Genomic DNA, 258,395 nt, shown 5'->3' on the forward strand with positions numbered 1-258,395 from the left:
GCTGGGCACCGGGGTCCCTCGGCCCCGCGTCCCCGGGTGACTCCGGGTTGCGGGCGGGGGTAGGGAGGTGGCTTTCAAGGCGCGACGGTGAGGTCGCTCGGGGTCGGCCTGCGCGCCCCGCGCCCACCGGAGCCGCAGGAGCGCGGACCTCCGCCCGCCAGGTGTCCGTCCTCGCGTCCAGCGGGGCGCGCCCGGAGGCCGGCGCGGGAGGGACCCGACGGTGGGGGAGGCCCGCAGGCTCCTAGCCCCCGCCGGCCTCCCGGGATCGCCCCCTGCCGCGCGGGGTGCGCTCCAGCCCTTTCCGGGGAGACGGCCCGGGATGTCCAGGGGGCTGACCCGGCCCCCGAGAATAAGGGCCTAGTTGCAGCATCAAAATGCATTTTCTGCAGCGACTTCCTGCCTCTAAATTAAAAGTGTAACCTGTCGTCTCACAGGGGCAAGGAAGGAAGTGAGAAGGCTGGGAATGGAATGACATTTTTCCCCTGGGTACGCACCCGCTGCGGAATTCTTCCACTGTGTTGTTTATGTTCCCCAGCTTGCCTTTAAAAGACTCGGAATTATCCGGACCTGACATCCTCCTTTGCGGGCCTGCTGAGTCACGGAATATTTTCGGTGCCAGAATGACTCAGTTCACAGAACCTGAGCCAGAAGATCATGAGTTCTGTCCCAGATCAGAACCGGGGCACTTCCCCGGTGCTGGCCGAGAGCAGGCAGGGAAGGCAGGGCGCCGTGAAAGCGCACAGCCTAGGGCGGCGCTTTCAAACCTATGCTTAGTGGATGCACCTAGTGGTTCTCCAGGTGACAGATTTAAAAAAACAATCAAAAATCTTTTCAAGATCTTAATAGTAAAGTGAGAATAATGATCCCACCGGGCAGGGAGGGCGGGGAGCCATGCCTGGTTAGGGACCCAGTGGTCCCGTATAGAAAGGGATGCTGGGTATCTAAAGGAATGAAATATGTAATGTTAGGTTACCATGGTGGCAGCCAGTGTTGACGCTAGGAGGACTTTAAGGAGAAGGATCTGATTGAGGAGAGGAGGGGTACAAGGGACTTGTCAAAATGCTGAGGTTGCTTACCTTGCTCATTTATTTAACGAGATGGGTGGAGATTGTGCGTGGCTGAAAGTTTAACTCTTCACCCCTGGGCACCTCCTCTTTGGGAGAAGAAAGTTGTAGGGCTGTCCTAGCAATGTTTTCATCCTTTTATGCTTGAGTGGAAGCAAAACAAATATATTCATTTATACCCAGAGGGGATGATAGTGGGTCCTTGATTGTACACAAAGACAAACGAAGGCATGCAAGACAAAGATAAGGATGTTCGTTGTCAATGAAGCGACAGACATTTTTAATAAATATATTATGCATTTGCCTTATAAACCAAGTATTTTATTAGATATTGTCAAATGGTGAGGTCCTTTTTGCCACCAAAAAGGTAAGGAGACTCCAAAGGCTGCAAAGCCAAGTGCTTGTCCCTGCTCCCTTTTGGGTTCCCGTGTCCAAGGGTACCTTCATGCTCTCTCTTATGCTTCTCTGTACCATAGTTTCATTACCAGAACCTCATCCGGTATTTGTAAAGCACATAGCAAGTTTAAGTTAATTTCTGAATTCTGTTGCTCAATGGGGATGTGTTATAGAGACAATGAAATACCTGTTTTGAAGAGAGGTAAAATGTAACCACTCAGTGTGTTCGTTGATTTAAGGAACACACACACACACACACACACACACACACACACACACACACACACACAATCTTTGCTCCATTGTTTCAGGATTCAAACACACCAAAGGTTAAAACAAAAAGTTTTTAGGCAATTGGGGAGATTTGAACACTCATTCGGTATTTGGTGGTAACAAAATACGTGTTTTAGATACCTGGAGGGATGCCACTGTTGACTAGGCTTGGTGTGTTGTTTTTTTTAAGTGAAAGTGTGTGGCATTTTCTTTTACATCAAAATACTCTATAAAAAAATACAGAGCCCTTTAATATCTGTTCCTAACTGCTGGGAAACCCCATCATCTAGGAAACAGATGTGGTGCTTAGAAGGAAAATGTGAAGGTGTGGACAGAATGGGATCAGATGCCACAAAAGATGATCTTGGTGCCCCTGTGCAGCCAGAGAGGGAAAATGAAGGAAGGTAGCTGCTTATTGTACAGACAAAAGAGCTCCATTTAAAAAAAAATCCACTTAGAACTCCAGAGAAAAGAGAGTTCCCCCTCAGGAAAAAGGTAAACAGTTTCAAGAAAGGATGCTGACTTCCCCGGCACGGGTCCCCTGCCAGTCTCTGAGCATCCTATTCCTAACCAAGTGCACACAGGTCTTAGGTGTTCGGCAGCCCACCAGGAAAACCACAGAATTTGGGGAACGCAATTCTCCAAGGAAAGAGGTTCTGATGCCAGAAGGAGGGGAGGTTATAGGACAGAATAAAAACAACAGCTGTCTACGACATCAAGATTGAGGTGTGTGATATAATTAGAAAAATAATGTAAAAGGTTGCATTGGCCTTTTAAGATTGCAACTTGGCCCTTATTTTTTTATCCTCTTAGAATTACCAATGTGTTTATTTTTCCATTCCTTCGTCTTTCTGACCTCATTTCCCTGTATTCTTCCCAAGCCGAGGCCCCACTATATATATCCTTTATCTTTTATATTTAGAATGCAACCTAAGATAGCAATGACTAGTAGTAATATAATGATGTTAGCCTGTATTTGATTCTGTTCCGCACTTTTCAAATGCAATAACTCTGAAGCAGGGGATATTAACTGTGCCGTGTTGAGAAAACTAAGACTCAAAGAGATGAAGTAATCTCTGTAACCTTGCAAGCGGCAAGGTCAAGATGAGGACCTGCCCTTTCTGGCTCCCTGTCCAGTGCTGTTTCCTTTTCTGCTATTAAAGGTCATAGTAGAGAAGAGGATAAAGGAAGAGCTATTTCAGACTTCCCAGGTTTTTAGGTTATCAAGTGGGAATTTAAAATTAGGTGAAAATTAATGTGATACTGGAAGAGAATTACAATATCCATCTTCAAAGGTACAGTAACTACACATGATTCTTTGTGTTAGGTTTATAGCTCCTGCCTGGGTCCTTGGTACAAGTCCAAGCATAACAAGATAAGATATCTTTTGTGGCCATGTTCAGGTAGACAGGATTCTTCTTGTATGAGGTAAAGTCCCTCCTTCCCACTCAGCCCCACACAGGCAATTTAAGCCACTCTGATATTGTGATACCAGTTGAAAAAGGGAGAGAAAAGGAGGACACTTATCATAATTCATAAAATTTAAACTAGAACTCTATTACAAAGACAACAAAAGAAAATATTTTTCAACACGAAGAGTAAAGCTCAATCCCTCCCTGACCCAAAATGTTCAGGGAACCTCACATCCCAAAAATTGTATTATTCTACTAACCGGATGTGCACTGCATCCCACTGTAGAGAATGGAGACAGAAATAATCTTTTACATACAGATGACATGGTTTTATTGTGGGAACTCAGAATGTCCTTAGGTTTTGACCCTGAATGGTTAAATATTGTTAGAAAGGGTACATGTAACAGCCTGGTGACTATAGTTAATAATACTGGGTTGCATATTTGAAAGCTGCTAAGAGAGTCTATTTTAGAAGTTCTCATCACAATAAATAATTTTTAACTATGTATGCTGACAGATGTTAACTAGACTTACTGTGATGACCATTTCACAGTATATACAAGTAGCAAACCATTATGTTGTATACCTGAAACTAATGTGATAGGTCGATTATACCTCAATTAAAAAATTCAACTCTAAAAAAAAGAGAAAGGCTAATTCTTTCAAAGCAGAAGGAGAGTTATTATTATTGGTTGTTTTTTCTTAACATTTACTTGCCTAATATGTTCATTACCTCATTCAATTATTTAGATAATATATTGTGACAGGCTTTTTGTTTTGTTTTTCGGATGTGCCTGGAAATTGCATTGTTCAAAATTAGAAGTTCATAACTCTTGAGCAAGACTTTTTAGGAGGCTGTTATTATACCAGCTTTAAAAAGCTTTTCTGGCTGAAATTGTTATGGTCCTGGCACAGAACTCAAGAGTCTCCATCTCCAGTTTATATATGTATTTGAAAAGATGTTAAATTACTTTGTCCTCCCACCCAAAATTTGTCTATTGTAGCAACCAAATTAAAGCAAGACTTTAAATAGTTCATCCATATTCTACTACACTAAAATGACTTTTTCATTTATCAGGATTCCGTCTCCTCACCCATATTGTTCTTTTGTTTTAATAGACATCCTTTATTGAAGTACAATTTGCATACAGGAAAAATGCACAAATTCCAAGGGTATAGTTCAATAGTTTGTATCACAAAGTGTACACACTTGTGTAATCATTACCCAGGTCCAGAAATAGAATCTTACCCTAACCCCAAGCCCCACCCTGCCCCCTGATCATCGGTAGCCCTGCCTTCTCCCTAAATGTAACATCTATGCTTGCTTCTAACAAGCTTGCTAAAGTCACTTATTATGCCCCATGGTTTGTAAATTCTTCTTGATTTTCCAGCTACAAAATTAGGTTACCTGTGCATAGTGACAGTTTTATTTCTTATTTTCCTTTTTAATGCCTTTTAGCTCTTTTTCTTCTTAACTTGCACGGATTGGGACATCTAATAAAATATTGAAGTGATGGTAGTAGACATCTTTATCTTGTTCCTGATCTCAGAGGAAAACGTTTCAACATTTCACCATTAAATATAATGTTTGTTGTACATTTTGTACATTTACCTTTTATCAGATTAAATAATTCCTTTATACAGGGACTGGGGAAAAGTAGGTTTATAGTTGTGAATAAATGCAGTTTATTCTTATATTATTATTTATTTTTGTATTATCATCATTATTATTTTGTTGTTGTTGTTAATCCTCACCTGAGCATATTTTTCCATTGATTTTTTAGAGAGAGTGGAAGGGAAGGGGAGAGACAGAGAGAGAGAAACATCGGTGTGGGAGACACACATCGACTGGTTGCCTCATACACACACCCTAACCAGGGCCAGGGATTGAGCCTGTAACCTAGGTAAGGGCCCTTGACCAGAATCAAACTCGGGACTCTTCAATCCGCAGGCCGATGCTCTATCCACTGAGCCAAACCGGCTAGAGTACATTTATTCTTGTATTACTTTTTTTTTATATGAAAAACTGTAAACCTACTTTTGCCCATGCCTGTATTCCTAGTTTAATAGATTTTTTTTAAAAAAATTATGAATGTTGTAATTGGTCATGATTTTTATGCATTTACTGAAATGTTTACTTAGCTTTTCTACTATACATACCATATATTATTATTTGTTTATATGCTGAATTAATTTTTAAATGCTAAACCAGCCTTGCATTCCTGGAATAAACCAAATTTAATTCCACTATTTTCTATCTATCACTGAATTTAGTTTCTAGTATTATATTTAGGATTTTTTTCATCTATGTGAGAGAAATTGCTCTTATATTCTTTTAAAAAAATCTTGATTTAGTATCAAGATTAAGCTGGCATGCCTGGCCGGTGTGGCTCAGTGGTTGAGCATCGACCTATGAACCAGGAGGTCATAGTTCAATTCCCAGTCAGGGCACATGCCCAGGTTGTGGGCTCAATCCCCCATAGGGGGTATGCAGGAGGCAGCTGATCAATGATTCTCTCTCATCATTGATGTTTCTATCTCTCTTTCCCTTCCTCTCTGAAATCAGTAAAAGTATTTATTGGCATAGACTCACTTATAATTAATTCTTATTCTCTTTTTAATGATGGCAGATACTTTATTCATTCCTAAAACTGGTATTTTCTCTCTCTTTTTTATTTTACTTGCTAGATTTCACCAGTTTAACTGTTACAAATTACCAGCTCTTGGCTTTGTAATTTTTACCTATTATTTGTTCACTATGTTATTCATTTATGTTTTTATTGTTTTCTTCTTTCAACTTTGAGTTTTTGATATCCTGTTCTAACTTCTTGAGATGAAATATTAGATGATGAATGTCAGCCATTTTCCCCTAAAATATGCATTTAAGGATATAAATTACCCTCTAAATGCCACTTTAGTCACATCCTATGAGTTCTGATGTGCCATATCATTGATCCTATTCAATTCAGAATATATTCTAACTTCGGTTGCAATTTCTACTTTGACCTACAGTATACATTATTTACAAGTGTGTTGCTTAATTTCTAAACACTGGGGCATTTTTTAGTTTTCTTTGTTATTATATTGTTATTTACATTCGAATAAATGGGACCTTAGGAAATGTACTGTTGATTATTGCGATTGTCTTGCTTGGATCATGGAGTCTGCCCCTAGCTGGGCTTTAGGGAGGTGAGAAAGAGGACTCTGTGGTTTGAGCAAATTATAAAGGGAGGGCTGGCACCAGAAGCTCTCTGACCCTGCAGAAATGGCAACAGCCTTTGCACAGCAAGGGACAGTCGTCAGAACTGACCCCTTGAGACTGAGTGACAACCTCTGGATTCCATGACATGGGGACGGAACCAGAAAAGAAAAGATCTATAATAATAAAAGCGAAATATGCAAAGCGACCAAATGGCCAAACCGCGGAATGACTGTCCGGATGACCTTCCAGACGAAACCGGGGCTGCGAGGGCCTACCCTTGCACGCATTTCATGCATCAGGCCTCTACTATTCATATAATATTCAGGATAGAGGTTTGGAGTCATCTTGCTACTAAAAATATGTGGCCTTAAGTTATTCTTCAAGCTTGTGAAACAGGATGTAACATTTTTCACTTGGTATCATTGTTCAGTTGATATTGAAGAGACATGAATATAATGTAGTCTCTCTAAGTGTGGTTTTAATACCCGTTGCTCATATTTACTCGGCACTGACAATGGGCGAGGCATTCTTCTAAGCAGTTAGTGCCTCCATCACTTCAGCTAGTCCTCGTATCTGTCATCATCCCCATTTTCCGATGAAGAAATGAAGGCACTGCCCAAGGTCGTCCAGCTGCTGGTGGAGCCTGGATTTAAACTCAGGATGTCTGACACGAGAGCCAGTGCTCCTAGCCACATGCATGACAACAAATGTCTACTTGGAATTTGCTAGGTAGCAATGACATTGTAAGTGCTCGACCCATAAAATCTTTGCGATAACTCTGTGAGGTAGGTGTTTTAACTATCATCCCATTTTATAGATGAGCACAAGGAGGCACAGGGAAGCTCAGTCATTTAGCCAAGATCACACAGCTAGTACGTGGCAGAGCTGAGGTTCCAACATGGGCAGTTTGGCTGCGGAGTCTTTTTTTTGTCTTCACCATTATACTGTGTCACTGCCTCCCAAACTCTATCGACTTACCAAAGACGTGGCCTGTGTCAAAACCATCAGTTCACATGTATATATCATCAAATTAACATTCACTTGGGTTTGGTAATTATCAGAAATGATGAGATACTTATTTTCTGAATAAATGTTTTGCTCATAAAGTTCTAATTTTTATCATTTAAAAACATACTAGCATAATAGAAATGACCTGCAAAGAGTCAAGTTTAGCACAAATATCACTGCCTAGAAATATGGTGTATGATTTTTATTGCCTAGAAATATGGATTGTGGTTTTAGTTTGAGTTCTAGGACAACTAGAAATGACTGTTATAGATAAGATCAACTGGGGAAAAGAAAACTTCAATTTCCCTTAAGTTATGCACACAGGTTACTTTTTCCATGGCTGCCACCTAAATTATTAAAGTTCAAAAGTTAAACTTTAATGGTAAACTACTCGAGGACTTCATAAATACCCTGTACGGACAAGGCTTATGTGTGTTAGTTCCACATGGGGAAAAGGGTCCATTTTCTTCCATCCAAGTCCAGAGACACAGTCACCTAATAACCCACTAAGCTTACTGAGAGGGAAGCTGAACAATCCTCTCACCACACACAGGTAGTTTTTAAACTATCCAATAAATTACACGGTCATTGAAATCCTTGACTTGCTATCAGCATTAGCATGCCTCGATTTTAGGAACAGGACTTTGAATCCTTCACCCATTCGTATTTGACTGAAGTCGTAAGTGGTGTCTACTAACCTTTCACCTTTGGCTTTTGGTGTGTGTTCGCCATACCCATTTGTTAACCACACAGGATATGCTTTTCCAAAGCAAGAATTACCAGTGACTCAAGCTGATTTTATGAAAAAGTCATTCCAGGAAGTAATTTGACAGCAGAGTATTCACTGAATACAAGAATGCCGTTTTCTTTACAAGAGCCGGATGGGCTTTTGGAGGTCCAGTTTTCAGGCACGTCAGGACGTTTTAGGCATAAGGCACCCTTGTTTTGTTTTTAATAGCATCTGAACATTTGTGCTAATGGAAGCATTGATCACTCATTCTGGAAAGAGTTGTGGAAAGGACATTCTGAATACAAGGGACCTCTGTGACATCACCGAGCTTTCAGCAAAGAAAATACTTGAAGCTAGAAAGCAGGAATACAATATAATCCCTGCACAAGGCAAGTGAGTGGAAATAGTCCACTGAGCTGGCGTCCGAAGCAGAAAAAGAAAATAACCACTTCCTAAGAACTCTTCTCAGCACAGCACAGCATGAAAGCCAAAGCAAATTGCTAAAATCTGGGGAAGAAAAACCAACAAAATGTAAATAAAAGAAAAGGAACACACTCCAGAAATAGGCACCATGGCAACTCCCAAAAGCCAGATGTGCTTTACGGAAAAAACAAACAAACAAAAAACTTTGCCTGGCTGGCGTGGTTCAGGGTTTAAGCGTTGACCTATAAACCAGGAGGTCAGGGTTTGATTCCCAGTCAGGGCATATGCCCAGGTTGTGGGCTTAATCCCTGTTGGGGAGCGTGCAGGAGGCAGCCAATCAATGATTTCCTCTCATCATTGATGTTTCTATCACTCTCTCCCTCTCTCTCTGAAATCAATAAAAAAAATTTTTAAAAAAGAAAAAGAAAAAACACACTTTAAATGTTTATGGACTGAATGTTTGTGCCCCTCCCCATAAATATCTCTATGTGTTGAAATCCCAATGTGATGGTACTGGGAGATTAGACTTCTGGGAGATAATTAGGGTTAGATGAGGTCATGATGGTGGGGCCCTGGTCTGATGGGATTAGTGCCCATATGAGATACCAGAGAGCATATGCTCTCTCTCTCTCTCTCCCTACCTCCCTCTTCCTCTCTCTCTCTCAGCCATGTGAGGACACAGCAAGAAGCTGGTTATCTGCAAGGACAGGAAGATCTCTTACCAAACTGCAAACACCGGATCTTGGACTCTGGAACATAGAGAAAATAAATTTCTGTTGTTTAAAACACCCAGTCTATGACATTGGTGAAGGCAGCCTGAGCTGTTAAACTACCTTCACTTTGTGTCAGTTGCCACAGAGTAGATACAAAGTGAAGCTGCTGTATCTCAGAAATGATGACTCTGTGTGTACTAAAGATGGGCCTGCTTTTTTTTTTTTTCTTAATTGGCTGTGGAAATCCCAAATAGGAACACATTATAACTCAATATGCCCAAGTTTGTCACAATCTAATGTTCACTGACCTCTAAAATATACCAAAAAAAGGACCTCTTTAGTTACTCAGCAAAGCTCATGTAGTCACAAGATGCCAAAATCTTGTCTGCTTGTAGCTCTAAGGTATGTTCCAGGTTTTATGATGTTAGATATTTAAAATTTAATTTAGTAGTTTTCAGAATGAATATTCTTCACCTAACATGTGTAATATCCTAACATTTTCATGGAAGATAGAAGAACTAAGATTTAGCCGAAACTGGTTTGGCTCAGTGGATAGAGCGTCGGCCTGCGGACTGAAAGGTCCCAGGTTCAATTCCGGTCAAGGGCATGTACCTTGGTTGCAGGCACATCCCCAGTAGGAGATGTGCAGGAGGCAGCTGATCGATGTTTCTCTCTCATCGATGTTTCTAACTCTCTATCTCTCTCCCTTCCTCTCTGTAAAAAAATCAATAAAATATATTTAAAAAAAAAAAAAAGAACTAAGATTTACAGTACTTCCCCCTCATTGTGTGCATATGATTGTTTTAAGGAACAGGAGAGCTTTGCATTATTCTGAAACACTGGAGTATTTCTTACCCTGGAACTTCCGTCTTAAGACAGCTCATTATTAAAACATCATGTAAATGTCAGGTGAGTGTGTGAAAGAACCATTGTCATCAGCTGCCCTCCTGATCAGTCTTACTTCCTTATCTGAGATGTATGATTACACAGACACTGGCGCTACGGAACAGCCAGGGGGAGTCCCTCAGCACACACAGAGTCAGGGTGATGATCAGTGACCCCCTGAGAATGAATTCATATGTATACCTGTTCCCATTCCCGCCAGAGGTGTCTTTTATAGTCCTGCTCACCTGAAATTAAAAACCAAGGGTTTTGGTTTTGTTTTAAGTATTGGTACCAATGAGAGATGGAAGGGAAGTTATAAAAAAAAAAAAAAGTAAAGATAAATTAGATCTTAATATTAATTATTTTCTAATGAATAAATGCAGTTTATCTTAGGAATTGAAAGTTTTCAATAAATTTGAAAGGACCTTCGGGAAACGGAATTTTCTTCTCCATTGGCTGATTTTAAGGTGTCTTATATTTAACATGGGACCAGTAAATATAATTGCCGGAGTTGGAAAAAATGCATCTTGGAATGGAGCCTAAGGAAACTAAGACAATGAACACCAGATACCTTGTATCTCTGACCCAAGCCCTAGATGGCAGCCCTAAAGTTCATTTCCACCCTGAGGCAGAGCCAGGCGTCCATTCCAGTGAGCTATCTGCTGAGCGCTCCTCACGTCCACCGCTGCAGGCTAACCCTTGCCTGTTCTCCAGTCTCTCTTAGTTATTAAGTGATCCGCTTATGCAGAACACAATGCTAGGCACCAGGAGGGTGAGCGCAAGCAAAAGTTTCAAAAGAGAGCTCAGGTTTTGATTCTAAGTTTGTTTATAATCCAGTCCAGAGGAAAGAGTACATAAGTGTAAAAATTATTCAAGCACATTCACAAAATAACACAAATTTTTAAATGTTATGCAGCTCAAATATACAAGTGCATAAGAATTAATATGCAAAGAGCCTCATTGCCCCCCAAAAAAGAGTGAATAAATGAACCACAGATTAGAATTTTAAAGGCCGAAAGGCTATGGGCTGGCCTAAGAGGAGAAGGTACTAGAAGTTAAAATCTGGACTGATAAAACATTTCAGACCGTAATGAAATTCGTATTTGCTTGAGTGTACATGAGTAGTTGGCTTTTTATCTACCCAAGAAACACCCATTGTGTATCTACTATTTTCAGAGTGAATTCATTTATTCATTCAACGCACTTTTTACTGACACATTTTGTGTGTCAGAAGCTAGAACTATAGCAGTGAATAGGCAAGGCAGAGCACACTTTCAAGGTGAACACACTTGAAATCCAAGGGGAGGTGCAATATTGTGATTTATAAGATACACACACACACACACACGTATATTTCTCATAAATATTTGGTCTTCATCCACAGTCCCTGGCTCACAGCTCCTAAAACCTTTGGAATTACCTAAGTGTTGACAGCAATAAAGGTGTCTTTTATTATGTGAATGAGGTGGCTGGAAAGCGCCAAGCATGAGGACTGGTTGACAGTGGAACCAACCATGTGATGAGAGGGTTGGAACATTCAGTCCCTCCATCCCCACCTCTGGAGAGGGGAGAGGTGCTGGAGAGAAAGTTCAATCACCAGTGGTCAGCAACTTAATCATCACACCTACCCAATGCAGCCTCTGAAAGCACAGGGTTAAAGAGCTTCTGGGCTGCGGCACACGTGGAGGTGCTGGGAGTGTGGTGCTTGGGGAGGGCATGGAAGTGTGAGCTACTCTAGCACATGAATAAAACCTGAGGAGGGGGCGTGGGAACCTCTCATTTATAGCCAGTTGGTCAGAAGTACAGGAAACAACTGGTGCTTCTGATTGGAGTCTAAAGTCCCAGAAGGGGTTGTGGGAACCTCCAATATGTAACAGGTAGGTCAGAAGCATGGGTAACAGGCTGGCCTTGCCACTGGCATCTGACGGAGGAGGCAGTCCTTGAGGACTGAGCCTTCAACCTGTGGAATTTGATGCTACCTCCGGGTACACAGTGTCAGAATTGAGTTGACTTCTTGGGCATGCTGCTGGTGCCCAAGAATTGTTTGTTAGTGCGGGGAACCCCTATTATGTTGGAAATTGTGTCTCGAAACACCCAAAAAAGGAGGGCAAATTTTTTAAAAAAATAATTATGATAAAGATGGCATATAAGAAATGCAAATGCGATTGGAAGTGATTGATGGGAATATTAAAAAATAACAAAGTTATTTAAGCCTGGAAGTAATATGATCGTAGTTGCGAATTTTAAAACATCTTTCTTTTACTGCAGATGAACAATGAACGGCAAAGGAGCAATGGAAGAGGGTCACTTAGAAAGCTGGTGCCTATCATCCCAACAAGAGACAGATAATAAGGGACAAGAGGATGGAGAAACATGGCAAACTGAAGACATATTTGGAGGTGGACAAGTACCTTCTAGGCATTTCTTAGCAAGATTAAGAAGACTAAGAAAAATACTTCCCGATTCTGGATTGCATGACTGGGTTAATGGTGATGTCATTTCCTGAGACAGGAAACACTGGAAGCTGAACAGCTTTGGGGGGTAAAGTTTGAAGATGCTGAGTTCAATTTCCAACAAGTCCGGTTTGGGTTACAGCACTCGGTTAAATGAAAAATAAAGCATAGTGTCTGACCCAGGGGTTCACAGTGTAAGAGAAAAATAATGAACACGTTCTCATAATTCAGCATAATAAAAGGCTAAGTAGAGATATGCAGAATGTTTGCCTAGTCGGGATGGGTGAAGTTATAATGTGGTAACGAATAAACACCAGACAAAGCTCAGTGACTCAGCCAACAAGAGTTGACACTGCGCTTATACGAAGTCTGATGCAGGTTCAAGGGCTTCCCAGAGCATCTCCCTCCATGTGGTATGTCCAGGCCATTTCTATCTTGTGGTGTTGCCGTCTCCATAATGGCCAACAGCAGAAGAAAGAGTTGGAAGGTCATGCACCAACTCTTAAGTGTTTGGGATCAGAACTGGCACATCTCACTTCCGCTCAAAGTCACACGGCCTTACCTCGTTAGAAGGGAGTTGGGAATGTGGGCATCAAAAGGCTATTCAGTGAGGAGCAAGGTTTCTGCCACAGACATGAAATGAGAGCAATGAATTATATGGGAGAGTCAGGAAATCGTTCAGAGGGAGGCCATGTCTATGCTGGATCTGAAGGAAGTCGAGGAGGTGGCCTTGAGATGAATCCAGAGGAAGGATTCTGCAGCCGGAGGGAGCATCATGTGCGAGGACACAAACACGGAGGAGCTCGAGATGCCGGAGGTGCCTGGGAAACGGCAAGAAGAAACTAGTAATTAAAATAGAGGGTTTTGGGGAAGTAGAAGAAAATAAGGTAAGTTATAAAAATTGGGGAAGGCATGAATACTCTAAGGAGGCTGGATTCTGATCTGCAGGCCACTGGTTTTTAGACAAGTAAGTTTATCAGCTTGGTGAGGAAAAACGACTAGAAAGAGGAGAGACTGAAGGTAGGAAAAGCATCAAGGAGACTGTCATATAGTCCACGAGAGAGGTGATGAGGCTCAACCTTGGAAGATGCAAGGGAGATGTATCTACTTAGGAGATAAAATGGGCAGGACTTGGAAAGTGACATGGGAGAGTGACGGGGGAGGAGCTGTGGAGGACGAATTTGAGGTTTTTAACCTGCTCTGTTCAATAGACAGTGAAGCCATGAACAGATGCAGGGAAAACAGCCATCGGAACACATTTAAGAGTAAAACTAACTGTTTCTACGTGTAGAAACTCAAGACTCTAGAATCATCCTTTGTCAGAGTTTGTTCGCCAACAACTAATCTATACACATGTTGTAATAATATTTTCCTTTTAAAAAAGTCCTAGTCTATGGAAACACGGAAGGAGTAGATTTTGTTTTTAGCTAAAACCACCCCTTTCTTTGAGTCTTGGTCCAGTTTCTACTGCCTCCGGGATCCGATGTGCCTGGAGCGTGGAAGCATCTGGAGCACCACACTTCCTCACTCCAGCCAAAACAAGTCCACTCATCTGTGGCTTATCTCATATCCGCCCTCTAGATCTCCTGGGAGGATACAGCCCTTACTTCTAAAATAATGTGCAGAGAACAAAAATAGTGTGGAAAGAAGTTTTTGAACATGATCTCTGTAATTGCTTTTCAAAATAACTTACTCAAAGTTAACATAAGTTAATGTTTGTGTTTCAATATTGCTTGGTTTTGATAAAGTTTGTTATGATTTTGTGTGTGTATTCGTGTGGGCATTCATTTAACTTTGGGGGAATCATTTTTTTGTAATAAGAAAAGAAAGTCTTAGGTTCTGTTGTTTCCTCTCCTGACTGACTTCATAACTTGTGGTAAGCCACTTGACCTTTTGACAATTAAGCCCTTGACTGTGAAACAGGATAATACTGTAATATTTAACTCTCCTATGAGAATATGATTGTGATTTATTCAATTAAAGGCTTTGAAACACTGTTGTGCCCTTGGGTGAAATTTATTTATAAATACTAAGTATGAATAATTACTGCTATTTGTTTTTAATATAACCATTTATTTAGTCCTTATATTTAGTGATTCTCCATTATATGTTAGGTGCCAAAGATAAAGAGAGAAATAATATATGGCTCCTACCTTCAAGGAATTCTTCATTGTACTAGGGAAGACAAATAATAAGATCTAAGTCAACACAAAGAAGTACAATTTCATGAATGGTCAAGTGAAACACTAAAGTAAAAAAAAAACAAAAAACAATAGAAAAGTTACCTGAGATAGCTGCTGTTCCAAAAAATTTCAAGAATCTTGATTGACTTTTTTCAACCAATAATAAGTTATAATCATTTCAAAGCTTCCCTCTTGATAGCAAGGTGTTTGAAGTCATATTTTTCAGCTTAGTATCTTATTTACCCCAAAGAAGTGGTTAAGAGAGTTGGCCTGGATGTGGACTACCTGTATTTAATTACTTATGTGTGACCTTGAGCAAGCTTCTAAGCCCCTTAATGCCTCAGTTTCCTCATTTCATAAAGCGGCTGAGAACCAAACAAGCTATGCATGCAAAGTACTTAAAAGTGATCGGCACTCATTAAACATTAAGTGCTAGCTATTATTATTTTATCATTATTATTATTAGCCACACCTCTTAGCACAGTGTTTTGTATGCAGTAGATACATACTCTTTGAATTAAATTAGCAGACATTTAGGGACAAGCCAGAATCAGATAAAAAGATCTACTAAACTGTCACTGTTGTTGACAAAGGCAAGTATAAAATCTGTAAAGATTTCATCTCATGCTGGGCCAGCATGGCTTAGAGGTTGAGCATCGACCTATGAACCAGGAGGTCATGGTTCAATTCCCAGTCAGAGCACATGCCTGGGTTGTGAGCTCAATCCCCAGTGTGGGACATGCAAGAGGCAGCCTATCAATGATTCTCTCTCATCATAGATGTTTCTATCACTCTCTCCCTCTCCTTTCCTCTTTGAAATAAGAAAAGTATATATCCTATACAATAAAACCCTAATATGCAAATCGACCGAACGACAGAATGACCGGTGCTATGACACACACTGACCACCAGGGGGCAGATGCTCAATGCAGGAGCTGCCCCCTGGTGGTCAGTGCACTCCCACAGGGGGAGCGCTGCTCAGCCAGAAGTCTGGCTCATGGCTGATGAGCGCAGCAGTGGTGGCAGCAGCACTAAGGACCCCTCAGGGAATGTCCAACTGCCAGCTTAGGCCCGCTCCCCGCCGGCAGTCGGACATCCCTCGAGGCACCCTGGACTGTGAGAGGGCGCAGGCCGGGCTGAGGGCCCCCCCTGCATGAATGTCGTGCACCAGGCCTCTAATATATATATACACACACACACAAAGATTTCATCTCATAAAGAAATAAGGAATACATGAATAATTACTAAGAGATAAAAACTAAGTGCGGGCCATGAAAAAGTTTTGCAGAACAAGAGAAAGGGAAGAGTATCTTTAACATGTCATGGGAGCAGGGACAATGCCAGTCTTATAGCCCTGACAACTACCTAATGCCTAGCACAGTGGTCCTCAACCTTCCTCATGCCGCGACCCTTTAATACAGCTCCTCATGTTGTGGTGACCCCCAACCATAAAATTATTTTCGTTGCTACTTCATAACTGTAATTTTGCTCCTGTTATGAATCATAACATAAATATCTGATATGCAGGATGTATTTTCATTGTTATAAATTGAACATAATTAAAGCATAGTGATTAATCACAAAAACAATATGTAATTATATATGTGTTTTCCAATGGTCTTAGGTGACCCCTGTGAAAAGGTCTTTCGACCCCCAAAGGGGTAGTGACCCACAGGTTGAGAACTGCTGGCCCTGCATGTAATACATTCTCCATAAATATTTGTTGACTGATAACCCAATGGGGTGGGGGTGTGGGAGTGGGTAAAACCTAATTCTGAAAAATCATCTAGAGCACTATTCAGAGGGAAATTTCTATTTTTTTTACCTTTTCCATAACATGCAAGACGACATGTCCTTTATGAAACAGAATAAGAAAACCATCATGAGGAAAGGATGGGACACTGGTAGACCAAACACCATGATGAAACATTTAAATTACCACTTGCAATGACCATGAAGGAAATGCCTACTGAAAGTAGGGTCTTAGCAGATGTCGTATCTGCTGCAATACATCTTAAGTGGGAGGGAGAGGTGGGGGTACAGGAGTTAAATCTGTCAGACTGTGAGGCTGCTTCTCAGTGCTAATTGATATTGTCTGAAGTACTGTGGCCATGAATATGTGTGGTGATGAATTCTAAGGCTGTTAGGTCAGGAGGCAGGAACATAACGTTAGGTTGGGCTGGATTTATCAATTGGCATGGATCCATGAGAGATTGTGTATTCAGTGAGCTAATCCAAGCAGCTGAGAATAGCTTTACCAGTGTTTCTATTCTGAGTTAAGTGGAGATAACAGAAATTCTTTAGTATTGGATGAAACAGTGATTCTCAACCCCGTTAGACCTAACGCCCCCATTTTATGATGCTTTTTGACCATATACCCTTTATTCTCAAATTAAATTCATAGTGAGTATTACTGACTGATACATATTTTAATCAACATAATATCCTCACGGTAACATAAAGAAATAAAAGGGAAGTATTATTATTTCAGTGTGTGAATGCTTAGGCACAGCCCCGCTGGAAGACACAGTGAAGTAACCATGTCTGGAGCCAGACGTGGAATTCCCTGGTCTTGCGTAAATGTTTTGTGAATAGCGCTGAATGATATGCAAAATGAATTTCTTACTATGCGTTACGGTCAAAAATTTTGAGAAAAGCTTCCCTCCAGAACCTGTGCCCACGGATCTCTCTGGGCTCATTTCATGCCACTCTCCCCTGGTCCTGATGCTTCGTCACACGGGCCTTCTGTGGGTTCTTTTATAACTGCCAGACCTTTGCTTTGTGGGGCCTTAGCCCATGCAATGCCCTGCCAGCGTTGTTCCTCCTACCAGGTCTCCCATAGATGGCTTCTTTTGTGTTTTGGGTCTCAAGTTAAAAGTCTCCAACTCAGAGGGGACTTCTGCGACCACACTATTTAATTAGCTCCCCACTGTTATTTTCTCCTCAATATCCCATTTCCTTCAAAACACAAATCACAATGCTTAACACAATATTTTAAAAAGATGGTTAAGGTCTGTGTCTACTACTAGAATATAAGGTCCCTAGGAACAGGGGCTTTTTCGGTCTTCGTTGTACCCCAGCATCCTGTAAACTCCACCCCGTGTTGTTATAGTCAAGTCTTGACAGTTGTGAATAAAACCCATATCACATCCTCAGATTTGCCAAAGTGAATAATTTATAATTACTTGTAAAATACTCATCAGCCTTGACAGGTGCCGAAAGAGTTCTGTGCATATTGTAGTAATGGAGGCGAATTTCCATAATAAGTTCCTATCTGACCCCATCTCTCTTGTTACTTTGCTTCCTTAGTGGAGGATGTATGGTGGTGGCTGCCGAAACGCCATTAAATCGTTGTTTAAAGTTCCATCTAACTTTTTAGCTTGGCCACACAGCACTGATCAAAGGTTGTCTTGAGGAAATGAGGCAATCCCTTTTTCTTGGCTTGGAATCCACCTGAACACTCACCAAGAGTCTTTGTTTGGCTGAGAGAGTCCAACATTATGAATGAATAGCCCCTTTACCAACAAACAATGGCCTAGAGCTGGGCACTAACTGGTTGAGAGGTGTTCACCTCCCAGCGGGTGATTATTTCCAGAGATCTAGCAACTACTAGAATGATTCAATTCCCACCGCGTCCTAGAAACTTAACAAACTTAAAAATGTTTTTGAAAACATTTTGTAGTTTTCTTGCTGCAAACTTTTCCATTTCAAAAGTCACGGTTTCATACTGAAATTGTGACGTTGTAATTTTTTTTTCTTGAAATGATTATGGAATTTATACATTAGAATCTAAGAGGCTGATTTCATTGATACGTGTAATTCACTTTTAACTCTTCGAACACAGGGAGCTGATACCGTACCTTGATCAAATGTGCAGTTTGCCATGAATACCTTTACCCCTGCACCGGAAGAGATATGAAGATCCTAAACAGGGTCACTGCTGTGACCTGCAAATGTTTACTGCAGGAAGTTAAACATCAGACCTGCAGCGGGGGTTAATCAACCGTCGATTTCTAATAGTTTGCTGACAAAGGCAACCTTATTCCATGTGTTTCTGAGAACCACGGGAGTTAGTTCCTGTGACCTCACAGTGAAAACAAGTGGGCTTTGCCTCAATGGCCTGAGAAGCTATGGGGTCCTTCAAAACCAAAGGTAAACTTTAGAATGAGAAAAACAACATTTCAACTGATTTTCCTCCAAATGTACGGCTGCAGGTGAAGTACACCGGGGCTCCTCCCCAGGCTCCTTGTGAATTGGAGCACTTCATGCTGAGTCCGCTGCGCTTGGTAACACACCGCCACGCTGCCTTTAGCTCCATTGTTGGCGGGTATTTACTTTCCGGCTAGAAAGAACTTCCCAAGAGTGTTCATTCTCTCTCCGTCTCTCTTAGGCCCTCGACCTTTGTTCACAGTGCTCCAGCCCTGTATGGTGGGACTTAGGTTGAGTTTTGAATGCTAACAAGGCAAGATTAGATTTATCTTAAAAAATACCATTTGAAGACACTATCCATGTCTTGCTGTGTCTTGAATTCACCCCAGTCCACTTTTACACAAGATGTCTAATCAAAATGACTTAATGTTCAAGGCATCTTGAGACCTCAGATTTCAAAAAGAAAAAAAGAAAAAAAGAAAAAAGACAACAAAAAACCCAGAAGCTCCTTCATTTCTTGCTATGGTTTGGAATCAGCCTCTTCGTTCCTTTGCTGTCTGTATCTGTCAACTTCCAGGCTCCTCAGCTGGCCTTCAGTCTTTCTCCTGGTGACACCTTAGCCTTTAACTCCGAGGCATGCGGTTCCCTATGTTATATCACATGACATTAGGCAGGTACAGCCTTCAAGAAGGGGTTTCCCGATTGGTACATTTCCCTGTGACATTTCCATTTGCATTTATCTAATTACACATTTTGATTAAAAAATTTTAAGCATAAAAATTGTTTCTGTGAGAACTAAGGTGAATGCTTTGGAAACACTTAATGAGAACGAAGAACTTCAGATTGCTTAGGTGTCAGATTAGACGTGGGTTAAGCACTAAGTATGACAGGCATAAACAGCTCTGATCAAACATCTCAAGCACAGCAGAGCAGCCAGCTTGCCACAGAGCTAAGGCTATGGGCATCAGCTAGGTCAGTTGGGTGGAGGGCCTTAAAAGAGAGGCTACTTTAATGTTGACTTAAGCCATTTTTATGATATTCCCTGTTTTAAAAATATGTCATAGGTGTGATGAACGGTGTCAGAGAAATGCAATTGAACACATGAAGTAAGAGAGACTGATGAGTAACTTAACTATGATAATAGAAAGGGAACAAAACATCCCAAAGGAAATGCCATGTCACTTGATGATCATGAACAAACAACAGAACCTGACTCTAGATATTTAAGCAGCTTATTAAAAGATGTTTTAAAAGGATATTGGATGAATGTTATTTGACTCGATAAAGATGTCCAATGAGGAGGGGGGGAGGACACTGAATGTCCAAGGAGTATTTTTCAACACTACCAAGCAATTAACCTGGAGATAGGGGCAGATCCCACAGGATAAGAGCACAGTACAAGACTGTCCCCCACCCCACACTTCAGACACCAACTGCAAGTCCACCTTGTCACCTGTGCTGTAGATCAGAGGTTCCCAAGATCCCTTCCTTGAGTTCAATTAATCTGCTGGAGTGGCTCACGTAACTTGGAGAAACATTTCAGTTACTAGATCACCAGTGTATTATGAAAGGATATAACTTAGGAACCGCCAGATGGAAGAGGTGCACAGAGCAAGGTATGTGGGAAGGGGTTCGGAGCTTCCATGCTTCCAGAGAGGGCCCTTCTCCCCATATCGCCAAGTATTCACCAACCTGGGAGCTCTCTGAACCCCTTCCTTTCTGGGTTTCTATGGGGGCTTCATTCCATAGCTATGCATGATGATTAAATCACTGGCCACTAGTGACTGAACTCAATCTCTACCCCAGTCCCCTTCCCAGAGGTGGAGGAGGCGGCTGAGGGTTGGGAGGACACTGAAAGCTCCAACCCATAATCACATGGTTGGTTCCCCGAGCAACCAGCTCTCATCCTTAGGTGACTTACGGGTTTTAGAAAAGTCACCCCATTAATATAACAAAAGGCATCTTTAGTGCTATCATCACTGTGACAAAGATCAAATGTATATTTCTTATTATAAATATACTAGAGGCCTGATGCATGAAATTCATGCAAGAGTAGGCCTTCCTTCCCCTGGCAGCCGGCACCGGCTTCCCTCTGGGACCTGGGCTTCCCTCAAAGCCCCGGCTTCGTCCGGAAGGTCGTTCGGAAGGATGTCCAGTTTAATTAGCATATTACACTTTTATTATTATAGATATTTCTTATTACAAGTCACAGGACAGCTCACAGAATCCATGGGAGGACTGGAGAAAACAGGCTTGAGGCTACACTTCCAGGAACAAAGCTGAAAACCTTGGTGCAAAACTGGTCTGATGAGGAACCTACTGCTGGGGTCCTGCTCTCCCCACCTTGGAGGACACACCGTGGCTCTCTGCCAGGGACTGACTTCACAGTGTTCATGCTGGGCGAGAACTCAATCTTAGGACCACAGTCATCCTCTCTGCCCTTCAACCTTAGGACCACAGTCGTCCTCTCTGCCCTTGTCTTCAATTGTTTCATAGCAGGGTGTCCCCACCCATCCCAATCATTCTACCCTAAACCATTCCACTCTTTTTCTAGTCCATGAGCTACCCTCTGATTGTAAGTTTTTTAGAAAGATACTTGTTAAATATATATTGATTTTACAGAGAGGGAGGGAGAGGGACAGAATCAGAAACACTGATCAGCTGCCTCCTGTATGCCTCTACTGGGGATCAAGCTCGCAACCTTAACCAGAATCGAACCCAGGCCCCTTCAATCCATGGGCCAACGCTCTATCCACTGAGCCAAACTGGTTAGGGCAGAAAGAGACTAACTTTTCAAGGCTACGAGGTAAAATGCATTGCATTTGTAAGTCTATTGGGACATGCTTTGAGCTGGCCTCGCCTGGAGTTTTCCAGTCCCCCCATTACTATAGTCATCCTCCGGCTGCCTAAAGGTGGTTTTTATTATCTCAACAGGCAAACGCCAGCTAAAAGTATTCAGTAATTCAAGTTTTTCAGCATTTATAAGGTACAGACATGACTTGCATGCCTCTATCCTTACTCCCACTCCGAGATCAAAGAGACGGGTATGGAGAAATGGTGTTTAAGTCAGGCAGTTACATATCTAAAATGAAGCTCATTCCCCTGTCCCTTAGTGTTCGGTATGTTCCCTCCGGCGACAAATTCACAGAAAAAAAAAAGAGGGTGAGTGACTCCCTGGAGCAGTGCATGTCCACATAGTTCCCTTGGGGCCTGAGTCTGTGGGCCAGCCAGATCTGGCAGATGTCCCAGGTGGCCCAGGGCTCCAGCTCCTCCAGCCAGAGTGATCCCTTCACTGGGTGTGTCTTCCAAACCTGCAGCTCATAAGCTGCCATGAAATGTGCGTTCACCAGTTAAAACATACTCTGGCTTAGACTTTTAATAATATGCAAAGAATCCAAGGTAATATTCCAAAAGAAATAGGATTTGGAATTCCTAGTGAGAGGGAACAAAGGTATTACTGTTAAAACTCTGGTGTGACTCTGCGTAGAAGGCCACGCTCCATGAATTTGGCTTCCAGGGCTCAAAACCACAATAGGAAACTCACTTGTTCTATTGAATTCTTTGCTTCACTAATATATACAATACAAACTACCCATTACTGATTATTTTTTTTAAAAGCATAGGGGTTTATTGGCCCCTATAACTGAAGAGCCCAGAAGTGGGTCTAGGCCAGTGGTCGGCAAACTCATTAGTCAACAGAGCCAAATATCAACAGTACAACGATGGAAATTTCTTTTGAGAGCCAGATTTTTTAAACTTAAACTATATAGGTAGGTACATTGTTATTAACTTGATTAGGGTACTCCTAAGTTGGCCTTTGCTAAAAACGTCCTCAATCTGAGGGGTCGACCTCAGCGAACGTACCCCCACTTCTTCTAATGCCACTTCTTCAAAATAGACTTGCCCAGGCCGAAAACCGACTTCAGCACATGGGCCACGAAGTTTCTATCGCACTGTACGTGCGCGCCCGCACGTGGTATTTTGTGCAAGAGCCACACTTAAGGGGCCAAAGAGCCGCATGTGGCTCGCGAGCCGCGGTTTGCCGACCACTGGTCTAGGCTTCAGGCATAGTTGCATCAAGGCTCTGCCTTTCTCTCTCTCTGTCCTTATTTGTGCTGGCTTTGTACCTACGCTGGCTTCCTTTGTGGTACCAAGAAGACTCTTAGCGGTAGGGCTACTTGTTGGAAAACCATCTGATGGTTTCACTATAGGTTTAGCAAATTGTTTTACTTGCCTTTAAAATCTAGCAAAGGCAGAGTCTTTGACAAAAGGTTCTTCACTGAACTTCCGGTGCTGGACAATGTGTAAGGGTTAGGTCACCATCGGGACGTGGATCTCCTCGGTGTCCAAGCCCATGGGGTCCCTTCAAGTTACACAGCTCGGCTGGTCACATGTCAGTGGAGCACCCAAGTCTTTGCGTATTTGGCAGCCCTGCCACTCAGGGCAAAGCCTTCCTGCGTTACCATATGGTCATTTTTGTCAGAGTCCTTCCATTATTGCTTATTTTTAAGGGTTTTGAAATGTGAAGCAATGGATACGGTAAAATACTCACACCTATTTCTACAGACAACCCTAAGGAACCCTAAACAATAATGTGAAGACTCTGAAATCAATAAAAAATATTTTAAAAATTTTCCAATGTATCATTCTCTATTTATTATTATACTTTAAAAATGCCGGGTCATTTCTAGTTCTAGTGCAATTGTTAAGTGAATGACCTGATTTGTATGACTGCCTGAAATAGCTCTAATGACATTTTCTCTGGGGTACATGTAGCCTGTGTTTGTTAGTGTGTGATTGCATATAGTGTGTGGACTGTAGGGGTGGGTGGGTTGGGGGGTAGCAATACTTATATCAAACAAAACAGACTTTTTAAAAAAGGCTATTGTAAAAGACAAAGAAGGACATTACATAATGATAAAGTGATCCATTCAACAAGAGACTATAACCATTGTAAACATTTATGTACCCAACTTAGGAGCACCTAAATATATAAAGCAAATGCTGATGGACATAAAGGGAGAGATAGACAGTAATGCAGACATAGGAGGGGACTTCAACGCCCCATTGACACCAATGGATAGACATTCTGGGCAGAAAATCAACAAGGAAACACAGACATAAATGAGACATTAGACCAGCTGGATTTAATTTATATTTTCAAAGCATTTCACCTCACGCAGCAGAATATGCATTCTTTTTCAAGTGCACACAGAATATTTTCCAGCATAGGGCACACATTAGGACACAAGTCTCAATAAATGTAAGAAGACTGAAATCATATCAAGCATCTTCTCTGACCACAATGGTGTGAAACTAGAAATCAATTATAAGGGGGGAAAAAACCTTGAAAAATACACAAACACATAGAGGCTAAATAATATGTTACTAAACAATGAATGGGCTAACAATGAGATCAAGGAAGAAATCAAAAGATACCTGAGACAAATAAAAATGAACACACAACAACCCAAAATCTATGAGACACAGCAAAAGCTGCTCTAAGAGGGAAATTCATACCATTACAGGCCTACTTCAAGAAACAAGAAAAATCTCAAGTAAACAATCTGATTGTACACCTAAAGGAACTAGGAAAAAAAAAAACAACAACAAACAAACAATGAACAAAGCCCAAAATGATGAGGAGAAAAAAGGAAATAATAAAGATCAGAGTGGAAATAAACAAAGTCTAAAATTAATACAAAAGATCAATGAGCCCTGACTGGTTTGGCTCAGTGGATGGAGCAACGGCCTGCGGACTCAGGGGTCCCAGGTTCGATTCCGGTCAAGGGCATGTGCCTTGGTTGCGGGCACATCCCCAGTGGAGGGTGTGCAGGAGGCAGCTGATCGGTGTTTCTCTCTCATCGATGTTTCTGACTCTCTGTCCCTCTCCCTTCCTCTCCGTAAAAAAATCGGTAGAATGTGTTTGAAGAAAAAAAAAAAAAAATCAATGAAACCAAGAGCTGGTTCTTTAAAAAGCAAAACAATATTGATAAACCTTTAACATGACTCATCAAGAAAAAAGAGAGAGGATCCAAATAAGTAAAGTCAGAAGTGAGAGAGGAGAAGTAACAACTGACACCACAGAAATACAAAGGATTATAAGCAAGTACTACAAACCATTATATGCCAACAAACTGGACAATCTGGAAGAAATGGATAAATTCCTAGAAATATACACTCTTCCAAGACTAGATCAGGAAGACACAGGAAATCTGAACAAACCATTTAGAATAAACAAAACTGATGCAGAAAACAAAAACAAAAATGAAACTCCGGACAAACGGACCTGGACTGGATGGCTTCATAGGTGAATTTTACCAAACATTCAATGAGCTAACACTTATTCTCAATCTCTTCCAGAAATTCCAGATGAGGGAATACTCCCAAGCTCATTTTATGAGGCCAACATTATCTTAATTCCACAACCAGATAAAGACACCACAAAGAAAATAGGCCACTATCTCTGATGAACATAAATGCAAAAGTCCTCCACAAAATACTAGCAAACTGAATTCAGCAATACATTAAAAATACACCACGATCAAGGGGGATTTATTACTGGGATGCGAGGTTGGTGCAATATCCACAAATCAATTAGTATGATACACCGCATAAACAAATCAAAGGATAAAAATCATACAATCATATCAATAGACACAGAAAAAGCATTTGTTAAAACCCAGTACCCGGTTATGATAAAAACTCTCAGCTAAGTGGGAATAGAGGGAACATACCTCAACATAATAAAGGCCATAGAATGGCAAACCCATGGCGAACATCATGTCAAGTACAGCATAGGAAATATGGTCAGTAATATTGCAATAACTGTGGATGGTGCCAGGTGGGTACTGGAATATCGAGGGGATCACTTTGTAAAGTATATCATTGTCTAACCACTATGATGTACGCCTGGAACTAAAACAAGATAATGTTGAATGTAAACTATAATTGAAAAATAGAATTTTTATTTTATTTTTTTATTTTTTTTTAATATATTTTATTGATTTTTTACAGAGAGGAAGGTAGAGAGATAGAGAGTTAGAAACATCGATGAGAGAGAAACATCGATCAGCTGCCTCCTGCACATCCCCCACTGGGGATATGCCCGCAACCCAGGTACATGCCCTTGACCGGAATCGAACCTGGGACCTTTCAGTCCGCAGGCCGACGCTCTATCCACTGAGCCAAACCGGTTTCGGCAGAATTTTTAAAAATTAAATAAATAAATACATTTGCTGTACTATTAGATGCTGTGCACTCTTCCACATGGAGGCTAATTAGCTATTGTCATCTGAGTGTCCTATGCTGCCAAGATGGAAGTGTATGACTTCTGATATTGATTAAGGCAAATGTGTGTGGGCCATTAGCTTTTTACCACCAAAGCTATCGTCATTGGTTTTAGGCTGTGTGCCTTGTCCATACCCTGTATTGCCTCTTGTTATTAGAATCTTTGTGCCCTGAAACATGTCTGGTGAGTAATGTGAAATGAAATTAAAATCCCGTGTTTATCTCAAAAACTGCTAAAAACAAAAACAGAACACAAAACAAGGACCAGGGAGTGAGTCCACATCGTCAAAGTCTGAAGACTTAGCAGAACATCATTTTGAGGTGAAAGAGGTGTAAGACCTTAGAGAAATGTGTCTGAGCTTGTCCTTTAGCAAAGTGGTGCGCTGTCTGCTTCTGAGTCAGAGGCTGCGGCTGGCAGGCCTGCAGGAATGCTTCAGGCTCCACCCAGCCCTTTGGGATGGGGGCCCTTAAACAGCCCAAAAGCTCTCCAGTGCCCTCTTCTGGTAAAACGAGGGGGTGCATGCTTCCAAGAGAGCTGGTTTTCCATGCACCCACCATTCATAGTATTTGTTTCAAAGTTAACATCAAAATGTTAAGAGGGAAAGATGAGTGTTCTAAGAAAGAAAAACTAAAGTCTTTTGGAACAAATTGCTGATTTGAGTGTTTATTAATATTTATTTTGTTCAACTGAGAAAACCAAAGGGGAAAACAAACACAACTACATTTCACAGCTTATGTTAGCACCTCTACCAATAAAAAGAAAATATAACGGTAAAACAATATAACGATAATAATAAGATATAACAATAAAAACCAAATCTCGGCCATACAAAACTTCTAGCATCCCCAAATCCCCAGATGCACTCATTTAGTGTTTTTTTGACCAATGTGAGCCTTATTTAAATGCTTATCATGTAGGGAAATACGAAAATAATATGTTAGTAGTATTAAGGAGTACTCCGTATTTATCTGTGTTCCTTATATCTGAACTTCCCTGTGGGAATGACTGCTTGATGGAAAAAACTTTCCTTCCCTTGCAGCTATCAAAGACTAAGATTTTCCTCTTCACCTCCTTTAGTTCTTTACTCAAATGTCATATACCCTTCCTACTCTGTATAAAAATTATATCCCCAGCCGCCCTCCAAAACTCTTCCATCCCTACTCACCCCTCCCCATATTTTTATTATTTTCCTTAGCACTTACCACCATCTAATGTGCTATAAATTTTACTTTTTCAAATTGAGGTGTAATTCATATAGCATACAATTCACCCATTTACAGCATACGGTTCAATGGTTTTTAGTTTATTCTCAGAATTGTACAACCATCACTACAGTCAATTGTAGTACATTCTCATCACCCCAGAAAGACCTTCTGGGCCCATTAGTAGTCAGTCTCCATTTCCCCTCAAAACATTTTCCTAAACAACCACTAATCTGCTTCCTGTCTCTTTAGATTTGACAGTTTTGGACATTTCATGTAAATGAAATAACATGTTATGTGGGCTTCTGTGACTGATTTCATTCATTTGGCATGTTTTCAAGTTTCTTCCATGTTGTAGCATGTATCAGTACTTCATGGTCCTTACTAAACACAATAACCTATTGACTGTCTGCACCCTTCACTAGGATTATGAAGACAGGAATTTTGTCTTTTATTTTTATAACTTTGATATCTATGGATTGCCCAGCACATAGCAGGTTCCTAACATTTGTTTGCTTTGGGAGGCAGGGGATGGGAGGGGAGTTGTTTTTGAACTTTCCACTAGGACAAGTGGTATCTATTATTCTGAACCTAAAAATAAAAACCCCACCACGATTTATTTAAAAAAGAAACATTTTGGAGAAATGCTAGAGTAGTAGATTTTACTTTGGGTGAGTGAAATATATAGTTAGGTATCATTTTAAACAAAATCCAGAACTCCTGACAAGAGGAAAAGCCTTTAGAGTCAAAACATGATGAATGTTGTAATTATTCCCTGAACTCTTGTAACACAATAGTAATACTAATATTTTCCTAAAAATAAACTCCAAATTTAACACAGTGTCCTTCCAAATGAGCGGAGGAAGGCAGGTGTTTTCCCAAGGCTGTGGGAACTGTGGGCCCCAGGGCAAGGCTTCCCAGCTAGACAGTAAACAAAAGTTATTCCAATTGGCTCAATGTGGGAATAAAATAACAGAAATCAGTGGTCTCTGTTCTTCTCCAAAATATATTATCTTGAGCAGACTTTTATTGTGAAAGTGTTCATGGTTTGCACACATTAAATTACTCTTTAGCTGGAAATTTGCCTCCCGTTTCAGTTACATAATATAATCTTTTTGTGTGTGTGAGAATTTTGAGCAGCACAACAGACACATGGAAATAGACTAAGCTATCCTTCTTGGCAGAAGGGGGCTGCCTTGTTTAAAATGTAAAGAAACATTTGTTTTGGGAACCATGTGAATCAGTTGGGGAAACTCTAGGTCGCTGGATTTGTCACTAGGGTTTCCTCTGGCAATAAGTAGAGGTCTCCATGTACTATCGCCTCCGAGTGTAAACATCCATTTTCTCTCAGGTGTGTGGAGTTGCAGGTGGCGCATGCATTTGTTAGGTCATGATGACTTGGAGGGTGACTCACAATCACCCAGAAAAGGTATGAAGACCCTAAGAAATCCTACCTTGGGGTGAGAATTCTGTCACGGGGTGATTCCAAGGAGAGAGAGGTGGGGGCACCGCTCAGGGCCGCGTTCCAGAACGCCCCATGCCTAAGCCCCGCCCCCACCACAACGCCCCGCCTACAGCCCCGCCCTCCAGCCCCTATAGAACAGTTCCCTCACGCCCCGCCTCCGCCACCACAACCCGCCCCTCCATAAGCCCCGCCCACATCCCCGCCCTCCGACACCTATAGGACGGCCTCTTCACACCCCGCCCCCGATCTCCGCCCTTACACAAAGCCCCGCCCACATCCCAGCCCTCCGACACCTATAGGACGGCCTCCTCACGCCCCGCCCCTATCTCCGCCCTTCCACAAAACCCCGCCCACATCCCCGCCCTCCGACACCTATAGAACGGTCCCCTCAAGCTCCGCCCCGCCCACAGGCCCTGCCCCTCCACCCCCGCCCTAAACCCGACCCACAACATCCCTCTCCACTCCAACACCCCATCTCCAACTCACGCCACCGGGACCCCCTCGAGCCCCCGCGCTCGTTGCGGGCTCGGAGGGCGCAGCTCGCCCATTGGCCAGCGCGGCGCAGGCGGGAAAGGTGGCCAACGGCTCCAGCTGGCCCTCGGGGTGCAAGGATGGCGTCGGGGTCCAGGTCTCCGGTACCTGAGGACTCGGACCGAACCATGAGCCCCGGCGGGCGAGGCGAGGAGGTTGTCTCCGCGCTCGGCCGGGACTTGGCGGCGGCGGCGGAGACCCTGAAGAGCAGCGTGTCCCCGGTGCGATCGGTGGTGGCCTCCTCTCGCCCGGTGAAGGGGAAAGCGGGCCGGGAGGCGGCCCGGCGGCGGCTGCAGCTGCTGCCCGCGTCTCAGGCCGAGGACCCGGGAGAGGGGGCCGCGGAGGAGGAGGAAGAGCCCCTTCCGTCGGTGCCCGAGGAAGAGGAGGAGGAGGAGGAGGAGGAGGAGGAGGAGGCGGCGGAGGAGAGGGCGGAGGCGCAGCCATTGCCGCCAGTGTGCGTGTCCCCCATGCGGGGCATGTGGCGGGAGGAGAAGGTGGCGCTCTTCTGCGACCAGGTGCTGCGGGGTTGTAAGGTGAGGATGGGAAGAAATCCGGCCAGAGTCCAGCGCGGGACCTTGTAGGGGCTTAGCAGAGGAAGTCGGGGCCAGAGGGCACCAAGAAAACCTGCGTTTCCAAAAAGTCAAACTGACTCAGCATTTGTAGGTTTATACCTTATTAGGTGTGCCCAGGCCCTAGCCTAAAGGAGCAACTATTACATTTCCGGCAGACTGAAAGTTCATCAGTTAAGGAGGCAGCTCTGGTAGTGTGTTTTCTTTTTTCCTAGAGCTTCTAAAAAATGAAGATAGACTTTATCAATGTGCAGGTATACATCTTAGTTGATTCATTTAATAGTTTGTGCACACACATAAGGATGAGATTCCATTTGGTAGCCTTGGATTTTACACTACACTGCGATGCTAAGAATGTTTACAGCCTGAGAATGGTTCGCACACATCAGTTGAGGGTGTGGAAAGATGTTTTGTATAGAACATAGATACGGTACCTGAGAATACTGAATAGAGCAAATATTGTATGTTTCTGCTTTTTAAGCAGAAGAACTTATGTACCAAGATATTTATGGCAGTGATATTTGTAAAAATTAAAAATTAGAAACTGCCTTGGCCAGTGTGGCTCAGTTGGTTGGTGGTTGTCCCATCGAGACCGCCAATTCCATTCTGTCAGGGCACATGCCTGTATTTCTGGCTCAGTCCCTAATTGAGGGTGTGCAAGAAGCAGCAGATCTATGTTTCTCTTTCTCTCCCTCTCCTTTTCTCTCTAAAATTTTATACACACACACACACACACACACACACACACATTAATTAGAAACTAATTTCCAACTAGGGGGTCAATAAAGAACTTGTGGCTTCATATGTAATGGAAAACCATGCACATGTAAAAATTATGTTTTCAAGAACTATAAATATGCTTATGCTATAATGTTAAGCAAAAAAAATCAGGAGAAAAAACAGATTCATCTGTATGATGAATATATACATAGAAAAAAGACTGAAAGGAAATACACTAAAATATCAACAATGGTTATATTCTGGCTGCCGAGATTAGGGGTGATTTTTTTCCCCCCTTATATTTTCTGTATTTTTCAAATTTCTCTGTATCTTAACCATATTTTATAATTTGAAAAAAATTTTATTTTTAAAAACACCTGTAAAACTAGGACAGTATTAATGATCAACTTTAATACTGAGTGTTGGAGAAGGGTATGTTTCTTAAAGGCATTGAAAGATGTTTATATAAATTATTGTCATTAATTAAACATGGTCAATGACTGAGTTTCATTTTAGCTTAGATTATCATCCTTGAAGTAGCTGAATTTAATTTAAAAAAATCAAATGGTAAAATATTTATTGAATGTTTAATATACTCATTTGCTATACAGAATGGAGTGCTATTTTAAATTTTTATGTACTGAACATATTTTAAATAGTTGTCATTACATCATTAAAATTCAGAAAAAATAACTGTTTTTACATATGATAATTACTGTGTTTATATTTTCCATTAAATGTAGATTCAATTCAAATCTATTATTTCCCAGGTTTTTCATTATTTAAGAGTATATTGAGTCCATTTTTAAAATAGAAATCAGTAAAAATATATATAAATCTTACCTATATATAATTTTACTTAAATATGTACTTTTTTCTTTTGCTAGGCAGAAGATGCTGATGAGGCTATGAGTAACTACCTATCAGAAAAATTAAAGTTGAAAGACAAATGGCTTGGAGTCTGGAAGACTAACCCTGAGTTATTCTTTCTGAAATATGAAGAAGCTTCTATCCCTTTTGTTGGTATACTAGTTGAGGTAAATAATTTTGACCTAATCTTTGTTCTTTTGAGTGAAATTATCAGTTCTTTTTAAGATCAAAATATGACCTTATTAACTTGGAGCTTTGAAATTTAAACAGAAGTTGGCAAAAGTTTACTTGTATTTTAAATTTCTAAGCAAATTAGTATAAAAAGAAGGTAAGAGGGAATGTTAGCACCATTTTCTTATAGAAAGTTATCATTAAGTATAACCTAATTTACAATACTAGATAGTATTTAGCCTAGTTTTAACTGCTCAAATAATGTAAAAATAATAAAAACCCATTTCTTAAAAATTAGTAATTTAGGCTTTCACAAATTTGGGGCTTTCCCCATCATTTCCCTTCTTTATTTATCTCAAATATGATAGATAGATAGGAAAGAAAAAGCAAATGGGCCAGAAAACTACTGTTATAATTTGAAATTTTTTCTTATGAAAAGTACCTTTTAGTATAATACATCAACTTTCAAGCCTTCATCTGATAATATTTTGCTTTTCTATGCCTCTAGGTTAAATATTGTGGCATATTTGATGTCATATATTTGATTCCATTAAAGATCAATATCCCTGTATGTAAATTAACATTTACAATCACAAATGGTACTCCTGCCTCAGATTAGATATTTCAAATCTGTAGTTTTAATCATGAAAAAAACTTGTGTTTGCAACTCATAGCATTGCATACTACCTGAAAACAATTGTGTGTTCTATGGAAAAGTAAGTTACTGGTGTTTTTACAGATAAAGAACACCATATTTTCAAACAGAGACTACCCTTGCCAAGTTGTACCAAGGCAGACTAACCACAGCACCAGAGTGCTGTGCGAAACTTCTCCTCCCCGCCCCCCTCTGCAGTGTCAGTGTAGACTACATGGGGAACCTGGACTGCCACCTTGCCAGTAAGGAGAGACTCCTGTCATCCCTGCAAGGTGGTGTCAGAAAAGGTCTAGTGGAGAATCAGGACTTTCTCCCCCCTCCTCCCAGTGCTGTCGGGAGAGGCATGGAGGGAGCAGTAACGAGGTGCTCTTCTCTCTTCCAGCCTGAGTGCTGGTATCAGTGGAGGCCTGATGGGGAACCTGCACTCCCACCTCTGAACAGCAGCAACAAAGAACACCCCCCTCCCCACCCCAACTGAAGAACCTGGACTTCCATCCCCACTAGGCAGTACCAAGGTGGCAACCCCCTTTTTGTGCCAGGTTGATGTCAGAAGAGGACTGATGAAAGATTTAAATAAGATCAAGAATCTACTAGCATAGTACCCAAAACGTCCAGGTTTCAATAGAAAATCATGTGTCATCACTTGTAAGAACCAGGGAGATCTTAACTGGGATAAACAACAAGCACCAACACCCAGATGATGCAGATGTTAGTTAGAATTTTCTGACAAGGACTTAAAGTAGCCATCAAAGTAGGCTTCAGCGAGCGATTCTGAATGCACATGAAACAAATGAAATACCAATCTCAGCAAAGAAACAAAGTCTCTGCAAACAAATGAAAGATACCCTGACTCTGCTTCTCCAATACAGGCAGTAAGGCATATCCCTCCAGGCAGGAAAACCACAAGATTTTTCTATGAATCAGCTCAAAAGTAAAGATACGGATATATGGAGTTCCCATGGAAAGAAGCCTGGGTAGAACCTAAGAGTAGGAAAAAGATATTTTCAATTATGTGAGATCTCTCAAAAGTATGTCCAATGTACCCCTCAGGAAGTTAATGGATGTTCAGTCAAGGAAGTAATCAAGAAATATGAAGACATCTGATCCAAAATACAGAGAGGTCAACATAAGAGAGAAGCAAAGGGAATTCCCAGGATGATGGCAAAGAGGTAACAGCTATGCATGTAGCAGGTCTGAGAGCCAGTTCAGATTGGAACTGGTCAAAGAACTCTGGGAAAGAGTGCTTCAAGAAAGTGCAACTGGTATTTCATTTGACACACAACCTGTTGTTATTTTGAACATATTGAAAGGAGATGTATACAACTCAGGGAATTTGGGGTTAAATTAATGAAAGGCTCACAGAAAACAGCAAAAAAAAAAACCCCCACAAAAAACTATTATTGACTCCTGAGAAACCAAGTTTGTTCAGGAAAGGAAAATGAATCAGTTTACACTGTATAGTTCACCTGTGAATGGCATTTTCAAACTCAAGGTAAATACTGAATACTAAGCTTTAACAACATTGATAGATGGAGGACCAGGAGAGTGTGGGTATATGTGATGGGGGTGGGGAAAAATGAATGAGACTAATAAGCCCAGTCAGCATGACTCAGTGGTTAAGTGTCGACCTATGAACCAGGAGGTTACGGTTCGATTTCTAGTCAGGACACATGCTTGGGTTACAGGCTTGATTCCCAGGAGGTGTGCAGGAAGCAGCAGCTCAATGATTCTCTCTCATCATTGATGTTTCTTTCTCTCCCTCTTCCTTTTCTGAAATCAATAAAAATATGTTAAAAAAAAGATGACTAAATTCTTTTAGAGTCAGGGGTCAATATATAAAAACTGAAACAAAACAAAATGTAAGTGGCAATATAAGGATATTTTTTTAAAAAGAGGTAAATGTTTAAGTAATCAACTAAAAGAATTACAAGTGTTTGTCTCTAAGGAATAAGAATTAGAGCAGTAGTTCTCAACCTTCCTAATGCCTTTAATACAGTTCCTCATGTTGTGGTGACCCCCCCCCCCCACCAACCATAAAATTATTTTGTTGCTACTTCATAACTGTAATTTTGCTACTCTTATGAATTGTAATGTAAATATCTGATATGCAGGATGTTATTTTCATTGTTACAAATTGAACATAATTAAAGCATAGTGATTAATCACAAAAATAATATGGAATTATATATGTGTTTTCCAATGGTCTTAGGTGACCCCTGTGAAAGGGTCGTTTGACCCCTAAAGGGTCGCGACCCACAGGTTGAGAACCACTAAATTAGAGGGTGATGGGAGATTATAAAGAAATTGTATTTTTTATAACAAACCTAGTACAGCCATTTGATTCTAAAATATATGCATGTATAATACTGATTTAAGAAATAAAAACTAAAATTTTAAAATATTTATTTTAGGCAACTTGTACACCACGCCAGAGCTCATCATCATGTTTCAGAGTGACTGTTTCTGTTGCTGAGCCTTTTTCTTCTAATATTGCAAATATTCCAAGGAATTTGGTTAATGAGGTTTTAGAAGAACTAGAGCATAGTGTGCCTCTCTTGGAAGTGTACCCTGTTGAAGGACAAGATTCTGAAATACATGATATTGCTTTGGCCTTGGAAGTTGTAAGGTATTAGAGTTTTTTACTTCTTAAAGTTAAAATTATCATATCCAGCATTTTAGTTTAACATGTAAATTTTGTTCATACAAGCACTTTGTGAATATTTATTGATTTAATTTTACTTAATTCAATTTATCTATTTTTAATGAACATATTTGTAACTCTTAATTAAAACATTCTCTTTTGAAGTATTATATACGGACAATAAACGTTTGCTATTTTCAACTTTGCATTTTACAAAAATTGAATTAAAGAATTCTGGCAAATAAGTAATAATTTTTGTTCATATTTAAACATCTTAAATATATCAGATTTCATTTTTTCACATTTAAGGGCATTACAAATACTCGATTCATTCCCATTATGATTGCTTCTTTCAAGTCTGGTACAATTTGAGAGAAGCATTCCATAAACTTACTATAGATGGGGGCATGTTTCTGTTTTTCTAATGCTTTCCTGCTTTCAATATACAAATCTGATGATATCTTAAGTGTTACTTTTTTTTGGTGAATAAAATAACCCAAATCTATGAAATCTGAAACCTGAAATTTATAATTCCATTTCAAGCAACATTATCTTATCTATAGTAACCTAAAATAGAATCCAGATAATCAAATTTTTAAAGTTTATCTTTAATAGTAGTTCATTGAAAGGTCATTTAAAAATATTTTTCTGCCCTGGCAGTGTGGCTCACTTGGTTGGAGCATCCTCCTGTATACTTAAGGGTGTCAGGTTCAATTCCCTATCAGGGCACATGCCTAATACACCAATTGATGTATGTTTCTCTCTCTCTCTCTCTCTCCCTCCACCCCCTTCCTATCTCTCTCTCCTTGTTCCTCTCTCCCCCTCCCCTTCCTTTCTCTAAAATCAATAAAAAGCATGTCCTTGAATGAGGAAAAATATTTTTTTCTTAACAGATAAAATTCATGTAAAGAATTTTTATATCAGAATGCCTTAATTCTAAATGTGGTACTCACTGTTTTTGATCACTTTCATCTTGATTTATCTTAGGTTTTTTTATGACTTTCTCTGGAGAGACTGGGATGATGAAGAATGTTGTGACAATTATACTGCTTTGATTGAAGAAAGAATTAATTTGTAAGTATACTTAAAAACTTGTTCAGGCCCTAGGCGGCTTGGCTCAGTGGATAGAACATTGGCCTTCGGACTGAAGGGTCCAGAGTTCGATTCTGGTCAAGGGCATATGCCTGGGTTGTGGGCTCAATCCCCAGTAGGGGGCGAGCAGGAGGCAGCTAATCAGTGATTCTCTCTCATCATTGATGTTTGTATATCTCTCTCCCTCTCCCTTTCTCTCTGAAATCAATAAAAATATAAAAAATATCTAAAAAACAACTTGTCCAGCACATTATATAAGATAAGCATTGTAATTATACTGATGCTTTTCAGGTGGTGTGATATACAAGATGGAACAATACCTGGTCCTATCGCACAACGTTTCAAAAAAACTTTGGAGAAATATAAAAACAAGCGTGTTGAGCTCATTGAGTATCAGAACAATATTAAAGAGGATCCCTCTGCAGCAGAGGCTGTTGAATGCTGGAAAAAATACTACGAGATAGTAATGCTCTGTGAATTATTGAAAATGTGGGAAGATTTACGCCTCCGGTAATACTTTGTTCTATTTTATTTTATTCTATTTTAATGTTTTTTATTTTAGAGAGAGGAAGGGAGAGGGAAAGAGAGAACCATCGGTGATGACAGAATCACTCTGTCATCCTGTACACTCCCTATTGGGGAGCGAGCCTGAAACCTGGGCATGTGCCTGACCAGGAATTGAACCCTGATCTCCTGGTTCATAGGTTGATATTCAACCACTGAGCAACACTGGCCAGGCAGTTTGCTGTATTTTAAATGGAAACAATTTGGCTGCCTCATAATTTCTGCTTTTCTAACCAACATAAGTTGATAAGTTGTTTTTGATGATAAATAAAACAATGCAGATTTAACCAGTGCCATTCTCCTCTAGAATACTTCCAAATGTGTTTAAATATTTTTACATTGTTATGCAGCAAAATATATATTTTTGTCTTTGTTTTTAAAAGAGGGGAAACAGGAATTCTTGCTCATAGTCTCCAAATTCATAGAAAATCTTGAATGGAGTCAAAGAACTTCTATTTCATACAAAATTGTTAAACCCCTTTTTTTGTGTTCTACCTTTACTCATTCTTTGCCTTAGGAATTCTGAGCAACATTTTACTTATCTAACTGTGAACTGTGAGCCTAAATCTTTCCTTTTGTATTTTCTCTCAAATTTGACCTGTTTTATAATCACTAAGAATCCCATCCCAGTGTTTATTTTTGATGTTTCCTTGTTATTGGGATTCCTGTGTAAAAAAACCTTGGGGTTACTTTGGGAAAGCAATATGGATATGATTTTTGAAATCCACTTATCTAGAAAAGCAGCTTTAACAAAAGTTAAATTTGAATACAAGTTATCATCACTAGACTTTAGATTCCAAGGGCATAGGGCAACACAGAGTTCCCTCATCTGAAAAATTATATAATCACATAGAATCTAATTCTCCGAGCGGTGGAATGAGTTAATTGATCAAATCCTTCCATAGATAATTAATTATAAAATCAGGACAAAATTTATTAAAGGTATTCAACTATTTTAAGGCACTATGAAATGACCAAAAGCAGGCAGCAACCAGAAAAGTTTATCCTTGAAATGGATTTATCCTTGGAATGGGTAAAAAATTGAAATTTGTGGCTTTTTGGTCTGAGGGTAATCACCAATTCTCATAGCTCTGGCAGCAAAAAGTGCACTGTGTTTGAAAATGACAAAGGACAGAGTTTGAAGGCTAGCAGAGCACCTGGAAACTCAGGTGGGGTACCCAGAAAATAAAAGAGGTGCCAAAGGGGATCCACAAATCGAGCATAAACTCTGCCATTTCAAATTCTTGGTTGACCTCTAAACTATGCTAACATTGGTGAGGCAGAGAAATGCTAAAAAAAGGAAACTGGAAATTGAGAAAACTAAGCAGAGATGCCAGCTGCTGTATACCTCAAAGGAAAAAGTTTGCATTCTGGGACCAGGCAAGTTAAAACTGCCTCATACATAGAATACAAGACTAACAATCCTCAGAAAAACAACACAATCCAGAGTTACTGAAATATATTATCCCAAATCTCTAGTTCAACCAAAAATTAATAGACATGCAATGAAACCAGAATGTTAACTCATACTCGGGGGGGGCGGGGGAGGGAAGACAGTTAATAGAAACTGATTTTGAGGGGACCCAGATGTTGGATTTATCAAAGACTTCAAAGCAGCTATTATAAATACGTTTAAAGAATTAAAGGGAAACATGATTACAGAATGAGAGGAAAATATGGTGTTAATAAGTACATGGAAAATCTCAACAGAGATGGAAACTATATAAGAGAACCAAGGATCTCCAGATTCAGCTTGGACATGTTACCATGCTCACAACAAGAAAAAGGATTTCACACAATTAACTCAAAATGATCCATAGGCCTACACATAAAACAATACTATAAAGACTTTCATAATAAAACACAGGCAGAAACCCAGATGACCTTGGGTTTGGCAATGTTTTTAGATACAACACTGAGTATGACAGGAATGTTCTATATCTTGATTATTGATTGAGTTAAATGTGTGTAATCACCTATGAAACCTCATGAAATGATTCATTTAAAATGAGTGTTGTGTAATTATACCCTAATTCAATTTAAAATCACTGATATATACATTTGTTACAACTAGGATTGTATGACATATATCCTGAGTGTAGGATGCTTTACTCCTTGAGCAACTAGTAATCGGGTATATGGTGCAAAAATGTATGAGTAGTTCCCTTTCTCAATATCTAAACCACTTGCTTAAGTAGTTATAAAAATGCTGAGTGTTTGATTTTGAAATCTTAAATGAAACTTTTGCTTTAGAGGATATTGCTAATATGTTGGAATTCAAATTTTAATAACTTGCATGGCAACTTCTTAAAACCAGTTTCCTGAAAATTTTTCACAAAAATATTTGATCATTTTAATAAACGTGAAAAATACTGGTACTAAAGCTGCATCCCATTTAGCATCAAGCAATAAAGTGCTACAGAAAACCCAAACGTTTTCACCTGATGAGATTAATGGCAAATCAACATCTATTGGAAAAGGAGTGTCCCTTTGGCTGACAGGAATGATAAAAGTTACATTCAAAAATTTTTTTTCTTTCTTTTGATGACACTTAAATGAAGAGATAGAACACAGGAACTGTAAAGAAAAGGAGTAAGAAGAGAAAGAACAAAAGTAATTAGAAGTGCTGAGTAGGAAACAATATAAAAACAACTAAGAGAAAAGCTAAAATTGTTCTTCTGGGAGGCCAACAGCCAACTATTTCTATGGAGACCCTATCCTCTGAAACAAAACAGTCTGTTAATTGAACATTATATCTGAAATTAGACACATCTTAAAACATTCTTATGCCTCAGTATCACAGGCATAACCCATCTCTGCTCTGTGCAGTGGATTATGACAGTACAATCAGGAAAAGTGTCTACTGTATTGAGAAATTGAGGGGAGTGAGGTATTAACTATAGTGGGTTGCATGCAGGTTTCAAGTACAAACCATTAAAATGAAAAGATTTTAGAGTTCAAGGGTTTAAACAGTTATCTAATGAATATTTTATTCTCAAGTTGCTCATTGCTCTTGAGCTTAAAATTAGTGAAACCTTTTTCTCAAAGATGCTTGGTGCCAAGTTTTTATTTTCTAAGCAAGTGTAGGTTGAATCTTTTTTCATTGTTAATTTAGTCATACATGTTTTTAACTCTAGAGTCCATGGACCTTTTTTTCCAAGAATTCTGAGGCGTAGGAAAGGAAAAAGAGATTTTGGAAAGACTATAACACATATTGTAGCAAAAGTGATGACTACTGACATGGTAAGAAAGACACTTCATTCTTACTTGTTCATTTAAGTTTAGCTGTGTATAATCAGAAAAGCAGCACTTTGAAGGTAGGGTTCTTGCCTGGCTCAGAAATGCCATATTTCCCCCATTTCATCCAGCTTAGTGATTGGCATATAGTAAGTACTAAATGAATCAATGTCAACAATTATTTGCTGAGTACTAACCTTTTTTGTCAGGCACTATGCTAGTAGAATAGAAAGGATGGGAAATAAATATGAGAAAGCCTGTATGTGAGGAAGATACAATGTTGAACCAGACCCACACATCACACATTGTACAAGTTTGAATATGGTGGAGATATGAATAAGTAGGCAATTACAACAAAGAATGATACATGCTATGATATGGGTATGTACAGGATGCATATAGAATGAGCACATAAGCCTGAATTAGCAAGTCTGGCAATGCTGGCTGGGAGAAATAACTCAGTTGAAACCTAAAGGAAGACTATAAATTTAAGCAGCCCAAGAGGGGAAAATGTTCTAAGTCTAAAAGTAAATATTTCCATCTCAACCTCTCAGTAGCATTTCACAGTTCTCTCCTGGAAATATTTTTTTGTTGTCTTGTTACTATACTCCCCTGGTTCTCATTCTTTCTAGATGCTTCCCCCTCCTCCTCCTATCCATTAAATGCTTAGTACTTTTGCTGCACGATATCATCCCTAACTGATCTCTGTCTGATCAGTTAATATATACTGATAACTGAAAATGTGTCCACTGCCCATTGCTCATCACCACTCTATCTCAAAAGTACTTCAACTGTCCACAATTAAATACATGACCTTCTTCACTGACTTGTTTATATTCTAGAGTTCCCTGTTCCAGTAGATGGTTCCACCACCTACCCAGTTGCTAGTTATAATTTTCTGAGAGTTATCCTATCCCTCCTCACCTCCATGTATCCATTTTGGTGTATATAACATTCTTTCAGAGTCGCTGCACATCCTTCAACCCTCAACATAAACATCATGTCCACTGTTCGCATCCTTCCAGGATACATTAGACAGTTGTGTACTTTCACAGCACCCTGCCCTTCCCCTTATCACAACTGTGTTTAATACTTGTTGGTATCTATTGAGTGTCTGTCTCTTATTAGAATATGAGCTTCTTGAGAGCAAATGGTATATATTTACCATACACCCCCCACCTCACATCATGCTTGGCACATGGTGCTCAACTGTTTTGGTTAAATAAATGAGTGCATGTCTGACAGAGTACGGTGTGTATGAGAAACAGTGAAGTCATTAGGTAAAAATAAGGCCATCGCCTTGGCCAGTGTGCTCAGTGGTTAGAGCATCGGCCTGCACACTGAAGGATTATGAGATCTATTCCTAAAGGGCATGTACCTGGGTTGCAGACTCAACCCCAGGCCCTGGTCTGGACATGTGTGGGAGGCAACCAGTCAATGTGACTCTCACATTGATGTTTCTTTCTCTTTCTCTCTAGCCCCTGCCTCCCTTTCACTCTTTCTAAAAACCAATGGAAAAAAAATTGCAGATTAACCAAAAATTTCAATTTTAAATTAAAAAAAATGAGGCCATCATGGTGAGTCCTAACCTACTCCTATAAGAAGATATATGAATGATACTGCCATTTCTATTGGGAAAAGAATAGGTATTTTCTGAGTATATTTCCAGCTTCCAAATTTTATTTGAAATGTCCTCACTCTAAAAGGTGCTAATAATGAAGCCATCTACCCTTTTCTACCCCAAGTAAAAATTCCTAGTACTTTTTTTAGTCCTACAATCTTTTATATATAAGACTTTGTGGATTTATCAAAATTGTAGGGTCAGTTCGAGTTAGAAAACAAAGAAGTATATTGGAAAGGTATCTGGTGTCATAAAGACCTGGATCTAAAGCTTAGATTTACTGCTTACTAACTCTACCAGTATGTCCTTGGGCAAACCATTTAATCTCACTGAGTTTCCACTTCCTGCACCTTTTAAAGGCATAATAGTACACCTCAAAGAACTATTGTGAAGTTTAGGAGGTAACAGGTAAAATTCAAAATATGACTTCTAATACACATTATTTAGTAGCTGTAAAATTACTAGTGATCATAAAGAAAATCTAACTATCACTCCTTTAAATGATGGACTAACACTTTGAGCATTTAACAAACATAAATACATATAATAATTCAATGTATTTCCTATACAAGGAAAGTCTTGGGAAAAGCACGTTACCAGTAAGTTAACTGATTAAAATGACCTCTCTCAATTTAACCTGTTGTTGAAGGTGTGCTGCTTTCTTTCTTTTCAGGTAAAGGACTTATCTTCAGACACATTTCTCCAACAACATGATGATTTGGATTTGGCTTTGGATAGTTGTTATAGTGGAGATACAGTAGTTATTTTCCCAGGAGAATATCAAGCTGTCAATCTTGCTTTATTGACTGATGACATCATTATAAAGGGTTAGCAGGGCATCCTTTGCATTTTTATAGCAATGTGTACTAGGCAAATTGTATAAGCATGGTTAATGAAATTCTTAGGAATTAGAACACAGGTTTATTTTTCACAAAAATCCCTTATGTGCCTTTTTACAATTAAGATTTTTCTCACCTGTCATGTGTATATTGCCTGTACAGGTGACTTTGTCTGGATATACTGTACCAGAGCAAATCAATGAAGACTGCTTCTTCCCATTCTAATGAAAACCTATTGACAGTATTTTCTATTAGGACCATCTATATTTTTACTAAACTTTCTTTTCATCTATCTCCACTGCACTTAATGTCACTTTTGTGGGAAAGTCCAAATATAAGGCTATATTAAAGTATATTCAGCATTTTCTTTAAAAAGTTAATTCACATGCAAACTTACTAAAATAGTAGAAAAGCAGAGCTTTTTCTTAAGGGTCTGAATATATTTAGTAACTATTCTGCCCTTTTATATTGAAGCATGCATATTCCCACTGTCTGGCCAAAAGAAAAGAACAGGTGACTTAAAAGTTGCCTATCTACATAAAATTTTTACTAGATTTTGATGATTGTAATCAGTAGTATTTTGCTGAAAACTACTACTGGATAATAATGATCATATTTGTAATTTTTAAAAAATTTGTAGCCTTCTTGAAGATCCAACCCTTATTTTTGGATTGATGTTAAATTTAAATTGCTTTGACTACTCCAGAGCAAAATTATGGATATGATTAATCTTATAACCTAATTCAAGAGTCTCTGCCAGTCCTTTTTAATATAATTTATTGTGGTTTTAAAAATAGGTTATGGTGAGATACATTTTGAGGCTTAGACATTTGTAGATGATTACTGATTATATAATTTAGGGAAATATGTAGTGGAATGAGTATGTTAAAGAAATACCATAGGTAAATTTAGATTGATTTTAAACCCAGATTACATTATAGGTTAAGTATCTAATTAGTTAATAACTGAATTACATATATTATTTATTAAAAATATGTGAAAAACTTAGTAATAGCAAGTATTATTGAATAACAAAGGGCTTTTGACTTTGGTACTACTAATTTAATTATGTCTTTCTTCCAATGATTCAGGAGTTGGAAAGAGAGAGGAAATTATGATTACTTCTGAACCTTCCCATGACAGTTTTGTGGTGTCCAAAGCTGCTAATGTGAAGCTAATGCACCTGTCTTTGATACAACAAGGGACAGTGGATGGCATTGTAGTGGTGGAGGCTGGTCACATGACTCTGGAGAACTGTGTATTAAAATGTGAAGGAACAGGAGTGTGTGTTCTTACAGGGGCTTCTTTGACAATTAAGGACAGTGAAATAATCGGTGCCCAGGTATTTCATTTTAAAACTGTTGCTTTCTATACTATAGATATAACTTTGAATGATCTTAGTATGCAAAGAAAGGGTAACAGTTACTTCATCTTTGAATTATTAAGCTTAGAAGCTGATGAAAATAAAATGAAGACCAGTACAAGAGTGTCATAGTATACTTAAAAGTGAACTGCCTAAGTCCAAAGTAAGGAATTATTACTTTGTGTTAAGTGTGATTTCTTTTTAAAATGTAGAAATCAGTGGCTATAAAATAGATTATGAATCAGTTATCTGATAGTTTATTTAAAAAAAACAATACTCATAAACTATCAGACATTGCTGTAAGGTATGTAGTTAGTTGTAACAGCTTGAGTCTTCAAGTAACAGAAAATTTAACGAGAAACAAGATTAAAGGAAGCAGAAATCTAAGGACTTTTCCATTAAAATGAGTAACAGACTTTAGCAGCATTATGAGGGATTTAGTAGAGTATATGTAAGTAAATTTTTACAACTGAAAAGAATTGCTTAAAGACTCCCTTTTAGAGACTTCATTTGAGTCGGAGAGCAACATAATAGACTGTACGACTTCAACCAACCTTTTTTCTAGGCCTAAGATTTTCTTAGCACAGATAACAGATTCCCCCATTTTAAAAACATCTACAGCCCTAACTGGTTTGGCTTAGTGGATAGAGTGTTGGCCTAAGGACTGAAGGGTCCCGGGGTTCGATTCTGGTCAAGGGCATGTACCTTGGTTGCGGGCACATCCCCAGTGGGGGATGTGCAGGAGGCAAGCTGATCGATATTTCTCTCTCATCAATGTTTCTAACTATCCCTCTCCCTTCCTCTCTGTAAAAAAAATCAATAAAATTTAAAAAAAAAAAAAACAACAAAAAACTATGGAACATTCACAAATATACTGTTTAAAAAAAACCATCTACACAATAAATTGTTGCTTGCACTATTGTGTATTTTCATGTAACTTAGTATGTTAAATTGCTAATATGGGATTACAATTTTGAAATCTAAAGGAAATTTTGGAGAGAAATGTGTTTTACTGACTGTTATATTTGCTTTGCATTAACAGGGTGCTGGTGTTGAACTGTATCCTGGCAGCACAGCCATTTTAGAAAGGAATGAAATTCATCACTGTAATAACTTCAGAACCAATGACAGTTCAAAAAGCATCTTAGGTGGTGTTAATATGAAGGTATTCTTATATTCCTTAATATAGAATTGTTATGAGAATAATTAGAAAGCTACTAAAATATTACTTTTAGGCTTAAAATTTAGTCTAAATGTTATTACTGATTTGGAAAATAATAATATAAATAAGATATGGCTTAAGTGATGGCTGGTAGGAAATTTTAGTCTTATAATTTAATAATTTCAACTTGAATATTAGCAAATAACTTCAAATATGAGAAAGTTTGCTCTTATAAAAATGTTTTCAATTTTTCAGTGAGCAGATGCACAATACATTTAGGAAAGTAATGCAAGTTAAGAGAATAATAAATATATTAAGAAGTATTTTATATTACTTTCAAACTTTGTAAAATAATTTGAATCAAGTAAAACATTAATGGCAATAGTTTATAATAGTGAAATGCCTTCCCATTCCTTTCTATTTCTATAAATTCTACCTTTCTAGATACCTCTCTAGACTTGTGTAGCTAATGAAGTTTTTCCATAGAAATCTAGTTTACATATTAATTGAAATTTTCATTATTTTTGAAATAATTTATTTTCCTATTTATCATATTAAAAGTAAGCTTCATGGTATTGCTGTAACCCCATCTAGAATCATTTATCTCTACCAATAACTGATAAATAAGTCAAAAACCTCATTTAATGTTTCCTCAGTAAACATTTTCGTAGTTAATATTCCATTAACCCAGTGTGAGGAAAATAACTTGTTCAAAACTGAGATTCTGTTGTCTAAAAGAAATGTGTACTCCCAAGAATAAGTTCTAGAGTTTATGAACAAGTTTATGACATGTTCATTAGTTCATATTTTTATAGACATTATTGAAAAACTAATTTCTTTGAATACTTTCACAGGTTCTTCCTGCACCCAAATTGAAGATGACTAATAATCATATTTACAACAATGGCTATGGAATAAGCATTCTTCCACCAACTGAACAGTTTTTTATTGTAGCAGAAACTTGCAACAAAGGGGCTGCTTCAGGAGACAAAAAAGATGAAAATAGGCTCTCCAAAGTAATGCAAAATATGAATCTGGAAATGAATGATAATAAAATGGAAGCAAACTTAAAGGGGGATATCAGAATAGCCACAAATTAAAGCACTGGGTTTATGTTCAAGTTTTATATTTCAGAGAGTTTAATAAATTTCATCTCGCACAGAAATGGTAGTTCTAATTAAATTCAACTTATTTAATTAAAAACATTTAAACATGTTAATGTTTTCATTGAATGATTCATTGTAAGATTTTTTTAGCCCGGCTGCTGTGGTACAGGGGTTGAGCACTGACCTATGAACCAGGAGGTTACAGTTCAATTCCCAGTCAGGGCATATGCCAGGGTTGTGGGCAAGCCCTGGTATGGGCAGAAGGCAGCTGATTGATGATTCTCTCATCCCTCCCTCTCTGAAGTCAATTTAAAAAATATATGTAAGTAAAAGAATTTTTAAAATAAGTTTTGAAATATAACTCACAAATCATAAAATTCACCCTTTTGGGTATACAATTCAGTGGTATGTAGTATATTCTTAGTACCAGGTATATGGTACCACCATCATTGCTAATTCCAAAAGCAAATGTGGTTTTAAATGTTGCTTTTAATACCCTTAGTCCAATAAGCAGCATTTTGTGTTCTATGTGGATAATATTATGTTAACTTCAGTTAATTCCTGATTCGTTCCCATTTATGTTAGTAACTGGAACAAAATTAAGATAGCCCCATAGGATCAGGTTCAACTGAAGGAAACAAATTCAAAATAAGAGATAAACACTATAATGATGTATTTCTCCCTCATACTCAGTAAGTCCAGAGGTACAGGCTACTTAGGGTAGGGCTGTAGGTGTTTCATGCTATAAATTCAAGTTTCTTCTATTGTTTTACCATCATATGGTGTTTCCATTCAAAATCAAATGGTCCAACATAGCAATGGTTGCTCAAGCCATTATGCCGAAATTCCAGCTAAGTAGAAGGGACAGTGCCTAATAAAGCTGCATACATTGTTCCAACTGGATTCTTCGCTGAATCTAATATGGCTATACCTAACTGCAAATGAAGGCAAGAAATCTTTGTGTTCTCTAAAAGAAGGGGTTTATTTCTAAGAAGTATTTTATACAAAGCAAAACACACTGACTTAGGACATAAAAGGAAATAAGCACTCCGGCTCAAATACTTAAGTTTCCTCAATTTGCTTTTCACTGTGTTATCTGTAACCTCCTAGCAAGTGACCCTGTGTTGCCACAGAGACTCTCTCGAGGCTGCGTTGAATAAAGCAGTTTTTCTTCAATGTTTCGTTGAATAGTCTTTTGCCATAGAATTCCAGGGATTGCCCATGGAACCTTAAGCAATCTTTCAATAATGAATGCTGAGAGTGGGGATTTCCCTTTCCAGGCCTCTTCCTCCACCTCTGTTTTTGGCTTTCGGAAGAGTAGGTCATAGACAAAGACAGGATCTTTTGAGCGTGAGCAGAAAGCAATAGCCTTGTGTGAGCAAACTTGTCACTCATTGGTCACCTGCCTCTTTCCTGTTGGCTGCCAACTAGTCTTTTCCCAGTCCCACTTAGAAAGTTTTTTCCTATTCTCACATTCCTAAAGCATGCACAAAGCCTAAGATTTTCTCTGAATTTGATCTTTCATAAATATTTTTATCTCCCTCCTTGATCTTCCTACCCTTTTCCCCTCCATTGTAACAAATTACCACAAATTTAAATGGTCAAGCCGAAACCGGTTTGGCTCAGTGGATGGAGCGGCGGCCTGCGGACTGAAGGGTCCCAGGTTCGATTCCGGTCAAGGGCATGTACCTGGGTTGCGGGCATATCCCCAGTAGGAGATGTGCAGGAGGCAGCTGATCGATGTTTCTCTCTCATCGATGTTTCTAACTCTCTCCCTCTCCCCCTTCCTCTCTGTAAAAAATCAATAAAATGTATTTTTTTTTTTTTTTTAAATTTAAATGGTCAAGCAACACTCATCTTACAGTTCTGTAGGTTGAGGTCTGACATGGGTCCTACTGGGCTAAAATCAGTGTTTTGGGGCTGCATTCCTTTCTGGAGCTCTAAGGGAGAATGTTTTCTTGCTCATTTGAGGGTTTTAGGATTGAAATATTTCCTTGACAGTTGTCAGCCAAGGGCTGTTCCCAGCCTCCAGTGGGCAACTGCATTCCTTGGATCATGGCCTCCTCCTTCCATCTTCAAAGCAGCAACAATGGATTGCATCCCTTTCGTGTTTTGAATTTCACCTGCCTCTTCAGTCTCATCTCCCGCTTCCACTTTTAAGAATTTACACAAACCTGGATAATCCAGGATAACTTTCTCACACTCAAGTTCCTTAACTTTAATCACATCTGTAATGTCCCTTGTGAAACCTAAGATGTGGACATCTTGGATGGTGATGGTGGTATTCTGCCTACCACCTACCTTCACCAATTTTCCAGGCTAAGGTAAGAAAAATCCCAATTCTACTCCTCAAATGAGATTTAAGAAGTTTCCTCCACCAGAACCAGATATCCAATGCATTTCTTCTGTACATTAAAAGGAATTCTAATTTAGTACCTAAAGGAGAGAGATGGTTTCATATTTCTGCTGTCCTTCCCATGTGTGCACACATCTGGCTTTCCCACTATAAATTTCTTAGAATATAGGTACTGGGTCTTAGTAGCCATTACTTGCTATGATGTACTGTGCATTGCCAACTAGTAACTTGCTGGGGATAGAAATGCTAGGATCTAGAGATTGAGATTAGGAGTGACCTTGGTGTGGATAAAAAGGGAAGAATTAGAACCTCTTTGCCTTCTGTGAGGGACGGACAGTGGAGTGGAGATCTCCTTCATTGCCTTGCCAGCAGCAGCGAGGGTACAGCCTCATTTGAAGAGAAGAATGGAAGCCATAATGCTAGAACCTTTTTTCAGTTTATGAAATAGAAGCAGTGGTAAGTGACTACAACCCCAGACTGAAAGGCAGTCCTCAGCAGCACAAGGTACAAGAGATGATATGATTAGAGGAAGAAGTTGAGACACCTAAGTCGGGAATTGCCATGTATATTATTAATTTAATGGTTAGACCAGAAAGCAAAAAATTTGAGAACATGATTTTTTCTAAAGTATTAAGGTGGAAAATAAATAAACTTATACTTTCAGTGATTGAACCAAATCAGGCGTTACAAGTTCCAAGACTATGAACTACCTTAAATTTTAATTAAAAAATGTTACTTGCCTTTGTGGAGAGTCCAGAGTGTCCATCATATTCTCAGGAACCTCTTAGCCCACTTAAGACATGGTTTCACATGTACAAAGGGCAGGAGCTTTCATTGATAAGGCCCTAAGTGCAATGTGGCTGGTGGGTGGAACAGAGTGTAGAGTAGGAGTAGGGATAAGGTGTTTAGCCCTGACCCTTTAGGAGCCCGTGATTTAAGGCAGGAACGGGAGGGGTGATAATAGATTTGTATGGGATGTTTACTCCAGCTGAGTGTGGAGAATGCACTGCAGACTGCAGGCAGCAAAGATCAGTTAAGAGGGTGTTGCATCATTGTACACCCAAATTAATATCCAGGATAGAATAGGCTGTTGCTTTATAAAAGCGCGACTGAATTGGAAGTAAAAGTGACTTGATAATATATATGGTTTTAGCAATTATGTAGTTGAAACTTCTGTGATTAAAACAACAGCTGCCCTAACCGGTTTGGCTCTATGGATAGAGCGTCGGCCTGCAGACTGAAGGGTCCCAGGTTCAATTCCAGTCAAAGGCATGTACCTTGGTTGTGGGCACATCCCCAGTAGGGGGTGTGCAGGAGACAGCTGATAGATCCCTCTCCCTTCCTCTCTGTAAAAAAAAAAAAAAAAAAAAAAAAAAAAAGAATAAGCTATATTAAAAAAAAACAAAAAACAGTAACAGTTGAACAGGGAACACAGTAGAAGGCATAGAGTGAGTTAGTGTGTTCTTCATTTTGGAAGTACAGCTGACCTTGAACAACAGGTTTGAACTGCGTGGGTCTTCATATATGCAATTTTGCAATAGTCGTCCATCTGTATCTCCAGGTTTTACATTAACAAATTCAACCAACCACGGTCGAACAGTATTTCCAGGGATGCAGACGGCTGACTGAATGCATTCTGTGCCATTTTGTTCAAGGGACTTGGGCATCTTCAGATTTTGGTATCTGCAGGGGCAGGAAGTCATAGAACCAATTCCTTGTGCATACTGAGGGACAACTGAAGTTTTTGGAGTCAAAAGTTGTGAATTTCTGACTGTGTGACAGGTTGGTGCCCGACCACTGTGCTGTTCAAGGGTCAGCTATACGTACTTTTTTAAAAAAAAATTTCAGTGGAATTTCTAAGCAGAAATGTATAACCAATAAACTGCTGCTTATACCACTACTATAGATAGTAGTCTGCTCAGAAAAGAAATCTGAGTCGGAGATTCAGATTTGAATCTACAAATAGATTGGAGTCATTGGCTTATCGACAATAACTACTGAAGGTGATGGAGAAGAGGATTCTGAAAAGAGCATGAAAGCAAAATAACTGGCCCAATACCACCCACATGTAAGAAAGCAGCCTAGTTCTGTCTAATCCAAAGCATTTGTAATCTCTATTGTACTCTATTTCTCAAATGAGGAATATGTAAAAATCTTTGGAACTGTAAAGTGTTACAAATGAATAAACATCTCAACTAAAATAAACTAGCTTAAAAAATATCCTCTGAACTACATGTATGTTAACACAGAGTTAACTGTCAGGTATATAAACTTCATGCATTGGTGAAACTTATTCAAAGAGTTTTGTGGGTTTTAAATCCTAACTAAAATTATTTTTAAATTAATTTTTACACTGGAAACTAACTTAGAAAAGATAACGCTGACTGTTGGTTGGCCTTAGATTTTTCAAAATTGAAGCCTGGGAAAAAGCCAAAATGCTCAGGCCTAGGTTAGTTGTCTTACTCAGATGCAGAGGTCTATGTGAATAGTGTACTGGCCAGTATTTGTTGCAAGAGTAACAACTCCACTCCAAGGCTAATTATTCTACTACAAATAACAATATCACTTGGTGTACTTTTGAAACAGTAGTTTTTCCTCTAATGTTTTAAACTAACAGATGTAACCGGCATTGTAAAATTATTGTGTAAGATCAATAATTACATTGCCTATATTTGGTATAATATTTTATTTTCTCTTGTATTAAACGAAAGCCAAGAAAATATCAAGTTAATTGTAAGGCAAATCTTTACTCCTTAAAAAAAAAAAAAAAATACAAACCGGTACTTTTATAATAGATCATTATATTTTACATAATATAAACAAAATCACTAATGTGTCTATATGCTTGGTTTCCTTAAACTACAATGAACCACAGGAATAGGTGAAAAATGGGTTTACTTATTAACAGCAAATAAACAACTTGGGAAAACAGGTAGCATGCATTTTTTGTTTACTGTCTATGCATAGGCCCCAACATAACCAAGCTTTAATAGCCACCACCCCCCCTTGTTTGCCCAAAGTAGTCACTCCCATAGCCCCCTCTGCCCCCTCCTCGCTGGAATCCCCCAGATCCTCGGTAGCCCCCTCCACCACCGTAGTCTCCTCCCGCACCACCTCTATAGCCCCCTCGGGAACCTCCTCTATAGCCTCCACCTCCACCATAGCCTCCCCGATAGGAGTTGGAGCCACCACCATAGCCACGGCCATAGCCTCCACCTCTGTAACCTCCGGTGCCATAGCCTCCGGTGCCATAGCCTCCACCGCCATAACTAGAGCCTCCCCTTCTATATCCACTTCCATTGTCATATCGTGCCATCTTGGGAGGACGTGGACCATCTCCATACCTACGAAAAGCACAAAGCCACCACTTTAGCAAAGGATCCTTAATACTTCTCAATTAGTCACAAAATATAAACATTTAGTCATATTTGAAAATGTTAAGTAACGCATAAAGGGAATAAAACCAATTGCACAAGTAAACTGAGATGAAATACATCTGCTACTCCGAAACTGATACAGGAGGAGGCATCAACTGTAACCATCCGTTTTTCTAAAACTCTTTCTAGTTCATTCTCAAAGGTCTTCAATTTTGGCAGTATGTCCTTGCAACTTTAAGACAGTTCATTTTCACTCAGTTCAACTATAGAGGATTCTAATACACAATAATATGTTAGGAAGAGGTTCCTGCAGTTGGCAATAAATTATTTGATTTTTATCACCAAATATTTTCCTGCGTTAACTTTGAAATATGTTTCTGAAAATGTCTGGGTAATGTGTTTATGCCTAAATGTTTCATGGCAAACAAAGAAAATGAGGGGTAATGGCAAATTGCAGAACTCATGCCTAGCCAACAACACCCCAAACAGCTATTCCTCCCGTGCAGCTTTGAGACTAGCACTACCAATTCAGCAGTGGGCCAAGTCAGGAAGTGGCCAGGATCTGTCGTCATGCTCTCGCTGCACTGCCATCTCCCTATTTCAATCCATCACCAATTCCTATTGATTTTTCTGCACAGCTGTCTAATCTATTCTCCCATTTCAATCCTCCCTACTATAATTCTGGCTCCATTGTATTAATACATCCGAAACTCGGTCTTAACATTTATCCCATCCTTTCTAGTTTCTGGACTTTTGTCCTTCACAGAGCAGATTATATGTGAAGCACCCTTGATCACCAACCCTTCCTGCCAAAAGTAATCACTCCTCTTCTAAACATCTATGATAACTGCATTTGTATCTGCATATGACATTTTGCAGATTTTTGAAGAGTCTCCTCAATAACTCTTCTATACATGTGACCTACTGGTAAGACCACAGTATAACTGACCCTTGAAGAATGTGGGGGTGAGGGGTATTGACACCCCAGTCAAAGCACATGTAACTTTTAACCCCCACCCCCGCAAACTTCAACTGTCCCTCAGTATCTGTGGGGGATTTGTTTCAGGACCCCCCCACAAAAGGTACCCAAATTTGAAGATGCTCAAGTCCCTTATATATATAAAATAGCACAGAACAATGCATACAGTCGGCCCTTTGCATCTGCGGATCCCCAACTGTAGATAGGAAATACTGTTTTCGATTGCTATTGGTTGAATCCTTAGATATGAAACCTGGGGATCTGGAAGGCTGACTATATATTCATTTTTAAAAATCTGTGTATAAGTGGAACCACACAGTTTAAACCCACGCTGTTCAAGAGTCAACTGTACAGCATCATAAATGAGAGCACTGTTTCAGGAGCCATGTGGTCTTTGAACCCAGCTTTACCATTCATTACCTGTGCAATTCTGGGTCTTTACTTTTCTTATACACATTAAAGGGAATAATCTATGTACATCATAGGTAGGTCAAATATTAGAACATACCAGAAAAGCACTTAGCATAATGCTTAACACATACTATGTGTTTGATCAATAAATTTAAAAAATGAACTGTTATAGTCAGAATGGGGAACCAGAATCCATAAAGCACATAGCAGTTTTGTACAGCAAAAATATCATAGCTTATAACTAGAAAACATTTCATTTTATAAAATGTTAGTTTGTGTATTACTGTTATTGTAACTTAAAATTTTGTGGTATGACTGTGGTACTGTAGTTATGTTCTGAAAAGATATATGGAGTTTACTGCTGTAAAATGTCATAATGCCTGCAACTTAATCACAAATGATTACGTAAGCTAAAGAAGTAATACATACACGGAAGCAAGTGGCACACAATTCTGACAATTAGTGACCCTAAATTAAGAGACTATATGGGTGTTCACTATACTATTCTTTTCTGTAGACATCAGCTGTTTTCAAATAAAAAGCTGTAGGCAAAGAAATATTCAAAAGATGAAAAGGATATGAAACATTTAAAAGAAATCCCACACTTCTTTAAGATACCATGTTCTTCTATTTCCGCAAGATAAACCCTGATGCTTTTCATTTGAAGCAGCAGCAATTTAACCCAGCACCATCATTTTTTTCCTTTGGAGATGGCAAAACAATACTGTGGAAAGTGACTGGGTCCTATCACTTTATCATGTAGCCACCATGGACTTACACAGAAGGCATACCTTGTTGGATTGCGTTTCACAGATGATGCATTTTTACACAACAAAGGTAAGACGCTCCACCAGCATAAAGCTTATGACTCACTGAAGACTCAGATGATGGTTAGCATTTTTAGCAATAAAGTATATATTTTTAACTAAGGTATATACATTGCTTGTTCAGACCTAATGCTATTGCACACTTAAAAGACTACAATACAGTAGAAGCATTAACTTTTATATGCACTGGGAAACAAAAACCTCATGTAACACCCTTTACTGTGGAGGTCTGGAACTGAGCCAACAATGTGCCTGTGTATGTACTTCAAGGTCCCTTAGGAACTCTAACATGCACTGACAGAGACAAAAGTAAATATCCTTATTCTGAGTGTGTTAATCAGAACTAAATTCTGTATTCAGCGTATGTCTAGAACTTTAATAACAAGGCCTCTACCAACCGTGGGGCTTTTAGGCCAGTGCAAGATTACTGTCCTCTGCGTAGTTCACAGAGAAGTTACGGTGGGACTCACCGTGGACCGCCAATCATAAGGTTGATACCAGCAGCCGAGGGCCGAGAGATCTGGCGGATCGTGTTCAGCATACGTTCATTTACGGGGTCCAGCTGGCTGATGATACTGGGCTTCTGGGTCACCTCGACAACCAGAGCCTCCATAGCTGCTCGGAGAGCAGTGATACAGGCAGCAGCTTCATGAGATATTTGCAGCCTGATCCTAAAGTAGAGAAAAATGAAAGGGGATACATAGAAAAAGACTATTATCTCTCAATTTCTCACACAGCAAGTGATGAAATAAATTTAACTTCTTACCAAGTACCAATACTTTCAATTACTGTAATGTCCGTCCCCCCCCCACACCAGCAATTTAGGCAAACACAGGTATGAAAAAGAATAAAAGTCTGCATAACATCTTAAAATTCATCGCTAGCTGTTGGCAGGAGTTGTAAATCATCAAGTCTATCAAGCAAATTTCTGTTAGCAATACAGAGCACTCAGCCTCCAATGAAAGAAATCAGAGATTCAGACTGAACTTTTTTAAGTTGTCAAGGATATGACTGAGCCTACTAACTGTTCATTAAGCTTTATCTCATTTTTTGCCAAGTGCATACTATTTGCTTACCCTTAGTCAATAACCAAAATATATAGAGAGTACATGAAAGAGGTACCCATGTTCCAGGGTGATTCTAATTCCTTAGCGTAGTATTCATGGTGATAGATGCCTAATGCATCTGCTCCTCCTACTGCTATAGCCGATTTAAGACTTACTACCAAGTATAAGCCATACTATCAAGATATAAAGGGAATGAAGAGAATGACAAAGTTATAAAGAACCTTTGGTGCCACCAAGTTTTGCCATTATTTGTTCTACAAATTAAGTGAGAGCAGCAACTAATTTTATCACATCTCACAATTCTCAAAACTGACTTTGGAGTTGATATTTGAAAATCCATACCAGTCATCTACAAGCACAATCTGCCCATCAGACTGGACTTTCTTGGAGGCAAAGAGCAGCAGCTGCAGGGGGGTGACTAAGGTCATGCCTTTAGCAGAGATAGCCCGGGTTCGAATCTGCAGATGGAGAAAGAGACACGAAGTAAGAGTTGACATGCCAATTGCATATCAACTGCTATGTAATGATAATGCACAATGCTTTAAAAATTAAAACTCATGTTCCCACTTCACATTAATAAGTAAAGACAATTTGAATTTTCAACCTAAACTTTTCTAACTAATCTTTTCTTACCTTTTCACCAAATACAAAGAAGGGAGATGGGTACTTCACGTCTTGACTACTAAAAGGACAATTAACAGATGACTTGTGGATAAGTGCATTACGCCCTTCAGTGGTGAGAATCTTTCTCTTTTCCTTATGATAGCACACGTTAGGGTACACGCCAAAAGCCAGAAGAGAGATAACAACATCTAAGTTATTATCTGGTCCAGTGTTAGTAAACACTTGTGTCAACAAACAATCTGTTAAGAGGAATGGAGTAAAAAAAAAAAAAAAAAATCAGATACTTGGCTAACCCGCACATTGCATATAAACTCTTTAAGAGGACTATGAGAAATGACTCCTCAGGCCTTTTTTCAAACAACCTGCCTAACTTCTCTCCTCAGCATGCTTATAACCAGATTAAGTTCAAGAAGAAATTCTGCTGAGAATCCACATTAAGAAAACTAAAATGTCTTATGTGTCTTATACACTCAACCATAAGATAAGCTTGGGGTGATTAAACACACACACACACACACACACACACACCCCAAAACTATTCTCTACTCTCCGAACAAGAGACTGGCAGGACCAAAGTATTCCTTCTGATGGTCTAAAACAGCTGTTTGTTCTGGACAGACAGACAAGTGATGATCCAAGGGAACCCACTAGAATGAGAAGGATGTTCCCCACTCCAGACTATACTCTATGACAGTGGTTCTCAACCTTCTGGCCCTTTAAATCCAGTTCCTCATATTGTGACCCAACCGAAAATTATTTTCGTTGCTACTTCATAACTGTAATGTTGCTACTGTTATGAATCGTCATGTAAATATCTGATATGCAGGATGGTCTTAGGTGATCCCTGTGAAAGGGTCGTTCGACCCCCAAAGGGGTCGCGACCCACAGGTTGACAACCGCTGCTCTATGAGGACTTCACCACCATCAGAAGGGTACACAGCATAGTTTGTTCTAGAAAAACCTGATTTCCAGTCTTCAAACCTCCTAACTGAATGAATTTGAAAAAGTAGTAGAAACTTCTGTGCCATTTCTTCATTGATAAAGTAGGGTAATGATATCTGCATACAAGACTGATGTGAAGATTCTATCATATGAAAAATGCTTTCCCTCTTTCATTTTATTTCAATTTAAAAAATTACAAATTTAGTCAGCTTACATTAGAAGAGAACTACTTTGGTTAGTTTAGATCATATCATTTTAAAATTTGCCATCTTGCCCATCAGGTTCTAGCGGGTCCTACTTTTGGTTTATGTTCTAGTTCTCAATGATTTAAGAAATAATTTTGTCTATTAATCTAGCTGGGGGAGAAAAGTATAACAGCTCAACTTCATATCAAGAGAAGACAGCTGGATTACTGTTTCTACATCACAAAGTCCTCTGTAACTGTCTACACACTAAAAGCCTTAATTAAAGCCACTTAAAATGTAACATGGTAGAGTTTACTTCATATCTAAGAATAAAGACACAGACACATTGATGAATCACTTCATAAGCCACTATTTGAGGTTATTCAGCACACCACTCATTCTAAGAGTACTGAAAGGTAGACCAATGTTCTTCACAAAATAAGATTTAAAACTCCCCAAAGTAATACAATTTTTAAAGCATCTATCTTTTACATTGTTATTTGAGCATCATAACCTTTTGTTTCCTTCTTAAAATGACTGAACTGTCCTGGCCGGTTTGGCTCAGTGGATAGAGCCCATGGACTAAAAGGTTCTGGGTTCGATTCTGGTCAAGAACATGTACCTAGGTTGCAGGCTTGATACCAAACCTAGTCAGGGCATGTGTGGGAGGCAACCAGTCGATGTGTCTCTCTCACATAGATGTTTCTGTCCCCCACCCCCTCCTCCCTCTCACTTTCTAAAAAATAAAAACAAAAAACAGTGGAAAAATATCCTTGGGTGAGGATTAACAACAACAAAATAATATAAAATAAAAATAAAATGACTGAACTAATGTGAAAAACTGATTCCCACCATAGTTCAAATAGCTGGAACACAGAAAGCACAGGGTCAAAGTCAGAAGCTGAGACAGACTGCACTGTTAGTGTGCACTACATAAATCCCCTCCAGATGTGTCTTAAGACTATAAGCGTCTTACCTTCTGGAAATCCAGAATTGATCAGAATCTCTTTGAGCTGCACTTTGGCTTCCCAGGTCATTCTTAGTGTAGCCATATTTAGCCTTTTGTGCTCACAAAAACGTATCTCTGCTTCTTCTCCACCCATTCTAAAATAAGTATAAGAGTCATATTCAAATCCCAGGGATTAGATACAGAATAGAAACCAGAGACAGTTCACCCAAACCTTACAACTATCCTCTTTCAAATCCTTACCTAGCATCATCCCAAGCTTGGAATACTGATAAAAGGGCCACATGATCAGAAAATCTGGTTCCAGCAAAATTTCGATGGACATAGCCCAGTCGCTTTCCTTCACTGATGAAAGGCTCAGGAAAGCAGGTGGCAGCGGAGATGGTACAGATAGCATCTCCCACACTGAAACAGACAGGAAAAGTCAGTCTCATTCATTCTTGTTCCAGCACCTCGGACAGTATACTGTGGGTCAGCGTCTTGACGAGCTATGACACTGCTTTATTAGCACTGAAATTGGCTTAACAAAGAACTTTACAGCTGCTCCCTCCCGAAGCAGAACAGGAAAGAATAATGAGCGCTGATATTAATGGATGCATATTTATCATAAATGATGACTAAGTAGTCAGTGTATAGTTTTCCTTTCCTATTCTCTTACCCATATTCTCTCTTTACTCATTTTACCAAATCTCTTAATCTTCAATACTTCTGATAAAATATACCCTTTTCCTGATGCTCTTTCTCTGTCAGGGACAATTACAGTTAACCCACCACCCGAGCTGTGCCTTCTAAGAAACCAGAGCTCTTTCCCCCAGTGAGTTGTGTCCAGGTGTCCATCTACTACCTGTTTTCATTTCATACTTCTTTCAGTGTCTTAAGTATGCCACTTGCCTACTTAAAAATGTTCAGTTTTTCTTCTATCTGAGCCCATCCTGTTTTTAAGGGGAAGGGAATAAGATTTTGAAACTATCCTACCATTTTATTTAACTATCAGCAATAAAACAAAGCACTTACTAGAAAATACACCCCATTATCATCATTTTGCCAAAACGAGGCTCAATGGGGAGTTTAGCCAGGATTCGGCCCAGAGGCGTCAACTCATCATTGATATCTAATGCATCAAGCTCTGTGGGAAGAAATTTCTTTGTGAGCAGAAACAGTAACGAACACCCTTTAACCTAGACAAAGATGAAACATTTCTTTATAGATTAAGATTAGGAAAGTGCACTTGAGCTTTTATCACTTGTCAAGCCAGCTGCCAGAACCAGCCAACAATTTTTTCACTCAAAAATTCTGGAGCACCTAATATGAAGATGTACTAGAATTAGGCCTTGTAGGTTGTAAAGCTGAATACAGTCCATGAGAAGTCTATAAATATAGTAATAAATATTAAAAGTACCTACATACCAAAGTCTGATATCATCTATACTAATAAAAGGGTAATATGCAAATTAACCATCACCCTGCGACAAAGATGGCGACACCCATAGCCACAAAGATGGCAGTGCCGGCCGGAGCCATAGAGCCGGCCAGAGCAGGCAGGAGGTGGCTCCAGACTGGAGCAAAAGGTGGGAGGCGGCTCCTGCTTGGAGCGAAGGTGGAAGGCAGTGGCCAGAGTGAAGGCCCAGGTCCCGGAGGGAAGCTGGTGCCAGCAGCCGGGGGAAGGAAGGCCTACTCTTGCACTAATCTTTGTGTATCAGGCCTCTAGTCTATTGATAATTCTGAGAAAAATATCTTGAGAACAAGTCTGAAGTTTACACAGCAGATGAGTACTAGACTCGGCTCCAATACCCTTATTTTTTCCACTATACTACAACTGCTTCAATCAGAAGTGTGATTAGAAAAAATAAGTGTTCTAAAAGATGTACATAAAACATTGAGTATCATGAGTAATTGATGTTCTGATTGTTAAATATTGGTTAAGAGGTGACATCTTGCCTTTTCTCCATTTTCTCCCCAAAATAAGACATTAGTTCTGTTTTACCTCATGTTACTCATTTTTAATCCTGATAATAGTAAGCACATAAGACAACACTGGAAGCCTTAGCACCAGAGTCCTGTGGACTGTATTTTCTCCTTGATTCATTGTTAGGTGTTACTTGCGAGAACAAGACAGGTGGTATAATTCACATTTGCCAGATAGGTCTGTTTATAGTACCTCTAAGAGTGTGCTCTGCTTCAATCACAGCATCCAAAGGTGGAGGCTCAATTGCCTTGGCCAAGAATTGGCCAATGCCTCCCAGACGCAGAAGTTTTATGCTCAAAGCAATTTCATGTAATGGTGTTCGGAACATCTCTGGTGTCATGTGGGTTTCGAGTCTAAGAGAAAACAAACATAAAATAGCCATCCTCCTTTGCATATACATACATTTATATAATAAAATCTTTGCAGAGATAATCAAGAATATAGAACTGCACTTCAATCATCCAAGAATGTTTTATATTTACTGCAAAAACTGTCTCTGGATAAGACGCTCTAAACTGGTTGAGGAGGGACTTATGACTATACTTACAGGTCCAATAGCTTTTTCAGCTGGGAATTAAGGAGAATGAAAAAATTATCCCAAACTCCTAATGTTATTACCTCCACCTATGGCATTTCAGTTCCCGCCTGCTGACAAACATAGGCTAAAAATGGTAGCAAGACCTTTTGTGATGATGTGGGCTAATACTGACATTTTCTCACAACCTCCTCCTAGTCTATATAATATTAGTGCCACTGAGAAGATCTTAAAGATCATTTTAACCTTTAAAATTTAAATAATAAGTCATTATTACAAATTAATAACAATAGCTAACATCTGCTAAGAGCTTACTATGTGCCAAGCATTGTTCTCAGTATTTTACATTACTAACTAATTTTATTCTTGAACAAATCTTATGGGCTAGGTCAGCCGTGGGCAAACTACGGCCCGCGGGCCGGATCTGGCCCACTAAAAAAAAAAGAGACCGTACCCTTTTATGTAATGATGTTTACTTTGAATTTATATTAGTTCACACAAACACTCTATCCATGCTTTTGTTCCAGCCCTCCGGTCCAGTTTAAGAACCCACTGTGGCCCTCGAGTCAAAAAGTTTGCCCACCCCTGGGCTAGGTAGTATACTATCTTCCCTTAACAACTGAGGAAACAGACACAAAAGGGTCAAGTAACTTAAGAGAGGCTTAAAGAGAGTAAATGCTTAAATTCATGAAATATATTAGGCACAAATAGTATTAAAATCCAGGTCTCCACACTTCTAATCCAGGCTTATTCCCTATGAATTGTTCATGATAAAGATCAATGGGAACCATTACAGATGATTCCAATTCTACCGGGAAGAGAGCTTAAATTAAGTTCACACAAATGCATATATAGTATATTCATTCCTCATCCTACAGGGAAAAGAACAAAAATCCCTCATTATAGGTCTATTCATGCATTACTAATTAGTAGTTGCTTTACTTTAAGATGTTAGAGTACAGCACTTGTTTCAGTTCAAGGGGTAATCTAACCTTTTAAAAGAACTTATCATCCTAGTATCACAGGCAGTCTCCTGAATTAACTTCTGATGCTAACTTCTGATGCCACATTCTAATTACTGGAAAGCCACATGGTACCAGTATAAAGGCAAACTAAAGTCTCTCTAATTTTTCTTCAGTGCATTATGTACATCTATCTGGTCACCTAAATTTATCTGTCTCATAATATTTTATTATCATAAATATATGCACACAAATCCCCTGGTTACAGCTAATACACACCACATGGATCTCAAGAAACATACAACTAAATACATGTCTTAACACATTGCACACCAGTAGTTTTATTGCTAGCTTTTCCCAGTGGCCAGATAAGTTTCTATTGAATGAGTACAAAAAGTTTTACAAAGCATCATACTTTAAAAAGACATTAGCTTGTACCAACATGTAATAAATAACTTCAAAATGCAATGGGTATTTAATTTTAAGGCATGCCTTTAACATTTATGTAAAACACTATAATATGAATACACAAGAATCCGCCCGCAATGTGTTAAGTCTGTAATTCAGAGCTATAAGGATATTTTTAACTAATAGGTACCATTCACAAACATTCCCCAAAAGGCCATATCTATCTATCTATCTATCTATCTATCTATCTATCTATCTATCTATCTATCTATCTTAGATATAAAAGGCTACATAACCAGCAGGTAGGTATGACGTACACTGACCACCAGGGAGTAGACGCTCATCGCAGGATCTGCTGAGCGACAGCAACTTTACAGAGTGCCCTTTCCTAGCCCAGGACCCCTCAGGGGATGTCAAAGAGCAGGTTTTGGCCTGATCCCAGCAGGCCAAGCCTGAGGGACCCCACTCACCCCACACTCTCTCCCTTTGAGCTGCAGTGCTGCCCCAAGCGCAGCTGGTGTGTGAGGGACCACGGGAGGGCGTGTCCAGCCCATCTTGCTCAGTCCTGCCCCACTGGCAACCTTCTAATTAATTTCCTTTCAATGTGCACGAATCCGTGCACTGGGCCACTAGTGTACTACAAATGGAAATGCACAAAGTATAAACAGACTTGGACTTTGGCCCTGAAGCAGTCAGCTAAACTTTTTAAGCTTTAGTTTCTATATCTAAATAATGGCCTCTATTTCTCAGACAGATGAGGAGATCATGAGACAGGTGACGTACTAACAGTGAGTTCTATAAAGACAAAATATTACTTTAACATTTTTTCAGAAAGTTAATCATTCCAAAAACATCAATAATCCCAAATTGATAAAGCTATGCAGAACCAAAATATCCATATATTTTTCTTTTTAATGCTTATAAGTAAACCAGTAGCTAACATGTCACCATTGACAATTTGTGATTTCTTTCATTTACTGCAATCTTGTCATCCAAGTTAAGTTTCCTCCAATATAGTTAACTGGAGGCATTTATGCACTGATTTCATTAAATTCATGGCAGGGAGAGAGAAAAAGAGAGGGGTGGGGGAGAGGAGGAAAGAAGTATATAAAGGGTTAAAAACAACATCCATCTTAATTCTGTAATTGGTCTCACCTCTCAAAACGAGCTCGGCTACAGAGGTGAAAGCAGAACCCCGGGCGTACTCGGCCAGCTCGTCCTTTCCGTTGCTCCAGGTTTGTTTTAGACGCCCACACTGTTGCATAGTTTGTCATATTGTTGTGAGCAGTGAACAGCTTCACCTTCTGCCTACATAGCACAGGGTAGTTAATTCTAAGACTCGTGTGAACTACCAATACATGACTATCATTATTCTACTATGTGGGGGATGAGTTCCAGATGGTCACACCTACATGTGGTATCTATTTGTGAACAGTACCAGGTAAGAATTTGACTACATCTCCTGTCAACTTACTAAAAGGCAATGTAACACATATGTGCCACTACCAGCTGGATGATCTTGGCTAAATGACTAACCTATACTGTGCCTCATTTTCCTCATCTAAAAATGAGTGTAATATCACCACCTATCTCATAGGGTTTTTATATATAAATATTAAGTGAATTAATTAATGTAAAGCATTTAAGTAGATCTGTTATATAAATGTAAGTGGACAATTAGATGATCTACACTCTCTATGATCTAAAGATCATGTGCTAAACTGGAATATGGGGCACTTCTCATGCCCTCACCAGCAGTGTCCTTCTAAATCCTATGCAACCCCAAACCTTTCAATGTTACACACACGTGACTAGCACTAAATGATTGAGATTGGCACAGAGGAGCTGCATACTACTCACCAATCCCTAAACTGGGCATTGGCAAATCTTTTTCAATTGTCAGGTAGGTGGAGAGACTATATAAAGAAGATTTGGGCACAAGCTGGCCAGATATAACCAAACTTTGACTTTTTTGTCTTGTGTGTCAATTACCGTAAGTACTTAATCTATACACAATGCCACCCTGTGTATCTCTCAGACCCATTTCATGCTAAATATGAAGTCTTTTAATTCTAAAATGAGTGTCCTACAGGTAGTGTTGGTTATGTGCTAAATATTGATCGTCTTTATACACAGAACAGCATGTTCATTTTCCTGGAAGCTGATAATGGAAACACCAGGAAAATGAACAAAATACCCACAGATAAGAGCAGTGGGAATCAGTCAGAAATTAAGAGTGCTAAGCTTTGTCACATTCTCCCATAAGTGATTTGTGATGAACAAAAACCAAGTGAAATTAATTACCCTACTGCCCAGTATATATAAAAGCACAATGATTTTGATGGTATAAGAACACAGGAACTTAAAATACATTCTAAAGATTTATTCCAGGCAAATAGGTCCCTTGTGAACTTACTTGCAGGAGTCAATGACATAAACAACATCATTTATGGTAATGCTTGTCTCAGCAATATTTGTGGACAAAATAACCTGTGAAGAAATGACATTAAGAAAAATTACACTTCAGGAATTTATTCACTCAGCCACTGACTAATGAAAAACTTACTAAACTTGGAGAGAATATCCCCTTTTCCCTTAATTTAGACAGATTATTATTTTTTATAGCTCTTTGAAGACCGGTAACATTTAATATCTATGACATTCACAACCCCATAACTGTAATGTTCATTGTTTACCTTGGTTACGCCAACTGGTACTGGGTCAAATACTTTACGCTGCTCTTCTCGAGGAATCTGAGAATGCAGAGGCAGAATCTGATACCTATGGCTTCCTATAATACAGAAGTTAAGGTCTAAAAATAGGAGCCTAGTTTAAAACTGCTATACATTATGCACATCTATACTAATAATAGAGGAATATGCAAATTGTCCGGGACACCATCACAATAACAGTAATGACCAAACAGCAGGCTGCGTGGGCAACCAGGCCCGCAGGGGGATTAGTGAGGGACGACCAAGTGACTGAACAGCAGGCTGCGTGGGGCAACCAGGCCGGCAGGCAGGGGCATTTGGGGGTGACCAGGCTGGCGGTGGTGGGGGGTGGGGGCAGTTAGGAGATTGGACCTAATCCGACATCCCCCAAGGGGTCCCAGATTGGAGAGGGTGCAGGCTGGGCTAAGGGCCCATCCCCCGCATTAATTTCGTGCACTGCGCCTCTTATATAGTTGTTATATAAAAATGGACACACTAAATTTTGTTTTTACATACTGCCTAGGGCATAAGCAAAAAGATTCATTTTCACTCTCATATATGCAAGAATTCAAAGACTCATACCAAAATGTGCATTCATTTCCAAATGTTTCTGCATAGTGTAAATTAAATTCCAGCCAGGCAGAAAGACCAACACGGCTCCAGGAACATTGAGGGTCTCGATGTACTTAAGCAAAGCCTCAATGAGCTCGAAAGAAGTTTCCTTTTCATTCAGTTGAGCCATGCTCATCCTTGTTTCTGGACCATATTCATCACCACAGATCAGGTTGCAATTTGCCTGTAAAAGAAAGAGACATATTTGGGACTGTCTCCATTACCACAGTTCATGAGGCAAGTTGCCTATGTCTGCTCTTAATATTCAAATGACACCTAACCTCCTTATTAATTTTAGCTGATTAGTCCTTTCTGGTATACAGAAGAAATTTAATTTCCAAAAGAGAAGCTGTGGCATGTTGATTTATCTACTAATCAATATTTCCCATAGGACATGACTAAAATTCAAGTATAAACTCTTACATTTGACTCTGAAATTCTAATGGCTAATCCACTAAGCATATTTCTTTCTTATGACTAACTATAAACTCTTGGTTTTTCTACAATATTTTTCCTACTGATTAATGAACTGCTCACAATTCTCTGACTCAATTACCATATAACTACTGTTTTAAAAATACATTTTTTTAAAATTGATTTCAGAGAGGAAGGAAGAGGTAGAGAGAGATAGAAACATCAATGATGGGAGAGAATCATTAATCGGCTGCCTCCTGCAGGCCCCACACTGGGGATTGAACCTGTAACTCAGGCATGTGCCCTGACCGGGAATCAAGCTGTGACCTCCTGGTTCATCAGTAGATGCTCAACCACTGAGCCTCGCCGGCTGGGCCCATATAACTACTTTATACAGATACAATGCCTCCCTGTGTAATTCCCAAGTTCACTGCATACCAAATAGGAAGTTCTTTAATTCTTAAATGAGTGAGTGTCCTGAAGGCAGGGATTTGATTACTTTCATCTATTTCTCAAATAATGTGGTCAGTCTTTTCCAAAAAGTCTGTCTTAGAATCAATCAATGACAAACCTTCAGTAATGAGAAACAAAGCTGTTACAACTCATTTTTGTTTGCCTTGGTTACTCCTTGGTTTCTGGGTCACCTGGACATCTGGTGAAAATGTAGATTCTGACTCAGCAGATCTGGGGTGGGGCACAAGATTATGCCTTTCTACCAGTTAGTGACCCACGTGCTGTGACCTTTAAACATCTTACTGTTTCTCTTCTTTTTCTTTTGACCTTTTTGTCACAGATTATTAAACTCATGGTATGAAAAGAACTTGTCACTCACTGAACATGAACCTTTATGGAGTGCCATGTATCAACTCAAAGATAGACATCATGGTCAGTTTATAAAGTTTTGTGTAATGCTAACTTAACTGTAGATATTTACTAAAATCCATTCTCTTCTCTGTAACAACAATCTGCCCATAATGAAGTCTCCATGAAATTCACTTACATCCTCCTCCTCACCACAATCATCATCCTTATCCTTCTTCTTCTTGTCCTTTGGTGGAGGAATAAAGTGGGTCATCTGAATACAGTCTTCCAAAAAATATTCTGCCGGGACAATCGAATCAGGTAAGTACCATCAACTTGCAGAATGGAGAAGTCTTTAAAACTCATTTGCAAATTCATAATTAAAAATTACTTAATATCCCTCAACCTGATTCTTCACAACTGCCAAGAAATTCCAGTGGCAATAATCTCTTGTCCCAATCTAATTCAGTGTTCCTATTTCTTGAACCTTGAAGGAGAGAAAGGTATCTTGTACATGTTCCCACAAAGCCAGTCATGGTATCTATATACAATGTTCAACCAAACATTCACAAAATGCCCACTATGTACATGCACTATGTTATACACTGCCCCGGTGTGAGAGTTATATATAAAAAGAAGTAACATCAATACAGTAACATTCCATAGTCCAGGATGTACACATAAATGGGTTCCTTTTAGTTAATACTCTGAAGGACCTCAAAGCAAAGGTTGGAAAACCTGCTGATCCATTATCTCCTGAAGTTCTATGTTGGGCCCTAAGTGTCTAAAATCTAAACATTTGTCCCCTAAGCCCTAAAAGCACAAAGTGTCATTCTCATCACATCATATCCAAGGCACATACCATCAACACAACTTATCCCTGATGATGTTAAACTTGATCACCTGAGATAGTTTTTGCCAAGTTACTACACTGCAAAGTTACACCTGCTTCCCCCTTTCCATACTCTTCTTTGGAAACAAGTCACTAAGCACAGCACTCACAGGACAGGGAGTTAATTCTCTTTTTTGATTATCTACATACATTTTTTGAACTCTTCTGTATCAGAGATTTGTCTTTATTACCTATTTACTAATTTAGCTACCATCCACAGATTCATGAATATTTATTTTATACTTATATAAAGCACTACTGTATTTTTTTGTTCCAATTAGTGCAGCTTTGGTCATTGAGAGCTTTCTCAGGTTGGCTCCTAAGTCCCTTTATCTTCATCACTTTGGGGTGTTTTTGTTGTTGTTTTGTTTAACACTTTCTCATTTTCTGGCACTACAAAATATCCCAGGCTCATCTCAGATATCCCCTGCTTTAACCTTAGAATCAGCCATTTCTCTTAAGAACTGGTTCTTTAACTGGAAAATGGTACTAGAAATACCATCTGGGTGGTGGCATGTCCCTTGATAGTGGGATATCATTGTTTCTAGGACTGCTCAGCAGACAAAGCTAGAAAATACATGTATGGATATTAGCCCATGTACTAATTCATTCTAATTATTTGTGTATCCACCCACTTGTATGGATACAAATATATGCAACCATTTGGACCTATACAAATTTATCTATCCATTTGTATCTATACAGTTCTTCCTGATGTCCTCAAATGTAACCCATGGCTCCCTTCCCTCCTACCTATAAAACCCATCACTCCTACCATTTGACATCCATGTATTTGTTTTTTTCAATCTCAGTATACTTTCAAAGCAGTTTTAGTTCTCTTGTGAGCTACAACTACACTGGCTTTTATTTCAGAGCTACTCTTACTTTAAAATTTCAAAAAATAGCCCCGATATATCCATTCATTATTTCATACTTACACTGCAAACTATTTAGCTTATTTTCATGCCCTCAATTCGACTGTGCCATAATTCATTCTTTTTTAACCCAAGCTATTAAAAATGGTGATGACAAAACCTTTTAAAGAATTACTGTACTTCTATCAGAATCTTAGCCATCAGAAATACTTTACCTTGAAATATTCACCTTAATGTCATTTCAAAAGTCTGCCTGCTCTGGCTCTAAGCAAAATTATCTTGTTAATCTGACCCTGGCTGCTTAAACTTTTAACAGTAATTCCCATGACCATCATATTGATTTACCCGACTATAATAATTTTCAAAGTTAAGTTTGGCTACTAAATATGCACACTCTGCATATAGTGAACGAAACTTGTTCTCACTCCTCAGACTGTACTCACTCCTGCTTAACTAAAACCCCAAGAATGGTATGATGCATTTGATACTCTAATTTGCCAGGATTTTAAATGTCCTTTAACGCAGCGGTCAACAACAGGTGGTCCACGAGGTCCGAGAGGTTGGTGACCGCTGCTTTAACCTACAAAGGAAATTTTCTTAATCTTCAGAATTAAGAGATCGATCAATCGTGCTCCTGAGGAGCACAAGAGATATTCACCCCACCCCCTGTGCAGTATTTACCTTGAACGGGGAAAGTCCTCCCATAAACTTCAATGATGGGGCAATTGAAGAAATATTCACAGAACATGCTGGTATCGATAGTAGCAGACATGAGAACAATTCGAACTTCAGGATAAGCCTGAACCACATCTCGCAGCACTACCAAAAGGAAGTCAGTCTATTCAAACAAACACAAACATAACAAAATTGCATTAAAAAGTCAGTGCTAATGAGATACACCCAATAGATTTTAGGTTCCTAGGAGGCTTAAATAAAGGGTTACAGTGAGATGCAGTTACAAACAGTATTTTAAAAGAACAGTCATATGCTAATGGTTGTGGGGATTGAAAGGAGTGCTATTCAGGTAGGGGAGGAAAAAAATTTAATGAGCAAAGAATTCATCTCAAATTTTTCAGTGAAATTATATTTGTAGGTATACCAACTTTAACTAGAAAAAAAGGGAAACCTATCATAAGTCAAAAATCAGTTATATAGCCTGGTTTTTGTGGTTCAGTGACTGAATGTCAACTTATAAATCCAGAAGGTCAAGGTTCTATTCCCAGTCAAGGCATATGCCTGGGTTGTGGACTGGATTCCCAGTGAGGGGCATGCAGGAGGCAGCTAATCAATGATTCTATCATCATCATCATCATCATCATCTCTCTCTCGCTATCCCCCTTACTCTCTGAAATCAATAAAAAATATAATTTTAAAAAATCAGTTATCCAATCACATGTAAAGTAAATCTTAAAAATGTTGAAAAGATCCTAGCTGATTCAAACTAAGTAATGGCTAAGACACTTAATCGTGTAAAGTATCCATTGACCCACCAACAAGCATGAAAGCTAGAACTTTGACATAACTTTTCTCTAGCTGCGTGGTCTCTCACTATCACTTTGCCTTTCCCAACTATAAAAAACCACCATAGAAATCTTTTTATATTTCTTTTTATGTATACAGCTTTCACCTCATCTATAGATATTTATATAGACACCTATATATATTCTTAACTTTATGAATATGTTATATAATCTTTGGGATTTCCTCTCACATACCATATCACTGCTAAGATTCATCCACATGTTATTACAGTTATTCTTTCTAATGACTTTATATCCCAATATGTGAATATACCAACTGACTCACCAGCAGGTATCTGGTGGTACATACTGCAGTTATCTGGGTTGTTTCCAGAATTTTACTAGTGTGAACTTTTGCTACTGTGAACATTCAAAGAAAAAAAAAGGGTTTAATGGCCTCACTAGAAAAAGATGTTCAACATCTTAGTGACAAAAGTTCATGGTTTTGGTAGAAGATGTAAATAGTGGGAAAAGAAAAAGCAAAGCAGAGATTTTATTTTCTTTTTATTCAGAATATTAGCAGCTACCTTATCATAATATTCAGCTACTTACATTTATGTCTCTTTCATGTATTTCATCTACAATTACATGACTGATTCCTCGAATGCCTGCTTCTAATTTTCTCAGGAGCACACCTTGAGGAAAAAAAAAAATCACAGCAAAAAATTGAGATGTGTTTCTATGTTGATTAAAGTAGGGAGGATAGAAAAGTTCAAAGAAACAAGTTTCTAGACAATTATGCTTCAACTAAATAACCCCAGCATCATTTTAAAAAAAAAAACAATCACCTGCATATTTAAAATTATTTAAAAAGTGATGGTGAACTCTAAATTAAAAGATATAATTCTAGTAACCTAAGCTGATTTCATTTTTTCCAAACTACAATGTCCAGCAGATGTATCATGCTGTCCATAAAGGAAAAAAATTGCTCAAAGTTCTATTTAAACAATAATTTTGAGACTGGCTTCTTGATTTATAATTTCCAGCCATTCTGTGCTATTACCAAGCTTTCTTCAAAAATAGCACAGTGTAAACCCCAAATGAAAGACCAAAATTAAACACATTACTAACCTACAGTACAAAACATTATACTGGCATGAGGTCGGGGAAGTACAGATTCAAATCGCACACTGTAGCCACAGCTTTTTCCAGGCTCTTCTCCTCTCTCATATGCCACGCGCTCTGCTACAGACACTGCACTGATTCTCCTGGGCTGAGACCAAAAAGAAAAGTGATTTAAAAACAACAAAATCAGTTACACATGTTTATTGGGATTACTAAATTATCATAGTCAATCTGTTCCACTGCCAGCTCAGTAATCAACAGAAACAATAATAGTAATTTTTATCTTAAGGAAGTTCCAAATTTATTTAATTCAGGACATAAAAAAATTACTACTTAATTCAATGTCAAATACTGAAACATGCTGTTTTTCAACTTGTATATAAAGTGATTCCAAGATTTTTATATAAAAAAACAATTTATTCACAATTGGCCTAAACTGTTAAAGATATTCAGAGTGATTTTCTAGCAGGGAAGGAAGGGGACAGCACACACAATTAGGGAGCTTGCCTGTAACTGCCAACCACAGCGAAGGCATTCTTAAAAATTTAATTAGGAAGGTTGGGTATAAGGAAGGTGAGCAATCTCCTTTGCCATATCCACTATGGTCACCTTTCATTAATCTATTAGCTCATAAAGGAAGCATTTGTTACATTCTGCATCAGGTGCCACACTGAATGAAATCACTCCTGTCACTTCTGATGAGCTTATGCCAGTGATGGCGAACCTTTTGAACTCGGCGTGTCAGCATTTTGAAAAACCCTAACTTAACTCTGGTGCCGTGTCACATATAGAAATGTTTTGATATTTGCAACCATAGTAAAACAAAGATTTATATTTTTGATATTTATTTTATATATTTAAATGCCATTTAACAAAGAAAAATCAACCCAAAAAAATGAGTTCGCGTGTCATAGGTTCGCCATCACTGGCTTATGCAGTGGGGACAACAGTATATATTACTGCTTCCAGCAATAAATATGCTGAATCCTAAGGGGAATGCTATTGATTAATGTTTTCAGTATTGGACCCTGAGAACTTTTCTGAAGTGTTCCATAGCTTTTAAGTATACAAAACAGTATTTACTTGGTGGGTAGTATGTTGGAAAGGTATAGCTACGTACGTACATAAAGATTTATAAAGACTGAATGCTTCCAAGATGCCTTGAATTTGATTTTGTCAAAAAATTCCTGATGACAGCTTATATTTTAGTTCCTTGCTTGAGAAAATTTTCTGAGTTTCCTATCTAGATAAGTACCTATATTAAGATATCACAGATTATCACTATTTAGAAAATCAGAAGCTGAATCTTAAAAAAACAACAACATAACTTCACTAGAACTATACTTTGAATTAATAAAAAACATGATTTATTAATTTCTATGTCCCTCATAAAAGAATCCATTGGGGTATGGAGCTCATACAAATACAGGTTTAAGTGTACAATCACTTGGTTCATATTTACCCCGGCAAAAGACAAGGGATTAAAAGATGCCTTCTTGAACATACTGTGTTGAATTTTCATGAGCTTATATTCTATCTGTTAATCCCTTCCTCTATTTCTGTCTTTCCTATAGTTTTTAGCATTTCTCCTAAATAAATAGCTGCCTTCTAGAACTTAAAACTCAGTAGGATATTTGACTTTTGGAGATGTATTTATATGCTACTGGGTATGCAGAGATTGCTTTTATCACCTTGGGGTTACTTTCTTTCATGCCTACAAGCTTTGTAGATTCCAGCCTTCTAAATGAATACAAGCAGGAGATGGCATATTCCCCACATAGTATATACTGTAGTTATCTCTACTGCCCTCAAACATAACCGTCTTTAGAGACTCATGAAAGTCATCCATGACATTAATTTATGTTACAAATTAATGCAAGAGGCACTTTTAAAAAAAAACTCCACAATCCAGGCATGTGCCCTGACCGGAAATTGAACTGAGACCTCCTGGTTCATAGGCTGACACTCAACCACTGAGCCACGCCAGCCAGTCAAGAGGTGCTTTTTAGAACAACCATCTTCAGAAGCCCAATCAGTTAAATCAACTTAAGTATAAACAGAAAACATCAATATTAAGATGACTATTAGAACAGCAAACAAATGACCCTGCAATCTCCTTCCCATATTTTATATACTTCTCTGACTTAACTTCCCGCTTCAACAGCTCTGACTTTCAGACAAAAAACTATTTAAAATACACACTAAAGAGAGAAGCACTTTTTCATTCATAATTGATTTCCTTAGAGATCAGTGCAATTTTTCTCGAGGGGAGTACAGCAAAGTGCATGTCTAGAAATTTATTCCAATGAAACAAAGTATATAAAGATTACAAGTACATTTACCCCAGCATATGTAATATGGTAAAATATTAGAAACAATCTTTAAAAAAACCTCCATCTCTTAAGAGTAATGTAAGGGCATATGCATAAAATGAGACATTATGAAGTTATTAAAAATTATACTGTTGTCTCAAACATTGTATCCTATATAATAAAAGCCTAATATGCTAAGTGTCCGGTTGTCCAGTCCGTTCAACCAATCAAAGCGTAATATGCTAATGCCACTCAACTGCTCGCTATGACATGCACTGACCACCAGGGGGCAGAGAGTCAACCGGTCAACCAACTGCTATGACATGCACTGACCACTAGGGGACAGATGCTCCAACCAGTAGGTGAGCTTGCTGCTGGGGTCCAGCCAATTGGGATGAGTGAGACAGGCTGGACACTCCTTGGAGCCCTCCTGTGGTCCCTCCCCAGCTGGCCAACCTCCCATGTCCCTCCCCGGTCTTGATTGTGCACCGGTGGGGTCCCATAGCTTTGCCTGAGCCCTCTCAGAATCTGGGACTCCTCGGGGGATGTCAGAGAGCTGGTTTCGACCCAACAGTGGAACGGCCAGTTGCTATGATGTGCACTGACCACCAGGGGGCAGACATGCAACGCAGAAGCTGGGCTCATGGCTGGCGAGCGCAGTAGCGGGAGCCTCTCCCACCTCTGCAGCAGCACTAAGCCGTCAGTTGGACATTCCCCCGAGGGCTCCTGGACTGCGGGAGGGTGCAGACCAGGCTGAGGGACGCCCCCTCACCCCCTGCCCGAGTGCACAAATTTCGTGCACCAGGCCTCTAGTACTATATAATAAAAGCCTAATACGCTAAGTGTCAGGTTATCCAGTGGGCCATTTAACCAATCAAAGCATAATATGCTAATGATATACTAAGGCCTCTCAACTGCTCACTTTGACATGCACTGACTACCAGGGGATGGATGCACCAACCAGTAGGTTAGCTTGCAGCTGGGTCTGGCAATCAGCACTTAATGAGATAGGCTGGACACGCCCTGGAGCCCTCCTGTGGTCCCTCCCCGGCTGGCCAACCTCCTGCATCCCTCCCTGGCCCCAACTGTGCTCCGATGGGGTCCCTTGGCCTGGCCTGTGCCGTTGCAATCCGAGACCCTTTGGGGGATGTCGGAGAACCAGTTTCGGCCCATGGCGGAATGACCGGTCACTATGATGTGCACTGACCACCAGAGAGCAGACACTCAGCCAGAAGCTGGACTCATGGCTGGCGAGTACACTGGCAGTGGTGGGAGCCTCTCACCTCCTTGGCAGCACTAAGGATGTTCCACTGCCGGTTTAGGCCCACTCCCAGCAGTCAGCCATTTCCTGAGGGCTCCTGGACTGCAAAAGGGCACAGGCCAGCCTAAGACAACCCCCCCTCACCCCCCCCGCGCATGCATTTCATGCACCAGGTAGTTGTTATATAAAAAAGCAGGTTAGGATGGTGTACAAGGTGTGTATGTGTATAAAACAGCCTAAAAGGATGCAGACCAACAGTAAAAATGATTACTTCTCTATGGTGGGATCCTGAGTGGGCTTTGCTTTCTTTAAAATTTATTTTCTAGCCCTAACCGGTTTGGCTTAGTGGATAGAGCATCAGCCTGTGGACTGAAGGGTCACACTATTGATTCCAGTCAAGGGCACATGCCCGGGTTGTGTGCAGGAGGCAACCAATCAATGATTCCCTCTCATCATTGATGTTTCTACCTCCCTCTCCCTTCCTCTCTGAAATCAATTAAAAAAAAATTTACTCTATTTTCTAATTTTTTCCCAATGGCTATATATTCCTTTTATAGTCAGAAAACAAGCAACTAAAAATAATCTTCTAATTCTCATGATAAATATTCATAAGATAAGCATTTTGTGCAGAATTCTGCTTTATGTAAAGGACTACTTATGACGGTTGAAACACTTCTCAAACTGTATACCACCTGATAGCCTAAGAAGTTTGCTCTTCTTATCCCTTGAATTAATTTATCTTTCCCTTGATCTTCAGTGCTCCAACAACTGTTTTACATGCTGTCCCATAGTAAATAAACAAAAACAAGCAGCACCAAATATCATCTCTACCTGCAGAACTACCTTCACCCCTGTGGCTTAGATGCTTCTCTCTTAACTATTCTATAGTATATTGAAATACTCTATATTCTACAAATAAATATAAAGAACCAAGACAAAGGAGACCTCTAGAATAATTATAATTAACATCTGTGTAACAACAGTAAATACTATGGTTGCATATACTATTTCATTTGTGCTTCAGAACAAGGTTGATATTTTTCATTCTAATAAAAAAAAAAACAACCTCAGAGAAGTTAATTTTGCCTAAATTCATACAAATGACTTTAGATGTAACACATTTTCTTTATTCCCAATCTAATCCTTTCCCCAAATATTCTGCCTTATTGCCATAGCTTTATGCTGTATTTAGATTATTTAATATACTAAAAATAACAAAATAACCAATTTAAGTGAAACTACTTAGAAAGTAGTGGTGATGAAAGCAAGAATAATTTTGTCATTCCAATAGAATACTTCCATTAATCTCCAGAATATAAGCTTTTCTTTACATTTTCATTGCACATGACTGCTGATGTCATTTTCTCTACAGAATCTTATTACTCTTGCCTGGGGTCCAGCCTTAGGAGTAGGTAGTTTTTAAGTGGTTACTACTTCACAGTTTATCTGTGTTCACTTTAACCAAAATAGCTTATATTTACTGAGGACTCACTGAATTCCCTTTGTACCAGACACTTGGTAACACTTTCCATACCACTGGCATTTGAATTGTTTTTTTGCAGGATTCTAGGATCCACCTCTTTGATGTACCCCTCTTCACATTTATCCCAAACTGCAATAACTTCTCTAAACCTTAAGAGTTGTCTAACTGAAGGGCACAGGTCCTAGAACGCCACATCATTTCTCATCTGGTTATTTAATAAATACATGGTGATATAACACAGGGCTGCAATAAAATGATTTCTAAGGCACCAAATAACACAAACATACCTGGTTCTATTTTTGGAGTTTATTCTACATGAGGGACAGCTATACCCTGAAATGATGGCTTACATCAAGCACTTGGTAAATATTAACCATTTTCTGTTTTGCTAGCTTGCCTGCTCTTATTCTAACTGGTTTTCACTGAAAATTATTAGGTGGTAAGATAGACAGGACCAAGATTTGAATGTGAACTTAAGGAGAAAGTATGCTCAGCCTTGATTCTTAAGCCCAAAGACTCTCTTCAGCCCAGACAAAAAGAATTTCCTACATAATTCAGTTTAGCTTATCAGTGAAGGGTACTGGAGACTAGAACAAGACTTTAATTCTTTTTGTGTTGTTGTTTTTGTTTAATTTAAAGGGCCTTATGCTCTACCACTTTCAGATCCATACCTTGCTACAAAGGGGAATTGATCAAAGAATTAGAAATAGTCTGGCCTCTAAGGCATTTCCACGATCCTTCTATTCACACCAGACACACACTTAGTACGCTGGCTGGCTACTTACCTGAGTTACTACAATATTACATTCTGCTGCGCGGTCATTCTGGATAAAGTCATCAAGAATAAACTGGGGAACCTGTGTAGTTTTCCCACATCCAGTAGCTCCTCGGATAATGACAACTGAATTTTGACTAATTGCTTCCAGAATTTCACCTTCAAATTTCTTCACAGGCAGTAACTCTCTCTCTTGCAAGATCTGCGTTTAGAAAAGTTACACCTCAAATTTCTACCCACATGTATATTAAAAGCAACTTTCCTATTGCTAAATAAATAAATGAATAAAATTTGCCACCTCTATAAAAACGTATTCTTTTCCACTGGCTTAATACTCAAAATATACTTTTTCATAAAGGAATGTATATAACTGCCTAGTCAGCATGGCTCAGTGGTTGATCGTCAACCTATGAACCAGGAGGTCACGGTTCAATTCTGACCAATTCCAATGCACGGGTTGTAGGCTTGATCCCCAAAGTGGGGCGTGGAGGCAGCTGATCAATGATTCTCTCATCAATGTTTCTCTCTCTCCCTCTCTGAAATCAATAAAAAAATATTTTTAAAATAAGAATGTATATATTTCTATCTCTAATAGAACTGCCCCTTCTCACTAAATTTCTAAAGAATCTACATAGTGGCCTTGCCCACACCCTTTTTTCCTCCTTTCTTCCTGAACATTCCATATACATTCTCTTTCTTCTAACATTTTAACATTAACACACAAAATAGAATTATTACCCCAAATCTCTCCACTGACATTAACTAAGAATCCCAGGCCCTTAACTCACAACTACTACCCTCCATGGTAACTTAAAATGAGCCATTTGGTAAATACCTTGATGTACTTTTCTAGAAAGGGTAAAAAATGCTATTTACTGTTCCTTTTGCCCACAACTAGAATGTTCTGAAGCTCTGGCTCATGTCCATTATGCTTCATAGACTTACAGCTTGCAAATCATGATCCTGGTCCAACTGGTACATTAATTCACTCTTGAGATCCATGCTTATTTGTTCTGGAGTAGCCTGTAAAATGGGAGAGCAACAGTCAAAACCACATAACTCATATTCAAACAGAATCCACTGGACACTTTAATGAAATATACTCAAAAGTAAAAAAAAAAAAAAAAAAAGTAAAATACAAGAATCTGATCTCAAGAATAACAATGCACTCACGTAAGCCAGGGGCCCCTCATCAATGTTGCTGCTAGTCCAGGGATTCCAGTTGGATTGAGGAGGTGACCAAGGAACCACTCCCGTTTGGTTTTGTCGCTGAGATGGCTCAAACTGAGCCAATTTGCCAAGGTTGAGAACAGCGGGCACAGAAGGATCATCAGGCTATTAAAAAAGGGAAAGCAAAAAAGGAATACCAGTTGCTTATCTGACTAGAGAATTTCTTTACAAAGGTGAACTAAAGAGCTGCATACTTACTGGAGGTATGATTTCAAGATTTAGCTCTTGAACCATGTTTTGTAGCTGATGCTCTAAATCCTGAGAGAGGTTAACTTTGTAAGGCTCTACCTACAGAAAAAGGATGACCATGAAAATCACATCACATCACATACAATCACTACTGAGTAGATCTACTATAGCAGGGTTCTGAGTATGTGGCCGACGCTAGGTCTAAAATATTCCTAGAGCCAACAATGAGTCAGTTCCCTCCCATGAAAGAATTACTTCAATGATTATTGCCCACTGTGAACACAAGCAACCCACTAGGCACAGGTTGACTGGTAGGGCCATTTCCATTTCTTAACTATAAATTAAACTTTACTGAAATCCTAAATAGCAACTAAATATTTCGCAATATCTCTCTAGACTACAAAGTCTAAAGACTCACTGTCTCTCCTTCTTTCTTCTTTGTAAGTCCAGAGTAAGCTTCAACCACTCCAAGATGGTAGAGTTGTCTGACAAGTGACAGGGCACAGGACTGTGCTGCCAGTTTTTTATTTGATCCATGTTCACGTGCAAAAATCCCTATAAATTAAGGTCAGGATTACCAAAGACAGAAGAATAACTCAACTAAGTAAAGAAACATCTTGTTTCATAAGCAAAAAACCCCCAAAACAACCAAACAAAACCCACCCTAAAATACAGAGTAAGCAATGGGTTCTAAGTTCTTTTTCATTCTAACTGCTAACCAAAAGCAATTTCTATAATAACTTATCAATTGAGTAACCAACCATCTTTGACTATAGGCTGACACTAAGACACATACAAATCATCACTATAAAAGCAATAACCTATTTCAATAAAACGTGTCATTAATATTATTTGACATTAAAAAGGGGAAGAAGCCGAAACCGGTTTGGCTCAGTGGATAGAGCATCGGCCTGCAGACTGAAGGGTCCCAGGTTCGATTCCGGTCAAGGGCATGTACCTTGGTTGCGGGCACATCCCCAGTGGGTGGTGTGCAGGAGGCAGCTGATCGATGTTTCTCTCTCATCGATGTTTCTGACTATCTCTCTCCCTCCCTCTATGTAAAAAAATCAATAAAATACATTAAAATAAATAAATAAATAAAAATAAAAAGGGGAAGAAAACATAGCTTAACGTAAACACAAAGGGTCAAAAAGCAAAATAAAAAAATGAAAATGAATTCAAAGTGGTTATGCAGATCAGGGGTTAACAATCTTCTATAAAAAGTCAGTTAATAAATATTTTAGGCTTTACAAACCACATGATCTTTGTCATAACTACTCAACTCAGCCTTTAAAATGGGAAAGCATCCATACAATACTTAGCTAGGGTTTCACAAACTACAGGCTCAGAACTAATAGTTATGTTTTTAGAACTGTACAAATACAACAAAAATAAGTATGTGACCCCCAAAACTTTTTATGACCTGGCCCTGTATAGAAGTGTGCTATCCCAACACAAATAGATGAGTAACGCTGTGTCTGAATACAACTTTCTTAAAATGCTAGTAATAAGTTTCCCCCTCCTTCTGTAACAAGGGGCACAGGTCCTTCCTATCTAATTAGCCAACTTAGTCAAATTAATTCTGATAGTTGTCAGATGAATGGGCTTACAGATGTCAGACTGCCTTAAATTATTTTCCCTTAACCACTCAAAATAACTTATTTTTAAAGTCTGGGATAAAAAAAATCAACATCATCTCCTGATGATTTATTTATTCACAGACTCCATTCTATCAGGAAAGTTCTTCATATATGCAATTTGAAACACAAGTGTCAGTTGCAGAATTCTCAAACTGGAAAAAAATCTTTGGCCATTTCTCTCAATTCCCAGATAAAGTAAATTGAGTCCCAGAGACGTAAGGTGTGATATTCCAAGTCATAAAATCTGTGAGTAACAAAGCCAGGTAATAGGACTAGCTCCTTAGCCTTCAAACACAACACACTGCCCATTTCAAACTTACTAAGCATAAAGAATACATGCAGCATCCGTTTGCCTTTTTACTTTATGAATAACCCCTATCCTTTGTTTCTCAGGGTTACTTTCTCAACTTTTCTTCATGACTCTATGACAGTGATGGTGAACCTATGACACACGTGTCAGAGGTGACACGCAAACTCATTTTTTTGGTTGATTTTTCTTTGTTAAATGGCATTTAAATATATAAAATAAATATCAAAAATATAAATCTTTGTTTTACTATGGTTGCAAATATCAAAACATTTCTATATGTGACACGGCACCAGAGTTAAGTTAGGGTTTTTCAAAATGCTGACACGCCGAGCTCAAAAAGTTCGCCATCACTGCTCTATGACTAAGAAATGCTACACATCCGTCTTCTAATCCTATCATCCAATTTATACTCCTTTTCTAAATTTCACCTAGCTACTTTTACCTAAACAAACAGAAAGAACACTTTTGTGTAGAAATTTTAAAAATTCTTTGACACTTGCAGACTCCTAAGTAGCCTACCATCTCTTACCCTTTAAATTTTAACACTAGCCTGATTTCCCCTCCACACCTGCAACTTGGGAAACTGGGTCCTCTCATATAATCACTAACATCCTAAAACACCCTAGATGCTGCCTTATATCATGTACTCTTTTCAATTTATAAAACCCACGTATTTGTAGCTCAAGACTCCACTGTGAATACTATTGGTCTATGTAAGATTCAGCTTATCAGTAACACTTACTTCTGCCAAGCATCTTGATATAAACGGTCATTTCTGCAATAAAGCTCCTGTAACGACATATACAAACAACGTTAGGAATTTCACTATTAGAAATGACTCAATCCAGGACTCCTAAATCAGGCAGGCTTTTCCAACTGCTTAAGCAAATCACAGCCAAAAAACAAAACAAAACAAAACAAAGAAAACCATTATAAAACATTTGCTTCTGTTCAATCCTATAACAAATGGAGTATATAAACTTCAAATAACATACAACATGGCACAAGACTGCTATAATCAAAGCCAATAAGCCAATTTTTCATGAAAAGAAAATGTTAGGGTTTTAGATTCTATATTTACTTACTCTTACTCCAAAGATTGTACTCTGAATAGCTAGAAAACATTCAATGAAAATGAATTTTCCACTTAGCTTGGGAGGAAGAAATAAAATAGGACCAAAACTCTTTAAATTATAGTTGTGATTAAGATTCTCCTTTGCATGGGCTACCCACTAATGACTTTAATCTGTTAAGATAAGCTAAATATAGGTATGCATGCACATAGCACATGGACACACAAACACTGCGTGTATCAGTGGCTCCTGAGGCAGGGGTCTGGTATCTGTCTACAGGTGACAACAGCCCTTAATAACAAAAATGTTTTAGCATATTTATATTACATTTACTTAAGTCAGATTCTGGAGAGCAAAAAACTTTTGAAAATTATAGCTAAAATTGCTGGCAGATTCTAGGGAATGGTTTAGGTTTCAACAAGGGAAAAATTGCCCTTTGAAAACTATGCTTTCTGATCCTTCCACTGCTCAGGTACCTTCTAGCCTTGACTTTGTGCTACGAATAAAAAGGTTAAGTGAGGGTTAAGAAAAAGATGTTAGACTCCTTCCTATACATCTTGTGAACTGACCTTCAGGCACAGCTGGTTCAGGGGTCAAAGGCCACTGACTTTCAGGGGAACAACATCCACCCTTTCATTAATGACACCGATGCCAGTATGTTTCTCAGCCAGGCTTAAAGTCAATCTCATTCTCCTCCACCTAGGGGGAACAGCGACACCAGAAATCAGTTTACAATCGTTTCCCATGTGATTGCTTAGTTCAGCCTAAGCAGCAGCACATGTGTGTGTATGAACACAGACCTCTGGTGTTGCTGTCTGTTATGCCTTTAAATAAAGGACATACAAGGAGCAGTGCTGTCCCAGCTTCCCCAACTGTCTTTGCCTCCCTCATATTCATATCCTGAATTCTTCAATTCTTTGTATCACAAGTCAAAGATAAGATTGTAACATAAAATTTTTTTACAACAATGTACTGCCAGCACAATTAAGTTATCCAATTGTTCTGAAAGTCACTAAGTGCTGCTAAGCCCAATCAGTTCAGAAGGACAAAATATTAAAGAAAAATTATTAACAAATGCATCTTTCCTTTACAACCTCTGAGGGTTTTAAAGTCTGACATCAGAATTAAGTATTTGAGAATTCAGGATTGAACAAAACAGTGGGGTGCAGAGGTAACAATGCTCTAAAAATCACTTTGACCACAATGTCAAAGTTTTGTTTTAGTAATAATTATTTTAGGGTTGCTAGATGCACCCAAGGGAGAAAGAATGCTTTTGATTTTCAAGAAAAATACTTCTAATGTATTTGGAGTAATTTATTTCTTAAAAAGAACAGCAAATTAATCATCCAGGTTTTCATTATGACCTTCCCTCCCTTCCAATAAAATACCGTTCCCCCCGAAGAGTCTAATCCATATGAGCCTTCCTGGGAGTAATAATTACTACACCCTGGAATGCTCTCAGGAAGAACAGCAAGCGGGCTGAGAAACATACTGTCACCGTTACAAGGACCCCTCTTTATGTTCAGTTTTACCAAGTTAACAGGCTACAAGGAGGCTAATTCACATACAAAGACTGAGGCTAAACCCTTAAAACGTCAACAGGATTCTTCAGAGCTAGCAAGTTTCAAAGCCGAACAAAAGGAAATCTAGATCAAGGTGCAATACAATCTACCTGAGACGCTAAAACTTAGGTGTCCAAACTGACCCATTAAAGAACTAATCATTGTAACTGCCTCTAACAATACCACAGAGAATAAACTCAGGGCCTCTGGCTGATAGCACCAGCTGTGGCTATCATTTTTGCCTTTCAAATTCAAATGAGAACCTTAAAAGTCTAGCAATACAAACAGCAGAATGTCTTACACAGATGTATAATCTAGACCAATGAATATCCAAAACAACCCTGACTTACTACAGAAGGAAAGAGTGAAACAAGCAAACCTGTTGTGATCAGGGCCCACTTGGGTGTACTTATATTCTCCTTGGATCTTTTCTTTTTGGAAATATTGGTTCAGCCGAGCCTTAGCATTTTCCAAGGTCCAGTTTCCATGAAGCCCAGCATTTAAATCCACTTCTTCTGATTCTAGAGTCTGTTGAATCAATGAAAATTAAATTTGGCTGCACTGATTTTACGTATGAATATTTAAGGTAGAGAAATTTATAACAATAACTTCTTCGTACCATCTTTTATAATGCAAAAGCTGCTTTTTAAAAGCTACTTTTAATAGTTTCTATTCCTAGTCAAAATTGAGCTGGAATTCGTTTATATTTCATCTGATGGCCTTATTAGCTAACTAATACATTAGCTATTAACATACTGTATTTAAATTGTTACTAAGAAATCTTTCACAATTCTTTTGTGTGTGCTAGTTTTACCACTTTAAATATATTAAGTAAGAAGATAAGTTGTTTTATCAAGGCATTTTTACAACGAGAGCTCATAAAATGTACCAAGCAAGGTAACTATATTTCCTATAAAGCAGGTGAGATCTTTTATTACAACCAAGGAAAATACTGTTTTATTTCACAGGCAATTCTAGTAACCAGATTTAACGTGTAGTCTAGATTTTTGGTGTCATGTATGATCAAGTAGTCTCAACCACTGAGAACAATCACCTAATTATTAAGTTGTGAATATCTTAAACCTTGCTATGAACTAAGTCCTAACTCACATTCCTACAGAGCTAACACAGGGGGATGACAGTCTTACCGCTTGTACTTCCTGTTCTTCCTTTGAGTAATAATCCTTGCAGTTGGATCCTCGATCCCAAGTGGACCCAGGAACACCATAGCCAGAGGCCCCAATTTCAGAATTATTTTCTAGTAAGGAAAGAAAATGGCTGGTTTTTTTTTTGTTTTATGAATCAAACTGCAGGAAGATCCTAAATATTTTAAAGACTATTCCTAATTTTAAAGACCACTAATTAGAAACGGAAGTTTCAATTATTTGGAAATGGGCTTGAAATCTCCATGACTTACTTAAAAAGTGTTGTGTGACTACAGGATAGGACTAAATTGCTAATTCCAAGGCTGGTATGCAGGGCTAAGCCAGCAGTAATGGTCAGAAGTGGTTGACAATCTAGCATGCATTAGCAGTGTAGCATTGTCTGTCAAGGTACTACATATGAAATAACTGATTAAGTGATAAGACTGTTTCTTTGCTAAGTATGACCATGGAAGGAAGCTATCTGCTAGTGCTGGATATAAAAAATGAGAAGCTGAAAAGGGTAAGTGATGAATCCTAATGAAAAAGCAGAGTATTGACTAATCACATGCTTTAAGATAATTACTCACCCAATAATCTTAAGTAAATACCACTGTTATTCTCATTTCATAAATACTGGATATGAGACTTAAGTAATTTGACCAAATACCTTAGTTCATTTACTTTACAGTAGACATACCAATGAACCTTGAAGTAATATATGAAATTCAGCAATGGCTTGGATCCATAGGTAAACAAGTTTATAATATATTTGGTAGGATAAGTCAGAAACAAGAAAGGGCAATAAATAAGACCCTTTAACCAAATGTTCTAGCCTGTGCAAAAATCTATCCATAGATTAGAAATTAGTAAATACTAATTATATAGCAAGGAATTTAAGCTGTATCATGCTTTATAAAAAAAGTTAAATGAGCTGGTGGTATCTGCAAACTTATAAAGGCTTTGGGATCGCTCACAACATTAAGAGTTTATTCGAGTTATTTCTTTCTATCCAAGTGAAAAACAGAGATGATGACCAAACAAGATAATGTATAACTTACTCTCAGTCATGGGAACACACTCAAGTTCCCTACCTGCCAAGAGAGCCAAATGTGGGGGAAGAGGTCCTCCCATGGTTGTTGGCAAACCTTCGCCACCATCTGCTGTGGTGTCAGGTGTATCGGTAGGTGGAGGAACAGGGGGTGCTACCTGCAAGTGAAAAAGTCAAGGCAGTATAAGCAATTCACCTTCACAGGGACTAGTAAATTATTTTCTACTTAGAGCCTACATGCTGCCCCTCCTCTTCCCATATTAACCTCCTTGCTTCCAGTAACTATAAAACTATCAAGTTCTCATTTCAGGCATAAAAGGCAAGAGTAGTATAGATTACTCATAATTCTCCATCTGGGAATTTTATAAGTACATATAACATGTACACAAATATAACTTTCCCATAAAAAGTGAGATCAGTTTATGTATTGTTAATTTACTACTTCTTCCACTTACTATCTAAGTACATTCAACATTCAAGAAGTATCTGTTAGGAGCCTTCTACATGGTAACATTGTTCTGGGTACTGAGGATAAAACAATGCAAAAAAAGGGCACATGTTCTGTACTAACAGAGCTATATTCAAATAGCTATATTCTCCTTCTATATTCTTATAGAACTAAACAAGAAATAAATAAGTATGTCAAGTGTGATACAATACTAGAGAGAAAAATGAAGCAGAAAATAAAGACTACGAGAGGTCACTATTTAAATAAAGTGAACAGGGAAAACTGCAACCACAGGTGACATTTGAGAAGAGATAAGAAGCAAGTGAAGAGCCAACCAAAAAAAGGAACTGTGAGAAGAGATTTCCAGAGAGGAAACATCAAGTTTTAAGACAAATGCAAAATATTTTACATATATTTTCTACTTCTTTAAATATTGATCTACATGAATTTTAAGGACTTACTACTCCACTGTATGGATATACTATACAAAGAAAAAGTAGCAATGATTTGAAATGACTTCTGATGAAAAGACCAAAACAGAACTGCATTTGAACATCAAGAAGACAAAAATCATGACTACAGAAGAAACATACAACTTTTAACATAGACAATAATAAAGACATTGTAATTGGTAAAGATTTTCTTACCTTACTTCAGTCATCAATTCAAATGGAGATGCAATCAAGAAATCAAGAGAAAGCTGACTCAGAAGGGCAGCAATGGAAGATTTAGAAAAGATCATCAAGAGCAAAGATGTGTCAACAGAGACCAAGGCGAAAATTGTTCACACCCATATAATTTCCAATTACTATGTGTGGATGTGAAAGCTGGACGATGAAGAAGGCTGACAAGGAAAAAATTGATTCATTTCAAATATAGTGTAAGAAGAACAAGTGTATCCTAGAGCAAATTAAGCCTGAAATATGACTGGAGGCAAAAACGAAAAAACTGAAGCTGTCCTACACTTTGGGCACATCATGAGAAGGCAGGGTTCTTTGGAAAAGACAGTAATACTGGGAAAAATAGAAGGCAGTATGAAAAGAGGAAGACCAAGAGATGAATTGACTCCATAAAAGAAGCCATAGGCACAAGTCTATAGGAGCTGTGCAAAGCTGTTAAGAACAGATTATGGATGTCATTCATAGCATGTCGCCAGGAGTCCGAGCCAACTCAACAGCTCATTGCGCACGCATACACATGCACGCACACTCTCACTCTCTATATTACTCAAGCAATACCATGTTGATGGATATTTAGATTATAGCCAATCTTAAAAAATTTATAACTTCAAAACTAAGAGAAAACAAATACCAAAAATCACTATTAAAAAATTATAAAGCCCGTCTGGCATGGCTCAGTGGTTGAGTGTCAACCTGTGAACCCGGAGGTCTTGGTTTGATTCCCAGTCAGGGTACATGCCCGGGTTGCGGGCTCAATCCCCAGTATGGGGCTTGCAGGAGGCAGCTGATCAATGGTTCTCTCTCAGCATCGATGTTTCTAGCTCTCTCTCTCTCTCTCTCTCTCTCTGAAATCAATAAAAATATTTTTTTTAAAAAATTATAAAACATTGCCTTAAACTCTCTGTACCTTAGGCTCATTTAAGAAAAATTCGTAAAAGTGAAAAGACACCAACATTTTTAAAAGCACCACAGCGCTCTACAGAAAGGTTGCTGAATTCCATACTCACCCAGCACTATATATGAGAAACTATTTTCCCACATTCTCTCCAATTCTTGGAATTATAGATACATTTTACATCTTTACCAATATCAGTTTTGGTATTTGTTCTAACAATCTATTACTTTAATTTACAGTTTCTTTGTCCAATATTCTACCTGGATATTCATTGTTATCATTGATTTCTAAGAATTTAACATTTCAGTGCTATTCACTCTGTCATACAAGTTCCAAAAAAATGTTTGTCCTTTCCCTTTTAACTTTATTAATACTGCTTACTCTCCAAAAAAGTATTTTGTTAGTATATTTTCTTTTTTCTTCTTCTTACAAATAGTTTAATTTCATTTTTATCTTGGAAAAGCAATGTAAGTTTAAAATGAAATAACAAGTACTTTGATATGTCATCATTTTTTATGGTACTACATTTATTGAAAGTGTGAAGACACAGAACCTTTATAAATATCTAGAATTAAAAATTACCTATAAAGATAAAAACAGATTGGTTTTAAAAAGTCAATTTAGTACATATTCTGTTTGCTATGTTTCTATAACAATATATGGTATAAACATTACAAAATAAGGCAAACTTCTGGAAAAAGTCATTAATAAAATTTTATGAAAAGTGTTCAGTCCTAATTTCTTTAATTTGTAGAATCACTGGCAGAGTACATCAGGCGAGTAGAGCAGTTTCAGAGGTCCAGTTTCGGACAGAAGGAGCCTTCTCTATTTTGGTTCCAGAGGCAGCTTCATTCGTCGAGTCCTTTCCAGTATTTAAAATTGTTGTCCAGATGCTGCAGTAACTCCTGTAGGTCTACAAAGTCGTCCCAAGCATGGTACATGTCTGTGACGAAGTAGTCGATGAAGGAGACCTGGGACTTGGGGATGCTGCAGGTGTTTCGGTCAAAAGCTGGCATCGCCACAGGTAAGTCCAGCTTCTTTTCTTCTTCGGTCTGAGAAAAATACTCCTCCGAGATGCGTGCAGCCCACTCGATGCACTGCTCCAAGGGCTGGCAGGGATGGGACATGTCCGCGCACTTGATCATTATCCGCTTGATCAGAGTCCGGTTCTCTGGAGACCGGAGCATTGTGTCCACGTCACAAGGGTTTGGCTCACTCCCCTCGCTTTCCTCCAGCTCTGCCAAGGGCTTGACGACACTGTTGACAAACTTATTGATGTGCTCAAAGTGTCTGGTCATCTCTGTGGCCAAGACCATGTCGATGATGGCCTGGCGCAGCGTCCGGTAGTCATTCCTCTCCACATTCTTAAAGATGTTGCTCTTGTCCTCCTTGGCAGTCAGCTGGAAGGCCAGGGCCGCGTGGTGGCTCTCCAACACGGCACAGTCATTGTACAGCACGGCCAGCGGGCTGCCCGCGTTGTACAGGAAAAGGTTGGTCCTCCCCGGGTGGTCCAGGTCGTGGATGGCGGCCTCGTCCACTGAGTCTAATGCTTGCTTGATCCTCTCCTGGCAGAGGAAGTAGGCAGTGGCGTGCAGCACGTTGGCAGCGTGGGTGGAGTTGTGGTAGGGGTTGGAGGAGTGGTAGTTGGCTTCAATAGTCTGCAGCCACAGTCGCAGCATCATCTCAGAGCACTTCAAGAATTCACAGACCCCAAAGCGAGCGAAGATTTTGAGACCAAGAAATGTCAAAGGCCTTTTCTGAGTGGCAGTCTCCAGTTCAAAAACATTAAAGTCCTAGTCGTCATCGTTTTCCATGGCCTCAGCTATCTGCGGTAGGATATTGTGAAGGGACTTGGAGGTGAGTAAGCTGCCTGAAATTTGATGCAGGTTTTTTGTGGAGAGAGTATACTCATTCCCAGATAGTCTTCGAAAACCGTCAGACATCAGGCCCCCAATGAGGTCCTTGGTGTGAGGATCCTCTTCCTTCGCCCCGAACTGTGGTGAATACAGCTCCGAGGTTCTCAGAATTTCCAGGACGCGGTCTAAGGCTCCCATCACAGGCATGGAACTGTTCTCCTGAGCAGCACTGATGATATTGATCACCTTGGTGATGGGCGCTTCGATGGTCATGGAGTGGATCCAGGCCATGGAGGAGTGTCGCCTCTGGCTGGCCACTTCGCTTGCTCGTGAGGCAACACTCCTGACGTCCAGGGAGCTTTTCCTCTTGTCTTTATGTTTACCTGATGGATTATCTGTGGGAGTGTCAGAATGAACAGATCCCGTGATCTTCTCAGCCTTACTGTTGCCGTTGCTCACTCGGATGATGAACACATAGTGTCTAATTTTTCCTCCCTGTCCAATGACAGGTAGTATCTTCACATTTTGTGGTACATTATCTCTGTTTTCGGAGTGGTAAACGCCTTGCCACTCCTTGCCCATCTTCATGCATGAATTTATAGTACTGAACAAGTCAGCCTTTTTCTCATTTAGAGGCATTTTTGCTAACTCCTTCCCTAATAATTCACCCGACTCATAGCCCACTGTTGTTTCAAATGCTGGATTTACATACTGTATGTAGTTGTCCTCACTCATGATTTTAATGGCATCTTGGCTTTTCTCTAGTGCAGTGAATACTGAATTACAAGCCCTGAGTTTCAGCTGTGACCACACCTCTCCAAATTCCAGCTGCAGCAGCTCCCAGTAACAGGCCAGGAGGCTGGGGTTCTCCACGTACCTCCTCCTAAAGCCGGCACGAATGAGGGACATCACAGACTCTTCTCCATCCCGCCTGCGTACTACACCAACGATAACTGTGTTTTCTGAAACTTTTGTTGCTCCAATAGACTGGCACAGCGCCGGGGCGTCCAGCTGCTGGGGGTTTCTGTGGTCGATGATGAGGATGTCGTGATTTGCAGCCAGGAAACAGGTCAGGACAGCCTGGACCTTCAGGGCCACTGTGCACTTAAACCCTGCTTTTTCACACGCCTTACGCAATCCTTTACACTGGCTATTGTCTTTGATAAACGCTAACAGTACCTGGAGTTGATTTGCATGAAACCTCATGGGGCCAAAATGCACGTGAGATGTCGGTCTCTTCGAGTCGGGGTCCGCGGGGAGGGCGCCGCTGGTGGTGGCCAAGGCTTCAGGCTCCGGACGGTGCAGGGCGCCCAGCCCGCCCTGCGCGGGCAGCAGCGCCGCGGGGTCCTGCACGTCCTCGGCCCCCCGGGCGCCCGGGTACACGGTCTGGGTCTCGGTAATGTGGATGCTCGAGGCGCAGCCCATGCTGGCGGCGGCCACTCTCCGGTCAGCAAACGGCCTGCCCGGCGCCTCGCGGCCAGCACCGTGTCATCGCCTCCTGGGCGCGCGGACGGTAGGAGCGCGGCCGCCACTTTTATCACGGGCGGCAGCGGTGGTGCGGAGGGGACGCTGGGGCGGAGGCGCCGCGAACGCCCTGCCGAACATGCCCTCTCCAGGCGCCCACTCGCCCTCACATCGCCCACTCGCCGGCCGCGCTTCCGGGAAACGCAGGGGAGGAGATTCGCCCCCCCCCCCCCCCCCCCCCCCCCCCCCCCGCACACCTCGCGGCTCCAACCCAGGAAAGAAGCGCCCTGGCAGCCTCGCCGCGCCCGCCCTGAGGCCCGGGCGCCCGCTGAGAGGCAGGGAGCGCGGATCCAGGCGGCTCGGCCAGCGTCATGGAGAACCGCAGACACAGCGCGCCCCCGGGACTTGTTAGTATATTTTCTATAGTCAAATCTAGTTTCTGCCTTTTACATTCTCCACGAAATGGCCTTTCCTATCCTGAGAACTACTATCTACTATTTCTTGTACAATAATAAAAGCATTTGAAGTTCCTTTGAATAAACGATTACCCCTCTGCCCTCCAAAGTCTTCATAGACACTGTTATTTAAAGTCTATTACTACAATTTTAAATTTTCATTTAGAACCAAGTGTTCAAATTTCCAAATATTTAGGATTTTTTGGGTCCCTTTGCTACTTTCTCATATTACCATTTTAGTTTTGCCAATAAATATTAGCATCTTTAATGCTAAGTGGATTGGTTCAATATGAACTGATGTTTCTTTGTCTTTTCTACTTTCTTCCTTAAAGTTTATTCTGATATTATGTCTACTCCCATTTTATTTGTACTTCATTTGTCTGATAAAGCTTTATTCATGTCTTTATTTTCAATCTTTCTGATTAAAAGATTCTATTATTTAAAAAAAGATTCTATTATTTTATGCAGAAAAGGTGCTGGAACTGCAAGACCAGTGTAGCTGGAAAACAGGAAATGAGGAAGAAAATATAAAATGCATAGTCAAAGCATTCAATGGAAAAGATCTGAGCATGTTAAAATGCTACAATGCAAAGACAATAGGGTCTTGTTTCTGGTGTGGCCAAACAAGCTCCTAGAAGACTACACTCCTACAGGTAACATGAACTCCAGGGAAAACAAATACCAAAGACTCCCACAACTATATGAAGGCACTAAAAAGTGAACAAAAGCTAGCAGGCTCTGGAGGGGACTTAAAATAAGAGAAACCAAAGGATAGTGAAAGTGTAACTTCTATTTATTTTGGTTTCAGTCTGAGGAAAGATTCTGAGAGGCAAATAAAACTCCAGTAGAAAATCCGGTCTTTCTGGCTGAAGTACCAGATGCTAAGAGTTTGGGGACCGAAACTGATAGAAAGTGAGGAAGGAATCCTGGAAAGTAAAGAGGGAAGAACCTTACATTCTGTGCATGAACCCTGCCCAAATCTCTAACCCTTGAACTACACATACACTGGACAGATTCCAATCTGCCTAGCAAAGGATCAGAAAACTGAGGTAAAATTTGAGCTGTTAGTCAAAAGACAGTGTTTGCAGATAGAGTCCAATAAACTTACCTGCTTGATAACAGAGTAAAAGCAATACTCTCTGAAGGAACATTATATAAGATCTCCACAATATAATATTCACAATGCTCAGACTGTCGTACAAAGTTACTTCACATAAAAAAAGAAAAAGGTGATCTGATCTCAAGAGAAAATGTAATGAATGAACAGAGCCAAACCTTGAGATGACTCAGATGTTAGAATTAGTAGTCAAGGACTTAAAAGCAGCTATTATAACTATGCTCAATGACATAAAGGAAATTCACATTCATATATTATGAACATCTACAATAATAAAAGCACAATATGCAAATCGACTGAACAGCAGAACGACCATCCGGACGACCACGCTATGACATGCACTGGCGCCAGGCCAGCCAAGGCGGGTGCAATGTGATTGGGGGTGGGGTGGGGGTGGGGCCTCGCCATCACCCTGCAGAAGGAGGCCCAGGCCACCTGCCAACGATGCTGTGGTGGGTGTGCAGGGCTGGCCAGCACAGAGGGAGGTCCAGGCCAGCAAAGTGATCACACCCCATGCCTGTCGCCTGCAGAGGAAGGCGACTGGTGCCAGGGCAGGGGAATGGGGGCAGCACTACACAGATGGCAAGCAGTGGCAGGGGCGGGAACAGCTGCCAGCAGCCGGGGGAAGGAAAGCCCCAATAAACTCAGATCACGGGCCAGGCCTAGGGACCCTACCCAAGGGGTCCCAGATTGTGAGAGGGTGTAGGCAGAGCTGAGGAGACCCCCCACCCTGCACGATTTTGTGCACGGGGCCTCTAGTCTATATATATAAAAGGCTAATATGCTGTGTTTGAACAGTCACTATGACACACACTGACTACCAGGGCTGCCATGACTTGGCAGCAGTGGTTCTCGGGTGAAGCACCCTGAAACCAGAGAGGAGGGAGCCTGATTTCTCACAGGGCCGTGCAATTCCACTTTCAGCCATGGGTTATGTTGTTGCTGGAGCACTGTCAGCCCCGAATCTGGTTTATGGCACACTTGTGTTTGCGTTCCACAACCTATACAAAAGCAACTTTGCAGAGTGCCCTCTCGCACTCCAGGACCCCTGGGGGAGTATCGAAGAGCTGGTTTTGACCTGATCCCTGCCAGGCCGAGGGACCCCACCTGCTGGAGGGACCCTGCTCACTCCACAGAGGCAGAAGGAGGTTGGCTCCAGGGCATGTCCAGCTCCTCCCCATCAGCCACCTTCTAATTAATTTCCTTTCAATGTGCACGAATCTGTGTACTGGGTCACTAGTACGCTTATAATGAATGAAAAGGTAAGAAATGCCACCAAACCGGCAGGGGGTGGGTGGTGGTGTGTGTGTGGCTAAAAGTTCTAGAAATGGAAAATACAATATCTGAAATAAAAAAATCCAATGGATGGGCTTACCAGGAAATGGAGATGACAAAGGAAAAAAAGCAGTGAATTTTAAGATAGTCATTTGAAATCATCCAATCTGAGTAAAAGAGAGAAAGTAGGGAAAAAAAAGAAGACAGCTTTGGGACCCTTGGGATAACATCAAAAGTTTAAACTTACATGTGAACACAGGAATCTCAGAAAGAGAAGAGAAAAAAATGAGGCAGAAGAAATAGTAACCAGAAAGTTTCTAAATTTGGTGAAAGACAAATTTAAAGCTTCATGAATCTCAGCAAGCCCCAAGCAAGATAATTAAACAATAACCAAAAAATCATACCTAGTCATAACATAACCAAACTCTAGAAAACAAATGAAAGCAACCAAAGAAGACAACACATTACATATAGAGGGAAATGATTGGTTATAGTTGACTTCCTATTAGAAAAAATGGAGGTAAGAAGAGAATGAAAAATTATTTTTAAAGTACTGGAAAATGGAAACAGGCACCCCCAAATCCTATTACTCAAAGAAGGTAAAATAAAAACATTTTCACATTAAAAAAAAAAATTAAAGAGAATTTGCAGTTGGCAAGACAAACAAGAGGAAGAGGCTAAAAGATATAGAATAGGTCATAACATGTGGCGCAAATGCCAGTAGTTTCAAATATTTGAAAGAGGTACAACATTGCTTTCATAGCCAGAAACAATGTCAAGATCATCTTGCCCAATCCCTTCATTTTACAAATGGGCAAACCAATGTAATTAAAAATCCTATGATTATCTACAATATACTAGAAAGTCTCTTGACTTCTGAGTCAAAAGCAATGTTAGAAAATAAAACACGTACCTTTACAAGTCAGAACACAAAAGTTCAGTGAAAATAAATCGTTAAAATTTATAGATATTATTTCTACAAGTTTTATAAAACTGAATTTTTCATTTCGGTTACTTAAGGGATCTACTTAAATCATAATGTGAACCTTTTTATAGTCCAACTTTCTTTTTAATTAAGAGAAGTAAAGTTTATTTCTTAAAAATAATACTAGAGAGGGATCTTTGCTGCATACTTACATATAACTAAAATAATCATGGTATCAAAAACACCACAGTGCCCTAACCGGTTTGGCTCTGTGGATAGAGCATCGGCCTGCGGACTCAAGGGTTGCAGGTTTGATTCCGGTCAAGGGCATGTACCTTGGTTGTGGGCACATACCCAGTAGGGAGTGTGCAGGAAGCAGCTGATCGATGTTTCTCTCTCATTGATGTTTCTAACTCTCTATCCCTCTCCCTTTCTCTCTGTAAAAAAATCAATAAAATATATTTTAAAAAGCCCAAACAAACAAAAAAACAAAAACACCAGTGATATTCTATTGCGTAAAATGCTATTTCTCTCTGCTATATAACGAAGTGTTAATGGGACCCAACATTGTGTCTTAAAATGTTACTGATTTTTATGTTTTGTTTAACATGTTATCTTTGGAAGTACACAGAACACAACAGGCTCTGAAAAAATCAGTTTACTAATTAATGTAATATATAAAATGGTATTTCCCAAGCCCACAAATCAGGTACATTATAATGAAGTAAAATCTTTAGGAACTCACCCCAGAGCTCTGAAAAAATCCAATGCCAAGGTATACAAGGAACATGTTAACATATTTGAAAACAACATTGAAAAATTGTCACTCTAAGTCTCCATACACATTGGATTAGCATAAGCTTATAACATACATCCTCAAGTGCTTGGCCATAAGTACTTACCGAAATAGCTGGGACTTCTTCACTCTTCACTTCGTTTATTCGAACCAAATAGTTAACAAAGTCTCTGGCAGCATTGCTCTGTGCATCTTTTTTATTAGTGGAATTGCCCATGCCAATGTAATTATATCCTTCCACTCGAACCTTTAACAGTAAAGAACAACAATTATTAAGAGACTGGCCTGGGTGTACTAGTAATTCTGGGACTTAAAAAAAAATCATAATTCAACAATCCATTAAGGGGTAACAGTTGACTATTGGAGATATACTCCATAAACACACTGAAAATAACAAATCTACCGTAAGAGAATATGGACTGGCTGCCTTATGAAAAAGCTTGAAGCATGATATCCAGTGATAAACTAATCCAAAAACAAGAATATTAAATTATGTGAATCAGAAATTCTCCTTTCATGCAACAGAATGTTCCACATTAAAATGCAATCTTATAACAAGCTCTCTATTTGTATTTATTTTAAGCACTTTGATCTAAAGCAATGAAGAATTGCTCTACTTTCTACAGGAGTTAGCAAAAACAGTGAACAACTGCTCTAACTTTCCTAATCTGTGCTACTGGTACTATAGAAGCTGAAGAAGATACATGTTCTAATTAGAATAATTCACCTAGCATATTGTTTTAAAAATAATACTCACCTGAAAATGATTTATAAAGATATATAATAGCAGACAAGTCACAATCAAGAACATTATCCGATGTGTAACACATGACCATTTCCAAATAGAAAACAATGTTCTTTTAACACCAAAAATCATATCAATATACAGTATTCTTTAGTACCTCACACATGAATTTCTGCCTGTTTTTGTTTCCCGCTGCTCTTATTTCATAGGTTGGGGCCATCTTCCTTTTGCCACACCAGGCATATAGAAAGTTTTTAACATCACCCATGATGCAGGTGTTGTCTTCAGACCTAAGAAAACAAAAGTTAGTTAAAAGCTGCATTACTTATAAGGATAAACTTTGGAAATTACCAAGCTGGAAATAAACAAACAACTGGAATTTACTGAAAATCTAGGTTAAGTACAGGATATTCTAATGCAGTGATTCTCAACCTTCCTAATTATTTTCATTGCTACGTTATAACTGTAATTTTGCTACTGTTATGAATTGTAATATAAATATCTGATATGCAGGATGTATTTTCATTGTTACAAATTGAACATAATTAAAGCATAGTGATTAATCACAAAATATGTAATTACATATGTGTTTTCCGATGGTCTTAGGCAACCCCTATGAAAGGGTTGTTCGACCCCCAAAGGGATCTCAACCCACAGGTTGAGAACTGCTGTTCTAAAGCATTGCTATTAAAATTGCCTATGAATAAATTTTAATGACATAGTCTATGACATGTTTTAAGAAAAAGGATACAAAATTGTACAATTAGAACTACATAAAAGTATATATGCATAAATCAATACTAGAAATGTCCCCCAAAATGGTTATCTTTGGGTGACTTTTAAAAATTTTATGTAATGCCCTACATTTTATAATTAGGCACATTATGTGCTTTAACTCATTTAATCCTCACAACAATGGTAGGTAACGTTATATGGTAAATACTATTATCTTTTTACAGAGGAAGAAACAAGGGCATACAAAGTTTAAGTAACCTTTCTCAGTTACCTGCTGTGGAGGCCTAATTCAAACTCAAACTATTTACTAAGAAATGGTCATCCATTTTTATTCTGATTATGTCTCCTAGCTGCAGACTGTATATTGTAAGTCCAAATACAATAAATATGCTGTACTTGAACTAAAAACAGTAATCTATTAACTTCAATCTCTCCTTTAGGCCTTGTTATCACAGTTGGAGGATATTAAGTTTTCTTGAGGTGCAACATAGCAAACTTGGCACTCCCCCTCTACTTCCCAATTTGCAAGACACCAACAGATACAAAGCCAGAGTCTAAAACATGGCTGCAAATTATAAGCAGGATTTGAAACCAAATTTAGAACCAAAACAAAAACTATGAATTTTTTGCTGTGGGAAGAAACCCCACAACTAACATCAAACCTTTGTGTCTTTTGCTAATTAATGTTTAGTGCATTTTGTTAATAACTGTATCTAATTGTCATCAAACTGGACCCTGTTTGTATAAACATGTTCACTCTGTTGCTGCAGACTAACCCTGGGGACATCCTATTAATATTAAAGCTGAAGTTATAAATTCCACCCCTGAATAATTAATTTAAAAAAATAAGCCTTCCTATTTTATGTTACTTCAATGAGTAACATAAAATAGGAAAAACTATGCCATCAATTTTCTTCCTCCCTAGATATGTAGTCTCATCTAACTCCATAATGTTCAATATCAAAAACATGCTAATGTGCCCCAAAACACAGAAAATTTACTCCTAAGGTACAAAATCAAGTTCATCTAACTGCAACACTAACATACTCATCTGAATTCTAACTTGGCATCTCCGTCAAAACAGAATTTTAAATTTCCTTCCCAAACTTGTCCCTCTCCGTGCCCCAATTCCAGTGTTCCCATCTCCCTACATGGCACCACCATGCACCAAGTTACTCATGTCATCAACCAACTGGGATTCATCTACTCAAGATCCTCCACAGCTATCCTTGCAGAGCCTTTTACTACGTGCTGGACAGTAACCATAGGTCATCTATTTTACTTAACCCTTACAACTATATAGAAAAAGTATTAGCATTCCCTTTTTACTGGTGAGTAAACTGAGCCCCTAACTGGGAAACCAAGAATTCCAAGGCAGATAGTCTGACTCCTAATCTACTATACAATTCTGCCTCCAAAACTTATCTCTGTGGATGAAAAACGGGATATACTAAACCTGACAAGTTCCGGGAGTGGGGTGGGGGGCCAGCATGGTAGGCCCCACAAACTCATCGAGACTGGAAGTAACCACATAGGAGGGTCTGAACATAAAAATGCCTAACTAGAAGTGAGCCATAGTGGGTAGTCCTGTCCTAGAGACCAGTGAGTTCCTTGTCATAGGTCAATCTTTAACTTAAGTGAACCTGACTACGTCTTTTTGGATCTAAGATAACACACCTTTGAAACTTCTCCAGACCCCTTAGGGCACAACCTATTGCAGAAGCCCACATTGTTATATTGCTTCCAATACCATCTCTATGTTAATTATTAACTACCTTTCAAATGTTAACTATTAACTGCCCTGTACCCCCAAATGTAAGAGAAATGTTTGTTTTACTTTTACCCAATCCCAGAGATTTCCCCAGTTTGCTTTTCCCCCACCCTTAATCTACCACCAATGAATTTCATGTCACTCTCCTTAGACCTCTTCCTCTGATTTAATGTAGAAGCTGCAAGACTGCCATTCTCCAGAGCACTCCATTGCGATTTTGCTTCCCAGCAATTGTCATCAGCTTGGCTCAAATAAACTCATAAAAATTCTCTACCGGTCTGGACCTTTCCATCTCTTCTCCCACCACTACTGTGCACCTGGTAGACTGCAATGATTGATCCCCTTTTCACTCTGGCCACCCTGAAATCCAGTTTTCTTTTAAATCCTTTTCACCCTAACAAAGAGGTACCATCTTACACCTGTCAGAATGGCTACCATCAACAAATCAACAACCGTCAAGTGCTGGCAAGGATGTGGAGAAAAAGGAACCCTCCTGCACTGCTGGTGGGAATGCAGACTGGTGCAGCCTCTGTGGAAGACAGTACAGAGTTTCCACAAAAAGTTAAAAATGGAACTCCCATTTGACCCAGTAATCCTACTTCTAGGACTATATCCCAAAAAGCCAGAAACACCAATCAGAAAGGAGATATGCACCCCTATGTTCATAGCAGCACAATTTACAATAGCTAAGATTTGGAAACAACCTAAGTGTCCATCAGCAGATGAGTGGATTAAAAAACTATTGTACATCTACACATTGGAATACTATGCTGCTATAAAAAAAGGAACTTTTACCATTTGCAACAGCATGGATGGAACTGGAGAGCATTATGCTAAGCGAAATAAGCCAGTCGGGGAAAGAGAAATATCACATGATCTCACTCATATGTGAGATATACTGATCAACATAAACTGATGGACAAAAATAGATCCAGGGACAAATGTCAGGGGAGGGAAGGGAGGTTAGAGAGCAATCAAAGGACTTGTTTGCATGCATTATTAGCATAACCAATGGACACAGACACTGGGGCGGTGGGGGCTTGCCTGGGGTGGGAATGGTGGGGAGGGGGTCAACTGGGGAAAAAGGAGACACATATAAAACTTTAGACAATAAAATAAATCAATCAATAAACCTTCTCACCACACAGCAGTCACAGGACCTTTTCAGTTTCTTCCCAACCTCTGCCCTCAAGCGCTCACTAATCCCTGATACTTCTGCAGTTCTGCTTTTCCTTGTCCTCAAGGCTAATAAGCCACATCCCTCAGCTCAAATATCTCCTTCCTCCCTGTCCACCCTATGCGGCTCCCCTTTACACTATTTAATTTCTCACGTTGAAAGGGGGCAGATATAGAATGTTGGGGAACCAGCTCGTATTGTAAGAAATATTAATCATGCTCTGTTAATCATGACTGTTTTATTCTGATTAAAGAAGGCACATTCTACCCAGACTGGAGCTGACCTGGAGATGCAGCCCTTCCACCCCATTTGGAGCTGCCTATTATCATGGCAAGATTAACAACGATGCTGCAGAAGCCAGAGAATCGCCAGCCCTTTGAAGGTACCCCAGCGCTTTTTGCATACCAGCAAGCCCTTGCAAACCTCCAGCCTGCTTACCCGTTAATTGCCCATCCGGCATTCCCTTTGGCTGTTTCCTCATGTAACCCCAGCCCTTGCATATTGCTACGCCCTTTGCAGACACCTAATCCTGTTGCATATCTGTAAACTGCTCTTTTGCCTACTTTTCCTTTGTAGTTCTACCTATATAAGCAGCTATCTTATGGGGGGCTGCAGAGCAGTTTTTGTGGCTAACCTGCTGCTCTCCCATACTGCCGGCAATATTGGAATAAAAAATTTAACCCTGTCTTTGCTTAATTGGCTCGAGTAGTGACAGGCAGCAGGGACCCATTGTTTGCCCGGTTACAAGGTCTTTTTATCGAAACCAGCAGACGTTTTCTCTGTCCTCCGGCCCCCTTACCCCTCCAATCCCCCCCGCCACCTCGGTGAGTGAGGGGCAGGACTGTGCCTAACTTGTTTACGGCCCCATTCCCGGGGCCTGCGGGACAGCGCCCGGTGTTTGCGGCACAAAGGAACGACGGGAAGGCCCGGGGTGTGTGTGGCGTCAGGAGGGCTCGCCCCCAGGCAACGGTCCCCCTTTCGATGGGAAGGACAACGCCCAGGCGCGGCTGGAGGAAGAAGTGGGATTTGTTTTGGCTGCTAGGGAGGCAGGACTGGGACTAGTGGGAGAAAGGCTGGGGGCCACGACGCACCCAGGGCTGCGCAAGCGCGGCGGGGTGAGTAGCACGCACCCCGCAATCCCGGCACGCGGTGCGCCGGCTCGCCCTTCCCCCACCCGCCACCGCGGCCCGCGCTTCGCAACAAAGCCCGGCTGCAGAGCGGTGGGGCCCCACGCCGCCCGTCACAGCGGGTGGCAACGACGCCTTTCCCTTACCGGCCTCCGCTGCCTGGTGCCCGAGAGCACAGCCCTCTTCGGACGGTCCGCGGTTCCGGCCTCTCTCGGAGAAACCCGCTGAACGGACCGCAACTCGCACCGAGGCGCCGGCGAAATGGCTGCGGCGGCGACAACGGGGGGCGTGGTCAGCGCGCTTACGCAGGCGCAGAAAGCGAGCTCGGCGCCGCGGACGCCGCGCGGAAGAGGCGGAGCCTGAACATCCCGTCACCTAGGAGATCCGCTGCGCCTCGAAGGTCGCTTCCGGTAGTGGCCCCTTTTGAACGTTTTGGGGAGTGGAGGTCCTGTACCCACTAACTGAGCAAACAATACAGTTTGAGAAAATAAGGACATATCTGAAAGCTTCTAGAGCTAGACACAGCAAGTACAATACAACAAGAGAAAAGTTAAATCCTTTTTAAAAGTGGAATTGATAGTGGTAGTGTTAATGGCTTAATATTTAAGACTGATGACTTTTAGTGTGATGAATGTCACAAGTGGAGTGTACAATCTGGATTCCAACAGAAATGATTGTCTAGATTTTGAGGATGGAGAAGATATCTGATACCTTTAAAATTATTGGTATTCATTGAAATGCCAATTTCTTTTAGAATTCTTTTTTTATGGCTTGCTGTGCATGTTATTTTGCCAACTCTTAGTTAAAAGGTTTAGCAGTGATGTCATGTTCTCAGTTGTATAAAGAACATACACTGAATTGCTTGAGTAGCTACAAAAACTAATAATAACTGACACTTCATTGTGCTTATATGTCCGGCATGATTCTATTCATTCTTTTTTATAAGCAAGCATGACAATGGAGGTCATTCACGGATATTACTTTTCTGTAGCCACTGTACCAATTTCTATTGAAACATTTATCTACAAGCCCTGTGACTTCCTGTACAGAAATTTACTCAAGTTTATTGGACTTTGTAACTTGCTTTGTTCTACTTTTAGAGTTATCTTTGTTTTCTCTGCCTTTATTTCATAGAAATTACTTTAACATTAGTTTACACTTTGGCTTGCTTCTTACTTTTGCGGTCATTGAAACACCATATTCACATGGGCTGTTATGGTTCCCGTATTAAGGAGTGGGGCTTTATTTCCCCATGCAGGTGTAGATTTGAGCATTTTGCTGCCTGCTTTATATCAGCTTTTGTTGCTATTCATACATTTCTATAGCGATATAGGATGTTTTACTTTTTCTCAGGGGAGGAAGGGGAAGTTTGTGGTGGCCAGAGCACAACTCTTTGGTTCTTTGAAACTTGGAGCTCTAATTAAAGTTCTCATTTAGCAACATGTGGAGACCTGAATTCTTTTTGGAAGGCCTGTCCTTTGTTATGTGAAAACCACCCTAATGGGCCTTTCCATTATAGGAACTGAAGCAAGTTCTCAACTAACCCAATCTTTTGGGGGAAACCTGTGACATCACAATTAATCAGAAAGCAGGTGTTCTAGAGTCATGCTTAGCAGCCAAGGAAGCTGGTTGTTAATAGCTGTGTATTTGTTAAGTCATGTTGTAATTTGGCATTCAAGGTAGCTCCGCATTTTCCTAGATTCCAAATGAATATTTATTGAAATAAAAGTGCATTACAAGTGGTTTAAGATGAGAAAACTTGAAGATAGGATTGAGAACCAGAATTCAAGATAATGGGAGCTCTGAAAGCAAATGGAATTAATTACAATTTCCCTCTTGATTCCATTTCATCCACAGAAGCAGAAATTTCTCCATGAAAATTTTGTGCAATACTGAATGACTCAGGGCTCATGGACCCTTTTGGAGTTTTTGTCCCTTCACAAAAAAAAAAAAAAAAAACTTTTTAAAGATCATAGTAGGTACTTAAATACTTGTTGATTTGATGGGAGATTTCATTTGCTGGGAAAGAATTTAGTTCAAGCTCGTCTATAAAGTCCTTGAGAAATGGATGCACTATTCAAGGTGGATTATATCCCAACGTACACACCCTGACTTGATAGAGTGGCATTAGCTAGAGGTTTCCAAGTTTCCATTCTTTAAATCCGTAAAAGAAAGGAAACCCAGACTCTTCAGTTTAGCTTCTGCATTATCAATAAACTCCTTGGAGGCTCTCTGAAGTGGGAGCCGGGGTGGGCCCATTGGAATCCCAGACACCAGAGTCATGATGGCTTTGGTCTGTGACACTCCAAAACCTACACAGAAAAAAATAAAGGAGGCAATGTGACTGGGACTGTCCACTCCACCACAAACACCCACAAGAAGAGATCACATTTTTACAGTGACTACTACGACAGCATAAGGTGAGCTAAAAGATGGGAACGTTTCTAGTCAATGTGGCAGACTGAGAAGACAGGGAATCCCTCTTCCTGCTTCAAATACATAGGAATGCTGGGGGGAGGGGGGCGCGGAATGTTTTAAACAAATTGACAGGCTATAAAATAAAACGAAGTAAGACTCAAAGTTAACCTCAAAAGCAAAAAGGGGGCACCAAAGTTATCAGGGATAAAGAGGTCAGAGTAGTGAAGAGCTGAAGCCGAATGGTCCATGAGAATAATCTGATTCAGGGGTATAGTGTGGTTGATCAAATGATATAGGACTTCATCGCTAGGATAGAATTTAGTTCAAGCATGTCTGAGAAGTCCCTGAGAGATGCACTATTTAAGGTAGTTTGTGACTCAGTGTTGCTGTTCTGGGCTGGTGTTATAAAGCTGGGGCAGGAAAGCAAGAGGAAGCCTTGGGTCTGTGCATTGTAAAGAGCTGGACTCAAATTCTCTGTGTAAAAGTGGTAGCCAGCCTTCTATGAAAAGCAAGAGAAAAAAACCTGGCCCACTGACTTAGGGATGGAGGCACAGCTCTTGACTTCTGCCTGGGCTGTGAATGGAAAATGATCACATGAAAGAAGTCCCAAGCCCATGCCATACATGAATGATAGATCCATATTTGCATTATGCATCTGATGTAGGAACCAGACTAAGAAATAACCTAAAGACTAGTTAGAACTGGTGAAATTACGTGTCCTAGCAGAGGCTTGATGGGACACTTCACAACCTGAAGCTCAGTGGGTTGCCCAGAAAACAAAGAGTCTCTGAAGGTGCATTCAGTTAAAAATGACAGAGAATATGAGGAAAAACAAGCTGCGTGAAAGCCAGCAAATGCACAATTAGCAAATTTCATGTCCTGTGACTGATACAGAATTCTGAAAGAGACTTCACAGGGGTAAAAGAAAGAAGTAGAAGTCATGGGCTAAGAAAGGGGCATAGAAATAAAGAATAGGAAGACTTGAAAACAACAGACTAAAAAAAATACTGGATATGAAAAATATATAATCAGTGAAACTAAACATAGCTAAAGATAGAATTAGTGTTTTTGAAGGTAGGTCTCAGGAAATAATCCAGAATAGAGAAAAAGGTATTTGTTTTCTTAACCTGCTATTGCTTTTGGATCCATGGTACAATATAAGAAGTAACTTCCTTTTGCTAAATTAACTTAGTTAGAGTAACAATTTATCATTGGGAAGGAAAGTACTAGAACGACTAAATAAATAGCATATAGTTTGATGAGTGCAAAATGACCCATGTTTATTATAAATGGTGGAATAGGGAGCTACCTTCATGATAGGACTACATGTTTATTAAGATAAGTTTCTCTTTGACTAAACCATGAAAACTCAACTCCAACTCCCAAGAAAGTCTGAAATGAGCTTTTTTAAGATGTGTTCTTTGAGAACATAATAACTATCTTCAAAAAAAAAAAAACCAACAAAGCACAATAAAATCTATCTTCAAGAGTCCCCTTTTAAAATGCAAATATTCTGGCAAAGTTAATCCTTCAAGTAATATCGTAGAGCTATGTTTTGTAAAACCGTTACAGTATCACTGCTGATATGCAAAACAATCATATATACAGGTAAACTTTTGGTTCTTTTAAAAAGTCAATAGTTCAATATCTACTTCAATGCACTTTAGGAACATATAACTATCATACCAAACCCACAATTCTGTAAAAAAGTATTGCTTAGGGCAAGGGAATAACAATAGGTCCTTAATAGTACTGGTGGCACAGAAATATGGCAAAAATGGAAGTGGTAAAGCAAATGGGAAACACTGTCCTTGAAGGATTAAGAGAGCTAGCGGAAAATCCGGTGAGAATGAGGGAAATAACACATTCTAGGTGCTTCGGGGTTGCTAGGGTGAGTCCGAAAGGCTCTGAAAGGGAGGTGCAGCAGGTTTGCCAAGAATAAGCCTAAACTTTTCTTTTTTTAAAAATATATTTTATTGATTTTTTACAGAGAGGAAGGGAGAGGGATAGTGTTAGAAATATCGATGAGAGAGAAACATTGATCAGCTGCCTCCTGCACATCTCCTACTGGGGATGTGCCCGCAACCTATGTACATGCCCTTGACCGGAATTGAACCTGGGACCCTTCAGTCCGCAGGCCGACACTCTATCCACTAAGCCAAACCAGTCAGGGCAGCCTAAATTTTTCTTGGACTTGACCTAGGTTCTCAGGAAGGGCCAGTCTCTTGCAGAAGTGGAGTGAATGGTGGCATTTGCCATGTATCATAGGATAAGATGTAGGAGACTCTACAAAGGTTTCTTTACTCAAATTCACTGTATTTCCCTCAGATTCTACATTGTCATATTATCCAATCCTCCATCCATTTAAGCTTAGTTGTGTTTATAAACTCTTTTTAAGTTGCAGATACTCTTGGGAGAGCTGTCAGTCATTCACAATTTAGTACGATCTATATTCAGACTGCCTTCCTCCAAGCACTTAGGCTGAAGTCAGTGACATGTGGTAGTGGAATTTTAATGAGCACAGGCGAGTAAAGGGAGGGAATGCTGAAGGTGCAGGGGAGAAGGAATAGAAAATGGTGTGTGTGTGTGTGTGTGTGTGTGTGTGTGTGTGTGTAGAGCAGGGAAGTGAACAAAGTGCTAAAGTGGAGGAGAAAGGTTTAAGGAAGATGCCCAAGCCTTCCAACTAGGTTGACTTCACTATTTTATCAGGTTGGCCCTGAAGGTTAGTATTAGCATTAAAAGGTATTTTTGTTGAACCCTCAAGAGAATGGGATCAAAATGCATCATATCACTTTCTCTGAAATCCTCAGAGAAAGCGCATTTCCTTTATAGTCTCCAGTAGCAGACAAGAAGGAAACTTACCTAGTTTGATCACAAAGTTGATAAATCTCTGAATACAAAACTGAAAAGGAACAAAATCTATAGTCAGCATTACTGAACTGTGAAAACAATTTAAAGAACTTAGAGGTCAAATTACAGAAACCCCAAACCAAAAAGTCCGGACACCTTAGTTTTCTGAAGGTCTGTCAGAGTGGAGAAAAACAGCCAAGTGAGGATGGTTGAGATCCATTCAGGATACGGTAGGATCTTTTCATACATTTAAGCTTTGTAAAATGGGCAGGGCAGATAGGAAGCTCCAATGATAGAATTGTGCAATAGAGAGTTAAAGTAGAGAAGACAGCTTTTTAACCCATCAAGCTCACGTAGGTAAACATCAGAGAGAGCAGTTGTTTCCAAACTGGGGTACACTAACCTCTGGGGTATATCTTTCCAAGATACCTAAGGGGCAATGGGCCAAGGCAAAGATTTACGGAAATCAATTTCTAGATCCTCAACTTCTCTAAGTGCTAATTTCTAAAATGGGTCAGAATAAGAATTCACACACAGTGGAGGTGTGGGCTGTCCTTTTATATTTCCCCATTCACAGTCCTTTTTCTCCCACCTTTGAAAAAACAAAGACATAGCTCCCACATCACTTCCCTGGGACACCTCTGCGAAGCAAATAAAGGAGCAAATCAAAATGTTGGTATTGGCATCAATAAAGAAAGAGATTCCTCTAACTAATGGATAACAAGTCCTCTATAAAAACAAGAGGTTTTCAGTTTCTGCTTCCAACACTGCTTTCAGTGTTGCTTTTGTCAGCTGACAGAATTGAGTGGGACTGTGATAAAATTTCTTCCATTCTTATCTAGTCATTTACATGAACAGGGTTTCAGAGCACTTATTCTCTAAAAACAAAAAAACAGAAATAGTATTGATGCTGAACTTTAACTCGTCTTAGCAGAAAGTAAGATTCATCCAGGATTTCATGAACTAATTCATAAAAAAAAAAAAAAAGACTCCCATCCATCTCACTAAGAGGTGCGTTTTCAGTAACATTTTACTTTTATGCTGTTTCCATCAATTGTATACTGTAATAAAAATTCAGTGCAGAATATAATTTTGATATCCAGAGCCTCCCCCTCACACCAAACTATAGCACACCACATTCTCAAGTGTGCATGTTGCTGCTTTTTTTCACTTAACGTACCATGGAGATCTTTCCGGATCTGTACATATAAAATGATCTCATCCTTTGAAAGTGTATTTTGATTGTGTAACTCAAACATAATGTGTTTAACTATTTCCTTATAGATGGGTATTTGGGCAGTTTCCACTTTTTTACAGTTATAAATAATACTGGAAGGAATATCTTTGTACACATGTCATTTCACTGAAGTAAATACAACAAATGGAATTTAAGTTCATGAGAATGGCTAAGGTTAGCCCTAATTTGTTACTTGCCTGCCTCTTCACTAGCCTGCAAACTCCTTTAGGGCAGAGACGAGCGTTACTGAAATTAAGAACTGGACTTGGCCCTTGGCATCCGTGTAGATGAGTTAGTGAGACCCACTTGCCTTCCATAAGAAGAAACAGAGAATGCGGTAAACTGATTTCCTTGCCAATACTGTTTGGAGTAGGCTGGTTTATTTGAGTGGGACTGAAGGGGGGGTGGAGTAGGTAAAAAGAGATACAAACTGGATCAGCCAGAAAAAAGGAACCGCTAAGGGTCCATATCTCAGCTGGTTCAGAGCTTACTCCATCCTATGCTTTCCCAGTCTTTCAGCTCGGAAAAGGTTGGAATGTTCAGAAGTAACTTATTCCGGGAAACGGAGGAAAAAGAAAACCATGAATGCAAAGGGATCGCAGTGTCCACATAATTCAGATTTGCTGTGATTTAAATCACAGCCTTGCCAATGTTTAATTTAGTTGCATATCTTCCTAAGTCCCTACCCTGTTCCTGCTCTCAACTTCACCTGGTCTGGGGCTAAACAAAGGTAAATATTTAAATGAGCTATTTAAACTTTAAGTAGGAAGTAGATTTAGGTCGGCTCCTTGCTCAGGACAGACCACCTGCTCTGATCTTGCTTATGCCTTTCATTCCCACTTAGTCTTTTGGGATAGTCCTCTGGGTCACTTTCATTATCCTGAAAATCCCTGTGTCTCTTGGCCTCCAAAAGTCTTTCTCTTGTGCCTACACTATTTCTTTCCGGCTCATTCCATTTACCTGAAGTACACATACTACCCAGCTGCTGAGACCGGTTCCACCCAGCAAGGCCCTGTGTTCCCCGGACAGGTAGGCCGTCCTTCGTGTGACATTCATGGCAGCCACATGCCCCCTGGGCTCCTCCTCCCCATCACACAGGAGCTCCTGCTGCTTTTCTTTCCCTCCTTCAAAGCCAGTGGCTCCTGTTTCCTGCCTGGTGAATGTTTTCCATTCTCAGCACATTTCCAAGCTAAAGAGGACTGACCTGCTCTGACTTTGAATTAAGTCTCCCCATTTAAGGTCACCAGCTTCATAGCTTCTGATGACTTCAGCTGTGACGTCCTCAAGGGGATGGCATGTGGTCCTTTCTCCCAGAAATCTATTGCTATTCTTTTACAGCCACAAAAATATCTTGAACATAGAGTAAAAATAAGGTTATTTCTAGGAGGAACAGAGAGGAGTCGTTCCTGCATGGGGCCTGTCCTGATTAGACAGGTGGGGAGCACGAACAATGGGGACAGGTTTGATTTTCATCAAGAAAAAAGTAAGGAACAGAAGGAAAGGAAAGAGAGAGGCAGGGAGGCAATTTTAACGAGGGCAGGTATGGCAGGATGAGAGGGACTAGGAATTCTCCAGTGGGAAAGAACAAAGGCTGTGGTTCAGGTAGAGGGAAGAAATAGTTAACCTGATAATTCAGGGCTGAAGAGAAGTCCTTCCGCTCATAAGCCTCCAACATCTGGTTTGTCTTTTTTCCCAGGTAGTTATAGGTACTGAAAGAAAACAGCACACACTGTAGAACCAATAACCCAGTGGGAAAGGTCCAGCTCTTCAAACCCCACTGCTGCTTGCAAGGCACAAGTACACTGAGCTTCCAGAAAGTCTATTTTTAGGCCCTAACCTATCAGCGGGTCAGGTGTCTTCAGTTCTAAGTTTTCCAGCAGCACTAAGCAGTGCCAGGAGGAGGCAGAGAACACCCAAAACGAATGAAGAAAATGAAGGAAAGTGGAAAAGGATAAAATTAGAAGAAAGAAAAGAAAGAAAGAAGAAAGAAAGAAAGAAAGAAAGAAAGAAAGAAAGAAAGAAAGAAAGAAAGAAAGATAGATAGATGGAGGTGTGTTTAGTAAGGAACCACTGAGTCTCTGGGCACACACAGAGCCACAGCCAGATAAGAGCTGTAGGTAAAATGTGAGTCCTAAAAACCTTCTGCTGGGGAAGTGGATGAAGGAGGCACCACAGGAAAAGGGGCAAATCCCAATGAATTACCTAAATCCCTTAACAGCTTATGTATTAACCTAGAGACCAGTTTCTAGAAAATAATAATGACAGTAATAAAATGAGAGGCCATTTATTCAGTGCCCATGATATTTTAGGTGCTTGACATAAGTCATGTCTCATTCTCCCTCAGCCCTGCAAGGCAGGCCTGGTTTCTATTTCACGGTGATGAAACTATGGCTCAAGAAGCGCTACAGAGTTGTCATAAAGTTTCCATCACTTCAGGCTGCCCTGTTATATAACCCAACAACAACAAAAGTTATTTGATCTGATAAAATGGTCTTGTGGACTTAGAAAAAAACAAACAGCTCTAACTAGCAATAAAGACAAATCACTAACATCTATAACCAGAAAGATAGGTTATAAAAATTTATAACTAGAATGCTTCCCCATTTGTTAACAAAGTCTCGTATAGTCAGTCAGTATCAGGGAACGTGCTTATCTTGATGTACCAAGAATAGAATGTCTTTCATGTGTGTAGACACTAGAGTCAACATCAAGGAATTCCAAGAACTTGAAGTTCCTATTATCATCCGGTAATAAAGTGCAAAAAAAAAAATAAAATACCATAGCCAAGAAAAGTCACTTGTAGGTACGAAACACTCCTAAGTCCCAATATGTACATGGATGTCTGAGGAGGTTCAGAATAGTACAGTCATATCCCAGGGGTCATAGATGTGTCCTCAGAGAGGAACGTGATTCTAATGGAGACGACGTGGAGTCTAACCAAATGTACTCTACTTATAAATTATGTTGACCGAATTAAAATATCTAATACCAAGGCCAAAACAACAAGAGTCAAAACAGTCACAGCTTCCAGGGAGAAAACCATCCCACAGTCAGCAGATGTGGGCATTCAGCTTTCCTTGGTAGAAATGGCCCTACGGTGATGCTGGAGGATACAGGCCATCCCGGCTTGTTCACAAGCCATTAAGGCTGTCTAACTCACTTACTCTTCGCCAAAGCCATGTTCACCAAGACACGCTGTGAATATTATTTGCTCCCCCTGTACCTTTCCTGCAGGGAAGGAAGGCACTTTCAGTTAGTGCAAATATTTCAATCCATCTGCCTGCAGACACATTTCTAATGAATTGGTTTTAACATGTGCAGTTAACTGATCATATTGCCGGCCTTCCCTGAGCAGGCATGGGGCCACACGATTCTACTGTCCTGCAGCAGCTTAGCTAGGACCTTGGGCGGACACTTGACTATCTAGTCATATCCTGAGATGCCATATTTGGGCAGCCACGACTGACCGTGTGTGTATGTGGAAGCACAGAAAACCCATTTGGAGAGAAAGGGAGGGGGAAAGAAGGAGTTTTGCAGACAGATGCAGAGGGGAGCGTCTCCAGAGGATGCAGATGGAGAATGAGCTGCCTTGGCTGTTGAGAGCTTTGTAGTTCTGGGTTCTCATGTTCTTAGGCTTGGCTATACTTTCTCCTCTTGAGTTTTATATAATTTCCTAGTATTTTATAATAACAACTTAGTTCACATAAGATAGTTCAAATGGGTTTCTGTTATTTGTAACCAAATAATTTCTGACCAAGAAATTCTGTGCATTGCTCTCAGCTCCTGTGCCTGACCTCTCACTGCAACAGAGGCTTCTAGTAACAATGGAGTTGCTCAGTCCTACTGAATTCCCTCTCACTGAAAGATGGTGGAGAAGAAAGGCAACTTCCATAGAAAAGGTGTACATGCAAGAAGTATTACTACTTAGGAGATGAATGCCTCTGTGGGGGGACTTGACATTTATACTTTTGTACGTGTGTAACCACTGGGGGAAATCAGTCCTGCTTACCTGCCCACTGCTCCCGTTGCTCCCATCACCAGAGCACTCAGCAGTTGCTAATCAGAAACAGACAAAGAGTATTTATTTTTATGCAAAAGAGAAGATGCTCCTGTATAAGCAGCTCCATAAATTGTTTTGGAGGGAAACTAACCTGTGAGATATGCCAAAGGGTGCCTTACCTCATCCACCCCGAAAAGGAAAGCAAACTGTCGCTGGCGATTCTGATCAACGCACTGTCCGAAGTCTAGGAGATCTGTGTCGCTAAATTTCAGCCCTTGGAAGGTGGGGATCTTCTCCTGAATCCCATCCAGCAGCTCCTCAGCACGAACTGCTCGAAACAATGAATGCCTCATGGATCTTCAAACCTCCAGTAAATATCAAATAACATCCCATGTAGCCCTTCCCATCTGCACGGAGTTTCCAGGAGCTTTGCTCAGCCTTAACTGACCGCAGGTTGGACATGGCCACTTGCCCTCGCCTAGCAGGTCCTATGTATTGTCACATTATAGCTCCAAGTCTCCCATTCCTTGAAGACTATCACTGGGTATTTGTAGAGCACAACTTCTATTTTTATGTTTAAGAAAGAAAGAAATGGAATTCAAAAAATAATCTAAAATATTTCATTTAATTGTAACAGTTTTATTACTGGATAAGTATAGTAACCATCAAAGAAAGCTAGAAGCATGAAAAGCTCAGAGTACCTTCCTATGTGCCAGGCACTGGGAATACGTAGGACACAAGGTAGACAGTCCTGTCCTAGTGGGGCTTCCAGGCTGTGTCGTCCTGTATAAGGAGGAGGGGTGTGTGTGACAGACACAGGGTGTCTGCTGGGAGTGCCCAGGGGTCAACTCCTCTCTCATAACTTCCATTATCGGGTGGCGTCAATGATTGAAAAGGGCTGACTTCATTTTTGATAAGAGTGATTTATTTTGGAGCAATTGGAACTGTCTAGTCAACAGCGTTATGCTTTTATGACATGGGGTGGGTGGGAAGGAGTGGGCTCTTAGTGCAATAGGGTAAGATGTGAGGGCGGGGAGAGAGCAACATGGAAAGAAGCAGCACTTACTCTTTACCCCTGTCAGGGCAGGGATGTGATAGTAATAGAATGGCAGCGCCGGGGCAGCAGCAGCCACCTCCTTTAGGAAAGCAGTGAGGTCATCTGAAAGAAAGCAGGAAGAGTCCGGATGTGAACATGTGTAAAACACTGGCTTTCCCTGGTAGATGAATCAGCTCACGAAATGCAGCCATCCTTTTCGGAAGCCGGAAATTCTTGGCCCCTCTTACCAACCCTGTGATTGCTTACTGCAGTGTCTGCAAATCACTTCACTGGAAGTTGTACTTTCCTTTCTGTAGAAAGGCCAAAATAAGATGCTCACTTTCCTACTATTCTAAAGTACTGTTAAAATACTGGTATGGCCCAGCCAGTGTAGCTCAGTGGTGGAGCGTCTACCTATGACCTGGGAGATCATGGTTGGATTCCAGGTCAGGGCACATGCCTGGGTTGTGTGCTTGATCCCAATAGGGGGTGTGTGCAGGTAGCAGCCAATCAATGACTCTCATCATTGATGTATCTTTCTCTCCTTCTCCCTTCCTCTCTGAAATAAATAAAAATGTATTTTTTTAAAACAAAACAAAACAGTGGTGTGAACCTTCCCACCTATTAAGAGACGCTCATGAGATACTCTTACAAAAATGAGAATCCCATCCAGTAGGACTCTTCTCCTCTTACCCTAGAGGGGCTAAATGTGGTCAGTGAACAACAAAGACATTGCATTAGGATCAGAATGAGAAAGTTGTAACTGAGGAAATTCTCCAACAAAAGGATAAGCAACATCTGCTCAAAGGGAGTTATGAGAGTAGTTGCACATCCCACAATAATTCAACCAGAGTTTGGTACTTTTTCCTTTTGGGGAGAAATCCAGGTATATCAGAGGAGAGCTCACTCTAGTTTACTTAGGAACTGTTACTTTACATCATCCAATGTGAGCTTCAACTGCAATATTGCTGCAGATAATAAATAAATCCATCAGAATTGCTTTTTATACCTCTAGAGAATGGGAGAGAATCTTACATTCTCCACCTGAATACTGTAATGATATATTATCTATGATGAATATTTCAGATGGAAGTGTTATGTGTAATTTGTTCTTTTTTTCTTGTCTCTTTTGAGAAAGGTACTCATGTAAAAAAATTTAAAGCCCTGTGAAAAAAAAACTTTACAAATTGTTCACTTTAAATTCCCAAAATAGCAGTATTTAAATTACTTTATATTAACAACATTAATAGGTGATATTTCATGATAATTTCAACCCATTATACATTTAGTATGGATTTATTTAATCATGCATGCAAATAACTGTTTCTAATTCTTTTAAAATTTGTATTTCTTTTTTTTTCTGATCAAAAGGATTACAAAGACTCAGGGTACTTGGAAACCACAAATGGTTTTTAATTGAGAGTGTAGAAGAGGAAAAAACAATACCTTGATATTTTGGAAGACACTAGATGTGTCTGTGAAATTTCAAATTCGTCACGCTCTCAACCTCGTATAGAACATGTAGTCTCAAAAGGCTCAGTACTCATATTCCTCTTTTTGAGAATAATGGTCCCAAACTTTGCCATGTGACTCTGACACTCTGCACAACTCATACAACGAGGAGGGGACACCTGATCTAAACAGAGGCACCTATAGGTTCACCTGAGCTCGGTGGATGACCCAATCAGATTACTTGGCAAAAGAGCTGAAATCCTTTAATGGAGTCTTTTCTTTACGATCCAGGGAGGCCAACTATTCTGGAGAACTGCTGTACCATTACAGTGCCATGCATCTAGTCTATAAAACTTTACTTTCATGAGTTAAATATAACCATTGTGAATGAAGGCAAAAAGAAGTAGACCACATGAGGTGCTGTGCATTTAGACCTAATTACCTTTGTTCTGTGGCTTGAGAAAGAAAGGTGCAATAACAGCGATGCCATCGGCCCCAATTTCTGCTGCATGTTTGGCCTTTAAGAGAAGAAAGAAGACCCTTATAGATCTGGTCACAATTCTAATGTGAATAGGTGTGAGGGTCTCCCCACACCACAAGCAATCCTCTGACATTAGCTGGGTATCCTACGATTCAACTCAACTCCGACACTCCCTACCTGGACATTGACTCAGATTTCAGATGTTGAGGGCTCAGTCTCCGAGCCCCCTGCCCCCACTTCAGATTCCAGTCACCATCCCAGGTGATCACCTGTGCTTTTGACTCACTGGCTATAGATTGGAAGTTCTAACTACCCAATCCTTGGGTTGATTAATTTGCTAGAGTGGCTCTCCCAGATGGACCTACGTACATACCAGTTCTTGGGACTCCTTCAAGCTCAGGGCTCCTACATGAATCACCACTTGATCCAACCTGCAAAAGAGAGGGCACAGTTGTGTTAGGGGCAAAAATAGAATATTGGGGACTAACTGTAGTTATAAGAAATATTAATCATGCTCCATTAACCATGATTGCCTTGTTCTGATTAAAGAAAGGACATTCTAACCTGGGAGTTGTACACCCCTGGGACTTGGGAGTCAACCTTGGAATGTGGTCCATTCTCATTCAAGAACTGCCTAATATCATAGAAAGATTAGCAACCTTGTTGCCCAAACAATGGAGTCCCTCCTCAGCCCACATTGCCTACTTCCCCATGCCTGTAATTCATACTTCCCCATGTAATCTTTGTCCTACCCAATATAAGCAGCTGGCTTATGGGGGGCTACAGAGCAGATTTTTTTGTGGATGACCTGCTGCTTTCCCATACTGCCAACAGTATTGGAATAAATGCTCATATATAATTCAACCTTGTCTCTGTTTAATCGGTTCAAGTAGTGACAAGCAGCCTGGATCCATCGGTTGTCTGGTTTCAGTTGCATCATCTGAAGTTTATGACAACATAGAGGGGCTGCACTATTTTGGTTTGTGCGGGTTTTAGCAGTTAGCTAAAACCCAGATGAGTGTTTTTATCGGGGTGGAGCCACTCACTTGTTCCTCCCTTTTGTCACCCACTCTTCTGCGACCTGGCATCGCTCTGAGATGCTCAGAGACAGGCTCATTCAGAGTCTGTGGTGCCATTCACTGTTCCAAATAAAGAGTTCCTAATAACTGATTAATTTCAATCTCATGACTATTAAATTCTGCAGTGGCCTATTTATAATTAATCTAATTCAGGACTTTAAAAAAAAGAATGTCCAGACAATAAAATTTTAAGGTTCAACTGAGAAGAATTTTGAAACCAATAACTGATTAATCAATACTTGAGTACTTTTTTTGACAAAGCATTGTTTTAGATGCGGTATTTGATGGTGATTGTATACATAAAGATAGGTGTAAAACTTAGATTTTCTTTCTCTTTTTTCGTGGGAGATAGAAATAAAGAGGTTCCTCACAGAGGACAATCAGGAACCAGCCATATGAGAAATGAAGTCACTGTAAAAAGCTTTTTCCAATCTTGTAAGTCCCTAGAATTTGTCCCTAAGAGGTTTTCTCTAAGACTCCAATGTTCATCTTTAGAAGTGCTCCATGTGGCCCCGGGGGAAGAGGCCACAGAGACTGGTCTTCTCAGGAGAGGAATTAACAAGATCCCACTGTGAAACCAGGTGTCCCAGTGCGTCTCCTGAGGGACTGAATGAGACAGACCCCATGCTCAAGGGATGGCAATGCTGCATTTCCACTTAGGCCCAGTCACTGCGTCCTGCACTGATTCCCGAGTTGTTCTGATTGGGTAAAATGGGATGTGATATGATTGGGTCTGCATTGTTAAAAGATAATAAGACTTTTGAAAGGGGAAAAGAAGCTGACTGACCTGTTTGACTCTTACCTGTAACTTTATTGCATGACCTCCTTGTCCCTGTTAACTGGCTTAAGTTAAAACAATCATCCATTTCCTGCTCCCCTCCACCCTGGTGCTAGATGCTGCTAGAGAAAACCACTGTATGGCTTGAATACAAACTTGTCATTTCCGATTCAGGAGAAGGAGGCTCCAAAAGGCCTTCTGGTTGATCTGACTTACTTGCCTTTCCAATCAATTTCCATGCAGTGGCTACTCCAAATATTCACTATTCTCCTTAAGCTCTAAATTCCACCCAACTCCTTGTTCTGGGCAGATGTCTTCACTTCCTAGAAGCATGAATTTCTCTGTAGAAGAGCCAGAAGCCCAGGGGAGCCAGGCACCAGCACCTTCCCTTTTCCCCCCAAGTCCAGGGCCAGGTAACCCAAGAGGAGGGATTGGTAGACAGCCGAGAGGCAGGTTCCAGTTTCCGGGTGGGATCTCCTAGAGCCAGGCATGTCTTGAAGCCTGGCTGCCCTTCCATACAAAGAAGGGGGCCCCTCTGCCTGGGTTCCTCATCCATGTGCTAGGATCCTCGGGTCCCTGTTCATTATCCCACAAGCTGACCTTGAGCCTGGCTTGTGACTGGAAGACAGGGAGGCTGTGTCATCGAGGAAGAGCCGCTGGTGATACAGCTCTGACAGATGAGTGTTTTTATCGGGGTGGAGCCACTCACTTGTTCCTTCCTTTTGTCACCCACTCCTCTGCGACCCGGCGGCGCTCTGAGATGCTCAGAGACAGGCCTTCTCCCGTGGTGCCATTCACTGTTCCAAATAAAGAGGCAGTCAGTGATCCACATCAACAATGGGAGGGGGGGCAGGGTCAGAAATCCCTGCTTACGAGGGAGTAACAGGGAGAAACAGCAGAGGATCCACTCAGGGAGGGAAACCGCCATTTTCCATTTTCTCCTCAGACTCAGGATTATTTTCTTCTTCACCTTGTCGAAAGTAGCAGGAAGGTGAATTCTGACTTAAATTACAAATTTGCCACTGCTATCAGGGATAGAGAGCAAAGATAAGGATAACTGCCCGTGTTTTAGGCAAACCTCCAACACACCACCCACTTCGATATTTGGGCTTGAATGGCAGGGCAGTCAACACCCTCCAGTCCTGGGATGTCGGGTCATGACCGCTGTCTGCAGGTTGGCATGGGAGCACTCTAGGACAACTTACTTTTTAAAATATATTTGTATTGATTTCAAAGAGGAAGGGAGAGGTAGAGAGAGATAGAAACATCGATGATGAGAGAGAATCATTGATTGGCTCCCTCCTGCACGCCCCATACTGGGGACTGAGCCCGCAACCCGGGCATGTGCCCTTGACTGGGAATCGAACTGTGACCTTCTGGTTCTTAGGTTGATGCTTAACCACTGAACCATATCAGCCGGGCTAGGACAACTTTTTTATGATAATTCAAAAGAAAGCACCAGGATGTTACTATTTCCTGTAGCAAGCACTCTTATATGTTCACTTCTCACAATAGCCCTGCCAATTACAAATCATTCTTCCCATTTACAGATGAAAATGTGAGGCTCTGAAACACTAACTAATCCAAGTTTGAATCCAGATCTCTGTGATTCCAAAACGTTCCCTTCTAGCAAAGTCATCCCTTAATGGGTCATAGAAAGGATGCAAATGGCACAGGATCCATCACTGCGCCTAATGCATATGGCAGCACGTTGGCTCTCCCAAATGCCAGCATCAGCTGGGACAGGTGGGTGGGAGGCCAGGGGAAGTGTGGGAAGTGTTATCACTCTTGGTGTTTTGAGACACTTCAAGCATGCTCCCTAGAGCTTTCTGAGGAGGAAGAATCTGTCTTCCCCACTATGGCTTCCAGCTGGAGGGGGACCCTGAGTGGTTCTGGATTCAGGTTTTGGTTGTGACAAGTGGCCTGGTGACCTTTTCACAGAAGTTTAACCTGCTCTGATCATGACCACGGTGCCTCCAATTTTGAAAGGGACCCTGTTGGTAGAGCAGCAGCTCGGGGCCAAGGTGTAGTGTTCTATCCAAGGGGCTGAGGCCCAGAACACAACACAAGGGGCCGGGTAGTCACGGGTAAGTATACTAGTAGTTGTCAGGCTTAAAATGTTCAAGGTCTGATTTTTCTAATTTCTACTATATGAATAAATGAGGATAACTGCTCGACCTGCAATTCCTTTATGTGCTGCAGTTAGAGTCTTTCTTACACATACAACAGGAAAGGTCTGGGAGAAGGGAGAATAAAGCCCATTCTTAAGAAAGAGAAGCCTGGGCCTAGCCAGGTGGCTCAGTTGGTTAGAGCGTCGTCCCAGTCCACCAATGTGGGGGTTTCGATCCCTGCAGGGCATGTACAAAAATCAACCAATGAACGCATAAACAAGTGGAACAACAAACATTAATGTTTCTCGCCCTCTTTCTCCCTTTCTCTTTCTCTCTAAAGTCAATAAATAAATTTTTTTTAAAAAAGAGATCGAAAGAGAAATCTGCGTTTTGTTATTCCTCTAGCACTTCTTGACAGAATAGACTTGGGCAACCTAAATAATATACCTGAACCATGATTTTCTTCCAGTGGGGGTCAAAACAATACCTTTTCTGTTGTGAAGGCACACCACTAAATTAGATAATCTTTTGAGGGACTTTTTAGGTCTAAAATTAATGAGTCTACAAATTCACAAATCTGACATAGCTTAGCCAGGCTCACTCATGACCTATGACACAATGACACTGTGACCTCCTGGCTACTTTCTAAGGACTGAGCTAGAGTTATGGACTGAGCTAGTTATGTAGAGAAATCTCTAAAGGTGACTTACCAAAAATATTCTTCACTCCCTGTTTTTCCACAAGATAATCCACGTACTGACCAATGACTGAAAGGTTGATTTCTCTAAAAGACACAAGATAAAATATAGGAAAAAATGTATATTTAGTCTTTTTTAGAATATTATTCAATCAGTCCCCAAGTCTATCACCTGCTCTCTGTTGGTAATAGTTTTTTAAAAAATATATTTTTATTGATTTCAGAGAAGAAGGGGGGGGGGGAGGGGAGAGAGAGAGAGAGAAGAGAAAGAAACATCAATGATGAGAGAGAATCATTGATCAGTTGCCTGATGCATGCCCCCCAGTGGGGATCTAGCCTGCAACCCAGGCAGGCATGTGCCCTGACCGGGAATCAAACCATCACCTCCTGGTTCATATCGACGCTCAACCACTGAGCCATGCTAGCCAGGCTGTTAATAGTTTTTAAAATCCACCTAGTCAATTGTGAAATTCCTAGCCTCCTCTGAATAATTCCTGTTTTCTTGTTTGTTTTGTTTTCTTCTGTCTGGTGGTTTCTCTGCTCAGCCACATGTTCCTCACTTATGTAAGCAAAACACTATCAATCAAAAAGACTTTACATGTAATTATTAAAAAATCATCTTGAAAAAATAATGAAAAAATAATATTCAAAAGGAAGTTACCGAATCATCTTTTGTTCTTTTTGGGAAGAGTGACACTTGGGGGCATGGTTTAATGAGAACATTTTCTACTTGGTGAGAAGCAATAATTTCTTAGGCTTATTCAATAGGAAAGTTCAATCTTACTAAATTTAAGAATTTCAGCACTTAACAGTTGTGACAACAAATGAAAGCATAACTCCGTATGTATTTGCGAGTTTTAAGTCGAAGAGGATTACCAGTTGGAAAGGAACTTTGCCTCTCAAAGTGCGGTCAGTGGAAGAGCAGCACCTGAGGGAGTCGTAGAAATGCAGAGTCCCAGGCCCCACATAGCCCTACCCAGTCAGAATCTGCACTGTAACAAGATCCCCTGTCATCTGCATGCGCTCCGCTGAGTACTGACCTTGTAAGCATCTGATGCTTAAGGCAATAAGAGCTCTTCTCCTCAAAATCATATTGACTGTGAAATCTACAAACTGACTCAAACACAAGCCATATAAAACCACTTGTTCTCAGTCATAATAGAGGTGGGGCGGATGATGGCAGGAGAGCAAAAATACAAAGGAGAAAGAAGTGTGGGGCAAGTCTGTGTTAAATGTTGTGAAAATGTGAATGAGGTTAAAATTAAATTAGGATTCTCTGGCCCCACTGACAAAAATGCAAATGGCAGCCAGCTAGTACTTTGTGTTCAAAACAAAAAAAAATCTGATGCATAGAGAAAACAAAGACATCAAAGGGTATTGTCAAATGGAATGGGAACCAGAGACCAAAACAAGGAATTCACAATCACTGCCCACAACATGCAAATGACAGCCAGCCCCCTGCTTGCCCTTGGGAGCAGGTGTGCCTCCAAGGGGAGCAGACTCCCTCCATAATGGCTAATGTACAGGTATCACTATCTTAACCCTCCCTGCCGACTTGCTTAAATGCCAAATCCTGGCCTCTCAGATTTGCTAAGCAGGGAGGCTCCCTGAATGCATGACAGGGATGAATTTAGGTTGCTCTTACTGAAAGATAAGATGGATGTGTTATCTGCCTAGACCAGTGGTTCTCAACCTTCTGGCCCTTTAAATATAGTTCCTCATGTTGTGACCCAACCATAAAATTATTTTCGTTGCTACTTCACAACTGTAATGTTGCTACTGTTATGAATTGTAATGTAACTATCTGATATGCAGGATGGTCTTAGGCGAACCCTGTGAAAGGGTCATTCGACCGCCAAAGGGGTCGCGACCACAGGTTCAAAACCGCTGACCTAGACAGTCCATCTCAGGACCCTCATTTACTAGTTAGTAGGTCAGCTTGACCTGCTCAACTTCTTGAAATCTCTCTGCACCTTGGGCATTTCGGACCACTTAGAACCATATCTTTACAATATCCCAGCTCCTTACTGCTTCCATCAGTTTTTCCCCACTTGGGATAAGCTCTGAGACGCAGGAGCAATCAGTAGGGGCTTTGTTTGTGTGACATGAATTCTGGTTTTGACCAGTAATATCCATCTACTCATGCAAACAGTCACAGAACAGCTCTGAATCACGGAGCAAAAACTGGGAAGAACCTGGCTGGGTGACAGCCTGTGCTGGCCTTACAGGTTCAAACACAGTGGCTCCTGTACCCTTTCACCGAAGTGTTACCACCTCCCCAGTCCCACCACTAACTCAAGGACTCTGACAGAGGCACTGTGGTTTTCACCAAGGGGAAGCTAGCGCTCTGGTCCAGGCCTGGTAGGCACTGTGCATTCTTTCCCTTTCATCTAATACCTTCTCATCTGGGAAAGGGAGCTGGAGAGCTTGTTTACATTCTCAGAAATCCTTACGGAGAGAAACTGACTTACTCCATCTGTGAGTGTGCACGTGTGTCCCCCCAAAGTGGACTCCTAAACTCAGCAGAGACCTCCAGCACCACGGGGGCCTTGAACAGCCAGGCTCCAATGAAATGCTCAAGCGTTACTGCTGTCACTGCTCCGCAGTGACGAGACTAAAAATACCCCACACCTTCAGCCAAGTCCACAGTCTCCTTTACTATAAATATCCATTCTTTATGCTGCAGCAAGAACTTCCGACAGTGTCTTTTATACCTTGCAGCCCCTGGTCTGCACCAGGCACAGCATAGATCAGGGGTCCTCAAACTTCGGCCCGCGGGCCACATGCAAATACAAATATTGTATTTGTTCCCGTTTTGTTTTTTTACTTCAAAATAAGATATGTGCCGTGTGCATAGGAATTTGTTCATAGTTTTCTTTTAAACTATAGTCCGGCCCTCCAACGGTCTGAGGGACAGTGAACTGGCCCCCTGTTTAAAAAGTTTGAGGACCCCTGGCATAAATGCTCAACATCTACACTTGTCTCCCGCCACCTCCCCCACTCTTTTAGGCCCGGATGATTGACAGGCTACAGCAATTTCACTCAGGTTAGGGCTGCCAATGGGTGACAGATGACCTAACCCTCCAAGAAAGTTTGCTGCTTCTTATAAAATGCTTCTCGCCTACAGGAGTGATACTAATGGTGAGATTTCTGGGGCAGTGGCAGAGTGACCCAACATGTTCTGAGACGTATGGCCTTTTGGAACTTTTAAATCCCCTTAAAGAGGTCAGAGGTTGAAAAGGGATGGTCCCCCAATGTGTTTTGTTGACTTTCACTATGTTAAAAGAAAAATGATTTTATTTGAAAAGTCAGAAGATCTAACAAGGCCAGGCCTGCATTTCCATACGGCACCAATGGCTGGGAGCGCAGTGGCTGCCCCCATGGAGGCACAGAGGCCCCCGTCCACCGCAGGGACTTCAGGTCCCCGTCTGACCACAGATGCAAGGCCGAGGCCCTTGGCAGGATGCTGTGGCCCCAGTCACAAGAGAGCCCAGTGAAATCGCCTCGAGCTGTTACCGTATTTGTCACAAGGGCACCCAAATAGCAGGGCTATGGAGGTAACAGGATGATAATTCTCTCTGGGGACTTTACTCCCTTCCCTGCTTTCCCACCTACTCTACCTCCCCTCGCTATCTGGGTTCATGTCCATTGCTGCAGGCACTCTGTCAGTTACCAAGAAGTCACTGGAGAGAAGGAAACAGTAAGAATGAATTATTCTTCTCCTCACTAGCTGTTTGGGGCTCGGTGCTCATGGAGGTGAGAGGGGGCACCAGCCAGGCCACTTGAAAAAGCGGGACCGGCTTTTTACTGCACCTTCCCTTCCTCCGGGAGCCCCAAGAACACAGCTCACCAGTAGTCTCCGGGGAGACTGGCCTGAACCAACCCCATGCTTCCTGGAGTCATTCTCAGTCTGAACTCCAATTTAATATCTTAATTTCAGTTCCCATGGGTTCAGATTCTTTGCCTTAGGTCCATGATTGTATTTTAAATAAAAGTATTTAACTTTTTTTCTTATTACAGAAGCTACATCATGTATTTTAGAAAGTCCACACAATAAGAAAGGAAAAAGATAAACCACTCAGGATCTCCCTGGAGATGATTACTCTTAATAGTTTGATAGTTTTCTGTTCACAAATACACAATATAGTATTTTCTTAAATAAATATAGGCATATTATACAGTATTGTAATATTTTTTTCACAGCATTTCTAAATTGACTATTTCCCCACCTCTTCAGATATTCTGGTACTATACTGGCTACACAGCATCTCATTGTATAAATAGACATAATTAATTTAGCTAATGTTCTATTCTTAGACATTTCATTTACTTACAAACTCTATAAGAAGAGAGATCTTTATTTTTTTAATATATTTTATTGATTTTTTACAGAGAGGAAGGGAGAGAGATAGAGAGTCAGAAACATCGATGTGAGAGAAACATCGATCAGCCGCCTCCTGCACATCCCCCACCGGGGATGTGCCCGCAACCCAGGTACATGCCCTTGACCGGAATCGAACCTGGGACCTTTTAGTCCGCAGGCTGATGCTCTATCCACTGAGCCAAACCGGTTTCGGCAGAAGAGAGATCTTTAATCACGTTATTTCTAACCATAAATCAAGGCCCTGAGTGGTGAACTAGGAAACCACACGTAGACTATACCGATCTCTTCTCTTACAGTATAAGGATAGTAGAGTTTTCTGAAGTGTCTTTTCAGAGAAAAATCCCTATTACTGTGTATTTCCTCTCCTGGCACACAGTACACAGGAAGGGCTCTGTGTATACAGAATCAAGAGGACAGGCAGGCTCTTTTCACAATGGGCTTGATCGGGCGTGCATATCGGAGAATCTGACATTCCAAGTTTTTTGCCTTTCCCCTACATTTTTCAGCCTTTGAAATCAATGGAAGTTATGTGTGCTTTTGGCAAAGTAACTACTTGATTACTTTGAAGCTCCTTCAGCAGAGACGTGGGCAGGGATTATGTCAACCCCACCGTGCCAGGGCATGTTTTGGGAATATGGGTCACAGTCTCCCAAACACAGGTAAAAAGATGGTAATCTGTACAACTCCGACGCCAGCAGGCCAGGCCCTTTCTGACTGGGGTAATGGGTTTTGTTTTACTAGAGAATGTGGTGAAGATTCCCATGGTGAAGTCAAGGGCATTCGAGGGAGAAAACACAACTTTTTTTTCTTGACATTGTAACCAATCTGAAATGGACTCTCTGTTCTAATGACTGTGCTTGCCTGAAGGAAAAAGTGACTTATTGAAACAACGAAGGAAAGCAAAAGTCTTTTACTCCAGAGTAGAAACAGACAGGGGTTGGACTGGGTAGAGACTTTCCTTTCCGGCTATGTGGCTGGGGGCAAGGTCTTTGGGATCTTGGTTTCATTCAATGTAAAAATAGGGATGGTAGCTGTCACAGACTTGTGAAGATTAAATTGGAACATGTACATTGAAATACCCAGCATGATAGACACACGGTGTTTAGCCAATCAGTGATAGCTTCCTTCCCTCTGTTTGCCTGACCATCAGCATTAATCATCCCTGTAATATATTCACTCATGAAAAACCAAAATTCACCACACACTGTGCTAGATGCTGAAGATTCCAAGATAAATAAGATACATGCTCCATCCTTATGTACTGCCTGGTTCTTGAGAAATGTCTATTGAATACGGTGAAGTCACTCAGAGCCTCCTGGAAGAGACAGGCATGTAACAAACAGCTTACTATAACACTTACTCTACAAGTAATTCTGATGGAAAATGGTGTGCACATGGTGCAGGGGAGGGATCCTCTTACTCTTTTTTAGGGAAAATGGGAAAGAATCACCAAAGGATGGTTTTGACAGATGGAAAGAAGTGTTCAAGTGGAGCAGAGAAAGGAGAGGATGCGGTAGAAACAGGCAGAGGGAACAGAATGTGAAAAGGCACAGAGGAAGGGAGGGTATGAAGTGCTTGGGGGAAATGGAAGTGTAGCAGGATGGTTAGACTGTACAGGACTTCCTCTGTCATCCCAGAGGGTCTAGGGCTAGGCTTTCACCTTTCACCCAGCTCATTCAGATCCTATGCAGTAGGATCTGAAATTCTGCATTTCTGGCAAGTTCCTATGTGATGTTAGAGAAAATGGTCCACAGATCATAAACTGAGTTGCAAGGTTTAGATTCAACAGAGATTCTTAAAGGAGAGTGACATGATTGTATTGGTTTACGAGGAAGCTCACTGGACTATAGTGTGGAGGAGAAACCGGAGTTGCAGGTATTTTATTCATTCTTACTTAATGGGGATCACCAAGATATCCCCGATGACATAGCATCGGAGGACTGCAGACTCCCAGAATTAGAATGGCCTTTCGAGAGAATGTGGTTGGACTTCCTTTACAGAATATGAAGGGGAACTTTTAAAAGGTGACAGGACGGCCCCAGGGTCAGACAGCTAGCTGGTGGCAGAGCTGGAGGTTAACAACTCAGACAATCCATTTAACATGTTCTTTTTGCCCATTTCCCCAGTTAAAGACATCAAATTATATTCAGAGAGTTGATGTGGTAATAAGAATGCCTTAGAATCATGAAGAAAAAGGAGATAGGGGAATAAATAGTTCTTGTTCAGCCAAGAATTATGGAGGCCATGGTATACAGTATGAGCCACGTATAAGAACCCCACAGTGGCAGGTCACGAGGCAGAATGTTCAGTGTGAGATTCCATGTGACTCTTCTTTTTGTCCTGTCTCTTAGAAACATGTCAGGAGTGCAGATCCCCTTGTGGGCAAGTAAGTTAAAAGCCAACTGCTCCTCGTGGGTGCTCCAAACCTGTTTTGTATGTATGGGAATGTTTGGATGGAGCAGCTGGTGGGAGAACAGGGAACCAACACAGCTCATGTGCCTACTATGCCCTATTCATATTTTATTTTCTAAATGTGTTTTTATTGATTTCAGAGAGAGGAAGGGAGAGGTTGAGAGGAAAAAAAAAACGTAAATGATGAGAGGGAATCATCAATTGGCTGCCTCTTGTCTGCCCCCCACTGGGGATTGAGGCCGCAACCTGGACATGGACCTTGACCTGGGATGGGACTGTGACCTCCTGGCTCAACCACTGACCCACACTGGCTGGGCTGCTATATACATTTTTAATGTACTAATTTAATTCTTACAAGTTTCTTACAAAAAATACATTCTTATTTTGATTTGAATTGATGAAAAAAGAGGAAACAGTGAAGTGGAGGCAGGAGGGCCAGAAGTATTTGAGAAATGGAGAAGGAACCAGCAAAGCAAAGTTATGTTAGTAAGCTCCTCTACATGCAGCCACAGGAAAACAGCAGAATGGGGAGGAAGAACACACTGACACTCTCAATGGGTCCCAGATGAATAAATGAGACTGTTTTAAAAAGCCACTTCTAGGCTAACAGGGGTCTGATTGAAAAGATTAAAGTAGCATAGACCAGATGTAGTGTTTTGAGTTTGCAAACAGGAAGTAAATTCTGCCTGCTCATGCAATCACATGTCCGCTGTTTTATCTGTCCAGCAAGTGGCTGACACAACGAGAAGGAGCTGACTTCAGTCTTTCTTAGAACTTGGGGAAAAAGAGAAGCAACAGGAAAAAAAATAATGCTACTAACCATTGAGTAATCTAAATGGCATCTCAGCAAGAGTTTTATTTAGAACTAGCAAAGATGTGAATTTTCATGAATCCTAGAAGCTGGAATTCTTGAATTCACAATGATCTAAAAGGAAAACTGTAATATGGCCAACTTTGATAACAATAAAAGTTAAAGAAACTTCATCTACTTTAAAGGGGTAGGGTTAATGTTTACAAATTCAGCAACAGAAGACCAAAAATAAGTAAGAGCCTTATTTAAAGATATCTTAAATTCCTCATCTTCCTTTTACCCCCGCTCTTATGCCACAAAAGCAGTTCAAACTTATGGATCTAAGTGCATATTGATCCTAAGCTAAGCACTATTCTATGGATAATCTCACTTAGCACACATAACTCCATGATCATTTATATCTTGTAGAGGAAGAAAGAAGAAGCTTAAAGAAACCAGAATTCTGATGGTTTTGGCAGACTGACTTCTCTACAATGTCAAAAACATTTAGATGCAAGAGGTGGATGAATCTCCTTTTCCTAAGTGGCAACGTCCCAGGGAGAAGTTATATTTCACGTATGGACATGTACGGCACATGACCATTATCTGACAGTCTAAGCAAAACAGTATGGCTGGCCATATTATTCATGTGGAAGTCAAAATACTTGTTTGGCCAATGATTTCTCAGCAATCATCTGTTGCTACCTCCCACTCCTGCAGGATCCCCAACATGTAACCGATGTTGAAATGAGACTGCAAACATGCCTAAGGGGTCCCTCTTACAGCTACCTTCTCCACTTTCATCCTGTCTATGAACAGCCTGAGGTGGAATCATGCAGATGTCTAGAGACAGGATCTAGAGGAGCCAGGTCAGGGTGTGAGGTCAAATCCTGTTAAAATGAAAGTCTCATCCAATTCCACTTGCCTTCTTTGGGAAGCCAAAGCTGTGATAAAATCCAAGGAGAATTTCCACTGTGGAGCTACAGACCCTGGGAGAAAGGAGAGCTGCTGTACCTTTCTCTCTTTCTGCACTGAGATATAGAGACCTCGTCTCTGACTTGGGGCCAGAGACAACGGTACCACAGAAGTGCACAGATTAAGTGACTGTTACACAGAGAACATCAGTCCATTTTGGTGGAGAACCGATCCCTTCAAGGTCCCAAATAGTAATTACCCATGCTCGGTCATCGGCGTGATGGTTGCAGCAACCAGACCTTGAAGGTTCTTCTTCCGGGAGGCCATTGAGCTGCAGAAAAAAAAAAAAAAAAAAAAAAAAAAAAAAAAAGAATTACTCTCTTCTTCAAGGAATGTCAATTAATAATAAAACTCCTGGGCAAAGTCCGTTCACCATTTAGAACTGTGAAAAAAATGCTTACAAGTATGCAAACACAGCAAGCAAGCAAGTTTGAGAATGTAGAATTTCAGGGCTTAATTCGAAAGAGGAAACTATGTTTTTAAAGTCAGGAGAACAGTGGCCTGGCAACATACCATTGAAAAGGCCTCCAACTTTATCTAGATCAGCGGTCGCCAACCCTTCAGACCTCACGGACCACCAGTGGTCCACAGACCACCGGTTGGCGACCACTGATCTAGATGATTGAGAAAATGTCAAACCTCAAAGAGCAGGGGTAAAAAACAAGAGATCAAAGAAAGAACATGATCCTAACTCAGGGAGCTCAGATATATAAAGAATTACTATTATTTAAGTTGGAATATGGTCAGGAGAACTGGGACATTCCTATCTCTTTCTGTGTCTTCATTCTGTTAAGCAAGAATCAGCTCTTCCAGTTTGAAGGCTTCAGTGTAATCTCTGTAGCTCATCTTCCTTTCAGATTCCAATCTTGACCATTTTGTCCTGCTTTCCTAGTTCTAGTAAACCACATCACAAGTATTTATTCACCTCTCCCCCTCTAGACCCCGCTCCCCAGGACAAGGAATACATCTCATTTGCTTTGCTTTTCCTTCACTGAGTGTTCTGCAGACACCTGTGTCCAATGAAAAATTGATGACTTTCTGGTTGATGAATGAAGTGTTCAGGTTGTAGTTGAATGATGACTTCCAAGAGTGCCAGACACACAGTAAGTACAAGTTCAGCCTCCTCCACGAAGTCTTGTCTGATGGCTATAGGACATTGGCAAGTACTATCATTATTCCCTTACCAGCTCTTTCCTGTCATCCCAGCTCTACTGGTACCTCCTCCCCAGTCCTAGCTACTCTTGCCAATTCAGGGGCTAAGTCATTTCAATTCTGTTATCGTCTTTCCTGCATTCCTTCCCTCTCCCTTTACTGCCCCTCTCATAACTTACCCTTTGCTACCTCTTATCTATACCAATGGGCCCAACCCAGGTCCCAAGAGGCCCATGGGGGCTCAAGAAAGTTCAAGTGATAAGTGTCCCAAGAGCTGGGTTCAGCACAGAGAGTCTCCTAAATCAAACAGCACTAGGCTGTTCACACTACACTTCCATGTTCTTGGGCTTTGGGCTGCATTTATTTCATGCTTAGGGTCAGATACTCTTATGGTGGTCAGAAGCTCAGACTGGCAATACATACACACACACACAAATGATGGGTTAAAACTTTCAAAGCATGCGGGAATGAGATGAGAGTTGGGAACCACTGTCTAAACCCCCGCTCTATCTTCTTTCAATCCACACAGGCCGCCAGATTAATCTCCCAGTAGCATGGACATTTCTGACCTGGCCTTTGCCAATAATGTTCCACCCTGGCTTTCACGAAATAAATATTAAACTCCCTGGCCCAGATCTCTGTGACGATCTCTTTATGCCTCCAAGTACGCTAGCCCAGCTGGTTCCTGCTTGCCTTTCTCCCGTGGTTCTCCTACCTGGAATGCCATTATCTCCCATTTCAGCCCCTTCAGTCTAGTCAACTTTTTAAAAGCTAGGGAACATTCCCTGATTCCCCCAAGAAGAAAATAATTTCATACCCCTTAGAATTTCCCCCAAAACACTGGCTTTTTATTAAAAGCCTTATGTCAGAGTTATTAGCAGGGTAGTTTGGGCTTCCCTTCTAATCTGTAAGCCATCTGGGAGCAGGAATGTATCTTTGTACAGAGTAACATGCTAAATAAATGAGCCAAGTTTGCTGACTTTGTGAACCGTGACACTCCTACAGGAAGGGATGGGGTTGTGGATAAAAAGTGGCCACGTGCTAACCTGACTAGCTCAGGGCGGCCTTGCAAACTCAGAGACTTAAAGTTGGTCTGAAATTAAAACTTTTTAAAAGCAGTTAGTTTATGGTGTCATTGGTTGGTATCTTCCCTGACAAAGGTCAATTTTTACTTTAATTGGACCTACTGTCTTTTTGCATCTATGATAGCATATCACTGGAATGTCAAAGTAATTTTCCTTTTTCCAGACCCCTCAAACCACAGATAATGCTCTTGGGAGACCACAGATCCCCATATGTTACTGCTAATTGTTGACTGTTAACCACCTAAATAAAAGAAGTTTGTGTCTATCATTGTACTTTTTATCCAATCCCAGAGGGCTCCCCACTTTGCTTTCTCCCACCTCCCTAATCTATCACCAATGGATTCCATGTAACCCACTTATGTCTCCTCCTCTTTTGACTGTAACGTATCAAACAAAGTGCAAAACTGCCATTCTCCAGAGCATTATCTCAATCCGTTGAGATTCTGCTTCCTGGCAATTGTCAACAGTTTGGCTCAAATAAACTCACAAAAAGTCCTCACAGGTTTGAATGTTTCTTACCTTAAATAGGTAAAAGATCACAGCAGCTGTAACTGGAGAAGCATGGAAATTTTGTCAATTTGAGTTTTAAATAAACTTGGTAATGTTATGCTTTGAAATTCTTTATAGCTTGTATCCAATGCAAATGGTTAGAATGTTCACCGGCTTAAGGTTTAATGTGAATTTAGAATATTATGACTCAAAACACTATCCACAGACAAGAATTCTTAGCGCAAATAATTCAGGTGACCTTAGTCAAATTCTTTGAAAAGGTTGAAGTTAAAAAAAAAAAAAGGAATGAAGGAAGGAAGAGGGGGAGAGGGAAAGAAAAAAAAAAAAACAGAGAAAGAGAGAGAGAAAGAGAAAGAGAGAGAGAGAAAGAGAGAAAGGGCAACTCTGGGTAAGAAGAATGACTTGACAAATACTTGGAGAGGAAGAAACAGAAATAGAGAAACAAAACAAAACTAAAACCAAAGCACAGAAATACGACCAACTTCCCCCAAAATGAAGAGATTATATCAAGTTCAATAGCTCAACTCTCTTCTGCTCCATCGCCGATCCTGGTCATTTTGACGAAAGGACCTGGCAGGAACCCAGGGGTCCCCGGCCCCCATCTCCTGACTTGCTTCAGGCCCCGGGGGGTCGCCGTCCCCCTTCCTCTGGCCCCGCTTCCCCGTCACCCGCCTCCTCCTTTCCCTGGGCCCGCACCTCCTCGCCCGCCCTGGAGCCCGTCCCCTGCGCCCTTCTCCCCGCATCCCGGGGCCTCCCCGTCCCCGCCCGTCCGCCCGCGCCCGCGCCCGCCGCGCTCACCCGAGACGCCGGTCCGCCTCCCTCTCCGCGGCCGCCGCCGCCCCGCTCCGCTCCTTATCCCCGCGGGCCGCCCGCCCGCCCCGCGCCCGCCACGCCCAGGGCCCCTGGGGCTGTAGTGCGGCGGCGCTTCCTGCACAGCGCGCCGGGCGGCGGGACACGCGGGGTCGCGCACAGTCGCGCAGAGTCGCGCGTCCCGCAGCGCGCGGGTGGAGCGTGCGCTTCCCGGGGTCTCGCCGGACCCGGCGGGCTGAGCGGTCACCGGCGCGGCGCCGGCTCCCCGCGGGCGGCATGCAGCCCGCCGGCACCTCGGGGCGCCCTTCCTCCTGCCACCCCTCTCCCCGGGCCCTGCAGCCACAGGTATTTGGAGGTTGTGGGCTTTGAACCGCACAGGTCGCTGTCCCAACCCCGCACACGCTCCCGGTAGAAAGAGGGGTGACCTGATACAAGATGGGCTGGGTGCTAAGGCAGCAGCTTTTCTGGTTCATTCTTGAGAATAATTAAAAAGAGTTTTGAAAGGGAAAAATAATTTTAACCAAAATACCTCCGCTTGCAGGAATGGCACGTTTGTTTTCTAGCATCATGTCCTGTGCCGATAAATCAGAAACGCCGCCATAAGTAGGTCCCCTGCTTTCTCGCTGATGTGAGGGAACCTCCGTTTTCCAAACAAACCCGGGGCTGATGCTTATTATTTCACTCAGAGAAAAGACGCCCCCTCTTCCCCCCCCCCCCCCCCCCCCCGCCAAGGCTTTCTAGTTTACAAAGTGCTTTTAAATCCATGATAACCGTTATTTTACTACACAAAGCACCAGTAATTAATTCACCAATTCACAAAACAATCCTATGTGGCAGGCATTATTTTTTACTTATTTAATTTTTTAAAAATTGATTTCGGACAGGAAGGAGAGGGAGAGAGAGCAAGAAACATCAATGAGGAGAGAGAATTATTGATTGGCTGCCTCCTGCACCGATCCCTGAGCCTGCAACCAAGGCATGAACCAACCCTGACTGGGAATGGAACTGTGACCTCCTGGTTCATAGGTCAATGCTCAACCACCGAGCCAAACTGGCTGGGCATGGGCATTATATTTTAAATTCACATTTTACAGATGAAGAAGCACCATCCTACTTTACAGATTAGAAACAGAGGTTTAAAGGGCTTAAGTGATTTGCCAAAGGCCATAGAGCCACTGAATGGTTGAGTTGTGATTTGATTTGTTTTCAGATAGTCTGAGAGCTGATATTTTAACCACTACTCTGTTATGTTATCCTTCAATAAAGGAAGGAAGGAAGGAAGGAAGGAAGGAAGGAAGGAAGGAAGGAAGGAAGGAAGGAAGGAAGGAAGGAAAGAGAGGAAGGGAGGAAGTATCCTAGTTATATCTGTCTGTTTTGTAATGTTAACAAAAACATTGTATCCTAATGAGACAATGTTTGCAAATTTTTTTCAGTCATATTTTTAATATATGCAAAATTAAGTATTTCAATGCCCAAAGGTATGGGTCATTGAGTTTAACATCATCAACCAAATAACCAATATTCTAAATGTTTAAACTCCTGTTTATATCAATATGGCAGCCAAAGCAATTCCTTATAATAATGTGTTAGGTCACTAAGAAGCAGATGCTAAAATGGGGTTGATGTGCAGCACTTCCTTGGGGAGGGAGCTATAGAAGGCAGGGAGGGCCTTCAGGTTGTTATGCAGGGCTGACCCTGTGGAAGGAGAGAGGGTGCCCATCTTCCCGGGACAGAGGTTCCACACTGCATCCTTGATGAGGAGGTTTGAAGGAGGGCACATCAGAGGATCCACTATCTGGCCTTAAGAAACCCACAGCCTCTACTGTGAATTGTGGGAAAGACATTTAACTTTAAAAACATGGTAAGCGCAGCAATAGACCTCTGCAAAGATATTAAGAAACATGGAGGGGAGCCTAATCGGGGCTGAGAGGTGACTGTGTGTGTGAGTGTGTGTGTGTGTGTGTGTGTGTGTGTGTGTGTGTGTACATGGTGAGGCAGGAAACTATTTCAGAAATTCTTCCTGGGGGAGATAACAACTGAGCTAAGTCAGACAAGAGTAGGGCCGCCCTAGAAGAAGGGAAGAAGCAACAAAAGGCTGAGTACTAGCCTCTAACACTTTGCTGATAAGTGGCAAGGGCTCTATGACCTTTCTTGTATTGTCCAGTATTGTATCATCATCACCACTTAACTTTTCATCTTTTTATTTCTTTTTTAAAATATATTTTATTGATTTTTTACAGAGAGGAAGGGAGAGGGATAGAGAGTTAGAAACACCGATCAGCTTCTCCTGCACACCCCTTACTGGGTATGTGTCCACAACCAAGGTACATGCCCTTGACTGGAATCGAACCTGGGACCCTTGAGTCCGCAGGCCAACGCTCTGTCCACTGAGCCAAATCGGTTAGGGCCATCCTTTTATTTCTTGACCTCTAACTCCACTGGGAGGTAATCGAGGCTGGCAGCATGTACTGCTTCTTTGTTTTCCCTCAGTGCAGTGCAGGGAGGGTGGGATTGGAGAAATTTGCTCCCTTCAACTCTCTTGTTTTGTAAAAAATAAATAAGTAAATAAATAAATATTTATTTATTCCACATCATCTTTTTCTCCCACCACAATTCAAGCTTGAAACCCAGTGATGAAGAGGAAATAGCTTGGGGATGTAGTGTTTAGTTCTCACCGTTAGTTGTTAAGTTTCCTGATTACTGTGTGTGTCTGTTCTGTTCCCTGGGACACCCATAGTGCCTGCTAACATGGCAGGCACTCAAGAAATAGTTGAATTAGTATCAAATGCAGAACGAATGTTGATAACTGAGAACAGAATGCTAGCTCCGTGGACCGAACATAGACTTTAGCACTGAGGGGAGGTTGGTGCCTCCTTGTTGGCGGGTGCTGATGCAATAGTAGGGGCCCTTGTAGCCAGGAGGATTGGTGTCAGCACAGAGAACAGGAAGTTAGGGGGCTCGGCAGGCACGGGAGCTGGAGGAAGAGGAGTGTCGTGCCTCTTAGAGGACAAGAAGGGAGGAATTCTGGGTGTGGGTTAAACCTGGACATTGTTGCCTCCTTGCTGACTTGGAGACCCTCTTTCTGAATTGTACCTTTGGACTGATGTGCCAATGGGTTAAGCACATTCATTTGTCATTTCCTATTAATTAGAAAATTCGGGCCTAGTATGACTACTAGAAAGAGAGAATTGTGAAGGTGCCATTGGTTGAAAACAGAAGAGAAAGTTAATACTAATTTTGCTTGTCAGGGTCTCTGACAATATAATTTAAGTAATGACAGAGGCAAAAACTTCTTTTGAAGGAGGTTCACCGTGTATTAGCTATTGGCCACATGAACACTAGGCCTTCCGGAAACACACAAGTGAGTCTATTCTATTGGGACAATACACTAAAATTCCCCAAGGATCTCAAAGAGGAGTGTGCAATGTCCTGTAAGAGCATCCCCAAACTCTAGCTGCTCACGTTATGAATAAGGTAAAAACTCACCACTAGGTGACAGTCTATCCGCAGAAATTGCTTTCTCTTTTAATGACTCAAACTGGGAAGTTTCTGGGAACATCAGTAAAAATACAAATATTAGGTAATCTTTTCCTGATCCCACTTCCCTGTCCTCCTTTCCCCCCAAATCTGTGCAGTTGACAATCTCAATTTTAACATTCTCCTTTAATGTGTCTCTTAATATTAAAATAATGAAAAAGTGATGTTTAGAAACACAGAAATTAGACATGGAAAATTAATCCCCCCCGCCCCCCAGTACTGGTTCTTTGAGTTTTGAACATAAATATGGCTGTAAAAAGAGTATGCTCAGTGGTCTTAACTTTTTGATATGTAGAGGATACTTAAAAATCTGGTTCAAGTTTAATTTAGTATTTTCTCCCTCGTGAATATAACTGCTTCCTTTCAGCATTTGAGGTAAAAATGGGGCGATTGGGAGAAATATGTTTTTATCTCTTTTATGAAGAACTTTTACTTTATGTTCCTTTTGAATGAAGGGAAAACTCCCTGGAAAGAATTCGATAAGTGCCATTGAAATTGAATTTGCTTCCACCAAAGGCTGGTTAAATTCTGGGTAACAGCTGACTTTGGGTGCCAATAGTCTGGGCACAGGAAGGCTCAGGCCCCTCCCGTCAGTTGGTCGAAGGGGGCCCAGATGGCCTCTGGAGGGGCACGGGGAGGGGGGGGGGGGGAAGGGGTAGAATTTGTTGGTCTTGTTTCTCCTTGTTTCTTCTGCCCAAACCATCAGGGCCTTGTTATCCTGGAGTAGCTCATGCAGATTCCATCTTTCGGCGTCATTTGCACTGTCCCATTGATCAAGTTCTTCTGGGCCTACTGGCCTGTGAAGTACCCCAACATTTTACTACTGTCCTCCATTTCTCAGGTTAGGTGTGTCAGCTGTAGCCAAATTCTGCTAGCTCCAAAAGAAAAATATGCACTCTGTTTTTGGCCATGCCCTTAAAGGTGGACCAAGGAGGCTAAACACAAAAACAAAACTAAGTACATAACAGTATTTATTCAATTCTTCCATTTGTATTAACAGAAAGAGAGAGAAAAAAAAGAGGCCTGTGTAGGAGTGCACCTGGAAATGCATAGATAGTTTCTGGAAGGAAAACAGTGATGTTCAGAATATTAAACAGCTGGTTTAGCATTGGCTAACAGGGATGCTGACCTTGAGCTGGCTGTGAGCCTGAGGGATGCAGATCCTCCGACATCTAAGCTTTTACCTTTAATGATGGATTGAAATTTCAAGGGGAGGGGCAGCAATCCAGGGGCTTAAAGCAATGGCTGTTTACCAACCTACAGGGAAATATTTGCATACTTTAACCACTTCCGCACTTGTATTACTGAGCCAGCAGCTATCAGTCATTTCTCCTGGGAAAGGGGATTGAGAGCCTGAGGGAGTTATTTTTCAGTGTTCCCGTGAGTACTGCTGGAAATGCCTTTTGTTTGTTTGAATTCCATGTAACCATGTGCTGGGAGATTGAATTTCATTCTGTTCAGCTTAGGTGGTATTCCTGATTTTTAGAATTTGGTTCTGGACATTTCTGTCTCACCATGAGTCATCTGACTCCAGTCTGTCTGAAACCTCAGGGCCATTTTCTTTAGTTTCATCTTGCTGGAAACGCCTCCATCAGAGCTTTGTTTAAACTCCTCTACTCATGGGGAAGGAGCAGCCTGGCTCACCTCCCTCTCACCATCACTCCGTGTCCACCCCCAGTCCCCACGTTGGTCTCTGAATCTCCGTTTGTTACCTTGGACCTCTGGTCTCTCCACCTACCAGAGCTCAGTCCCATTACTAACTAGTATGACATCACTCTGCTTAATCGTGTGGCCATAAAATAAGTGCTTTTGTGTGTTCACACACTTTGGGTATGTAGAAGCTGGGCTGCCCTGAGTTTTACCTGGGCCTCAGCACTAGGGGTATTGGCCATTATCTGAGTGGCTCTGACTCACAGTTCATTGGCTTGTGCCTCCAACTGCCTAGTACACAACTGCCCGCCCACCAAGTCTCCCCCAGTTTTACGGGGAGGCATGGTGGTACCACCAATGTGGCCCCTCCTATCCTTTCCTGTTCTACTTTGAGCTCCTTGTTGATATCCCCTGCCGTGAAGCCACTGGGGGGCAGTGTCTCATCTCCACCAGTGTCAGACACTCAGCCAAGCTTGCTCTCCTCCTCTGGGGCCTAAAGACCTGGAGAGAGGCCCCTTCTCTTCTACTTTGCCATATATTTTTTTTCACCCAAATCCCAAAGCAGTGCCTCAATGAGCCCCTTCCCACTCTACCTGAAGGATCTTCCTCTGTAGCAGGGGTGGGCAACCTTTTTGACTCGAGGGCCACAATGGGTTCTTAAACTGGACCGGAGGGCCGGAACAAAAGCATGGATGGAGTGTTTGTGTGAACTAATATAAATTCAAAGTAAACATTACATAAAAGGGTACAGTCTTTTTTTTTTTTTTTTTAGTTTTATTCATTTCAAACAGGCCGGATCCGGCCCGCAGGCCGTAGTTTGCCCACGGCTGCTCTATAGGCTCAGGCGTGAGTCTAGGCTAGGGAGTTAAGGCAGGGACAAGACAGGTGTGTTTTCTTTCCCATCTCCCTTTCCCCACCCCAAGGCTACCCCTTCCTATCATCCTTTCCACCTCAAGGCTGCCATGAAATTGCTTCAAGCAGTCACTTCCCTCTATTCTCATCAACTCCTCACCAGGTCAGCTATTCCCTTAGATCAGTCACACTCTTAGTGGTGGGCACAGCTGGGCCCAGGCTAGCACCCTGGCCACACTTTCTATTCACACTTATCTCCCTGCATGGCAATTATCTGTTGACATGTCTGCTTCCCCATTAGACTGTGGGTTCCTCCAGCATGAGTTCCTACCTGTGTGGTTTTCCTCTATGTGGTCCCCGGCACGTTGTCCCTGTCTGTAACATGGCAGACCTTGATCAATCCTTTTGAAAGAATAATCGAACACAGTCACTCAGCATAGGTATACAACGATGGGCACAGGAAGGCTCAGGCCCCTCCCATCTTTACCAAAAGGATGCTCAGGTGACACACACACAGGGAGGGAAGCTGTTCTTCAAGGCTGTCGTCCGCCCTACAAAGTAGCCATTCAAAGCTCTCTGGGCCCCGTGGTCCTCAGGGGTGGAGAATATGCAGGGTTAGAGCAGAACTTCCAGGAGAGGCTGAAACTGATCTTGTTTTGAGAGAATAACATGTTGAACAACTATTTGACTAGTTACATTTTATTGTGTACCTGCCAATTGAAAAAACAAAGACAGAAACATGAAAACCAAAACAGTATGACAAAACATATTGATCAGAAGGGGAACAAGCAGATGACACGGGGACAGAACATTTTACTCGTTCCATCCCAAATTCAGAGAAATATGGTGAACTCAGTGTTCACTTCACCTAAATGTTTATAGCAGAGGGAAAGTGACAGTGGGGTGTGGATTTGTTCATGCTGGGTATCAATATTTCTTCTCTTAGTTTTCACTAGAAGTAAGTCTGATGTCATGGGATGGACCACTAGCAGTAAACAACTCTTCACCCAAGAAAGATAAATTGTGTAGTTACCTGACGTTATTCTCGGAGAAGTAATCCCATGAATCACAGCTGAGGCAGATACCCTTCAGCTAGTGGGAGACAGAGGTACTAATTATGTTTATTATGATAATAACAGTACTCAACACTTACTTCGAGGCATGGTATTTGCAGAATTGGAAAAAATAAGAATACATACCCTAGCAAGCTTACGGACACTCACTGGCAATATCACAGATGATTATAGTCCTTGGAATAATTTCAGAGAAGAGGAATGAGAGTTTCAATTAAGAGAGGGGAGGGGGGTGTATTGGTTAAATAATTTGTTGAAGATCACACAGCTCTTTAATTCCAAAACCTGATCTCTTTCCCCTACATGGCAGTGCCTGCCCAAGTGGACAATGTTATAATGTAAAATCTTTATGTGAAAAGCATGATTTTCATGTGATTTAAAAACCAGTATTGTCTGATCACATGTTTTGGGTTATTTGTTCACAGAGAAACGTAGGTAGAGAGAGACTAAATGGCTTGCTAGGTGATAAAGCAGGTTGGGCTGAAGGATAGTGGCTGGAATGACCAACTATCATAATACCCAGCACCATATCTATTTCCTACTCCAGGTTCTACGTAACTCAGCCTACGTAAAGCCCATCAGAATGTCAGTCAACCAGTCTCCCAACCCACCCACCGACCAGTAAGGCCAGTGTTTGTCGAAGACCCACTTTGTTGTTCCTGGAACAATGTTTGGTGCTGTGGGAAATGCCAAAGCAGGACCAGACACGGCCCCTGCCACCTTGGTGCTTGTGATCTAGGTGGCAAGGCAAGACAAAAATACATGACACAATTACAGAATCTGACAGAATGTAATAAAGTGCTAAATTGTGTGGTACAGACAATTAGAGAACAAGACAGTATGTAATAAAGTGCTAATTGTGTGGTACAGACAATAAGTATAATAGGAGTTGAGTGAAGAGATGGGTGAGTGTGGGTTGCTGTCTTCAGGAAAGGCTTCTCAGCATGTCAGGCTGCCGTATGTAGCAGTGCATGATGGGAAACTGAATAGGAACTAGGGGACAGATTAAGAGCAGAATCACTGCGCTGCACTGTGGTACCTCTTCTCCATCTGGATGAGGACAGAAAGAGGAAGAATTCTTTGAGAGGTGGAACGCTCCATTTAAAACAAAAATTAAATAGGGAAATACCTTATTTTCTTCATTGTGTTACAGAAAGTTACCACAGGAACTTAGAATCATATTTTAAATTGAGTAATGTTTTACGTGTACTAGGAGAGTTCAGCGTTTAAAGAAATCATGTTGTAAATCCTTTTCATTAACGAAGAATACTTTTGCATGATAGATAATGACTGACTAGTTTATTGTTATACGAGATCCTTAAAGCAAGTAAATAGACTCTTAAATACCACTGGTGAGGCTAATAAAGGTTTTGCGAAGTAATTTGGCAATGTGTACCTTGGATATTGAATATGTGTATATTATTCAGACCAAAGGTAAGTTTTACTTCTGGGAATTTATCCCAAGGTTCTAATCATGGCTGACTGCGAGAATAATTTTTCTACAAGGATAATTGTAGATATCACATAGTCCCCAAACAGAGGATGGATGAAACAAATTAACACATACTTATAAATTGGAATCTATAGTCACTAAAATGCTACCAGAGAAAAATATTTAATATGGTGGGAAATGTTTACTATACATAGATGAATGAAGAAAGCAAATTCTAAAACTTGTAAAACATGATGCCATTTTTGTTAAAAATATGTTTTGTGCAGAGAAACGTACCTGAGTGGTGAAGATAGATACGATTTCTACTTCTTTATGTTTTTGTGTAATTTCCAAGTGTTTTCCAGGCTACATGGTTAACTCTAATAAAACATGTATTAGAACCCTATGGTTCTTTGATTTAATGTGTTTTCAAAGTTTGGGTAGTCATACTTTGTCATCCAGTGAGTTTTCATAAAATGGGGCAGACCTATTTTAGAGAGATTCCTGCAGACCTATGGGGTGGAGATAGAGGCACTTAGAGCCAAAGATTTCACACAACAAAGAAGTTCTGGGACAAGAGACAAGCGCCAGGAGTATGATTCTATTTCCTTCATTTTTTAGAAGAATATTTATATTGATTTTTTTTTTTTTTTAGAGAGAGAGGAAGGGAGAAGGAGAGAGAGAAACATTGATGTGAGAATAAAACAACTGGCTGCCTCCTGCATGCCCCCTACTGGGGATGGAGCCCCAGAGCCAGGCATGTGCCCTGACCAGGTATTGAACAGGCAACCTCTTGGTGTGAGGGTGCTGCCCAATCAACTGAGCCACATGGGCCAGGGCTCCATTTCCTTTGAATTAGAAATAATTCCTATTTAGCAGAATGTATATGTTGTTTTTGTGAACTCACATCATGGTAGGAGATGTTTGGGAGGTATGCACACTCAGAGGATTACAAATCATGACTTTTGTATCAGAGGGGGCGGAAAGCCCATGGCATGGATCACTTTTGAAGACTTTTGGGATGCTGAAAAACAAAGACATATATGTATGTATGTATGTATGTGGAGATATATATATATATACCTTTAAAAATGTGGTGTATTTTAAATGCTTATCTTGAACAAATGAATAGCTTTAACACAGAGAATATAAAAACAGAAGGTAAAACTTCATTTGGAGATTATGTCCAAAGTCCTGCCTGGAAACCACGGGGGGGATGTGGAATTATTGAAAAAAATCGGAAAATATCTGGAAAGGCTTTTGGAATTTGTGGCCTGCAGGGATTTTCCATGTCTAAAGTGAAAACAAAATACGCACTTTCTATTCCGAGAACTTTATTTAGAACTATTTTGAAAGGGGCCTTTCTTTGAAGCATTTCAATACAAAAGCACATTATTTTCTCATCCTATGACTCGGTGTCTTCCGTTTTCTAGGTTTTGACTAAGGTCTTAAAATATACATGTTTGAAGCCCTTTTAGTTAATAATATTCTATTTTTACCTCGCCCTCTAGCTTCTCATCTTTCAGTTAACCCACTGAAAATAAAATGCAGCACAGTAAGACTTCTTCTTCCTCTCCTGTGCCCCCAAAATGCAGAGAAAAATCTTTGGATAATCAGGTTCTTTGGGAGTCAAATCTTAGCTAAAACTGGGACATGTCTGCCTCTCTTTGAAAAATCCATCCCTTCTAATCCAAAAAAGAAAACGTCCTTTTGCTGAGGTGGACAGCATCCCTGAAGCCTAAGTCCTGAGGACTTGTTCCTGCGGACTCCCTTGTCTTCCAGTTCCTGTGGGTGAATTAACCCTCTGTGCTCCGCTGTAGGGGAGCACTCACCTGGAGGGTGAGGGGCATAGAGAAAGTCGTGAAAGGATGTCTGACACATGGCAGGCAGCTGTCACGGACAAGCCTTCCCTCCCACTGCTGTCGCCTGGAAAGGCTAGATAACATGTGGCAGCCATTAAAAATATTTATATACAACCAGTCTTGCAAAGAGTAAAGGAAACAGTCTAGTTCGGAGAAGGAACTCGGAGCCAGTGTGATCACGGGCTAATGTTGCTGGACCTGCATGTAGGCGCTAGAATCTGGGGGCTGTGGTGTTGAGGCCCAGGTAGGAAATGTGGCCTCGGGCCAAGCTTAGGCACAGCACTGTGACTTGGGTTGTCAGACTTATCAAATAAAGGCACAGGCTGCCCAGTTAAATTTGAATTACAGATAAACAATGAATCATTGTTTTTATATAAGTATAGCCCAAAAGATGAATGGGATATACTTATACTAAAAAAAAAAAAAAAAAAAGTTTATGTAAAATTCCAATTTAACTGGGCGTCTTGTATTTTGTCTAACCCTAACTGTGACAGAGTTCTCTCAATACACCTTGGGGCTCTGAGGGGGTACCTCACCCATGAAGGGGGCGGCAAGAGAAAATATTGATAACTATTGTGGGGAAGCAGGAAGGAAAGTTGGGGTTGGTCTGGGGCTATAGGTGGGAAATGTATGTCCCCCCCCCCCATGACTTAACATGAGTAAATGTAAGATTCAGATTTATACAACCTAAGGATTATAGAAACCTCAACCTGAGAAATTACCATAAAAGCTGGTTCAGGACCTTTGAACCCTCAGAAATTCTCCAGAAACAAACCAACAGCTTTGTGGGGGTATCCCTACCATTTAAGCATACAGGTATCTAATGGGATGACCAGCCCTGCTGAAGATGAAGCCTGAATAAAAAATTACAAGTCAAAGGAGGAAATGAATCACCCTGAAGGGGAAACCAGAGATAAACAGGAAAATCAGCAATCTGAGAACTGAGTTAACCTAAAAAGATCTGAAAGACATTATGAAATAAGTAACTTTTAAATGTCAGACATAAAGGAAAGCATAGAATGAAAGAACATTTTATTATTAAAAAAGGAGCAGGTTTATGGAAAAAGAAACCAAGTAGCAATTAAAAATAGCCTTGTTGACCTTAGAAAGTCCAAGGGACATGCTAACTAGCACATTAGGCATCTGAGGAGGGCAAGCCACCTTGAAGATGAAAGACGATCATCTTGAATGCAGCACAGGGAACAATGAGGTAGAAAATATAAACATGAATAGGATAAATGGAGGTTAGAGTAAGAAGGTCATGTATACACACACACACACACACACACACACACACACACACACATTAAGGAAGGTGTAAGGAAAGGGGAGAGTACAGAGACAGAGGTATAATTGTTACTATAAAATAGAAGTTGCTTGAAAGATAAGACCCCAAAATATCTTGACTAAACAAGATAGAGATTTCTTTCTCTCTCATAGAACAGTCCAGACGTCAAGAGCTTGGGCGGCTCTGTTATTTTCAATTTGTGGCTTCTATTTCAGGATCCCACATGGCTTCATGAGCTCTGGCCCTCGGGTCTGCATCTTGGGCCGTGTGGGGAGTTTGCAGGGAATGAAAAAGGGACATGCATGCCTGTTTTCTTTAAAAGCACTATTCAGAGTGCTCGCTTCGGCAGCACATATACTAAAATTGGAACGATACAGAGAAGATTAGCATGGCCCCTGCGCAAGGATGACACGCAAATTCATGAAGCGTTCCATAAAAAAAAAAAAAAAAGCACTATTCAGAAGATACACATATCATTTCTTATATCACAAAGCCACCGGGGAGGCAGAAAGTGGTTTTAGCTATGTTCCCAGAAAAAAAATTGATAGTTCTATTCTCAAAGAAAGTAGGGGAAAATGGATATTGTAGGGCAACCAACTGTTTACCCCACAGTAGTGAGGCAATATTAGAGGAGATCATGAATGGGAGTCTTTCAGAACTGATGAAAGGCAAGGGTTCTAAGAATGAAAGTCAGGGCATATTCCAAGCAAGATAAATAAGAATGAACCTCACATTGGGTTGATATTGCAGATTATTAAAGTAAAATAAAAAATTAAAAACTACTAGGGGGAAAAAGCATGTTAATCACAAAAGAAGGACAAGTAGATCAATAGCAAACTTTCTACCAGTCACAAAGATATTAGAAAACAATGAAATACTATCTTCAAAGTGTTGATGAAAAATAATGTTCAGCCTAGAGATCTATATCAAACAGAACTATCATTCAAGAATGAGTGAACTAAGAAACCTGAAACACCAATCAGAAAGAATATATGCACCCCTATGGTCATAGCAGCACAATTTACAATAGGTAAGATCTGAAAACAGCCCAAGTGCCCATCAGTGGAAGAGTGGATAAAAAAGCTGTGGTGTATTTACCCCATGGAATACTATGAGGCAGTAAAAAAGAAGGATCTCTTACCCTTTGAAACAACATGGAGGGACCTAGAGAGTATTATGCCAAGCAAAATAAGCCGGTCAGAGAAAGACAAGTATCACATGATGTCACTCATATGTGGAATCTAGGGAATAAAATAAACTGAGGAACAAAATATATCCAGAGACATAGAAGCATGGAACAGACTAGTCACTAGAATCTCAGAGGGATGGTGGGGCTGCGTGTGTGGGAAGAGATCAACCAAAGAACTTTCTGGTTTGCAAGGTGGACTTTGGATTATGATAGCCCCAGTTCACATCCTTGCTCTGTCATTGACTAACTTTGTGACCTTGAGCAGTTTAACCTCTTAAAGCCTCAGTTTTTAACAGCTGGGAAATAAAATGATTGTATCAGCCAGAGTATTTTTTTTTATTAGCTAGAGTTTTCTAAGCAATAGAAGCTGAAAGTAGATGAAAAAGCATTTTATTTAAAAAATATTGGGTGGATCACAGAACTGTTGAATGGATTGGAAAACTGGGCTTGAGGATATGCCTGGAGGAATGATGCCCCAATCCAAACCACAGATCTAATGGAAAACTGCTCCTGCTCCACAGATGCTACTTCTACATCAGAAATACACCATTACAGCCCCTGGGAAATAGCCACCATTGCTGCTGCCACCACAAAAGATGACACACCTCTGCCTCCCCCTCAACATCAAAGATGCAAAGATGGAAGGTCCATGCAGAGCCTCCTTCCTCTTGTTGCTTATTTCTGAATCAAAAATCTTATAATGGCGTCCCTGACCAGCAGTAACTAATGCATGTACCTGAATCCTAGCTGCAAGGGAGGCTGGAAATTTGCATCCTGATTCTTTTGTTGGAGTGGTGATGACTCACAATTTGGATATTTGCCCAAATATAGGAAGGAGATTCGAAAGATGATAGGCTATCATGCATATGAATAGGATAGACAATACTACTACTACTACTACTAATAATAATATTTACTATCCAGAATTTGAATTTCCTCCTATATTTGGGGCATCTAGCATTTTGTGAGCCCTGTTAGGTGGAGAGTATCTTCATCCCATAGCAGATGCCACAAAAATACCAGATACTGTTTTGCTTGAAATTTTGACATGAGACTTAATGTGTGAACATGAGATTTAAGCTCTTGTGCTGAGCTTTACGACTGTAAGAGTGAGGCAAAGAAGCAGTAGCTATTCTAATGGCAGCAGTGTTGATGGCTATGACAATCAGTGTCCAATATCCAGTAGCAATGATGACAATAGGGTGCAGAGCCCACAGCTCTGATTATTATGATGGACATCTTTTTCGTCATCTGAAAATGGGTGTACCTTACTTTAGAGAGTGTGTGTGTATTAATTGAGAATTGCATATGAGAAAGGCTCTTAGAACCACCAAGCTCCTTATACGAGTACATACAAGGCATTATTCTCCTCTCCCAGCACAAGCACCAGCCTGGGGAAGTAGCATAATGTTTGGAGTTCCAGAAGAAAAAGGACAATCCATTTACACTTGAAGAGAATAGATAAAACATGTGAGAGGAAACAAAGACTATTCATTCATTTGACCATTATGTACTGAATGGTTACAAAGGCAGCACTACATTAGCTTACTGGGATAATGACAGATCATCTATTTTGACAAGTTGTCTATTCCATTATTATATTACCCTCAATGTGCAATTGAGATGTTTGAATTCTAGCAGTAATATGAAATTTGGATATATTCATTTGAGGCTCCAAATAAAGCTGATTCAAAACTCCCTAACATATTACAATTACTCTCAGTTTTTAAAAAAACAAAACCCAAGGCCCGGCCAGTGTTTCTCAGTGGTTGAGCATTGATCTATGCGCCCAGAGGTCACCAGTTTGATTCCCGGTCAGGACACATGCCCGGGTTGCAGGCCTAATGGCCTGCAGGAGGCAGCTGATTGATGTTGATGTTTCTCATCGATGTTTCTATCTTCCTCCCTCCTTTTCTTTCTCTCTCAAAAATCAATAAAACCATATTTAGCCCAGCTGGTGTGGCTCAGTGGTTGAGCATTGACCCAGGAACCAAGGGGTCATGGGTTCAATTCCCGGTCAGGGCACATGCCCAGGTTGTCGATTTGATCCCCAGTAGGGGGCATGCAGGAGGCAGCCGATCAATGATGTTTCTCTCTCATTGATATTTCTATTTCTTTATCCCTCTCTCTAAAAAAAAAAAAAGAAAAAAAATTAATGAAAACATGTTAAAAATAATAAAAATATTTTTAAAAACCAAGGCACCTCATTGCCAGAACCTCATGTGGTGGGAATGTTGCAGTTGATACACCAGGGTTTTTCTTTTTTCTTTTTTTCTGTCCTCACAGTGTTGCTTCTCGGTAATGTCCTCCATCTTGTATTTATGCGTGTGGTTTCCTTTATGTAGTATTTGGAATAGAGTGCAATGGCTGGGGGAATCTTAGGTCCTTTGGGGTTCAGTGGAATGTGTGCTGGTAAGCCATCTTTGGGAGAGAAAAATCTTAATTTATATCACTTGTCAATTGCCAGGGTTATGGAACATGGAGGTGGGAAGCGATGTGCAAAATCCGCTCTGGCCAGCTGGAGGCAGCCCGCTCCGGAAGCTCACCACTGTCAGTTGGCATCTTACTAGGAAATGTTTGCTACTAAGGTAAGGAAAGTCCACATAGCCATGAATTGCATGGTATGGTTTAATATATTGCAAAGCTATGGTGGCCAAAATAGGCAGATTTCAAATAAAAATTGTACCCCAAGAAAATTTCCATGCCCAGTGTCCTGGTGAACTTCTTTAAAATGTGCTAATTTAAGTGAAAGAGGCAGATACATCTCTTTCACACCTAGAGTGAAGAAGATGGAGAGGCCACTGTTCAGAGTGGGGGCCCTTTCTGTGAGTATTGAATAATTTCTTACATTTATAGGGTGCTCTGCAATTTCCATCATTTGATTTTCCATTTTTAAGAGGAGAAAGTCAGTTTATCAAATGGAAGAATTAAGATTTGATTAATTTGCCCTGGCTGGTGTGGCTCAGTTGGTTGGAACATTGTCCTGTAAACCAAAAGGTTGTGGGGTTCGATTCCCAGGCAGGGCACTTACCCAGGCTGTAGGGTCAATCCCTAGTCAGGGTGCGTATGGGAGGCAACCAATCAATGTTTCTCTCTCTCTCCCTCCCTCTCTCTAAAATCAATTAAAAACGTATCTTTGGGTGAGGATTAAAATAAAAATTTTTAATTAAAAAAAGAAGACAAAGATTTGATTAACTTGATTCCTAACCTGGTGCTTCCCTCCTGCTCCATGCTGCCTTCCCAAGGTGGCCAGAGCCTCCCCTGGTCCCTGGTTCCTCTCTCAAAATCCATCTCAGACAGGATGTTATCTCTTCATTGCCAGGAAGCTGCTTGTTTCATCATCGCCTTCTCACTTTTACAAGGGAAGTTCCCTTGGCCTTCCATGGACTTTCTATTTTTAGTGTCTCTTGGATCACATTCCTGCCATGGCCCTTCTCCACTTGCAGACTGACTGTGACTAACCATTCAGAATTGTGACATGTTGCACATCCCCGCAATGCTGGAGGAGTGCAGTTCTTGAGAATCTGTCTAAGGGAACTTGAAGGCTCATATCGAGAGATAACATGTGCGGGGCCCAGTCATTCTGTCAGCTCAGTGATAACATTAATGCACTCCGTTAATGGTGCTGATAATGAATTCTTATGATTCCGATGATTATTGTACAAACTCGGAGATAGTTCAAAACCTTACCTCATTTGACTTTAGAAGCAGCCATAGCAACAGCAATTATTCAATGGCTTCATGCAAAGAAGAGAAAATACTGACTGGTGGGAAGCTTGAAAAGCCTAAATAGCATTTAATTAATGCATTCATATGTTAAACAAATATTGATTGGGCTTCTGTCTTGTTCATGGCTCTGTTTAAGGCCCGAAGACTCTCAGGTTAAAATGATGATGTTTGCATTCCTTATATTTTTGCACTGTGGCAAGGCAGACACACAACACACACACACACATACCAGGGGTTGCAATTGAATGTGGTACTTACTATAGTAGAGACAAGTGCAAGCATTCTGCCCAGGGGAATGAAAGGACCTCCCCAAGGATCTAAAGCTGGGGCTAGGATTTAGGACAATAATGTAACTAATTCTGTAGTGCTTACTATGTTTCATGAACGATTCTAATATTAACCTATTCTAATATTAACCTATGTACTTTTCCCCAAGCCCTACAAGGTTGGTACAATTATCATCTCCATAGAAACTTGAGTCACAGAGAAGTTAGGTAACCTGCCTTGTGTCAACTAGCTGGGGAAAATGTGGAGCTAGGGTTTGAACCCATGAAACTAACCTCTGTACTATGCCATTATGATTGGCTTGGGATTATGAGGGTGAGTGGGGACAGAATGGGGGGTGTGGAGGAACATTCCAAGCTCAGAACAGCATTGGCAAAGGCCCAACGATGTGGGAAAATATGACGTGTCTGTGATTTTTTTTCTTTGAATTTTGGTGGGAGAGCCCCAGAGAGCTATTGATCATACATGCCTCATTTCTCTTTCATCACAGAAGTTTTTCTAGAGACTATTTGGAGAAGAATTTATCAACACCCTTTCTTAGATTGTGAGTGTTTTACACAGCTGCTGTCCGACTAGTCACCTGCTGGGTTGGTGGCTGAGGGTTACTTTAAATACATCCCCAGTAGAAGGATACACATTTCTTGATTTCTCTTTATTCCTGAAATTGATTTATTCTAATGCTACTTGAGGCCAACATTCCAAGATCGATTCCCACAGAAGGCAGTTAGTATTTCTGGAAGAAGATTATTTGGCATAACCACAGAGGGTATATTCCTGACCATGGCTGAAGTTTTTGCCAATGTTGGCTGTTGATCACCAAGTGACAGTGTACTCCCTGTGGTACCATACCACCACTTCAGGATATGTGACAGGTCCCCGAATGTATGTGCTTCAGAAGCAAGAACCAAGTGTGGCAGTATGTGGCCCAGAAAAGCACTTAAATGGAGGATAACCTGGCCAATTCCATATTCCTTGGGTAATTTTCTGTTCTTCATACACCTGAGGATGGGTCATTTATTTACTCATTCAGCATCTTCCAAGTGTCTACTGTAATAAAAGCCAGTAATGACAGTTGACATCAATAGAGCTTACCCTGTGACAAGCAATGTGCTAAGCACCTTAAAATTATTAGTACATCCAATCCTCACAATAATCCCTGGAAGTAATAATATTATTATCCCCAGATGAGAAAATGGAGGGATTTGGAAACTTGCTCCATATAACATAGCTGAATGAGCTGGCCGATCTGATTTTCACCCCAGACAGTCATAGTCCAGCACCTGCTGTGCCATGTCACCTCCTTCTGTCAGAGGCACTGTAATAGCATGGTTAGGGGTGCAAACCACAAACGAATCAAGTCAGAGTGAGACAGGCCTTTTGTCCACAGAAACATATGTCAGCTGATATGCATTGCTGGGATGCATTCTTGGGGACAACACCAGCATGATGCATAATGCCACCCCTTTCACTCCACCCTTCTACCCCAGGAAAGCATGTTAGAATGCACGTGAGTGAGAGTGACATTATTATAGCAGTGACATTGAATCAGAACTAATTATGAAGGTAATAAATCCTTTGCACATTTTTGAACAAGCAGACAGTGGACATAAATCTCAGGACACAAAGGTATGACTAGCCTTATTGGTAATCCAAGAGTCATTTTAGAAACTGGACATTCTCAATAAACATTATTGGGTGAAATTCAGCAAGATGGGACCTTTATGTGGCACAGATTTTGCTAACATTTGCAAATACCTTCGTGTCCTCAGATTTTAGCCTAAAATTGGCTTCCTTTCAAGGTTCAAGTGTTATCTAGTGGCCTTGGCATATGAAATATGAGTTCTCTGTATCTTCCCCCAGAATATACGGTTGTAGCCGGGAGTTAGTTATAAATTTCCTCCTCCCTGGGGTGTAGATAGTGAGACTCAGAAAGCTTTCCTTAGAGCATTCAGCACAGAGAAGGAATAGGAAGATGCATCAGGGTAATATTTCTGGAAGCCCGATAAACAGACCATGATTAAAATCAGCTTGTAGTTATATTGGCTGAGAAGGTCACGCCAGCTGCTTGTCAGCCCCACAGATGATAGATGTCTTACTGCTATCCCTACTGCTCTCTGGAACTTATCAGCAGAAAAGAAAAATGGGGGGGCGATTATAACTCCCAGAGATTCCGAAATTCTTTTTGCAACAGTGAGCCGTGAAGGCTTGGGTGTCGGTCATGAGCGAATCTCTGGGCGTTTGTATGGTGGCAGGGAGGAGTGTCAGAACCTTGGAGCTGTAACCAAGAGCAGCAGGAGCACCTGGACCAGAGGTGCAAAGGGGGCAAATGAGGGGGTGAGAAGGCTCCAATGGCAGATCCATTGTTATTCCAACCTGAGAATTTTAGCCAGTTGTTGTTAAGGGAAAACTCATCCTATATAATAAAACCCTAATATGCAAATTGACCCAACAACTGGTCGCTATGACACACACTGGCCACCAGGGAGCAGATGCTAACCGCAGGAGCTGCCCCCTGGTGGTCCGTGCGCTCCCACAGGAGGAGTGCTGCTCAGCCAGAAGCTGGGCTCATGGCTGGTGAGCTCAGCGGAGATGGTGGCAGGAGCCTCTCCTGCCTCCAAGGGAGCGCTAAGGAGCAGCGAGCTGGCAGGCGGTAAGGAGCAAGGGGTCCCGGACTGCAAGAGGGCACAGGCCGGGCTGAGGGACACCCCCCGAAGTGCACGAATGTCGTGCACTGGGCCTCTAGTAGTTCATATTAGGGAAGCACAGTTCAATGGCAGTCACTCATCGTGGAGAAATAAATGGTTATTCCTGGTCCTGGAAAATCCTACGTGGGTTCAGGAGTGAGGTGAGGAGTTCTGGTGTCGTGGAACTGGTGAAGGGCTCTGGGGGTGGGAGTTCAGGGGTAGCTGGCTATGGAGGCAGGAAAGATGGATTTGAATTCATCATCTTGGGCCCTGATGCTAATTTCCTTTCTCTTTCTCCCAGTAAGGCAGCTAAGAATAAAAATGCTGGAACCTGCTGTTTTATTTTTCATTCAAGAAACTGATTAATGAGGGCTGCTGGGTTTAATCAATGGTTGTCTCTTTCAGCTTAGAAAACACTATTTTGGGGAGTGGAAAAATATTGGCAATCTCTCACCTTGTGGAGAGCTGCATTATTTTGCAGGTGGTTAAAGGAACAGACTTTGGCATTGACGAAGCCTGGGTTAGGATGCGTGTTCCTCCACCTGGGTTTGGATACTTAATAGCTGTGACCTTGAATGGTGGCTTCGCCTTAGTCCCCACACCCAGGATGTGGTGGTAATAATAGTACTTGCCTCTTAAATTTGTTGTGAAAATTGAGGAAGAGCCCTGTGTGTTGGATAAATGTTAACTCTCTCTGTTATCAACCTATCTTTTCTCTTTTTGTCTTTTCAGAAGTAAGCAGAGGCTGTATTTGTTTATGGGTACCAGGGTTTTAAGCCCCTGCTCCTTGTTACATTTCCTGCTGTTTTCTGAACCTACTCATCATTGTTGAGTCTGGAGAGTTTTTTCCATCCTTGTCATTTCTGTTCATCCCTCTTTCTTGCCTTAGGAAGTAAAACATGAACTGATAATAAAGGGAAATTTGCTTTAATTCCCTGAAGAGGAGCTGTGGAATAATAATTTGAATACTTATTTGTTGAGCTCGGTCAGTTTGAGGCCCCCTTCTGTAATTTGTGCAGAGGTGCCATCTCTGATGTAAGACGAGGTAATCTAAGACAGAAAGATATTCTAGATGCCCAAAGTCTGCTTTGTGCCCATGGACCAGGTGCACTAACCCCCAGCTATTGCGTTTGATTGTGTGAGAACGTCATTCAAGCGTTGCACCATCTTTACCTCTTGTAGCCTGTCTCTCTGTATCTGGGAAACAGTGAAAAATCAGCTAGGGTTCAATCCAGGAAGCAGAAACTACTCCAGCTATTTTAAGTAGAAAAGGAATTAACATAGGAGATTGGGTGCTTCCAAAATGGGTGGAAGAGTTAGGAGGAGTGGGCTCTAGGCTGGGCCTCCAGAATGAATCCCAGAGCTTTGTAAGAACTCACCCACGAGGGAAATGATGACCTCTGCCCCCATTAGGAAGAGCAGAGGCTGGGACCATTGACTTTCCCGACACAGTGGCATAGATCTAGAGGTCAGAGAGACAGCATTAAGAGTGGACACTGCTACTTCTCTCCAAATTGTCTAGACCGTGGAATGTGTAGTCTGGTGATCTCCATTGCCCAGCCACCTCTCAACATCCATGAAGGTGGAGACTGGACACTGAAATCACTAACATCTCTGCTAGCAGAAAACCCCAAAGCAGCAGGAAGACAGCTCCCACCCCACCTCCCCCTCCAAACCTCTTGTGAGGACATCTAATTGGTGGGACTTAGTCATATCCAGTCTCCTAACTAGAACCGGAGGAAGGTAGTGTTTTGCTTCCAGCCTCTGAAGCATTGAGGGCACCTGGAAATAGGTGAGAGGAGACTCAGAGCCACTGTCAATGGGCTCCTGCACGCTGCCCTAGCTAGTCCCATTGTATGCCCATATTACCGTCTCCAAATCAACAACACGTACTCGGCAGAATCAAACCAGGACTCTGAGGGAGAGAAGGATGTTAAACACGGTGGGCAACTCTATGGGACGCTCCCACAAGGAGTGAGCATCAGGTCTGGAGGGAGTGTGCGATGGGAGACTCAGACCTCTGTTTCCTCAGTGGGTCTCGGTTCCTGTGTGTCTCACGGTATGAGAATCTTGCCTCTCTTAGCCTGTACACTCTGAGTGAGTAGAGCAATTAAAGAGCGATATCGTTGTCATGATCTGGCCCCAGACTAAGGCCTAAGCCTTTGTGTTTATAAGATAACATGATACAAAAAACTTGTCATGATTTTTTGCCTTCCTGGTTGATAGACCAGCAGTCACCAACCGGTGGTCCGTGAAAGGTTGGTGACGGCTGGTCCAGACCCCTCTCCCTCACCCTATCCTCATAAGACATGGTTTCATTGCACTTCACTGAGAATTCAGTGAGAAGCAAATAAAATAGAAGCCATGTGAAAGCATCATAACCTGTAAAGTCCTATGTAATATCAGGTGTTAATATCATACATAGTGCCTTACATGTAGTGAGTACTTTTAGTATTTTGTCAAATTAATTTTATCATTGTCTCTCCCTCTCTTTTTCTTTCTCTCTCTTTCCTTATATATATAAAAATAAAATTTAGTAGGGACTATTGTAAAATCTTCTATATAACTTGTGAAAATTCATTTGCAGATGATAATGAGCATTGTGTTCTCTCTGGTGTGTGAGAAAGAGAATATTTAAAAAATCACCAGTTTTTGTGGTAGGCCTCATTCAATAAAGGACAATAAGAAATCACAGGTCATTCACAGAAGAGAGTCCCAAGTAGATAATTACCTGGAACTTATGCCAAACACGTATTCTACATATTTATGTTTTTTATATATTGTAGGTTTACATATTATATAATGTTTTTCTGAACCATTGACGTGTTTCAGATCATGCTTCTTTGTCCTTAAATACTTCAGTATATATTTTCTTTTTCTTTTTCCTTTTAATTATATCATTTTATTCATTTCAGTATATATTTTCTAAGGAGAATATTCACTCAGGATATTTAACAATGACATGCTGTTATCTAGTTACAGATCTTACATTTTTTCAATTGTTCCCGTAATGTTTTTTTATAGCAATGCTTTCTGTCTGGTCCAGGATCCAATTCAGAATCAGGCATCTGGAATAATTTTCTGGCTTTCCTTTGGTTTTCATGACATGGACAGCTTGGAAGAATTTAGGCCAGTTATTTTTTTTAGAAGGGGTTTTGTCTTCTGTTCCATTATGATTAGAGTCAGATTATGCAATTTTGGCAGGAATATTAAATAAGTGGTTAATGTTTTCTTGAGTTAAATTGAAAACACAATCTGACATAGATTCACTAAGTGGTAGTTTGAAAATCATTGGATCGGAAGTCAGCCTGATGTGGAAGCCATAGTTCTGCCATTAACCACGAGATATTGAGTTATAATAATAAAAATGATGATAGTAATAATAATGACTCTATTTGGCAATATGCAAAGTGCTGTTACATTCATTACCTCATGTAACCCTTCAACAATTTTAGGAGGTAAAAATGGTTTTTACGTTATGGATGAGGAAATTTACCCTTGAGGAGATCAAGTTCCTTGCTCAAGGTCACACAAGTAGGGAGGTGCCGAGCCAGGGGTCAAAACCAGGCTCTGAAGCTTGTGCTTTTAAACCCACATATTGGAGCAATGAAAAGATGCTCCACATCAGATGTCATTGGGGAAATGCAAATTAGAGCAATGAAATTCTTACTAAAATGGCCAAAATCCAGAACATTGACATCACCAAATGCTGGTGAGGATGTGGAGCAACCGGAACCCCATTCATTGGGGGTGGGAATGCAAAATGGTACAGCCACTGTGGAAAACAGTTTGGTGATTTCTTACAAAATTAAATACACTCTTGCCATATGATCCAGCAATCTTGCTTCTTGGTATTTATCCCAAGGAGTGGAAAACTTATGTCCACACTAAAACCTGCACATGGATGTTTATAGCAGTTTTATTCATAATTGCCCAAACTTGGAAGCAACCAAGATGTCCTTCAGTATGGTACATCCAGACAATGGAATATTACTCAGCACTAAAAATAAATGAACTCTAAAGCATAAAGTAACTTAAATGCATATTACTAAGTGAAAGAAGTCAATCTGAAAAGGTTACATACTGTATGATTCCTACTACATGACATTCTAGAAAAGATAAAAACTATGGCGATAGTGAAAAGGTCAGTGGTCACCAGGGGTTGGAGGTGGGGGAGGAGAGGTGAATAGGCAGAACACAGAGACATTTTAGGGCAGTGAAAATACCCTGTATGATACCATACAATGAATATATGTCATTATACATTTGTCCAAACCCATAGAACATACACCACCACAAGTGAACACTAATGGATCTCTATGGTTGATAGTTTAGGACCTCTCCTCTCCCCCTACCCTCATGGGTAATAATGGTGTGTCAATGTAGGTTTGTAGATTGTAATAAATGTACCACTCTGGCCGAAACCGGTTTGGCTCAGTGGATAGAGCGTCGGCTTGCGGACTGAAAGGTCCCAGGTTCGATTCCGGTCAAGGGCATGTACCTGGGTTGCAGGCACATCCCCAGTAGGAGATGTGCAGGAGGCAGCTGATCGATGTTTCTCTCTCATCGATGTTTCTGACTATCTCTCTCCCTTCCTCTCTGTAGAAAATCAATAAAATATATTAAAAAAAATGTACCACTCTGGTCTGGGATGTTGATAATGGGGGAGGCAATATAATGTGGGGGCTGAGGGCATATGGGGAATCTCTATACCTTTCTCTTAAGCTGTGAACCTTAAACTGGTCTAAAAAAACCAAGTCAGTAAAAAACGTAAGCCAAGACACTGGGATTCTCAATGGTATTTAAATGAAGCAACTTGGAAAGAATTTGCTGGTTGTTAGAGGAGGAGGCAGATGGGCAGCCTGTAGATGAGTCATGTTAACGGCGACTTTTCTATAAAAAGGCACTTGAGCTTCTGCTACTGTAGTTTCTAGACCCCCTCAAATTCAATACCACAGTCCCACCCATTTCTCCAGGAGGCCCAGGCCTCCTATGGCTCCATCTCCTGGGTTTCCTTGAAGCCCCTTAGAGGCCCTGTAACCATCCCAGTTTACTTGAGCAAGCTTGAATGCGTTTCTGTTGTTTGTTACCATAACAACCAATACAGTAATACACACCCGCATATTTGAAAGCACCTATGCATCTCCTTGAGATATTCCTTCTCTAAGTGAAATTTCCCAATTCTATCAGTTAATCCTCATGCCATGTGTTTGCTCTCTTGGTCCTTTCTTTCTGGACCAAACAGGTGTAGCCTTCAGACATGGACTAATATTGAAGGCTGCACTTGAAAGCTACTTTTATGGAGCCATTTGAATTGAAAAGAATGGGACCACCAGCCTCAAATTTCTTCCTGAACCCCTGGCAAAACTCTTCTTCAGAGCCTTAAAATTGTTTTTTTAAAAAATAGGTCCTTCCAGGGGTTACGATATAACTGGGGTAATAATGACAAACCTCCGAGAGCAAGGCACTGTGCCAGGGAGGGGCAGTAGGTCCCTTGAAAGGCAGTGACAATCAGGGGTGTGAGGGGGGCCAGTGGGGAGTTTTTCCTAACCCTGTCCCGGCTTGAAGGCATTTCTAAGGAGAAACCCTGGTGGAAAACTGTGTCCCCCAAACTCTGAGAAAGGAAAGGTGTGCCAACTGGCAGATGACCAGTTTGCAGCAGAGAGAAACTGTGGTCTGTTCCCCCTTGTGGTTGTCGTGTTTAGGTCAGTACTAACTTTAGCCTTGCAGTCCTCGAATGGGGACAGTCCACTAGTGGATTAAATCCTCCTTAAATGACTGAGAAACTTTTAGCCAGCGATCAGAAGAAAGGAAAGGAAATTATTTCATCTATTCTTTGCCTGATCGTGATGACTTCTGGGGAAGCCATTCTCCAGTGTCTTGCAATGTAAGAACACTTTCTATTCATATAGCATTGATCTCCCAGGAGATCAGAGTCCTCCACAAGCATTTTATCAGCTACCGCCGCCTGGTGTACCTGGGAGGAGGGAGGAAGCAAGCTTGTTTTCCTCTTGGTGATCATTCTTTTCGCTAAGACCTCAGGCCCTCTGAAGGAGGCGGTGAGGAAGAGCAAACCAGAAGACTTTGTCACTGTATAGATAGGCTCACAGTTTTGCCCTTCTACTGGCTTCATGTGGGGTATCCAGCACTTTATCATTTATTTACCCCATTTCAACCTGGGGTAAATATCCTTGCTTTTGGTTGGGGAAACTGAGGCAAAGAGAAGCCATGCAGGAGCCCGAGTTTTCAGGTCAGGCCATTGGCAAGTCTGAAGCATCTGTCAACAAATATTCAGCTACCAACTTGTCTCTCCAAGCCTCTTTCTGCTGCAGCAGGCAGTGGACGGTTCCAGAGCTGAGGTGGCCTGTGATACTCTTGATCTGAGAAAGTTTGTCCTGAAATAAGTTTGAGGTTAAGAGGGAGGTAGCACTTAAGCTGGAAGGCAAGACCCCAAGGTGGTTGGCTGGCCTTCAGACACACTCTCCTCGGACCCACATCCAGTGAAATTCTCATCAGATCAGGCTGCCTCTCTGGGGCTTGAACACTTCAAAGAGGATCTGAGGGGTGTCCCAATGGTGCTGGGGCATAAATAGCTATTCCCGAAGAATGTTGCCTCAGTGATGGGAAGACTGAATCAGCACCGCATTGAACTTGCAGCAATCTGGTTCTTAGGTAATGGAGTGATGGTCAATGAACATGATTACATTTTCACCCAGTGAATGAGTCCTTAGTAAAAATGATAAATAGTTTCCAGGTGTCTTGCCACAAGATTTAAACAACGGAGTCACTGGAGCGTGATAGAAGAACAAGTGACAGCATAGAATCTCCTCATGATTCAGTGGCCACCAACTTGGATTGTCCCCAGTTCTAGCTTTAGCATCTTTCTTTAGTCACTTGCTGCACAGTCAGTTCCCCTTCTGCAGATGCACAATAGGAGGAAAGAGGGGGAAGGAGACAAAGCTGCCAAGGTCCCATGTGATCAAACATCCCCAGGAAGGGCAGTCTGCTCATGCCAGGAAAGGCTGCTCCTGAGAGGAACCACCTGCTCATGATATTCCAGGTCAGGCCCTTGAATCACTGGCCATCCCAGAAAATGCCTAATTGATGTGCTGACTCCTATGGTTGCCAAGGATGCAAGGTAATCCCTCAAGAATGTCCAATCAGGTGACTCAGCCCAGACCCTCCTGTCATGGCAGGAGGCAGGGTGGAGTGGAGGGAGTATTGGCTTGGAGGTCTTGTCTCTGTGTGACATTAGGCGAGTTGGATTTCTCTGGGTCTTACTTTTCTCATCTGCAGGTTTAATGACCTAGAATGGTTGGGCAAGAATTAGAGAAGATAAGCTTGGACTTAAAAGCATGGATTAGATAGTGTGCTTCTTCATCTATTTTATAAGCACAAAGGCATTCCGTGCTTTTGTGTTGAATGATAAAACTGAAAACTCTACATTTATTGAATGATGGTGGATTTTTTGGGGGGGTGGGGCGGAGGGTGGCTATCAGTCCACAGTTAGAGAAATTCTCAAACAGATGAGTTTGGTGGAAGAACAGGATACCTCAAGGGAAAGTGTTACCTTGTATGACTGAATTTAAAATATATATATAACCTTCTGAAGCAATCCACCTTAGATATAAGAAATAGTTTGCTGTTGGGCTTCAGTGTCTTCCTATTGATTATAAAGAAAGAAAAACCATGTGTTTTTCAGGAGGGATCTGAAAGTCGTGTTGATGTCAAAAGGGTGGTGCCCTAGCTGGTTTGGCTCAGTGGATAGAGCGTCGACCTGTGGACTGAAGGGTGCCAGGTTCGATTCCAGTCAAGGGCACATGAGTGGGTTGCGGCCTCGAGGGGGTGTGCAGGAGGCAGCCGATCAATGATTCTCTCTCATCATTGGTGTTTCTATCTCTCTCCCTCTCCCTTCCTCTCTGAAATCAATAAAAATATATTTTTAAAAAGGGGGTCGTGTTACAATGAAAGTGCCAGGGAAGGGTGTTGTCTGCACAGAGCCTGAAAGTATAAAATTTGGGAAGTGTCGCTATGTCTTCATTGTCGTCCAGGGAAGAGGGCAGGCCACTCTAGCTGACTGGTCTTTAGATAGAGCAGAAAGGGGGGGGGGGATTCGTTCGCCTCTCATAGCCTGAGAGAAAGCACCCTTAAACATATCCACACCCTTTGTTGTAATTCTACATTCACCGATCAAATGTCTGACCTGTAGTTTGTCTATTAGTCACTAATGGGCACCTGCTATGTGCCTGGGCCTGTTTACTACACTTTCTGTATATTACCATCCATGACGCCTTACAACAACCTTTGAGGTAGGTATCCACCTACAGATAAAGGAATAGCCAGTGATGGCGAACCTATGACACGCATGTCAGAGGTGACATGCAAACTCATTTTTTTGGTTGACTTTTCTTTGTTAAATGGCATTTAAATATATAAAAAAAATATCAAAAATAGAAATCTTTGTTTTACTATAGTTGCAAATATAAAAATATTTCTATATGTGACACGGCACCAGAGTTAAGTTAGGGTTTTTTCAAAATGCTGACATGCTGAGCTCAAAAGGTTTGCCATCACTGGAATAGACTAAGGGTGGTTAAGTCATTTCCTCAAAGTCATTCATCGGAAATGGTGGGGCTGTGGTTTAAATATTGCTTGGACTAACTTTCAACTCCTTCTTTCTCTCCTGTGTGCTGCTGTCTGTTGGGAAGGAGCTGCTTGTTTCACGCTTGGGCCAGCGATGTCTCCCAGGTTGGAAATTAAGGAGTAGCCGCAGTTGGTGGGACTCAAGCCTCCAAATGGGTCCTCTTCTGGGTGGACTTGTGATTGTGCTTGAATGTATAGAATGCAAACAGATGAGACCTTGAACTGCAATGTTCTCGTTAAGATAGTGTCTCTGACAAGAATAGGCTGTCTGTTCTTCTTATCTCATAGCACTGATTAACCACAGGAAGGACTTGTGAAAACACAGAGCTTCTCTGAGTGGCATCTTTAAATGGCAAGCACACTGAAATTTACTTTTTTCTCCTTGGGAAAGCTCCAAATTAAATGGATACAAGAAGCTTGGTATTATTGCTTTTGTTCTCACAGCTGCTGCAACAGCTCTGGCCCTCTCCATTCCGTTCATGACAACTTCAGTCAAAATTACTTGTGTCTCAAGATAGGACACACAGGTCAGAGCTCCTGAATGGATCTTGCCCTTTGTTTAAATGGGATCTGCTCATTTTAGCTCAAGGCAGTCCTTGACCCACAAAGGCAAGTGAAAAGCCCACAGCAGTCACTAAACATGGATGGATTTATCTGTATACTCTCAATAATTCATACACATTGTGTTTGCATTTAAGAGGCTATGTTAGCAAGTAACAGGAGGTCTGGACAGCCTCCTTTTCATTGGGCAGGTTCACAATTCTACGCCCATATTTCAGATTTGTTCGGAGAGACGGCAGTGAATTGCTGTGATGGTGGGTGATCAGAAAGGTGGTAGTGGGGGTGGGGTGGTGGCAGTCGTGTGCGTGAGCAGCACCTGAGCAGCACCGAGAGGGTCTGACAGTGGCAATGGTTGCTCAACTCTATGAATACACAGACCAATTTAGTAAGATGGCCTGCGGGTGGCTTAGCTCAGGGAAGAATTTTTAGAGAGGAGCTTGCTTCAGTTATCTGAGGGCCTTACTTGTCCTGGCCAGGAAAACGTAGGCTTCCCTTTTGTACCCTGGGAGTTAGAAGTGTACTAAAAGGACATAGATGAAGGAGACAGTCATGTGGGGAAAAAAATCTTTAAAATGGGTTACTTGGGGAGTTTACCATAAAGAACAACACTCTTAACATTAAAGTTGTTTGGAATGGCAGAGGCAGCTTTGGGCAATGTTGTGCTGCAGAACACTGGGATGCATTCATGCCAGGGAAGCTTCGCCAGGGATTCCAGCCTCGGGCAGGAGCTTCTACCCAATAGTGCAATTCCAATTCCAAGAACATAGTTCATGGTTTGATTTAGATGCTGACGTGGTTGTTCTTTGTGAATCAAATAGGAGAAACAGTTTAGCGATGCATGTTGGAGAAGAATATATTGATGCACTAAAACCTCACTCATTTAAAATAACTCAAGGGGAAAGCCATTTGGGTTGGTGAAGTCAATTATGAAATGCATGGAATTATGGCCACCGAAGTTGCCTGGTCGGGGCCCTGCTTTAATGAATAGAGAATGATTTGTAATCAACATATCAGAGCACCAGGCTTGCTGGCCTCTGCTTAGATTAGAATTAAATCATTTGTAATTCAGTGTGTTTGGAAACAGTTGGTTCCTTAAATAAATAAATAGGCCCTTCAGAATTTCATTTCAAGTACTTACTTGCTGTCAACTCTCTCTCTTTTTTTCTGTTGATGGTGCAAAGGGCAGCTTTCATTCAACTCCTGTCAAAATGTCACTATTAAAAACCAAGCAAACACAAGTGTACCATAAATAAATGAGATTTTTTGCCAGACTAACCCTCTGTTTCCTAGATTGGATATTAGATTGCTCAAAACTCATGGAAGGAAGCTTTCTGAGGTGCTTCTCATATCTGGAAGGTATGGCAAACAATTGGATTTAACGTTTTTAATTTATCAAAATTTAATGTTCAAAAGAACACATATTGTATAATTATATTTTTTAAAAAATATTTTCATCTTTATTTTTTAAAGGGGAAGTTTTTTAAATATATATATATTTTTTTGATTTTTAGACAGAGAGGAAGGGAGAGGAATAGAGAGACACATCAATAAGAGAGAAACATCATTGATGGGCTGCCTCCTACACACCCCCCACTGGCAATCAAGCCTGCAACCCAGGCATGTTTCCTGACCAAGAAATGAACCTGTGACCTCTTGGTTCCTGGGTCAACACTCAACCACTAAACCACACTGACGGGGCTGATTCTATTTCTATGAAATGTCCAGAATAGGCAAATCTATGGAAACAGTAGATTAGTAGTAGGAGAATGTAGGTACTTGGGGAGGGCTGGGGGGAATGAATGGCTGCTAATGGTTATGGGTTTCTTTTAGAGGTGATGAAAATGTCCTACAATTGACAGTGGCAATGGTTGCACAACTCTATGAATACACTAAAAACCATTGACTTTTACACTTTCAGTAGGTGAATTGTATGGCATGTGAATTATGTATCAATAAATACAGAGTGAGGAATTGTTCTGGGCACTGAATATAGCATGTTGAACAGGACGAGTTCCTGCCCTCACAGAGCCTGCATGCTAATGGGGGAGTCAGATAATACACAATAGTAAGAATGTAAAAACATAATTTTAGGAAGAAATAGTACACTGAAGAAAAACGAAACAAGCCCTGACCGGTTTGGCTCGGTGGATAGAGCGTCGGCCTGCGGACCGAAGGGTCCCAGGTTCGATTCCGGTCAAGGGCATGTACCTTGGTTGTGGGCACACTCCCAGTAGGGGGTGTGCAGGAGGCGGCTGATCAATGTTTCTCTCTCATCGATGTTTCTAACTCTCTATCCCTCTCCCTTCCTCTCTGTAAAAAACCAATAAAATATATTTAAAAAAGAAAAACGAAACAAGATACGGAAATAGGGAATGATTGTGTGTGTGTGTGTATGTGTGTGTGTGTATGTATGAATGTATTGAGTATATAGCACATCTGTCTGTATATGTGTGTGTATTGTGTGCATCATGTATATGTGTGTATCTATGCATGTTCACATGCCCTCTATTTTAGATAAGGTGAATAGGGAGGACCTCTCTACATTTTTTTTTTAACCAGAGTTCTGAATTATATGAAAGAATGAGCCATCCAGATAATTGGGATAAGTACATTCCAGGCAGTGCAAAGACCCTAAGGCAGGCATATTTTTGGCCTGTATGACTAAGAAGAGGGGCAGGGAGCTAATGGGAGATAAAGTTGGAGAGGTTGGCAGGGACCAGGTCATGTAGGGAATAACCACAGCAATGCCTGGCATTATTTTAAGAGCTCATTTTTCGCAGTAATAATCACCATTAACTTTGTAGGACATACTATGCAGTTCATCAGTCCTTTTCTCAGTCATTATCTTGTGTGACGCTCACAACAGAAGAAGTTGCTATTAGTCTTCTCTATCTACAGGTAGGGAAAATATGGGACATCGCCCACAATTCTGCGTCTTCCGTGAACCCATGACTCACTTCAGAACATGGGTGATGTCTGGTAATTCTTATTTCCGCAGCTCCTAAATAAGTACTTGTTGCAAGACATAAACACAATAAATGTTTGTGGAAGTGACTTCTTTGAGGTCACCAAGAGACTGAACAGCCAAGCCAGGACTTAAGTTCTGGTCATTTCACTCCAGATATCATTCTGTTTGCGCTGACTCACATGGCCACGTTGCCTTTCCCTTCGAATCAGAGTGGTGAGGATGACAGGGTCCTCAAGGGTCATCTTCCCAGCAGGTTGACATTTACATGCCCCAAGGTCTGTGGGTATTTTCGTAGTTCTGCAGAATTTGCTGAAAAGGATTAATCAGCCTCCCTCGTGATTACACAATCCCTCTCTAACGAGGAGAACATTTTTCTTAGCACATTGTATTTGGTGACTTTAGTACAATTAACTTTTATCCACTGACGCCTATAGTTTGGTAATTTTCATTTCTGCCTTACCAGCGAGGCTCCCTCTCAGGATTTGCTAAAATCTCTCACCTTTTATGTACATAACAAAGTGGTTTAAGAACATTAGTTCACATCCTGAAGGGAGTTCAGATCCTGGTCCTGCTCTTGACAATCAGTCCTGCTGAGCCTCAGTTTTCTCATCTGTAAAATGGAGGTGATACTATTATTGATCTCATAGGACTGTTTGGAAAGTTAAACATGTCTGTATAGTGCTCAGAGCAGCACCTAGAACTGACAAGGATCCAGAACAGACAAGAGTAAGGATTCAGTAAATGCCAGGTGTCATTAGCTAGGATGCTTATGGCCCCCTCTCCAGTGCCACTTCCTGTGAAATTGTGGCAAGGGGGGCAAGACGTAAGATGATTGCTTGTCAGTGCTTCTCAGTACAGATCATTATGGAAGGACACATTAGGTGGTCAAAATACATCCTTGGATTGGAAAACAACATGTGCACAGATAGAGACTAGGGTTGATTAACTCCTGAGCATTCGTTCTGCCCTAGAGGTAACGAGGGGGGTTACTTACTGAGTCTCTCCAAGTACACTATTTCCTATTAATTTCTCTGTCTGGTATTAAACTCTGATGGGAGGCTATTTTTACCAGATGATGATAGGAATTGAGGGTTGGGGATTCGGGAGAACAGTATGAACGGAGATGAAAGGCCATTGATAAAAAGAGCTATTTGCCTCCCTGCCCTTTCCTTCTTGTAGATTCTGGAAGGATCCGCTCTCTCTGGTCTCCACGGCTGTTTTGTCTCCTGTTAGCATGATTGTCACTGTTGCCAGGTAACTGCTGGTGCCTGCAGGGGCTTCTGGGGAGTGGCCTGTGCTTGGCTGCCCCCCGGGCTGGGGAACTGGAAGGGAGGCACCAGGAGGCAGAGGAGGAGGGCGAAAGGAAGGAGCAGTGCCTAAGCACATAAAGCAGGGCTGCTGAGATCCCCGCTCAGCGGATGGAAGAAGGCTTATGTTTTCCTCCCAAAACATGGAGATAACACACAAATCCTCAGCACCTCCTTCTCCCAGGCATAGTAATCCCTGACACAAATAAAAAGCCTGTAAATGCAAACCACCTTGGAGAAGGAATGAACAGCTTGACTTGTTCTTTGCTCTCTCTCCTTGAAAAAGGAACCTTAATTCCTTACACATTCCAGAGAATGTGTGAGTGTGTGTGAGTGTGTGCTTTGCTACCCCAACCAAAACACCTTCCTCTCAAGGTCAGATGCCCCAGGAACTCTCACTGTCAGCTTAAAGGGAAGGCAAATTGTCTCACTTGACTGCAGGAAACCTTGGAAAGCCATCATTCAGGTTCTTTTTCTCCCCCTTCTGAAGCACTGATTCTCTCCCTAAATGAGGAGCAGCACGCTGACACTAAAGACAGAACAGAATGTGAAGCAAAATAGCAGCTGACGGTGACCAGCGTATTTCATTGTTCATCTGAAAGCTGAGCATCGCCCAGCGTACGTGCGGGGGCATCATCCGTTTTCACAAGGGCAGCTGCTCTGTCAGCTCGAAGGGACCTGTGAGATGACCTGGTGTGACTCCATCTACCAGGGACGAGGAGACGCCAGAGCTGAAATGCATGTCAAGTTCAGGGATGAAACTGCAGATCACACCTTCCATGGAGGAGAGAGAATGTCCCCTTAATTCTCTAGCTTCCACATTGTTTAATGTCCTTACCATTAACCTTCAACCTCTGGCCCCACAAAATGCTTCTGAAACGGTCTCCCCGGCCTTCCAGGTGAAGTTACAGCCTCTTCATTCTGCCCCGGGCTACCTTAATGACCCTGCCATTTGTCTCTGAGCTGCATCCCAGACTCAGACTGGGTTTCCAGGTCCTTTATTAGTTTACTCTTATTAAGTGATTGCATCGTCTGTCTCCATCAATAAATGTGTCACTGACTCCAGCTAAAACAATTTAGTCTTGATTTCTTTATTACTTTGTTTCTTGATTCCATATTTTACATGAACTGTGTGTGTGTGTGTGTGTGTGTGTGTGTGTGTGTGTGTGTGTGTGTGTGTGAGTTTCTAGATTATGCTCTTTAAAAAAAAATCTTTATTGTTGAAAGTATTACATAGGTCCTCCTTTTTCCCTCATTAACCTCTTTCAGCCCTCACTTGTCCCTCCCACCCCCCAGGTCCTCACCACCCTATTGTCTGTGTCCACGGGTTATGAATGTATGCATACAAGTTCATTGGTTGATCTCTTCCCATCCAGCCTCCCCTGCCTTCCCTCTGAGGTTCAGCAGTCTACATGAACTATTTTTAATGTTTCAAACAGAAAAGCGGAGGAGGCATTTGGGTACAAAGGCCCTTTGTAGGTCACTGCCCCTGGTTTTGTGGGTGCAACCCCGGTGACCAGCATCAATCAGGAAGCTGCTCAGAATGAGCAGATGAGCCTTCAGATGTGTCTCCTGTGAACATGGAAAAGAGGGCCAGGGCAATAAATAATTTCAAACTGGTGCAATAGGCTGCATAGAGGCATGAACTTATTCAAGATCAGGACTGGATCTTGGTAACAACGGCAATGGAGGCCCTGGCCAGGTAGCTCAGTTGTTTAGAGCATTTTCCTGATATGCTAAGGTTTTGGGTTCAATTCCAGGTGAGTGCACATACAAGAATCAACCAATGAATGCATAAATAACTAGAACAACAAATCTCTCTCTCTCCCTCTCTTTCTCTCTCTCCATCTTTCTCTCTAAAGATAAGTAATCTCATCAATAAAATAATATAATGGAGATGATATGCCCTCCCCTCCTCCCATTGGGTCCTCTGTGTCACAGGCATGGAACTTGCCCCTCCCTCCCTCCCTCCCTCCTTCCCTCTTCCTTCTTCCCTCCCTCCCTCCCTCCCTCCTTCCCTCCCTCCCTCCCTCCCTCCCTCCCTCCCTCCCTTCCTTCCTTCCTTCCTTCCTTCCTTCCTTCCTTCCTTCCTTCCTTCCTTCCTTCCTTCCTTCTTCCTTTCCTTCCTGCTCTCTCACCCTGATCCCATTAAATTTTTCTGTCAGGACTTTCATTTTTTTCCCCAAGTTAGAAATGATCCATTTATCCCAAAGCATTTGCCTTCACATTCTGTTGGAATGAAGCATTCCACCACAAAAATTAGCTAATGGATATCTTTTCTTAATTTGGAAACAATTTTTTTTTAAAAAAGAGAATATGGCACTGGCTTTTCTTTAGTTACAGATGCTTTTAATACTCTATAATCAATGTAACACGATACTTGTTAAAATAATTTGTTGTTTTTGAAAATTTGATTCATCATACAATATATTCAATAAGTGCTTTTCTCTATGTGAATTTCCTACCCATTTGAAATCTTAGGACTGTGGTGCCCTGTATGGCAGCCACTAGCCACATGGGGCTATTGAGCACTTGAAATGGGGCTAAGAGTCTAAATTGAGACGTGCTGTCAGCCTAAAATATACACTGAATTTTAACAGCTTGGTATAACAAAAGAAAGTCTAAAATATTAATAGTTTGAAAATATTGAGTATAAAAATGATAACATTTTGGCTATATTGTGCAAAAATAAACTATACACATTAATTTCATCTGTTTTGGTTTTTTTAAAAAACCTGTTTTAATGTGGCTACTAGAAAATTTAAAACTGCATATATGGCTCAAGTAGCATAGTAATCGCTCACATATTTCTATGGACAGCACTGCCTTAGAAAAGCTTACGTTTAGCTTGCAATAAATCCTGACCTTTTATTTATTTGACCCTAAGTAATCATTGACTCTGGGCCTCCCATCGTCCTCTAAGCACTGACAATGCAAAGCAATAACTCTTCGGTGCCTAACTTGGATATTTAGGTCAATTCCCTTACCTCCTTAGTTAATATTAGATTCTATTATAGGAAGATTGTCTTGGTCAAGCCTAATTCTTATAAAACCATGCCTTATAATGAGACAACATAAAAGTGCACGGGAAAGTATTTGGATCAACTACAAAGTCAAAGACAGATGTGGGTGTATATTGAAAATATGTTTGTAATAAGCCCAAGATTCCTTCGTTTATTTTTCCTGTGGCTTATTGATGAGAGTCTTCCAATCTCGTTAACTGGCAGGTATTACCCTCTTCTCTGGTGGGATGTTTGCCCTCCATAAAGCTGCAGATACCACACACTAGGCATCCAAAGTCATAGCCATCACAGGATGAGGAGCTCTTTGGCTTCCAGCCAGTCAATACCCACCCATGAGTGGGGAGAATCAGATCATATTGTGACTGACCTACTTTCTGTGTATTCAAATCTGCAGCCAAAAAGAATTTGGCATCCAGACTGTGTCTTTTGTTTTGGCCATGCCATTAAACAGGAGACTGTTGGCTTCAGGGCCTCTGTTAGTCTGTTGATACTGAGTCTACATGTGTTCCTCATTTGATTGGACACAGTCGATGAACACCTGGTTCTGGATGTACATCTGCCTGAGTCTCCCTTCATTACTCTCCTCCCTACCTTGAACCCTGGCTGATCCTTGACATCATCCGGAGCAAAACCTGCCCTGGTGGGTTTCCCTGCAGCAGAGAGAAGTGGAACTTTCTCTATCCCTTCAGTCTTAATGCAATGTAGTCGTTTTTAAATATGGGTCAGAGGATGGGTTACATTGGATGAATCGCTTATCGTTCTGGTTAAAAGCACAGCTTTCTGGGGACGAATCAGCATCTCAGAATTTCAGGGGATGGGGCTGCTCAGTTGTAACATTTCAGAAAATTCTCAAGCATGTTAAAATTTGAGATCTACTGACCTTTCCCTGCAAGGTAGGGGGTGAAGTTGCTGGAAGGACTCAAGTACTTTCTTTCTTTATTTAACCTGGCCAAACTCTTTGCAAGGAAAGATGATTACCTATTGGTGTGATAGAGTATACATATTTAAAACTTCACTACTGTGTGGTATGGGCTCTTTAAAAAATGTAACGCCCCCTTGCCCTAGCTGGTTTGGCTCAGTGGATGGAGCGTCAGCCTGGGGAGTGAAGGGCGCATGCCCAGGTTGTGGGCTCAATCCCCAGTAGGGGGCTTGCAGGAGGCAGCTGATCGATGGTTCTCTCTCATCATTGATGTTTCTATCTCTCTCTCCCTCTCCTTTCCTCTCTGAATTAAATAGAAATATTTTTAAAAAGATGTAACGCCCACTAGAAGCAATAACTCATTAAGTCCCTACACAACAGAGAGAGTGAATTTCTTAGGAACAGCAAGGGGGACCTGGGATCCATCTCAGGTTGATGTTGTAGGACAGCTCAAGTTAAGAAAAGATGTGAAAAGAAAGGATTGGGAAATGAAATTCAGACTTCTTGCCCATTGGCTTATTGTCCCCACCTTCTTTTCCAAACTTGATCCTTATATGTTGTTGTCCTTGCTTTCAGCTAGAAAAACATTTTTAAAATAATCAGCTCCTTTTGGATGTGTTTGGAATTTTACCTAAACAAGGTCTGCCAAACCTGCTTCTATGTTATTTTTAGTATCTCTTTTGCTTGAGTGCCCTGAGGATGTGCGATACTCCATGCATTCTTTCTTTTGATGAATATTTGATTGGCAACCTTAACATTTTTCTTTGTGTTTAAATTATAAACTCACTGCAACCACAAGGCACCTTTCATCGTCTTTTAAACTACATGTTAATATATGTTCTTGTAGAGCTATAATTACCTATTACTTTGTAGCTTGCTGAATTAAACGTTCATTAAACAAAAGCTGGAAATGGTATTAAATCTATATAAAAATTTTAATGTGCAAAAAGTACTAATCAGTATGTTAATATAGCTTTATCAGGGTTTCACTTATGGGGCAAGGAAGGACATTATATTTTTTAATGTCCTTAAAGCCATTCACATTTACAGAATAATGCACCTTTTTATAGAATAATGAGTTGTTATGTGACTGAGGGAGTTACAAAATGTAAATGAGGCACAGTTTCGCTGCACTGTCTTTGGAGAAAGCATGTGAGGTTTAAATAAAAGTGGAAGTTTCCCACTGTTGCCGTAATCAAGATTAGCATCGCTAGTGGAAGGGAGCACACTGGATGGATGTGGCCGGAAGTTCCGCCCCCTGGAAGAATTCTGTCAGGACCTCACCAGCCCAGACTACTGCTGTTCCTCTCAAGGTGCTCTGAGGCGAAGAGAGATGAAGTCACACACAAGCCAACATCTTGGCCATCCATGCAGACATAAACGTCCTAGGTGGGAAAATGTTTCTCATGCAATCAGCCATTTTATTTGAAGTTTTCCGTCCAGGTAATACATGAACCTTGAATTTTAAAAGATTGGGTAGAAAGCCTTATAAAAGAAGTAACAGTGTCTGCCTTACCCCATTGCCACCTGCCAGAGGCGATCATGTTTAAGTGACTCTGTTTAGTGTTCTGGGTAGTTACTTTCTATTTCTAATAGTACATTTGTCCTGCTAATTTTTTAAAATATTTTTTATTGACTTAGAAAGAGAGAAACATGGATTGGCTGCCTCCTGCACACCCCCTACTGGGAATCAAGCCCAAAACCCAGGCTTGTGCCCTGACCAGGAATCCAACCAATGACTTTTTGGTGCCTCATCCAATTGAGCCACACTGGCCAGGGCTGTCCTGATAATGTTTGATTGATTATTTTAGGATATATCTATTGAGTACCACCAACCAAAAGGGACTATTACACTGTCCTCATCTTCTTTCCCTTCTAATTTTTAATTCAGTTAGTGTTAGTTCTTCTGTTGATTTCCTTTGTTGAACCTTTAAAGAATATCCTTAAAATCTTTTCTGGTCTCATCAACTTTAGACACTGCCTCTTGATTTCCTGCCATATTAGATGAGTATTTTAACATACTTCCACTTCTAGTTTTTTTCTTCCTGTATTTTTTAGCTCCATTAAGTTTTGGCTCTTGGCTTTCATTGACATTTTCGTATCACTCAGCGTTCATCTTTATGCCAGACATTTTTTACTTGTGCAAGCTAGAGAGGTCTCCATTCTTCAGGATAAAGAGTTCACCTGGAAATGATTTGGATCATATTATTTACATAATTAAATATCTGTTTTATTATGTACCCTGATGCTATCATGAGCATTTCCCCATGTCTTTATTTTTTAAACTATCATCCTTCATGCCTACACACTATTCTAATTATATTAGAGACATACTGAACCTTGGCTTTGGCTTTGGTATTTAGCCAGAAGATGCTACGTGGGTTTGGTTCAGGCTTAGTTTTGGAAGCCCCGATAGAATGCTTACTTGAATATTATTTCTGACATCTCTGAACTTGAATATAAGTAGTGATTGTGTAATAATTTACCTGCCATCGTAAAGTATCAGTGTAACAATATCTGTTAAATGAACACATTATTTGAATTTGTTGTTAACATAGGAGTATTAGGATACTGGAATATTCAAAGTAGGTACATTTAATCTACTAGTAGATGTAACTTGAAGTAAAAAAAATCTCTTTTATTGTCTTATTCATTTAAATCTCTCAGTTAAATGAAATGTAAACAGATATTTCTGCTAGAGTAAAATTCTGCAATAATTATTAGAATTATGAGAACTATCATTTTAGAATATTTATATATATATTATTAATTTCGGAGAGGAAGGGAGAGGGAGAGAGATAGAAACACCAATGATGAGAGAGAATCATTGATCGGTTGCCTCCTGCATGCTCCCCACTGGGGATCGAGCCTGCAACCGGGCATGTGCCCTTGACTGGAATCGAGCCTGGCACCCTTCAGTCCTCGGGCTGATGCTCTATCCATTGAGCCAAACCAGTCATGGTGAGAACTATTATTTTGTATATAAAAATAATTACTAAGAACTTTCAGATTAATAACTAGAGAAAGAATGTCAATTAATATGCATAATAAGAGAATACATTAGCTAGATTACCTTGGGGTAAAAAAAAACAACTATGCTTTTTGAACCTACAAATATTTATAACATTAAATTAATTATTATCAAGGTAGAGTAATATAGAATAGATGATAATTGTAATCCTTGTTGAATTTTATTTGGCGTTTTAAAATTCATAACATTACACAAACTAGCCTATAAAAGCTATATTTAATCTCTAGTTATTAAATTCCATTTAGGTCATGAATCTTTCAAGTAAGGCTTCTATTTGGAAATGCTTCACATTTTATGAGAATGAATAAAAAGCAGAATGCCAATTTACTTCCTTGAAATGTCATGAAGAGAAAGACTTCATATCATAAAAACAAAACTCATCATAAACTGTCTTCAATGCAGACACTAATAGCCAATACTTAAATTGCACTTTTCTGTATGCTTCCTCTATTTGCTCCCTCACTTAATTCTTTCAGTGATCCCATAGGGTATGGCTGTTATTAGCTCACTCTACAGATGAAAAAGCTAAGGCACAGAGACGTTAAGGAATTTGGCCAAGGTCACACAGGTAGGCAGTGGTAGAGCAGGATTTGAACTCAGGCCTTCTTACTCGAATCAGTGCTCTTAAGGAAGGTGTAATCTCTTAAATGAGTGCTTACTAGTAGATGGTTTCCTGGCACATGATAAGCATCCAATAAAAGTTAACCCGTTACTTGCTGGAATGGGGAATACTGGAACCAGAGAGGGAGGAGCTAGTGGGTTATTCACCTCTTGCTGAACCCGTCTCTAGAGTGGGACACATGAGCCCAGGAAGCCAAAAGCCAGCTTCAGCCAGGAGGGTCCCAGATAACAAAAAGCCCCTGTCAAAAGCCTCGTGCCTGGCTATCCGGCTCCTTGAAGCCATGGCTCTGCTGGAATGTACAGACGCTGTGGCTGGGTTCTATCACCAGTTTCCTGCTCACTTTGTGACAGTGACCATGAGGATAGTTGCAACATAACATTGGGTGCATTACTTCCTAGCTTTGCTGGGAAGGATCGTGGTAGAATGGAGATTTCAGTGGCGTGGCATGTTAAAACTTCGGGCTTGGGGGGCAGTGTAGACCCAAGTCTACCCCTAGGGTTACCTAGGGTGCTTATAAGCATTCTACATAGAAAGCTTACTAACACCCAAGGCCTTATCCTTTAAAACAAAGGTTTGGAAACCTAAGGATTTTTCTGGGATTAGCATTACAGAGGCACACATGAAATTCTTTCCTAAGGGCAATCAGTGCCAGCCTACTGCAATTAACTAAGAACTGTAAACTGCAAGCTACGGAGAAGCCACTGAGTAGGAGTACTGAGTCCAGATGTTAAAGAGTCAGAGGAAATGTAAGCAGTGCTAATAGCAGTTGTGGAAGCTGAGAGAGCTGTTTCACTTGTGCCTCAGTGTTCATAATTTATTACTATCTTCTCTATAGCGCAACTTTTAAAATATGTGCAAATGTTAGTTACTCATGAATTGTTAACATCAATGCTTTGTTATGTTAATGGGCTTATACTTTATTGATTTGTAATGCTCAGTTCATGTGCCTTTCTTTTGCTGTGACTAGGGAAATCCTGGCTGATTGAGTCCCATTACCTTAACCTCAGGCACCATGGTGTGGCTGAGCCTGCCAGAATTCTAGACGTAGACTCTGGTTGAAAACACGATACCTCTAGAATAGTACCGAGAATACCAGCCTTACAAACAACCCCATAAAAGGGTGGCTCATAGCACCAGTGTTGGTTTTAGGTTCTTCCTCCCATTCCGTGGGTTTTGGGGGGGGGGTCCCACAAATCCCAGCACTTCTTACCTCTCCCCTCAAATGACCCTCAAATGAGGTAGCTCTTGAATCTCAGTCCTATCACTCACCCTGATTCCCATCGTTGTAGCTCTTTTTCATGTGTTCCTTCTCAGGGCTCTACTGAGTGACTAGGTGGTATTGCTCATTCTGAAACTGTAGAAAGGTTAAGATGCTCCTCTTGGTCTAAGAAGTGTCTTTGCAAATGTAATTGGTTAAGATGAGGTCAAGCTAGAGTAAAATAAGTCTTAATCTAGTGATTGGTGTCCTTATAAGTACAGGAGGAGATACACTGAGACATGGGCCAGAAGGCCTTATGACGATGGAGGCAGAGATTGGAGTGATGCAGTTGTAAACCAAGAAGTAGGAGGGTCGTTGGGAGCCCACAGAAGTTAGGAAGAGGCCAAGAAAGTCTCTTCTCTGGAGCCTTTAGAGGGAGCATGGCCCTGCCAATACCTTGATTTAGGGCTTCTAACCTTCAGGACTCTGAGAATACATTTCTGTGGTTTTAACCTAACTAGTTTGTGGTAATTTGTTATGTAGTAGCCCTAAGAAACTCATACAGGGTAATTTGAGAAGCAGCAATGGATAACAAACAATTATGTAAGCAAGTTACTCTTATACTATACTCATTGACTTTTCAATGAATTCATTGTTTCCTTGGGCCATTTTTCTGTGTTTTTGGCAATTTTGCAAAATTTTATCTGGGTCTTCTTCACCAGGACCAGAGGCATCAAATATGCTAACACATGACACACTGGGGTGCATAAAGCTTGTCACTTTGTACACAGAACCTATAGTGCTGCTGTAGGTTTGTGCCCTGCAACACAGCAATTTTGAGATGTTTGATTTTGCCTGTCTCCATCAAGGAGGGGGGAAAATGTTTTATAGTTATGAGCACTCTGTGAGGGAGTGCACATTTTGACTAGATATTCATGGAACCAAATTCTCTACTAAGAATTCTACATGTATGTGGTTGGAAGAGTTATCCATAGACTAGCTTCTGACTCTGTAAGCTTCAAACCTCACTTCTCTGCTACCTGTGTATTTCCAGTGTCACTCACTTTCATGTCATCCTTTGAACTCTGGTCCTGCATCCTTGTAAAGTTGAATGGGCCAGCACAGTGAGCCCTAGGAGCACTCCTGCAATCCATTCCTACCCCAGGATGACTAGAAATGGCTTCATCTAGGTGAAAGTGCTGAGATACACACAGAAAAACTCTGGCTCAACGTTCCCTTAGCAGATCCTTAAACTGTCTTTTCCCTGGGAAAGAAACACTCTGTTTTCTTTGGCTTTTTTTTTTTTTTTTTTTTTTTTGCCTCTAAAATGATAAAAGCATAGTGATGCCAATGGCCATTTCTATCTCTCTGTGAAAAAAATCCTGCTAGAGAATGAAACATATCCAAGAAAAGTAGAATGAAATTATTTCATGAGAGAGATTCATTTCTGATGACATCTCTAGATTCACTTGTGACTGTAGCCAAATTTAGTTTTTCAGTGACACGAGCCAAGACATTCTCCCTCCTCTGTTTTTGCTTCATTGAACTTGAATTGTGTGTCCTGCCTTTTTCACTGCTGTAATGTTAACTCCTAGAACTTGGCACATAGTAGGCACTTAATAAATATTTGTTGACTGAATGAATAAATTGGGTTTCTGTCACTTGAAACCAAAGAAGGCCTTACTAAATCAGAAAGAATTCAAAGAATGAATTATAATCCAGGTAGAATTTAAGTGCTGCAGGCCAAATGTTAGAGGTAGACTATTGATAAGTATAAGTGTTCAAATGGAGAGGGAAGGCACTCTGGATCTATTAGAAGCAAAGGCTAGAGGAAAGCATGCACTGGGCATGCTCAGAACACAGGAGTGCAGTGGTCCTGTTGGGCAGTAAGTTTCTGATGGAAGGTTTGGGGATGATGCTGAGAAGGCAGGGTTAGCCCATCTCAGAGCTTTGTATGAGCAGTTGAAGAACTTGGAATTTATTTTGTGGCCAGTGGGGAATCAGTGGATGATTTTTTGAGCAGAGAAGTGAGATATCATGCCTTCCATGGATAGTTTCATTTTAACAGAAAACTCAAAGCTTTCACTTGAAAGGGTGTACTCTTACATAATAGGAATCTGAGATCATAAAGCAGGTCAGTGAAGATTTTTTTGTGTGTGTGAGAGAACTTTCGATAGTCTCAAATTATACCATGTTAGGCCCATGCTATTTTATGACTCACTAGTCATTTTCCTATGATAAGTTGGAATTAAATCCAGTCATTTCTCAAAGACCTATTTGTAACTTTTGGCACTCTGACACTAGAAATAGGAAGATCCAAAGGGAGATAAAGGAAAGGAAAACAAGAAAAATGAAGAAAAGACTTTTTTCTCTTCAGATCCATTTCATCTTTTGGGAAAGTTTTAAAATGATGACGGAAATATTTAAGATAAGTTTGCAGCCTGATAAAAATGATCAGATAATTTAAAAGAGAAACATCTAAGGAAGCAGACATTGCATGAATAGCTCAAAAACCAATTATGCATAGTTTGGTTGGAGCTGATTTAAAGCAGTCATGATAATCCTATCTCTCTTTCCAATAACTGGGATAAACATGGGCATTTGAGCCCATCTTCGTGCGAAGTGAGATGGGGAGGGGGAGAACATTTTCTGTGTTAACTTACAGAGGTGATTGGGAATAACTGCCTCCTTTGCACGATGCTCTTTGTTATGTATGTGACACCTGGAGCGATTCCTGCCACGTTGGAACTAGAGGAAGATTTTTCTAAGAAAGGCAGAGGGGAAAAGGTAGAAACTACCAGGGTCTTTGTTGGTGCAGCTGAGCTGCTGAATTAGCCAACCTCCAGACTTCCTCATATGTACTACATGAAAATCATTGATATTTAAGTCATTTTCAGCCGGGCTTTCTTATTTGCAGCTAAAAGCAAACCCATGGATATTGCTACCTAACAGTGGTCTCTTATGTAAACCAGTGCTCTTTGGAATGTGGAAAGATTATGGTGCACTGAAAATGAGGGCTTCAATCAAGTAATTCCTTATTTTAGTTTTCTTCAAATTACTTCTATTTATTTCGTTTTCTTGGTGGTGGAGGGGTGAAGCATCATTTCTCTTTTCCTTTAGACTCTAAATGAGCCACATGGCAAACACCCAGATGAAGAGACTGTTGATCATATGTGTCCCATGATCTGGATGTTTGGCTTTTGAAGATGAAACACTTGAAACACAGAGCAATGTTTCCACTTTTCAGCTATATTTTGGTATTATATGGGAACCACTATTGCAAAAAACTAGGAATAAAGGATTTGCATAAGAAATGGGATTATCCAACAGTGTCACTGGTTAGCTGTCCTGCCTATATACAAGTAATTCATTTTTTTTAATTACTCAAAAAATTGAAAATCTGCCATGTACGGGACATGGTGATATAGGGTTGTAATTATGACTTCATATATCAGTATACTTCATAGACTTAAAGACAGTCTTTGTCTTCCAGGAGCATACAGTTTAGTGGTGAGCAGAAATTGACATGGCAGATATTGGTAAGGTGTTAGTGGAGGTATGGAAAAGGGAGTTTCTTGCCATTCATTTAGTCATTCAACACATTCATCATAGGGACCAGCTATGGCCCCTATTCTCATGGAGCTTATAGTTTAACGAGAAAGACATGGATATATAAATGCACAAATAAATATACAATTATAAATTCAGATAATGTGATAAAAAAGTACTGTGCTACAGAGAGAGTAACTGAGGTGATGTAATTTCCTTTGGGGCGGGGGGCAGGAAGGGACTGTCTGAGGATGTGACATTTAAACAGACCTGAAGGGTGAATGGGAGAGAGCATGATTAAGTTTGGGGGGAGGGGGAGGGAAAAGGTTAGAAAAATCCTCTTATAGGGTGTGGCACTAAACTCAACTTATAGAAGTCAAACTGGTGTGGGAGGAAATATTTACGTGCATATAAAGAAGACTGTAAGGAATAGGTGACCCTTGAACAATATGGGTTTGAACGTCCGTGGGTCCACTTATATGTGGACTTTTCCAATAAACACTACAAATGTATTTTCTCTTCCTTATTATTTTCTAAATTACATTTTCCTTTCTCTAGCTTACCAGAATACCAGGTATAATACATATAACATACTAAATATGTGTTAATCAACTATTTGTGTTATTGGTCAGGCTTCCTTGTCAACAATAGACTATTAGTTAAGTTTTGGGGAGAGTCAAAAATTATACCTGGGTTTATGGTCTTCACTGCGGGTCCTGCCTGGATCCTAAGAAGACCAGACCACCTGTCCCTTTTCTACCTTAGTGAGGGATCAAATGAGGGAACATCTTAGAATGATTGATTGATTTCCTCAGACACAAGTACCTCTGAAATATATGAACTGTCATTATTTGCTCTGATACCAACTTTTTGTGCAGGTTTTAATTTTGTCTGTTCATTTTAACCACATTTGAGGTCTCCATGACTACAATAGAACAGAAGGAAAAAACTGCTTCTCTGTTGGAACATCCTAAATGGGATTGTTTATCGTAAAATGTGGGTATTTTAAAGGATGCCCACATCTTTAAAAAGGTGTAAAGGCTGTTCATATGGTGTTCCAAGCCAGGGACAATTTTATGTTCTAGCCGTGGGTGATAATGGGAACACATTGAAAAGATGTATCAATAGGACTCTAGAAACAGACGAAAAAAGTGGCTGGATTTCATGGTCGAATCCAGATGCAACCTGATAAATGTTTCCTAAGAGAGGGTCTGGGGTCTCTGCAACCTGAGTCATAAGGTCAAGTGTGACCATGGATTTACATGCAAGTCGTTTGAGTTTACATTCTGAACTTCCAAGTAAAACCTTCAGGAAACGCTGTCACATTTTCTTTCTTTTTTTTTTTAATATATTTTATTGATTTTTTACAGAGAAGAAGAGAGAGGGATAGAGAGTTAGAAACATCGATGAGAGAGAAACATTGATCAGCTGCCTCCTGCACACTCCCTACTGGAGATGTGCCCGCAACCAAGGTACATGCCCTTGACCAGAATTGAACCTGGGACCCTTGAATCCGCAGGCCGACGCTCTATCCACTGAGCCAAACCGGTTAGAGCCGCTGTCACATTTTCACAGGACCTGCCTGGGTGTGTGGCTGGCCTTCCCAGCACCATGAGGATGTAAGGATAAGCCGACAGTCCCCTTTCCCAAGAGGCAATGAGTGTGTTTGAAGCTTTGTAGTTGGATCTGAGTTCCCGTTGTACCACTTGCGATCTCCATGACCTTGGACAAGTCCCTCGATGCCCCAGACTCAGATTTCCTCACCTGTTACCGTAAATGAGAGTAGCAAAGCCCACCCAACAGGCTTGCTGTAGGGCAATAAATAAGATAGCATTTATAAAAGTGCCTGGCATTGAATGAGCTCTTAGTGTCATTGTTACCTTTACTGGTGTCATGATACCCACTCTTCAGCGGCAGAGAATTTTGATGAATTTGATTTCTAAACATCACACAAAGGGCGGCAGAAAGCGAAGGAGGAACATGGGGATTGACACTGCGGGAAGCCCCAGTTTGGGTTGCCTGACACTCAGGGAGCTGAGTTCCCAGGCCCTGTGCAGCGGCTGGAGATTTCTGGAACTTAGCCAACATCTGGAGCCAGCCTATTCCTGGGTGTCGGTGCAGATGCCAAGGGCTTGGCAGACAGAGGTGAGGGCGACGCCAGGCTGTGGTCACATCACTTAGCTGGACGGTCCCACCGCTCCAGGTGGGGCCAATGCTGGCTGACCCCTGTCCTCTGAGTAGCTGTTTGGATATTTGTCACTGGTGTGTGTCCCCAGCCACTTCTCAGTCCTCCTTTCCTCCCTCCTGGGTCTTGTCCTAGTCAGGTGCTCTGCTTCCAGTCAGGTACCCAGACCGTGTCCTATTTTGGTTCTCAGATTAAGGAGAGCAAACCTCTGCAAAGGTAAATCATTTGCTGACAAGCTGGGACCTGTGCCATTTTGAAGAGGACGCTCGGAAACTGGAAGAATGACATTGTAATGGCAGAAGGATAGGCATTGGGTTGATGTTTGGGGTCAGGGGTCTCTGGCATTTCTGAGTGGTATATATCATGATGCAGTGGCCACACTTTCTTCTTGGAAGCCAACCCTTGGCAGATGTAGTGTTTTTAACTCTTACCTGTAGTGTTTTTAACTCTTACCTGGAGCAGGGAACTAGTCAGAGGAGTGGCTTAGCACGAAGTGGGGCCAATGCTGGCTGACCTCTGTCTCTTTTCCTCTGTCCCTGTCCCTCCATGAGAACTTATGCCCAGCCTTTGGTGAGTAAAGAAAGGACTGAGGAGAGTGAAATTGGTGAGGGTGGAAATGATGAGAACTTAAGGTTTCCCACTAAGAAATAAGGCTCATAAAATGGGGAAAGTAAGAGAAAGTGGACGGAGCCCTGGAAAGGATAGAGCGCACACACACACACACACACACACACACACACACACGCACACACACCCTACATATACATAGAAGCACCTCTGAAAGTAAAAGGAAAATCAGGAAAAAGAAGAGCCAATAAAACCAAACAAAGAAAGGAAGAGAAGGAGATGAGCAGAAGATGAGAAAAGGCACTTCGGTCAGGTCACTGTTTCTAGGTCAAAGGTGGTGGCATTCTGCAGGCAGTTCTTCCCTCCCCAGTCTTTTGCCTGCCAAGGGCTGCTGTTCACCAGTGAGCAGACCTGGGAGTAGCAGTGTCTCCTTGGATGTTCAGGCCTGTGGCCAGAGAGAACGTGGTTTCCTGCCGACACACACAGCTGTGGAATGTGGAGTGAGAACTGGTTGGTAGCCCTGAGCCCTGTTTCCCACTGAGACCCAAACTCACCCCCCAGACTTTGCAGTCTGTGGTTCTGTCTGAGGGCCTTGGTGCGGAAAGACACAATCGGCCTCTTTCGGAGGAGCCAGCCTTGTGGCTGGAGCGATGGAGTCGTGCTAAGACACACAGGGCTAAGATTACCCTGCCCTTATTTCCGCAGCCAAAAGGCACATACTATGAAAGTCATGGGTATTATGCTGTCAGACCACTGATGGCCTCAGTCCCCTTGTCTGAGCCATTATTTCATCTCAGGGTTAGGGAGCCCAGGAACAACTCCATAGAGCCCAGGCTGACAGCTACTGTGAGCCGGGCCTGTCTCTCCTTCACCCGTCCCCTTGAAGGACACCCTAAGGCAGCGGTTCTCAACCTGTGGGTCACGACCCCTTTGGGGGTCGAACGACCCTTTCACAGGGGTCGCCTAAGACCATCGGAAAACACCTATATAATTACATATTGTTTTTGTGATTAATCACTATGCTTTAATTATGTTCAATTTGTAACAATGAAATTGGGGGTCCCCACAACATGAGGAACTGTATTAAAGGGTCACAGCATGAGGAAGGTTGAGAACCACTGCTAGGGGCTCAGAGCAGGGTTTCCTTTCCACTGCACCCTGGGAGGTAGAATGGGCACAGGTTCTTTTGTCAGGTCCCATTGTTCAGGAAAAGGCTGGAGTGGAAGACACACAGAAGCAAGCAGACTTTTCGTGGCTGGTACTCCACTGGCTAGCTCTCAGCCCAAGGGTTGCTGCTACTTAACCTACTAGTTAGGAGTTTGGAGTCAGACTGCCTTGGCTGAATTCTAGCCGCACTACTCCCATGCCATGTGTCCTAGAATGAGCCTCTCTAAGTCTTAGTTTTATTATCACACAAGGATAAATTCACTTCATCGGTGTTGGGATGGTCCAAAGCTTAGCATCATGCTGGCATATAGAAGGTATTTAATTCATATTATTTATTGATAATGATGATGACCAGATAGTTGTCTTAGGTGTCTCTGCCATTGGACTCTTCTTGGCCACAGCATGGAGATCATCTAGTCCCAAGTTAGAAAGCTTATCAGGATGGTTTTTCTGATGAGGCAGGGGCGGGGAGGGGAGGGCAGGAAAAGGGGTAAGGATGGCTTGACAAGGATTAAAATAAAATTCTTCATGCTTCTGGGCACACCCTATCCAGCTTCAGACTTGGATTTAAACTTACAAGTTCAAAGCCAAGCACAAATGGCCAGTGTTCTTAGAAAGATGGCTCAAACCACAGTTGATTCAGTGTTCTCAGTGGGTAGGGGCCATGGACCAGCTCTGAGCAAAGCAGAGAAGGTTGCTTTGCCTCTTCAGCCTCCCTCCTCAGGGCCCCTTTTACAATAGTAGTATCATCCACGGCATGTGGGGTCTTCATAACAGTACCTAGTTTTAGAAAAAGATCCGGAACAAAGTCACAGAGAGAGGTTAATGACTGACAGTTGAGCGTGCTAGCTCTTCGGGGGAATTTGGATTTTGAGATAAAACTATATACTCCCACATCGATTTTAAGAGTGCGGAAGGCATTCCGGGGACATCTGGTCTCTCTAGTTAGCTAGTTAATTCTCTCCTCTGTAGTTCAGCTCTAGCGGGTGGCATGATTAGCAGCAATTAAACAGAGGAGCCAAATTGTCGCCCTGGTTTACAAGATGTATTTCTGAAAGTTTCTCAGAGATACTGGGGCACTGAATCTCATTTCCTCTCTCCCCGACTTCCTCCTAAAACACTTCAGTTACAGGAGAAGCTGGTTAATGGCTACTTTTCCCTTGCTGAGTCAGGGGGACGAGAGGCATTTTGGGGACCTTGAAACCCACTGCAAGCATTGGAAGGGTCCGACACCTTCCCTTTGCACATCCTTGTTTTAAAAGGAAGTTCACCCTCCACATCCCTTGCTTTTATTTATTTATGTTGTTATTTGCTTGTACATGATGAGATACTTAGTATTGATTCAGTGAGTGTTATGGGATCATTTTTCAAGCTTTCTGCTTCATGCTCACCCACGGCAATGGTTTTTGTTCAGGATATAATAGCTTTTTTTAAAAAAAATCTGTGGTACAGAGTAAGAGTATACCTAATATATGTGTCATTTCACGTAACAATAGTCACCTTTACTAAGTGTAAAAAACAACACCACATTATTTGACCCCTGAAACTGAGTTCATTGATTTCATAGTCAGGTCAGGACTTGTGTTTGCACCTGGATCGCACATGCCCAAACAAGTGTGTGTGCTGTCAGTGCCTCTGATGATGGCCTGATAATGACCACGCTGGCCTTGGTAAGCCTGGCTGGAGGTGTTTTGGGGACTTCACTCATGCCTAGCATGAGGCCAACCTCTCTCCCAGCAATATACCAAGGCCCTCTTGGTTCGAGGTGGTCTCCCAGGAGTGGGGCAGTGAGGGAGGGTCTGGGAGTCACACCCAGGAAATGACACCCATAATCCACATCTCCAGTTCTTCATGGCAGAGAGAGGGTGGACAGGAACCAGTTTTTGTGGGAGAATCTGGCTGAAGGGTTAGTTTCACGGAGTTACGCTGTTGTCCCACTTTGCATATGGGTCCAAGACGACCCCTTTCCCTCTCAGTTTTCCCAAGTTGGCATCTGTTTCTTCTGTGCATGACTGGACTGGGGAAGGCTCCTGCCCTTTGAGGGGTTGGGCACAGATTCCAGGCATAGAGTTATAAACCAAAAGGAAGGCTATGACAGGGCTCGCCTGGAAATGCTTTAACCGAGGACAATGTCAGACACTCAGTATGTGTTCCTCGGCAATTAAGTCGTCAGTAAATTCAGACATGCAGTCTCAAGAGGGAACCTCTCCAATCCATTATCCTGAGTGCTCATGTACCCTGGGAGGCGATTCTTCTGCTATTTTATAGAAGGTGAGCATCCTGTATTTTATACAAGCAGAGAAATATAGAAAATTGTATGGTTCCTGAAGAAACCCCTATTTATCTGAGTCCTATGAGATCAAAAGCCACCTGAGCCCTGAGGATATTTGGATTAAAAACAATGCTATTGGATTCACATTAAAAGCTATAGTGAGCTCAGCCAGTGTTGCCCAATGGTTGAGCATTGACCTATGAACCAGGAGGTCACAGTTCGATTCTTGGCCAGGGCACATGCCTGTGTTGCAGGCTTGACTCTCAGTGGAGGGCATGCAGGAGGCAGCAGATCAATGATTCTGAACATTGATGTTTCTATCTCTTCCTCTCCCTTCCTCTCTGAAATCAAGTAAAAAATATTTTGAAAAAACTATAGTGAAATCTCAATTGTGTAGAGGTGAAGACTTTATATATTCTTCCTAAGAAGATGGCAAACCTCATTCCTACTTTCTTTCTCCTGCCCAACTGAGTGCCATGCTATTCCATTTCTAGCCGTTCAATAAATATTTGTTAAATGAATGATTTAACTCCTACAAATTGTTATCACAAACCAGCTTCTCTCAGCATTCAGCCCACTCCACGTCCCCCTCCCTGACTTTCCAGGCAATAGCTGCTGAGAAACTGCAAACAAAACATAATTAGGAAGGTAAATCTACTTTGAAAAACTGCCCACATAAAACCAAATGTAGGCCAGAGGCAAATTTAAGTGATTTTTTCAGACTCATCTGTGGTTTTTATTATCCGTGGTCCTGTGCTGGCCCAATTTTTAAAGATAATCAGGTTATAGTTGATATTGGTTCTGTATTTCCACTTTATTTTTTTAATTAAAAATTTTTTTTCAATCACAGTTTACATGCAATATTATTTTGTACTAGTTTCACAATTACGTACTTTACAAAGTGTTCCCCCTCATATTTCCAGTATCTACTTTGCGCCATAGATAGTTATTACAATATGATTGACTATATCCCCTATGCTGGACTTTCCATCCCTGTGACTGTTTTCTAAGTACCGATCTGTCCGTCTCAAAACCTTCACCTCTTTTACCCAGTCCCCCATGTTAGAATGGAGGGGAAAGGTGGAGGGGAATGAATTCGAAGAAATAAAGTTACAAAAACCTGGGAGTTGGGAGGAGCTGAAGACACAAACAGCAAAAGGCATAGTATTTTTCTTAGCTGAAGTGTATGCAAATTTGCCTTTAGCCACCCCCTCCCCCCAAGCTCTAATCCTATTTGCTCTCTCATCAGTTTGGGGGTGGGGCATATCTGGGAGGTAGGATTTGTGAGGCCGCAGCAGTTACTCACATTCTCCTCTTTCCCAGCCCCCTGGGAGCGGTTCTGATTTACAGCCTTTCCTACCCAGCAGCCAGGAGCACCTCGGGCAGAAATTTGGGGTGCAGGAGAAAGTGCTCTTCCTCCTTCAGGGGGCAGGAGCAGGGAGCAGCTGGTAGCGGTGGAAGCCTGGAGGCTAAGGCAGCTTTGCAACGTTTAGGTCAGGGCTCTGACTTGACATGGGGTTCTCAGCCTGGACCATTCGGAACCCCTCTATCATGGCCAGCATTGCAGAGTGCACGGCCCCTCAATCCAAAACGAATGGGTGAATGGGGGAGTGTGTGAATGAACTTGTTGGAAACAAAGTGCTCCTGCCCTTTTGTCATTTGCCTACACATTCCAATGACCCACTGCACTCCCCTTAGGGGAGGCGACTTACTGGCCCGTGTACCTGCAGTGAGTGGGCGGTGGTCTAAGTATGTTAGGTGGCTGCTGTTTGGTGTAAATCAAGGGACAACAGTTTTTATCGCCCTCAAAATATTAGGTCATCGCCTGGCGAGCCATGCCTTTGACCGGGCCTGAAATTCCTGTCCTTATTACCATGTAAGGGTTAGATAACCAAGTCGAAGGATTAAATTTCTTCAGGAAGTCCCAGATACTGTAAATAGTTTACTTAGGATTGGACCTTTAACACTCTCCCAGGTTAGCTCTTTGGTCCCTTATATGAGATATAAGGCAGGTAGTTTAATAGAGAATCCAGCAGTGATGGAGGCAAGATCTGAGGACAGATGACAGCATGGAGACTTCAGCTCTAAGGCTGGCTGGACCCTGAAGGGAAGACACCTCCGCCTATTTAGATAGAGGGTCCTGCTTCCCAGTTTCATCAGGGCTTTGCCCCATCCCCAGCTGCAAGTCAAGATCCTTCGTAAGTAGCATTCAGCTTTCCAGGCTGCTGGATCTGACAGATGCATCTCAGGTGAGGCTGCAGGAACCTCCTTTATGGTACACCCCGAGGGGCAAAAAGTTGCATTTGTCCCTGAGGAAGATTGGACATGAACATAACTCTGTTCTGCCTTTATTCCTGAGTCTGACATCCTGCTTCCAGATGATATTTTCTGAAATGTTGCTGTCGTGATGTCACAGTTCTGCCCAAAGACATCCAATGGTTGTCTGTTGTTCACCAACTAAAAACTCCCACAATTCCACTCTGTGCCACTAATTTCACTAATTTGCCTCATTGAGACTGAGGGGAAGAAGGGGCCTAAATGTCATGTTGGATGCATTTAACAGGTTTGCAAGGAAACATGACAAACACATTGGGTAAATTTATATGACCATTTTTTCAATAACAATCCACAATATGTATAATCCTATCTAATAAAAGAGAAACATGGTAATTGGCCTACGACTGCTACCCTTCTCATTGGCTAATCAGGGCGATATGCAAATTAACTGCCAGCCAAGATGGTGGCCAGCAGCCAGGCAGCTTAAACTGAACATGAGGCTTGCTTGCTTCAATGACGGAGGACTGCAACGTTCCCCGCCTGCCTTGCCGGCCTCTGAGCTTGCAGTTTAAAAAACATTGTAACAAATATAGAAGCTAAACAAAACCCCAGAAACCAGCTTTCAGAGAGCTGGGATCTCAGAGCTGGAGTTGATAGAGAGTTTCGATTATAGAACTGAAACAAACCAGATACCTGTTTTCAGCAGCTGAGGCCTCAGAGCTGGAGCCAAGCCTCAGAGCTAAAGCTGGCCCAGAATAAAAAAGGAAAAAGAAAAAAAGGAGCATTTGGGAGCTTTAGTCCCAGCCTGAAAACAGCCCTCAGCCCCTCACCCAGACTGGCCAGGCACCCCAGTGGGGACCCCTACCCTGAAGGGTGTGTGACCAGCTGCAAACAGCCATCATCCCCTCATCCAGGCTGGCCAGGCACCCCAGTGGGGACCCCCACCCTGATCCAGGACACCCTTCAGGGCAAACCAGCTGGCCCCCACCCATGCACCAGGCCTCTATTCTATATAGTAAAAGGGTAATATGCCTCCCAGCACCGGGATCAGCGAAGCTGAGAGGCCTCCCGGCACCGGGATCAGCGTGACAGGGGGCAGCGCCCAAACCCCCTGATCGCCCTGCGGCTCTGTGTGACAGGGGGCGGGGCCCCAACCTCCCTATCAGCCCTGCTCTGTTCCTGACAGGGGAAGGCACCCCAGCCCACTGATCGGCCTTGCTCTGTGCCTGATAGAGGGGAGCTCCCCAACCCCCTGATCACCCTGCGGCTCTGTGTGTGACAGGGTGTGGCGCCCCAACCCCCCCCCCCCCACGGGCCCTGCTCTGTGTGTGATGGGGTAGAGCCATAACCTCCCCATCGGCCCTGCCCTGAGTGTGACAGTGGCGGCGCCCCAACCCCCTGATCCTCCCTGCTCTGTGTGTGACAGGGGGCGGTGCCCCAACTCCCCTATCGGCCCTACTCTGTGAGTGACAGCGGGGAGCTCCCCAACCCCCTGATGGGCCCTGCTCTGTGCGTGACAGGGGGCAGCGCCCCAGCTCCCTGATTGGCCCTGCTCTGTGCATGACAGGGTACGGAGCCCCAACCCCCCTGATGGGCCCTGCTCTGTGCATGACAGGGGGTGGCGCCGCAACCTCCCCATCGACCCTGCCTTGAGTGTGACAGGGCGGTGCCCCAACCCCCCAATCGGCCCTACCCTGAGCGTGACTGAGGGTGGCATCGCAACCTCCCAATCTGCCCTGCTCTGTGCATGACAGGGGAAGGCGCCCCAACTCCCCAATCGGCCCTGCTCTGAGCCCGACCAGGGGCTGCACCTAGGGATTGGGCCTGCCCTCTGCCACCCGGGAGCAGGCCTAAGCCAGCAGGTCATTATCTCCCGAGGGGTCCCAGACTGCGAGAGGGCACAGGCCGGGCTGAGGTACCCCCCTCTACCCCCCGAGTGCACAAATTTTTGTGCACCGGGCCTCTAGTTTATTTAATAAAATTGAGAAGCTTGGGAAGAATATTCGACTGGGCTTGGGAAAACTTGAATATGAATCCCGGTTCTGCTGTATCACAAGCAATAAATTGTTAACTAATTTACTTTCCTCTGGTGTCTCCATTTCCTCAAAGGCACTTTGCCCACTGGAGGGTTGTGGTGATCAAATTAGATGATTGCGAGAGAGTCCTTTTAAATACTAAATTTTACATTCAGAGCACTTTCAAATACAAAATGTCATCAGTTAACAAAAATCTGAGAGTGCATTAATTTTTAAGCAGAGTGCTATTTCAGGTTTTTTTGGTGCTTAATAAAATGAGAAATCTAATTAAAAGTATTCAGTCTTCCTGAGATGCCTATGACTTCCAGCAGCTCTGCTATTTCATGGAAATTAGCCGGTGGGAGATCCACCCTGCATCTTCTGCAGGCAGCAGCGGCCCAAGGGGGAACTTGGGGTATCCTCTAGACCAGTGGTTCTCAACCTTCCTAATGCCGTGACCCTTTAATACAGTTCCTCATGTTGTGGTGACCCCCAACCATAAAATTATTTTCGTTGCTACGTCATAACTGTAATTTTGCTACTGTTATGAATCGTAATGTAAATATCTGATATGCAGGATGTATTTTCATTGTTACAAATTGAACATAATTAAAGCATAGTGATTCATCACAAAAACAATATGTAATTATATATGTGTTCTCCGATGGTCTTAGGCGACCCCTGTGAAAGGGTCGTTCGACCCCCAAAGGGGTCGCGACCCACAGGTTGAGAACCGCTGCTCTAGACTATTAGGATGGACTGGCACTTCCTGTCTCTTGAAAGAGAAGCCGAGAAGGATGATGCTTGGGTTACATTACAGGGGAGGAATACTAAGGGGTCAGAGATTGGTGCACTCGTTAAAATCCTCAGGGACCAAGCAACCCAATCAGTTGTAGACTGTATGTGGGGGATGTTTGGGGGGTCAGGTTGGGGTGAATGGTTACACTTGCTTTCTTCCATTTTCCAGGGCAAATAGCTTCAGCTGCTGCCCAGAATCAGCCGGGTCATCAAAGCCTTTGAGAGTAGCTTTGAAAATGTGTCATCCAATCGCTGGGCAGAACCAGGCCCGCAGCTGAGGGGACCGCCCTCCCCCTCCCCTCCCTGGCGCAGAGACTGGGGAAGCAGATGGAGGCCTTTCCCCCCTTGGCTGGCTATCAGGGCACATTGTTATGCACTCAGGACTCTGAAGCTGAGACCTAAGCAGAGGCTTCATGTGTTTATGCCCTTGGCCCAAAGCCTGGAAGTAGCCTTAGAAGCTCCACTGCCGCCTCTTTTGGCGTGTGAGCGGGGGGATCTCATCCAGGGCAGGCACCCTATTAAATTTGCTTGAGTCTTCTCATGTGTCATTAAGCAAGCCGCTGAACCGTGAAGGCAATGCTGGAGCACGTTCAGTATAGTCCCGAGGGATCCCTTTCTGTAGATCCCAGGCCTTTGGGCTCCTAGAATAGAGCCATCCAGCCTTCCTGCCAGGAAGGCCCCAAGGCCACGGCACATTGCAGGCCACTGGGGGGACTTTCCCCGCATCCCCAGTGCAATCCCCAGGGTTCTGTGAATCCCCTCGCGTTCCTAAGGCGCCTGCAGCAACAAAGCCGACTTTGCGGAGCCACGCACGGGGGAGAAGGGCCTCCCGGGGGATCTGCATGGAGTTTCTGAGGACGCGGCTCTGTGGCACGTGTCTCCACTGTTTTGTAAAATATTTTCCACTTCCCTTGTGGCAAGTGCCTATCCCCAGAGACGGAGAGCTGGGAAAATTCCCAGGCCGGAGTTCCCTGTACCCCTGACCCTGAGGCCTGTCTCCAAGCTGATCCTGGCTCTCTGGGTTTCGGGGGGAGTGGTGGTCTGCAGAGGTCCACCCTCTCCCTCCACTGCATGCCCTCCCACTCACTGTGAAAGCTCCTCCTTTGGTTTCTAAATACTCGGAGCCTCGCGGAGAAACGCTCATTCAGCCATAGCATCCCTTTCCATATTTTTAATCCCTGATGGAATGAATAAAAAGGAGGGCTGCCGGGGTCCAACCCAAGCAGGTCCAGGGGTCCCCAAAGGTGTGGATGGAGTCGGCGAAGAAGGAATGACACAGAGACAGCGTTCAGTTGATCAGCAGCCTAGCCAGGATCTCTAGCCAGGATCTCCAGCCAAGTTCTGGTCTGGATCTCCAGAGAGGTTCTGGTCTGGATCTCCAGCGAAGTTCTGGTTCGGATCTCCAGCCAGGTTCTGTGTCCATGTTCTCACCAGGTTCTAGTCAGGTTCTCTTGCCAATTTCTGTAGTCAGGTTCAGTCCAGGATCTTTTGCCATGTTCTCTCCAGCGAAGTTCTTCTGTCTCTAGAGAACGTTCTGTGTAGGTTCTGTGCCTAGGTTCTGTCTCTCTTGGTTCCGTATTCTAAGTTCTGTCTCTTGCTGTCTTATTACATCTGTATTTATACCAGTTGATTCAATCCTATCAATCTCTATTACAAAGGTTAGGGTGTTTCTTATCTCCATTCCAGGGAGTAAAGATTATGTAGCTTAAGCATGATTGTTCGTAGTTAAAGTGATTAATTACCCGCCTGGCACTTAGTTAAGAGGTTTTATTCCCTCCCTAACTTCAGGGGAAAATCCCTACCTGGGGAAACAACCTTTCTCAGAGAGGAGACCTTGGTTAAAACACAAAGTGCCAAGAAGGTGAGCAAACATATTAAGAACAGTATGCCATATATGCCAGGTCCCTTGAAACAGCAAGCATGGACCGAGATCCTGACCAGAACCTGGCTAGAGATCCTGGCTAGGCTGCTGATCAACTGAACGCTGTCCCCATGTCATTCTTTCTTCGCCGACTCCATCCACGCCTTTGGGGACCCCTGGACCTGCTGGGGTCGGACCCCGGCAGAGGGCCTGTCTCCATCATGATGTGAAAGCCATCTGGCCTGGGGATGGAGGAGTACAGGGCGATGAAAGAGAGGCTGCTTTTAATATGAAAAAAAAAAAAGGAATAAAAATGTGCAATTTATAGTTATCTCTATACAATAATCTGTCTTTTGCCTTAACCTTCTCAGGATCATAAGAAACATTCTATTCATTGAAATAAGTGCTTTGTGTCTCTCTGGGCTCTTCCTTTCAGACGTACACTAAGTCTCAGAGCACTCAAACATTCCGGATCTATTAAACTCCACATTCATTACAGAGACGTGTTCTAATTCCTCTTGTTCTCATTTCTGCAGTAAATTTTGTGCTTCTGAAGTAAGGATCATTTCGGGGTTAAACAAGATAATGATAAGCATCTGACTCCAGCTGGGACGACTCTGCCTTTTTCTTATTCAGGTCTGGTGAAATTTTGAACATGGAAAAAAGGAGTTTGCTCAGAAGCAAATTCACCCTCTTCTAAACAATGAGGCTGATTTTTTTTTCCACCCACAAGTGGAAAGTCTTGGGGGAAAGGTATGCGTGGCTTTAATCTTGGGGAGAAAACAATTGTGCATCAGGGAGGGACATAGGTTTCTTCCAGGACTTGATGGAATTATTTTTTTTAAAATAAATATTTTATTGATTTTTTACAGAGAGGAAGGGAGAGGGATAGAGAGTTAGAAACATCGATGAGAGAGAAACATTGATCAGCTGCCTCCTGCACATCTCCCACTGGGAATGTGCCCGCAACCCAGGTACATGCCCTTGACCGGAATTGAACCTGGGACCCTCCAGTCCGCAGGCCGACGCTCCATCCACTGAGCCAAACCGGTTTCGGCGATGGAATTATTTTTGAGCTTTTCAGAGAGAAGAGTTATTTTTCTCTCAAGGAAATGTCAAGTCAAAAGTAATTAATAAATACATAACACATAACTTTATTGAGCATTTTTCATGTGGCAGACAGTACTGTAAGGGTACAAGTATCACCTCATTTATTTTGCAAATATGAAAATTAAGGCACAGCAGGGTTAAGTCACTTGCCTAAAGTCACACAGCTTTTAAGTGGTGGAGCTGGGGTTCAAACCAGCAGTTCCAGAGCCTGTCCTCCTAAAGCCTATGATGGATGAAATAACACAGAACAAACAAATGACCAGATGATGCCAGCTCCTCACTCAAAGGATTTCAAATCAACCCGTTTGTAGATTTGCATGACTTTAGCTTCTCCTTCTCTGTGATTTTATATTTTTCTCCATTCTGTTGTCCAGGGGCTAGCAGGAGAAGGGTGAGAACAGGAGAACTCAAATTCCTTCACTTTCAATGACCATCATCCATTCTAGTAAATGTCAAGTGAGGAGAACATTTTTTTTGTGCCCTTCTTCCCAGTATTACCTCTGATTCCCTGAATTAGAGCCATTAGCCCATTAAAGATTTTGAAAACTCCACAAATTCTCATGACCTTACTTTTCTCTTATGGAACTTTTGTTGGGCTCATTTTAATAAGCCCTCAATTAGCATTTTGGCCATGAAGAATGGTGGCCCACTACAACATTTCCTCACATATAAAAATGAATCAATTGTAACATTGTTTTAAAAACAGCTTTATTTTTTGAGTGGCGAAAGAGAGGACACATCACCTTACCACATTCTAGGTACATGATAATTGTAAGACATCTTGACTACAGAAATGTTAAAATGTGGGGAAAAAATATGTTTTAGAATTAAAAATATAGTATTTTATATCTGCCTTTCAACAAGGAATGAGCCCTGTTAAGATAGCATTTTGTAAGGGTTCATCTTATGTGGCCTGCCTTCTCTGGGTATCAGAATTTTGATTACAGTTGTCAGCTGGAGCTCAGCCTGGTTCAGATATCTATTTTTAACAAGAGCTGAAGGGTTGCTTTTTTTTTTTTTTTTTTTTTTTTTTAGGGCAAGCGAAGGATTGCTTAAGAATAAGGGAACTGACTCAGGGAAGAGGCCTGAGCTTCTCTTGTTAGGAAGGGGTTGGCTTCAGGTGTTGCCCCATAATGGGCTGAAAATTGAGTGGCGATTGATTCTTGCCTAAGGCAGAAGGGTTGGGCAAGTCAGAGAGCTGAGCCGGGTTTGAGACCCCCCAGAGCAAGGAGAGAGATTTAAACTCTAGAAACAAATTTAGACTTAAGGGTTTAGAGTAAAGCAGATTAGATTAATTTTGGAGCAATAGCAGTTGAAAAACAAGAGTGTCATTGTTGAGAAAGGCTTTGGGTGTCTATGAGGCACCTTCATAAATAGCTGGTGGATCCTTAAATTGGATGAGTTTTGACAGATGGACAGAGGCAGAGTAGGGAGAATGAAAACTAAAGAGACCCCAACTGTTTTGTTTATGGGCATATCTCTAGGGATGGGTATCCTTAGCACAGTGCCTGCCCCTTAGGAGGCACTAAATATAAGTTGATTAAATTCATAAATTGTCTCATTCACCCTTTCAACAGATTTTATTCTGAGCACAATATATGGGTGTAGAGATCCTCTTAAGTGGGTAGATTTGAGTGCACACTTCTTGGAATTCCACATCTACTGGACACAGGATGCATATAAACCATCTACTAAACGTTTATCTTAAGCATGTGCATATGTACATCACACTGTGGTGTGTTCTGCCTCTTACCTCCACCCCCTCGTATCTAAGTACTGGGTGTGGGCTAGGTAATGCCTCTTCTCATTCTTTCATTTGCTTCTGCATTTATTGTCTGAACTTCAGTGTGAAGTTCGAAGTCTGCCATTTTCATCTCAGTCATCACCCACTTCTTCCTTCTCAAAAAAGTCTCATCTTCCCTGGCTTCTGTGACATTTCATTCCTCTGGTTTTCCTACTCTTTCACTCTGATCCCTTTCCTGACTCCTCCTTTAAATGTAGTCACTTCTCGAGGTTCTTCCCTCAGCCCCTCTCTTCTTGCTGTCCTTGAGTATTTCATCGACTACTGTCATCTCTTATCTTCACGTAGAGAGCTTTCCGCTTTACACCTCTTTGCTAAGATTTAATGCTATTATTTCCATCTGCTCTTCAGCTTTTGCCCTGGGATGTCAACAGAGCTCATCCAACCCCAAACCAAACACACTGTAGTTTTTCCTTCACCAGCCCACACCTGCTCTACCACCCAAGTTCTCTAGTCTTTATAATTTCAAAGGTGACATTATAGAGTCATCCTCAACTTCTTCCCATCCTTCACCATTCTGAACTCCCCTGCTCCCCCCATCAAATCAAGTCCTGCTGACTCGACCTTCCCAAATCTCTGTACTTTGTTCTTTTTTCTCGTTTGTTGCCTTACTTTAGCTCTCATGCTCTCTCACCTGTGACTGACAATAACCTTGATTGGCTTCACTTTCCTCCCATACCTTTCCACTCAGTAGCTTCTCCAAATGCAGATCTGGTAATGAAGATGATTTGACCGACATTCCTTTATTTAAAGGTTTTCACCATCTGGTCCCAGTGTACCCCCTTAAGGGATCTCCTCCACTCTGCTCTCCTGTGACACTTGACTTTCTGCTCCAGGCTCCCTAGAAAGAGCACATCTAGACTCTGTGCCTTTGTAGAGGCTGTTCCTCAGCCTTGACTTCTCCTCTCCTCTAAATTCTACTTGTCAGAATCCACAGGTGACCTTCCACGTGCAGGTCAGCTGAGGCCTCCTCTGAAAGGACGTCTCTGATTTCTTAGGTGGACGGAATATTTGCATTTTTAGAGCATTCTTTGAGTCCTTCGCTCACCATCCGTGCATCAGAGTCACTTGTTTAAGTCTCTCCTCTTCTGGGTCACCTGGGCCATGACAAGGATGTCTTAGTCATCTTTATCTCCCACAGCACGCGGTGGGCTCCAAGGACTGTTTGCTGAATTCACCTGATTTTGTTGAACTGATGTAATGTTTTACACAGCGGTGATGTGATCATGACATCGACAGAGGCAGGACCCGAAGCGTAGCAGTCATTCCCCGAGGGGTCATCTGGTTCTGCGCTTGTCCGAGACCTCAGAGACAGGTTGGAAGGAAGAGAACCAGCTTGTTGCCAGGAAGGACAATTCCCTAGAAATCTGCCTCAGTCTGGTTCTCCGCCCTCTGCATCCTGTCCCCTCCCACCCCGAAGTCCCTTATTTGAGATCTCTTTTCCCTTCATTAACTGCGCTTGTTGAGTGTTCCCCCGCTGTGGCTTCCTTTGGTCTTTTCCAGCTCCCACTGCTTGTTTGTTTATTTCTGTGTCAGCCTCTTTCTCTGGCTGTGGTTGTAAACAGGGTCCATGACTGTCAGCTCTGGGGCCTGTGCAGTGAACCCTTACATATGGGTGGCAGGTCAAGGAGACTAGATTTTGACTTGAAGGCTGGTTACTCCTCACACCCAGAAGCGGCTCCAGGCAGGGGCCCAAGCTCCTGACCACCCAAATGGAACTTTCCAGACGGAAAGAAGCATCACACGACACACTCTCTCCATCCCCTCCTAGGCCTCCCCTCCTCCTCCCACAAGTCCCCTGATCACAGGTTGGGCAGATGGCAGAGGGGTCGCTCTTGCCTGCAGCGCAGAGTGACAAATAACACGAAACATTGTATGCCTTGTAGTCTTTCGTGCCTAATGTTTCCCCCTGTTTGAGAAAGTTGGAGCTGTGGCTTGATCTAAATGACCTACCCTTTCCACATTCCTAAGCCAGAGTGGCCTTGTTGGTTATGGAAGGAGAGAGACAGCCCTGAAGGCAGGCCAGGAGGATGTGGCTTGGTCCCTTCACCACACCACCTCATACGGCAGACGCTTCCAGCCGGGGCTATGTCTGAACCACAGCAGGCTATCCTCTCTCCCTGATGCCAGTTGCCTGCTTCCCCTCCTTCCCACTGTGCAACCCAGGCCATCTTCTCCCTCTCTTGCCTCTACCCTCTGCCACCCTCTGCACTCTGCCTCCCCCTGAATTCTCCAGAGTGGCTGTCCCCTTGTCCCTTCGTCCCGTTGGAGGCAGCTGCCAGTGAGGGAGCTGCCAGCGGGAGAGCCACAGGCAGTGCCATCCTGCCGGAGGGAGTCCGGGGTCCTCCCCCAACTCTGCCTGGCAGTGCGCATCATCTGTCACAGTGCCCCCTCCCCTCCCTGCGCCTCCCCACCCCCTTCCCTGCTGCTCACTCTTTCCCAGCTCTGGAGATGCAAAGCCTGAGACGAGCCAGCAGAGCGGTGGGTTGCAGCCGCTCTGCTAGGGGCGCCAGGTGAAGTGGCCTCCCCTACCAGGAGGTGGCTAACTCTGTCACTCAGGGCTTCGCTGAGCCATGCCCAGCTGGGGCCCGAGCCAGCCACACCTTCCCAGCTGCACCGCCCATCGCCAGACAGGTAAGAGGGAGCAGGGCCTGAGTGGGCTGAGCTGGCCGTCCTGAGCCCGGAGTCCTGCTGGGGGGCACAGACAGCTGGGGCAGAAGAGGCACTGTCCTGTCAGGACCCTGGCTTATCCTCTAACTGCTCCTCAGAGCGGAGAAGCCCGCCACCCTTGCCAGGAGCAGGGGTGCAGGACTTCGCCCATTCTTCCCTGTTAGTGGGGGCTGAGCTGCCAGTGTCCTTTTCTGTTCTCCCTCCTCCCTGATCCCAGCTCCCTAGGTCCCCAAACCCTGTTTTCTGGCCCAAAGGGATGCTGTCTGCTCCCTCAGATGCCTGCAGGGGCTCTGGAAGTACCGTGGTTTTGCTATCGGGATGATGGCACTGTCTCTTTCCGTTTCATTCGTGTCTCCTGCTGTTGTTTTAAGTCGGCCGCCTGCATAGCAGTTTGGCCGCGCAGCTGTTCGGTTTCCCGTCATGGTGCAGGTCTCCAGCGTCACTGGTGACTAACACCGGTGACACATTCCGGTGCAGACGGACTCCCCACCACCATGAGCTGGAGGGAGATGAAAATATTGGAGATCACCACTTTCTTTTTTTGCAGCTTTATTGAGGTATAATTAATTGACAAGTAAAACTGCATTATGTTTAAAGTGTGCAACCCGATGATTAAATACATGTATGCATTGTGAAGGGACTCCCACCATCAAATTAATTAACAAATCCATTGGCAGGTCACCAATTCTTTAAAAATATTTTTTTCATATTTTTATTATTACATAAAATGCTGATATAACATCATAGTCAAAAATTTGCTCACATCCTGCATTATTTTCTTGGACGTATTTAAGTAAAGACTTGCTGGGACCAGGTTTTTTTTTAATTGACATAATTGACATATAACATTATATTAGCTTCACATGCACAACCTAATGATGTGATATATATATTGCAAAATGATCACCACAGTAAGTCTACTTAGTACCCATCACCAAACATAGCTACAGTTTTTTTGTGGGGGGAGAGGGGAGGTCACCAATTTCTCAACAGTGTGCTGAGGGCACAGTTGCCGCCCACAGGTGATGAGACCCTGGCATCAGCTCAAAGGGTTCTCCCCCAAGCTGCCTAGGCAGGGACTCTCGGGGGCATTGGGGAAAGGGCAGCTTTTCTGTTTCTGTGTTAGAGCCACTTAGAACCCGTCCACTGTTTCATTGCAGGCTGAACATCTGGCTTTCAGGTGCTCGTGGGTCCTGATCTTGGGATGCTTTCAATCTAATGACATGAGAAAGGAAGCCCACCTTATTCCAAAACTGGGGTTATTCTGGGATTATTTGTTTCTACAGAATGGGGAAACTTGAGGGTTTTCTTGGAAGATGGAGGAGGTGCTGGGAAGTTGGGGAGTGAGAGAACCGTTATGAGGTCAGATGCATGCGTGGGGAAAGTTCAAAGCTCGAAACAGGCAGCATGGCATCGGGCTGATGGCTGTTGTTATTATTTTGGGAATGAGAGCTCCATCAGCACTCAGTCCATCTGGCAACTAGTTTTTATTAACCCTTTGCTGTCAGCTCCACCCTTAGAGCAGGTTTCCTGGAAGAAGGTCAATGGGTGGGGCGAGTGGGGATTGGAGTGTGTAGTGTGGTCTGTAGCCCACCGTGGCTAGGCAAGCGTAAGCCACTCCTGGCACCTGGATCCTTTAGGCATTAAAAGGGAAAAAAACAACAGTGTCACACAGCGCCTAACACATAAAGGAATCTGAAAACGTCCTCACAGCCTTTGTCTGGTTGAATTAAACCTGCTAATGGAGCCTAGATCTATTTCCCATGGGTCAGTGAACTCTGATCTGAAGAATAGGGCTCCTTAGCCACAATGCCATCTCACAAATGCCAGGTACTCCTCAGGGGCTGGTGAGAGTGTGGCTGAGCAAAACCCATCATATTTCCATTAATAAACCCGCCAAATGTGGGTCTCAGCAGTGAGTCAGCAGCACAACTGAATGTGCTGAGATGTCGTGGAGCCTGGAAAAAGCCCGGCTGGTCCCGGGTTCCAGTCTCTATAGGGCCATTCATTGAATAACCCTGGGCCCTTCACTCAGGACTACTGAAAATGTGCTTTTGTAATCTGTAAAATGGGCACAACACGAGTGCCCAGCATGTCTCCAAAGGTTTATGTGAGGGTCAATGTAAAGTCATAATGATAGCTCCCTGTTATCAAGATGTGCTGGGCAACGTTGCTAGGTACTTATCCTACATGTCACTGTTTAATCCTCCCACTTTCCTCAAACCAACTGAGGCCCAAAGAGGTTAAGCTGCCTGATCAAGTTCAGCTCCAGAAACGTGAAAGCATTTTGTGGGTTGTGACTGTGCTATACCAATGTCAGTCTTGTTGTGTATAAAGACTTCAGGGCTTAGAATTTTTGTTCTGTTCTATCACAGACTCTGTTTCGTGCTTTCTTATGTCCTCTTTGTCCAAACACCTCTATCTCCAGAAACACAAGAAACACTCCTTGCTTCTTCCTCCTTGCTTTGGGGATTAGGATATGTTTTACTGTCCACGAAGCATCAGCATCTCATCAGGACCTGTAAGAGTTTGCAGTGTGAGGAATTTCCAGAAAGCTTTTGAATCTTTCAACAAAAGGTTCTAGAAAGAAGAGGGTCTCAGAAAAGCTGAATGGCTTGAGGTAGATTCCTATCAGGGCTTTGTCTCTCAAGGAAAAGTGTCAGAATTTGCTCAGCGCGTCTTTGTGCATCTGAGTGCACCCACACAGCCCCGGTCCCTCCTCCCGCCCCCGGTGCAGGCATTAACGTGCACCCAGCATAGCCTAAGAGCAAGGCATCTCATTTCCTAGAGATGAGATGGTAGGAACAGGTCTTGGTGGGAGAGCTGTCTCCTGGAGGCCAGGTCTTCACTCCACTATTTCCTGCCACTGTTGCTGCAGCCAGGCTCATCCCTGGGTCTGATGGCTGTGGGGTTTCCTTTTTGCATGATTCTAGGTGGCTGTCGAGAATGGAGCAGGAAGGGAGGACATCAAAGCCATTGGCTGAAGTCATTAAAAATGGAGGATTAGAAAGAGCTTATTTTATATTCAGAGGAGGGGGAGAGTGCTGAAGCTGCCTTCTGCCCACAGCTGTAGGCCCTGATGGCAAATGATAAAGCTTTTGTTACCGCCTACAAAGGGGAAGACATGGAGAACCTGCGGCCTGGCAGTGAGATAGGAGGAGAGAGCCCCACTTGGATTGTGCTAGTGCTTTGCTCTTACATCCCAGCCCCAGGGCTTTGCAAACTAGGTCCCACTGCTTCTCCATGTCTGACCCTGCTGCCCCTTCCTCTGCAGCCTCTCCTCCCACCCCCATTTGGTTGGTGTTAGGCCTCTGCCCTCCATGACTCTGATAACTATCTATGTGACTTCATGTTTTTATCAGGCTGAATCATTTATAATCCATGTGGGCTTCAATATCTCAATGAATTTTTACAGTAATACAAGAAGTTGGCATCACTTCAGAAATTCTGATTTCAGAGATAAGAACGCAAGGTCTTAAGCCAGCCATAAGGGGCAGAGTTGGAACTTGAACACTTGTCACCTGACCGTGGAGCCTGTGCTATTTCTATGGCTCCACACTGCCTCTTCTGGCCAGCATCCTGACCCAAACATGGTCTCACTCGCCTACCTGCTGACTGGTTCAGTTAAATTCAACTGAATTTATTGATCATCTTCTTGGTGCCAGGTACTGTGCTAAATGTTGGAGATGGGGAGATGAAAAATATATTTTTTACTTATGCAATGTATGAAATACCTCAACCTGCTTCCCCATCTTCTCCCCTACAAACCCATCCACATTTACACACAGCCTTCCTTCCTTCTCAGATGTGTCTGCTTAAGGAGAATCCTTCCTCCTGTGGCCTTGAACCCATCCTTTCCCACTTACTGCACTTTTTCAACTCTTTCCTCTGTCTTTTTTCTCTTCTGCCATGTTATTCAGTTCTTACAAATAAAAAAGAAATTTCATTTTTAAAAAATTGACTTGGGCACCCTCCTTTTGTCAGCAAAGTTACCCGAAAGAATCTCTGACTCCTCTCTTTCCATCCCCTCCTCAGTCCTTCAGGCTTTGGCTTCCATCCCTCCCACACCCCTGAAACAGCGACCTTGATGAATCAGGAGATCCGGCTGAGGGTATGTGAAGGATTGTGTGTGGTGCATGAGCCCTGGCTTTCTCTACACTCTGGCTTCCTGCCCATCAGCTGCTTTTGCAGAAGCCAGCTGGCCGCTGGGAAGCTAATTTGTAAAAGGCGAGTTCACTGCTTAAGGCTGAGGTTACAATGGGAACAGGGAGGGTTGCTCAGGTAAGAGAACAGGTCATCATTTGTCTCCTCATCCTAGGTTGCCTTGTTGCCCTGGAATCTGGGTGGGGAGAAGGGCAGCTCATCTGTGGGAGGAAAGGATGTCACTGGATGCTGCCCCAGGGGCTCTGGGCGTGAGTCCCGGCTCTGCCTTTATGAAATGTGACCTTCGGCAAAGTCTTTAAAGTTTCGTTTCTGCAGGTGGTGTCTAAGGGTCATCCCTCTCTAAACCTCTGTGAATGTTAGCATCTGCTCCCTTGCAGGCAAATAATAGGTTATTCATGGGGAAAGCAACTTACAATGGAAATCAATTCCCGTTCAAGTTGCCCCTTCTTCTATATTTCAGTGTCCTTGCACTAATACTTTACATGTTGTATACTCCTTTTACTGAAGCACATATTGTCACTGGTTACACTATTTTAAAATAATTTATGCACAATTTTAAATATACACAAGTCAAAAGACTAGAACAGTGAGCTTCTATGTACTACCACCCACTTCAACATCCCTCACTCCACCCTAGAAGAAGCAAGTCCCAAATACCATATCATCTCTTTTGTAAATGTGTCAGAGTGTATATCTAAATAATAAGGTTGCTTAAGAAAAAAATAACCTTACTATCGATGTCACGCTAATATTGATGTCTAATCAGTGCTGGAATTTCCCCAATTGTCTCATAATATTTTTATGATTTTAAATTTGAATAAGGATCCAAAATAAATTCCATGAACTGCATTTGGTTGAATATATATATCAGTGATGACCAATCCTGTAATCCTAAAATATCCACCCATTTTATGTTATTTTCCCCAGTGTTGGCATACCATTTAATTTTAGGATCCCTAAGGAACAATTGCAGTTTAGACAACAAAGCCTCCTAAATTTAATTTAAAAATCCTTCTAAACACACTTAGAAGAAGTATAAAGACAGTGAATAAAGAAAAGAGGCAGGAAAGAAGAAAAGGTTGCATCGGGTATAAGGAGACAAATGAGGGCACGAGAGGAACAAGAGAAGATGAAAAAGGTAACAGAGGCTATGAAAGCCTCCTCTCCACCAAGAAGCTTAAAAATCCTTACAAATATGCTTTACACAGTTTTGTGTCACCTCAGTGAGCAGGCAATAAAGCTGAACCTTGAAATAATAACATTCTGTTTATTTGGCACATTTTCCCAAACAGCATATCAAGTAGCTGAGCAGACATCCTCCAAGCAGTCCTCTAGGTAAAGTAGGGAAATAGTAGGAATTCTGAGTCCCATTTTGTAGATGATGAAACAGTCAATAAAGCTACTAATAGTGGCTCCCACTACACAGTCATTTGCCCTTAGTCAAGCATTGAGCTAACACTCGATTACATGACATCACTTAATCCTTATTACAAGCCAAAGCGATATTCAGTTTGCTCATGATGAAAATGACACTCAGAGAGGGGGAGAGTCACTTGCCTACAGCTACAGCTCTGGAAACTCAGGGCTGTTTAACCCACTGTCTTTTTTTTTTTTTTTTTCAAGTCAGGCTACTCACCATGAAATCAACCATCTTTCTTTTGCATTTTCTTGCTTACTGGCACAATTCCATTGAAAGGGAAGCTCAGAGTATCATCAGTTGTAATAATAGTGCACCGTGTACTAGAATTTGCTAAGCATTTTTCTTCCCACTGCCTTTCTCATTTCTTTCTTATAACCACCTTGAAAAATAGACAGGGCAGGGGGTGTGAATTTAGGTTTTACAAAGCAGGAAATTGAAATTCAACGCGCTTGGTTATACTAGTTGGTGATCACACAGCTAGTCAGGGTCGTCAGGGTCATGGAGCTGGCTAACGGCAGAGTTAGGCCCAGGGGTCCTTCCTTCTGATTCCAGATCCTGTGCTTCTTGGGTTCCCTTTGCAAACCTCCTGGGCCCACACCTTGAGCTGCTGACTTCTTTCTGTGTCCCCTCTGATGTTCCTGTGAGAAGTCGAGCAGGCTTATTACCAATTAAATATCCGGATGCCTGAACTGGTGAACAGGAAATGAGGCTGCTAATGCTCAGAGGAATGAAATGGAGATGCTTTTTTTTTTTTTTAGTAGAATTTTGGGTCAAGTGGCCTCTTTCTGTCCTTCCCTTCCCTATGTCCTTCCAGTCTCCATGGAAACCCCAAATCAATGCAGCATATGTTGATTCATGTTTCTACTGTTACTAGGAAGCTACAAAGTGGAAATTGCTTTTAAAAGATTTGCGGAGAGCTTTAGCATGCTGACCAGAATTCGGCTCTAGTGTCCGAACGACTATTTTATCAAAAGCTCTTAACGTGGCTCTATCCTAGGCGGCGTGTTGATTAAATAAACACACGGGGCATTTGGCAAGAAATCTCCTTCTCCACTATCGTGGCTTTTAAAAATATTACACTGCAGCCTTTAACTCCCTTCATCTTCAATGTCATTACATTTTTGTGTGATGATGCCAGGTGCTCCTGTGGCTCTTGACTAATTCCACCCTCCTCGGCTGGGCTGTTGGGAAGGATGGTCTGCCAACGCCGAGCTGCCGCCCTTGAGTGTCATTAGCTCTAGGCTGGACTTCAGTCTTGACCTGGAGACTGCAGACGTCTAATATGTTTCTGCCTAAAGGAACTCTTTGTCATTTTTCAGATTTTTCATGAATGCAAAACCGAATTCAGCTGACATCTATTAAATACCTGCTCTGTAAAAGGCAATGGGAATTGATAGCGAGGGGCATAGTCCTGGAATCTGTCTTTGCGGAGCACGTAGTCATTTGGGAGGATCAGGAAACATAAGTCACAAGGATGAACTTCAGGCCATGATGCGGGCTGTCAGGGAATCATAACAGCGCCATGGTGTCGGGATGGAGAGGTTCCTTCTGATGGAGGAAGTTCTGGAAAAGCTTTGGAAAGGAGAATTTTTAGCTTGGAGGTGCTGGGTTTGGAGGAGGAGCTGGGAGTTATAAGGCAGATCCGGGGTGGGGACGGTCTGGGCAGAGGGAGCAGCTGAGGAATCAGGCATGTGCGTGTGTGTGTGCATGTGTGTGTGTGTGCACATGCATACACAATGGCATTGGATGGATAAATGGGACAATATGATTGGACTGTCAGATAGACAAGGAGCTGCAATGGAGCCCATCAAAGATTATGAGGATGACCTGGTGTCTGTTCAGTGGGTAACTCGTGGTCGTGTATGTGCCAGAAGGCTTTGGGGGCTGATGAAATAGGCAGGAAAGTCAGTTACTTAGGAGGGTGGAAGGCCATGCACTGTGCTGTGTGCCCAATAACCTCTGACATGACAGTGTCCGTGGATGGGAGGGGATGAAGTTGAGAAATAGTTCACAGATGTGATGATAAGGTTTCAAAACCAATTCAGCAAGGGGATATGGAGGAAACGAAGCCAATACCTGTGCTTGTTACCCTGAGGAGCTAGGATGGAGCCCGCAGGAATGGAGGGTTAGGGGAGAGAGGTGGTCACATCAGAGGCAGGGGTGTCTGCAGAGTCTGAGAGGGGAGGGCTGTCTAGCAGACCTCTGGGAAGTTGGTCTGGAGCTCAAGAGAGGCAGGATCGAAACCCTGATCCTGGAGAAAAGCAGTGGCCAGCGCCTGCAGGGTGTGGTTTCCCAGGAGGGCAAGTGTAGACTGGGAAGAGCAGAGAGAGTCACGGTGGCCTGAGAAGCCAGAGCAGGGCTTGTAATGGCTGTTTTCCTGGGGAAAACCATGCGGATCAGCGCCCAGGAAAGGATCTGGAGCTCTGGATTTCTGAGCAGGGGCCCCCAGCCCGTGATGCATTGTCCAAGTAGGTGAATGCCTTTCTCATTAGCACTCCAACCTGCTTGCCTTCTCTGTTTCTCCTTCAGGAGGAGAGACCTTGACAGAATGCTTACCCCTCGGGGCAGCTTAATTCCCCCCAACCCCCGAATTCTCTATGCACCTGGCTCTGTAGGAAGGACGATTAAGGGAGAGTCCTCCCCTGAAAGGGGGGCCGTACTTGGTCTGTGTTTCTCAAACTAGGGTGCAGTGTGGTTACTCCTTGATGTTTAGGAGTGTTTTGATGAAAAAAAAAAGAGTTTGGCCCAGGGGTGTGGCTTGGTGGTTGAGCGTTGACCTGTGAACCAGGAGGTCACGGTTCAATTCTAGTCAGGGCACATGCTGGGTTGCCGGCTCCAGGCTCCATCCCCTGTGTGGGGCGTGCAGGAGGCAGCCGATCAATGATTCTCTCTCATCATTGATGTTTCTCTTTCTCTCTCTCCCTCTCCTTCCCTCTCTGAAATCAATAAAAACATTTGGGGATAAAAAAGAGTTTGGACTAGTTTGAGTTTTCTCTTTTTACTCACGGCTGCTGCATGTCCACACACTACTGAACGTCTGCTCTTTATATTCTTGTTCTCCTTTACACTTTTATTAATTAACTATATTAATTATTGTGTCTTTCTTTAAACATTTGGCTTGGCTTATTGATTTCCTGTGACTATTATTGCTCTAAGGCTAATTGAAGATTCTGGTGCCTGGTTAGGGTTGGTCAGCCTCTACTCGAGACTTGAGCCCACTTGCAGCCCTGACTTATCTCCTTGGTGCCTTTCAATTCCGGATGCCAGACTGGGCAGCCTGAGACCTGAAGGAGGCCTTTATCCTGCCAGTTTAGACTTCTCATAGAGGAGAAGTCCCCTGGTGTCACTACCTTTGTGTTAAAGCAGTGGTTCTCAACCTTCTGGCCTTTTAAATACAGTTCCTCGTGCTATGACCCAACCATAAATTTATTTTCATTGCTACTTCATAACTGTAATGTTGCTACTGTTATGAATCGTAATGTAAATATCTGATATGCAGGATGGTCTTAGGCGACCCCTGTGAAAAGGTCATTCGACCGCCAAAGGGGTCGCGACCCACAGGTTGAGAACTACTGTGTTAAAGCAAGGGGTAGAGCTAAGGCTGGAAGCACGAAGTTTGGTATTAGATACCAGTTCTGCCACTTATAATGGCTTGTCTCTGTTTTTCCATCTTAGTGTGGGGATGATAAAGATGTTGTTGGCCTTGTAAGTTTGTTGTGAGAGTTACTAGTAAATAAGATAACACAAGCACAAATTTTGGTACAGTGACTAACACATACTAAGTGCTCATTAAACATTAGGTATGTGTGTGGAACCCATGCATGGGTCCCCCTTTTTCTATATACTTATCTGGGATTAGGGAAGTGCTGATCAATGGGCTTTTAATCACCAGTTCTGTGTACCTCTTTCTTATGGTAGAGTACCAGGAACATGGCCAGAAATGAAGGGATTCTCTTTATGCTTAAATTCTGAATCCCAGCTAGCATCAGTACCAGGAACATGGCCAGAAGTGAAGGGATTCTCTTTATACTTAAGTTCTGAATCCCGGCTAGCATCAGTACCAGGAACATGGCCAGAAGTGAAGGGATTCTCTTTATACTTAAATTCTGAATCCCGGCTAGCATCAGTACCAGGAACATGGCCAGAAGTGAAGGGATTCTCTTTATACTTAAATTCTGAATCCCAGCTAGCATCAGGGTCCAAGGCAGGGGCTGTGAGGGATGGAAAACGTTTCTTTTGCATCTCACTTTATAACACCAAGTTCCCTTTACCTCACAGAGGGGCACTGTGGACATTTTCAGACAGAGACAATGAGTCACTGTGGAGGCAGCATCAGCATTTTGATTTCCGTCTATCATTTCACTGCGAGAAAACAGGTTACGCACCAACAGATCTGCTGGGAAGGACTGGGTCCCAGCATGACGTGGTGAAGAAAGCTCTGCCGCGAGAGTCACAGAGAACAAGTCCTGGTCCTTGGGCTCCTGCGAAAAAGGCGTGCTGCTGTCTAGCCTCAGTTTCCTCATCTGTAACTCCGGGCTAATAACCCCCTCTCTCACTACGACATGGGATTGTTAATACTTAGAAATGCTTTCTACATCGTAAAAGGCTAGGCAAACGGAATGGAGTGTCTTTATTAAAAAGCCATCTCTTTCTACAGAGATCTGGCTGCCTCCAGCAAATGCTACCTTCTGGGTTTCAGAAACAACTTGCAGCAAAGGCTGGGTGCACTAGGAGCGAGTTCTCGGGGGGGGGGGGGGGGGGCAGGGGGCCCAGCTCCAGAGACCTCGAGCGGAATGAGGAGAATCTGAGCTTTATCCCAAGGCGTTGGTCCGCGCATGTTAGCATCAGAATCACTGGAAGGCTGGACCCCATGCCCAGCGTTTCCGAGTCTGTATGTGTCGGGTGGGGCCTGAGACGCGGCATTTCTAACACATACCCAGGTGACGCTGAGCGCTGCCGGTCAGGGGCCACACTCAGAGACTACTGCACTAGGACAGGCGGGAAGGGGGAGTCCTCCTTCTGAACTGAACAGGCACTGTGAAGGTCCACGTGGGTAAGGCTGTCTGGAAGAAAAAAAACGTAGAAGGCAGAAAAATTGGAATAATGCGCAGAATGGGCAGAACAAAGGGAAAAGTCTCACTCCATAACCTATGCAAGTAGGGGGAAGTTGCTAGGTGATGGATGAGGGAGAGAGGTGAATTTCCACTGCAGGAAAAACCAAGTGAGAGACAGGAGCACAGAGTTGGAAATAGACATGTTCGGGGAGGTGGAAATTTCTCATTAAGAAGTGAGGGGTGGGGTGGTGGGTGTCGGGGGGGCCGGGGGAGGGGTGGGAGTGGAGAAATGCCTCTGTAGAGTAAGGGGACGGCTGAGAGGTGGCAGAGGGGGTAATTAATGCCGGGCTTGGTGGTTTGGCTCGGTACTGCAGCATAATAGAAACTGGGAGAAAGGAGGTGGAATTTAGATGTGTGACCTGCCCCGTAGCTTTCGTGCTCTCTGCATTTATCACATCACATCACACCCAGCAAGACAGCCCCCTCCTCCTGGCTCATTAGGAGATTTGGTTCGGCGTGGCTCCTGCTGTCAGCAGCTGTCTGGGGCGAGGTCTTTATGCTCCCTGCTCCCTGAGCGGCAACCAGCCTTCAGCGGGCAGCGGAGCTCATTAGAAGGGGGCCCCCTGGCCACTGGATTGCATTGGCGGCAGGAAAGAGTTAATGCCTCCGGCTTCGCTGCCCCCTGCACAGCCTCTGGGTGCAGAGGGAGGCAGCTCTGTGCTGTGGGGACTTCACCCTGAGCCTCAGCCAAAGAAGCAGGGGAGCAGCTTCGCGAAGCTGAGGAGGAAGGTGCGGGAGGAGTGCCAGGCGAGCTCCGCGCAGGGGCACCTCCAGCATCCTGCCAATGAGGATGGGCGTGCAGCCCGTGCCCCGGAGCCGAGCCGCCGCCCGCTGGGTGTAGGCTGCTCCAGTATTTATTGGATGTGACAAACAGGGAGAAGAGATTTCAGCGGGGCTGCTCGCTGCCCGGCTCAAGTGGTGGGAGGTGGATTGTGCATGCATGCATGTGGAGATGTGTGTGCGTGCCCGCGTGTGCCTGCGTGTGCATGCACACATGCCCTTCACCCGCCAAGGATTTGACTGCTAAACTGCTAAAAGACAGATCTGCTCTCTCCCCAGACCTCCTTCACCCGCAGCCTCTCTGACCATCCCGTTGGCAGAGACCCGCAGGCCATGAGGACCGGTCAAAGACAGTGAGTATTGCTTCTGCTTTCTCCTCTCTGGGTGCGCGTGTGGGCTGATTGCATTATCCATATTTAATTAACCTGCCTCTCCATATTGATTGCTTTCTCTCCACCGAGGCTTAGTCTCTCTTCCCCTCTTTATAAATCTTTGCTCTTTGCTTTTAATCTTCTTTTTTTTTTTTTTGCCCACTGAGCATCCTCTGTTTCCATTTTGACCCATCCTGTAGAGTCACCTGTAACTTGATGTCCACCTCCGAGGGCACATGAACTGTGGGTGTAATCGCACTGCTGGTTTTCCTGGGCTCTGGGTAACCCCAAACTCTGTCCCCCAAAAGTCAAGGGCCAAATGGGATAAGAGCCCCGAGGTGCTGGGGTGAATGGGGAAGCTGGGGTCAGAGAACCTTGCAGGTCCTCATTCCATGGGCTCCAAGGCTGAGCTCAAGGAAGGGGCGGTAGAGGGTCTGAGGCTGGTGGGCACGGCTGGATTTGGAAGAGAGGGAGGCAGGTATGTAAGCAGCTCCAGCAAGCCGGTGTGGGCTAGCGGTGGGAATGGGAAGAGTGACAAGGCAGTGACAGGAGGCCTGGTGAAACTTGCCCCAAACGACCTTGTCTCTGCTGTGTGTGGGGGTGGGAGTGCCTGGTTCTGCTCAGCTCCAGGGCTGTGAAGGCCCCTGGCCTGGGCTTCCCCCTCCTCTGCGGCTATATCCCACAATCCAGAGAAAATGAGGCTTAGATGCCCAGAACAATGATTTCTAGAGATCCTGACAGCTATGAAAGGCTTCGATCTCCTGACTTCTGAGCAAGCAGGTGTAGGCACGGTTAGGACCAGGATTAGGGAACTGTTCCTGCTGTCAGGGAACACAGCCCCTGTCATATCCTGGGGATGAGCCTTACATAAAATCGAACTTTTTTTTTTTTAGTTTTAATAAAGCAATCTCGTTATTTTATTAATTGTGGTATTATTCAAAAAGGTATTATAAAAAGTCTTTGTGAAATGTTCCTGGTAGTAGCAAAAGAATTTAAGTGGATCTCAGAAGGGCCTTATCTATCTAAAGGTTTCTTTTAAAATGGATTCTACGTTTGGTGTCAGGGTTCCCCCAGGGGATCCCTTTACGGATAGACTGCTGTCTTCACACGTTTCTTCCTACCAGTTCTCTTCAATGGGAACAAAGGGCTTGAAGCCCTGAGAATGGGACCCTCGGGAGAGCGAGATTATCCGTCAATCAGCCCTCAACCTCTGTCCCCTTTCCCTGATGTCCTCCTGCTTCAGGTCGGGGACGGGCCAGTCCGGGGGCTGAGGTGGGCCAGGCAGCTTCCATACGGGGGAGGAAGAGTGACTTGGGGATTCATTTCTTCGGTCTGCGTCTGGGATCCCTGCAAAGGAGCAAGCCTGTGCGGTGACAGTGCCTGGCAGGCTTCCCCTGGAGTTACCCAACCTTCCTCCCGCTCACGTCCTCCCGAGGCTCCCACACTCTCACCTCTGGGACAGGTTACACCCTTGGAGGGAGGTGAGAAGCAGAGCAGTAGCCAATGGACTGTTTCTGGAGCAAGTGCTGTGCTCCCCCCCCCCCCCCATGGCCCCTCCTCTTGGCTGGCTGGTCACAGGATCCCACTCAAGTAACACAAAGAAAACAGTAATTTTTGGCTCCCCAGGCCCATGCCTTCCTCCCCTGGGGCACGTGCCCCACTTTGCTGTTGATGGCCAATAGTTAGGGAGATAGAAACTCCTGACCAGCAGGCAGCAATGTGAACCCACCCAACAATTTTTTCTTGTCCATCCTTGGTTTGTCTCCCTGTCTCGGGACTAGTAGAAGTTTGTGGGGAACGGGGTGTGAGCGGGGAGGTATTCAGTTGGCAGAAGGCCATCAGAAAGGATTTCTAGCACAGTCAGAGAAGAGAGGGTGGCCCCCTCTTACAGCGGATTCTTTGATTTTAGGTGAGAGGACGTGAAAGGGTAAATCCCTGTACCCCGCAGTCTTATCTCCCGCCCTGACGTCCCTGCACACCGGCCAGAGGGTTAACCATAAGCGGGTGCCTGTATGGCCGCCTTACTGATGCCACGCAGGTAACTGATGCCAACCTGTCTTTTTGCCCCTGCCCCTCTGCTCTTTCTCCACATGCTCTGCTGTTTGGGCCTCCCAGGGGTAGGCCACTTGTATCCGTCCCCCAGGCCTCCTGTATAGACTGCGCTGTCCTTACCTGGGTGCTTCTTGCAAAGTTATGGCCTTGCAAGCAGAACCTGCTTTAGCACCAAGCTTTTCCATTGATCAGTGGAATTCAATGTGCATGAGCTTGTATTGAACCATCAAGGGACTTCTATGAGTTATTGGGACAGGGGAAGAAGATGAGGGCTAGCCTAGATTTTTTTTTTTTTTAATCCTCACCCAAGGATATGCTTAGAGAGAGGAAGGGAGAGAGAGAAACATTGATGTGAAAGAGAAACATCGATCGGTTGCCCTCCACACCTGCCCTGACCAGGTATGTGCCCTGATCAGGAATTGAACCGGCAACTTTTTGGTGCACAGGAGGATGCTCAACCGACTGAGCCACTTGGCCAGGCAAATTTTTGAAAGTAACCTTAACCTCTGGTTCTTGCTTCTGCTCCTATTATCTCAGACTGAACTAAAAGATTAGAACTGAGGTCTCAGCTAGACAAGATGGAAAATCAAAACCATTTTGTTCCAAAGAATAAATCGTGGAAGACTTTTGCAAACTATTGGGAGAATCATTGTTGTCTTGGTAACAAGTAGCACTCTTTACTCTGGCCCCTGCTAACCCTTGTTAGATGGCTTGCATGGATCTGACATTTTTTGGAAATCCTCTTAATTGCTTTTCGGGGGCATGGCCTGGTGTCACAGCAGCCTGTGATTTGTAAGAGTGAGTGGACATGAGATGCTAGAGCAGATGTTTTGAATGCCAGGAAATCCGTGGCTTCACAGTGCACCTGGCTGAGATGAGAGGTGGGAGCACAGGATGTGCAGGCTCAGTTTTCTGCAGGATAGTGGACATTTCTGGGAACTTGGATGTCCCAGCCTTAAAAGACCCTTTCCTCAGAGATGGGCAGTGGCATATGAATGTTGTCCATGCTTGCCAAGTGTAATAACATCCCAGTAGGTGTTTGTTAGATTTCTGTGTATATTTGCCTGAGGGGGTCAAATCCCACTTGAAGTGAAAGGAAGAGATGGAAATGGATGAGCTGTAACATTTCTGCTCAGGCCCAGGATTTGTGAAAAAGAGGGAAGAAACATCAGGCAGGAAGGACTTCCCTTCAACATGGAGAATAGCATCTCCTAGGACCGTTTCCAGGGCACATTGTTACAGTGTGTGGTCCTGATCTGATTATACCAACCCCCTGCCACTTACCTTTGCCCTCCATTCGAGGAGTTGCCGGGGTTAAAGTTCGGAGCCAGAGAGTAAATATTTTCAGCTTTTGGGCCATATAGTCTGTGTTGCAACCACCCAACTCTGCCCTTGTGCTCAAAAGCAGTGTTCCACAATACTAGTATGTAAACAGATGGGAGTTGTTGTGTTCTAATAAAACTTTATTTACACAAACAGGCATCTTCCAGGGCTGACCTCTGGTTGAAGGTAAAAGGGGCTAATGTTGGGAATCGGAAAGAGATATGAACACAATTTCTCATTGGATCCTCCACAATAGATAACTATAATGAAGTGTCTGGACCTTAGGGAAATAAAATGTATGAGAATTCTAAACACGTATGTTAAAATTTTAAGCCTGCTGATTGAGAGATGCCAAAATACAAACAGGAAGAGGAGAGCTTAGTTAAGCAGAGAAAAGAACTGACAAAGGGGACACAGGTTCTTCATGGCCGAGTGTTCCAATCTCCCTTCCTCTCACCGGCAGGCATGGTCCTTGCTGGTCTGTAGCCACTCGTGTATATCCCCAGGTTTGTGGGATGAGAGGGGGAACCCGAGTCCCACTTGACCTGCCTGGACGCCCCAAGCTTTGTGCTCTGAGACCCTGTGAGATGCATTCCTGTATCACGCCAGTGCTCAACCCTCCACTCTGTGTGGGAGCTGCTCGGGGGCCTTTGCAGTCGGGAGCTGTGGCGGCCACAGCTTCGCCCTCCTAATGGAGAGCAAAATGTGGTTTGTTATTTTGTCGTCACTGTATTTCCTCTCCCTACAGAGAATCCTAATTTAGAAATTCTTCCAAGCTAACGACCTTCATTGACTTACCATCAACTTGCATGGCAGCTTTAAAAAGCTAGGCCTCTCGGGGAGGGTACCTATTGCTATTTCTGTAGTCGAGCTAGGGAGTGAGTCTATCCCTTGATCTTCTAGGTTTTTCCTGATGGAGAAATCTTCAACCCACCCCGCCCTGGGGACATGGTGGGGTTGGGGAGGTGGTGCTGGCTTCTGCAGCAACAACTCCAGGGGCCCTATTATGGAGCTGACAGCTCTTGTCATGACAGGCCAGGCCCTTCTTGTTGCAGGAACAAAGGGATGAGGACTCGACTGGGATGCCTGTCTCACAAGTCAGACTCGTGTAGTGATTTCACAGCGATTCTTCCTGACAAGCCCAACCGTGCTCTGAAGTGAGTAGTAATGGCCACTTGGCATCCCGGGTGCCCAGCGTGGGGCTCCCACCGTGTGGCCACAGAACCCGTTCCTCTCTAGTGAGCTGTTGGCCAGATGAACCAAGAGACAATACATTCCTGCCTCCTGGCAGCTCCTTTTAGACACCATTATGTGAATGACAGAATGGTTATTATCCTTTCCTACTGTATCACTTAGCACACCTTTTCACTCTTTTCACTTTTAAGAAAATCATATTAACCACCACTTTTCTGCAGCTGCGGTGGAGGATATTTCTTGGCCCTACTTTGTTGTCAATCTGAGCTCTCAATTTGGAAATGAACACTCCAATCTATTTGAAAAATCTGCTTAGGTTGAGATAAACTGGATTCAGTGCCTCTACTGTGCAGGCCCAGAGTTAAATGATGTCCCAGATGTCACCTCATTTAACCCTCCTAGGGTTCCATGATGGGTGTCACTGTTCCCCTTACAGAGGCGAAGAAATTAAGGGGACAGAGAGGGAGTCGGGAGCTCAGCCCGACTTTCCTGACTCCAAGACCAGTTTCTCTCCATGGAGATCTTGACATTTTTAAATCACGCAATGGCGTAGCTTTGTTCTTTAGACTGAAAGCCGAGATACTAAATTCCCAGAAGGCCAATCCCGAGATTTCCGCAACCGTTTCTTAGGCATGTAACACAGTCCAGTGACAGAATTTCAGGAATCCAGGTATGGTCTTCATTTGCCCTGCGTTGTTCCGATCTGTTCTGCTGGCAGATCTCAGTGGTGGCTAAAGGCGAGAAGGTCATTTCAAAAATAGTCAAGAGAGATGGTTTTTCTTTTCTAGGAGACTTTCCACAGAAGAAGCCACCAGGTGGGCCGATTCCTTTGACGTGCTTCTCTCCCATAAGTGTGAGTAGAATTCAGGTTTCGCGTTGTCTGGGCAAGTCATTCATTTATTAAAACATGCTGCCTACCATGCACTAGGCAGGTGCTGTGCAGCTCCAGCCCCTGCCCTCAGAGCCTCCTGTCTGGAAGGGCATATGGATCGCAAAACATAATTTCCATGCAGTGGAAAGAGGGCCTTCTTTTCTGTTTTCTGGGTTGAAAGTAAGGTCCTAAGAAGCCTTTATGTTCTCAGCAGGTTTATCTAGAAAACTGTGAGCTTAGGGAGTTGGAATGATGGTCCAGCAGGAACGAGAGAGTCTCTGTTCCATCCCAGATCTCATTTATAGATGAAATGACCTTCCCCCCGGGTCACTGGAGAGCCTTGGGTTACTCTTGTCAAATGCAGATCCTGTGCATTTTGTCGTTTGCTGGAGTTGGCAGATTTTTTTCTTGTTGCTTTTTATTTTGGGGGGTTTACTACCCTAGCTGCATTGTGCCCCTAGGTTTCTGACTGGGTGCAAGTCTAACTAGAGCACACTTCCTTTTCCCTGCTTTCCTCATCTTTTAAGCCTTGTGTTTCTCACAAAGGCAGACATAGTTGTGGGAAGGGAACCTTGACGTTGGCCTCACTTTTCAGTCCTGGCTCTTTTCTCACCGTAAACAAGTCCAAATTCACTAGGCTTTAACATCCAGGTGGCCTTAAATACATGGGAGTGGGAGAGAGAAGGGTCTTTGGAAGAGAAATGAATTCCGACGGACAGTTGGTGCTCCTCTCCAATGTGTCTTGTCACCATTAGAAGTCCTGGTGGATCTGGGAGCAGAAGGACTGCTTTTAGTTTAGTGAATTGATTCCAGTGAATGGGGGAACACGGTTTTGTATAGTGACGTGAAGAGCATTGGTTGGTAGTCAAACCTATCTTCTCAGTTTTGACCCAGCGCAGCCACTAGATGGTTGAGTGGCCCTGATGGAGTCCCTCAGTCTTCAAAAGATGTCTTTACAAGTGATTTTGCTTTCAAGTGGGTGAGCAGTTTCCTCTGCCTGTGTCCATGATCCTAATGCTTATTAATAAACTAGAGGCCCGATGCACAAAATTCGTGCAAGGGGCTCAGCCCTCACAGCCGCAGCAGCTTGCCTCGGCCCTCGCAGCCCTGGCTTCATCAGGAAGGTCATCTGGAAGGACATCCAGAAGGTTGTTCAGCTGTCCGGTCTAATTAGCATATTACATTTTTATTATTATAGATGCTTCTGAATAGATTTTAAAATGAAATGTGAAATCTCGCTAGAAGCACATATTGTAGCAAGTAACTTTGTGAGATCGTCATTTTAGTGTTCTAGGGATTATACTTAGGAAGGAAAATAAAGCAGCATACTACAGCATATATAACATATGGCTACGGCCCCAAACAGAAGCTTATGTGGTGAATTTGCCAAAGTAATGGCATATGTAGGATAATACTTAAGATTTGACAGTAACACTTGTTGTGTGTGTGTGTGTGTGTGTGTGTGTGTGTTTTTAATGGGGCCATTCTGACTTACTTTCTGGAGGCACATTGGGCTACATGAGTGTCACTATCAATTTACACCTTTTCGGGTTGGATTTGACTCAAGGTCATCTTGAGTCTCGCTTCTATTTCGGATTCATGACTGACTCACTCAGTTCAAGTCCCTGAGGCGCTTTCCTTGTTCTAAAATGGGGCTAGAAGTACCTGTGTGCCACCCATCACCCAGATATGAGATTCTTCAGAGAAGGACACCTTTGGATAATTTTGGGTTCTCAACGCCAAGGTGTTTTGTAAGAATATGGTGTTTTTAAACATGAGGCTTTTAATTATCAAATGCAAAATAAATGTGAGAACAAGGTTGCAAGGTTGCTGCCAATTGAGTCATTAGAGACAGAGTTTGGGTGTAAAATGAGTGGCTGGAAGCTTCCGGTAATTGGGGGTTGCTGCAGTGGCAAGCGCTGGAGATGGAAGAGGTTTGACTTTATTTGCTTGATTCGGTGACTCTTAGAACTGAAGACACTTGGTTCTGCTTTTGTCGGGATGCTTTTGGTTTCCAGGAATTCAGTGACACTCTTCTGAGATGAGGACTCCACTAAGGGGCTAGAGGCTGACGCCAGATTGCTTCTTTGGAAAACTACTATGGCAATAGGCTTTGGACTTTGACGTTCTGTGATCCACCTTGGAGTCCGATGTTCTGTTGTTATTTCTGTTTCGTATGGGAATAAGAAGCCAATGGAGTGAATGTCTTTGAGAAAAAGGGGGTCTCTGTGCAGGGGTCACTGGCAGCACTTAAATGTTTTAGAACTTGAGCACTTACTCCCTGTGAAGGCGGTGGAGGAGTCGGAGCCCAGGTTGCCTTAAAGAGCCCTGACAGCTTTCTAAAAGTCTGACTAATTTGGGTTAGTTTTGTGGCTCAATTAGGGCTGATTAGGCTTTTCCAAAGGGATTGTGTGTGTGCTGGTCCCTTAGGAGGGACAGCAGTTGATCAGAGGTATACAGGGCTTTCGATTAAGACAACAAAATGTCCTAAAAAAGTAAAGAAAGGAAAATCGCTGAATGACTGGGCTCCAGAAAAAATGTGTGTTAATCTAGAACCTACTCTCTGGCAATTCTCCACATCTAGGCAGCTGTCCCTCCTAAGTTTTCTATTTCAGAAAAATTCAAATAATTATTGTTGTTCCCATGCTCCATCTACAGAGCATCTCTGCCATCCGTGCTTTGCTGGGTATTTTGGGCAGTCATTTGTTTTACAAAAGGTGCATTTGAGTGTTCACTGTGTACAAAATCTACAGCTGGTTGGCTGATGAATAGAACAGTCCCTCCCTGGTGGAGAATGCCACTTTCTGAGGAAATAGGCATGCATTCACTCAACACAAGAAATAATACAGTGTGCTGATTGCAGACGGGGGGCCCACAAGACTGCAGATCGGACCCCGACATCCAGTGCCCCTCTTAAAGTCCATCTTGTCCATAATAGAAGTCCTCACTTTTGGGAGCGAAGGGCTGCTTTTAGTTTAGAGCATTGCTTCCATTTAATCAGGGGACATACTTCCGTATGGTTAGGAAGAACTTGGCTGGTAGTCAGATTTTGACCCAGCCCTGCCACACAACAGCTGGGCAGCCTTGGCAGAATCCCTGCTTCTTGGAAAACCTGTTTCCTCATCTCTACAGTGAAGGGTCTGGAGTAGGATGTCTCAGAGGCTGGATTCAGGTCTGCCCCCTGGATCTAGGATGCCGTCTGCAGTAACCATCGAGGCCCGGCAATAACCAGTCCCCTCGGCAGGTAGCTGGAGTCAGTGCTGCCTGCAGGGTCATGTAAAACTGCTTCAAAGCTGAAATGGCTGGAGCAACCGGAAGAGGGTGACCGAACCTGTGTTAGGAAGTCTCCTCTCTTGGTCAGGGTCCCATTGTTCAACTAATTCCAATTGCAGGGGGGTCAAAAAGCAAGTCCACTAGTTCTTAAATCTGAGAATGAAAATTAAAAATCTGGGAGACAAATATTTGGAGCAGTTTTATTTCCAATCACATTTGCTGACAAATGCAGTATGAAGCTGAAGAAGCGTCTGTGGAGGTTGGGGAGATAATCACTTGCTAAGTGCTCTCTCTCTCTCTTTTAACTAACAAATGAAAAATGAAATTAAAATTGCTGATGGCTTCATTAGATAGGGAAGGATTTATAATATGTGTTAATTTGGCATCATTTTCCTGTTCATCCAGTGACAATTAGACCTGGGTGTCTAAGTTGGGCACGTAGTCTGCCCCCCAGGGTGTGTGTGTGCGTGCACAGACACCCAGAATCCTTTCTGCTTCTACAACTCATACCCTGAGTGTGAAGGCTCCCAGATTGTGGGAGATCTTTTCTGATTGGCTGCTGGAGAGCAGGCCCAAAACTGGGCGTCTTCTGCTTTCATTCCTCATGAGGTTCCGACACATGCTCGTAATTTGTCCAGCTTTTAGTGCAGGGATGGGGAATGTCTGGCCTGCGGGCCCTATGAGGCTCAAGAAATCATTTGGTCTGGTCCTGCCAAGGCAGTAGGGGTGAGTTAAGTAAATATTTGACCAAATATAGCAGGCTAATTTTGAAGTTGATAAATTTGTATGGCCCATGAATTATGTTACAAATATCCATATGGCCCTTGGCAGAAAAAAATCCCCCACCCCTGTTTTAGTGGGACATTCAGCCCTTATCTCCAAATCAGCCCTTCCTTCCTTCCTTTCTTCCTTCCTCCCTCCCTTCCTTCCTTCCTTCCTTCCTTCCTTCCTTCCTTCCTTCTCCCTCCCTCCCTCTAATTCTTGTCTTCCTTCCTCCATCCCTAGCTCCCTCCTTCCTTTGTTTCTTGGACATAAAAGTTGGGATCGTTCCACTTTTAAGGTGAAGGTGTAGACAGGGTTCCTTCCCCTTTCCTCTCGCCTCTTTCAGCCTGATCCCACACCTGGATGACAGAGCCCCTCACTCTGGGCATCTCTTTGGTCCTTAGGTTTGTTTTACTGTTTGCACGGAGCGTGGAGGGTTGATGCTGACCTGTCCCCACCAGGCCTAGGGAAGGAAAGGTTAATGGAATAGGATGATTGAAAGCTCTTTTGAGTTTGCAGAGTTGGCATCCATCTCCGAGAAAAAGAGACCAATAAAGAAGCATTTCGTTTTTAAAAATTAGCCTCCTTAGGGATAACGGTTGAAATATAGAAAAATGTAATGACTTGATTGGGTCACATAGCAACTAAGCAGAAAACAAACAAACAAACCAAACAAATACTACTATTACCAACTCATGAAATTTCTTAATTATCCACCCAAATGGTCTTCAGCGCCCACCAAAGCTTGAGAAGCACTGCTCTGAAACGCGTGTAGGTACAACCGTGAATCTGGCGCATCTTGGTGGGGCAGGTGGTCTGTGCTTTCCAAGAAACACACTACCCACTATATCGTAGCTTTCCCAAGTTCTCAGGCAGCACATCCTTTGATGGTATGTCATCTGTGCATTGCAGATTCCACATTTGTGGCAGGTATGGTGCAGGCTGTTCACAGTAACTAAACAAATATGGCAAGTGCACTTTCTGGGTAAATTGGGGATAAGGGTTAGAGATATATGGAGAGAGGTGGAGGGGAGACTTCTCCTTCTCCTTGCCATCCTCTCTACATTGCTGTAGCTTTGACTTGCAACCAGAGAGGTGGCTGCATTTAGCCTTTATAGGAGTGGCCGGCTTATATAAGGCACCTGTTCAAAGCTGGTTGAAAAAGTTCGAATGAAAGCAGTTGGACAGGCCTCCAACACCCATTCTGTCATTGACCAGCCATGTGACCTTTGGCAAATTATGTCACCTCTGTAAGCCTCCCTGTCCTCATCTGTCAACAGGGAATCATAAGACTTAGCTTGTAGATTTGTCGTGAGAATTCAATGTGATCATGATCGTGAAATGCTAAACATGATGACTTTCACATAGAGGAGTTCCATAAGGGATAACTATTTTTATTAGTTTTGTTATAACATATTAAACTCGTTGAGAAAGCGTGCATTTCGTGCCTCCTATATACTCGAGGTGGTGTTAGCTTCTTGTTTCCATAGGCAGCTTGAGGTTGAGATTGAGGTTGAAGTACAGGTGGCAGGGGGCTGTATTGGAATCACAGGTGGGCTTATTCAAATTCCATAATACTCCCCCCTCTTTGCCTCATCCCTTCCTCATCCCTCCTCAATTTCCCCTCAATGTATGTGAGAGGGTCCCTCTAGGGATGTAGTTGTTAAAAGCCCAGTAGGTGAATCTGATGAATCCCTGTTGTTTTCCTACGTATCAAACCAACAAGGCAAATATTATTGGACACTTCAATTTTGAAATCATTCCGGCTGTGGTGTACATGGGCTTTTAGAAAAGTTCTCTTGCATCAACAGTCACTTGTGGGTGCTAACCTTTCAATGTATCAGGGACATTTGTCTCCCCTTGCATAGAAGACTCCTGGCTTGTTTCTCGTAATAGTTGGAGATACAGGCTCTGGCTTGTTATTTTGTCACTTGACTCAGCTTCTGGTTGATAAACTAGGAAAGAACTTTGGAATAGGGGTTGTAAGACCCAGGCTGTTCTTACTCTTCTGCTACTACCTCCTAGGAATAAGGGCCCATGTGACCTCAGAGCTTCGCCATCTCCTTGTGTCCAGCGTAAGGCTGGTCTTAGAATCTCTCATGTCCTTTCTGGCTAAAGGTTCTAACAACCATCATGTCCTATTACTATTATAATATGTCATCTTGCTATATATACCCTAACAAAGTAGAGATCATTGAAGAAAATTATGTTACTCACAAGACTGAAGTATAATTAGCATTGCTAATAAATGGCAGTAACTGGAAATAGTTTGCCCTTGAAATAATGCCCTTACCTAAATCTTGTTTAGCCCTAGCTATTTGTTTAAAAACAAACACGTATGATGCTATTCTTATCACAAATTTCAAATTAGAGAACTTGGTTCGGAATGAAAGTGGTTTTGACTTCACCATTAATACATGTATCTTGGGTTTTTAATAAATAAATGTGTTTTCCTCTCTTATTCTCTACCTGACCTTGGAACCCATTCCCGGTTTATTTTTTCCAATTGATCAGGGATGCGAGAGGACTCTGGTCTTTGGGACTGCACTTTGGTAAACAGAGAACTCAACCAAAAAAATAAAATAGAAATTGCTTGTGATCTTGTAATTTTCCAGGCCTGGGAACCGAGCTAGGCTTAAGCCCACCCCCCGATGCCAGCTCAGTCAGGGCTCCTGGACCTTGAACTGTTACCCAAGCCAACCTCCCTGCTGCACCAGCTGCACGCTCATTCACAGTGACCCAGTTTCCCTTCTTATGTAAGCAGCCCGCGCCAGAGAACCAGAGAGAGTGGGCCGGCAGCAGGCAGCGTGTGCGGCCACGGGACGTGTTCTTGGAGAGCCTGTGCCTGCTCCGGAAGATGCCAATATTCTGCTCAGTGTTCCAGGAATTCTGGACACAAGCCTTACACACCAACCTCAAACACTGTGTCATGTTCTTAGAGCCTGGGCTTCTTGAGGACCCTACAAAGAAAACCAAAGGGAAGTGAGAAATGAAAAAGAAAAAAAAAAGGCAGATCCTCATGTTTCTCTCTCAGTTTCGTGAACTGTTTACCACCCAACTCCTTTAAATGACCAGGATTATCTTTTGGTATTAGGCATGTTGTGTTCTGTGTGATGATGCCTTAAAGCACTGAAGTGTAGGCACAATGATCACAAACATGGAGGGAACATTTATGATCTGGGGGTCAGGCTCTGCGTGCTGTTTACATGTATTATGTGATCATCCCCACAGCCCCCTGGGGCAGTGCTGTTAGGGTCTGCATTTCTTTTTTTTTTAAATTTTATTTATTGATTTTTTAGAGAGAGAGGAAGAGAAAGGGAGAGAGAGAGAAACATCGATGTGCTGCCTCCTGCAGGTCTCCTACCAGGGATCCAGTCTTCAACCCACACATGTGTCCTTGACTGGGAATCAAACTGGCAATCTCCTGGTGCACAGGACGAGGCCCTACCAATTGAGCCACACCAGCCAGGGCTAGGGTCTGCATTTCACTGATGAAAGAACCGAGGCACAGAGCGGCTAGTATCTTGCCCAAAGTTACACAGCTAGTGTGTGTCCGGACACGATGCCAGGCAGTACAGCCTCAGAGATCAGAGAGAAGTCACTCTGTCCAGCTGCCTGGAATCTGTGGGGATGGAGGAGGCTCTGGTTCCTTGGGTGTAGGGGAGGAAGCAGCATTTTACGTGCACAGAGCGGAGTGCATGGAGCCCTTGCACAGCTAACACAATGCAGGTCACACTGAGAGGTGCCAGTAGATGCCTGTGAGCCTTTCAGAGATAAACCAGCATCCTGCATTTTAAACCAATTGCAGTGTCTGGGCAAGCAGAAGGGGAGGGTCCTGGTGGAGAGAAAGGGAACAATGGAAAAAAAAAAAAAAAAACAGTGAAAGGGACAGAGGACAGAAGGAAAAGAAATGGGACAGGAAAAGATGCTGAGGGGTCAGGGAGAAGACCAGAGAAAAGCCTTGCTGAGAAGTGATGGGAGGTGGTAGCGGGGAGGACAGGATGCAGATGGGAAGAAGAAACCCCACTGGCTCTGGTCCATACAATTCCGTTGCTAGGTGACATAAGCAGGAAAGGTGGGCCAGGTGGGGGACCAGCAGTCTGTACTCAGAAGCCCTCTGAGGCCATCTGCTCTGGGGAAGGGGCCGGGGTCCCGCAGCCTTGGGGGCTTTCTACCCCTTCTCATTTCCATTGTTCAGTGCAGTTTCTCTCGGTACAAGCCAGTTCTCTAGGCATCAGTTTCCTCACCCACAAGATGGGAAGAAGTAAAGCAACATCCCTGAGAGCGTGTTGCAGGTGTTATCTCTTTAATTCACACAAAGACCCAACAAAGCTGAGGCTTAGATGAAGAGAGATAACATCTGTACCTCGGGTAGCACAAGGCCAGTTTCCTTAGCTGGGTTATCTTCACCGAATACTGTTGATGGAGGCAGAATGGTAATTTTCTTTTTTTCTCTGTAACAAGACTCGGCTTGCTCATAAAAAAAAAAAATGATGAAAAGCAAAACAAAATCTAACGCAAACAATAAACTTGAGCTTTCCCAACAGGCTCTTCCAAGTTCCTCCTCTAAGTCACTTTGCATTTGCTCTGTTAGATAAATGCATCGGGTTTTAGGGTCCTCCCCCGAATCTCTCCTGTCCACTCCCTGACTATAGCGGAAAGGCAGCAGGTCCTCCTGAGGGTGTCCATGGCTCTTGTCACGTGCGGGCTGGTCCCACTCAGAGGCCACCTGGGCTGTCTCGGGCACTGTCTCCTCAGAGGCGTCCACAGCTCCAGCTGGGTTTTCATCCAGCCTCTGCCTGTGGCCTCGGAGTGGTGGCCATCTCCTGGCAGGCGGTCTAGCTCTCAAGTTCACGTTCTTTGGAGCCTGTGGATGCTTCTGGACCTCCCCTGTGAGAACTTGGAGGAGATGCGGGTGGCAAAGAGAGCATCACAAGGGCTCTTCTGGGCAGAGATTTTAAAATTTGTTTTCTGAGGTATCCCAAGACTTTGCACAGTATGCAGTTGTACATTAGTTTGAAAAATTTTGTTGAATTGAATGAATGATTCTCAGGCCACCTCTCAGCCTAACTGCTGCCATGTCACTGTTTCACGGTCACTTTGACTCTCAACTTACCTGGGGTTTCTACTCCCTCTTCTCAGGGTTTCAAATCCGATGTAGGAATGAGGTTGGGTGGGATCCAGAGCAGAGCTCTTATTTGAGTCTTGACCAGTGGTTCTCAACCTTCTGACCCTTTCAATACAGTTCCTCTTGTTGTGACCCAACCATAAAATTATTTTCATTGCTACTTCATAACTGTAATGTTGCTACTGTTATGAATCATAATGTAAATATCTGATATGCAAGATGGTCTTAGGCGACCCCTGGGAAAAGGGTCGTTCGACTGCAAAAGGGGTCGCGACCCACAGGTTGAGAACCGCTGGTCTAGACTATGTTACTCTTCTCCTCCTTCCCCTGCTTATTTCCATCCTTTTTAATGGGAAAACAAGCTTACATAGTTTTCTGCTTTCTCCGTTTTCTATGTCGTAGAGATAAGGTGACCAAATGTCCTCGTTTTTGCCTGTGGGGGGTCATAGTTTAAGCCCAGTCTCCCCATGTGATTCACAGAAGTGCCTCCCTTCACTCTCAGAAATGTCTTGGCTCGCGTGATGAGTTCATGGCCACCTCTAGCTTTGTTAGACACTTTCAGCTCATACCTCCAAATTTAGATTTATTTATGATTTCAAATTTAGCTTTGAGAGTCCCACCAAAACCCTTTTCTCTCTCAAGTTGGGGGCTCTTCCAATGAAATGTCTTAGCTTTATGGCCATTGTTCTAGCATCAGTCTATATTGAAAGACAAATATTGACTTTTTAATTAGGAGAAATAAAAATGTTTCAGAAAAGTAGAAGCAAACATTCAAGTACATCAACAGCGTAGCGCCGCCAATCCATCAAATAATCCAGCACACTGTGCTGGCGCGTGTTGGTGGACCTCAGATCCGCGAGCAGGGCATGCCATCACCCAGAATTAAGAACTGCTCACATATTGTCCTCCTAATGAATTTTAGAAAGGAAGTAGTACACCATTATAGCGAGAGCCATTTTTAATAGTGCAGTGACTTTATTCTAGGTGGTGCCTACCCTTCCCCTGAGGGAAGGTCTTTGGGCTGCCAGCGGCCAGGTAGCTGCAGGATAGCTCGCAGAAAGCGATCATTGTTATTCATTTAAAGGAGAGTGTGGTAAGGGTTGAAATAATTCATTAAAATGTTTTAAAATATAAACATCAACTGAGTGCCCAGGCTATCAATGAATGCTGTTTTCTTCTCCAAATCTATGTGGTAACCCTGCACCTCTTCTTCTGATTGGAGGCTCTGTTTGAATAAAAGTGAAAGGGTATATTCATTCAGTCATTTAGAACAAAAACTGTAATTAATCTTAATTAAAACACATAATTTGATAGGCAAGGTCTTTTGAAATAAATGAACTATGTTGTAAACCATTAAAATACAGGGCCTCAGAGGTTTTCTAAAGGAGGCTGGGAACCCCGTGCATGTACTAGAAGGGTATTACCAGCTGAATTTCAGTGTGTGTTCACCTTCAGATATGATTCTGGTTGCAGCAAAGGATTTGCCCTGAGGAATTCACACCTCCCTCTAGTTCATTTTATAATAGATTGTTTTTTTGTGTGTTTTTTTTCCAGGCTTGTATTAGGGTAAGGAATGGGTTACATGCATTACTTTGGCCTCATTAGAAACACAGGCTCACCAGTAGACCCAGGGGGCAGCCGACTCTGCATTAGGGGTCAGGCAGTGACCCCTGACAGCTGATCAGAAGTGACCAGGCCCTCCCATAGTCATTATTACTGTGGTTTCCTAAGCATTTCTCCTTAATATCACTGTTGCCTCTGAGACTCTCTGCATGTCTGAGAGCAGAAAGTCTTCAAGAGGTTCTGGAGGAGCAGTGGGGGTTAGTCAAGGCCACTCTGACATTATTATTACCTTTCTTTCTCTCTTCTGCAGTTCTTGTGCCTAAGCTTCTTTCTATCTCTCTTCCTTTCCACCTCCCTCCACATCCACAGATGGGGTGGCTGCATTCCTCGCCTTCTTGAAGACCGAGTTCAGCGAGGAGAACCTGGAATTCTGGTTGGCCTGTGAGGAGTTCAAGAAGACCAGGTCAACTGCAAAACTGGCCTCCAAGGCCCATAGGATTTTTGAGGAGTTTGTGGATGTGCAGGCTCCGAGGGAGGTGTGTTGGCAGTGGCAAGCTCTTGTCAGACCTCTATCCATGGCTCCTGGCTCACACCTCCCTCCTCATGGGGGTTTGAGCCAGGCATCATGGGGACTGTCTTTGGAACTGAGCTCACTGGCTCTTGATGCATGGGGGGATCCTTTTAAAAGCAGAGCCAAGGGCCTGTGTAAAGGAGCTCCAGTAGGAGTGCTTTAGCAGTCTGCCAGTTAAACATTGCCCGCAGGAACTGTGTTTCTCTAGAGATTCTACAAGGAGAAACACCCCTGAATCCATGTGAGTTTTCCTAGTGGAAAGCAGCATGGCTTAATGGAACGAGCATCCACTTTGGAATCTTGTTCCAATCTCAGCTCCACCACTTACTAGCTGTGTGATCTTGGTTAAGTTACCTACCCTCTCTGAGTCACATCTTCCCGAATGTAAAAGGACCTAATATCACCTTCCTTTCAAGACTACTGTAGGTATTAGGGATAAAGCACCTGTTGAGTATTTGTCGATGCTTATTAATTACAGTCATTTATATTATTTTACCAGAACTTCTTATAATTACTTAGAATAAGAAAATGAATTCAATGTACTGCTATTTTGATAGATAAAAGGTAAATTTACTTGGGAGGGTTTTATAGAAGAAAGCATTCGCTGTCAATGAGTTTAGGTGCATTACACACCTAGAACTCTTCAATTGTGCTTTGACTTGGGCTGCAGGAGGCCTTTGGCCTGTGGCCAGGATGCTGTAGGCTTCTTATAATGCTGCTTGGAATAGAGATGTGCATTCTAATCACAATCTCTCTGCCTGGAGCATTTGTTTTCATAGTAGTTAAGAAAGGACAAGAGGGCAAGCTTACTTTAGGGAACCGGCATTAATACTTGTCTCGAGTCTAACCCTTTGACATTGCAAAGGCCTCTGGATTAAGAGTTAAGTGAATTGGGCTTTTGCCTTGGCTTTGTTACTGACTTTCCATATTACTTTAGACCAGCTTTTTAGTATCTCTATTATCTATAAATTGGGATGGGGAATATCTGGTCTTCAGGACTCATAAGATTCTTTCTAGAATCAGAAGGGATGACCTCCATGAAACCAGTTTGAAAAGCCTGACTAGCCTTATAGCTATCAGCTGCTGTCATTGATTATTACATAATTAGGACCAGCTGCCAGGCGCCTTGGCCCTTGAGAGCCGGTGACCATGCTGTCTGTTTGTGTCTCCAGGTAAACATAGACTTCCAGACTCGAGAGGCCACGAGGAAGAACATGCAAGAACCATCCCTGACTTGCTTTGACCAAGCGCAGGGCAAAGTACACAGCCTCATGGAGAAAGACTCTTACCCCAGGTTCCTGAGGTCCAAAATGTACTTAGATTTGCTGTCCCAAAGCCAGAGGAGGCTCAGCTAGACCTCAGATGGGGACTCTTGGAGATCGCTGGCTTTCCCCGCCCCTTGCTGCCAAGACCATATTCTAATGTGAAATGTCAGGGGTGTTCTAAAGCAGTGGTGTTTAGGTTGGGAGGCTGGGGTGAGGAGGGGATGAGGGGCCATTCCAAAGTGTAATTCAGTCACCAGAACTGGGATTCTATTTTATTTACCCATGTTTATGTTTTGGTTAGTGGTAGCACCTGGCTGCACTCATCCTTCTCTGGGTCAGTAACTTGCCCTCCATAATGCCTTGGGTCATCTCCACTGAGAAGGTAGATTCGCTAGGCCGGGCTAACCAGTAAATAATAGAAATGCAGTTTCCATAACCCCCATACCCTCCTCCATTAGGATTCCTGACACTCTAACTTGTCCTATACCCCTGTGAGGAAGAGTTAGAAGACTGGCTCACACCTGTGATTTGCTATCACAGTGTAACAGCCAGTTCCGGGTGCTGGGGCCTCACAGTTTAGGAGAGAGGTCCCTGTGGAATCCCGGGTCTCTAGAACTATCATTGATAGGTGACCCCTGGGAGAAGGGGCAAACTCCATGGAGTTGGCCGTTTCTTCCATTTCCACAGGACCAGTGTGCAAGGCTGTGCTCACTGCCCATCTTAGTCTAGGATATTCACAAGACTCCCCTACCCTTGCAAGACCCTTCCAGAAAGGGTCTTGGGAGATGTCCCTCACAGCTTCTGATGCGGAGCTGCTATTAAGAAAGCTACAGCTTGCCTATCTTCCTACCTTCTACCAAGAAGTTTCCCAGAAGTTGAACAACCAGGAAATGTAGCACCAGTAGACCTTTCTGCAGTGGGGCACCATATAACCTTTCTGCTGCTTAATGTACTCTCTGCCCTCGCTTCCCTGTGGCATCACACATCACCGATCTCTTAGAATGACAGACAGCTTGGCAAAGGGAGGCGAATTCCCATAGCATGGACAGCTCTCACGGTGCCTACTGCTCTCCCTGTCTCTCTCTGTCCCCCCTCCCAGGCAGGTCATGTAATTATGATGGGGGAGAATGGGAACTTAGGCCATAACTCTTTCCCAGCTTGCTTCCTGGGAGCACGCTTTCTTAGAAAGGCCCTTCTCATGAGGGCCACCTTGGCTATTCAGCAGCTTCCTTTTCGATTTCTGACCTTTTGGGATTGAACATGAGGCTAAGAAGATCACTGTGAACATTTGCTTGTGGAGAATCTTCCTAAAATGCTTTCCTGGTACCCTGGGGCTGCTCTTGGAAATATGTCAAGAAAGTCTTTCTTAGAGGAAGAACCAGGCACATGGAACCTACTCTAGCTGCCCAGGAAAAAGCTGACTCTGGCACAAGACTGCGGTGCCAAGGAGATGAATCCTCAGCAGAGAGACCAGAAACTGGAAGAGGGCCCTGGAAGAGGCTGGTCTCTGGGTGAACTGAATCACAGAGAATGTGGCGAAGGAACCACTGGGATAATTCAAAGTCAATGGATTGGGAGGCATGGCAGATCTCCAAAACATTTAGTTTGACTAAATGGAACAGCGTCTGACTAGATGTAAGCCCTGGAGTGCAGGTGATTGAGAACTGGGCTGAAGCATTCTCCTCCTGTGGGGTGATGGGCCTTTTTAGACATGCGGGGATCCCAGTGTTTCCATTCCTGTCCAGAATTGTGCGAATCTCTTCCTTCCTTGGCTGCAGCTAGACAAGGCCAGGAAGGCTCTCGAGTCCCACTGGTGTTGGGTGCACTGCCCTGCCATGGCACATCGTATCCATGAGTGAGGATTGGTGTGCCGGTATGAACCACCGAGGAGAAAGAGAACTCATGCCTATAGTTCTCACACGGGAGACACCAGTGGAATTTCATGTTCAAGAACTCTGAAGCCTCAAGTGGTGTTTCTAGTTAGATCAGGAAGTAAGTATTCCCTTGCCCCCACTGGTAAAAAAACACCCCATCCGTAGCTAAAGCTGCCAAGATTAATGTAATGATCAAATTCTCAAACAGGGTATTTTAAACATTGTTTACATACGAAATGTGCATCTGCTGCCAACTCTACTGTCGAAAATGAGGTGCATAGAAATTGGAACAGCACGGAGTTATGGAAATCTGAAACGTTCTAAGAGGGGCCTTTTTACCACTTCCACTATCCCCAGGAGACAAGTCTGAACAAGAGTGTTGTGCGGTGGCCTCACTGGGGCCCTAGAGTTCTTGCCAACTGTTGGTGGAATGAAGGCTTCAGATGGTGGTGTCATGGCGCCTGGTGACTTCCTCCCACGATGGGGAGGCATGAAGGACCAAGCTTGGGTATCCTGAATGTTGCCGCTAAGCGAGGGTATGTGGGCATGTGTGGAGGAACATGATCGCTGTTTATGGTACTCCCATGGAGTGTGAGTGTGTGTATGTGTGTGTGTGTGTGTGTGTGTGTGTGTGAGAGAGAGAGAGAGAGAGAGAGAGAGAGAGAGAGAGAGAGAGAGAGAGAGAGAGAGAGAACTGTGAGCATTAGACTAGTAACCACAGAGATGGTCTTCCCGTGGGATGGAGCTGTCCGCACACCTGTATGTCCTGCTTCCCACAAAAGGCACAGAGCTCTGCGCTCTCGTGCCTACTTTCAGGCACTTTGGTGATGCCAACCCAGATTTTGGTCTGAGACAAAACAAAGAGAAATGTTTACAACATCTAGAGCAATATCCAAGCATACCTCATCCCCCACCTTCCACCTCCCGGTCCTGCCTGTCCTATTTCCTCTTCCACAAGCCCTCATCGCCTCGCCTTCGTAGGTGGGCCCCCAAAAGGGACCACTTCTTCCATTTAAAGTCTTCCTTTTGCTTCTGCGGTCGGCTTGTGCTGTGAACTGCCTTCTGGGCTCCAGGCGTGCTCTGTGCCTGGGACCTTTGAAGGCCAGGCAAATCTATGACTTTCAGGACCGTTCTCCAATGTGAGTGGCCTTTTGGCCCCATTTGACTGTCAAACTGTTTGGGGGCTGGTGTGGAATTTCCTGTTGCCCTTGGCAAACCAAACAGAGCCGTAATCAGTGACAGCCATTCACAGCCCCGGGCACCACTGGGGTGAGGAAGGGCCCTCGAGCAATATTTATTATTAAACGTGAGCTTCAAGGAAACTGGCCACCCGGGAAAGCCTGTTACAAGTTCTAATTCCCAGGTTCCACGCCCAGAGATGCTGACCCAATAGACCTAGGGTGGGACCCAGAAGTCTGCATTTTTAATGCGCTCCTAGGTGCGTCGTGAACCACACTTTGAAGAGAGATGGTCTAAGATGGTGGCTCTCACCCTTGGCTGCTCATTGCAAATACCTGGGGGAGTTTTAAAAACCCAAATGTCCAGGTCCCATCCCAGAATAGCTTGGCCCTGGGACCCAAAGCATTAGTAGTTTTTGAAGCTTCACAGGTGATTCCAATGTACAGGTGAGGTTAGGAAGCAGGGGCCTGAGGAGTGAGGAGGACACGGCTGAGCAGGAAACACCACTGTGCGGGCCAGAGGGCTGGAGCCTCCCGCCTCCCCCCACCCCCACCCCCCGGGCCCCGAGATGCACATAAGCATAGGGACCAGGAACCTGCCAGCCCGGAGTATGACTGTTGGGGTGGCAGCCTCTGTGCCCTTTCAGTCTGCCTTGCTCTTTTGAGATACAAATACCATGTTTCTGCTCCAGCTCCATGCATTGTTGGGCAGCAGTTATGCCAAAAGTGGGGGCTGAGGGGGATTTGGTTAAGAGAGGTTTTGTCACCTCCCCCCCACCCCCAAGTCTTGTTCACAGTGCTTCCTCCAAGCTGGCCTCCTGGGCTGTTCCCGTTTGTTTCCATGCATTCTTGTGTTTGGCCATTTTCCAGTGGTTCTCAACCTTCTGGCCCTTTCAATACAGTTCCTCATGGTGTGACCCAACCATAAAATTATTTTCGTTGCTACTTCATCACTGTAATGTTGCTACTGTTATGAATCGTAATGTAAATATCTGATATGCAGGATGGTCTTAGGCGACCCCTGTGAAAGGGTCGTTCGACCGCCAAAGGGGCCGCGACCCACAGGTTGAGAACCGCTGTGTGAGACTGTGCCTCTGTCCCCAAGGCCATGTGACACAGTAGTTGGAACTCAGGTAGTGGGTGAAGGTGTGTGGTAGTCATCATGGCGGTGGCACAGTAACTTGCAGATTCCTCCAAGGAGGGCGTGTCATCCTGGGAATGTCAAGCTCTCCGAGGCTTTCTTTGCCAATACCCCAGTGGGGCTCCAGGTCCTGCTCTGGGCCCTCACCATTCCCTCTTTGGTCTCAGGCAGGATGGGCACCTAGAAACTTCCTAGTTGATTTTACCCTCTGGTGCTTGCTGTTCTGAATCAGCCGAAGCTGTGGGCGGTGTCCTGCCCAGGCTGCAGGCCCCGGGCACCACTCCTCCACAGGGCAGGGCTGGTGTCTGGGCTCTGCAGGCCCTGGGCTGTGAGGGGAAGGCATGAACCCTTGGTGTTGAGAGCTGGGCGAGGGAGGAACTGGGAAGACGAGGGGAAGGGGGAGGGGGAGAGGAACAGGGAAAGTGGGGTCTGCTTCTCCATGAACCAGAAGGGAGAGGGGGTGAGAGGCACATTCTCAGAGGCAGGATGGGCTCCCACCCATATGAGTGCCCAGCACGCTCCCGACCCTGTCTGTGCCCACATCCAAGCAAGACTGAGTGAGGGTTTACGCTTTTCCACTCGCGGCTATCCTTGCATTGGCCCGTGTCAATCCTCTGAAAATCTGGCCTTCCGGGTTGGAAGCAAGAGGTGGCAGAGTCACCCTGGCATCAAGATCCTGTGCCACGGGGCAGCAGACTTGGAGGAAGAACGCAGGAGCAGACATGTCTTCCTGTCCCCGCGGCCTCTCTGGACTCCAACCCGATGCTATGGACCAAATGGGAGACTGTAGGATGGGAACACTGGCCTTCCCGACTGGGGCCCGGGACCTCTCAATAAACTGCCCCCCTTTTTTATCCTTATTCCCTTCCTGCTCCCTCCCCTCTGCCAGGTGCAGAAAAGGTGGCTGGTCTGGGTGTGTTCCCCAACCACGGTAGCATTAGCTGAGTCACACGGCGTGCACGACATTTGTAGCAGCTCATCTGCCACATAGAGCGCTTGGCTGATGGAGTCCTCATGGAGTTGTCTCATTACCGTGCAAAGTCGAATCATGTCACTCACCTTGACTATAAACAAGCCTTGGAGACATAATAAACAGAACCTGAACCCGCTGCCCTTTGCTGTCCGCCCACGTTTCTTTCTGAGGCCCCGCTTTGAGTAACACGTGGACGCCCTGGGGGAACATTGGCCCGGACCTCACCCAGCCCAGGCTGGCAGGGGGCCAGCCACCAGGAACGTGGCGGTGGCGTGGGTGGAAATGGGATGGGGCTGGTTTGGGATGAATGTGGGGGTGGAAAGTGACTTCAGATTACGAGAGTGCCTTTGAAGCTGTAAAAGGCCAGACAAACAGGAGGTGGTATTTGTATTAGTGCCACCTACGGCTGGATAATGCAGGGAGAGAAAGGCTGAGGGATGGCTTGTGTGTTTGTGCAGCTGGGCAATCTGAAACGGAGTGGTTGGTCCTGTTTATGACTGTACTCACTTTATCCAATCGGCGTGCCCCTGAAAAGTGTGCATTCGTCACCGAGTCTTTGAATGTCTCTGGTGATCAGGTTCCGTGGAGGGGACGAAGGAGAATGAAGGGGAGTATCTGCTTGCAAAAGCTCATTTTTAGGTGTAGTGATGATAGAGATATACAAAACCTTAACAATCCAAATAATTAAAATGCACCAAAGAAAGGAACCCGGATATTTCTTCTAAGGTGAATGCTTTGTGTTACATGAAAAAGCCTTTTGTAATGCAGGTGATCACTCCTAAATTCTAATTTTGTGGCCTGGGCAAGGCACCGTGGTAGCCTGGGCTACTGTAGACCAGACGCCCGCCCACTGGGGAGGGGCTGTGATTGGATCCTCTCCAGCTTAGCTTTTCTACTCCCTCTTACCCCATTGCTCCCCGGGGCTTCTGACCCCTCTGGGACCACTAAGAGCAGGGAAGGAAGAGAGGAGAGGGAGCAAGGGACACACACCTAATGCACATGCCACCTGGGACAGGCCTCGGGCTCTCTGGGCCTGGGAGGAGACCCTGTCTCATTGAAGACCCTTTCTCTAGGGGATTCCTTCCACCCTCCAGCTCTCCCAGCAAGGATGAGAGCTCTCCTATTCTGGCTGGTGGCTTGCTCTTTCCTGGGAGCCCCAGCTTCTGTCTGTTTGCCCCTTTAGGGCTCCCTCTTGGACATCTCCTTGGATGACCCCATGCCAGTCTCTTTGTCTCAAGAGACCCATCTTTGGCCCATTAGAAGCATTTGGGCCTTACTTGCCCCTAACAGCGGTTCTCAACCTGTGGGTCGTGACCCCTTTGGCGGTTGAACGACCCTTTCACAGGGGTCGCCTAAGACCATCCTGCATATCAGATATTTACATTACGATTCATAACAGCAGCAACATTACAGTTATGAAGTAGCAACGAAAATAATTTTATGGTTGGGTCACAACATGAGGAACTGTATTTAAAGGGCCAGAAGGTTGAGAACCACTGCCCTAGGTGGTCAAGGCAGCAGCCACTCTGTCCTCATTTTGCAACCAGAGCCCCACACCGGCCTGCTGCTGACGTTTTTGATTTTTCAGGCCCAGGTCAGGCTCTCCAAGGGACCCGCTGCACTCTCCCTGGGAGTGAGGTGAAAGCCAGGCACCCCACCCCTTCCCTTTTGACGGGGTGGCACTGACAGCTCACTGACAAACCCTCACCCATTCTTCCCAGCCCCTGGCCTTCTCTGTGGGCTGGTTTTGAGTGCCTTCTCCCTGGTCCTCCATGCCCTCCCTGCAGTGTCTGCTTGGCCTGGAACCCCTTTGGTATCTGAGATCTATCTCTTAGGTCTTGACAGAGAAACCTCTTATGCAGGATGGGGGGGGGGGGGGCGCATCTCATTAACACAGTAAATGTGGAAAAGAACAAACAAAGTCCTTTCTGGTCCTACACCAAACAAAGCGGAAGCCATGGCCAGAGGGAGCAAAAGAGAGGTCATTGAGAGAACGCCCTCCTGGGGGTACACATCTTCCTCGGGGCTGGTCCTGGTTCCCTGTCCAGCGGGTATGGCACAAAGCCCTGGTGAAGGCTGGAGAGGGAGAGTGGGCATTCACCGTGGGTGCTGCCTCCCCATCCATGCCTCATTCACAGAAGATGGGAGTCAGAGCCCAGCACCTATGCCACCGTGGCTGCATGTGCTGCTAGGGAGCGGGCAAGTCGCCAACCTGAGGGAACTGTCCTTGCCAGGGTTTCATCAGCACTCTTCTTCTTCATTATTTGGGCTCTGACGCTAGACTCTCCGAGTCTGAATCCCAGCTTACAAGTTGTGTGATTTTAGGAAAGTTATCTCCCTGTGCCTCAGGCTTCTCATCTGTAAAACGATGATAATCACAGAACTAACTGCTTGGGGCTGCTGTGAACATTAAGTTAACATGGAAGACGCTTAGCACGATGCCCGGGACTCAGTTAGGCAACAGCGTGTGCTAACTGGTATCTTCTTTCACATTGGGGTCCGCAGGACTCAAACCAGCACCTCCGTACAGAGCCGAAAGCAAATGATGTGACTCGCTCCCCGGCTCCTCCTTCCCTTCCAAACCATAACCTCCCTGCGGGCAGAGACTGTGTCTGCCTAGTTCCCGGCTCTACTCCCTAAGTATTCATTGGAAGAATACTGTGTCTACAGAGGTGTTCTGAGCACCTCTCATAGATGAGGCTCTTGGGGTGAATGGAGGCAGAGGCAGGAATGCTACAACACGGGCCCACCCTTACTTCTTTCAGGAGCTTAACCCTTCACAACCCTGCACACGGCCTAGCAGATACAGGTGGATCTCAGATCCCAAAGGACTTACCAAACGAGAAGTGAGGAAAGTAAGTGGCTGCCTATTCCGAAGTGGCAACACTAAAAGACAACTCTTAGGAGCCAGGGACTGTGCAGGGCCGTTTCTATGCTGCATCTAGTTCAGCGGTTCTCAACCTGTGGGTTGCGACCCCTTTGGGGGTCGAATGACCCTTTCACAGGGGTCGCCTAAGACCATCAGAAAACACATATATAATTACATATTGTTTTTGTGATGAATCACTATGCTTTAATTATGTTCAATTTGTAACAATGAAATTGGGGGTCACCACAACATGAGGAACTGTATTAAAGGGTCGCGGCATTAGGAAGGTTGAGAACCTCTGATCTAGTTGAATGCCTCAACAATTCTATGAGGAAGTGTATTGGTCTGCTAGGGCTTCCATAACAAAATGCCACAGGCCGAGTGCTTTACAAAACCGAAATTTATTTTCTCTCGGTTCTGGGGGCTGGAAGTTTAAGATAGAGTCAGGGTGAGTTTCTTCTTAGGCCTCTCTCGTTAACTGGTCAATGGCCTCCTTCACCTGCTCCTCACATGGTCATTCCTCTGTGACCACCCCCGTCCTGTCTTCTCTTCCTCTGAGGACGCCAGTCAGGTTGGATCTGGGCCCACCCTGACCATCTTACTTTAACTTAATCACCTCTCTGAAGGCCAGTCTCCAAATACAGTCATATTCGGAGGTACTAGGAGTTAGGGCTTCCACATATGAATTTCAGGGGTGAGGGTGTTGGGGGTGCAATTCAACCCATTTCAACAGGTAGATATTATAAGTATCCCCATTTACACATGAGGAAGCTGAAGCGCACAGAACTTCACACACCCGAGGCCACACAGCCTGCAGATGACAGAATCATATACCCAGAACTGGTGCTTTTAACCCCAGCTGCACCTCAGAGTAGGAGGGAATGCGGGGTGGGGTGGGGAAGCACCTGGGTCGGGGGTAGAGCGGGGTGCTGGAGCTAAACTGCTCGTGGGATGGGAAGGTTCCAGCATGTGTATATACACCAATGTGGGGGAGGTAGCGGTGAGAGTAGGGGTGAAATGGGAGTCAATTCCTGCCTTTGCTGGCTCAGAAGTCTGGGCTCCTGCAGGCCTGGTGAAAAATGACCGTGGCTGAAGCTGCTAGAAATTGAATTAGCCAATTATCTGCCCGAGTTCTTCCCTGGCCGCGTTCAGGCACAGTTATTCGGGTTTGTTTTGTTTCAGTGTGATCAGTCCTCTGCCTTCTCCCAGCACAGCTCTGCCATCCTCCTCGCAGCCCAGCAGTCTTTCCAGGGCGGCCGAGTCACGCCCCACTCCCTCAACCCAGGGACAAGTTTGACTCTACCGCCTACACCTGCCACTGGACAGGCACGTGCATCCATTCGGTGCAGGCTCCAAGCAGCCCTTCCCGAGGCAGGAGAAACAGCCCCATCTCCCCAGGCACTAAGACCAGCCTTGCAGGCACCCACAGGGGCAGGAGGCTCTCCTCCCAGCCACATGGTGGAAAAGAACAAGGAATTTGGATGCACCAGCCTGAGACTGAGTCCTGACGCTGTTGCTTACTCTGGGTGTGGCCCTGGGGGAGGAACTGAGCCTCTCCTAGCCTCCGTTTTCTTCTTAGAAGGGGGAATAATTAAACCTACATTTGCAGGCAGTGTGGCTGCCAGGATTAGAGGTGGCCTGTGCAAATCTCCAGGGCAGGAACTAGTCTGTGCAGGTGCTCAAAAAGGAGTGTATTAAGTATGAGAGATGCAGGCCTTGGTTTGCAGACATTTCTGGGCTGTCTCTAACCTTTCCTGGGGGTCTTGGGGGTCAGAACCAGTCACAGAACTGTTGGCGGTCGAGTCTATAGGGCAGGTGAACGCAGGCCCGTGCTTGCAGGAAACCAGGACCTCTGTCCGCTAGACACAAAACAAGGAGCCTTTCGTTCAGGAGGGGGCTCTGCCCCGGACAGGGTATTAGGGCCACTCCACGGTGCCCTGTGAGCTCAGTGTAACAGGGATCACTCACTTGTCACACAGGCTTTTCCATGAGGCATTCAAAGGCAAACAAATTAACTGGCTTTTAAATTGGCAATTAAAAAAAAAATCTCAGAGTCTTTCCAAAACAAATCAACTCATCAGCTGCCTTCAGCATGCCCTTTTGTAACTGATCCCAGGATCCGAATTATACTTTTGAAGCCTTTGGAGAAACAGAACTGATGTGGATGTAGTCATTCAAGGTACATGGTATGTGAGTAGCTCTGGATTAAATTAAAGTAGAGCTTCCCCTCCTTTGCCCCCCACCTCCCCACCTCCTTGCTGCAGAATAGCTGTGTGTAGACTTCCTGGGATATTCAAGAAAATTATTTTAATCATATATTTTTAAAAAGAAATCAGGGTTTCCCAGTAATGCTTTGTCAGATCACTTGTAACCAATAAGGCAAGTATGATTTCAATCAGCAACTCTACGAGGGTCTAGAATGGCGGCATGTCCCAAGCCATGGCAAGGAAGCAGGGAGCTGGGAGCTGGGAAGGGGGCTTCTAGGGCCTATGAATCATTATCCCTGGAGACAGTCAGTCGCCTGCTGGGTCAGGGCAAACTTCCCTGCATCACAGGGGTAAGGGGGGTTGGCTCCTGGGGGGAGAGTATGGCAATTAGGGCCGGAGAGCAAACCGGTTTCCTTTCCTGACTCATGGTCAGGCGGTTGCTAAGAGAAAGGGACTTGCAGGAGAAGAGAGGGGCTCTGTGGGACCCTCGCCCCTCCCACTGGCAAATGGCCCTTTCCTGGCAGCTCTGCGGAGGGACTTGTCTCGGCCAGGAGGAAACATTCTCACGCAGGAGGGCAGCATCTGGCCTGCTCTGCAGCCGCGGAGACAATCTTGCCCGCTGAGGGAGCAGCTGTCGGCCACCTGCTCACCAGCCCGGGTTAAGCCTTCTTTTGAGCAGAAGCAGGGGGAGCCTGGCCTCTGAGAATAAAGGCCTTCAGTGCCTCCTGCCCAAGCCATTAACTTCTGGAGGTGAGCCGTGAACGGGGTAGGGTGGCCTAGACGCCTATCACGTTCCCATCCCACCCCATCCAACGTCCCATACACAGGGCCCCCTCGGCAGCTGGCAGCTGTCCCGTCTTTTTGTCTCAGGAGCACCTGCCCCTGCTCCCACTTCCCTGTCCCAAAGGAGGTGCCTGTCCCAGAGCCAGCATCTGTTTCAGAGCCAGACAGACTAGCAGCAGGCTGGGCAGAGGAGGGCCCTGCCAGGCCCCTGCGGAGACGGGGGCTTTGGCCTGTTGCCCTTGCCCTTCCCCTAGGGCCCGAGCAGCCTACCCCACAGGCCCCTCCCAGAGCAGAACCACGGCCTTTGGGTGTCTCTGCTGGTGGGAGGAGAGGAGCAGGGAAATACGCTCTTTAAAGCTGGAGGAGAAATGCCCTGTGTACACATCCACACCACCCAGGAAAGAGAGGAAAGAAACAGACAAGAGGTGAGGGAGGAACGCATCCCATAATCGCTGAGTGTGAGCAGAGAACTTGGGGCCACTCAGTTCTTCCTGCAGAGAACGCTGCACCCACGAAGCACGCACTACATGTCTGTGCCTGATTCAGCCTCACCCAGCCCCACCGAGCCGGCCTCATCATCCCATTTTATAGACGCTCTCAAGGGCTACGTGCCTATCCCCAGGTGAATGGCAGGATGGGATTGCAGCCACTAGCACCTGTGCCCTCGGCCCTGGCCTTCCCCCTCCTGTGCCGGCCCTTTGCCTTCCCAAAGAAAAGAACTCTCTAGACTACCTCTTTTATGAGAGCTCAAATCCATTTACTTAACTTTTCACCAGTTGTTCATTGTCTCTTCTTAACAGAATATAAGCTCTCAAAGGTAAGCACTAAGCCTGATACTTCTTGGCAGGCAGCTCCTGCCGCCCGGGCCCCCGATGCACAATGAACACCTGAGTGCTCCCTGCTGATCCCAGGTAACACGGGGCTGTCCTTTCTGTGTGAGAAGACATCCCTGACCCGCTAGCTGCAGGGCTACCATATTACTTTTTCCAGTTGGGACCCACACTCTTTCGCCCAATTACCCTTAAAACCATCAGCAAATGCCATTAGAAGGAGAAGGCCTGGAGAAGGCAGGTCTGTGGAGGAACAAAATCTGCACCCATTCTCCCCCGACCACCCTCCCCCACCCCCCAGGGTTTTGTAGGCCCTGCCGTTCTTTAAATACACACAGATCTGTGAATCCTGCAAGCCCGAGGCCAGTGAACAGCTGGTCTGCCAAGGGCATATTTGCCTGGTAATTCTAATTTTTATTTGAATGCCCATCTGCCCGTCACTGACATCACAGCGCAGCTGCACGTCTTGTTTTCCCTTCCTGGAGCCTGTGCCTGTGGCTGGCCTTGCACTCGGGATGATTAAATGGCTCTGTGGGTGGCCTCACCCAGGAGTGTGTGTGCCTGGGGTGGGGGTGGGGTGGGGCAGGTGGGACCAGGAACAAAAGGGGAGGCCCTGGCAGGGTGTGTGTGTGTGTGTGTGTGGAGGGGGGGGATGGTGGGGCCCAGCAGGGGTAGAGTCTGGGAGTATCTCAGCTGGTGGGGGGAAGGGGTGCCCCTGGGAACAGGCTGCTCCTGAAGCCTAGAAAGATTTGCCACTTCCGTAACAAAGGAGTCATTTCTGGGAATTACAGGGCCAAGTGGCTGCATCAAGAACCAGGGCCTGAGTTTCCCCCAACCTCTGGAGCCTCCCAGCATAGGCCAAAGGGCATGAGAACAGACATGGACACGGCTCAGCACATTCAGCAGATGGAAGTTCTTGTCTCGAGATAAAATGTTAAAATATCATTTCCTCATTACTCTGAGGACCCCTCACTACCCCCTAACCCCCACTTTTCTCTTACCTTCTGTTTTTCCTGGCAGAGCTGGGTTGAAATCATGGATCTGGTTATATTACTAGCTGTGTGATCTCGAATAGTTTCCTTAACTGCTCTGAGCCTCAGTTTTCTCATCTGTCAAATGGGCCCAGCATTTGCCACTCGCATGCAAGAGTGTTCTTAGTAGCACTGGTAGACCGAACACCACACAAAAGGCCCTCAGAAGAAGAACGGATAAATTGTGGCATGTTCGCACAATGGAATAGCAAACAGCTGTGAAAATGAGTGGGCTGTAGTGACATTATAGTAACCATATGGGTGAATCTTAGCAAAATAATGCTGAGCTAAAAAAAAAAAAAAAAAAAAGCCAAGTCCTTTTTAAAAAATTTAAGTATAGCCAAAATAAACAATACAATTTGAGATTTCTATGTATATGTAATAAAACTAAAAAAGAGCAAGGAAGTGATAGGGGAGGAGGTTGCCCTGGGGGAGGGGAGGTAGGGAGGAGCATATGAGTAGATGGAAGTCACCGTCAGTGTTCTTCTAGTTCTTGGGTTGAATTTAGGTTCTTTATTCCACTAGAAACATGATTGAAAAATAAATAAATAAGTAAGACTCAAGCATGGACCAATAAGGATCGTATGAAATGAAACAGGGATTATAAAGATTAATTCAATTTTGTGCACTGAGGTCCATTAAAAAATATGAGCACAGAGATGGCAAAATTGCATTAAATGAGATAATGTTCGTCACAGCCTCCTCATGCACGATCTGGCTTCCAGCACGTATTCAAGAAATAAGGTTAATGTCTCTGCTCTCCCAGCCACCCATGGACCTTATCTTGTTCCCCATAAATCAGGATTCTTAGCGCTTTGATTCTTTAGGGCTGAATTCTAAATCGTTCGCTGATTTCCTTTCTCTTCCTCCCTCTCGCCCTCCACTGTCCTCTCCCTCCCTAGAGCAAATAAAGCTTATCTCTCCGGTGTCACAGAGCTGTGGGGACAGTAAATATGAGAAGGCTCTGAGACTATGAAGTGCCCCCAGTAAGCGGTTGCTTTCCTTTCTCCCCTGCGTTCTATCTGTAGATGAAAAGGATAAGATAGGACTCTGAGCCTGGGCAGCTTCCAGGTGAAATGGACACCTGGCCCTACTGTCATATTCTGAGTGGAGAGAGACTGCTGGGACTGGAATATTCTAGGAGGATGCTGGAGGACATGGCCTGGGGTTGCACCTGGAATGGCATCTGGGGTCTAATAGAAAGTACCCTGGGCCCTAGCCGGTATGGCTCAGTGGAGAGAGCGATGGCCTGTGGACTAAAGGGTGCTGGGTTCAATTCCAGTCAAGGGCACAGGCCTGGGTTGTGGGCTTGATTGATCCCCAGTAGGGGGAATGCAGGAGGCAGCCGATCAATGATTCTCATCATTGATGTTTCTATCTCTCCCCCTCTCCCTTCCTCTCTGAAATCAGTAAAAAAATATATTAAAAAAGCAAGTACCCTGGGCTTGGATTTAAAGCTGTGAAACCCAGGGTAGAATGATCCTGACCTTCCCATTCCTGGGCTGTAGGTGGGCAAGTTACTCAGCCTCACTGAGCCCTGCTTTCCTCATCTGTAGGATTCATCTTGGAATGTAAATTAGACACACACACACACGGGCACCCACACCCACACAATACAATGCCTGCCTGACACAAGGTGGACATTCAAACAGTGCTGAATCCGAACCCCATATCGTCTCCAGACTTTGAATTTCCCGCTGAGGGTTGATACACTCACTCTAGCTAGACTGACAATGGCTTTATCCAGATTTGACTAGAAAGTGTCCTTTTGAGATTCAACACTGATAGATTGGTGGGCTAGATGGGTGGCGTTTGTCACGGGGTGGGGAGCAGTTCCCCAGTTCCCATCCTTGCTTCCTGAGCCTCATGTCCCCGGGAGCAGGATGCCCGGGAAAACGTGAAAGGCCCCAGGTGCTGCCCCCTCTTTTTGTAACTTTTGCGCTAGATAGAAGCCAGGGAGGAAGGCCACCAAAGCAGCCCTGGGAGGAAAGAGAAAGCAGTGGAAAGTAATTGGGGAGAGCCCTGCTTCATGGTGATGGAAGTTGGAAGATTTGGGGATGCTGGTGGTTGCATAACCCATAGGCCTTTAAAAAATTGTTAGGCGTGGCCTGAGAAAGTTACCTTCTTTTACCCTCAAAAACAGTGACTTACCCCAGCTCAGCACATAATTAAGGTCTAGGTCTGTGGCATAGACTAGAAGCCTGGGGTAAACTCTTGTTACTTATTTTCAAAATAGGGATATACTGAACCCTCACAGGTGCTGGCATGGTGCTAAGCATTTTTGTATACTTACAAAAAGTCTATCTTCAGGGTATCTAACCACGACCAGTCTCCAAATGTTCGGTTTCTAGGTGTGCAGTTGACAGTTTCTTAGATCCGGTGGGGGTTACCCTGAGATAAATAGTGAAAATGTAGGGGCAGACACTGGGCGTCTGGGTGGGGGTGGCTGCCACAGACAGGAAGTGCGGCATCCTGTGTCTGAGGTCACACTTGCCGGTCTAACTCAGAGGCGGGGGTGGTGTCTGCAGATCATGACTGGGGCCCCGCTATGAGATGGGAGGGAGGCCCTGGAGGCCCCCAGCTTCCCAGTTGGAAATACCTCCTGTCATTACTGACCTCATGTGGAAACCAGAGGGTGCCTAAGGGTGGCCTGTCATCCCAGTGTCATTGGCATTCAGCTGGAAAAAAGTCCTAAACGGAAAAAGCTTGGTGAGATTTTGGATGTCCGTTGGAATTTGGGGGGAGGAAGAGCTTAAAAGGACCCTTTGGGTGGCCTTCTCCTCACTCCACAGGGGCAGAATTCAGTCCTATTTGGAAATGTGGTCACCTCCCAACTCCCCACCCTCCCACGTCTTTGAAACTCTGGGCTATTTGCTTGTCTTTGTGAGTAGCGAAAGGCCTTTTTACATTTAGGGGCACTCTTGGGGAGGGAGATAAGGTATATGAAAGTGTTTTATAAATAGCAAAGGGTTACGTAAGTGTAAGGCGGCGCTTTTCTTGCTGCTTCCTATGGTGCCTGCTGCAGGCAGAGGCCTCTGATCTCGCCACTGGGAGCCCTTCTCCCTTCCTCGGAGCCTGGCCCAGATTCGAAGCCCAGGAATACATCTTATGTAAGGTTTGGCTACATTGGACAGAGCCCCTCTCCCCTGTCCACGTTTGTTTAGATTGATTTCAATGAAAAACTTTTACTAAGTGTTCAGACACTGTGTAGAGATGAGGATACAAAGAAGAATCCATGTGCATAGTTCCTGTATGTGAGGCATTTACAGTTCAGTGGAGTGGCTAAAAAAAAAAAAAATGGACATTTTTTTTTTTAAAGAAATTGTAGTTGAAACCCCAATACACAAAATGAAGAGGAGGCCGCTTTGATTGCGGTGGAGATAGAGGAAGGAGGTAAAGGAGGTGGAAGGTCAGAGGTCATGTTGGCCAGGCCTCACCATTTCTCCTCGAGGCCCTTCAAGGGTTCTCAGAGGCCAGTTCCAAAATCAGTTAATTCCCCTAAGGCTTCTAGAAGAAAACAGGAGAAGACTTTCATGGCTTAGAGATAGGCAAAGATTTATTAGGACTCAAAAAGCACTAAGCATCCAAGGAAAAGAATAAATTAGACTGTGTCCAAATTTAAAACTTCTGCTCATCAAAATGACATTGTTGAAATAAATAGGAAAGCCAGACTGGGAGAAGACATGTGCAGTACACTTATCTGACAATAAATGTGCATCCAGAATATGTAAGGAACTCCTACACTCACTTTAAAAAAATACAACAATTTAGCCTGGCAGATGTGGCTCAGTGGTTGAGCGTCAATCTATGAACCAGGAGGCCATGGTTCAATTCCCAGCCAGGGCACATGCTTGGGTTGCAGGCTCAGTTCCAGTGGGGGACGTACAGGAGACAACCAATCCATGCTCCTCTCTCATTATTGATGTTTCTATTTCTCTCTCTCCCTTTTCCTCCCTCTCTGAAATCAATAAAAAATATTTAAAACACACACACAAACAAACAACAAAACAATTTGAAAATTGGTCAAAAGACTTACACAGACACTTCACAAAAGAATGTACATGAATGGCCAATGAGTCAAATAAAAAAAAAACACAAAAAAACTGGTCAACCCCATCCATCATTAGGGAAATACAAATCAAATCGTTTGCCAGCAGCTTGCTCTGCGCATAGTGGTGCCAGCACTGGAATCAGCGTTGTGTCCTCAACGCTTCCATGGGTACCCAAGTGCTTTTTCTTATTTTAGGTATAAAACTTTCCTTATATCCCTTCTCTGACTCCAAATTATTTTTACCCACAGCACTGAAGCCATGAAGGCACAGCTACTAGATTACCCTCAGATGTCAATGCTTATGTAATCCTTCGCTTGCGGCCTCGGAGGCCTCTTCTCTCTCACAAGTGACATATTAATATTTCTCCTTGCCAGGCAGGGAGCTCTCTGTGGGCCGCCGTTACCACCCTCTGTACACACGCAGACCCACATTACTGTTAGTGTGGCAGCAGATGACTCTCTCCCGACCACGAACAGCCGCACTTGCGAAGTACAAATGACAACCCAAAGGAGTGCTCAGAGACCCCCGTGGGGAGCTCTAGAGGCTCTTGCAGGGACTGGGGGACGTGTGGGAAAATTACACCAAAACCCACAGTGAGGTTCACTACATACTCACTAGGATGTAAAATGAAGGTCCTGATTCGGGCAAGGATGGGGAGTAACTGGGATTCTTCTACCGTGCTGACGAGGATGCAGAATGGCACAAAGCGCTTGGGAAAGCGTGTTGACGGTTTCATATGAAGCTAAAAATATATCTACCCTGTGGTCCAGCTATTCCACTCATGGGTCTGAAAACATGTCCATAAGAGGACGTGCACAGAGATGTTCATAACAGCTGTATTCACAATAGGCATAAACCTTAAAAAGCCCAAGTGAGTAGGACAATGGGTAAGCAAATCACGGGGAATTCCTACCACAGAGAATGCCACTTAGGAATGAAATGGAACGCGCTCCCGACCATCGTAACCACGTGGATGAATTTCAAAAACCTGCCGAGTTGCAGGAGCCAGACACAAAGCACTACATTCTGTATGATTTCATGTCTGTGAAGTATTTATGGGGAGAGAACCCACAAGTATAACTTTACGGCTGTCCCTTCACATGAAAACACAAGGAATCAGAAATATGTATTTCCTCCAACAATCAAGTGGGATTCAGAACAGGTCCACATGGCCACACATTTACTGCATCAATGGGCTTCATTCTAGAAGTTGAGGGCAAACTAATTTCTGGGCCCTGAGTCTAAATTAAATGGACTAAGAGACATTTAATGGTGAACTTTCTGTTAATGGGATACTTTCTATATTCTTTCATTCACTTAAATACTTTCTGTACACCTAACAGTGCATAGGCCTTGAGCTCATGGCTAGGCAGAATAGGATCAATTCTTGACCTCAGGGAGCTCAGCAGCCCCTCCTAAGTTACAGCTCCGGCCTCAACTTACTTTTCCAGCATATCTTCTGCTGATCATTTTTGTGCCTCCTATTACCAATAAATAGGATCACTACTTGTGGCCCCTATATATGTAACCCCTACCCTGTCTCATCTCTTGCCTTCATTTATGCTATTCCTTTTGCCTGGAATCCAATTCAATTAAGCATAACTTTTGGAGCATCTGCTGTGGTAGGACTCTGGAGGCAACAAAGAGAAGTATTATCTGTTTACTGATATTGCAAAGCTTGGCCTTTAAATATCTATATGCTATTTATCCTTCAAGGTCCACTTCCTACATGCAGCCTTCCCAGATTTGCTATCAAGCTGGAATCTCTGATCTTTGCCTCTGGAGTACTTTAACTGTGGCTTTAAATGGTGTTTCAGCCTTCTGATCGGTGATTCCTCAGGCAAACCTACCTGGGGGAACACAATGGAAACACCCCACAATTTCTTGACTCATCTCCATAGCAGGGTCCTTGGGAGCTCATCTTTCATTCCCTCGTCCCCAAATTTTGCTGCCTAGCATACAACAGCAGGAAAAGGTCATAGTTTATAAATGGTGAAGGCAACCACATATTGGCCTGCCGGCATCTAGCTTGGCCATCTCCTCCTCCAGCTTACTTTTGCTTTGGTGGCTGTTGCCACTCCTTTGTCATCTTCCTGTTGCTACGCTATTGATCCTCTCTGCCTTTCCCTCTCACATCCTCCCACCTCGGTCCCTGCACTTCAAGCTGGAATGAGCCCCAGCCACAGATGCCCTGCCTCTCCCCCTCTCCACCCATAGCCCAGAACCTCAGATTTTTCTGTCTGTCCTTTCATTCCATCCAAGTCCAAGTCCATCCCAGGAAGCCAGGGCTGCTCTGCCCTGGGCCAGAGCCAGATCACATCTCAGTGCAACCCTGGGGACTGCTCTGGGTTTTTCCAGCTGTAGACTTACCAAATGTCTCACTGGGCCAGGGAATATGAGCAGGTCCTTTTTTTCTGCTGTCTGTCCTGGAGCAAGGAATGGGGAAGGCCCCCTCTCTTTCTAAAGAAATTTTGGTTTGCAACCTAAGTTCAACTCAAACCAGCATGAATAGAAGGGGGGTTTGGCCAGAGTACTGGGACATCCTATGGATGGAAACAAAACTAGGGAGCAGAGCTCCTGGGGACCCAGCAGCCCCGTGTCTCCTCCCCTCTCCCTTTCTCTCTGTGCACCTGTCCTCCCCTTTTTTCTTCCTTCAGACTGTTTATTCTCTTTCCCAATTCCTGTGGCAAAAGAATGATCAGTAGCTCCCATGTTTACATGTGAGACCTAAGGCAAAGACATCGAGAGGGAGACCTCTCCATCTGTCAGTATCTTGGGCCCCGGATTCCCGAGTAGGGGGCTGAGTGTCCCAGCTTGATTTGGAGGTACTCTCAGGTCAAGGTCGCTTGATCAGGGCACAGCAACTTCTGCTGCATCTGTGTGGAGGCAGGAGGGGAAGAGAAATTCCTAGAGAAGGGTGTGCTGGGGCCTCAATACGGAAGGTGCCTTCCCACTGAGCGCATATTGACAGCTACTTCCTCTAGGAAACTAGTCCCCCAATGCCGCATCCTGGCCCCTGGACACTATTGTTGGTGAGATGCTTGTTTATGGGGAGGTTTCAAGCCCCTCCTGAAGCTCCTTGGAGGGTAGGGACAGGCTTGAGGTCTTTGTATCCCTCACAGCTTATCCGTGCGGCACTCAGCAGGTTCTGCTGGAAGAATAGAATACATGTACCAAGAATTGTTCTGACTCCTTTACACATCAACTCATCGAATCCGTGAAATAGGATTCCTAAGAGGTAGGAACAATGCAGACAACAGAGGACGGTAAGTAACTTGTACAAAATGGCACAGCTAGTAGGTGGCAGAGCCAGGATTCAGACCCAGGGAGTGGTGCTCAGGTTGGGGCTCCTAACCAGCACACCTACCACCTCTCCAGGAGGTTTTGGTGGGTTTCTACTTTGCTTCTCAGGGTTTTCAAGTGAGCCACCGCTAGACTGCACACAGGCAGCGCTCAATGTGGAGGAGAAGTGAGGACTTTCTTGGCCCTCCTCTGTTGGGTGTCATTGGCTTCTCTCACCTGTGCATAGGAAGCATCCATAATTCTTCCCCGTACCTGTCTGTTTGTGTCTGTCTCACATACATGACCAGTGGGGTTTGTGTTTGATATTTGCTTAACACACTTTTATTTTAAATAAAATGATCGATGGGAAATTAGCTGAAGTTATATGTGTAGAAAAAAACACACAATAAAAATTAGCCATTTCTTAACCCCTCCCCCCACCCCACCTCCTTTTCCATGAAGAAAACCACTGGCAACTCAACGTTAAGTTATTTACCTGGTATTTGCCCTTTATTTCTAACTCACAGTGTGCTACTTGCTCTCAATTCAATTCTAGACATTAGTTATAGACTCCCTATTATGCTAAGGAGAATTTAAACTCATGTAATTTCCCCTCTTCTAGTCCTCCCTCATTTCTTGGGTAACAATTGCTTTTGTGATCATGATTGTACAAATATTGTTTACTATGAAGCCAATGAATGTGTGTTAATGACATATGCATTCTTGCATAATTTGTTTTTGTTTTTCCTGGGGTTAATAATTGCCTCTAATTTTCACTTGTATAGTTTTCTTTCAACACCTAAGTCCTCCCACATGTTCCCACAGCTCTGTAAAGCACTGCTCATAACATTTCCACATCGGCAAGCCTTGGAGATATTCCCCTTACCTCTCGGCCCAGGCCCCAGGACCCCAGATGTCCCGCCTGGAGTCCTCTGACCCCCTGACGAGGAATCCGTTGGTCTCTCGGTCTGCTGTCTAGCTCTTGTAACCCTTTCCTCTGCTGAACTGCCTGAGAATTTCTCCCACCCTTTTCTTGTCTCCTAATTCCTATCTCCCACCTCATTCTCTTTCCTGTTCCTTTTTCAGCAGAGCCTGTTCTCCAGTAGTAGCTTTCTATGAAAGGGCACATGGAAGATCAATCAGAAAACCTCAATCCCTGCTCACTCTTGATTTGGTTGGTTTAAAATGCCAGGTTGAATAGTTTTCACTTAGAACTTGGAGGCATTACTATTGTCTTTGATTTTCAATGTTGCCATGGAGAAGGCGGCTGTCATTCTGATTCCTGTTCATCGTTTGTGGCCTGTTCCCCATTCCCCCTCACCCTGGTCTCTAAACTTTTAGGATCTCCTTTGTGTTCCAGCTTCTGCGTTTGCAATGATGTGGGCTTATAACCAGATGAGAGCGCTTGGGAGGTCTTGACAATTTCGAGACCGATGCTTCACTTTGGGGGCCCCCTTTCTCTTCTTACCTTTCCCCACTTTGGGGGAGAGTTCTTCAACGCTGTCGTTGAACCTTCTATTGGTGTTTTTGCTTTTGCTCTCATATTTTTCATTTACAGAGCTCGTCCTTTTTTAAAATTACTCTTTAGAAAACAAAATTTTGGTTTTTTGTTTCATGGATGCAATATTCTCTCCCACTTCTCTGAGAATATTAATGATGGCTTTTGGTTGTTGTTTACTTTTTGTTGTTGTTTACTTTTACTCTGTTCCCAGCATGGTGTCTGTTTTTATTTTTATTTTTTGACCTTTTTCTTTTGTGTTTGAGGTTTTGCTCTAAGGGCTGGTGATCCTTGGTCGTTCACTCATACTTAAGAGCAAAGCACCAAAAACAGGACTGGAAGCTTCATGTGTATGAGCAGGGGTTTTATTTTTTATTTTTATTTTTTAAATATATTTTTATTGATTTCAGAGAGGAGGGGGGAGGGGGAGAGAGAGATAGAAACATCAATGATGAGAGAGAATCATCGATCAGTTGCCTCCTGCACGCCCCCTACTGGGGATCGAGCTCACAACCCAGGCATGTGCCCCCAACCAGAATCGAAAACCGGGACCCTTCAGTCCGCAGGTTGACGCTCTATCCACTGAGCAACACCAGCCAGGGCATGAGCAGGGCTTTTAGAGAAACAGGTTTTTTCCGTGGGGTCCCCCAAATGTCAGCATCGGCAAGTCTCCTCTCTGGAGTGGTTTAGCTTCTCCATTGGAAAGAGGTTCCTGGGGGCAGGGGGCAGGGAGGAATAAAGAGCTTCTGGGTTATCAAAGCGGAAGGGGTTTTCCAGGGGTGTCCCCAGGGAGGCAACAAGACCTACAAAGGATTGATGGTGGGGGCCAGGGGGCCATAGGCAGGACGGCAAAAGGCTCTTGTTCAGCAAGAGAAGTAACCAAGCAACAGAGAGCTGCTGCGCCGAGGGCCTTGTAGAGAGGAACTGTGCTGTCTCAGCAGGAACCTGAGTGGACAGAGGACCAGAGACCAAGGCCCCTCCCCCCACCCCTCAAGGCCTTGGCCTTCTACAAAGCCTCACACCCTGGTACCGTGTCATGGGGAGGCACCTTGGGAAGGTCTGGCTTCTTGCTTTGCTTTGTGTTTTCCTCTTTAGCAGTCTGCAGAATGGGTGCTCCAAATGAGAAGTTAGGGTAGGATATAAGAAATAAAGAAACTTGCAGGGGTTGTGGCCTGGAATCCAGACCCGGTATGCGTACGTTCTCATATAGCCTTTAATGCCAAAAGCGCCAAATAATGGTGACATTAAGTCAATTCCTGGGCCCCCACTGCGGGCGTTCTGGGTGGGCTCCTGGCTACTGCCAGGCTTTCCATGGTGAGTCTTGCCTGCATCCTCCACTGGAGGAGGCTGAAGAGTGATTCCCCCCATGTCATCCACTCGTACCCCATCAGGGATCACCAATCCTACGGTGGGGACGTCACATAAATGCAGCTGAAACTGCCGGCCTTTCTGGAGAGAATTTCAGTCCTATAGCTCAGGACTCACACATGTGTGTGCACCCATGGACATGAGGACTGGCTTCCTAACCCAAGCAACCAGGAGAGAGATGGGGGAACCAGGCTCATTTATGGTCTGATTCCTGCCCAGGGGTCCCCAGGCAGAGCCCCAGTGCCTCTGCACATGAAATCACAGTCCCAAACAGTGCCTGGGCAGCTGGGGCCAGCTCTGCTTCCTAGAGTCCGTTAGTTCCAGAGAGGCAGGGTGGAGAAGAGAGACAGTGGCAGAGCCTGGAGGCGCACAGGAGGGTGGCCACAGGGACTGGACTCCTGGGCACTGGCCAGAGCAGCCCTACCTCCCCTCTCCGTGCCCACGAGCCCGGGTGCTGAGGCAATCAGTGTGTCACCATATGTTCAGCCGTTCTGCTAAGTTGTGTCTCAGAGAAGCCAAAGACAAATCTCCAGAGGTTTGCATGTTTGATTCACACCTAACACAGCAGCGTCGTGCTGCGGGGAAATGTTCCAGCCGCCGCTGTAGCGTCTTCAGCCTTGCAGCTATTTTGCTTGTCCTGTTGGCCGGGCCTTGGGGAAAAGTGTGAGTGATGCAACGCCACCCTCCTCGCTCAGGGTGACTCGCTCTGGGAAAACAGAAACATGGCCCAGGAGAGGGCCCTGAGCAAGCAGTGGCAGCCCCCTTTTTCCTTATACCCAGAGGTCCGATGCTTTTCTCCTGGCAGGCATATGCAGATGGCACTCTAAAATGCCGGAGAACCTCATTAAAATCTCATGACTCCCTCACGAAAGATGCAAAGGAGACTCTGCTCTGTATTTCAAAGAGAGAAACTGAGTCCTGAATGGCTGACTGGGTGGCCCAGGATTAATCAGAAAGGCCCAGAAATCCATATTCATTCTCACTGCCTCTCTCCATCTGTCTATTCTTTTTGACCAAATGACCCACTTTATAGTACTGATTTATTATGAGACCACTAAGTAGAGACATGTCATCTGATGAAAAAAAACAAAACAAAACAAAAAACAAGAAAAAAATCCAATGCAAAATATGAATGTATTAGGGGATGATCAAATCAAACAGCATTTTTTTTTTCCACTTTATGATTCCTCTTGGGAGTCCATTAATGGTGAGCTTCCCTGGTACATTTAAATACTGGCCTGTGGATCTTTGCTTGCCAAGTGAAGTAGGGGAGGCAGGGGGCGATGCTCCTTGAAGCTGAGTGAAGTACCCCGATGTCAGTGAGCGCTGAGCGCGGTTGGAGTTAACAATGATTTCTGAAACGATGGTGTATATAGAATTGGTTCATAGAAATGCAACTCCCGTGCAGCTTGGGGCCTATACACATTTTATAAAAGCGAGCCCTGCCTTTAGAGGTGTAAACCCAAAAGTACAGAACTCCAGAGGGGCTTTCTGGAGGCCTGGTGGACTAAGCTTGGGGGATGGAGGGGTCTGCCTTGGCAAGAAGGAACCAGAGAACCCTGCCAAATGGCCTCAGAGCTCAGCTCCCCGGGAGGCTGGGACAGCTTCAGTCCTAGGGTATCACAGGTGATTGGCAGGTAAAGGGCTGTAGATGGAGTCCTACCCATTTAGGACTCCACCTGGTCCTAAATCCAGATGGAGTTCACTGCCTTCCCTCTGTATCATGGCCAGGATGTGGGAGCGGGGACCACGTCTATGCTGAACATTTGTCTAAATTCCAACCCCCCTAGGAGCCAGCGTGTGCGCCTGAGAGCATAATAGACCTGCTTTCAAATTTGAGCTCAGCGATTTCCTACTCTGGAGAGCCTGGACACGTCTACAATCTCTCTAAGCTTTAGCATCAGCATTTGAAATGGAGAGAGTCATTAACGGCCTTGCAAGGAGGGAGTTAGTCTTAGAGATGATGTCTGTGAAGGATTTGTGTCTAAGAGGCGCTCGGAATTAGTCGCTATTATTTTTATCGGAAAAGAGGCTGAAATCTCATCAAGGGGAAAGAGAAAGCTGCAGCAGCCAAACTGGGTCAGGCGGGGGACAGTTCAATAAGGAGTGGATGGAGAGTCAGGGCTCCTCCCCACTCCCTGCCCTGCCTGAAGCTCAGGTCTGGTCTGCATATTCATCAGTGCCAGCAAATGCCCATGTCGGCCCAGCACAGCTTGGAACTTTGCATCAGCAGCAGCGGGGCGCCAATGAGGTGCACCCATCTGGGTCTTGAGTCAGGAGCTGGTGATGCAAAGAAATGGGTGGCGGAGAAGCCACTTTGAGGTTAGTGGTGGCGGCAGCATCCGGCTTCCAGGGCACCAGATGTCCGGGGAGTTCCAGCGTTGGCGCGGGGCAGGCAGGGGCGGCTAGCCTCGGCCCTGGCACCTGCTGGCTTCTCAGAGTGGTTTTGCGGAGGGATTTTTGGCTGCCGCGTCTCCCTTTGTTCTTGTCTGTGTTGAGACTTCCTGAAAATGTCGTGGGCTACCCAAAACTCCCTTCAATGATTTTTTTCTCTCTTTAAGTCAGAAATAATCCTTTTCTGCCGTTAGCAACAGGAAGTTGACTAGGACACCTTTCCAACCACCCTGCTCAAAGTAGTTGCCCTTTGACTCTCCGCTTCCTTTACTGCGTTGATCACTCCTGCCAATTATTTTACCATACGATGATCCTTGTTCATTATCTGTCTGCCTCCCGAACGCGGAGAGTAACAGCTGCTTTTCAGGTTCTTATGATTTTGGTTCCATCACTTCAACCTTCACACTCCGGGAGGACCTTTCCTCCAGGGTCAGGCTGACCACCTACCAGATTGGAATTTGATTTGGGGTCCACTGGGTCCCAGACCCAGGACCCCGTCTTCCAGGTGGCTCTCTACTTCCCAGCACTTTACACCTGCATTTTGCTACATAAACAGCCCCGACTAAGCGCTCAGAGCCTGGGAAGTCAAGCTTCTCTGAAACCATGGAGTCATGGACCCCCTCTCTCCTCTCACTGTCTTTCCCCAGCCCCTGGGGTCAGCGGCATGGTCACTGCTTCCGGGAGGAGCTGCTGCTCCAGGGAGCTCCAGGCAGGCCCTGGAGGCTCCAGGAACATCAGGGCTTGCGTCTTGCCCAGATGGGGCGCGGGGCGGGGCGGGGCGGGGCGGGGCGGCCAGCCAAAACTCCACATTCCTCGATGACTGCTTTTCTCTGGAATCTGCGTGCTGCTTTTTCCACGGCCTCATCGGCTCCTCTGGGGCAGAGGCCTGAGAGCCACTTGAGCCAAGGTTTCTGTGCGCCTGCTGCGTAAGCAGAATGGTGCAATGGAGCCCGGGGCTGGGAGTCCAGACGTTTGCTGCTCTATTTTAAGGTTCTCCACTCTGTTTCCCAGCAGCTGTCACTTGGTCAGAGGAAAGGGAAAGAGGGGGTGGGAGAAAATGAGGCCCAAGCCAGAGGCGCTCATCACTCCAGGCTGGGTGGAAATTCCCACCCTTTAAGGAGGCGAAGCACCGTCTCCTACCCCCACCCCAGCCTCAAACTGAGTGACTCAGAATTCTGCACTGATCATAGGGAGGACAAAATCTTGCTCATTTTCATAAGAAAAATGCAGATAGCACTGCATTGTTTGTATAAGTCTTAGACTTCTCAGAGCATACTCACACACTTTCCTCCATTCGTTGGGCAAGACAGACTTGTTACTCCTTGCTTGCAAGTGAGAAAATTGAGGCACAGAGAGGTTGGTAATTGCCTGTGGTCACACAGCTGGTTAGTCATAGAGCCAGCCACAGAGGCTAGATCTCCTGATTTTTACTTATGTTCTGCCATCCAGTAAACAGCCACTTGTTGCCTTTCTCCCATTTCACAGTAGCTTTTTCCGTGCTCATGGGCATCTGCCTTATGGGGAATGAGCATCTGTCTGACAGAGAATGAAGCGTGGTGGTGGGTGTATGGTGACTCCTATGACTTCCTGTTCCTGTGGCTTATTGTTCATCAAGTTCAGCCTCACAGGAGAGGACATCCATTCATGCAGATAACCAGTTCCTGAGTGCCTACTGTGTGCAGCTACCATGCTTTTGCAGGTTCACAGTGTGTGGAAGAGAGAGTTGCTAAACACAAAATCACAGTAAAAGGTGCTGTGTTGTTGGGAAGGGGTAATTCACTTTGTCAGGGGCAATGAGGAAGCTATCACAAATGAGGTAATCCCACCTCCCCCGCAACTTTTAATTGTGAACATTTTCAAGTATAGACGAGTTAACAGATGACTACAACCACCACCTAGATTCAACCATTGTCAGCCTTTGCAATATTATCTCTCTCTTTCTCAAGATATAGATAGGTAGCTATAGATGCATAGGTATATACACATTGATGTAAGCATAGAGCTAAATCATTTGAAAGTAAGTGAGGGATTCATGACATTCACTCCTAAACATTTCAGCATGCATCTTCAAAGAATAAAGACATTCAAAGAGGTGAATTTTGAATTGGGTTTTGTCAGATAAATAGGAGTTCATCAGACAAAAGAGGAATGCCACTCCCTCTAATGGCAGTGACAATGCATGCAAAAGCGGATGCATGAACAACGGTAGAGTATTTGGGGTAAAGGTTGTTGAGCGTGTCCAGAGCTGAAGGGGTCGGGGAGCGGGTGGCAGAGGAGGTTGGTGTAACTGGTGAGACTGAGACTGTGGGGGAAATGGAATGTCTGGTGCGGAGTGTCAGTGTGACCCCGGGGGAGGTGGAGAGACTGAAGACTTTAAGAGGGTGATGCCATGGTCTGGCTTATCTTGGTCTGGCACCAGAGTGTGATAGAACAGAAGCAGGTGGTGGAAAAGAGGGGCTAGGATGCAAGAGGGCGAGGACAAGGTTGTGAGGATGGAGGGGGAAGAGTCCACAGAGCAGATTAGAGTAGACAGGACCTGGAGGCTATATGGAAACAGGAGGGATGGAAGTGAGGGGTCATGAATGGTGAGTGAGATTTCTTCTACAAGCAACTGAATAGATGCTTTACTGCCATTAATGACTGCCATTCATCTAGTGAAGTGTGGTGGTGTGTACAAGACACTGAATTCGTTTTGGACAAGTTAAGTATGAAGACACCTAATGGTGGGAAGATGGGTCTTGAACATGAGCAGGGGCCAGAGTGATAGGTTTGGAGGTCATCACCACACAGACGGACAGTACTTGAAGCAACAGCACTTACTCTGGTAGAGGCTCTAGGATGAGAAGACAGGCGACAGGCAGGTCAAGGCCACAGCCCTGGGCAGCACCCACACCGAATGGACGGACAAAAGATAAGAGGAGCAGCCACGGAGGCGGGAGATGAGCCTGAGTGTGGTGGTCCCACCTGGCAGGTTGGGAGTGAGCACTAAATGAGCTCCTGTGTGTGAAATTCCAAAGGACAGGCTGAAGTGGGTAGGTGCTGGGTAAGTGAAACTACCGTTCTTAGCGTGGAGGGCCACTTCGCCATGAAGAAGGCGGGCCCCAAGGTCAAAAGCTGCTGAGAGAGAGTGGCCGGGCTGGCCACGCTGAAAGCTGGCAGTCCTTTCCCTGTACTCTCTGCGCCCCTCCCAGGAAGTGAAGCCCAGACGGACCAATGAGAGGAGGTAGAGCTTCATCGCTGGAGTCCTCCTGGAGCGGGGATGTGAGCATGTTGGAACCCAGGGCGGGAAAGAGGTTTCTGCAGCTCTGCGGGAGTGGCTAACTGCACGGACGCTGCAGTCAGATGCCCAGGATCAGATCATGGCTCTACCTTCCGTCCCTTCCTCCATTAACCTCTCCAGGCCTCAGTTTCCCCACGTGTAAAGCAGCAACAGGGAGAGTCCCTTCTCCAGAGGTTAGTGTGAGGATTGCATGGACGAGGACTGTAATACCATCCCTGCAGCACAGAACACGCCCGCTAAACGTAACCTTGCTCTCAGTGCAGCCAGGGACCGGGAAGTCTGGGGATTGGGAACCAGCAGGTTCCCAGCGATCTCACTTGGAGCCGCACAGCCAGCGGGCGGGTGGGGAGGGAGTGCTCACCGGGCTCAGTCACACTGCTCCCCGCGTGTCTCCTCCTGCTCAGATGTGTGGGGCCCAGTGGGAAGAGCTCCTTTCTTTCTCTGCAACACATCACCCACCCCCCGCTGGCTCTTCTCTTTGTCCACAGGGGCCCGTTTCTAGGACAGATGCTGGGTCAGGAGCTGAAGGTCTGGTGGGAGGACCACCTGTTCCAACGCTCCCCTGCCGCCGCCCTCCCACCCAGCTCTCCAGCCCAGCCTCCAGCTGCTCACACACCAAACCACGTTTCTCCCTCTGCTCGGGCGCTGAGCGAGCGCAGAGAGGCACGTTGCCGCACAACTTGTCTCGGGGACTCACACCTAGTGTCAGTGCTGTGCCGAGCCTCCCGTTTTCCTACAGAACCGATTTTCCTCGGAGCCCTGCCTCGGCCCTCCCCACCCCCACACCCCCACACCCTACTCTCCCTGTTGGCGAGGGGCTCACAGATGGTGACTCAAAGGAGGGGGTGAGGGCTGTGTGGAGGGCAGGTCCCTAACCTCCAGGAGCTGCAAAGGCCTCCTGTAGCTCTGACCTCACGTCTCTGCGTGTGTGTGTGTGTGTGTGTGTGTGTGTGTGTGTGTGTGTGTGGTGGTCATATGCTGGGGCTGGTGCTCCTGTGGCCCTCAGGTCTCACCCCTGGCCTGTGGAATCACCTAGAAACCCCTAACGAGGGCAGTGTGGAGAAAAGGCCTGGTGTAGCTCTGAGGTCCAGTGTGAGAGCCACTCAGAGGCCCAGGACGGGGCACTGGGCAGCCCTGGGTTTGGACCTGCTGGACAGACCTGATTGCAGTCCTGGCACCTTGGGTTTCTGGGTGTGGCGCTGTGGGAGGCTGCTTACCCCACTGCTGTCCGGCTCCCCGTCTGTAGCTGTGGCGTCTGCAGGCAGCTGGGTGTAGGATCACCGTGGACCCTGCAAAGGCAGTTTCCCGTCCTCTGAGGCGGGGTCTACAGCAGGGCCACGTGTGAGCCGGCTGCAGCCAGCTGAAGTCTGTTTCCACCACCAAACAGAGAAACGGATCTGGCCCATAGCTTCTCCCGAGCACAGGCCTCTCTGTAATCACTAAGAGAGCGGGAGGGGCCCCAGGGACTTTTTCCCTTTTCTTTTTTTTTGTTTAGCATTTTGTATCTATCCTAAATGTATTCACATTCACATAATTTTAAATTTCAATTTTACCCTTGTATAGAGTTGGGATTACAGTATTAAAGCTTGTCTGTAATATATATTATATTGTATGAATTTTTAAAAATCTTTATTGTTGAAAGGATTACCTAGGTCCTCCTTTTCCCTCCATTAACCTCTTCGAGCCAGCTCCCATCCCTGCACCGCCCCTCAACCCCCGCCCAGGTCCTCACCACCCCATTGTCTGTGTCCAGAGGTTATGCATATATGCATACAAGTTCATTGCTTGATCTCTTCCCACCCACCCTCCCCTGCCTCCCCTCTGAGGTTCAATAATCGGTTCATGCTTCTATGTCTCTACCAGGGATTCTCTTTACTGAAGATCTTCTGAGAGGGAGGTGGAGGTGGCACAGGGTCCCTGGGAGTTTGATGTCCTGTGTCCAACTGGAGCTGGGGGGCACTGGACTCCCTAACATCTGCCGACCCGTCCCTGACTTTGTGCCAGTTTGCTGCTGTGGGGCACTCCATGAGCTGCAGCGGGGGTGGGGGAAGGGGTGTTCAGGAGGTGCATAATAAGTTCCACTGAGTCATCCAGCCTGTCTTCGACCCCTTTCCAGAAAGTCACCTGGTTGAAGTTCAGCCAGGAGTGTCTGTGATCCCAAGGCTCCTGGGGGGTGAAGTTGACCGTGACTCTCCCAAGACCGGCGCCCTGTGGAGTGGATGCATCCTTCATTCCCCACTCAGCCACTAGGCTCCGAAGGCCCAGGTTCTGGGCCTGCCTGAGGCCACTTTAGACCTGCCGAGTGAGCGCCCACATCTCAAAGGCAGCTTTCCAGGGCCTGGAGCCAGGGGCACTCTGATGCACTGATGTTTCCCAAGAAATGAGGGTGGGTGGGCGGGGACATAAAGAACTGCTTGCGCTCGCATGGCGTGGCTCAGGGGTTGAGCATCCACCTATGAACCAGGAGGTCACAGTTGGATCCCTGGTCGGGGCACATGCCCGGAATGCGCTCGATTCCCAGTGGGGGCGCGCAGCCAATCAATGATTCCCTCTCACATTGATGTTCCTATCTTTCTCCCCTTCCCTTCCTCTCTAAAATCAATAAAATTATACATATATATATATTTTTTTTTTAATTTTTTTTTTTTTTTTTAAATAAACTGCGGCCCTAACTGGTTTGGCTCAGTGGATGGAGCGTCGGCCTGTGGACTGAAGGGTCCAGGTTCAATTCCGGTCAAGGGCATGTACCTTGGTTGCAGGCACATCTCCAGTAGGAAGTGTGCAGGAGGCAGCTGATCGATGTTTCTCTCTCATCAATGTTTCTAACTCTCTATCCCTTTCCCTTCCTCTCTGTAAAAAATCAATAAAATATATATATATATATTTTTTTTTTTAATAAAATATCTTTTTTAAAAAATAAATAAACTGCTGCTTGTGATGTTGCCCTCTGTAAGGGTCTTTCAGTTACACACACACACACACACACACACACACACACACACACACACACACACACAGTTTGAGAGTAAAATGATGCTTTTTCTCCACCTGTTTTGGATCCCTGTACCCCTTGCCACACCCACTGGGCTGTTCACAGAGTCTCCCCGAGAGCAACGTGCCTTCTCTTTGCTCCGCAACTCTGCCTATCAGTGCTGCTGGTGGGTGCCTGTTGGAGAATGTGGTAGCCAGAGAGAGTTGGTCAGAATCCCCCCGCCGCCCCCACACACACACTCGGGGTGGCCTCCATTAGGCTCCCCCGGGGGTCTTTCCTGCGAGGAGAGGCACCCCGCCTGCAGCACCAGCCTGACTTTTTAGCTCTGGGCTGAAGAAATGCTCACTCCTCTGCTGGGAAGAACAGGAAACTGGAACTTTCAGTCACTTGCACATCCCAGGCCTCACCTGTTTCCCTCTCACCTTTCATTCTCAGCTGCTTCTCAGGGCCTCCCTCAGCCCATTAAATGAGAACCATTCCGATTCTGATGAACTTTGTTTCTAAGTCTTAGTGAGCGGGAGTGAGAGGCTCCCAGAAACATGACAGTCGTGACCAGTGAAGAAGGGGGTGGGGGGCGGAGGGAGGGTGAGGAGGAAGACTGCCCAGGTAATTCTCCCATTTTGGAATGGCAGGATTAGGGGCTCATTTATTGCCTCTGATTTTGTCGGTACTTTGGGGGACATGTTGATATGACAGCAGAGTGTTTGCAGGTGAGAGCTGAGGCAGCAGTGGCCCGGCTGGGGACAGGCCCAGGACAGGCGTGCTGGGGGGACCCTGGGCACTGGCACCAGGGAGAACTCAGGCAGACAAGTCCACGTGGATGTGGCAGGACACGAAACACCAAGCACAGAGCCAGCATGGGACACCAGGAAAGCAAAACACCAGAGGCTCCGTCTACCAGCACTCAGGCTCCAGGAGGGGGAGGAGGAGAAAGGTGCCCAGGGCCTTGCACATCCCAAAGGCTCTGGGAGCTGAAGCTGGGTCTCCTTTAGCAGCTCCCTGGGTGGCTTCCAGCAGGGTCTAGGTCAGGGATGGCGAACCTTTTGAGCTTGGCATGTCAGCATTTTGAAAAACCCTAACTTAACTCTGGTGCCGTGTCACATCTAGAAATTTTTTAATATTTGCAACCATAGTAAAACAAAGACTTATATTTTTGATATTTATTTTATATATTTAAATGCCATTTAACAAAAAAAAAAATCAACCAAAAAAATGAGTTCGCATGTCACCTCTGACACGCGTGTCATAGGTTCGCCATCACTGGTCTAGGTCCTCTGTGGGCTAAGAGGAATGGGGAAGAGGGTGGGGAATGGGTGGCAGGCCGAGCAGCTGAATTCAGACTCTTCCTGCACAGATAAACCAAAGCCCAGATATTAACCGAGGGAATTCTGAAGACCAAGGGGCTCTCCGCAGCCATGTTCCGGAACTGTATCCACAAGGGACTGCAGAAGCCGAAAAGTCCTGGGCCAGTGATGACACACAGCTAAGGGCAAACCGAATGTGGAAAATGTGACTGACGGGAGGGGAATGGGGTGAGCTGAGAAGGGGAGGGGGGGGTAGAGAGAAAATCCAGCAAGGAGAACTTCAGAGGACAGAAGGATGAGTTGCCAACATTTCCCAAGCTATGCTTTATTCTTCTCATGGGCAGCAAATTCTGAGTTTTAGAAAATTCCACATAGCAAGCTGGCAGGTGTACTAGTATGCTTAGGAACACAAGCTCTGGAGTTGAACTATCTGACCTCCAAACCCAGCTAGGCCTCCGACTCTCTGTGTGACCACAGGCAAGTTACTTAACCGCTCTGCGCCCCAGCTTACTCCCATGTAGAAGGAGGACAAGAAGGAACCCATTCTATGGGGTCATCATGAGAATGGAAAGCTAATTCCAGGGAAATCAAAACAGAGCCTGGCACATAGCAAGTGTTCAATAAAGGTTAGTTAATATGATTTGTGTTGACACAGAAGCCAGCCAGCCAGCATTTACAGCATATCCACTAAACTGGGCCTGGTGCTAGGGGCTGAAGAGGGGATGAGAAAGCACGTTTGAGCTAGGCCTCCAAAATAAACAGAAAAGTCAAGGACAGTCAACACCAGTCTTAGGTCCTAGGACCCAGTCCAGAGGTTGCCTGAGAAAGGGGATATCATGAAGGAGGTTTCTAGAGTGATGAACATGTTATATAGCTGACGGGGGATTGGTTCCATGGGCGTATACATTTGTCAGAAATGATTAAACTGAATGCTTGAGATCTTCGCATTTTGTCATATGTAAGTCATATGTCAATATCCTATATAATAAAAGGGTATTATGCAAATTGACCCTAACAGAAGAACAACTGGGAATGACTGGTCACTACGACACACACTGACCACCAGGGGGCAAACACTCAGTGCAGGAGATGCCCCCTGGTGGTCAGTGCGCTCCAACAGGGAGAG

At 43.3% G+C, this 258,395-nt stretch overlaps 6 protein-coding genes, 3 long non-coding RNA genes and 1 other non-coding gene across 20 annotated transcripts; 4 read left to right on the forward strand and 6 right to left on the reverse strand.

The window, feature by feature from the left end:
• Positions 1-11,606: 11,606 nt before the first annotated feature.
• Positions 11,607-14,555, forward strand: LOC118673590. The gene is made up of 2 exons (XR_004973419.1): positions 11,607-11,983; positions 12,375-14,555. It is a non-coding gene; the product is annotated as an uncharacterized LOC118673590 (long non-coding RNA).
• Positions 13,243-15,498, reverse strand: LOC118673589. Its single transcript, XR_004973418.1, has 3 exons — positions 14,845-15,498; positions 14,713-14,734; positions 13,243-13,380 (listed from the first exon to the last, which is right to left on the reverse strand). It is a non-coding gene; the product is annotated as an uncharacterized LOC118673589 (long non-coding RNA).
• Positions 15,499-29,286: 13,788 nt separating this feature from the next.
• Positions 29,287-46,103, forward strand: SHCBP1L (SHC binding and spindle associated 1 like). 2 transcript variants are annotated; one of them, XM_036343702.1, is made up of 10 exons: positions 29,287-29,913; positions 31,557-31,706; positions 34,777-34,991; positions 35,994-36,080; positions 36,390-36,608; positions 39,800-39,905; positions 42,194-42,347; positions 43,451-43,701; positions 44,765-44,887; positions 45,739-46,103. In XM_036343702.1, exons 1-10 carry the CDS (start codon positions 29,461-29,463, stop codon positions 45,982-45,984), a joined length of 2,004 nt encoding a protein of 667 aa, XP_036199595.1. In that variant the 5' UTR covers positions 29,287-29,460; the 3' UTR covers positions 45,985-46,103. The 2 variants fall into 2 exon arrangements, with proteins under 2 accessions (XP_036199595.1, XP_036199596.1); XM_036343703.1 differs by lacking the exon at positions 36,390-36,608.
• LOC118673164 lies at positions 34,752-36,392 on the reverse strand. Its single transcript, XR_004973322.1, has 2 exons — positions 35,960-36,392; positions 34,752-34,933 (listed from the first exon to the last, which is right to left on the reverse strand). It is a non-coding gene; the product is annotated as an uncharacterized LOC118673164 (long non-coding RNA).
• A 5,024-nt stretch (positions 46,104-51,127) lies between the features above and the next one.
• On the reverse strand, positions 51,128-100,283 carry DHX9 (DExH-box helicase 9). Of its 4 annotated transcripts, none has more exons than XM_036344722.1 (28): positions 100,127-100,283; positions 95,328-95,460; positions 94,532-94,672; positions 84,558-84,672; positions 83,470-83,579; positions 82,701-82,849; positions 80,429-80,475; positions 78,155-78,291; positions 77,746-77,835; positions 77,491-77,652; positions 77,263-77,340; positions 76,328-76,519; positions 70,493-70,634; positions 69,974-70,056; positions 68,583-68,739; positions 66,334-66,434; positions 64,890-65,103; positions 64,293-64,387; positions 64,013-64,086; positions 62,752-62,904; positions 59,884-60,044; positions 58,740-58,851; positions 57,969-58,130; positions 57,735-57,862; positions 55,641-55,870; positions 55,350-55,465; positions 54,411-54,611; positions 51,128-51,690 (listed from the first exon to the last, which is right to left on the reverse strand). In XM_036344722.1, the coding sequence occupies exons 2-28, from the start codon at positions 95,436-95,438 to the stop codon at positions 51,333-51,335; spliced, it is 3,819 nt and encodes a 1,272-aa protein (XP_036200615.1). In that variant the 5' UTR covers positions 95,439-95,460; positions 100,127-100,283; the 3' UTR covers positions 51,128-51,332. The 4 variants fall into 4 exon arrangements, with proteins under 4 accessions (XP_036200615.1, XP_036200614.1, XP_036200616.1 ...); XM_036344721.1 differs by having other exon boundaries at positions 84,525-84,672; XM_036344723.1 differs by lacking the exons at positions 57,735-57,862; positions 57,969-58,130; positions 58,740-58,851 and having other exon boundaries at positions 84,525-84,672.
• On the reverse strand, positions 87,044-89,617 carry LOC118673648 (high affinity cAMP-specific and IBMX-insensitive 3',5'-cyclic phosphodiesterase 8A-like). Its single transcript, XM_036344729.1, has one exon. The coding sequence runs from the start codon at positions 88,217-88,219 to the stop codon at positions 87,386-87,388; it is 834 nt and encodes a 277-aa protein (XP_036200622.1). The 5' UTR covers positions 88,220-89,617; the 3' UTR covers positions 87,044-87,385.
• LOC118673649 (high affinity cAMP-specific and IBMX-insensitive 3',5'-cyclic phosphodiesterase 8A-like) lies at positions 87,044-89,853 on the reverse strand. Its single transcript, XM_036344730.1, has one exon. The coding sequence runs from the start codon at positions 89,816-89,818 to the stop codon at positions 88,331-88,333; it is 1,488 nt and encodes a 495-aa protein (XP_036200623.1). The 5' UTR covers positions 89,819-89,853; the 3' UTR covers positions 87,044-88,330.
• A 1,393-nt stretch (positions 100,284-101,676) lies between the features above and the next one.
• NPL (N-acetylneuraminate pyruvate lyase) lies at positions 101,677-130,307 on the reverse strand. Of its 3 annotated transcripts, none has more exons than XM_036344726.1 (12): positions 130,226-130,307; positions 126,880-126,951; positions 118,133-118,206; positions 116,021-116,108; positions 113,828-113,885; positions 113,416-113,491; positions 111,552-111,644; positions 110,665-110,813; positions 110,495-110,541; positions 108,110-108,194; positions 105,261-105,300; positions 101,677-102,292 (listed from the first exon to the last, which is right to left on the reverse strand). In XM_036344726.1, the coding sequence occupies exons 2-12, from the start codon at positions 126,945-126,947 to the stop codon at positions 102,108-102,110; spliced, it is 963 nt and encodes a 320-aa protein (XP_036200619.1). In that variant the 5' UTR covers positions 126,948-126,951; positions 130,226-130,307; the 3' UTR covers positions 101,677-102,107. The 3 variants fall into 3 exon arrangements, with proteins under 3 accessions (XP_036200619.1, XP_036200621.1, XP_036200620.1); XM_036344728.1 differs by lacking the exon at positions 130,226-130,307 and adding an exon at positions 129,437-129,671; XM_036344727.1 differs by lacking the exon at positions 108,110-108,194 and having other exon boundaries at positions 102,158-102,292.
• An 11,957-nt stretch (positions 130,308-142,264) lies between these two features.
• On the forward strand, positions 142,265-142,371 carry LOC118673871. The gene has a single exon (XR_004973524.1). It is a non-coding gene; the product is annotated as a U6 spliceosomal RNA (small nuclear RNA).
• A 51,931-nt stretch (positions 142,372-194,302) lies between these two features.
• Positions 194,303-227,811, forward strand: RGS8 (regulator of G protein signaling 8). Of its 5 annotated transcripts, none has more exons than XM_036344752.1 (7): positions 194,303-194,326; positions 206,120-206,193; positions 208,121-208,249; positions 210,642-210,743; positions 211,569-211,633; positions 222,747-222,913; positions 224,121-227,811. In XM_036344752.1, the coding sequence occupies exons 3-7, from the start codon at positions 208,224-208,226 to the stop codon at positions 224,301-224,303; spliced, it is 543 nt and encodes a 180-aa protein (XP_036200645.1). In that variant the 5' UTR covers positions 194,303-194,326; positions 206,120-206,193; positions 208,121-208,223; the 3' UTR covers positions 224,304-227,811. The 5 variants fall into 5 exon arrangements, with proteins under 5 accessions (XP_036200645.1, XP_036200642.1, XP_036200644.1 ...); XM_036344751.1 differs by lacking the exon at positions 194,303-194,326 and adding an exon at positions 205,768-205,789; XM_036344754.1 differs by lacking the exon at positions 194,303-194,326 and adding an exon at positions 205,876-205,897.
• Positions 227,812-258,395: the final 30,584 nt, after the last annotated feature.

This window comes from Myotis myotis, unplaced genomic scaffold (genome assembly GCF_014108235.1).
Source record: "Myotis myotis isolate mMyoMyo1 unplaced genomic scaffold, mMyoMyo1.p scaffold_m19_p_18, whole genome shotgun sequence".
Classification (NCBI taxonomy): domain Eukaryota; kingdom Metazoa; phylum Chordata; class Mammalia; order Chiroptera; family Vespertilionidae; genus Myotis; species Myotis myotis.

Coding starts and splice junctions, on each gene's coding strand:
- SHCBP1L (XM_036343702.1), top strand. CDS start 29,461: ATGGCGTCGGGGTCCAGGTCTCCGGTACCTGAGGACTCGGACCGAACC. Junction 36,609..39,799: donor TGGGAAGATTTACGCCTCCG/GTAATACTTTGT, acceptor TTTTAACTCTAG/AGTCCATGGACCTTTTTTTC. Junction 42,348..43,450: donor TGATGACATCATTATAAAGG/GTTAGCAGGGCA, acceptor CCAATGATTCAG/GAGTTGGAAAGAGAGAGGAA.
- LOC118673648 (XM_036344729.1), bottom strand. CDS start 88,219: ATGATGCTGCGACTGTGGCTGCAGACTATTGAAGCCAACTACCACTCC.
- LOC118673649 (XM_036344730.1), bottom strand. CDS start 89,818: ATGGGCTGCGCCTCGAGCATCCACATTACCGAGACCCAGACCGTGTAC.
- DHX9 (XM_036344721.1), bottom strand. CDS start 95,438: ATGGGTGATGTTAAAAACTTTCTATATGCCTGGTGTGGCAAAAGGAAG. Junction 57,863..57,968: donor CAAGCTTGGGATGATGCTAG/GTAAGGATTTGA, acceptor TACTTATTTTAG/AATGGGTGGAGAAGAAGCAG. Junction 51,691..54,410: donor CTTATGATTGGCGGTCCACG/GTGAGTCCCACC, acceptor TGCTTTTCGTAG/GTATGGAGATGGTCCACGTC.
- NPL (XM_036344726.1), bottom strand. CDS start 126,947: ATGGCCTCCCGGAAGAAGAACCTTCAAGGTCTGGTTGCTGCAACCATC. Junction 118,207..126,879: donor ACGCCGATGACCGAGCATGG/GTAATTACTATT, acceptor TGTGTCTTTTAG/AGAAATCAACCTTTCAGTCA. Junction 108,195..110,494: donor GCAACGGGAGCAGTGGGCAG/GTAAGCAGGACT, acceptor GTTTTCTTTCAG/TACCTATAACTACCTGGGAA.
- RGS8 (XM_036344749.1), top strand. CDS start 205,661: ATGCCTCCGGCTTCGCTGCCCCCTGCACAGCCTCTGGGTGCAGAGGGA. Junction 210,744..211,568: donor AAGCCCAACCGTGCTCTGAA/GTGAGTAGTAAT, acceptor TTTCTTTTCTAG/GAGACTTTCCACAGAAGAAG. Junction 222,914..224,120: donor ATGTGCAGGCTCCGAGGGAG/GTGTGTTGGCAG, acceptor TTGTGTCTCCAG/GTAAACATAGACTTCCAGAC.